Source organism: Colius striatus, chromosome 3 (genome assembly GCF_028858725.1).
Source record: "Colius striatus isolate bColStr4 chromosome 3, bColStr4.1.hap1, whole genome shotgun sequence".
Taxonomy (NCBI): Eukaryota; Metazoa; Chordata; class Aves; order Coliiformes; family Coliidae; genus Colius; species Colius striatus.
In genome coordinates this window covers 74,958,373-75,246,730 of record NC_084761.1, presented here as the reverse complement: position 1 = coordinate 75,246,730, position 288,358 = coordinate 74,958,373, and the positions used below count along the sequence as shown (strand labels likewise).

Below are 288,358 nucleotides of genomic sequence, written 5' to 3'. Positions count from 1 at the left end.
TGTTTTTCTTACTACAGAAGCTGTATTGCTAAGTATGTAACTAAAATTTTCTGTTAAATCACTTTTTATTAAAATAGTTGAATCAATAATGGCATCATTAGGAAAAAACCCATATTTCTTATAAAGGGACTACATTCCACACTATAGCTGATAAGCTGATACCACTCAGAATATCAATCTTTTTGTTTATAAGTTCTAAATAATATTGCTTTACAAAAGTAATTTGGAAGTATAATGAAAACTGCAGTTATGTTAAAAAATAATACATTTTTATGTAAGAAAAAAAAGACGAAAGGATGTATTTTCCCAAAGTCTGTTTTGCTTTCAATACTTAGAATATGCAGTAAAGGAAAAAAATAATAAAAAACTGTAGTATTGCTGGTACAAATGAAGAACAGCTTTTTTTTCTCTGTTTTTAACAAACAGATATCATTCCTGCTGGAGTATATAGTACTAAATGCAGGTATGAAAGATGGTAGCCACTGGCCATTCCTTTACTCTATTGTTAGTGTCTGCATTATGTTAATTTTAAGTTGCAATTTGTTCTCATTCAGTTTTTCTATTTAACAAGTATAACATTTTACAGGTAGTGGCTGCTGTGAAGAGCCTGATTTTTCAGTCTTATACTGACTTTTCAAACTCTGCTAGTATACATTTTTCATGCAATACCAATTTTGCAAGAAAAAAACATTGTTTCCCAAAATTGCATGCTTCTGGAAGTTGTTTTTTAATATTGAGCATTATGAGTCATTGTGGCTGTAGAAATTCCAGTAACTCAATGGAGTTATGTCAGACCTGAACTGTACCCTGTAACTTCTGACAGTACATCGTAAACTACACAAGCAAATAAACTCCCTAAACATGAAAGGAGGGGGAAAAATGCAAAATGGGTGTTAGCATCTTCTGTATTTTAAGACACTTCTCAATTGTCCAAATTAGACCCAAAGTTGTTCCACCACTCTTGCAGGACATCTGAAAATGTGTGATCTCTGGATGTATGAGACCTCCAAAGGTCAATCTGTGTCCTACTCAAGTTATATAAAGCTGAACTTGTGCATAATGAAATATGACAAAAGGGGGGGGGGGGGGGGGGTTGAGAATGGTCTAATTAAACAAAACCCACCACAACAGAATATGTTAAAATTAATCTATTTTAACATAACTCAATTAAATAAATAATAACTGCAGCTATATCAGCATTAGCTATAGGCTATGATAGTTAGATAGCCTTATATGTCCTGGAAGATCCGAGATCTATGTTTCTCATAGGAGTAATCTAGCATTGCAGCCATTGAGTTGCCCGACTAAGGAAAGTCAAAGTGACTTTACAAGATATGAAACCTCAATAGACATAAACAGATACAAATAAAATACTTTTTGCGCAGCAAAGTCAACTGTCATCTGTTAACAGTTTGACTTCTCTCTACCTGACACATAAGATTTTTCTGAGAATAACAGAGAGCAGAATTACTTCTCTGGATTCCCCATTGATTCAACACTTTCAGACCATATTTTTGAACACAGGGCAAATCTTTATACTGTGAAAGTCAACCATTATGCAAGCAGACTAGTTTATATTTTATATCCAGTGAACTGAGCTGAACAGAGTAACTCACTTCTTATCCACGTGTTCCCCATTGCTTTCTGTTGGGAAGGAACAGTGGACAGAGACTAAAAGCAACAGAACTTTTATAAGCAAACCACTGACTGAATATACTTTTTGTATGACCAGATCACATCATCTTTTTGTTCTACACTCTGAGGAGAAATTCCAGTCCCAGTACTAAGGAAAATGCCATTATAGTAATAAAGCTCAAGAACAGTAGTAAGAGACAGAGAATCTACACAGATGGCAAGACTGTTTTCAATTACATCAGCATCCACACCTCGTCTTGAGTTCACGTCAGCATAAATTCAGTGAGGATTTTGTCTCCAGATCCAACAATCTTTACACATACATATGTGCTATGACTTCAAAAATTGCTGCTATTCTTTCTACTATGGAAATCTCAAGTGTCTCAGCTACATCTTTGACATCAATACTTAACAGTCTTTCTCCACATCAAATAATGAAATTCAAGCCCAGAAGCCTTCAATAGCAATTATACCTGCAACAAAAGCATGCTTGTTCTCAAGAATATCATCATGTAACAACAAATGCAACACACACACTCCTGACTCCCCAAATATTGTCTTTGTAACTTTGACTGCTGCAATGGACTTGAGGACTGACCCTTAGAGGGCTGTTTTTTTATTAAAAGCAGTCATGTGCAACTTGGTGGTTTTAATGAGAAAGAGCACCATCCACCCTTTCCTTGTGTGAAGCAGTGAACACAACGGAGCCATGTGTTGTGGCGTTTGAAATTTGTTTCTACACAAAATAAGAATTAATTTCAGGAGTGAGGAACTACAGCAATTGTCCTGGTCCTCGGGCCATGGGAAGAGGCAGTCAGGGAGGAGGAACCTGGGCCAGGTCAGGCAGCAGGACTTGTCCTGCAGCGTGTGGGCAAGGGGAGGGAGGCAGGGAGAGGTTCGCACATTTGCCTCTGCCCTAGGCCCGGTGCAGCTCAACACTGGCTCTGCCCAAGCTCCCCCAGTGGTTTCCTCCTGTCCACATCTGTGTGCCAGACCCAGGAGCTCACCAACACCTTGCCCATCCTCTCAGCGAACAGTAAGGTCCAAATTATGCAAACGTGCAGGTTGATTCAAAGGCTGCTCACGTGCCTGAGTGGCTACAAGATGAAGGCCTACCATTCCAACATGGGGAGTTTTGGCGCAATAAAGTGTGTCTTACGTTGTACTGTGAGGCTTTCAATACCTGCAACAGCCCTTCCAGGGGACCAGTGAATTGATACTACCCACACAGCTTCCAGAACAGCACAGCAATCTTCTGCCAAAAGAAGGGGCTGAGTCACAGAATTCACAGGAGATGCTGATACTATAGTTTGAACTGATATGATTGAAATACAGTGTAAACATAGCCAGGCAAGCTTTAAATTAGCTAGCTTGGGCACTAGTTACAGCATAGCCATTGCATTCAGGCCAGCCTAACTGCTCAAGTACTTACCCAGCTCTCTGGGCATGTTTTCCAGACAGCTTCGAGGTCCATGTTGCCACAGCTGGACTGCTACCAGCTCCCCAGCTGACTAGTTTAAAACCAGCTCAGACATATGTCTGTGACTGCAGTGTAGACATACCTAAGCTTCTAAATCATTTAAACTTCTACTGTCCCAACTTCCACATTTCTAAAAACTTGGCATTACAACACTGTCCTGTACCACCACTGTATTGCTGAAAAAAAAGTTTACATTCATATATTACACAAACACCTCAAACACATACAGGCCTTACCCTGTATTTGTGAACTAAGGGAAAAGTCCACTGATCCCAGGAGCTATTTTTCCTGCATAAATACCACACACCGCCTATGTAGTACATTTTGTAACACAAAGTGACATATAAAAAATGTCAGTTTAATACCTGCATTGCCTGGGACCAGTAAATCACTCCACCTTTACTCCATAACCTCAAGTTGAATTAAGGACTGAAAAAGCAAACAAACTTCTTATTTTCTTTTTAATTGGTTTTAGGCTACAGAATATGGCTTTTACCTTCAAAAGCCATACATTTGTGTACAACTTAAATCACATCCATCACAATTGTAAATTAGTTGACTGTAGCAAGGGTTCATTTACCATGGGTGGATTTAGTCCTTTAACAGACATCAGAATAAATCATATAATTTTGTTCACATCAAAGATCCATACATTTCCTTCCACCCACTCTATGTACCATCTCCTGTCTCCTTATACCAGAAATCTGTATGTGCCAACAATCTCCCTAATACTTGGGAGTATGGATCCTCGAGGCCCTGTCACGTCAAATGCTCTATCTCATGGCAAGGGCTAATGCCACGTGCTATAAACCAAGCAATATTCTTTATTCTTCCAATACCAAAGACTTGCATACCACTTCTCTCCCTTCTGTTTTGAGAGAGAAGTCATTCAGTACATCAACATTTGAAATGCTATGGGGATGATGGGCAGAGCAGGAACAGAGGAGGTGTTGTGCTGGAAGATGTTAAGGGCTGCCATCAGATCATCCTTTTATCTAGAAACACTTCCAGACTGGTTAAAACTACTGAGTCTGCTAACCAGATGGCAAGGACTCCCTGTGTTCCCAGATTCTCCCTCCTGTTTTTTCAATTCTCATTAAAATCAACGAGATCCTGCTCCTGTCATAATTTGAACATATCTTCAAATTTATCTATAGTTAAAGAACAAACATCAAAGACAGAAAGACAACAAAATGCTGACAGGTATACAATCTCGCCTGGCACTGCAAAACCATCATTCACAATCCTCTCTCTCATTTGCCAATGTAAGTCCAAAGTGACTTCACAAGAAAACTTACATAGGATTAAGACAGGTTCACCTGAGGCCAGAACTAGCTAATAGTTGTCAGGAAAACCCAGCGACTTTACCAGGAGAAGCATGCTAGCTACTACTGAGCATTTCGGCATTTCTCACTATTCAACATCGAAACAGCTCTGCCTCTGACCAAAGGGACATTAGCTAGCTGCGTAACCTCTGCTAGTCTCCAGAATAAAAGAACTCAAAACCAGGACAGAACTACTTTATCTTGAGCATGTTCATGCAAGAAAACTACAGCAGCTCCTTTCACAGCCCTAATGAAATGGTTTGTGTCCATGTGGATGTTCTAACACAGCAATTGTTTATTTTATAGGCTTATAATTAAAAAATGACACTTTATGAGCTACACGATAGTATTTCAACAATACCTTGTTGTGACATGATATGGTATACGCACTTAGCAGGAGATACTACAATTTATTGTTATGTCATTGAGTCATACCCTTCGGGGCTTCAGACTTGTGTCTTAGTTTCCTTTTAAAAGCCTTACTGTCTAGCAAACTAAGTCAAGGGATGCATTAAAACATCCTAAAGCATAGACCAAACATGTGCCTGCACACAACATGCTTGATAACAGTTCCCCAGTCCTTTCTCTTTCCCTCTTTGTTTTGCTTTTATAACATTATTGATTGGGTTAACAATAACCCAAGAGAACAGAAATTTCAACTCAAACGAGAGCCAGGTATGTTACATTACGGTCTCATTCAGGCAGTAAAACACACAGATTGATCCTATGCCAGAGATGCTCAGCATCTACCACTGACTCGACCTATTGGATGAAGCACATAACTGGAGCCCTGCAGGGTGACCTCTCCATCCATGGGAAGCATCGCTGGCATTTCATCTGTCCATACAGTTTGTGCTGCAGGATAGGGCTCTGCCAAGCATAGCACTTCCTTCCTCCATGGCCTAATTTTTAGGTACCATACATCAGTCACGAAGGCACGATTTATTTGGCACACGGTAAGAACCATACACGTAACAGAGTGCCTTAGTGGCAGCAACCTTCCCTAAGCAATGGAGACAGGAGGCCTGTCTCAACATATATATATATATATATATATATATATATATATGTGCGTTTTTGTTTTGTTTTTAAGCGGTGCTGTGAGTGCAGTCCCTCGGTCTATCCGTGGTTACAGAGATAAGCGGCTCCCGTTTCGCAGCCGGTATGTGCAGTGCACCCCGCTGAAAACTCTGCCTCCAGCAGCAAGCGCAGCCTTGGGCCAACTCCAGCCGCCCCGCCGTGTCCCGGTGCCCCTGCGCCTCGGGGCCGAGCCGGGCTTCGGTTCAGCCACCCGCGGGTTAGGCGGCAGCCGCTCCCTCGCTGCTGCCCCTCCAGCGGCGAGAGGAACCCGGAGAAGTGGAGGGCCGGGAGACACGCGCACACCTGCCCCGGGCCGGTGCCGGCATGGGGCTGGGTTGGCAGGGCCGGCGCGGGGGAGCAGGCGCGCCCCAGGGCCGCCGGCTCCGCCGAGGTTGACCGAGCTGAGGGGAGCAGAGATGAGCTGGCAGCACTTCTCCCCGCCCATCCCCTTCTCTCCCCAGCGGGAGCGCACCCGGGCACAACTGGCTGATCGCAGCCGGGAAAAAAAACAAACCACTACCACCACCCCCCCCCCCGGCACGGGCCTCAGACAGCCAGCAATCCTGGCGGCCCGGGCGGGCCAGCGGCCAAGCCGGGGCGGAGGCGGGTCGACACCTCTGCCCCACGCCCGCCGCGCTCCGGCCACCCGCCCTCGCCCTGGCCCGCCTCGCCTCGCCCGGCAGCGGCTCGGCCCCACCACCTCCTCGGCGCGACAGGGCGCGGCGCGGGCAGCCCCGCAGCGGCAGAGCCAGGGGACCTGCCGCTCGGCTCCGCGCCGCCTGACTCCCTTTCCCAGCCCCCGCCGGCGAAGCCGGGGCTCGGCTGCAGCGCCCCAGAGCGAGCACCTCCCTTCCTGCCCCCCGGGCGCTGGGTGTTGCTGTTGTTTTGCTGCCGCCGCCGCAGGTCGGCCGGGGTGGGCGCGGAGGGAGGGAGGGAAGGAGGGACGGGGTGCGCCGCGCGGCCGGGTGCCAGGCGCACGCCTCTGCCTGACACACGGGCGGGGAGGAGGAGCTGGACGGGCAGGTTTGTCAGCGGGGCGGCGGCGGCCCCGCTCCCCTCCCTGGGCTGCTGGGGATAATTAGTATCTCTTCGAGTCTGTCTGCCCCCGGGAGGCAGGGCAGGCGGCGCGGAGTCAGTGCGTGCCCGCTGTTGTGCGCGGTGACTCGCCCCAGCCCCTCGGCGGAGCCTCCACCCCGCGGGCGGGGAACCGCCCGGCCCGCCCGGCCGCGCTCCCCGCCGTGACCCTCCCACCACCACTCACCCCGCCGGCCCGGGGAGCCTGGCAGGGCGAGCGGCGCCGGCGTCATGTGACAGCGCGGCCCGGTGCCAGGAGCCCGGGGGGAAGGCGAGCGAGCGGGAGGGCGGGAGGCAGGGCGGCGGGCGGACGGCTCCACCTCGCACACAGACCCGGAGCCACGGCGGAGGCGCCTCAGCCGCGGGGACGCGGGACACGCCGGCCTCGCGCCTCGGTGCCGCCGGAGCGCCCCCAGCCAACTCGCGCGACCTCCGGCACTGCGGGACTCGACGGAGGCCCGGCGCTTTCCGCACTGCCCGCCGATCGTAAGTGCGGGGGAGGAGGGGGGCCGGGCTGGGCTGTGCCGGGATGGAGGTGCCGGAGGAGGAAAGTTTCCAGGCGCTGCAAGCGGCGCGGAGCCCAGGGCGGCGGGACGCCGCCGGCAACCGGGGCACGGGAGCCGCAGCCGGACCAGGGGATGTCTGGGCCGGGATCTGCGTCGGGCCACAGCTGCAGGGAGAGGGGCAGCGGGACTCGTCTCGGGAGAGTCACAGCAGGGCTGCCGCGGCGCCTGTGAAACTTCCTGCGTGGACAGCGGCGGCGCGGTGGGGTGGCGGGCTCACGGCGCGGGGGGCTGCCGAAGTCCGTCGCGCTCGCCCCGGCGGGCCGCGCACCTGTGTGGCCGGCGGCGCCACTCGGAGCTGGGCCCCCTCCCCCGCGGCGCCCCCCCTCTCGCCGGCCGCGCTAGCTGGCGGGGGGACCTGGGGCCTCCCGCCCGCCTGACCCTGACGGGAGGGCCTGTGAGCCGCCCGCCCCTCAGAGTCGCCCTCCCCGCCAAGCGGGGCCGGGGCCCCCGACCTCCCGCCGGGCTGTGACAGGCTCCTCTCTGGTGAGAGGCTGAAGTGTCATCGCATTCCGCACACGGTACTGTGCTGGGCGAAACGGGTGAAAAGTGTAGCGGGTTCCCTCGTTTCTGAGGGCGGTGGGGAAAGCGCCAGGGCAGCCGCTCGCCGCTTGGCCGCGTCCCACCAGCAGCGCCAGGCTGATCGGCAGCGCCGTGTCCCCGCGTTAACCCCCGGTGAAGTGTGAGACCGGCTCTCAAAAATTCGTCCCTCATATTGTCATCTAACCATATCACCGCTTCGCCACGATGTAAGGCAAAGTTAAAACGCCTAGCACGGCACGGCAATTAAGTGTGGAGTTAGAAGTAATGATTGTAATTAGGTTCCCTTTTCTGGGCGCCGTTTGGTTGGTTGGTTTTTTTCAAAGCCGAAGTGGGAGTTCTTTGCTTTGGACCTTTGTCAGGTGAGTGGTTCGCACAGCTAGTGGAGCCCTAGAAAAGGAAGGTTCAGTCATAGTAGCCCGTGCTGGGAGATCACAGAACCTAGATGGAGATTGGCAAAAAGACCAGTTTCAGAGTATCTCAAGTGGTCATTCAATAGTTATATGAAAAAAAACCCACAAAAAAACATTAAAGGAGTTTTGTATATTCCCCTGATGATTTGGGTACTGTACCTTCACTGTCTGCCCTGTTTTATTTGCTTTCTTGCCTTTGAAAATTCAGGAAGTGTCACTATTGGTCGAGCTGACCTCTGAAAGTTTTTAGGGAAAGGCTGAATTGAGATGGCTGATAGGAGGTTTCTGAAGATTTAAACTAACATCCATAAATGTTCATTGCCTTTACTGAAAACAAAGGATTACATGGCTGCTCACTAGTAACTTTTCCATAGAATTCTTTTAAGATACACTATCTAGGTAGTCACATGAGGAGCTGCTTCTTGTGTGACAGGAATTACATCTGGATTTGATAATCTTGCCTGACCCAGAAGAGATTTATTTCAAACTGACTTTACTCTTGTATTTTTAAGAATATTTTGTCAAGTATCAAAATACAAAAAAGCTGAAGCCGACTTGAGTGGCCATTTAATTTTTTTTTTCCCGGGCAGGCAAATATTTTTCTTTTTTCCCCTGCACACCCTGTTACAACTATGTTACAGACCACAAGGGAGACTGGAGAGTAAAGGCAAGGGGGAAAAAAAAAAAAAAACCAAAAACTAAATTATCTCTTCTTTCCCTGAGAAACTGAGCAAAATTTCCTCTTAAGTAGCAGAGCTGCAAGGGAGCCCCTTAGGTACCATAAGGATTTGACTTGTGCAACACCTGTTTAGCCAAAAGCAAAAGTCTTCAGGTAAACAATGATGTAAATGTGACTGAGATTAGTCAAAAGCTCTGAGATAACAGAGGTGCGACCACCAAATTACCTACATTTCCAGATACTCAGTATGAAGAAAGTAAGGAACTGATACTACACTATAAAACCTACACCCACATGTTGCTGTGTAGATACTGTGCTAGGCAGTTGTCACCTCGTGCACGTTGTTGAACTCCAGCCATGAAGCCCCACAGCAATTTTTAGTGTTACTCTGGTACTCATCCACGTAATTTGTTGTAACACATTCTCACATTGGATAATATAGGTGTCCCACCTATGGTATAGAAATAACTGATGCAAAGTATCTAAGGGAAGACAGAGTATTTGAAACCAGGGCTTTGGAGAAAAATTGATAAAGTTAGTTTTTTGCATGACATGTAGACAAAATGTGCCTTTCCTCTGCCTCATGTTGTTAGCTTATTAAATTTCTATATTTGGGTGCTTCAGAAGTAAAAGTATCATGTCCTTGGAAAATCTAGTCCAGAGATGAAGTCTGAGCACATATGATACAAGGATGTAGAAGGCTTAGAAAAATATTTTTGGTGCAGCGAGTGATGTTGGTCCTCACCTATGGAGTAGTTGTGAAGAAAAGTGAGGCACTGTCTGGGAGCAACCCCTAGCTTTGCACATCACTCCTGCAGCAGTCTGTCTGTGAAGAAGGTGCTTTTTGTCAGGCTGGACACTGCCTGTTTGATGTCATGAAGCTGTAGCTCTGTTTAGCTATTGGCTTTCTGTAAATACAGTAATAAACCTACTGGTCCTAGGGAAGGTTCCAACTAATCGTCATGACCTGTGGTGTCTAAAAATCTCCTGCTCCCTTATGTTAAGGGAGCCTGTTTGTAAATAGGGCAGGTCCTGCATAAGGACAGTGTTTTTATTCACACCCAATGAACAAACACCTCCACCCACTGTTGTTGTTTTAAAAGACTCCAGCTGCTCATGAATATAGGGTCAGGGAGGGCCGCCTAAATGTTTCTCTGTGCTTTCTCCCCAGCGCAGCCAGCAGAGCTGTTTCCTGTTCTTTGTTTCAAGGCTGGGGTTTGCGTCACACATTCCAAGTGGCATATGTGGTGCTCTTTCCTGTTTCAGGCAGTTTTCTGGCAGATCAGTAGCCTTGTCCAGGCCCCTTGTCACTGCCCCTCAACTCCCAATCCCCACCCAATGAGTTATCATGTCTCTACACATTCAGGATTGCTTAAGATGCCTGTGTGATGTCATGATGAAGTTTCCAAGTTAACCTTTAACGCACACCCTCGACTCCAATATACTTTTAGGGGTGAACTACAGAGCTGCTCTCCCTTCACTGAAAGCTTGTACTCGAGTTTCCAGAAAGTTATGAGCCAGTTTTCTGCTCTTGCTCACTCATCAGCCAGTCTGGAATCGCCCTGTTAAAGTCATGGAGGTACACCAGTGTAAAAAGAGTGTGAGAAGAGTATCCACATCTGTAGGCTCGTACTTTTGTAAGAAGATCTTGGCTCTTGTCCTTACCCAACCACTTAATATTTTCAGATCTCCAAAGGAGTAGATACCTTCACCTTACATGAACTAGAAGATTCACTGTCTTTCCAGACGTAACACCAAAAATGAGGCAGTTCTGGCTAACTTTTCTTTGGATTACATAGATACAGCTCTCCTTCATTTTGCATTTTCAAAGGTATAAAAAGAAGTGTTTTGCCCCTGTTTTTCTATTTGTCATGTCCCTCCACCCTGTTGCAGGCAGACAGAGAAACATTGAGAGGAAATTCAGAAAGAGAACATAAATCTTTCTGTTGCTTTGGGTCTGACAGAAGAAGAGCTAAAGGACCCAAGCCAAAGCTCATTGAAATAAAGAGAAAGACTTGCAGTTAACTTCAGCTTTCAGCTTCAATTTTGAAACAGACCCTGGATGAAAATGCAGGATGGAGTGTTTAATCTTTGCTATCACTTAACAGGCCGGAATGTATATGGTTTTTGGACACCCAGATATACTTCCACCCTTTCATTTGCCTTTTTTTTTTTAAAAAAATACTCCTTTTAAAGTAATTATTTAGTTCTTGCTGTTGCTCTTTTGGCTACTAAAAGGTGTTTGTGATCCTTGCAGGTTTCTTTCAAGAAGTATCTGAAGTACATGCCTTAAACTTCCTCTTTCAGGGCTTAGTTATATATGACAAATAATTTTTACTGAATTCGGTGCACATCCTTACATCAGCTTGTTTTTTGTCTGTTTAGAAATCCAGATAACACGAAGCATTTGGCCACACAGTTTTGGTAAGTTTTTGATTGATTATTTTAATTTGTTATGTTTATTTGTTATGTTGTTTTTCTATTAACTTGAGAATGCTATGGATGTTTATCCATTAAAACCCAATAAAATGTCTTAATTCTGGCACTGTTAATTTGCACAGGATATAAACATATTTAACCACTCTTCCTATGTCAGAGAAAAGTGTTGCATTTAACTGCATTTGATATTGGAGATTGGTATTTAATACATGCAGTAGGTTTTGTGGTTCACTTTTTTTCATAGCCAGAAGTTGTACAAAATCAGGGACTGAGATTAAAATTATAATGGTTTTGTAAACCAACTTTTTAATATTAATTAACACCACTAACAGGAGGTCTTTTAGAGTTCTTTTATGCTGTCAGCATTGAAGCTTTGTGTTTTCATTCCAAGGCTAGTTGCTTCCAATCCAGAATATGAAGTTTGGCAGAGCTGGTTTTAGGAGAGATTTAACCCTTCCCTGTTAAGCATTCACTTGATGTTGAGGCTTCCTTTCAGGGTTTTGTAGCCATAGTTGAGATCTCCCAGGGGAAGGAAGTTTAACTGTAGATCAGCCAGATAGAAAGACAAAGCTCTGTCATTTTTTTAATAGTAAACTAAGTCAGAATGGAAAAAAACCCAAACATGTGGTCTGCCTATCATGCAGTCAGTGTGTGCTACCAACAAACTAACTTGATCCATGAAGGCATGACAGACTTTCCGCTTTTAAAGAGTCTAAGCTGCTTTGATCACTGTCTCATTTGTACCCACTACACTATCCAGCTTTTCTCTGTGGGATTTTTTCCCGCACTTCCATACTTAGAAGTTCATCGACATTTGTCCTATATTCAAATCCTCATTCAAATCAGTCATTTAGGCTATTATTCATAAACTTACACATACTTTCTTTAGGATTAGGAGTTTTTTTCTTCTTACTCGTACTACCAAAAATGTTTCATGTGTTCCATGAAATAGCGGAACCTTTTACATAAGAGAACAGCATTTTTCTGTCATTCTTACCTCATAATAAAAAGGCAAGATTTCTATTTTCTTCTTTTAAATTATCTTCAAAATTAACCTCTTAAGAAAAACACAACAAAAAAACAAAGTTTGGTTTGGAAGGGAAAGATTATCATACCATTCCACATACTTCACTTGTTTTCAGAAGTCTGATCTTTTATCCTTACTAGACTGTTTCTCCTTCTAAGAAGTAGCTTGAGACAGGAAACCAGACAACGGTCTGCCCTGATAAGGGAGAATACTGCCTAATGGAGGTGCCTCAAGAGTGTTTTCTCTCTCCCTTAGGTTTAGTAAATGTAGAACTGAAGGTTGAACAGGCTTTATGTGAGCTCCATTTTTTCTTGGTAGAGAAGATGTTTTCCTAATGAGCACTGCATACAAGACAGTCGTTTCCAGACATGTGGCATCAGAGAGCTTGCAACAATATTAAACTTCATGGAAATACCAATTAGTCTGCTACACAGCTGATAAATGATTATGTCAGAGCAGTTCTAGGTCAAACAAAGTGACATCAGCAAAGTTAGGATGCGCAAGTTGTGCAAAAAAACCCAAGTTTTTCAAAGCCTGCTTGCAATTCTGAAAGGAGGAAAATAAAAGATTTTCATGTCAGTAAAAAGAAGAAATAGTCTGAAATAGTAAATAACGGAATCCTATAGAAGTACTCTTCATGCCTATCAGGCAAAACTTTCAGGAGAAAATTTTTGTTCAGGTACCATTTTCTTTTTACATGATACTCTAATTTTTTTTCCACGGTTATTACTGTTCCCCAGGGGAAATTCAGTGAATAAACAAACACAGAAGGCTGCCAATCAGTGAAATGTTTTCTTGGTGTTCTGGTGCTTTGTGGTTCTTCCCCAGCTCTGTTCTTCATGGTCTGGCTGCTCCCATCCCTTCCCCCAGCACCATGTCTGGGCCTTTGCTCCTTCTGCTGCTCTTGCTTGCTTTGACTGAGTCTGACTGCTGTGCTGAGCTGGAGAGTTTCTTTGCCTGCTGCTATTTTGGGGCCCAGTGCAGTGGAGCGCTTGCTTACTTCCCATTAAAGTTAATGGAACTTTAGAATCACTTTTTTGCTGACTCGGCTCTTGATGAACAACTGGTACAGTAAGTGCAAACACATCTTGTTAATAGCCCTGGAAAATACCTTTTGCAGGGAATCTTGGTCTCAGAAACTGCTTTTTCTCTGTTGAAGTCTCCTTCAAGGTTCCACTGAAGAAGACTTCTCACCAAGGATCATAAAACCTCCCCACTCTTTGGATTTTATCAGTGGAGAATGTTTTGATATTATCACTTCTCCTTAGTATCAGGGGAAGTTTAACCCGAGGGTCACAGAGAAGTAGTAGTTTCAGAGCAACAGCCTAAGTCCCAAAGGTCTTGGACTGAAGAGCTTTGGCCACATGACTTACGTTGGCCACCAGTGTCTTTGGAGAGGGCACTCATGCAGTGCTAATTTAGCAGATACCATTACATTATTCTGTAATTATACCAACAAGAGGAATCATACCTTGAAGCTTCTAGACAAAGCCTCACTGTACCACAGGGCAGCATTCCTTGCTTCCCCCAGGCACAAAGATTGAGAAAGCAAACTCCATACATGCTTTCATGCAGGATGAAGAGAGGCAGAAAATAGTCACCACCCCTATGTCTGCAACAAGAGTCAGGTCACTTGTTGCTCTTCCAGCATTTAATGAGAGCAAAGACTTTGTGTTAAGGAGGCTTTGTAGCTGTTGGATGTGCACAGTCAAAACTGGCCCTTCACCCCACCCTTTCCTTTCATAACAGGTCTGCAGAGTTGGTGGACCTTGAAGGTAGATGTACAGAGCTGCCGGGAGTGGCTACAATGCAGTTGCTCTTTTCCAGCTGCTCTGCAGTGCAGATGTGTAGTCTGGGTGCGTTCTTAACCATTTCACTAGTGTCATCCAGGATAAATAATCTTTATAAAGTCCCTATTGCCAGAATACATGTTAACTACCTTTAAGTTTTGCTTACAGTCAGTTATGTCTGTGAAACAGAAAATCATGCCTGTCAGGAAGTTAATGTCAAGAAGTCTTGAATCCTGACAAGGCAATAAGCTCTACCCATGAGGAACCTTCCTTCTGGAATGGATACTTCACTGCATATTGGATCATAAGGGCAAAGTTTGTTTTTTTTCTGGTGTGCTGCTTTTATTCGATTTCACATAGGAAAATATTGAGGGACTTTGTCTGGACTTTACCTTGCACCTGTCCTTATTTGCATACAAAACCCAATTGCTTCATTTGTCTTTCTGAAGTACAGGGCGTGAGCAAAATCTTATCGAAAACCATGTCCTGTTTGGACAAGTTGGACTGACTTGGCAGAGATCCACAGGGTGGAGTAAATGGGAGGAGGCAAGAAAGTAAAACTGGGTGGCTTGTTAGCAGAAAAAGAGAGGGAGAGCAAAAAAAAAGAGAGGGTGGAATGTTTGCCTACCGGATTGTAGTTAATTATTTAGTTTCAGATTACATGCATTTTAAATTCTTTTAACCCACATGAAAAAACCCCTTTCATGCAAAATAGTTTATTTAATAACATGAAAGACAAAGACTCTTATTTTTTAATACAGTTAATATAGTGTTGTATCCTCACTTTTTTTGTCTAGGGCACTTCAGGAATGAGAGATGGTATTTTGATTTTCCAGAAATGAGTCGTATTTACTAAACAATTTGTGGGCTTTCAAACAAGTACATTATGAAATCAGTGTGTAAAGTAGAACCCAACTGGGTTTTTTTCCTTCCTCTGTAATAAAAACAGATAAGACTGTTTACCTTCCCTATTGCCCCCTTCTCAAATATTTAGGAGAGAGAGAGATTGGGAGTTTTTGAGTTAGTAGGCATGATTTTACAAATAGACTAGGAAAAAATACTGACTTCCTGGTAGAACTTGCCTGCTTTATTTGTGTGTGAGTCTGCGTGCACATATTTGCTTGTGAATGTGGTCCAAACAATCAATTTGGAGAGTTATTTTTAAATACAAAGAGAATTGTTTTGTGTGTTTATTTGCAGCCTTAGGAAAGTGTCCTGAGCTAAATTTTAAATGCCAGATCCAAAGCTGGTTTATAGTGACTCTATAGAGCTCTGAGTTTCCACCAAACAAGAATTTGACCCTTTGATCTGAACCAACAAGTCCAAGCATCATTTATTAATTAATCTTCCTGTCTTGAAAACTGATTTCCAATCACTATAAAATAGGGTAAAGAAACCTACTGCTGAAGAGTAACTTGCGATAAAGTGCTCTATTTGTGTACTATGATGCATCAATAAAAGTAACATTTTCCTTTGCCTTTCATAGATGACAGCATCTGAGAAAGACTGAGAATTACTTTTCACTTTTATTCATTGCAGTATACTTTCTGTTGTCTGAGTCAGTGTAATTCCTGCACAGTAATTTAGAACCCTCTCAGGAAATGCTCAGATGTGCAGTCTGACATGTGAAGTATTTACCGAGTGTCTTTCATGCACTTTCTTGGAGTAAAAGGTGAAAAGAGTAATAACTCTTAAGAAAATCCCATTTTAAAACAACAAAAATGACCAAAAAAAAGCACCTGGGAGCATGACTGCTTACTTTGAACAGACCTCTTCTCTTCTCTTCTCTTCTCTTCTCTTCTCTTCTCTTCTCTTCTCTTCTCTTCTCTTCTCTTCTCTTCTCTTCTCTTCTCTTCTCTTCTCTTCTCTTCTCTTCTCTTCTCTTCTCTTCTCTTCTCTCCTCTCCTCTCCTCTCCTCTCCTCTCCTCTCCTCTCCTCTCCTCTCCTCTCCTCTCCTCTCCTCTCCTCTGTTATCACAATTTCTAGCAAATAATGCCGTCTTACAAAACTGCTTTTAAAATAACACGTGTTGAGTTTAAACTGGAAATCACATTAAGATGTTCTAATTGTTTCCCTGTTTTTTGCAGTCTGGTTACGCTCCTATAATATATTTCCACAAGTCTTTAAACTTTATTTGTATACCTGAGTAATCAATGATAGACTTGTAAAAAAAATTTGTGCCATCTTTCCCTGGAAACTCTTAACAAATTTTTATCTATAAACACATGATAGTTAATGGCAAGCATGTTCATTAGTATTAGAACTGTTTTAATTCGAGCAGGTAGGTCTTAAAATGTTCATTTAAGTTTCTGGGAGAATTCTCAGGTCACAGCTACCATCTATTGTGAAGCCTTTAGCCTACTTCCACAGAGTGCAGTTGTCTGGATGATGCAGTCTGGCTGTATTCGGGTTTTTCCAGTGCCATCTACTGGGCAAAAGTGAATTTGTGTCATTTTTTTTCATCCTTAGACCTTAATAGCGGTCACACCACTTCCAGGCAGGGTTGTGAACTGCACAGCGTGGTCAGAACTTGCTCCTTTAACACCACTCATACAATGTCTCACCTGAAATGATTTGTAAAAAGCTTCCCAACATCTAGATGTCATTGAAAACAACTTTCCTTTGCTTCTCTTGGTTTTTACTCTGTAACCATATGTCTTTGTCCAGAAGAGACAGCCCCTCCTTTACAGTGTGTTTCCAAGTTGACCATGGCAGATGTGTAGTATGATAGTTATGACATGATTTATGCTGAATACCTTTATATTTCAAGCAGTTTGAGAGAAGCTAGAATTGGACACATGAGATTGAACACTCTGTAGAAAGAAGAACTGAAGCTGCATGGAATACAAACCCGATTTTTTTAAGTGCCTTTCTTTTGCACTGTTAGCACTTTGTTGAATTGCCAGTAAATTTGTTTCCTCTAGGAAATAACTAATGTATTGTTTATGTTAAGTTATTGCAGCATGTTTAATGTACCTCTGCAAAATTGGTCCTGGATTTTAATCTTTTTCATTGATTTCAATGTCACTGTGCATGAAAGTTTCATCTTCACTATTGTTACTCTTGGAAGAGAGGTATCCTCTCCAATATTGGTTCTCTTGTATAAACAAGATAATTCTCAAGTTCTAATGCTGATAAGAAATGCCTAGTCTCAACTGTGATATGTTTATACCCTAACAGCTAATGAAAGTGACAATTCTCTGATCTTGATATGCTGACATGCACAACAAAAAAATCAAATTAGCTTTCATTGAACTGAGTAGATGTCTCTTTGTTTCAATAGCCATTGAAAAATAATACACTTAGAATAACTGAAATATGAAATGCAGTCAAATATTTAAGAAGCTATGTTAGAGATTAATAAATGTTCACGTTAACCTGGCAAAATATTAAGTTGTCTACAGTTCAGAAAGTTGATTAGGTGATTTCCTGTGCATTTATAACACTTTGTCTTTCCCCTACAGGCCAGGACATCAAAGGCATCAGAACAGGTGAATAAAAAAGATGCTAATGTTTGACCCGGTCCCTATCAAGCAAGAAGCCATGGAGCCTGTTTCAGTAAGACTTTTAAAATATACAAGCCTTTGCTATGACTGTGTAGTTTTCCCATCCTTGGATTGATACCAAGATTTCTCTAAGCTTTGGACTAGGTGTTAAGCTATATTTTGCTCTTAGGGCAATCAAATTCACATTCTAGGGAAACTTTTTCTGTAGTTATTGAATTTACTGCCCTTAAATGACCACTTACCTCTCCTGGTGCTCCCATCCCCAGAGCAGAGGAGAAAGTACCCCTCAGCTGCTGCAGTGCAGCCATGATCTCTGTAGCTTATGTTGCTGGCACAGCTGCATTGGAGTGAAGTTGCTAGACTTCACAGTGAAGTGGCAAGAGCCTGTGTTTTTGATGTTACACCTTTGAAGTGAATGAACAGCTTCTCACTGTCCCCTTTCCTGTTTCTCTCTTGCGTTGGACAACACGTGCCTGGGACTAACTGCACTCTAAACAGCAAAAAATTAATCCTGGCAAAAAAGGCAGTGGCTTTTTGCTGGGTAAGCCGGGCGCATTTCCTTACTATGTGAACAGATGAAAATCAAGGCAGTGGAGGAGGAATGGTGGGGGGGGAAAGGGAAGAGAGAGACTTTTTCTTTTCATTTAGTTTAGGTTTTTCATCCTCTTGATGTATAGGGTCATCTCAGAGATAAGCAAGAGCAGCATGAATGCGTAGCTGGGAGGGGGACAATGGGAATTATGATGATTTAGGCTACCAGAGAAATACAGCCTTAGGAAACAGTTTCATTTATACTTTACCTATTCAACTGTAGGCTGCTGGCAAAAGGGAATGTTCAGGCTTTCTCTCTCCTTTTCAGCTTTGTGTCTCCTTTGGATGACATGAAGCAATTGTGTGGCCACAGAACGATTTGGATCCTCTGCCTCAGCTCATTGAATGGTCAGAATTGTTAACCTACCGAAAGTACCCATATTTTTTGGTCAGACTCATTCTGTACAGCTGCTCAATGCTAGAGCAAGGGGAGGAGGGAAAAGGGGAATGGGACCTCCCCTTTCAGCAGCAGCCTGCAATAAGATCAGATTAAATGTAACGTGAAACCACACTTCTAGAAGGGCTGATTGATTAAAAGGGTGCAGTCAGTGTGCACAGAGTGCATTAAACTCATGCTCTGAATGGTATCTTTCAGTGACAAGTTTGCTTCCTGTCTTATTTAAAATACAGAATAATTGTCATCATTTTAAATGCACCTGTAAGCAGTCTCATTCCTTCAGTGCTATTAACACTTTCTGAGAATGAAGTTTACTATGGTTTAAAATTACAGGTTGACTTTCATGGGGTTTACTTACTTGAGAGCAATGAGAGCAAACTTAATTGGTGTATATCATTGAGGGTGTAAGCATGCCGAATTCCAGTATTTGGGTCAAGAAAGAACTGTGGTATTGGCCAATGTCTGTCACTTCAGTCACAATTATTGCATAACCTTACTAAGATTAGTGATGATTATCTGATGATGCCCAATGATGTCCATCAACAACAGACAATGGACAACTTTACAAGGGCCAATACACAAAACAGAAAATCACTGTAGAGACACTGTGGGCTGTCTTTTGTACACACCTGCTTTCGTCTCCCAAAGAAGCTTCTGCAATGGCTTGGGATGATGTATTTAAGAAATGCAGGACCCTGCCCTAGACAGCTGTATGCTCTTGAAAGATGAACAGCAGGGTTGGTCTTTCCACAGCCTGTCTGGGAAGAGGGGTGAGCAGTCTTCCGCAGACCTGCAGATGAGGAAAGAGCTGCAATAGGAAGAACAAGGGAAGAACATTTCTGAGCAAAGTGCATTTTGAGTCTGTCGTTCCAAATGTTGCTTATTCTATATCATGTGCTCCTTGCAGATGTGTGGTACCTTCCATGCATTGGACCTGTGGAGTTATCTTGCAACTCAGTGTCATCATTCTGACTGGGAGTTAGAGACTGTTCAGAGCATTTTACCAAATCACCGTGCTTTCCTTTCCATTCTTGCTTAATGGAGGAGAAAAGAAAAGAAAAAGGCAGGAAAGGAAATTTTTTAAATGAGATTTCTCTCATGGAGATTTCTTTGATTTCCGTCAGGCTGAGGAGTGCATGTGTTTCAGCCTCTGCACAACACAGGCTGTTTAGCCCCAGCTCCTCCAGGTCCTGGCTTCCCCGGTGCTTCTTGGCCCTATGGCTTCCTTGGAGCTCTGCTGCTATGGCTCCCTGGCAGAAACTGCTCTGGGGACACCTGTAAAAGGAAGAATCGTGGTATGGACAGAACACAGAAATGATGGCAGCCACTGCGTTTGTTTTCATGACCTTTTGAGGAGGTGGAAAGAAAGAGGAACAGTTAGTGTGACGTTTTGGAGGTGGTAAGATTAGCATTCAGTTCACTGCAGGCTGTCATAACTCAGAAAACTAAAATCAGGATTTATTTGCATTTTATTTTTTTGTTCCAGTAGTACCATTAGAGGCCAAACTAAATTAAGCTCTAATTGGGAATTATTTGTTATTTGACCTGAACATACACTGTCTGTAGGCATAAAGTCTGTCTTTAAAATAATCCCATTAGGTGAGATGGGAGAAGGAAACAAATTATGGTTTTGACACCACTGTATTTCAGGGTGTGTGGCTGAAAGAGTGAGCTAAACTTCTCAGATGACTGAAGCTTGCACCTGCAGTATTTCATCACTCTGCCAACAGCTCATGCTGCTTATTGAATTGAATTATTGAACACGTTTTGTGATAGTTCTTAATGAACTAGTGACAAAGTCATCTGAGTCCTACCTACATACTTCCTGTGAGGACTTTTTAAACATTCAGACAGGCACAAGTTATCATTTAGTGAAATAAGTTGCTTTTTTATGTGTTGCCATCTTTCTTTGAGCTGAAAAATATTTTTTTCTCTGTTCTTCCATCAGTCTCAAAAATTTTTAAAGATTCTTAAAGAGCGCTGTGTGCTACATGAGGGGTTGAAGTCTTAAGTGGTGTACTAGAATACAAATTTTATGTGTTGAGAATGCTTTTTCATGTATTAGCTACTGTTTGGATTAAATCTTATCCTCTTACATGATACTCATTTGAGGTATAGTGTAAGTAGGTAAGCAGAGTCTTCACCTGTGTCTATTTCTCCAAGAGACTGTCTAAATTTTAAAGTTAAATTCACAGGGTTGTATAGTTTATAAAAGACTTGGTGAATTGCATCAAAATCTGCTCTCCTGTAAAACAAAGAACATGTTTCCCTGTGGCAGTGCAATGTAACTTAGCATGGTGATTCTCCTTTTGGATTTATTGATTTAATTGTATGAGCCACGTGGATATTACTCTAAGGTAGCAGAAGTTTCTTTATTTGATCTGTTTCTTTGTGGCTTCAGTGTTCCACGTTTCATTGTGGACAAACAGCAAGGAAAGGTAAATTAATTGCATTGTAGGGCCCAAAAAGGAAAGTGATGATACCAAGCATAAAAAAGATTGCGAAATCTTCCTTTCTGTCCCATCCCATATGCCACAAGGGATATTGTTTGCTTCCCTGGCAAAGAAAGAGAAGATAGTGATTCATATCAGCCTGATGGCAGTTGCTGTGTCCCAGGGAGCTAGAAGATGAAACTTTGCTATACTAAATGATACAGGAAGCTTAACTAGAGACAGATCAGAGTGTGATTTACTCCAAGCAAACAAAGTTTAAACCACATTTTGTTGACAGTGAAGCAAAACTGTTTTTCACCAAAACAAGTGTCTGATTGACAGCAGATATTATCCATTTCATTGTTCTAGCATCCCTCTCAATTTTTTCACCTTTTTTCTTCCAAATACAGATAATTCGTCACACTACATTTTTCTATCACAACTTTATCTGCAGTTCAGATAGAAACATAGCAATTTAAATCACAGAAGGAAAAACAGTTTAGAAAAATGATTCATCTTCCTCAAACTGCCAGAAAAAAAATAGCTGCTGTTGAATCTGTGCCAACTTAATTACAACAATGAAAACATTCTATGCAAAATAATGCAAGGTATGTGGGGTAAGATACCAAGCCCCTAAAATAATCACTTCTTAAAAACATCATTATTTTCTTAGTAATTCTTGGAAAGTATTTATTGTTTGTCTAAATAATATTTTACTCAACTTTTCTAGTTTACAGCTCTCTGCACAACATTTCAGTAGTTGGGTATTTTTTTCAACACATATGCTTGGTGTTACTTGAAGAGCTGAAGGAAGATAGCTGTCTGTACAGAAAGTCTGTGTTATACCTTGAAATTGCTACCTTCTCTGATAGACCTATTGACCAAAAAGTTTGGATTGCATAGTCTTCCTTTCTAGTATTCTTGCAACGGAATGAGTGTTTGTAGTTAGCAACTTCATGATCATCCCTGATAGTCATGCAGCACTGCAGGTGCACTAGTGTTTAGTGGTGGAACGTCTAGAGTTTGTTGAAGCTGAGTAGACTTTGTACTGTAAACCAATAACAGCAGTTTTAACAGACTTAGTTAATGTCTCCTGTGTGTATAAATCTACAGGTTTTGCATATGCCCATTAAGTTGATCAGATGTAGTAGACATTAAACAGTGTTAAATACTCAGAGATATTAAACTCTTATCAAATATTCAGTGGCCTTCATTGCTTAGCGTTCCAACAGTTCTGTCGCTTGGCTCAGCAGTGATGGCAAATCTATAGAACTTGTTTTAGCCAGCACTGCTTGGCATTTTAACATAATTCCGAGGAACCAATTGCCGGTGAAGATGAACATTTTTGTAGACTGAATTTGGAAGAGTAGTCATAAGGAGAGTAAATAAATTTTCAGAGGTTTTAATGTCATATTTGCTGTTTGAAGATTAATCACTGTTGCATGTGCTGCTTTATTTGAGTATTTTATGGAATAGATGACTCAGCTTAATTGATTTACCACAGTGCTATGAGTGCAGCAGGAAAATTTCATATTTTCTAAACTGTTTCAAACAGTAACTGAAAAGAAGAAAAATACTTTTGTGTCATTTTTTGAAAATACTTTTAGATAACACTGACATTTAAAATCAACTAACTGTGCCTCACAGGGGAGACAGAGGTGGGAAACGAGGAAGATATGTATTGGTGGAAGTTTCATCCCAAGAAAAAAGTAATGGAAATGTCATGGAAATGGTTGTATAAAAATACAGTAGTTTTATCTAGTAATCTGTTTCACTTTCTACCATTTTGAACATTTTTCAATCCTACTCATTGAAGTCTTCTTGATGCCGAAGAATTCAGGAGTTTTAAAATATTGTGAAACTGCTGAGCCTTAGTGTGAAGCTTCACTTACCTAGAATCCAAAGATAGCATTTTATTTCAAAAAAATTACAACATCTGAGAGCTAAAAATGTGTGTGGATTGCATTTTTTAATGTCTATCTGCTGTGTCAGGATATCACATCAGTTTCCATTTTAAGTTAGCTGTTAGTAAAAAGCCTCAGTTTTCAACGCTTTTAAAACACAAAATTGATCTGGACAGATGTTTAATAATACCATGCAATGATTGTTAATACTTCTTCCTTTACAAAATTATTTCCACTAGAATGTGGAGATTGTCACATAGGTCAAGATTAGCTCTGGGGTTTATAATTTTGTAATGACAACTGCTAGCTACCACCAACAGGAATACACCACGCTAAATTTGCATCCCGGTAGCAGTTTTCCAAAGTCAGCCTGGTTAGTTAAGGTGCTTCATTTCTCAAAACCAAAAGTTTAGCATTTCTGTTTTTCATTAGTTTCTCACCCATTGCTTATGCAGTTCAGCTGTGTAGTTTTTGTTGCTTGTAGGGTTCAGAGACATAATTTCTTGCTTTAGTGATGATTGTTTTCCAGTTACTTAAGCAGCTGATTGGGACCCATTACTTGAAATTCTAAGTCAAATATAAGTCTGCTGTTGCTTGACTTAATGATCCAAAGTATATAGTTACTTGCTGGGCATAGCATCGTGTATCTCCCAGGTCACTTAGGTAATGTGCAGCTTAGTGTATGAAAAGCAGTTTCTAAGGGAGAATGAGATGAATAAGCCTTGAGGATTTGTTTTCATCATCTGTTTTACATTGCTCCTGAAACAGTTAGTGAATCAGTACTTTAATAACTTCCTCTGTGCGAAATCTTAGGTTTTATTTAATTCACTTTTATTTAGAAAGTATATTAAAGTGAAACTTTTTCATTTTGCCTCAGTTTTATTAGCTGTCTGTCTTTTTCAGCGGTAATTGTGTGTGTGTTGATTTATTATCTGATTTTCTTTCTCTTTTTTTCCACTCCTTCTGACAGTCGTACCCGTCCAGTTACATGGACCAAATGAAGCCAAACAAATACAGCGTCATTTATTCGACACCAAGTATGTTGCACAATAAATTCTACTCAAACCCTGAAGGACTATCAAATGGAATCCAGATGGAGCCAGTAGACCTTACGGTGAACAAACGGAGCTCACCACCTTCAACTGGAAGTTCTCCTTCCCCCTTAAAGTTTCAGACTGTGCATAGGAGAACTTCACCTGGATTGACTCTGTCCTCACCCAGCTCACCTCTCAGTAAATTCACACCATCACCCCCAGGAGTACAGCCTATATCCATGCCAATAACCATCCCACCTGTGATGGCTGCTGCTCTTTCACGCCATGGACTGAGAAGCCCTGGAATACTCCCAGTTATACAGCCTGTTGTGGTCCAGCCGGTTCCTTTTATGTACGCTCCCCATCTTCAGCAGCCCATCATGGTGTCCACCGTTCTTGCAGATGAGATGGAAACTCCGAGTAGCATGCAAGGTTGGTTCCTTTGTGCGGTCTCATGAGGGATTTCTTAGTGCTGTCTCATCTTTGGAAAATATCTGTATATCCAGACAATTTTTTTGTTGTTTTTCACATTTCAGAAAAGGGACCATAATTCCTGTTCTTCTAAAATACACAGGCACAGGATTTACTGTGTAAATATTTTACCAGACTTACAAAGGTGGTATTCTTTTCTGATTTATACCTGCATAAAGCTGTTTATCTACTGACATTTAGATTGATGAAAGTGTTGGAATGATGAATAGAATTGGCTTGAATCATAGTTCATCAGGAGACAGGCAAAAATGAGAAGACTTTGTATTTTAGCATAAATTGTTGCAATAAATATAGAGCTGAGGGATATCTTTTGTTTTAACAGTAGATTTTCATGTGTATTTTTCATTTCCATAACTTTCCCTGGTGTTGATGTGTTGCCTTCCCTCTCCAACCCTCCCCCATACAGTGCCTGTCATTGAGTCTTTTGAGAAGCCTACACTGAAGAAAACAATCAAAGTAGAGCCAGGAAGTGAACCATCGAAGACTGACTTCTATCCTGAACAAATGTCACCTCCACTGATGACCTCATTGTCTCCCCAGCAAGTAATGCTGCAAGAGTAAGTAGCTAAACAGTAGTCCCAAGATCAGCAGGAGAATGAAAAGCAGTTCATTGTATCAGTTACCAATTTTGAGGAGTGGAAGGGAGTGTTGCTGTGCTTTAGAACATGTGATAGGATGCAGGAAAGCATCCTTCCCCTCCACAGCCACTGTGAAATGTTATTCAGCATTTTCTTTCTGTCTTCAGCAATGCCAGAGTTGATACATATTTATACACCTCAGCCACACAGACCTGCCATTTGTGTAACACATTTTTAAGGCAGTGCTAGTCCCAGTCCTACAATTAATTCAGCAGGACTCCCAGTAGGCCAGGGATACCTGTTCATGTCAAACCAACAGTAAACTGTAAAGATACTGTAAAGGCATTACATGCTGATCACTGTATTTATGTTACCTAAAGTGCTTTTCTTTTAAAAGATTCTTGTGGCTTTCTTTTCTTGGAGGAGGTCTTTGTCTTTTAAGGAATTTTGGCTACTTGGTGGAATGAACCCCCTCAGGCCTGCAAGTTCTGTATATATCCAGAGAAATTCCGTGTTTACCTGAGGCCATTGTTCTGTGGGTGGTTTTCTTGGCAGCTCCAGTAGTTCCTGAAACTCCTCCCAGCTACTTGTTTCCACCCCAGTACCAACTCATTGTGCTGGTACGACTGTTATTGGGACCACTGTGTGAACTGGATTACAGATGTAATCTGGTTTAAAACAGTCCTGTTTGCAGAAGACAGAGCAAGGGCTAGAATGAAGTGAGGGCCCACACAGAAACTTTTTAATTGGAAATACTAACAATTTCACAGGAAATACCTAAGGACCCATTTCCTGTCTTCCTAGGGAAAATTCTGTCCACTCTCCAAATCCATGGACAGGCCCAGCACTGGGCTCACCCCTCAGCAAGCAGTGCTGGGGGCTGGCATACAGGCTGCCAGCATGGCTCTGGCAGGAACTGAAGCTGGGAACTGAGCTGGGCACATAGTACTACCATTTCTGCCCTTTCCTTCTGTTCACCATTGCCTTCGGAGAGACCTCTCCTCCTAGAGTGGGGTAAAAGGGCTCTAAGCCAGACTCCAAAACCAATGTGTGAGGGGAGGTAATTCAGAAGGAGAAAGCATGGGATGGGTGGCGTTCTGCATTTCCTTCAGAAGAAGCTTGTCCCTCCTGCTCAGGGTGGTTCCCCGGGTTAGAAGGCACAAGGTGGCCCCAGGGCTAACAACATTCTACATAACCTTCTTGTGAGCACCCCTCCTCAGGTTTTCAAGTCTCTAATCAGCTTACATGCAGCTTCTGAACTGCAGGCTCTTTGTAATTAACTAGTTGCCAGCTAACTTTTATAGGCTGTATGTTGTTTATTTGAAAATAACCTTACATGGCTTATTGTAATAAACATACAATAAAATAGTAACCATCTGTGTTTACTGGGTGGTTACTTGCCTTCCATAACGAACGTGCCACACAGGGGAGTCAGATCTGTATGTGCTTGGAACTGACTTCTGCTAGGTCAAGACTATCAAATGGCTCAGTTTACTTGTGTTCTTTCTTAGGCCTCTTTAACAAGAGCAAACCAGTAAGTGTTGTTCCTGGGTGATACCACACCCTTCCTTTAGGGATGAGACTTCTGCAGACTTGTCACCGACATTAGTGATTTGCATTAATTATCTGCCAATGAGTCCAGTTTGCACAGGAAGCCCATCCTCTGAGCAAATGCCACAGAATTTGGTGTAACTTGTTGGTACAGTCCTTACAAAAACCCATTCCAATTCCAAAATAGCCCATGTTTCCAAAGCATCTCTTCTGCTTGCCCCTGCAGAGCATTATGTTTATGGAGACCCTGTCCTCACATTATCAGGGCTTAAGTTGCTTCCTCGTGGTTCTGTAGAGCTGCAGTCGTTGCTCGTTCCTAAAGCCAGTCCTCTCAAGTTCACATTCTGCTGTATCTGCCAGAAGAAGTTTGTAAATTGTAGTTTTAATGTTTTGTCATTTAAAAAATACATAGACAAATCACCCAAGTTACCAGATGAGAGACCTAGACCTTTATAACATCTCCTGTTGTCTCACAAATTCCTCAGCCTCCGTCTCTGCTCTGAGCTACAATTTTTTAAATCCTTTTGCATAGGTTCCAGCTCCCCAAAGCACACTATTCAGACACATAAGCTGCATTAAAGGGACATAAAAAACGTTCAGTCTCACTTTTAAATGTCTTATTTTCCTTTAGTGTTAGTTTTTTGCATTCACGTTATATGCATGAAGAAGAGGAGGCTGAGGGGAGACATCACCACTCTCTACAGCTACCTGACAGGATGTAGTGAGATGGGGATTGGTCTCTTCTCCCAGGGAACAAGTGACAGGACAAGAGGAAATGGCCTGATGTTGCACCAGGGAAGGTTTAGATTGGAGATTAGGAAGAACTTTTTTTCACCGAGAGGGTTGTTAAACACTGGAACGGACTGCCCAGGGAGGTGGTGGAGTCACTATCCCTGGAGATACTCTTAAAAGCTGTGTAGACGAGGTGCTGAGGGACAGGGTTTAGTGATGGGCTTGGCAGTGTGAGGTGAGCGGTTGGGCTCTGGGATCTTAAAGATGTTTTCCAACCAGAACACATCCCAGGATTCTGTGCATGTGGGATTTCCGTAGGGATTGCTGAAAGTATGTCTGATAATTGACAAAACTATACAGTTATTTCTAAAACAAAACTCGAGGTCATAATCTCTGACCAAATACAACAAGCCCCATTAAGGTTGTGTGTTCTTGTGAGTGCAAGTGTCAAAGTCTAACTCATACTGACAACATTGTGTGGTCTGTTAGTAAAGAAGGAGAAAAGGCTGTTGAAATAGTAACGTGATTCTGGAAGGTGTTCTTTAAGAGTGTCGCTTCAGTGGTTAGGCTTATGAGAATTTGTGTCTGGGTTTGTCAGAGGGAATGAAAGAATTAGGGCTGTGCTTTCATTGTTGGCATTTACTTAATATTTACCTCTTGGTTTTTGACACCGCCTTAACCATGTTTTAAAACGGCCACACCCTGTGTGATGATGGGTAACAGGCTGTACTCTTGCCAACCTGCTTTCCTCCAAAGGGAAAATGAGGCAGAGACAGATTCTCAGCACTTTTTTTTACATGCTCTTAGGTTGAAAAGCATTACAAATAGTGTACAGACATTTTTCTCTCTTTTTCCAGGTGTTACCATGTCCAGGACTAGCCTCCACATGTAGGGATTTAAACCAAATTTGCCTGCTGTCCTAAGCCAGAGCTTCTCCAGAAAGGCTGGTATGCAGCAGTTAGGACTGAGCATTGCTTTAGAGAAGCATTTCTTTGAGAGCTCGAAGCCTGAGTTTTTACATCTCTTAACATCACTGTGCGGGGTTTCCTGCCATTACAATATTTTTAGCCAGATGTAATGTGTACTAGGAGTGTACATAACTCCACAGTGACAGAAGCACCTGAGAAAAAGAGTTGGACTTCCTAATTTCAAGCTATAATGACTTAATATCAGAATTAAACTTTTTTCTCGTCGGTAATTCCCATCCTGTGTTGAACCATATGGAATATTTTATGTCTTTAGCACATGCCCTTTATTTTGCTGACAGAAGTTGGTATTTCAGTGTTTCTGAAAATTAAGGATCTTGATTTAAATAACTAGTGTTATAAGATGTAATTTAGCCAGTCAAGAAATATAAAGAAAAGGCAGGAGTCCTCGAAAGCCTGTTTGTGTCACCCGGAGGAGCTGGCTTTGCAACAAGGAATGCTGAAATAAAGTCTCAGTTAAAAGCTAAAAAAAAATAGATTTAAACTGCACAGAGATCTGCTAAAGGGCTGAAAAATGCAGCTTTGTGAGGCTGCAAGATTTATAATGCCACTTAAGTTCCTGATGCATGTTTCCTTTCCATGGAAGAAAGAACTGAGGTTGTCCCCAGTTCTACAGAAGGGCTGTTGTTCAAACCTAGACATCCACAGCCAACAGCACCTTCTAAGAAGGTCGTTGTGTTTCCACAGGTGCAAGTGTTGAGGGTTTTGTGTGTAGTTAGCACATGTCTTACCTGCGCAGTACCTGTGGGCTTCAAAAGCAAAAAAAAGGGTGATGTTTCTGAAGATGAGTGTGGAGGGAGAGCTTGAGACATCCTGTGGGTGTGGGTGTGCCTAAAGCGGGGCTCAACTCCCCTCTCAGGAACTGGCGTCAGCCTTACGGGGAGGCCGCACCCTCCTGCCAGCACCAAACAGGAAACTCTTAATTACTCTCTGCAGGAGTGGCAGGGACAACAGAGATTGAGTTCTGCTTTGAAACCCTAAAGATATTCTTTCTTTAATAATAGGGAATAGCGGTTGCCCATTACAAGCCAATTAGTTGCATTGGAAGGAAGGTGGAAGAAAAAATGCAAATGAATCCAAGAAAAGTTCACTCTGAACGCCAGAGTTCAGAAACACACATTTGACTGAAAAACAGGAATTTCAAGGGGTTTTTTCCTCTGTGGATTTAAAAAAAGCTAGGGAGGAGTAAAAATGGCTACATCGTGCCACAGGGTGAGTAAACATTTAAAAATATTACTGCTGGAAGACACCAAATCTGCTAAACCCTCTTGAATTTTTCGACGTGCACGTAATGTTGTTCTTCCTGCCAAGAGACACAGTGGTAGCGAGTAAAGGGCTCTGTCGTGAGTCATATTAGCTGAGGTTGACTGTGCTAAATTATTTTCATTCTTAACATTTCAATTTGACTTTGCAGGAATCACCCTTCAGTTATAGTTCAGCCAGGAAAGAGACCTTTACCTGTGGAGTCTCCGGACACGCAAAGAAAACGCAGAATACATCGATGTGATTATGAAGGTTGCAACAAAGTCTACACTAAAAGCTCCCACCTGAAAGCTCACAGAAGAACCCATACAGGTTTGAGCATTGCTGTGCTTTCCTTTCAGTGAGCCTGTGGCAAAACGACAGACTACACTTTTAGTTTGTGCTGGTGACCACAAGTGTAAATAGCAAAATGACAGAAATTAGGTCTGGCATTGTTCTGAATGTAATTATAGGCTGAGCAAAAGAGGATGTAGCAGGAAAAAGCCCATAATGAGAGACTGTAAGCCCAAGCAGGACCACGGTGTGTGCGCTACAGTCACTGTCTCCTTGCTCCCTTTCTGTCCAGTTGCTTACGGATTACTCATTCCGCACACCCTGTAAACACCAAATCAGTTCAAATTGCACTACTTCACCTCTTACATCACTGTGAAATTTGACTGAGACTTCCATGGGAGTAGCCCATTTGCCAAAGTCTGGACTGTGTGCCAAATACAAACACATCTGCTTCGTGTGGACAGAGTAACCACTGGTCTGGTCATGCTCTACTGAGCGACTGTTCCAGTGAACATATCCCCGTCTGTTCTCTGCAAAAGCATTCATCTTGGTGTGCTGAGTGAATGTACGTACATCTAAGGCTTCCACAAAGAGATGAGACTCTTTGAGGTAAAATGGAGCCCAGTTCATGTCTGTCTTATGTCAGCCCCTTACCTGTTGGGCAGCACAGTGCTGTTAAGGAGAAGGAGGATCGCATATTAGAGAGTAACAACAGAGAGAGATTCTAAGTTGAGCTGTTTTTGACTGTGGTGCCAGTTATCATTGCTACAGTGACTTTTAAGAGTTCACAGCAAGATTTCTGCCTGCTGTGCTGAATGGTAGCACCAGTCCTTTCCCTCAGCTCACCTAGAATATGAGGTCCTCGTTCTGAAAATACTTGAAATGTTTAAAGCTTCACACTTGGCCCTGGTGAGACAAAACAAGTGCTAATATGGTAGAGGGAAGAACAGAGAGGCAACAAAAACAAACCAGTTGTGGTGGGAAGCCATATTTTGGCCTGTTAACTGACTGCATAGTTTCTAGCATAGAATACTCTGCAGCTCAGTGCAGTTTGGGGGCTGCTTGAGTGAGCATGAAAGTATTTGCTGAAATTTGACAAGGCAAGAGGATGCATGTGTCAAACACTTGTTCTGTGTCTTAAATCTGCACTTCTTTGTTTCATTCTGCAGGTGAAAAGCCGTACAAGTGCACCTGGGAGGGCTGCACATGGAAGTTTGCTCGTTCCGATGAACTGACGCGGCATTTCCGCAAGCACACAGGGATCAAACCCTTCCAGTGCCCGGACTGCGACCGCAGCTTTTCCCGCTCGGACCACCTCGCTCTCCACAGGAAACGCCACATGCTCGTCTGATTTAGTCTGAGTGTCTCCCCTCTCTGACTCCTCCCACGCTTGTTTTTTTACACATACATTTTAATTTGGATTCAGCTGGTCTGAATCTCTGAGTTTATACCATTAAAAGCTTACATATGGTCAGTAACAGATGTTATCGAACCCTTCTATGTCCTTGCCACGGGTCAGACCTAAAGAATGTGAACACTTATTTTTTTTTCTGCTGGGGGATGCTAAGCAAACCCTTTCTGCAGACAGTATGTTTAATGTATTCCATTGTGAATAAGGGAATTTGTAAACTAACAGCTTTTGTTGGTTCTTCATATAATCAACCTAGCATATACAGATAAAGTAGTAAACGTTATCAAATATCCCAAATGCTAGTCCTTGCCAGAGACTTTTATTTATGTACCCTGCAAGGGATACAATCTCGTTTTGTGCTCAGCAATGCAACGACTGAATCCCCTCCAGCCGTGTTGATTTCTCCAGTATGGTTAGTACCACAGTTTTAGACACTCGATTTAGCAATGTCCTCTGCCCAAACAGTGAATAACACTGTAGAAATAAACCTAAGCAATATCATTACTTTACAGAAAGATGGAGTCGTAGTATCATTTACCCCAATGAAGACGAAAAATTGGCAGAAGTTGATTGGTCCACATGAAATGTTGTGCATATAAACCAATGTCACCTGTCCTCTGTGTTACATTGGAGTGTATATCCTTGGTTTTACTGCAGAGTGCCCCGGTGGATTTGTTAAATGAAGACCTTGTGTGACACTGTGTGTCTGGTTTCTGCGCAAGTGTATGGGTGGAGCACACTCGGTACTGTCCTCTGACATGGCATTAAATTATATTTGTAGAAACCTACAGCACCTCATTTCAGGGATATAGACTGTCTCTCTACAATCACTCCCCTACATTTCCTCTAAGTAATTTTGTCTCTTTGCTGTACCTCAGAAAATCCCAGTCATTACGGCCAAAACTGCTCTGAGCTCTTGTTGTGAGTGAGTGCCACCTCAGTTCAACTACAGTACTTAAAGTTACTAATCCACAATATTTTTATGAGAAGATGCCATCAAATACAAAGCCCTTCTGGTGACCACTTGAGTCCTGTATCTGTTTCGGATAAAAACATCTACCAGATTGTCCACTTGCTAACTGATTGGTGGCTCCCGTAGCCTCTCACGGGTAAGTAGATGAAGGTCCCCCACAGATGTGTCTGTTGCATTAAAACGTCTCATCAGCATGTGTGAGCTCCCGTGTCAGCAAACACAGCTCGGTAGGTAGGTAGAATAAACTGAATTCCTGCAGTTGGCCCTAGAAATGTTCCCTCCTCTGGAAGTCTGCTGAAAGGAAGGTCTGTCTACTTGTTAGCCGGCAGACATTATGGCACTACAAGGAAACGGGAAGTATTTCTATAGGCTCTCACACATCAGTGCGTTTTTCTTCTTTCCCCTGCGTAAGGTAAACACCATTCCCTGTAAACCAAACATACTGAAGTCAGATTTGTGTCTCTCTTGGAAAAAACCCACTGGAAAATGGAGGGGTGAGAGGAGGAGGAGCTTTGTAAAACTCTCCAGGAGGAGGCAGGTGGGCTGTCCATCTGCAGGTGGGTATACCTGAGCTTATGGAGTGGGCAGGCCTCTCTGCTACAGCCTGTGAGGTCCAGCAGCAAACAAGTTGTCGTACAGTTGCAAGAGTTGGAGTGCAAAGAGCGTCCCCTTGGTGATGGGAGTTTACCAGCTGCTGCTCTGCTGACATCTGTATACCTGTAGAATTAGAGAAGGATAGGATCTGTTCTTCCTGGACAAAAGTGCTCCGACAGCCATTGCTGTGAAATGGAAAGTACTGTTCCAGTTGTGTAGCAAACCTTACATGTGGAGACATAGAACCAGCAGTTTTATGTAAGGAATAGAGCCCTGAACATGTGCTTTGCAAAGGGGAGAATGGGGATTGGCAAAGCAGCACTGGAAATGCTGCTGCAAGGCTTTCGGGAGTATCCACGTGGTCTGTTCCAGCACAGTAAATCCTCAGCACTTTGCTGGGACTGAGGGTGGTGATGCCTGATCTGTCTTCTTTAAACTCATCTGCTTATCTATGGAGCTGAAAAACCTGGGGGCAGATGAATCAGTCATTTTTCAGTGTGCCAGGTTGTTACGAGCATTGAGGAACTTGCAGGGAAGGGATGGATATTGTTCTAAAACAGTGTTCTAGGGGCAAAAGGGCTGATGAGATCCTATACAAAGAAGCAGCTTAATGGCAACTGGTTCCATTTTTAGCTTAACAAATGCAAATACATAAAATTTGGGATGTTCCAGGAACATTTCTTTCAAATGCTTTCTGGTTTAAAGCTTTTACAAAAGGGGGGGGGGGGGGTGGCACATTTTGGTTTTGGATTTTTAATTAGAAAGCTACCCTAAAAGCAGAACTTCTTTGTAGTCGAGTTTGGAGAATTTAATCTATTTGCCACGTTCAATCATTAGCCTATGTATCTTTTTCCTGAAAATATTTATGCTAATGGTGGGGACAGCTACAGTTCAATAGGACTTCAGAATATCTTTATCCATATGCCTTAGGATTTAGGAAAACAGAAATTTAAATAGTAAACATAACTATTTGAGATTATTTCATGTAAGTGCCTCGCTTATAGGATTTTTCACCCATATGGTGTCTTTGTGGGATGTCAAAAAAGTCAAGCAAACATTCATCTTTCAGATGAAAAAAATACATCTTAACTGTCTCATTTTGATTTACTGTGGTTTGAGGGCTGTCTTGTAATTTTTAAATACACAAAACTAAATACTTTTTCAAGCCAGTCCTTCCATCTTTGCCCTAAAGGGAAGCCATAGATATAAAGACAGAAAACCCTAATCCTGCAGAATGTATGTATTTAAAAAACCCACCTGTTTCCCTAGCAATATTGTACTGTGCAGTGTGTAACAGCTAACACAGTTCTACTAATGCCTGTTTAAGCTATTTGATTATAGTAAATTACTAGTTTCTAAGACATTTGCAAAAGGCTAAGCAGGTATTCATGTGGGAGGGGGTTATTTAAATACATGCCGCCATTCTGCAGTGATACTCCTAATGCCACATCTTGTCCAAGTACATTGTTGTCTCTGTCAAGTTTAGCAACTGGTAGATGAAGTCAAATCCTTTCTATCAAAAAATACATATAATTTTATATAAAGAAGGCAGCACCAGTTTTCATTGTATTTTACAGATACTAGCACTTTTAAAAAATGTATTTTAAATGTTAGAGGGTCATAGTAATCTTTCTGCTTAGCATCTCTCACCTGCAAATATAGCAGGGGTGTTACTTTAATACTTGTATAAACTATGCAGAAATTTTTAAATAAAATGTAATATATTCTATAAGCTAATGAGACTGAAGGGGTGATTAAAGGTTTCTTGTGTGCGTTCTCAAACTTGCAAATATAGAGACATTTTGGTAATCTTTTCTTACTAAAGATGTGAATCTTTAATGTACTTTCACTGTTTCTACTTTGGTAGTCCAATGGGAATTCAGTAATGACATTTTGTCATGTCAAACTGTGAACATAAATTTGTACTGTACAGTCCCCATACTATATTTAGTATACAATGCCTATGTGTTGTACTTGTTAATAAAAACCCTCCAAATATTGCTTGTGGTCATGGCATCATACGCTGTACGACAAAGAGCAGTGGACAGGTCTAGAGGCCAGAAGTAGGCCCGGGCCTCGCTGCCGCCTCCTGGCAGCACACCGAGCCCCTCAGTTTTTGGGTGGCCCTCCCGCGGCACCCATCTGACACCACGTGCAGATGCCGCACAGAGGACAGAGGGCAGGAGTGAGCAGGAGCGTGGGGCATCACAAGTACTGCTGACAGGTCCTGGACTGCAGAGGAGCTGTGCCCGGCCGTGCGGTGACCAGCAAACTCACCAACACAGGGTACTCGCTTCTAATGGGGACACTGGTGGATCTGGAGCACCAAACGTGTGACTTTGCATTCTTTTATCACTCACAAGACAGGTCTCTGGGCTAGCTCCTTCAGCCACACTCTTCCCCAGACACAGATGGACAACACACCGCTGCACACGAATCCCGCTCACCTCCGGGTACAACCACAGGCTTCGCTGAGAGGATAGTGTGTGAGCTAAGAATTCATTTTATTTCTTTGCACCTTTTCAGCTGTCTCAAAAGAGTGAGCCCAGTTGAATTGAATATGCATCCCTCAACACTTTCCATTCCTGCTGAGGTAATTGCATCAGGATATTGGTCTGTTGCTGCCTGGGGGCCAGTAGATCAGCCTGGTAAGTACCTACCCTGTACTATACAGGTGTAGCAGAAATTAGGTGCAAAAAGAAACCTCTGCAACCAGCTGACAGAACGTCAGAAAATGTCTGGCTTGTACTCCTTGGCATCCTGCTTGAAAATAAGGATTGCTCACTGTAGAAATCACATGCTGGTGATTTCTAAGATTGGTTTGTTAGCAAACTAGTTGGTATCTGTGTTCCACAGCCTTCTTGGTGGGAGGGACAGATGGCGTTGAGGGACTGAGTTACAGCCACTGACCCAGCTCAGGAAAAAAGGGCTTATCTGGAGCTATCCTCTAGCCCCCACACACCTGCAAGAGGCTCCTGCACTTGCCAGGCTGAGAGGATTATGTATGTCGGTTTTACCAATAGGCAAAATGTGTTGTATGTATTCTAGCTAGCATGAGCTATCGTTTCCAGGAAGTAGTGATAATTCAATTGGCCACTGGGTGTCAACCTTAGCCTGACAAAAAGGCAAAACTTAAGCATCCGAGTATTTCAAGAAAATATTTCTTTTCTCCTAGTTAATAAATGAAGCTGTTCCCTCCATCTTACCTTCTCCCTCCGAGTTTGGTCCTGTTATGCACAGAAATCTGTTCGAGGATACTAAACTGATCTTTCTGTCTTTACTGCAACTTTAGCCATAAAATCACTTTTAACATATCCTCTGCCATTAAAACTCTGGGCTGACTGAACAGTAACAAAGTTGATACACAACGTGGCTTTCATATGTGTTTCCAGGCCTCTGGTATCCTTTTTATAAGTATGGACATTAGTATGACAGTATTTCAAGAGTACAGCTAGATACTCATGTTCTCTAAGTCTTGCAAACGTCTTCACAAAAAGCAGCTCTATGAGGACATTTGGAAAAAAAAATCTTCAGCAGCATATTGCTTCATAAAAATCAGTGAAGAAAAGCATTTGTTACATAATCCTTTATATACATTCGGAACAGAAACATGAGTTTCAGGGCACGAGAAAGTGGAAGTTCCAACAGAGAAGTCACGAGAAACACAGTCAAATGCTGACTGTAAAAAATAACAAACAAACCACCCCCTCGAAAAAATGAAATTAATCTGCTTCACCAAAGGAACTCAGAAGGGCATTTTAAGTAGCTATAGTGTATGGTACAGTATGTAAATCACTGAAATACTTGGTATGTGCATGGAAGATTTGTGAGGTAGGAAAGACAGAGTATAAAGAGGTGTTAAGGAGTTAATATTCTAAAACATGTGCATGACAAATTTAAGAAACTCTTCCTTTCACACCTACCTACAATTTCGGTTTTAGAATAGCCCTAAGAGTGAGGGGCTTTTCCACAGGCTGGGCCCTGTTCATGACCTGCCACAAGCCACCCAGCCCGCTGATGCATTACATTTACAGGCACCGGAAAGCCTCATCTGAGAAATTTTGCTTCCTCTTTTCTCATCTAGTAAACAGGACAGAATATGTTCCCATGAAAATGTTACCAATAAGTGTGAATGCTAGTCATTTCCTCAGACTACAATGCTTGGGTGGGGAAGAAGTCCTTCAGGAAGGAGGGACACAGGTTTGCTGGTAACATTCTCTGCTGTAAAGCACAGAGAAACCCTGCAGAGGTAAAAGCTTCGAAGCAACTAACCAGCTTCATGTGCGCTGGTCTCTGCGACTGAGCACTTCCTTAAGTACCCGAGAGCTGTGTAGCACACAAGCCTTAAAGACAGATGTAACTCTGGCTGTAGCTGAAGTAAAGAAGCCACTAAACCTTAGCCAGGCAACCAAAGAAGAGCAGACAGCGATGTTGTGTAGGAACTGAAGAACCTGCACTCAGAGGGTGCTGTGCAGTTGGGAAAAACCTGTTAAAAAGGAAATGTTGCCATTCCAGCAGTGCATGTAGGCTGCAGCCCCAGGCTTCACATTGTTACTGCTGTGGCAAGCACCTTGCAGCCTGCTGTAACGGCCAGGCTGGCATACGAGGGGTGGGCTTTCAGTAGCACCCCATGGTGCCCAATGGTCCTGGCCACTCTCTTGGGCTGCCATGAAACACAAGTGACTCTCAGGGTAAGTAAAACCTCCCTGACTCAAACTCTTGCAGAGCACTAAGCTCCTCTGTGCCTTTGAACTTCTCCCCTCGTCATAAATAACCTGCTTGTCAAGCATGCCACATTCACCTGCTGCCATGGAAGTACTGAGGTTTTAGCAGCCCTCTTTAAGGTACACAAAGAAAGTTCCGTCCTTGCTTTGGGAAGGAGGAGATCTCATTTATGTGTTATCACAGAAGTCATTAGCCAACTTCCTTTCACCTTAAGACTTAATAGAGATTTTTAGCCCTTCTTTCCAAAGCTCTATACTGAGAGCCAGGCACCAAGCATCCTGCTGCGATACCCAGTTTACATGAGCTGGTAGGTGGGTGCACAGTGGCGTCTCAGTACCTCCAGACACTGAGAAGTTTTCCCAAAGCTTCCCATCCACTGATTCCACCTCATGTGCCTGGCAAGTGCTCGGTCAGCCACCTCAGCAAGTGTTAGGGGTCACAGCCTCTTGGTGGCTTGTTCACCTCACGTGCCACTCATGGTCGTGATCACAGGGCTTTGCATTTCCATTAAGCCATAAGTACAATTACACAACTCCTCATCACCAGTGAAATGACACCAGGAAATCTAATAATGGAGATTTAAAAAATGAGAGGTTTATTAGATTGTCAAATAAAACCCAAGCACAGCAAATTACTGGATGTTTCCTATCAACAAATACCATTAGTTGAATTAGTTTGACTTAAGCAGAGAAGTTATTTTGCAATGAAAATGACTCTTTTTTCATCTGTATGATGGCTCCAGCACCTGCTGATTAAAAGGGCAAGGTTCCATGAAATTGAACCTTGATCTGGAAATAAAAGAGGATTCACCTCCAAACATCATGCTTTTATATTTTAGAAAATAGGAAAGACAAGCAAGTTAAAATAGCTTGGTATGATCACAGCAGAAAAAAGAAGTATGATAATAGTATAAAAATGTCATAAATTGAGACATTAAGCTATTATTTTAAGGGCAACAAATAGTGAATTCTATGAAACCATGACAGTGGGTAAACCTAGGCAAGTGAAAATGTTTAATACAGCAAAGGAAGAAGAATAATAAACAGTGATTAATGGCTCCAACTTTCAGTTCTTACCCAGGAATGCCTCTGTCTGTGATGAAGAGAAAGACTTCCAGGAAAGCAAAACAGGCTGAAGATGTAGGGATACTGTACCCTTGACAGTCAATATACCAATGTACAGGAAGGCATTTAAACAAGAGTTTTCTTTTTCTTTGTATTATTTAATTAAATCCAAGGAAGCAGGTCCCTACCACCTTAACACCAAAATATCCTTTACATTCCTGCCTTGACAGTCCTGATGACACTGAACCGACCACTATTTTTGTTACTTTCAAATACAGCTTTCAGTGGGACAAGTCCAAAATAAAGGCAACACAAGTCTGCAACAATAAGTTCAATCAATATGAAAATTTCTTTCTCCCTCCCTCTGTTGATGATGGGCAACTACAGAAGACTTCTGACTGCTTTAATGACTAGGGCAAGCAATTGCAATTTCTGAATGGATCATAATTACATTTTGCTACAAACTAGGAATGCTGAAAATATCAACAAAAATTGATAAACACAATTTAATGCAAGACAGTCAAGTCAGTTATTCATATACTGACTTATACTGCTAGTAGAAGTAACGTCACTCTGCACCTCATTTTCTTCAGAGGATGTTGGCAGGTTAATGCTAACAGCTGCCCTGAGGTTAGCCCAGAAAAGGGCACGCTTGCTCCTCTCCTTCGGCCACTCCAGGTAGGTCCGCTTTGCCATGAGAGCCTTCAGCTTGTGATACCTGGCAGGGATGAGGTACTGAGGGATCGGCTCCAGCAAGATGAGGATTAAGCTGTCGGAATTCTCGCTGAAGAGTTTGTGGTGAGCAAAGTACAGCTCATAGTGACACCACTCGCTCTGCACAAAGTTGGGAGACAGCACAAAGATCGACTTGTAGCTCTTCTCAATGCAGTCAATGATGTTCTCCACAATGCTCTTGCCAGGAATGAAGTTGCGCTCGTGCTGGCACAGTTGGACACAGCCCTCCCCCTTCTCCAGGTTCGGGATCAGCTCGTTCTTCACCCACGCCGAATCGCGCTCGCTGTAGGAGACGAAGGCGTGAAACTGCAGGACGCTCTCCCGCTCCTCGGGGCGGCTCTGCCGAGCTCTCCGCTTCGTCTGCGTCCACTGCCACGTCATCCGCGCGTACCACGGCACGTCCAGGTAGATGCACAGGAAGGCCACGGCGGCCACCAGCACCAGCGTCAGCAGCAGGGCCGTCACCAGCAAGAGCAGCGTGTTGCAAGCCAGCTCGCTCAGGTGGAAGTCCCGCAGCCGCGTCCCTCGCAGCTCCTCTGGGTACTCGCAGGTGTAGGCCGCCGGCCAGCCCCACAGCTTCCCCCCAGACTGCCTCTCCAAGCGCACGAAGGCCTGCAGCTCACAGGAGCACTTGAACGGGTTGTGCCCGCCCCGCAGCTCCCTCACCCGCGGGCAGCTCTGGAAGAAGTCGGCAGACGGGGTGAGGATCGAGTTCATCTCTACGTTCAGGAGCTCCAGGGACGGAAAGCCGCCGCACCCCGGCAGGTCGGCCAGCCTGTTCGACGCCAGGTTCAGCTCTGTCAGGGACTGCAGCTCAGCCACCGCGCTGGGGACACTCGTGAGCTGATTGTTTTGCAGGGACAGTTTCTGGATGTTGACCGGCAGGCACTCAAACACGGCATCCGTCAGCTGGTTGGAGGACAGGTCCAGCTCCCTCAGAGACTCGGCCCAGCGGCACCGCACATCAGCTCCGTCGTGACGCAGCAAGTTGCTGCTCATGTCCAGATAGCTCAGTGATTTCATATGGCTGGTCATGAAGCTTACCTTGGGAAGGCTCTCAAACTTATTCCTCTGCAAAATAAGTAATTTCAGATCTCTCAGAGTTCTGCAATTCTGGAACAATTCGTCCGTCAGGGCATTGTGAGAAAAATTTAAATACTGAAACGAGCTTGTTCTATTGGGGCAAAGCATGTGCGGCATATATGCATCATATATTGTCAAACTGGCAATATCCATCTCTGAAAACTGTCTGTATAGGATCTCCTGGTTGAAATAGTAAAGCTTATTACGAACGTGCTCTAAACTGAGCACTTTCATGGAGCCACTCGAAGAGATTAGTTTTTCCAGAGAGCTTAATACCGGTAGAAAATCATTTCTGGCCAGTTCCCCCAGTGGTCCTCGAAAAGTCAAATTTCTCACAGTCAAATTCTCCATAGGTGAATACCAAATAAGCAGGAAAATTTGCAAAATGATAGTCCATTGTAAGTCCACAGTGTCAAGCAGGAGAGCTCTTGTCCTGATTTTCTTCAGAAGCGTTAAAGAAGGAGAGGGGAAATCTTTGTAGCTCAAGGAATATCTTAAGTTAACTACTTCTAAGTTTTCTGAAGTGCACATTCCATCATACAAGAGAGAAAAACTGAAGTTTTGGTTTGCTGCAAAAACAATGTGGAGGCTCCTTGTATTCAAGTCTGTCAGACTCTGGGGCTCATACAGAGAAAAGTCCTCCAAGGTCAGGAAGACGCTGTGCAGCTGTAGATGTGTGATATACCTGAAATCTGACCTTCGTATCATGGTGGTACTTAATCCTAGGTACTCCAAATGAAACATGTAGCCAAATTCCTTACAGACAGGCACGGCAGTAAACTTATTGAAAGAAAGATCTAAATGTCTAAGATGTTCAAGAGTCTGACAGTAAATTTTCAAAATGTTGTTATGAGACAGATCCAAGTATGCTAAATCCCCATTAAAAATAAAGACAGTAAAGTCAAGCTCTGTAATTAGATTATGAGAAAGATTTAATACTTGAAGGTCAGAAAGGGGAAGAAATTCTGAGATACTAAGTCCAGAGATCTTATTATGTGATAAATCCAACACACGAGTATGGCTTGGAATATCTTGTGGAACATTAGTTAGCAAACTGCTCGTATAATTTGCAATAAATTCATTTTCCACTGTTGGCTGGATATTATTCCATAGCATGAATGTAAAGACATGAAGAGAGACATAAATATTTGTAAGGGGTCTCATCATGCTTTCCAGGCTTATCTTGCTCTTTTACAAAAACACAGAAGCATATCTTTGTTTTCTGTTCAGTGTGTCTCAGCGACGAGTCCAGCCCTATGAGAAGAAAACACGTGGAATCTGCTGAAATTGTTGAGCTGTTGAATTTGCTTTTTTATTTCTAAAATAAAATTCAAAACAAATATATGTAATTACAAAAATATTTTTGCATACTCTTGTTCTAAGTTCTTACCAGTCCTCCTCAACCCCATTCTTTCATTCCAATTGCTGATTTTCTGAGTTAAGTAGAAATCAATTCCTTTACAACAGGAGGAATACAGTCAGTGGCAGATGATCACAATCACAGAGATGTTAGGAAATACCAAATTTTTCAATGATCTTGAAAAACACAAAACCAGACATCAATGCATTTCAGAGTAAAGGAGAAGACAAACCTCCCATCTGCTCTTTCCATACAACCCAGGTCCACATGTTTGCTGACAGAACTGCAAATAGACCCTCACAGGAACCAGTGCAAAAGCAACCTCTTCACTCAGAAGATACAAAGACTTATTACTCTTCACAGCCCAAAGACCCACAACATGGCCATGCACCCCATGAGGGACAGTTGATCAGAGAAGCTGATCAGCTTTTCCCTGCTATAGCACAAAGGCATAGGGGTCCATTTTTCCAGTAAACCAAGAATCTTGAGGAGGAGTTATACTGTCTCCTAAATAATGCTAGTCTGGCCAAAAGCATACTAACAGGAAAAAAACACAGCACAACCAGACACTCCATATGAAGCAGCATTACCCAAAATCGGAAAGAAAACATTTGATAATTCCAAAGGATAAGGATTTACCAGGAAATTTCCTGCATTTTCCAAATTACCCCGCAGTTGCAACTTGGCAAAGAACCTCTCTAGAAGCAACGAGGGACAGTAAGTCTAGTTCTAAGGATCAAAACACTCAGAAAGTGAAACATTTTGTGAATATGGAAAATGGCCCAGCAGAATTAATATCTGGTTATGCCTATCAGCAGCCTACATAGACTTTGAGAGGCATCAGTGCTATCATGAAAAACCATCACCTGGGTATTACTCTCTTCTTGTCAAGCATTAAACACAACACACAGACAATGTGAAGTATGAGCAACTCATGAACTGTTCCGGGAGTAAAACATACCCAATTCTTTTTTCCTGTGATGATTTTGTCTGTAAGATACCCAAAGTTTTAAAATTCTGCCCCTATGTAATCTTTTATTAAATAAAGAACAAAAGTCTGTTCTTCAGTTCTAGGTTAATGTGTGTTAGTTCCTCATAATTCGATTCATATCAAAACACACCAAATCCAAGTCTCATACCAAGCTTAATCAAGTTTTCCTTCAATTAAGCAAAGCAAAAATATGTGTAATTAATATCACCAAAAGCAATTAAAAAAATCAGAAAAGTATAAATTTCTATCTCAACAGAATCCAGTTGAGAGGTCAGTTGAGAGAGTATCCAAACACAGAACAGAACTGAAGCTGGGGTAGTTGGTCAACGTACAGTATCATTCACAAGAAAAAAACAAGACAAGGAAATCTGACCCAGCTTCTTTTGACCCTGTTCTTTGGAGTCCAGACTGGTAAAGAACCTCTTGGATCAAATAAACTTTGATCTGGAACTACCTGGAAGCATTATCCCCTGGGCAAAAAAGGAATAAAGCAAGACACGTTCTGAAGGGAGAAAAAAGCCCAGAAAGATATTCTCTGTGTGTGCTCCATTGCCAGATGAGTTTTCATTTATTGTGCGTGCTACCCTATACAAGGCACAATCCACACTGTTTAGCACTGAAGAGTGTGACAGTCAAAGAATAAAGCAGGTATCTCTAGCAAAGCAATGTTAAGGATCAATGGTTATCCCTCCAACACTATTTTATGGTGGTATTGAATCAGAGTTGGCTGGAAATAAAAATTGCCATACCAAGCATTTTCCCCTCTTTCTTCTTTGCTGAAATTCCACATACAGATGAGCATTTTCACTGCAATTTAAAAACACAAGAATATCTTCCAACAGTGAAGAAACACCAGCACCTGAGATTTGATGGAATCCAAAACACATTTAACAAAAAGAAAAAAATGTAAGCAATGGAGAAGGTACAACCCACCTTTTGTGCAGGGAATTCATCTCCGAGCAAAGAACCAGCAAGTCTTCAGAACACTTGGTTAAAATTCTCAAAATGAAATTTCAAACATATGTCATCTTCACATGAGTCTCACATAAGATGCTAATTCCTTAATAATTACTGCCTCAGGAAGCAGGAAAAGCAGGGTTTTCTTATATAGGCTGTATAACTTTGAGAATTCATACAATTTCCTTACAATGCAAGTATTAAGAGCACAATGAAAGGAAACTTTTAACAGTCTGGACTGAAAATACATTTACTTCCGTAAAATTACATAACTGTACAGTTTAGGAGGAAATAAACCTATCTGTGGTACCGAATATTCACCAAGGCAAGATTGTTTAAACGATTCTGCATTTCCAATCTCACGTCTGCTTCTGATGGTTACGTATACGTTCTAGAAACTTGTTAACTGCATCTCCTCTTTTGCATACACAGAAAAGAGGAAGCAGAACCCTCATAGCCAACTTCTTCATATAAAAATCTCTTGCAGAGCTCTACTCCTCTGAGTTATTTTCTGCAGCAAGCAGACTTGCAATGTAGCACACTGACAGATGGCAAAAGCTTAGATCTCAAAGTTGGTAATGGGCAAACTGACACAGTTCAAAACCTAGACAGGTCAGTCATCTTTACACTAGAGATCATAGAATCATAGACTCATTTAGGTTGGAAAAGACCTTTAAGATCATCGAGTCCAACAACAGTTATCAGGGTTACTCCACATTGTAGCTCCCTTCAAAAAATTGTTAAAAATGAACTATATTCTCTGTGATATGAAAGCTGTGAAGAGCCACAGAGAACACAGTAATATGTGGCAACCTGGGGAGAAAAGAATCCAATAAAGCAGCCATTCAATTAGCATTCTGAACAAAAGCATGAGCCTAAAGAGCAAATCAACAGGGCAGAGAGTGGGTGCACTGCAAAGGCACATGCAAATAAGCCAAACCAACACCTCAATCCCATAAGCCTCCAAACTAATACAACACACTCCAGTAAGATTAATCAGCAAGGAAGAAAGAAGCAGAGATGAATAAACGAATGGATATCTATTTAAACTTGATGAATTTTAGGATTAAATTAATGAAGTGTGTAATGAAATCTTCAGGTATGAGTAAACTTGGGGGGGGGGTGCACCTGGGCCCATTTTGGACTCAGTCTAGAGCATACTCCATCCCATAAAACAGTGCCTGGAGGAGTGCTAAAGGCAAGAAGGGATTCAGCTAAAGAAGCTGAGAAGTAGGAAATTTTATCCTAGATAGCAGCACCACTTGTATTTCAAGCTTGCATTAGATTCTTTGAAACTCTTCTTTTTTGCTATTACCTTTTCAATTTTGTAAAGAGGAATTTAACCCTTTGCTTTGCTGAAAAAGTCTATTTTTCATTTTGAGACTGATCAGTAAGAATCTGAACTAAAACCGAACTGAAACCATTCTGCTTTCCCCAGTGCAGTGAATCTGAGTAATACATTACAGAAAACTCTAAGACACCTGTGACCCAAGACAAGACCAGGGATCACAAATGTTTCTGGACAAGCAGTAAGAGTCTGCTTGTCAGCTGATCCTGTCTTCAAGTTAAAACAGGAGTTCCCACTGCTGGGCATTAAGCCACAAAAATGAATAGACTGGGGCATTTGTTGACAGAATAATATTACAATCGTGCAAACCAATGGCAGCTTTATTTCCAACATAATCCATGAAGAAACTGTGCTGCATGGACAAAAACAAATACACCATTAGCTTTTATCAGAACCAGCTCCAGTGCACAGTAAAAAGCAAAAGTCTCTACACCTTTAGCGCTGGTATGATTAATTTCCTTACTACCCTTCTTTACAAGACTTTAAAATTAATTCAAACAAACAGTTAAACAAAACAGACACTCTTGAATACTTCTGTTAAATAATTAGGAACATATACAGAGTTGTTTTTACTAACCAGCTCAGCAAGGCTTTGTTTGGGGCTGGTTTCAGTTTACCAATTAAGTCATTTCGCATGATTGGCAAAAACCAAAACGCGGTGATTTCTGTTCATACATCCTGAAATATAAATACCACTAGGTATTTACAGGATGGTAAATGCCACCTCTTGCAGAGTCAGTATATGTACACTCATGTAGACACCTTCTTCCATTTCTGAAGTTTATACTGCTAATGTCTTTTTGCAGCTGATTCTATCAAAGAGCACACAGTCACAAACAGTCTTTCCTCAAGGTATATTTCACACTTCTGCCTGTATGTTGTGATTACTTACCCAGACAGGAACTGCAGCTACACTCGGCTGGGCATCAGAAGCTATTCAGGACCAGCACCATGCCCAAGTTCATACAATCACAGAATGGTAGGGTTGGAAGGGACCTTTAGAGATCATCTAGTCCAACCCCCCTGCAGAAGCAGGTTCACAAGTTGTCAAGAATCTCTCCAAGGAGCACTGCGGAAGGGAGCTTACATGTGCAAAACACCAAATCAAAACATATACAGAGCAGATGGACTCACCCTAGCACTCATGAAAAGTTAATACAATTATTAAAGGTTGCAAAGCCAGTGTTTGGTCATACTGAGGACTTTAATCTCCAACTGCAACTCTCATAATCACAACTTAACCCTCTTTGTCAAGTAGGTGAAACAAGGGCTAAATGCCACCACAAGTCAAAGTGAGCTGTGATTGTATCACATTTATCCCCAAGCCTATTTCCCTTGGGCATAAATAGACACAAGGATCAAATCTGTGGAAATCAAAGTGGCAGCACAGAGCTACCTTGAGGAATACAGAATTTCATCGATACTGCTTCCTCTTAATCAAACAGTGACTATAAATGAGCATAATAGTCACCCTCCGTAAACGTTTCTGAAGGAAAAAACAGCCAAACTGAAGCCCTGAATAAAAGCATAGGTTTCACTGAGGCTTTGAACCCTCTCCCTCAGCAAAATACCTCCCTTCTCACAGAGTCCCATTCTCTTCCCGTGAGTGCCTTTCCCTGCTCTAACCCTCTGCAATGGAACTTGAATGATGACATTCAAGTGACATCCTAAAGCTAAAGAAGATCCAAGCTCTCAGCAGGGCCACCCACATTGCGACAGGACTCCCAATCTGCAGCAGTTCAGTTTCTAATACACACTCCTTAAACACAGATAAAAGCATTTAAACTTTCACTTCATTCTGCACATTTTCTAGGTTTTTGAGGGTGTTTAACTCACGTGGTATCAGTTTTGTATGTTGACATTATTATGCATGTAAAAACAGCATTCCTGTTAGTCACTCAAATGACTAGTCAAGTCCCAGGAATCTGCTCTGATACGGTATCTGACATCAGAATACATGTACACACCTTTCCCTGATAACCAGAGTGCACTAACAGTTACAGATTTCAGTGTAGAACCAGTGGCAGACTCACATCACCAAGATGTACAGAAAAGGGTGGTTGCTTTCCAAACTATGCAGATAAAGTGGCTGATATGAGTTGTGAGATTACACGTGGCCCCACACATGGGGAAAATTTCTTCGTGGACAAAACTGGTTAATAGAAAGTGTTCAGAGTATGGCAGAGGCTAAAATAATTGTTTGAAATATTCCAATACTTATCAATTGAGAAATTGTCTCTTGTGTAATCAGAGAAACAAGACACAGCAATTCATTGCACATGTAGCTCTGTTGTCAATTATCTGACACACATCATGGGCAAAAATCTAACAGTATGTGAGGTTCTGGTTCCAAAGTACAAGTTTTAATTGCTCCCCATGTTCATTACAAGCCTTCTTTTCCAACATCATTCAGTCAAGCATTTTGGACATATATCAGAAACTTGTAATTATATCTTTTCGCTTATGACTGCATCAGCTACATTGCCAGATGTCATGTACTCCCAAAGTTCTTTCCAAAGCAGCAAGCAAACCCCTGCTAAAACCTTCCACTCCTGAAAGAAATAATTAATTTCTGGCAAAAGCTAAGTGCTCCCACCTGAGTAACAGGAAGGATTCCTGGTGCACTCTTTCACTCTGACTGTCAGAGGGTTTCTCTTTCCTCTGGCCAACAGTGGAAGACATAAGAGATCTTAAGGCTTCACACAAAGCAGGGAATGTTAGCTGTATTATAGATGTTTCAAGGGCTACTGGCCCAAAACTCTGAAGCTTTCAAAGAAAATGTTTAGGCTAGCTTCCATGTAACTATACAGCTGATCCTGGTTTTGTGAAAGGGATAGGCAAACCCAGCTAAGCTGCTTGTCTTCAGTTTTCTAAGGGTTAAATGTTACACACTGAAGGATTAGATGGAAGGGAAGGAGGAAGCACATAAAACATTTGCTTCTGCAGTCCTGAATGAAACACCTGCAATTTGGTAATAAGTGTGTTATATTAATTTTGAGGTTAAGAGGGATGAGAGCTAAAGGTGTTAAATTTGACCTTTTCCCTACAAATAATAAACATCGCTCAAGACTTCAAGAGACCTCAGGCAGAAAAAAAAAATCAAAACAAGCATCTGTTGTTAATAGTAATGGCAGACAAGAATGAGATAAAATGCAAACATCCCATACTAAATGAGGATTTAATCATAGCATCCCTTCTCTCGTCTTCCTGTTGAAACACACTCTCAAAAGGAAAACTTCCTGCTTGCTGGTCATCTAGCTCTGGTGTTCCAGATGGCAAACACCTCGTCTTGTGGGGGCAAGGAGAAAATTTGCTGTGATCATCTTTAGCAGTTGTGAATAGCTGTCATACCCCAGATATGCTTTCTTGAAGCCAAAACAGCACACATACAGGTAGAAGTGCCTGCTGTAGTGCAAATGTTGTAAATGTAGCTTGTTCTTCTGGCTCCATGATTTGAAGGTCTTACCTGCTGTCCCAAGAGGTGGCAAATTTTTTCAGCCTTTGACTGGTTACTGCCTTTCTGATCAGAACCCATAGCTGTGCTGCAAAAGATGCTGTTTTGGCTGAAAATGACAGATTCTTTTAATAATAAGCATAAAGTAAGATATATGGGTGAGAAAACAAAAAAAAACATGGAAAGCTAAAAAAAAAAAAGTATGATGTAGAAAAGTCAAGACTTTCTCAAGATAGAGCCAATGATGATGAAGGCAGTTCTGTTACTGCAGATATCCTCTCAGTTCCTTTGGTCAAGGCATCTCTCACGATTAAAATGGTATGAGGACTCTCTCAGAGGATGGGGATTAGACATCTGATTGTCAGTTCTCCACTTCTCCCTTGCAGTAGTGCTAAAATACTCAAGAGTGAAATAGCTCATCCTTCCTTTTTTACTTTTTTTAAAGAAAAAAAAACCAAAAACATTTCTTCCTCACTCAGTCCTACTTTGTGGCATGATCAATCTTTTCTACGTATGCTGAATGTTCATAGTCCTGTTTTTGGGTCCTGTCCTCTCAAGCTTCAGTGAACCTGACAAAATACTACACAGGAACCATCTGAAACTCTGGACTTCTAGACATTTTCTCAGGATGCATAATTTTCTTTCTAGCACATTGATTTTAGCAAACGAGATTCTGTCACCAAGCTGCCTAAGCTTTGTGACAAATGCAGCTCTGCGAACTCTCCAGCAGCTCAAGTGTTCTTCCACATACCAATTGCTCCAGATTTAATTCTGATGAAAAAAAATCACTACAGTACTTCAACCTGTATTTCAAAATCCACGTCCAAACTCACTTGAGATTTGCCATCTCTATATCAATCTCAAGAAACATCGAGTAAGGTGAGTTCAATTTTGCCCAGAGTTAGGAAGCAGCATAGCCAACAATGTAGAAACAAGGTTCTGTAAAAAAAATTAAAACACACTGACAACTGATGGAAATCATGAAGTATTTATTGCTTCACTGAGAAAAAAATAGAAGGAACTCCATTAGAAAGATTCCTAATCAGTTTCCCCATACCTATTTCCATCAGCCATTGGCAGGTTAATGCTAACAGCTGCCCTGAGGTTAGCCCAGAAAAGGGCACGCTTGCTCCTCTCCTTCGGCCACTCCAGGTAGGTCCGTTTTGCCATGAGAGCCTTCAGCTTGTGATACCTGGCAGGGATGAGGTACTGAGGGATCGGCTCCAGCAAGATGAGGATCAAGCTGTCGGAATTCTCGCTGAAGAGTTTGTGGTGAGCAAAGTACAGCTCATAGTGACACCACTCGCTCTGCACAAAGTTGGGAGACAGCACAAAGATCGACTTGTAGCTCTTCTCAATGCAGTCAATGATGTTCTCCACAATGCTCTTGCCAGGAATGAAGTTGCGCTCGTGCTGGCACAGTTGGACACAGCCCTCCCCCTTCTCCAGGTTCGGGATCAGCTCGTTCTTCACCCACGCCGAATCGCGCTCGCTGTAGGAGACGAAGGCGTGAAACTGCAGGACGCTCTCCCGCTCCTCGGGGCGGCTCTGCCGAGCTCTCCGCTTCGTCTGCGTCCACTGCCACGTCATCCGCGCGTACCACGGCACGTCCAGGTAGATGCACAGGAAGGCCACGGCGGCCACCAGCACCAGCGTCAGCAGCAGGGCCGTCACCAGCAAGAGCAGCGTGTTGCAAGCCAGCTCGCTCAGGTGGAAGTCCCGCAGCCGCGTCCCTCGCAGCTCCTCTGGGTACTCGCAGGTGTAGGCCGCCGGCCAGCCCCACAGCTTCCCCCCAGACTGCCTCTCCAAGCGCACGAAGGCCTGCAGCTCACAGGAGCACTTGAACGGGTTGTGCCCGCCCCGCAGCTCCCTCACCCGCGGGCAGCTCTGGAAGAAGTCGGCAGACGGGGTGAGGATCGAGTTCATCTCTACGTTCAGGAGCTCCAGGGACGGAAAGCCGCCGCACCCCGGCAGGTCGGCCAGCCTGTTCGACGCCAGGTTCAGCTCTGTCAGGGACTGCAGCTCAGCCACCGCGCTGGGGACACTCGTGAGCTGATTGTTTTGCAGGGACAGTTTCTGGATGTTGACCGGCAGGCACTCAAACACGGCATCCGTCAGCTGGTTGGAGGACAGGTCCAGCTCCCTCAGAGACTCGGCCCAGTGGCACCGCACATCAGCTCCGTCGTGACGCAGCAAGTTGCTGCTCATGTCCAGATAGCTCAGTGATTTCATATGGCTGGTCATGAAGCTTACCTTGGGAAGGCTCTCAAACTTATTCCTCTGCAAGATTAATGTCTCCAGTTGATTTAATTTGTCACATTTTTGAAAAAGAAAGTCTGTTAAATCATTCTTTAAAAAGTTTAAGTATCTAAAGGGACTGTCAGATGAAGGACACAGCATATGTATCATCTCTGAGTCAGCTATTGCCAAGGCTGCTATATTCATGTCTGCAAATATTTTGTAGAGGTCATCCTGTGAGAAGTACAGAGCTGTGATTAAAACTTTCTTCACTGTCAATGATTTCATAGAGGTTCCTGAATAGTTAAAGTCATAGCTTTTTATGTCTGCCAATTGTGTTACACTGTTAATAGTGAAGTATTCGATGGATGAGTGCCATACAGTCTGAAAAATATCAATAAGAACACTCCAGTCCACTGACACATTTGTCAGTGTCAGATTTTGTAACCTAGAGCCTTGTTTAAAATTAGATAATAAAGCCACTAATTTTTTTGCATTGTCATTGGTGATTTCTGACAATGACAGACTTTCTGTAGTGTTTTCTATCACAATCCAGTCAAAATGATCTTTGTGATGATGACTATTTGTATACAGGAGTGGCAGGCTCCTGATTTTCTTGTTAGAACCATCTTCTGGAAAATGGTTAGAAACAGACATAAAGAGTTCATTTTCCACAGACAGGCTGACATGGTTCCAAAAAGTTAATGCAAACAGACACTTGTAAAGAAAAAAGGTTCTGAGAGATTGCATATCTTCTGTCATACTGCTTTCTGGTTCCTTGGAGATGCTTGATGCTTTTCTTATCTGTCCATCTTTGTTCTAACCTGTAGCAAACCAAACAAACAAAAACCAGATATATCATCAAGTGGCTATGCAGGAGCTGTCATGTTTTTAATATATAGTGAGTCTGGTTTTTTCACAATGTGTCTGATGTTACAGTTGACTAAAATGTGCCCCACTTAACAGAATTGCTGCTGTGATTCAATGCATTATGAAAGCTTCCCGCAACTGTCTAACACACTTTGATCAGCAAGTACAATGTTTAGGTCAGTATGGTCATTGTCTCCTCAGATTCTCTCTTGAAGCATTTGAACTAGACTTAGAAACCTTTTTTAAATGGACTAGTGGCTACAAAACCTGGACGGAAACGTAGGATGCAGGTTCAAGAGAGTGCATCAAAATCTCAGTGTCTTCAGGTAGCTGAGATTGGTCATTGAGGTTTAGTTTAACTTGGGAGACAGGGGCAGGGGGTAAGATCTTATATATTTATGCTACAGCAAAGTCCACAGAAGACTTTGGTTCTTGTCTAGGCCTGAGCATCTCCCGAATTTAGACTCTGAAAAGGGGGTGTGCACATGTCTGATTTGTTAAGTGTACACAGAAGACACCAAACACACACTGAAAATATTTGCATGCTATTAAGAAAAAAGCAGTTGTAGAACCTTTTGTACACAAAATCTAGTCCTGATCTAAGGACACTGACCTCATATGTCTGTTGTGAAAGAGAGGCTGATTTAAACACAATTTAGAGAAAAAAAGTTGTTACCACTGAACATATGAAGGAAAAGATGGTTATCTGGGGAAGTGAACATGGCTTCACCAAGGGGAAATCCTGTTTGACTAACCTGATATCCTTCTCTGAGTGCATAACCGGCTGGCTAGAAGAGGGGAGAGCAGTGGATGTCATCTACCTTGACTTCAGCAAGGCTTTTGACACTGTCTCCCATAACATCCTCATCAGAAAGCTCAGGCAATGTGGCCTGGATGAGTGAACAGTGAGGTGGATTGAGAGCTGGCTGAATGACAGAGCCCAGAGGGTGGTGATCAATAGCACAGAAACAAGTTGGAGGCCTGTGGCCAGTGGAGTTCCACAGGGATCGGTTCTGGGGCCAGTCTTGTTCAACATCTTCATTAACGACCTGGATGAGGGGACAGAGGGTACCCTCAGCAAGTTGGCTGATGACACCAAACTGGGAGGACTGGTTGATTCACCATGAGGCTGTGCTGCCATTCAGCGGGATCTCAACCAGCTTGAGAGTTGGGCAGAGAGGAACCTCATGAGGTTCAACAAGGACAAGTGCAGAGTTCTGCATCTGGGAAGGAACAACCCCATGCATCAGTACAGGCTGGGGGTCAAACCGCTGGAGAGCAGCTCTGCAGAGAGAGACCTGGGAGTCCTGATTGATAATAAGCTAAATATGAGCCAGCAATATGCCCTCGTGGCCAAGAAGGCCAATGGCATCCTGGGATGCATCAAGAAGAGTGTGGCCAGCAGGTCAAGGGAGGTTCTTCTCCCCCTCTGCTCTGCCCTGGTGAGGCCTCGTCTGGAGTCCTGTGTCCAGTTCTGGGCTCTTCAGCTCAAGAGGGACAGGGAAGTGCTGAAGAGAATCCAGAGCAGGGCCATCAAGATGATCAGGGGTATGGAACATGTTTCATACAAGGAAAGGCTGCGGGAACTGGGGCTGTTTAGTCTGGAGGAGATTGAGGGGTGACCTTATTAATATTTATAAATATCTAAAAGGTGGGTGTCAGGAGGGTGGGACATCCCTTTTTTCTATGGTATATAGCAACAGGACAAGGGGTAATGGGATGAAGCTGGAACACAAAAGGTTCCACTTAAACATAAGAAAAAACTATTTCACTGTGAGGGTGACGGAGCCCTGGCACAGGCTGCCCAGAGGGGTTGTGGAGTCTCCTTCCTTGGAGGTCTTTCAGACTCGCCTGGACATGTTCCTGATCTAGGTGAACCTGCTTCTGCAGGGGGGTTGGACTAGATGATCTCTAAAGGTCCCTTCCAACCCTACCATTCTGTGATTCTATGATTCTATGAAAAACAATAACTATGGCTTTTCTTTGGTTTCCCTAATGGGGGACATTTTTCCTTTCTGAATGTAACAGTTTAGGATAGCCAGTCATCCTTTGTTTAAGTTGGATGTTGTGAATACCACCTTTTAGATACTGTCTTTCTGAAACAGAAAAGGTAAGAACGTAGCCAATATTTTTATTTGCACAAATCTTGATTTACACTTTTTTTCCAGATTTCTGAGATCTTGTTACTTTCTTGGAACATTCTTCCCCCTTTCCTCCCATTACTTTTAAATCATAGTTCTCTGAAGCTTTCCATAGTGCACTGGCTTTCAATTTTCCCTTGACATTGATGTTGTGAGTTTATATTTCTAGTGACTCTACAGTGACTTCTAGTGACTCTACAATGAGATAGTAATAGCTGTTACTTGTTGGACTAAAGCTACAGTTTCAAAGACTACATCCTCTGTACCATAAATCATTCCACAAACTTTCTTAGAATTATATTATTCAGTCTAAAACGTACATTCTCCTCGATCTAACACAGCCTGTATTATGAAACTTCAACAACACAACAAAAAAACTGTTCACTGAGTTCTTCTTTTGTAAAGAATGCATGAAACTAGGTTTGGAAATCATCTAGAAATAGTGGGTTTATATGGTAAAACTTTTCCAGTCTTTTTCCAGATTGTCATTTAAAAAAACTATAGGCAATTTTACCATCATAGCCCTCAAAAGCCACTTGGGCATGTGCAGAGAACAAACGATAATCAGCATCCTCTTCCAATTGTCTATGCAACACTACTAATGTGTATATAATCAAACAAGATATGAAGCTGCAAGAGAAATCTGAAAAAAAAACCCAACCAAACAACCCTACTTTCAAAACATTATTTCTTCTTAGGACAAAATTTCATCAATATCCAGGACTAGGTGAAAGAAGGATGTAATTCTTCTACATGTGCTGAATTTGCTTTCTCATTCCTATATCCTGGCATTCAGTCAAATTATTCATGAGTACCTTTTTCAGACTATCCTACGAAGGAGCAAAATTAACAACCGTTGTAACACATGACCCATGATTTGGGTGCTAACACTGCAAAAATTATCTTTTATAGCTATATCCCTTTTAACTCAGAAGTATCCTCGAGTCTACAAACTTGAGAAAAATATTATTACCAAGAAATAATCAGAGATCATAGCAAAAATTTTCCTGTTGTCTAAAAAGTGAGAGAAAGGAGCAAAATTGAGGGTTTAAGAGTTTCCCCAATATAAACTTGGTATAAACTTTCATACAATAAATGTAGAGAATGCGCTGAGCTATAGGAGTTCGGTATTAAGGCACGCACTTCATAAGTGATCAACATAATACAAAACTCAAATGGTTAAAATGTCTTTCGCATGGATGAAACACTTCATCAATAGATCCATTTCTGAACTGTAGAAAAACTACGTCTATTAAATATATTACCGTGAGCCCCTTAACTAGGAGTGTAGTGCCAAAAGAGACTTCTATTTAGGCAGCTTCTTGGGATACATTTACTGAACATACAGTTTTCCCCTCATTTCTCACCCATACACTTGAAAGTACATCATACACTTGCTAATAGCCCTCTATGGAGAAAACAGCTCATTTTCAAATAAGATGCAGAATATAAAACAGCTTTAGTTAACTAACATCTGCATGAAACCGATAAAATGAAGAGTTTCTCACCAGAAATCCCTGCTCTCTGAAAAAGCCGAAAACGTACTCGGGAAAAGACAAAACCAAAACTTCCTGTAACTCTATCCTACTGTGCAACAATACTTAGGAACGCCCAAATTTTTTATGTAAATGTTTGAGCCACCTACTGACAGCTGCTGAAATGGCATTTGCTATCCTCCATATGTATTTTCTATATACACCATTACTGTCGTTTCCCTGTTATTATTACTGAACTATGTATTTTCTTGCTTTGCAATAGATTAAGGGGGGGGGGGGGGGGGGGAAGAATCTTTTTAACAACTTTCTATCTTCATCAAATAAGTACTTCTTGATCAAGTTTTACACTGAAATTCAAATATCTCCCTCTCTGAACTTACTAATGATCTAGGTCTACATGCATTATTCTGAAGTCCTTATCAAGGCTGGTTTATAAAAGTACTGTTTGTCTTGTTTTAATTTCCATTTAATGGAAATTGAAAAATAATCTCTCTCCTACTCCAGCAGTGTTGTGATTGGATCAAACAGTGGACATGGCAACAGTATGTGGAGACTTTTTTTTTTTTTTTAAATTAAAACAGAGCAGCTACATCAGTACTGAATGCCCAGACGCTTGGGTTATTGTCCTGGCAAAGACATAAACTAGTCTCTCTTTACTTCTGTGTAAGGTTGGTCAGAAATTCCATCTTAGCCGAGATCTAAATACAGAACTGCCATGCTTTCTCAGTCAGCATACCGTAACACATTCATGGTTTAACATTTCAGTGATTCGGGAACCAGAGAAAATAATCTTTAAAATTTCTTTTTCACTTTAAAGCTTATTCAGTCATCATATTTCATTTCTCAGCTTCAAGTGAAAAGAAGACATCCAAAAAAACAAAGAGAAAGATAGGTCAAGTGGTAAATGACAGAATGTGGATAATTCCTATTCTCTGCTGTTATGTCAATGAGCCTTAAGGTGGTCCTCTATGATTCTTTCTCCTTTTCCGTCAATACAGACAAGAGTATTCACAGTTGGATTTCAAATGAAACCTTATAATGTTGTCACATACAAACCTCACCATTGTGTGCCCTCAGCTGGAAAGATTTTGCTATCCAGCTTTAGGATGAGATAAAATCCGAAGGTAAGATCTTGCTTCTACCAAATATTCATTCCTGTTTTGGAACAGAACAGTTACCTACTTGGATATAACCTATTTATTACTGTAACGAATACAGTACCAGACATATGTTTGTTTAACATGTAATAATTGCTGTAAATAAAAGATTCTTATTTAAGAGAGTATCTTTTTAATTAAGCAACAGTAGGAGTTGGCCACTAACACAGTCTGAGGTCTCCAATTCTGCCTACATACTATAAAGACAGATAAAACATATATTAAGCAGCAAAATAAGGATGTTATCCTCAATTGCATGGCATTAGCCCTAACATTTATCAGCTTTACCAGTGCAACCACTGAAAGGAGATCAATGTATTACTCAAATGTTACTCATACTTCTGTGTTTTGTCAAAAGTAGCAGAATGTAGTTGTTTCCTTCCATCTTTTATTTATCTATTTATTAAGGGGTGAGTATCTTTTCTGAAACCCATTAGGAAGATGATGAAACTCAGAGCAATAACAAACTTCGATGAAATATGAGATAAGTGTTCAATTTCTATTATTCATTTATTCCAAAACCTTTTGCAATATTACCATGGTGAGAAAATACAAGTGAAATAGAAAATTAGAAAATACAAATGCTAAATTCAAGACAGTAATTTAAGAACTTAAATTAATACATCCTTCTATCACGTTAAATACACTTGAAATGCTGATTTCTAGGGAAGTAATAAGTTTCTATTACAACAGTGCTTAATAATGTCTTGCAGTTTTGAAACATGCATGGCCTTATACAGAAGCTGCAAAACAGACAGTTTAAGACCCACTTTCAGTCAATATTACCATCCATCACGTGGAAAAACAATCTTCAGCTATTGTGATTCCTTCTAAGACATTGCCCTTAATCTTCCGCAAGCTCCACTGAAAAGCAGAGGGAAATCCTTAGGGACACTCTGGATTTCTTTTTCAATAAATATGTCTAAACATGAATAATGAGCCTAAAACATGCTAGAACTACCAGCATGCCCTGATACTTAAATTCTCATTGAAATGCCTTCAAAATAAACTTACTAGTGACATAATTATTTGTTCTGCTACCACCTACTTAATGGGAAGCCTTGGAGACTTTCGTCCCCTAAGCATCTAAGTCACATAGTGTGATCCATATTAGGAAGTGGGTTTCTGAGAATGGGGGCTTTGTGACCTCCTATGAAAGGTCTCAACCATTCACAACATGTATTATTTGTTTCTGGTAGCAACACTAAGTTTATTTCTTTGACTAAGGAAGAACAGTGACAGAAACGATGCTATGATGAATCATGGAACTGCCTTTTATCAAGAGTAGAAGAACACACTTCACCTTAAAATGAAGCAGCAAAAAGAGAAAAGGGTATGAAGAATTAAAACTGACAAAAAACCCACAGGTTGTTGGGCAAGAGCCTGCAATCCACTTGCTCAACCAAGTATTTCCCTCGTGGCTGCCGGCACCCAGTGCTGACAGTAACTTACTGGAGGTGAGTGTATGCAACTCCCAGCTTGTTTTAGCGGCGTTTCCTGTAAACACTGACAGAAAGACGGTGCAAATGGCATCTGAAAAGCGAAATCTCAGTTGTTTAATTCCACAACCGCACACTTCATTAGGTGGTTTGCAGCAGCTCGCCTAACTTTCTACAGAACAAAAAAAGAAGACGCCAGCTGAGTGACTAGACTGACATAACTAAAATGCCTCAGTATGATCGTTATCACACGAGCGCTGCCCAATTTTGCCCTTTTGTCGTCTGAGTGAGGAGGCGAGGGAAGCCAAGTCGTGCCCTGTCCCCCCTGCCGGGAGCGCTCCGCGTCCCACGGCCCCCGGTCACCCCGCGCCGGGGGCCCTGAGGGGCTGTAATGGCGGCCGGGGCAGCTCTCGGCTGGGGGATGCGCGCTGCCGCCCCGGCCCACAGCCTGGGGCCCGTGGACAGATAGGGAGTTAGCAACAGGCAGCCGCGTCAGAAGAACGGAGGGAGAGCGCGGTAGGACAGTCAGTCCGCCCTCCTCCTTACGATCCGTCCGGCCCGTGGCTGCCGGGCCCGCTCTGCCTCCTCCCCCCGCTGCTGCCGACGTGGCGGGGCGGGGAAGGGGAAGGAGCAGGGGGCGCGCCGGCGCGGGCACCGCCGAGTGGTAAGGAGCACAGCGATTTCTTCTTTTTCTGACGCTTTTGTAACTGGCTGCGGGCTCCTCACTGATAACGCCACCCTGCAGGGGATTTCGAAAAGAAAAAAAAAAAAGGAAGGAAGGGGGAAGCTGTGGGTTTGAAGGAGCGGCGCCCCGGCTGCTCGAGCGGCGCCCCGGCTGCTCCCGCCTCGCCCCGGCCGCGGGGGCAGGTGGCGCCGGCCCGAGGGCGCGTCCCTTCAGCGCCCCGCGCCCGCGGCGGCCCGCGGAGGGAGAAGGTGTTGCGGCCGTCAAGCAATACGGAGCGCGGTGCTGCCGGACGGAACAAGTAGCTTGATGGAGGGCAGTGGTTCAGTAGAGCACCAGACCTCTACCCTCACGGAGCCGTTGATCCGCGTCTGCGGGCACCCGTCAGCGGCTGGGCGCTGCCATCGAGGCCGGACGGAGCGGGCCTCGGCGCCTCCCTCATGAGCTGTCTATAGAAAGGAATTCCCTTCGGGCGGAGTTGTCCGAGTTGATTTCGATGAGTATAGATAGTTTCAAGGATGGCGGCTTGACTGATGTCTTAGCCCCGGGTCAGGCATCTGACACAGGTGATTTGCTTTGCTCCTGTAAGGAAGGTTTATCAGACAACTGCAGGAACCAGGGTCTGAGCGGTCCTCAGAGATGACTTGGTCCCACAGAATTTCATGAGCAGATATATGTATGATCCCTTAAACGTTACACTGCTCTTGCATATTTTCTTACCCAGATCTAATCCTCATTCAATCTGTACAGATTTCACAGGTTTGAGGAGCTTTGTTTCAGATGGTGGTATTCCAATTACACAATTTTCTTTAGGTGATGCTGCCCATCACACAGTGAGTACTGTTAACACAATGTCAACATTTACCTACGCTAAAGCATTTTATAGGATTTTGTATATTTATAATGGAAACCTGCAAATACTTGTGGCAAACACAAAGATTTTGACTTGTAAATGCATGATTTATAAAGATAACTAAGTTACGGTGTAAGCTAAAGTGATAAAAATGGTGCCAAGTGGTTGTTTGTTTCTTGTTCAATGATTTCAAATGCTATTCTTGGAATAGTTCAAAGAGTTGATCTGTCTACACTGAAGTTAGACAAATATGCTGTTAAAGCTACAGATGTCCCTGATTCTATAGACTTTAATAAAATACACTAGTTTAAACACATGCTTCTCAGGCAGATTTCTCCTAAATCCCAGTTATACTTTGCTTTTTTGCCCCTTTTATTACCTACAGTTCTTCAGTCTGTCATAGAACCTTCCCAATGGATACAAAGTGGAACAGACTGCCTAGATGGGTTGTGGAGTCTTCTCTGGAGACATTCGAAACCCACCTGGACGAGTTCTTGTGTTACCTACTCTAGGTAGTCCTGTTCTGAGAGGAGGTTTGGACTAGATGATCTTTCGAGGTACCTTACAACCCTCAAGATTCTGTGAGTGCCAGGCATACTGTTGTTGCCAGCTGGTGGTAGTAATCACTGTGCAGGCGTCCTTTTGGACTCTGCCAGTTCCACTCCTTAATCAGCTGCAGAGCTTCCTTAGTGGCCATTTCTTTCCCTTCCTGGATCCTCAGCCCGATGACTGCACAGTGGTGGGAGATACTTGGAAAGTTACATTGGAAGATAAAGAATAAATAAGAGAAAACTAGTTTGTAACTTACAAAAAAAACCACAACCAAACAAAAAAACCCCAGAAAATAACCCTGTCTCATGCAAGCTTACCTTGGCTTCAAAATCACAGAATGAGATCCTGTGAGGTGAATAGAGTATTCAGAGTATCATTGTGATACCAATGCCAGCATGATATGTGTACCACCAGGCTCCGTACTTCAGGGCCCTTACATGCAAGGGTGTGTTGTTTTCCAGCAGTAGCTTATGGTAAACGCCGCATACTTTATGGTCATTCAGATGTTTATAGAACCCAAAAGACTTGATTTATTTTCTGTATTCAGAATTTAAAATGTCGGAAGACATACATGATGGCACCTCCCCATCTGAAGAAAAACCTGAAGTGGTGGCAATGCCCAGCAGTGAGATATTGCCTCTGGAGTCAGTACCACACCATGTGGAAGCTGAGATCTTGCCTGAATCTTCACAAGATGAACATGGACCGGCCACCCAGAGTGCCAGTAATAGACAGGAAGGAAATGTATTTATTAATGAAAACCTTTTGACTGAAAAAATACCTGAAAATCTACCTTCTAATGGAGAGGCAACCGAAGACATGCCCACTGAGTGCAATGACACTGTAAACCTTGATGCAGAACCTGAATCTGATGAAACACTACATGAACAAAATAGTCCAGTGAGTAATACTTTCTTTTCCATAAAAACCGTTCCCTCTTTGCTTTAGAAGGACAAAATTTTGCACAATGTGCATACTGTTTTTCAGAAAACGGGACTATGTATAGAAAACCTGCATGGGAATAAAAAGAAGTTAAGTTGTAACCTGAAGCTTTTGGAAACTAGGAATAGTTGAATTTCTCTTTCCAATTTGATATTAATTTGATCTTTAGCGTGGTTGCAATAAAACTATGCCAGAGCCTAAATGCTACTAAGAATATGGTCCATTTTGTATAGATAGAATGCTCCTGTGATTTGTTATCTGGCTTTTTGTACAAATCTACCCCATTCAGTTCACAGAATGAACCTAGAAGAGGACAGAATTTAAGCTGCATATGCAACACTGAATCATGTACTTATTAATCTTCCAGTCATTAACTTTACAGAAACAATGTATGTTTCATGAGGCTCAGTAAAACAGCCAGCAGTTTTTTATTTTATTCTAGGTCAGTACTTTTCGATTCACAATCTACAGACCTTTGGGAGTCCCTTGAGTAATTGCAGTAAGTTGAAACTAAGAAAAGCAACACTTTTTTTTTACAGTCCATACAGCATCAAAATCCAATATATGTGATATAGCTGAAGATGTTCTCACCTCCACTGAAAAATTTTCAGGCATACACAAATTGGAAGAGGTTAAAACATGTTTTAGTCCCTTCACCAGCAATCCTCTCCATGGTGATCTGTATACTGCACAGTGCAGAGCTGTGTTGGGATGCTTCAGCGTTTGGTTTTAACCTGATTATGTAGGGATGATACCTTACTGGAGACCTTCTTGAGACAACAGTTTCTTAGTATGATTTAAATAATGGAATTCTGTTAATTGCTTAGTACTACACATTAGTGTAAAAGGTGGGCAGCACCTCCTCTGGTTGTGTTTTTATTGAACTCAGTCGTTAGAAGTTCCCTGTGTGCATCTTCAGGGTTACACTGCTGAGGAGACCTGGGTAGAGAATCCTCTGACTCTGGCTTCTGGTAGAACTCAAGAAGGAGATGTCTTCCCGCCTTTCCCTAATAGCAGCCCTAAGAAACTTGTATGGCTTTATAGGATTAGGTGCCAGAAGAAATATGAGGAATCTCTAAACATATCCCGGGAGTTTTAGGCACAGATGATCTCAGCTAAGCTTTCCATTATGTGTTCTTCTGCACAGAAACTTGAACTCAACATAATGCCCGATCTGTCATTTATTAAACGCTTGACTTTGTTGCCTGGCAGGTTCTTTGTGTCCTCCTGCCTTTGGAAAACATGAATTTTACACAGTGAAGTACTGTTTTTCTTCTTACAGGCCACAGACTCCTCATCTAAAACAAGTAGATGGGGAGCTTGGGGTACCTGGGGAAAATCTCTCCTGTCATCGGCTTCTGCCACAGTGGGTAAGCGTTCAATATTTTTAATATGTCATTAGACACATCAATGTGTGATCTTAAAGTTTTATAGTCATTTTTTGACTCTTATGCTTGGCAAGTGTGATTTTTTTTTTAATAGGAAGAAGAGCCTTTCTAAACTGTCAAAGCACATAAATATTTCTTGGAGTCAGATTATGGCCAGGTTACTAGGCCTGTTAGTGGAGTTAGTGAATTACCTCTCTGTGACTTTTTCATCGAAAGGATACATAATCTGATAAAATTCCTATCAGCCAAAGGCTTATGGCTTCTGAAGTCAAAGCACTCCAAACCAGATATGTGCATATGCATGTTTGTGCTTTATACACTGTGACTTCTATCTATACAATATGAAATCACTTCCTGTAGATCATCCCAGCTTTCACTGACACCCAGGGAAACTGTCAAGCTATCACGCCAGATTTCAAAGAGTAGAACAACATACTGAAATGTGAACCCTGTACTCTCATTCCCACTAGTACTTCAGTAGAGTATGTCCTTGTGAAGACTTGGTAAAACTTGGTCATTACACATTGAAAACTCTGAGACGAAAAGCAAAGCATGCAAATACCTAGTTACCAGTGGGAAATAATTTCTCACAAAACTGTGTACTAAGCTCTTAACTAATCAGTTCTTATAGAGGATCGACAACAGCATCAAAAGATGAACCTAGGAATTAAAATGAAAATCAATTGCTAGTCACTAAAAAGAACAGATAAAACAGAGGTGCTGGTTTTATGATCCCATGTAAGGCTAAGTAATTCTCCTTATCCTCCTCTGTTCCATGGCCAATGGAATATTGCTATCTCTTTTACAGGGAAGGAGGAAACTTCCCCCATCCTCTCTTTTTTTTTTTTTTAACACCCACACTGAAGAGTTTGCAACTACTTTTTCTTTCAGGTGATCCAACCAATTAACATACCTAGCCAAACTTAGAATGGGTTTCTAGGATGTCTTTAAATTGACATAAGTGAAGGTTGTTGCTGAAAGGAGCAGGCCTGCCTTGCCCCAGCAATGCCTTCCTTCTCTTACGCTAACAGCGGCCTGTAACACGTAGTAATGTGGGGAGATGATTTGTGGGACTGATTTTGAAAAGTATATATGCAGAACTGGATCAAATATTCAGCTGGATCAGTTTGCAGTTCCCTAATCTGGCTCACTATTTGATGGGGACAAGAGCAGCTTAACTAGCTGTGGAGCTGCATAAGCATTGTCAGTTTGCATTAAACCTTAAAGAAGTTTAACCCTTCTCTTTTAGACTTGAAGAAAGGTCCATGTGTCAAAAAGTTTTGGCCGTTTTTTCCCCAGAACTATTAGTAGATTTAATAAAGGGTACTGCTTTCACAGACTTCACAGGCCTTGCTGCTTTTTAATTCTCAGACCATTGTAACAACAGCATTCTGAAAAGAATTTGGGTTAGCGTAAATGACTGAAGAAAATGAATGTGCATAAAGGTAATTTTACTGTTGATCAGTTGGAACTGTAATGCTGATGAATTGTTCAGTTCTTTTTTTATAGTTGTTATACCAGATTCCTTGGAACAGAGCTCTTTGAGGTCATTCAGGTTCTGCCTATGAGATAGCCATATTTATATTATGTTCAGCTTTTGCAGCAAAGAGTATGCTATCAAATGCCCACTCTAATGTTCTGAGTAAGAAGATTGTTATCAAACAGTTAGTATTGTTGCAAGCTTACAGTGGCAATCTCACGAAGTCTTCTTTCACTTGGAAGTCTTGACCTTAACTGAGCAATCAGTGTCACAAAGAATATACATTTTCTGTGGGGCAGAAAGGCTACAGATATTTGCTTGCCCAGCTGACATGAGCTTGCCAGAAAATGATGAATGATGTTGGAAAAAGTGTGGGAGACGAACAAGATGATTCTATGATTCTGTCTTGTTATTGTCTAGTAAGTAAATGAGGCATACATTCTTACAGCCATGTGTTGTTTCTGTCTATAAAACCTGCTGCCAGCATTGATCTCTGTGGATTTCCATTGACTTTTCAATGGTGTAGTCTCATTTCTATATAGGTCGTTATATCTTGGCTCATATCATTAAATTAAAAATTCATGCTTAGTTGATACTGTCTTCATAACATACCATTTATACTTGTATCAGTATCGTAACTGCCTTCACAGAGTGTAAATAAGTGAACAAGTTTGTTGTCTAGGCAGCCTGAGCTGGTGAGGTGGTGTGATTTTGGTGTCTATTTTGAAGAGGCTTGTCATCACCACTATTTTTTTTTTTCTAGAATTATTATTTTTATTTATAAACGAGCACAGTTGGAACAGGTCAAGTCACCTAAAAAGAAAAGTTAAAAATCATTTCAATTCTCCATGAGAAGAGTTACACACTGAAGGCCCATCTACTATCTAGTGTCTGGCAGTGACAAAGAACAACAGGGAAAGAATGTAAAACTAAATATGTTAAGCAGCATTTCCCCTGTTTTCTCTTCCCATTTCCTGGAATCTATAACTTAGACAGACTTCCCAATCCTGGGGTCAGGGTGGGGTTGAGTTCCCATATTATTATTTAATAATTTTGGGTCTAACTTTTCACTGAACTTATTTAAAAAAATAGACTTTGACTTAAGCAGAAATCAAATGTACATTCTTCCATGTTTATTGAACCCAAGGTAACTTGGAAGGCCGTATAGATAGTCTTAGATCTATTCCAAGAAATCAATGCAGCAGGTAACAGTTTCTGTTTCTCAGATAGAGGGCTTATTTCCTAGTTTTTTGTTATGGAATTTCATGCTTGATCCTGTGAAGTATCCACTGTCATAGACAGGATGCGGGACTGCATGTACCATGTATCTGCTTCAGTATGGTAATTCCTACTGAGAGACAGTGAGAGAAGAAAAATTAAAGCTATTGGGACTTTCTACAAGCTTACTTCATGTTCTTAATTATTTATGATTCCCCTTCATATTACTCCATTTAATATCGGAGTAGTTCAACTAATGCTTCATCTCCAATTCTACATCAGAAGGTTGGTTTGCTATGATCCAGTTTATTTTATTGTTGCTTATTCTTTCAGTGTAGCAAATGTTATAAGTAAAGCTGCTTTCTTGGTTATTAGGCTTATCAACAACATGTTTAGTATGTGATTTTTTTGTTGCTCTGTTGTTATCTTTGTACAGCATAGCTGCTTGTCTGGTTAAATACAATAAATACTATTCCATATCTTTGAAAAAAAAGTGGTACTCTGTAAAAACAGCAGAAACAGTTTGAGGTGGACTGGATAACATCTCAAAGACCTAACCAAATACATTCAGCTTTTAACAAATAGTATCATAGAACAGCCCAGATTGGCGGAGACCTTGAAAGACCTAGTTCAGGCTTTTGTGGGAAAGGGCACCTTGATGAGATTATCTAGCACTTTGTCCAGTCACATCTTGAAAACCTCTGCAATAGGGACTCCACCATGTCCCTGGGGAGGTTGTTTCCAGTAAATGATTATTCTTACTGTAAAAAGAAAAAAAAATTCCTTTCTGTTTAAGACTGAGCTGAAATGGTTGTTCCAGGGATTGTGGTTTCATCATCCTTCTAACTTTCGTTTAGAGCTCCCAAACAGACGAGTGTTTTTACTGCATGGCTATTTGTTTAGCATAGCTGAATTTAGTTTCTAATAATAAGGTAGTTTCTGTATAATTTGTATCTTACCTCTCTTCAACTAACTCTGGACATATAGCCAGTGATTGTTTTGTCAATGGCTTTGTATTCTTACAGAAATATCTGTAGTCTTTCAACTGATTCTGACATTATTTGAATCAAGGTCTTCACCACGAGGCAGATGTGATACTCATCTACACAACAGAATCAGTAATGCCTTCGGATGAGTAGCAGTCACTGCCTGAACCATGTCAGACATCCAGCCTGACACTAGATGTCACACTAAGAAAGTTATTGAATCAGCCTCATTCATTAGGTGAATTTTGTTTTTAAAAGGTGCAAGAAGTTTGATTTCACTCCTTTATGGAACCACAGTGGTGTAGATCCAGTGAAGCAGTTGCTGGGATGATGTGATCTATATACACAACTTGTGCTTATTGTCAACATTTCACCCCGTTCCTTTTAAGTTGTACTTTTTTAGTAAATCAGTAGTTAAACCATTGAATCTTTAAGTAACAGTGTTGGTGTAACTCTGCTTTAACAGTGGGTTTCCATTGCAGCTAAGCCAATGTAATGGCTAGCACCCACTGAAACATGCAGTCCTGCACCTGTCTTTTCTTTGCATGTTTCCTCCTCCTCCCTGTGTCAGCATTTAATGCTCCTCTGAGTTCCTGGTGATACAATTCAGGAAGCTAAACAGACATAAGGATAAAGCTAGAGGATAGAAAAATATCTTTTCTGCCTTCTTAAGTTCCTTAAATCAATACATAGAGATGAGTGCCAGGGCAAGCTGAAGGGACAAATATGGAACATGGAAAGAATAGTTCTGGACATGTTCCTATGCAACCTGATCTAGATGAACCTGCTTCTGCAGGGGGGTTGGACTAGATGATCTCTAAATGTCCCTTCCAACCCCTACCATTCTGTGATTCTATGATTCTATGATTCTATGAATAGAACTTCCCATGTAAGTACCAAGAAGCCATTAGGTCAGTTTAGCTGTAACAGCAAACCTTCTACCTCCAGGACTTCAGTGAAGTAAAATATATTCTTAGCCTGTACTCCAAGCTTGTGACTTCCTTTTTTAAAAACAGTTTATATGCTTGAAAGCTTGCCTGTTTAGGTTTTTTTTTCCAACTGAGCTATCTGCTTCATGAAAGTTACTACCTGCTCCTACAAGCTTTGCCTTACATATGCTGTATTGTTTGTATGGATGAATTATGGCATTCATAAGGTGCTTAAGTGCTCAGCAAGCTGCATTTCCAAGCAAAGTCTGTTCTTTATCATGCTATATGCATGTGCTTCACTCCAGGTAAGTCTGTGGATTTTTATTGCCAGTGCCATTGTAAAACTAACATCGCTCAACACCTCTTACACAATAAAAGTAATAATAAGTAGAACCCAGGTATTTAATTTATGTGGCCTCTGAAATTCATAAGGCTGCTTAATGCATCTCTCTTGTGCATTGTTTGTAATTAAAATTCTGCTTTCTTGATTATTTTGTGCTTGTGTAAATTCCTCATCTAGTTCTTCACCTGGTGGAGTAGCACACATAAATATCAGCCAGCCGTAGTTTTCCCTAGTCTGCTGAAAACCTTGTCTTGTTGCTCAGTATGACAGAATGAAATGTCACTTACAATATCGCTGTGTTCATGAGCTTGGGTATTATCATGTATGGGAATGTGCAGTAATCAGCATTGCATAGCTTAAATTGTAGTCTGAGTGGAACAGAAATGCAAATGCTGCACGTAATAGCATCTGAAGTATTGAAATGATGCGAATGTCTTTTCCATTCTCTCTAGATACTATTCCCCTGTTGTGAAATTAAGAATGATATAAAAAGGCTGAGTATTATCCTTGTAATTTATGTGGTGATAAAAAGGACAGTTAATCTCTTCAGAAAACTTTTTTTTTTTCATTGCATAAATTCAGATGATTAAGGGAAAAATTATTTGGGGCCTGAAATCACATGGTGGTAACTCAGCTATTTTTTAAGTAACACTTTACAGCTGCTGTAGCAGCACACTCCTTTTTCACGGACTCGCCGAATGGTAGGAGTTGGAAGGGACCTTTAGAGATCATCTAGTCCAACAACCCTGCAGAAGCAGGTCCACCTAGGTCACACAGGAATGTGTCCGTGAAGGTTTTGAAGACCTCCAGAGAAGGAGACTCCACACCCTCTCTGGGCAACCTGTGCCAGGGCTCCACGACCCTCACAGTAAAATAGTTTTTTCTTATGTTTAAATGGAACTTTTTGTTTTCCTGCTTCTTTCCATTACCCCTTGTCCTGTCACTAGATACAAGAGAAAAAAGGGATGACCCAACCTCCTGACATCCACCATTTAGATACTTGTAAATATTAATGAGATCCCCCCTTAGTCTCCTGTTTTCTAGACTAAACAGCCCCAGTTCTTGCAGCCTTTCCATCATAAGGAAGATGCTCCAGTCCCCTGATCATCTTGGTGGCCCTGCACTGGACTGAATAATGAATGCAAGTGACAGATGGAAGAGTTGTGGACATGCTTTTGAGGATGGCAGTCACATTTGGTCCCTTTATGTCTCCGTAAAGGGCTTGTGATCTAGAAGAGGTTGAGAACCAATCATCTGTTGTAGCCTTTATGCCTGTTGATATTATTAAAACCTTTTACCAATAAGGAGATCTGAAACTAGTCTCAGTTACTAGCTTAACCAAAGTTATTACTGTTTTACAGACTGGATAGCACAGGTATTGTCAGAATCTGACCTGTGTTTTTATTTTAACAAGGAAGAGAATTTTTCTAGTCTTTAAGTGAATAAAGTGCCTCAAAGCAAGCACAATGGAGTCCCAGTTTTTACTGTTTAAAACCAAGACCATAGATGGCTCTTCCATGTATCCGTAATTATAGAGTGGAGTGATTCCTCCTCAGCCATCTTGAGATTCCTGAGTTTCTCAGTCCATGTCAGATGTTAATTTAAGGCCTCAGTGTTCATCTTTAGCTTGAAACAGATGAAGCTTCATTCATCTTACTAGGCTAAATTTTGATTGGTTGTTCATCAGAAGTACCCCCTTTGGTACAACACAGGTGAGAAAGACTGTGTGTTAGCCAGGGGCAAAATCTCTTCCTCTCTATCTGCACCACTGAAGCAGGGAGTCCAATTGCGTGGGAGTACTGGATTGAAGAAGAACAGTGATTCCACAGTTAGATTTCAGATATGCTGAACTGCCCTCCAAAGGTGTCTGTTGGCCTCTTTCAGCCCTGCAGGGAATCCAAAGCTACTAAACTGGGCAGGTGGAAGATAAGAGAGTCTAAAGTGAAGGGGGATTATCTGACTAAAGTGTTTGTGAACAGCTGTAATCTGGCCTTGGGCAGATCAGGCAAACTCAAAGGCAGGCCACATGTTTAGGTCCTGCTTGCAGGGCCTTTTCAAACAAAAATTTCCAGCTAGCAAGATGAACAACAATATTCTGCTGAAACTGCCAGCCAGCAGAAAGAAAAGAATGCTGTAGGCACAAAAAAGCAACAACTCAGGGAAAAAATAACTTTTTCTTCAAAAAGCCTGCAGCTAACAATACCCGTTGCATAGCTCTGCTGTTACAGATGAGTAAATGGAGGCATCAGAGGTGTTCCCAAGTTTATAGCATCAGCTGAGTTGCTTTACCACAACCCAGTGTAACAAAGCCAGTGCAAGTTTTATCTCTGTGTAGGCTTGTCTCCCATAACCTCTTTTATTTCTGGGCCTTTTGAAATTACAAATATTTTTTATCTCCAAGCCAGCATGTGCTTCTGACATGTTTGTGCTTTATGTGTGTATCTAACAGTTGTGGTCTCCTGATCTCATCCTTTCATTGTTGTAGTCAAACATAGATGCCACAGCTCAGTTCAGCAAGTATTTTCTTGAAAATATGACCTGAAATATTTTCTTACTGGTTCAGCACATGTAACCACAGCCCTGAAAACATTGCCTTTTTTAAAGTCTCTAAATACGAGTGCAGCAACTGTGTGCTTCCTTTTCTTGGAATTAGAAACTTGTCTGCAAAACTATGAGAACCAAAGTACAGAGTATAAAAAAATTAAGCAAGTTTAGATACCAAAAAAAACCCCAGTGAAATTATTCTGAAAATCCGTAACTTTCTCACACAGTTAATAAGAATTTTTTGCTTAATGTTCATACTTAATTTTTTGTGTAATTAGAAGACACTAATATTTTGTTAGCAAGTTAAGTCCTTAAGAAAAATTAAGTCAATAGAAGGAACAGAGTTCTTTTGCTCATTTAAAAACGTTGTGAGCAGGAGAACTAGAATGTAGACAAGGGGTAATGGGATGAAGCTGGAACAAAAAAGTTCCACTTAAACATAAGAAAAAACTATTTGACTCTGAGGATGAGGGAGCAGTGGAACAGGCTGCCCAGAGGGGTTGTGGAGTCTCCTTCCTTGGAGGTCTTCAAGACCCACCTGGATATGTTCCGACGTGACCTGATCTAGGTTGACCTTGCTTCTGCAGCGGGGTTGGACTAGATGATCTCTAAAGGTCCCTTCCAACCCCCTACCATTCTATGATTCTATGACATGAAGTATCTGTTCCATTAATAATAGTTATTTAAGGGAGTCCCAAGATTTTGTTAGGTAAGTAATTGACTCCAGAATCTATTCATGCTAATAGAACCACTTAAAATGTGCAGGAGACTAGGATTAGACAAAGCAGTACACCACTCTCCAGTGTCTGCACTGGAACTGACTGTACAGAAGGTAAGAAGTGGTGCATAACCTACATTTTGTAAGATGTGAGATAAAAGAAACAAAGGTCATACATTCTTTAGACAAGTAAAAGCATCTATGTGCCTAGTCTCTTTTTTTCAGTGCAAAACATCAGGACCCCATGCAGCTTAAGCTGTCACATAAAAAAATCACTTGTTTCTGCTCCTCTGTTTCATAGGAGACATCTGTTCTTTGCATTCACCTCCAGATACTCCAGTTTTCTTGTCTTTCAGTATTGCTGCTTCACATATGTTTTCTTGAGTCTATTTATTATTGAATTCATTGAGCACCTGATGTGCAACATGTTGTTGTTGTGAAGGCAATAATCACTCAAAGACGTAGAGGGTCTAAGTAATGCACGTGCAGAGACGTACAGGGGCAACACAGTACAACCACCAGAGTTGACTCGAAGCCACCCTTCCTTTGCTAGCTACCTCCTTATATGCTGCTTCTGCCCATGAGATCACCCAGGGCCCAATTGATTAACTTGCAGCACCTGTTTCTGAAGTAGCATGCCAGCTGCATTAACTTATCCCTACCATCTTTATTCAAGCTGGCTGGTCCAAGCTACGTCTGTGCCTACAATTCCCCCCTTTTTCTTTTTTGAACCAGCCAGCCTTTAGCAACACATTTCAGAATTAAAGGTACATGAAGAAAACATAAATATTTTTACCCATGGCCATGAGTTTACAACAAAAGGTCAATAACAGCTACATCGCTGAACAATACAATACAGAAATCCATAAAGTCAAAATAAACAATCTGATATGTGTTGGTAGGAGGGACGCACACTGGCAGGAAGGGATGAGGTCTTGGTAGCTCCACTGATATTTCTTTTTCCTGATGTAGTTCTGGACTTTTCTTCAGATCCTTTAGCATGCTGATCTGTGAGCATTATCAATAAGATGGAAGTATCTCTTCATCTGTTGGTCATCTTAAGTTCTTTAATTCTTTTATAGCTGAAGGAATTTACAGCAGCCTAAGTGGTGCCACAGTTGCGAGGGTTTACATTTTAATAGAGTGATGGATTGAGGGTGGATCACTTGGTTCTTTCCTCAAGATTGTTTTTTCCATTGGTCTTACAGTTAAGTCCTTTCTGTTGATGTGGCTTGATCCATTTTGCCGGAATCCATCGGGGACCTTGATCTGTAATGACACAAGCATAGCCTCTTCCCCACGTTAACAGATCTGCAGGTCCTTGCCACTCTCCAGTAGTGGGATTCTTATACCAAACTTTAGGTTTGTCAGTAAAATCCAAATCCCGACTCATTTGGGCAAAGTGTGTTAATGCCGGTGGTTCATTCCGGTTTGCCACAATTCTGAGATGATTCATTGTATAAAGGGCTTTCATTAGTCTGTCTTGAGGACTCACCCCCTCTTCCCCCGTTTTTTGTTTTTCTAGAAGGCCTTTTAAGGTTTGATGTGTCCGTTCAATAATGGCTTGACCGGTAGAATTTCCTGGGATACCAGTAGTATGTTTAACACCCCATAAGTTTAGAAACTTACGTGTTTTACTGGCTATGTATCCCGAGCCATTATCAGTTTTTATCTCTCTTGGAACACCAAGGACAGCAAAGCAACTCCTCCAATGTCTTATGACGTCTCGAGAACTGTCACTGGTTAAGGCTGTGGCCCAAACCATGGCTGAATAAGTATCAATAGTGACATGTATACGTTTAAATCGCCCAAAAGGAGCATAGACAGTGATATCTGATTGCCATATACCTAATGGTGCCAGACCCCTGGGATTGACTCCTACTCCTAGGCCGATCTGATTCTGGCATGCAGGGCACGTGGAAACAATACCCTGAGCGTCCGATATGGTCAAGTCAAACTGCTTCGCCAGCATTTTCGCACTTTGATGAAAAAAATCGTGCGATCTTCGGGCTTGAGAAAATTTGTCAATTATTGGCCCCGTAGGTATCAATAAAGGAGCTGCCACTATCCTGTCAACAATTTCATTGCCAACTGATAGGCCATCTTTTAAGCCCGAATGGCTTCGAATATGTCCAATATAATAAGCAGTTTGCCGTTCATTTATCTGATGCCAGAGTCTCAGAAATAAGTTATACAGATTCTGATTAGAGATTTCTTTCAACAGCGCTCTCTCTAATCGAGTGACAGCATCGACCACATAGAGGGAATCGGAGATGATGTTTAATGGGACGTCTGACCATTTCTCAAAAGTTTTAACTACAGCCATCAGTTCCAGCAGTTGAACTGAACTGCCTGGGGAGTGGACAGTTAGATTTTGCCATTTTCCATTTTCCCACCAAACCACTCCTGCTTTGGCTTGGATCTTACTGGCGTCAGTAAAAACAGTCAGGCCTTTAACGGGTACTGCTGATCTCAACGGCCGGTCTTCCATTTGAAATTTAACAGAAAACAATTTATGGGCCGGATAATGATTATTTATAGTTCCTGGATAAGACAATAAGGCCCACTGTAATTCATCAGATTGTTGCAGTGCCCAGTTCAAGAACTCATCTGTGAGAGGAACGAAAATGACGTCTGCCTCAATCCCTGCTATTTCCAGCAGACGTTTCCTGGCCTTAACTATTATTTTTGCAATTGCCTCAAGCCTCGTGGTAATTGTTTTTTGTAAATTATATGGCAAAAATATCCACTCCAAGATCCTCAATGGGTCTTTCGCTACTGAATCCCATTGCATCAAGATTGCCATTACATGCTGGTTTTGACTTATCACAGCAATGTTAATTGACAAGTCAGGATCATATCGGTGACTGTAGTTATTGACTATCTTGCTTCCTATTTTTTCTATTGCTTGGATTTGCTGCCGAGACAGTTTTCGTGCACTATCAGCCTCTACTGAGCCCTTTAACAAAGGCATTAGTGGCACAAGATCCTCATTTGTGATACCACATATGGTTCGTACCCATTGGATATCACCTATTAGCTTTTGAACGTCTGTTAAGTTAGCAATATCTGTTTTAATTGCCACCTTCTGAGGATAAATGCGCGCATCAGTGATAATATTACCTAAATATTTCCAAGAGGCGTGCATTTGTACCTTCTCTGGCGCGATCACCAACCCGGAGTTGCTTAACTGTCGGTTCACTTCTTGTAGAATGCGATGCTGGTCCAGGTCTTTTCCTGCAATCAAGATATCATCCATATAATGGTAAAATAAGACACGAGGGTATTTTTTGCGCAGAGGTGCCAGCGCCCAGGCAACATAAGTTTGACAAATAGTTGGTGAGTTCTTCATTCCCTGAGGTAAAACAGTCCATTGATATCGTTTTGCTGGCTCTTGTTTGTTAATTGATGGTACTGTAAAGGCAAACTTCTCACTGTCATCCTCATGTAAGGGAATTGTGAAAAAACAGTCCTTTAAGTCAATCACCAACAGGGGCCACTCTTTTGGAAGCATTGCAGGAGAGGGTAATCCTGGCTGTAAAGCACCCATGTCCTGCATCACTGCATTAACAGCTCTTAAATCATGTAACAGCCTCCACTTCCCTGATTTTTTAGGGATAGTAAAAATTGGTGTATTCCATGGACTGGTGGATGGTTTAATATGACCCTTCTCTAGTTGTTCATTTACTAATTCATGAATGTGGGCGAGCTTTTCTTTGCTTAGCGGCCATTGATCAATCCAAACTGGTTTATCTGTTAGCCAAGTTAACTTCAGGATTGGTCGCCCATCAATGGCCGCCATTAAAAATTTTCATTTGACAAACGAAAGCCCATTTGGCTTAAGGCGTCTCTACCCAAAAGCCAAACTGAAGTATTCATTACATAGGGCCTAATTTGCACACATCTATTCTCTTCGCCCTGTATACATACCGAAATCAGGTCTGTGCTAATTTTTGTCATCTGTATTCCTCCTACTCCAACAACAGGGGTGTCTAAATTCTCTAAAGGCCAGCTTTTTGGCCAATAGGATAATGGCACAATAGTAACATCTGCTCCCGTATCCAGTAATGTGTTGTACCCAACCATGTGTTCACCATTTGGATGTTGGAATACAACCGTCTGAGTGGGCTTTCCCTGTGAAAGCGGCACCGCCAGTCTTACCTCAGGTACTCCAGTGGATCCAAAACCACCGTCTCGACGCTTACGACTTCCTGCGAAAGGAACTTTAGCTCTGAAAGGAACTAATTGCGCTATTTTAGTTCCTTTAGGTATATGAACTGGTGGCTGCCAAACTTTAACCATTATTCCAATATTTCCTTCATAGTCTGCATCAATTACACCGGGGAGCACAAAAATACCCTGTCGAGAGGCCGATGACCGTCCTAAAAGTAAAGCACTTAATCCATAGCCAAGGGGTCCATTAACGTTAGAGGAGATAATTGTTACCTCTGTGTTGTGGATGGTTACATCTACTGCTGTTTCCACATCCACTCCTGCGCTTCCTGCAGTGGCTGATCTGAGGCCATCCAGGCAGCTCTTGGTGTTGAAGGGCGTTTTTGTGTCATCGCGCTCGCCCTTTTTGCGCTCGTCAACCCGTTTCCCTTATGCATTGTATGTCTGGCCACTCGAGAGCGGCACTCAGTGGCTCTATGGCCAAACTTGCCACATCTGTAACAATTACCATGAAATCTGCCATTGGACCCAGATGGCCTGGCGGAGCTGTTTGTCCATACCAATGGTCTGGACCGACATTGATTTTTCACGTGTCCTATTTTTCCACAGTTAAAGCACTTTGGCCTCCGATCTCCTTTGTGGGCTTGAACTAAAGGTTTCAATGCTGTTGCCATTGCCTCAGCTAAATGTGCTGACGATCCTACCCTAGAGCAGGCTTCTATCATGTCAACCAAAGTTGCTGTCCGCGGGAGAGCCTGCAGGATCTTTTTGCAGTCATGATTAGCGTTAGCAACTGCTAAGTGTAACCCTATTTCCGCCTTTACTTCAGCCGACATGTTTGGTATACGATCCAGAGCTGCTCTTAGGCGGTCTAAGAAGGTCATGAAAGGCTCATTAGGTTTTTGAATAATAGTTGTATATGAGGGAACTGGCACCCCCATATCAGGAACAATCTTAAATGCTTGACGTGCCAGTGTCTGTGTTTGCTGCAAGATAGCTTCATGCAGCCGGGCTTGTACCTGAGGATCAGCGAATGCTCCTTTACCCAGCATCATGTCTGCTGTGACGACTCGCCGCGGATCTCCCTGTTGTAAGTCCATGTTTTCCACCACCGTCAGATCAACTCTTTTTTCCCATTCAGACTCCCATAGTAATACCTGAGTGGGCTTCAGGAAAGTTTCTGCAAGCTTCCGGCAGTCAAATGGAGTCATTAACCCACTGGCGAAAATATGATCCAGTAACGTCTGAACGTATGGGTTGGACAAGCCATATTGCATTACCGCTTTCTGGCCTTCTCTTACCAATTTCCAATCTAAAGGTGCCCATTGTCGTTTTCTTTGTGCTGTTATTACTGGAAAGGCTTGCGGAATAAATTCGCCTTCGATTACCGCATCACGTATGAGGCCTCTCCATTTCTTAGCCGGATCATAGTCATCTGGACGAGGATCTCTGAGTACCTGTGGGGATGAAACTTTAATCTTTGTTTTGGTTAATTCATTAATTCGTTCCAACAGTTGATTAGCTGTTGCTTTTGGTTTTTCTATCAGTTCCTCCAGCTGGGCCAAAGTGTGTTTCATATCTTCTCCGTGTTGTATTAACTCTTCCTTTAATAATTGTCTTTGTTGATCTTCACTAGAAGTTGGGGGTGATGATGGCAGAGGAATACACTCAGGGATTGATGAGCTCAGGGGCAACGGCATATCATTTGTAAAACGTACCTTCCGTTCTCTGTTAGGTACTCCTTCAGGTATAGCAGAAGGGTGGGATGGGGCAGGATGGTGAAGGGTGGGTGGGAGGGGAGGAGAAGCAATGTGTGTATTCGGCTCCTGGAACGGTGCTCTAGGGGGTTCTGGGGGAGGTGGGCTCACATCCATGCTCTCCTCTTCCAGAGGTGGAGCCGAGGGTATTACAACATTATCCCCTCCGAAGAATCTCTGAGTATTTTCTTCTAGAGGTGGAGCCGATGGCACTATAAAGTCACCACCTCCAAAGAATCTTTTAGCATCCACTGGGAACGCAGATGGTGCAGCAGCTTCTGCTTTCATGGCAGCAGCGGCAGCACGCTCAGCTTCTAGCTGGTGTATAATGGATGATACCAATTTACACAAGCCAATAGCATTATTCAACATGTCTCCTAGCTTTTCCCAGTGTCCTTTTTCATATACTTCTTGGGGGGAAGCAAAGAGACCTACTTCCTGTCCCCATCTTACAAGCCTTAGCAAAGGCTCTCTTTCATAATTGAATCCTTTTTCCGCAAGGATATGCTGGAGGGTGTCAATAGGACTTTCCTCTTTGCTTAGCATTTTTCCCATTATATCAGTTTGCTCAGATTACTTGCCTTTTCCAGCAGGAATCCAAGTGCTTTTCTGCCGAGGGTTCTTGATCCAACCGATTCAGCGAATCACGTCGGGGTCACCAAATGTTGTTGTTGTGAAGGCAATAATCACTCAAAGACGTAGAGGGTCTAAGTAATGCACATGCAGAGACATACAGGGGCAACACAGTACAACCACCAGAGTTGACTCGAAGCCACCCTTCCTTTGCTAGCTACCTCCTTATATGCTGCTTCTGCCCATGAGATCACCCAGGGCCCAATTGATTAACTTGCAGCACCTGTTTCTGAAGTAGCATGCCAGCTGCATTAACTTATCCCTACCATCTTTATTCAAGCTGGCTGGTCCAAGCTACGTCTGTGCCTACAGCAACACATGTGGAAATCAGAGAATCATAAATCTATGCTTTCCTTCTTCCTGCTCCATTTCAAATAGTTTTACTGCATCTTTGTTTAATGAGATATTCAAAAGCATAGCTGTATGACTACACACACACTTATATGGATATGTTTATTCAGTACACCTCAGAGCAAATGATTGGCTATTTTTCTATAGCTAATATAACTCAGAAAAGATACTTTGAGCTTTTCTAATAGAAAGTGCATACAATTATGGGAAACTATGGACAACATTTAATGAGTCGTTATGCTTGAGTTTGCACCTTAAATGTCTGCTTGAGCATCTGTATTAATGCCTTTTCTGAAATCATTTATCTGTTTACAGTTCAGTTTAAGGGAACAAAGCAAAGAATGTGAAATTGTCTTTAATACTTCTCAGAAGCAGTTAGGAAGATAGTTAAAGCACTACATATTGTCCTGCTGCTAGAAGTGATCAGCTTTACGTGAGAAGCAGTAACTGTAACTATACAAGAAAGAAATCAAATGGAGGTCACTGAAGCCACTTCATTTTGTAATGGAAAGAAATACTGTTCACCAGGTTGGTTGTTTACTTATTGCATGTCAGCTGATGTGCAGGACAGTGTTTTTCAACTACAGCTGATGCAGATCGGGAAGCTACTGCCTCCTGCTGACTACCAGGGAATCCCACCCTATCTGATAGCAGGGTATTACCTGTCCGTGGGATCCGCTGCTGTGAATCAACTCTGTTTAGAAAAGCAGTAAATCAGTCTCATTCTGTTGTTCATATAAAAATACTTATAACACACATTCTTTACACTAAACTAGACCATTTGAATAGAGAGGGAGTCACCACATATGTGTCAGGTAAAGGTGATAAAATCTCTGTAGGAGATCAGCTACCACTGGAACTGTTTATACTGATAGAATAGAATAATAGAATATTTAGCATTTTGAAAAGCGAGGAAGTAAGCTTACGTGTGCCACTGAAACAAGTTTTACTTTTCACAGCCATTGTAATTTGTATTCTATTTCAGCTTTATCATTTCTAGTCAGTTAATATACTGCATATATTAGGACAAGTGAATTATTAACCTCGAAAAAGATTAAGCAATTGAGGCAAGTTTAATAGTTATTCTGGTCATCATCAATCGTGCAGTACAAGAATACTATGAATTGTTAGTAACAACTTTTCCAGTCATATACTCTAAAATACTCTTCTGCTGCAGGTCATGGGATAACAGCAGTGAAGGAAAAAGCAGGAACTACTCTGGGAATTCATAACGCAAGTTCAACATCTTCAGGAGCAGCAGAGCCTCCTCCAGCTGAAACACCAATTACACGTGAGTTCAAGTTCACTGTAATTGCACAAAACTCTTTGATGCTGCCAAATTAGTCCAATTTACAAAATTGTAATATTTTGGTCACAGAATGCAGTTTACTGTAATTTGTGACTTGTAGAGTTGAAAGTATGTTGTAGCTTTTTTTTTTTTTCTTTTATTAGAAGCAGAAGATCCTCTAGACCAAAGTTCTGATGAGAATATTCCTTCTTCCCCTTCATCTGGATCTCGTGGCATGTTGTCAGCCATCACTAATGCTGTACAGAACACAGTGAGTCATTTTAGCTTTCTGCTCTAGTGACTCTTCATCGTTTGTAGGTGCAATGTCACCGTAGGTCACATCTGTTAAGTTGTAGGTCTTTGTAAAAACAATTCTGATTTAAGTCTAGTTAGAATCTCTTCCATGGCAAAATAACTGTATCAAATTTTTAAAAGCCAAAAGTCAAACACAGCTAAGTCAGTTAGTACTTTGACACGAGTTTCAGGGAAAAATATGGTCTTCTCCAATCCTATATAGAATCTGCAAATTCTTGGGAAATATTTTTGATGGTTTGGTATCATCGTCTTAACTTTTTTACAGGAAGTCTTTCCAGAGTAAAAATGATAATATTTCTAATTTTTGAAGGCAGATAAAATAAGAAAATACTCCATTTGCTGATTTCAAGACTTTTACTAAACTCTGTATTGTTGGTTCCTGGCCTTTACCTTCACCTGTCTATCTAGTCTTTCATTTTGTGTCAGCCTTCCCAAAAGGTAGTCTTGAGTGGAGACTCAGTGAGACAAAATATCTTATCCACAGTTCTTTCCCATTACACTCTCCATGTATTTTCTCAGTGTTGCACTTCGTCCTTTTTTGTGCTTCAGCTTTTGCAAAATCTTATACCGTACTGTTTCCAAAACAATTTTTGTGTCGTCTCCTTCCACAACGTAGCTTACACACTATTACCATAGCAAATATTTAACTCTGAGCTTTTCAGTGTGGTGTTTCTCTTGAAATTGTGAGACAGTTAAAGCATCAGGTAAAAAAACATAGAAGACTAACTCCCCACTGGGCACGGTTCACAAAGTGACAGATCTTTTTGAGTGCATATCTGGTTCACTCTGAGTGCCTCATCATTCTAATATCAAATATTTTGGGAGTAGAAGAGAATCCTATAGATTATTCTTGAGACTGTTGCAACAGACTCTGCAGCTTGTGACAGCTGGACATCAGTAAGGTTGCCTGAGCATTGTATAAGCTTTGCAAAGAAGAGAAATGGGCTCTTATGCAAACATATTGCGGCTGCCATACCACAGTGATGAGTGTCACCAAACAAGAATAATGATTTAAGGCCTCAGTAAGTTTCCTGTAATGCCATTTGAGACTTTGGTAGAGTTTTCCATTAATGTATCAGTTCCATCAGCATTTGAATATTTGGCAGATGCATAATCCAGGTTGAAATGGAAATCTTCAGCCAGAGAAAATTCTTCAGTGTACATAAAAAAATGTGAGTGAGGGCTGGTGCTAATATGAATCAGAGAATCATGGAGTCCTAGAATGGTTTTGAGTTGGAAGGGACTTTAAAGGTCATCCAGTTGCAAACCTGCATGGGCAGGGACACCTTCCACTAGACCAGGGTTGCTCCAAGCCCCATACAACTTGGCCTTGAACATTTCCAGGGATGGGACAGCCACAACATCTTTGAGTGCCTCAGCACCCTCACAGTGAAAAATGTCTTACTTACATCTAAATCTAATGTTTTCCTTCTAATCTAAATCTACTCTTTCAGTTTAAAGCCATTACCCCTTGTTCTATCACTGCATGCCCTTGTGAAAAGTCCCTCTGCACCTTCCTTGTGTGAAGACAGAGAAAAAAGCTGTGTTTTGATAGAGAGTTCCAGAGTCATCACAAGTGTCCAAATTTTACAAATCAGTTAGATAAGGCAGGGTTGTCCCATTCATGATGGACTTTGGCTCCATATTATTAATATCTAAAATATGTTCCCATGGACTGGGTGCCACTTCCAATGAAATTAAAGTGGTAATATTCATAACTTTTTTTATTGGCAACATTTTCTCCAATGCGAGTCTTGTAATTAACTAGTAATGTTTGTATAGTTAATTTTTTTCTGTTGGAAAATCTATTGAGAAGAAAGTAACATAATTCTGTGGATGTATCGATCCTGTTGTTAGTTAAAGCAGAGAAGACCTAGAGACCTGAATGTTCAAAGACGGTGTGGACAAAAGCAATGCTCTTTACAGTTCACGTTAGCATGAAGTGGAAAGAAAATAACCACGTTGCATTATTTTATACAGGGGAAAAGTGTGTTATCTGGAGGCTTAGATGCTTTGGAATTTATTGGGAAGACAACCATGAATGTCCTTGCAGAAAGCGATCCTGGGTTTAAGAGAACCAAAACACTGATGGCAAGAACAGTTTCTCTCTCTCAGGTTGGATTTATTTAAATACAGCTCTGTCAATGCAATTTCAGATTCTTTTTCCAGAATTTCATAAGCCTCAGGGATAGGCTTTATTTATTGCAGTAGATACTGGCTAAGCTTATAGAAATAAATGTTATGCTTTATATTTGCTCCACTTTCTTCTTCTTCACAGAACCACAAAAGACAATGTAAAAATCATCTTTTCTGCATAATCACGTGAATAATAGCTGATGTTAATAAGATAGTATATGTGGTGGTAAATCATTACACTCTGGAGACAAATTAGTGGTGTTTTGTAACAGCTGTAGATAAATATCTTCCAGCATAAACATCACTATATTATTGTCTTTGGAAATTAATATTGGTGTACGACATATGTTTCATTAAGAATTAAAGCCGTGAGAAGGTATATCCGAATGTCTGTCTCAACTAATGGTGCCCTTACACAGTTGTGACTCTCATGTTTGAGAGTTCAGAGACATGATTAAAAACAGAAGTATAAGGGCTAGTGTCCTCCAGACACTGAGAGGAGGGAGGCTGTGGATACCAATAGATGTTGGAAAAAACCTTTCATGTTACTACATGTTTACTTCCTTGCAGAGTGGAGTAAGGTATTTTTTCTTACAAGAATATGTTTCCTGTTTTAAGCGTTTGTTGATGAAAATGTGAACAGACTGATAACAGACTTGACTCTTGTTAAGGCCCACAGGATTAAAATGAGCTTTTGAGAACACCTTCCTAAACAATATGTATGAAATAACACATAAAATCTGAGGAAGAAAAGTGACATAAATGAGTTCTCATGGGTCATGTAACACAGTGCTTCCTTTAAAACTTTGTGAGTGATCTTTTGAAGGTGGAAACTGAAAAATCTGCCATCAAAGGTATTTTGTAACAAATGAATAACTGAAGATAATATCTTGGAAGCTCTGAATGCTGGAATAGCTTTAAGTGTCAAGAGTTCACCTGTGTTCAGAGGTGTGTTTGTGACTTACGATGCAGTTCAGATGCATTTACCAGCTTCACTGTAGCAAATTCATTCAAGAGGCCATTCCTACCTGGAAACTGAAGGAAATAATAGAAGATGCTATTCTTTGCCTCTGTCAGGCTAACAGAAGGGTGTAAGAGGATCAGTGCAAAATATCCCCAAGTATATGGAGCATAGCTCTGCGCCATCTTCGATAGAAGTCGTACCTTATTAGGCCAATCCCTTTTGTCAGTCCTGCTGTCACATAAATTCTGCTAAAAATATTTTATAGGAAACATTTGTGTAGGAGCATTATCTATGCAAGTAGGTCCTGAAAATATTGTTCTTCCCATTTTGTGGTCTGTGAAATGGATTGCATGACTCTTGAAGGCTGTGTATGAAACTGTCCTTTTTGGTTTTCTTTCATTGTAATTTTGTCTGACATCACTTTTGAGAACATTAAAAAAACAAACATTATTTGTTTTTTTAAAAATAAAAGATAGTTAGCAATTACCATTGGGAAAAACCACACTTAGAGTACTACTTTAATATTTTATTAGAGGAGTTTATCAAAAACGAAGTTGGATATTTCAGCTCTGAAGGTGTGATATAGTCCCAAATTTTATTACTACTTCCTACACAAGCAGAAGCAGAAAGCAGTAAAATCTGTCATACCTACAACACTACCAATAAAACAACAGGAATGATGTATATTTTTGCAGCTGTTGCGAGAAGCCAAGGAAAAAGAGAAACAGCGGCGGGCCCAGCAAGTAACCGTTGAAAGAACAGCACACTATGGACTACTTTTTGATGAGTTCCAAGGTTTGTCTCATCTTGAAGCTCTGGAAATCCTGTCAAATGAAAGTGAAGCTCAGGTACAGTATGCAGACAGCATAAAACAAAATGGTTAGTAAAAAATGGATCTTTACATTAATTTAACTCAGCAGATGGATGCAGAATGAACAGTGAGATTTTCATCAACTTAAGAGAAAGCTGGATTGATCCTGTGGTCCAGTCCTTGTCTTCAGGAAATCAATCTCAATACATCTAAAATTTAACTCTAAGATTAACTCAAAAAACTTCTTAAGCAAAAGTTATTTTTGTTAGGACCATATATTGTGTGTGGTTTTCAGCTTGTGACAGTATGCAGATGTCTTTTCAGAATTTGCAAGAAAGTTGGAGTTTTTTTATTTTGTACCAGGCACTGTCACATTCAGGAATTCCAGACCTACTACACTCAGAGGCTAGTGAATTAAAATGAATTCCAGATTACTTACTCAGTTCTTGAACCTTCTTTATTTTGTTAGTTTTTAACTTACATAAAACTAACCCATGGTATTGTTACTCGAAGTATAAAAATGTCTCTTTGAAGAACACGTTAATATAACTAAGGCCTGTGTGATAAATCACAGAATCACAGAATGGTAGGGATTTGAAAGGATCTAGAGATCATCCAGTCCAACCCACCTGCCAAAGCAGGTCCACCTAGATCAGGTCACACAGCAGCATGTCCAGGTTGGCTTTGAAAACCTCCAGAGAAGGAGACTCCACACACTCCTTGGGCAGCCTGTGCCAGGGCTCCCTCACCCTCATAGTAAAGAAGGTTTTCCTTAAGTGGAACATTTTATGTTCCAGCTTTTGTCCATTACCCCTTGACCTGTCTCTGGACACTACAGAAAAAAAAAAAAAGAGCTGCCCCATCCCCTTGACATGCACCTTTCAAATACTTGTAAATATTAATGAAATTCCCCCCTCAGTCTCCTGCAAGCTGAACAGCCCCAGTTCAGAATAGCCTGTCATAAGGAAGATGCTCCAGTTCCCTGATCATCTTGGTGGCCCTGTGCTGGACTCTCTGCAGAAGTTCTTTGTCCCTCTTGAGCTGGGGAGTCCAGAACTGGACACAGGACTCCAGATGAGGCCTCACCAGGCCCTCACCAGAGTAGAGGGGAAGCAGAACCTCCCTTGACCTGCTGGCCACACTCTTCTTGATGCATCCCAGGATGCCATTGGCCTTCTTGGCCACAAGGGCACATTGCTGACTCATGGTTAGTTTACTGTCAACCAGGACTCCCAGGTCTCTCTCTGCAGAGCTGCTTTCCAGCAGGTCAGTCTGCACTGGTGCATGCGGTTGTTCTTCCCGAGATGCAGGACTCTGCATCTAAAATATAAATAATAATATAAAATATAAATACATTTTTTAATTTCAGCTGACAATTTATTGACTGCTAGTGGATCAGTAGACCTGAGACAGTAGATAACAGAATTTTGTAGATTCCCAGCAGTGGTATTATGTACTGAAACAGTTTTCTGAATAGATTTCTCACAATATTTTTCTTATTTTTTGTTGTTGTAATTAGCACTCCTTGCCCTCTGGGCTATCTTTAATAAAAATAACCAACTTATTTTTTTAAATGTTGTATTTGCTCTGACAAATAAAAGAAGGTTAAATTAATAACAGCCAGGTACATACTGTCCATCTTGGTTTTATTTTTTGCAGTTATGTCTAAATGAAAAATTAAAAATTCAAAACCCACATGTAAGGTTCAAGGGCCTGCTTTTGGGAAAAAACAAACAAACAAACCAGCCCACCAAACAGGAAAGAGATAGAGAAAACAACTTTAGGTTAATTGTATGTATCAACACTGTTTTTCTCCTACTGTGAAGTACCACAAGGTAAGACAGACACATGCAGGTATTTACTGTGAGGTCTCTGATGTGCTTCACATTATATCGTAGACATCTCCTTGTTCATAGGCCTACTTGCCCCAGCAGAATTAAATGCAACTATGTGACTCAACAAGTCCAATTCCCTGATAAATATTCCAATTACACACGTGCACACACACAAAAAATACAGTCTTGTAAGCTTGAGACCTGTATAGCAGCCCAAAAACCATAGGAGGAGTGCAAGAGAGACTGAAGGCATTGTTAACGTCCTTTTGCTTCTAATGGCAGGGATTTTAAAATCCCTTTAAGCTTTTCTTTTAAAAGTTTCAATTAAAAAAGGCTCTCAATTATTTCTGTGAAATGGATAATGCTATAGAGAGGGATAAGAAAGCCCTAGGTAGTCCTTTACAACCTGAGTTGGGTCTCCCAATTTCATCTTGCTTTTAGCCCTGAGCATATAAGCTGCACACATTGAGGAGTAATGGAGGAAAATAACATCTTTCACCGGTCTCTCACTGAGCCAGTCTGCATGTCTGTCAAGCAAGCTTAAAAAAAAATCCTTAAAAGAAACCTAAAAGTACATTTCTGTCTCACGGGGCGAGAAGGCGTTTCTCTTGGCTTCCATGGGCAGAGAGTGCGATCCTGGGATTAATGCCGTCTAACTGTAGTGCAAACCAACACTGATTCCAAGAATCTGTTTCCATCCCTCTTAGGTGCCACCCTCTTATTTATGCAAGGACTTGCAGATACCTGAGACATGCAAAGATCTGTCAATTCATTCTTCAGAACTAGTAGACTGTCAGTAATTTTAGTTGCAAACTGAAGTGGGGGAAACAGGCTTCTTTTTCCAGCTCTTCTGTGAGTACTCAGACCAACCATGAATTCTGCCTGTGCTCTTTTTGCTTGCTGTCGTCATCCAAGCCATCCCAAAATGCTTATTACGGTTTGCAATTAAAGCATAGATGGTATAAATCAAAACTAACATTCTTGGAGAAGGTAGAGAGCTGATGAGCTTGCAAGACTGATGTAATTTTTGTGATATTCAAGAAATTTTGTTGAGAGTTAAAAATGTGTCTACATTTGAAGGCTAGAGACGAGATATGCGACCTGATCTAGGTGACCCTGCTTCTGCAAGGGGGTTGGACTAAATGATCTCTAAAGGTCCCTTCCAACCCTACCATTCTATGATTCTGTGATTCTATTTTGTTATCAGGCTCTAAGTTAGCATTTATTAAATGCTCTGTCTTTGTTAGGAATGCTTACTACCCTTTCTTTTACAGATTCAGTCATATTTAGCAACACTTGCTGGAGAGCAGCTGGTGTCTGTGAAAAATGATTTAATTGCTATTAAAGAGATATTTCTTCCAAACGAATCAGATGAAGAAGTGGTGCAGGCACAGAAAGGTAATTAGAAATACAGAGACTTACCCATATGAATAATTGTTGCTTCTGTATTTAGTAATTAAAACAATTACAATCCAAACTATAATTTTTTAGGTCCTAATATTTTTCATATGGTAGTCACTAAAATTAATACTCAAAGTTGTGGAAGCTGATCAATGCCTAATTTTGAATTTATATGGTAATTGAAGTGTGAAGGTATAGAAAATACATCATCATACATCATTAGTGAAAGCAAAACAAAGCTGAGGGAAAATAATAACCTAGATGACTGAGGTTTTCTTACAGAATCTGTTTATGACATTGTGTCACCTGAAAGTTTTGGCCTGTTAAGCAAGGCTTTCCTGTTTACCAGCTTCATCCTCACTTTGCACGTTCCCTTGCTAGACAGGAAAAAGTGTAATAAAGAGACTGAAGCACCCTGAACTTTCTGAAGAAAAGTCACTGAAACATCACAGCAAAGGTGCTTTCTAGATGTTGCTTTGGTGGCATGTGGAGTGTGTTACAGCAGCAGGAGCCTACCATAACTGTGACACAGCACACAGTGTTGAAGAGAACAGGGCTGGCATGGCAGTCCATAGACTAGCTCACAAAACTTAAAATAAAATGGGTGGGTGCCTTGGTTAAGGGCAAACTAATGGATGTCTTAAACAGGTCAGGAATTTTGGCATTCCCAGAGCATGCCAAGAACAGAAGGATATGAAGGTAGCTTAAAGCCACCCTAGTTCATGTCTCTAGGTCTATGAGGTCCACACCAAACCTCTTCTAGCTAACTGAAACAATCTCCTTGACCTGACCGAAGGCTGGCTTGGGTCACTGAACACCATATTGCTGTGTTTCAGGAACACAGAAAGAAAAAAAGGTATATTTTCCACATTCTCCTGATCTTTTCAGGGGTACTTTGTTCATAAAACCTACATGTTGCACAGTGGTGAGGCATGATTTCTCTACCCTTCAGAAAAGTTAGGAAAACTGTGTTACCATCTACACATTCTAACTGAAAAGTCTTTTCTGCTCAAGACTGCTCTTTCTAGCAGTGCTTACTCAGGGTGCGTGATGTCTCTTAAAGGGAGCTTATTGGTTCTTCTTGGTGGTGTTCAGTGTAAAGTCACGGTATAGTGGAGTTTTGCACTGTTGTTTATTTCCTTGTTACTCTTAAAAATCCCCACATTCCTCTGTGAGGTTGTGCAAAATAGAAGTTGAGAATGTGTATTACCTGCTTAAGAGTAAGAACTTATGTGATGTCTGTTGTTCCTGTGTTTCTGTGGGAAATAGTTCCTTGCTTCAAAACTAGCCCCCAGGAAAAGCTCTGTTTCTTGCACAAAGTCCTGTTTTCTCTGGTGGTCAGAAGTTCTGTTTTTCCAGTGAAGCACAGGCGTTGGCCATACTCCTAAAAGCAGTAACTGGCTTTTTAAATAGAGTGGAAAAAAGGCAATGTGCACCTGAAAAAAAAAATACAGAGCATGTTGCAGGTTTTCCCCTGCAAAAGCAAACCAGTCAGCAGTGAAACATACTCCTCTCTGTGACAGCAGAAATAATAACCACACACACGTTCTCTCCACCTTACAGCTGAATGGGTGTTATTTAAGGCTGCAGTTCAAAATGACTCACGTACTCTAGTGCATTCAGGCTCAACGTTTATTAGTACTTGAACTACAGATGAATTCTATTTAATGACAAATTCGGTTGGATGAATTTTACTTCCACTGGAGGACACCAAAAGAATAGAAATGTTAATCACTTCTCAAAGTAGCTTTATGTTAGGGCTGAGCCTACAATTCTGTGGTCAGACTCCTAACCTGGGACACACGGCTTTTCCCTTTGTCTTTAGCCTTTTACCCATAACCCATGTCCTCGGTCATGGTGGGGCCGCACCTCAAATATTGTGTTCAGTTGTGTTCAGTTCTAGGCCCCTCACTACAAGGACTTTGAGGTGCTGGAGTGTGTCCAGAGATGGGCAACAAAGCTGGTGAAGGGTCTAGAGAACAGGTCTTATGAGGAGAGGCTGAAGGAGCTGGGGATGTTTAGCCTAGAGAAGAGAAGGCTGAGAAAAGATATAATCACTCTCTACAACTACCTGAAGGGGAGGTGGGGTTGATCTCTTCTCTCTAGTAGTGAATGAGAGGACAGGAGGAAACGGGCTTAAGTTGTGCCAGGGGAGGTGAACAGGCTGCCCAGGGAGGTGGTGGAGTCACCATCCCTGGAGATACTCAAAACATGCATAGAGGAGGTGCTGAGGTTGCTGTTTTGTTTAGTGACAGGCTTGGCAGTGTGAGGTTAGTGGTTGGACTTGATGATCTTAAAGGTCTTTTCCAGCCATAGCAATTCTGTGATTCTGTTCTATGCTTCTAAAATGGTCTGTGTTTAATGTTACCAAAAATTGTGAACATTGTCTGGCATCCAGCATAGATAGACAGTAACATTTAACAACAGGTTAAACCAATCAGGGTTAAATGCAGCTCATGTCTTGCTACAAATAAGCTTCATTATAGTTTGTGTTCTTAGCTCAAGGTAGTTAATACAGTCCTGTTAAACACATGAGTAGGTTTTACACTTATAAAATATAGTCAGCCATATGCTCTTTTACTATTATGTTTTTTATACAGAATGTCCTATTTTTACCTAAGATAGTGAATCTAGCAAGAGATAGCAAGTTATGTTAAATTCACTGGAGGAATTTTGAGTTTTAATCCTGATTGCTAAACAGTTTAGACCTACAATTAACTTACCTTCAGTAAGATTTTGGTTTGTGCTTCCTAGCTTGATAAAACTTGGGGTTTTTTCCTTGATGTATAGAATCCACCCCCCTACAAAAGACAGATTAACTAATGGTGTTTAAAAATGTTAAATCACATCTGGACAGTGTGCAGTGTTTGAAAACAAGTTATTTATCACTTACTACTGATTTGTTACCACTATATACATTCAGAAAATGCTATATACATTCAGAAGAAAAAGTACTGTCTGGGAGGAAAACCAGTACTTTGCTTTCAAGTGTTTGGAAAGTGTGGCTGTTTGTTTTATGTAAACTCTTAGGAAAGCTTTTCACCCTAGACTTTCGGGATCTCATTCAGAGATATTAGTGCTGCTTTTAGTTTCTAACTTGAACACTTTCAGTCCTACACAAAGAGAAATTACTGCAGGGATCTCTTGGGAAATGATTAGGGCTTGGCTTTATTCTTGTCAACTTTGAAACTGGAGGCATAGTTTTTTGTCTCTTTGCTAACAGTTAAGATAGGTACAAAATCAATATAAAAGGAAAGATATTTTCTGACACAAGTAGGAGAAAGCCAAATGCATACCGCTGTATCTAGGGTTTCCACTCCCTCTGATTACGCAACTCTTGTGTATTTTTCACTACAGCTTCTTTGAGTTGTTTATAAAATGAGAGAATACCTGAAAAAGTAGCTTTACCTACATTTTAAAAGCTATTAACACAAAAAAAATCATATGTGAGGTTAAGGGAGACAGACCAAAATGACTACTGAGTTGAATATGCCAGTTATCAACAATTTGGTTAATTTTTCATTGATCCAGTGAACAGCTTATCAGTTCTCAGCACGCTACAGTTTAGAAAACAATTTGGCAGTGTTTTAAGAACAGGTCAATTCAGTGTAGCCAGGAAGTGCTGTATTGCAAAACCTGAGAATCCTATTGCCAGGTGAACTCAGAATACAATCTTCTTGGCCCTGCTGTTAAGAAGAAAGCTCAGTCTCTTCATCATTACACGTGAAGACTTCTTTGTGCTAAATATCAAATTACTGTATAGCAGTAAAGATGGGCACCCTCTTTACAAGCAATGAGATGTCCTATGCTCTAGGAGAGTGTAATTAGAATGTCAGATTCCATCACCTTTACATATATACTGGAGAATAATGGCCCTCTACTTAGAAGCCCAGCATTGAAGATTCTCATAAAAAGAGAAAAACTGTCCCTACCTAATAAATTCCTAAAAAATCAGGAATGCAGCAAGACATTGCTGATGAAATGAAATTCTTTTTTGGACTAATTGGACTTTTATCAGGCTCAGTTTAGGGATTTTGACCCTTTAGTGTCATCAGGCTAAAAAAAATGGATTTTGTATATTCAACCAGGAAATGTTAAAGAAAATTCCATACACAGTCAATGCAGAGGAACAGAACCAACCAAAATAACAACTTTTAGGAACTTAGAGCATGTTAGAATATGGCAACTGAAAGTAATCAAAGCAATATATATTATAGAGATGGAGTTAAATACTAGTGATATGTATCTTTGCTCATAAATCTTGTGAAGTAAAAGTGTAGATTATTTATACTCCACAGACATTCTTCATTTAAGCAAAGCTTAGTCTTAGAAAGGAAACACACCTCTTAGCTATGATTTGCAGAGAGAGCACTAGAGAACATGATTTCCTGTATGTTTCCTCTGACACTTATTTGTATCTTGCCCTACTGCAGTTTTTACTTCTTGGTTTGAAGGACTAGTATCTCTTCTTTGGTTATTTTGTGGGTCATATTTTTTTCTAATATAACTAAAGGACCATGGAGCTGCTTCTCCTATTACGTGTTTTGGTGAAACTTGGGATTTAGCATGTGGTGGAAGGAGCAGGCAGTGTCACAGTGGCATTTTCTGGTTGTACAGGTATCACTGTTGCTTGTTCTTCTCTTTGAGCATATGCTTGGGGAAGCTATTTGGCTGTGCTTGATTGTGTAAAATATTATAGTGATAACAGTCTAACAAAAATTGTCTTGTTTTTTCTTGCAGCAGATATGGGGGAAGAGTTTGTCAGCATGCTCACTGAACTGCTGTTTGAATTGCACGTTGCTGCTACTCCTGACAAGCTTAATAAGGTTAGCACTTGTTAGCAAGCTGCCCTCTGTTTCTGGGGCAGAGACAGAGAGGGAGGGCTTTGTTCTGAAACTGACAGAGCAGTACCTAGCTCCAATCAGGGAGTTCAGAAAGGAAAGTACAAGAGGATGAGACTAACATGATGAATATAGAAAAGCTTTCATAGCAGAAGTGAGTTTAGTAAGGCAGCACAGTTGCAATGACTAGGTAGCACAATGGGCCACGTTAGAAAGCCTTGAACCAGGGATGTCTCAGCAGAACAAAGTTGATGAGCACAGCAGATTTACATACTGGGAACAAAGGGCAGATTAAGAATTATTCTTCTTGCTCATCATGTTTATTCTTCTGAGGGACTTCCCCAGAGCTTTAACTAGAAGCAAAGTCTTGGATTTGTCTCATCTAACTTCAGTCATCTAAAAGTTACATGGCTAGAAACTAGTCCCATCACATGACATTTGTGCTATCACTCATTTAAAGGTGCTTCACCTGCTACACTCTGGTGGATGTTTATTTGTCCAGCTACACAGACTGACTATGGGCAACTAGCTTAGGCTTAGGTCTTAACATTCTCTTCAGTCTCTGACTAATTTTTTAATAGCACTTTCTTATTTTTTTTACTTGGGAAAATTGTTTCTATGTAAATTCCCGTGAAAGATACCTATTAAAACTGGAATATTAGTAACTTTGGTCTTAATGCAGAAGCTTGATTTGTTTGAGCTCCTGAATGTAAAAGGAAGTAATTGAAAGTATTGTTATTTAAAGTTCAGGAACATAATTTGATATTCTCTGTTTGAACTGAATTTTGGGGTTGGATTCTTTGTTTGGCAGGCCAGGAAAAAAGCTCATGACTGGCTGGAAGAAGCCAATTTTTCCACCCCAGTAGACATGGAAGAAAAGCTAAAAGACAAACCTGGAGAACCTGGTGAAGAGAAGACTGAAAAAGAAAATAAAAATGATGGTGATAAACCAGAAGTAAATAAAAACAGAACAGTGGAGGTAAAATAGCTTTTGGAGCATAAATTCAATTAAGCAAACTGTCATACTTTACTTGATAAGATTACTTCTTTATCTTTTTGTGTTGGTTTATGTTCATTTTTTAAACTCATGGGAAGTATTAAGAGATATTAATATCTAACTATTCACTGTAGATCCAATAGGAAAATAAGTTGCAGAAGTATTTCTGCTGTTAGCTTATTCCCATGGAGGTCTTCTGCTTATTGCATTCTTTTTAATTTTTATATCTATGTTTTTGTGCGTGTGCATATGTTTACATGACATGAAGGAAGCTGAGGAATTCTCAGGTGTGATGTCCAAAGCACACTGAAAATCACATCTCAGCATTCCTTGGCTTCTCTTTCTCCTAGGGACAATACATGGAAAAAAATCTCAAACTTTCTTTGAACATCCTTAAGCAGTCGAAATTGGGAACAGACAAACCACAAATATTGTCTAGGCAACTCCCAAGTGTTCCTTCTCTTTGTGAAAGATAGCCCTCAAGACTAAAAGTGTGTGTCTGTTCAGACAACCTCCCTTGCTGATAAAGTTAGCTGTGAAGATTTTACACAGTGTTGTAGCAGTGTTTAATGTGATTGGTATCTTTGTGTAGTAAAGAAATTATCTGCTACACTTGCTTGCAAAAAAGGTGCAAAAGAGGAGACCCTTACACTGTGTGTATAACATACCTATGGGAGTGCAGATTTCCAACTGACATCTGCTTGTGAAAGCTGTAACACCACAGTGGTAGGTAGAATTTTCTATCATTGCTGATAAAAGCCCATTTTATTGGGAGTATTATCCATTTCTACCCTGGAGATTCATCTGAGGGATGACTCAGTACTTTTGGCTCCATATGAAAGTAATTATTCAAGGTTAAAGGATCTTTGTATTTGTTAGGATTGGGTTTAAAAGTGCTGTTAAAAAATACAAGAGCCTGATCTAGTTCCTATCCAAATAAATGGTAGGCTCATATTTTTAGGATGAGTCTTAAGATCTGTATTTTATAATCTGTGGATATTTCATTTTTTAATTTAAGGAAATCTACATGTTGTCCATTGAAAGTCTGGCTGAGGTAACTGCTCGTTGTATTGAACAGCTACATAAAGTAGCAGAATTAATTCTACATGGACAAGAAGTAGAAAAAACAGCTGAAGATCAAGCAAAAGTACTGACAAGGTGAGTGTTATGAACTTTAAATATGAACATTGGACATTTGCTTAAAACTGTTCAGCTTTTGTCAGTTGAAGGCACAGTAGGTTCATGGATCAACAAACAGCACTGGTTTTAGGGGTCCTGATGCTGTATTTGCTCATGTAATCAAGTTTCATAGGCTACCTGTCATTGTGTGAGATGTGGCTAATGTATGTGTGTTTACAGCACATGACCTGTTCACAGGCTGAAAGTTGTCTCTGCTCTAGCGAGTAAACATACATGCTAATTTGGGTTGCATCCCCTGTTCCCTCTGCAAAAGCTACTGTGCTAGCATATACAGAATTTGCTATTATGCAAAAAATACTGTGCTAGCATATATAGAATTTGCTTCTAGAGTGCACAGTGCAGTCCTCTTACTTGCTAATAGAGTTTCACTATCTACTGTTTATCTGCCAGAAATCAGTCTGCAGTTCTAAACAATAAGACCATGTTTGTCAGCAACGTTGTAGTGAAACACAACAAAACACATGTGAATAAAAGAAGCCAATTTAACTAATAGGACTAAAAATTCAGATCTCAAGCTCTCTGTAGTAACAGATTTTACTGATTTCAGTGTTTTTTGCTGTTAATATGTTGTAAACACTTGAGTCCTAGTTAAGTAAAGTATTTAAGCAAATGTTTATCCTTAAGAATCTTAGTAACAATAGCAAAGTCCATAGGAACAATTCAGTCTAAAACTTGAACAAGAATCTTTCAGAATTACTGCTGAAGTAATGGTGCACTGTCTTCCATGTTATTGTTCTACAATGATGCACATGTGAATGTTTAGCAAAGCAGTGAAAAATCTAGGAATAGAGCTAGATCTCCATGTTCTCTTTATTTTAACCACAAAGGGAGTTCCTCTTTTGGTACTGAGTAGATGTTTTATTGCTTAGATAGGAAACTTCTCACTGTTCTCATTAAAGTTTAATTTATTTCCAACAGTATTTTAGAAGTTGTGTTACTCCAACCATCAGAAAAACAATAGTTAAACCAGAAAGTGAGAATTAAACAAATTCAAATATTGCCCTATGAAAAAAGAGTAGCGTTTGATGCGACATGACATTGTTGCTGCTACAGTCAGCAAAGGATTTTTCAGTGGAAGAATATAAAACCCATACAATAGACAAGGTCAACCCAAGAATATTTTTTAAATTACTGAAAGCAAAATTGCCTTAGGAACACTTTTGGCTTCAGAGATGAAGTCTGTGCCTGGGACAGTCATAGAGTTTTCATCCATTGACAGAACAAGAATGTATTTTGATATTTGTCTCTCTTTTTTTTTTTCTTTTAACCAGTTTAACAACTGCCATGTGCAATGAAGTTTCATGTTTATCAAAGAAGTTTTCTGATTCTTTAACAGCAGCTGGGGTAAGATAATAGCATTTGCTGGAGCGTTTGGGCTTTTTTTTTAACATAGTTCGCTTCCTGAAACACAAATTGTCACCTGACTCTGGTGGCTTTACATGAGGTTTCGGCACAGAGGGCACATCTTCCTTTAGATCAAGATTTTTACGGCAGATTCCTTGTTTCAGAGAAAAGTTTCTTAGCCTTTCTAGTCTGCAGGGTGTCTCCTGTCTTCTAAAACATCTCTTAACCCAGGCACCATTTCCTGTTTCTCCTGATTACCACTCAGCCCTTTTCATACTGAAATGTCCTCACATCTGAAGTCCCACATTTTCCTGTACTCAGCCTATCCCTTTTGAATGCATTTGTGTAAAAGTCATTAACAGGTAACACTTGCAGTATTTTAAGACTTTTCACAAGCTGTCTTCTTAGCCTTTACTGTACCCTAAGGCCACTGTGTTTTCAAAAGGTTTAAGAGATTAGAAAGTCTGTTTGGTCATCCATCCCAAAAAAACCTACATTTTGTCTTGTATCTCATTCAGGAACCTCCATTTATCTGTGAACATGTCTAGAAATCCTACCTTTCAAGGTGTTTCAAAGGTGATTGACATCCGAGCATTCTAACAGGATCCAGAGGCAAAAATTGTGCTGTTGCTGAAATTATTCTGTAAATGTCAGAGAGAAACAAACTCTGGCTGGCTCTTCAGATTACTCTGTGGAAGTGTGAATGCACATCAAAGGAAATTTTTCCCAGTTCTCCCATGAGCTCTACCAGCACATCTCTGAAAAAAAATTTTTCAGAGTTATTTGTAGAGAACATGATCTATTGGTTTGCTTTTATTCTGAATAATTTACATGCCTTCCCATTACCCTGGGAGAAACTGCTTATTTTGCATTTTGGGAACGTATTTTAGCATATCTTTCTGTGATGCTTGTAATAAATCCATGCACAGCCATATGAAAATAAATTGCACATGAAATATTAAGCTGGCCTAGCTCAGAAAATTGGAAACTTAAACTATCATAAGCTTTGCACTAGCTTTTGTTCTTACTAACTTTGTACCCAGTTTTTAGGACCAGACTTTTTTTTGTGGACGTTTGTGTGAACACATGAGAAGCTGAGCACAAAAAACATTTACCACTGCCAAAATACTCTCTAGATGAGAGTTTTAGTAGGGCAGTCTGGTGATCTTTATGTGCTATCTCAATCCTGTAAGCTTTCTGAGGAAGATGTGGGCCTCCTGCTTAGCGTGATCAGTAGGAAAGTAGGAGCGGCTGTCACAGAGGGCTGCAGAAAATCTGTATCTTGCTGCATGTCCCTGCAAGTGGTTCAGCTTCCTCCTTAACCTGCTGACAGCACCCGGGTTCACACAAACACACTCCAGTATCCTGCAAAGAGCATTAACTCATGGGAAACTGCAGAATGGCTTAGAACAGAAAATGGTGTTTATTTCAAATATAATGGCATCCCTACAGCTGCATCTGTACAACTCAGGCATTGCTTGTAGTGCTGCCTGTGCACACAGGCTGTAATGCTGGCAGTGTCTCTGAGTGAGAGAAGTAACAGCTTTGATTGCCACGCAAGATTTCTTTCAAACTTCAACTTACTGGTTCATACAGTCAAATAGTATTTAATTGATACTGCTCCCTGTCTGTTTCAGTTTATTGACAATCAACCAAACGGTGCACTTTGTAATGGTTTCTCTAGTAACTGGCAGTAAAATTGCTCTTCTTTTCTCTATCCACCTTCCCTTTCTTCTGCCATCTTTCTCCAAACTAAAATTAAGGAGTTTCATGTTTCTTTACATTTTTAATGTGAAAGCCACAAGGTATGGTGAGTGGAAATCCTTCATTTAAATTAATTAGTATTGTGTTTCCTTTGTGCTAATAAAATCCACTGTTCAGTTCTCAGAAGGAAAGCGACTCTTGCTGGAGGGTGCTGTTGCTCAAAAAAAAACACAGTGCAAAGAACAGGGGGGAGTTAAAACCAGAACTTTTGCCATTTTAAAAAGCAGAGGAGCTCACAGATCTCAGGTTTTTAGCCTCTAATAGTGTCACTACTGGTTGCACCCATCTTTATTCCTATCTGGTGGTTGAGAAAAATGCTGCGTATGCTGAGGTCCAGCATGTACATCCACATACATCCAGTTATTGTCTAGCTCAGCGTACATCACCTGCAGTGTGGGCATCTCAGTTTCACACATTTTGCCTTCTATAGCCAAATCGGGGCCTTTCCTTTCTCCTTTCTCCTTTCTCCTTTCCCCTTTCCTTTCCTTTCCTTTCCTTTCCTTTCCTTTCCTTTCCTTTCCTTTCCTTTCCTTTCCTTTTTCTCCTTTCCTTTCTCCTTTCCTTTCTTCTTTCCTTCTAAAAACTTCATTTCCCTTCCAACCTGTATTCTTCCTTCTTGTGTCCTTGAAAGACAAGAGGTTAAAAACTGCGTGCGGGGAAGGGGGAGTGAAAAGGGCACTGACACACAATACCATCAGGTAAATCTCACTTCCCTAGCAAAGCAGGCAATTTGAAACTCTGGTACATGAAATAATGAAAAAGTAAAACCCTGGAGCCCATCTTAGTTCATTGCACTCAGTGATAGAACTACATAGGGTCTGCTGGAGTGTCTATTATGTGTAGACGGAGTTATCAGGAATACTGTGATAAACAGTCTGAATAAGATTCAGCAAGACTTTTACAGAATTTATAAGACCACTTCTCAGATGTCAGCATATTCCTGTTGAATGTGTCTCTTATCCCTGGCATTTCATTCTGTTTTGCGGTTCACAGAGCAGTATGAAGGCAGAGGTTCTTAACCCCATCGTTAACTCTGTGCTATTAGAGGTAAGCCTTCACTTTTTTCACATTAGGAAATGCTCTAGTAAAATAATTTTGAAATGAAACAGTCACATTTATGTCTAAAGAAAGAGCTACATAAAAAATAATTACAGTATCATTCTGGCTCTTCAGGGCCAGCTCACCAACTTCTCCGTTTTGTGCTTGGCCTCTCCTCCAAATACTATAGTAGTAATATTTCATTTCCTGAGGATTCTTAAGAACTGTATGACTGAAGTGAGACTGGCCAGCTCTTAAATTCTGCTGCTGTATTCATCAGAGCACAGCAGACAGTTTGCAAGGTGCTGTTTACCTCTTCTCTAATCTGTTTGCAAGTCGCCTAAGTCTGTTCTTTCTGTTCCAATACCTACTTCAAACACTGCAATGCATTTCTGATTCATAGGAAGTTTCAGGCTGCTTTTCTTCAGAATTTGAGTTGCAGGTGTGCTACAGTGCTTCCCAACCGTGGGCATTCACATTTCTAAAAGATTCACTGTCTAGGAGCAGGCCTGGTCAGCACGTAGATAGACATGTGTCAGACATCACAAAAACGTTCACAAGTGGTTTCTTGTGTTAGACAGCACCATCTCTGAGTCACTTCTGTTAGGCACCGTGAGCCGGCTTTTGTCAGAAAAGCACAGTGAGTAAAGTGTGCCTCAGTTTTACCCAGAGGAGGTCAAGAGGGAGGTAAAGTACTGGAATGTGTACTTTCTGCAGCGTGGATTCTTTTAACTCCACGTTAGATCACACCTCTCTGTTCAAACACAAACATGTAGTAGTGACTACAAAATGTCAGCTCCCTTAAAAATGAGGGCAAGATTGCTTTGCAACAAGCACTTTTGCCCTGAATTAATGATACCTTTAAGGAAAATCATGGAAAGTTGAATAGAGCTGTAGTAAAGATCACTGTATGGTTCCTTTTGTTATGGGGTGATTTTGGTGTTGCAGGTGCCATATCTTTCTGTGCTCCAGGAACTGAAAAATCTGGGAACATCCAGAATTGTGGAATATGATGCTTTGTACTTCTGAATCCCTTATTTGTATACAAATCTGCCTTAGGACAGCTTAGGTTCCCGGAGAGTTATAAGCTCCTCTGCAGTTTAGTGTTAAAAATGTTCCACCTGATCTAGATCGACCTGCATCTGCAGGGGGGTTGGATTAGATCATCTCTAAAGGCCCCTTCCAACCCCTACCATCCTGTGATTCTATGAAATTCCCAAAACAGCAATACATGTTAAAACCATTCTAATAATTCAGACTGCTAATTTCAGCAGCACCTCTTCCACCCACAGCAAATTCATAATTAGCTCTGTTGTTGGGAAGACAAGCTGGTTTATATTTAAAAAGTCAAATCTGCTTCTGAACCCTGTGGCATTTTACTCACTTCACAAGCAGAATTGTCCGAGAGTTCAAACTGAGGGGAAATCCCATTCTTGTACAGGGGCTCAGGCTGTCCCTGTTAGCTGTAAACTGCTGTAATCTATCATTTTTATTGTCTACAGATTCTAAAGTCTTACATGAGTACATATGCTGCAGATGTAACAACAACAACAAAGTGTATTTTAAAAGTACAGTGTAATTCCTGAAGTACACGCCAGCTGTACTGACAAGCCACGTTTTCTCTCCCCATTAGGGTTGCAACAGCACTACTTACATTCAGGATGCTTTCCAGCTATTGCTTCCTGTCCTGCAAATTTCACATATCCAGAGCAGTGGTTTGAAAGCCCAGGAGTGATGGTTTCCCGGCAGCTGGCGCCACGGGGCTCGGCAGAAACCACGTACCTGATGTCTGTGGCGTGTGTGCGGGGAAGGGGCTGGGCTGGGCTGGGCTGGGCTGGGCTGGGCTGGGCTGGGCTGGGCTGGGCTGGGCTGGGCTGGGCTGGGGGGCGGCCCCCCGCCTCGGAAGACACCAAACGCCGTTTTGCACATATACTATTGGACAACATTTAAAAGCTCGCTCAGAATTTTAGGCTTTAGAAGTTAGGAAAGGGAGGGACTTCTTTTCCATTAGTATATCCTTTGCAGTTATTTACACTGAAGCTTATTGATATGGGCATTGGCTTCAATACAGATTCCAAATGTTGATCTTTCAGTTGTAGGTGATGTATGTAGCAAATTAGGATGTAAAGTTTTAAAAAAACATTTCAGCCCAAATGGCCATATCTATTGTTTGCATCCTGTCAGTTAAAAATGTGTATTTCAAAACTTGGTTTCAGACTTTCATTTTAGCCAACATGAACAAGTTATTGTAGCATTGTGCCTGTTAAATATTATTTACAGCAGCAAATAATAACATCTTAATGATATGTACCTCTTTGTCTGGAAAGAATTGCCCAGTGATAGGAATTAACTTTACTAAAGGGAAATTGTGGAGGATAGGCATAAAGAATTGTGCTCAAAAGATCTTTTCTGAGCCAGTTAGAAGTACGAGGAAAGCTCTGTATTTGCTGACCCATGAGTTTATATTTCTGCTTCTTAATTCCAACAGCTGAACAACATTGCAGACCAAAGTAATCTTTTTAATATGCAAGCAATAGAAACTTTCCTTTTTGTTTGGAAATTGAAGCACTCCCAAAATAATCTCCTCCCAGATGTGTTACTGGACTAGCACCTCCGGGTTTCATTTGTGCTTTGAACATTATGGAGTTACTGATGCTGACAAGTCAGAAATACAGTTTTGAAGGCATAGAAAAGAAGTTGTGAGAGAATTGCTTTGGGTAGAGAAGGAGGTCATATTCACAATTTCTCTGAGTCAGAAGCTAGACAGAGTGTGCCTGAGCAGCAGGAATGACGTTTCATAATAACACCAGCAACAGTGATGATTTGTCCATATCCTCAGCTTAAAATCCCGAGCTGTGAACCTCAGAATTCACTTAGGCTAGTTTACCTCATGGACAGAAGAACCTTCCAATATTTTATGTAGCCTGTTCTCATGGTTTGTCATTGTTTATTATGTCTCTTTCAGCTGTTTTGTTGGGGTTTTTTTTCTTTGTGATATACTCATGAATTGTATTTAAATACTTTTCAATTGTAGTTAACATCTGCATATGTTTAATTGTAGAAACATAGTTCATATATCATAAAAATAGTGACATAGAGCATGAGGAAACACTATCCTGTTTGTTAGAAAAGAGAAGCCATGTATCTGCTTTGCACATGGTAAAATTTTTGAGTCCAAATAAGAGCGGACAGAAAGGTCTGTTTGTGTCTTACACTATCGTGGTCCCCGTTCTGCTGTCACACACATTATGACTTTTCAATCTTCTGTCATTTAGAGCTGAAATTTTCCCTGCTTCTCAAATAAGGTATATTATGGAAAACCTGTTTTTGCCACCCTGTAATTTAACAGGTTGGAGATCCCTTTCTGGGCAAATCAAAGGGGTACAGTCTTCAAATCTGCTTGCACAGAATGTAAAAAAACCTTGCAGCAACATGAACAAAAATAAGCAGGGCCCTGGGCAGCTGGAAGGGCCAAGGAGGCTTGGCATGGGCCGGTATTTGTGGTGTACTGAAGAGCTCACATTACCCCAGCACGGGGCAAGTGGGTGCTGAGAAGCGGCAGCAGCCCCAGGGAACGTATCCAAAGTGCCTCACACCCTCCACATTCCTGCCTGCCATAACTCTGGAAGCATCAGCACAAGTGCTTTACAAAACAATGTTTAGTAGATGCACACGTTTCATCTCTGGCTTCTGAACCTGGAGGGGAATAAGCAGACTCTTCTGTCCTGGTCCTGTCTGGCTGCTGGAAGAGACACACACTTGTGCTGACTAAGAGGGGTCATCTCATGTGCACACAGGAACCCAGAAGAATGACTCCGCAGTGTGGATTGCTGAGGACCATGTGCCTCCTCCGTGCACCCCATGGCGAGCAGTCCTCAGTTTTAAACATCTGGACACCAGTGAAAGCCATCAGTTGCTTGAGAAAGGCCTGTGTTTTTTAAAGCCTTTTTCTTCCCATTGTTCTCTGCTGGCAAGCAGAATGTAATACCTGGTTACAAGTTTATTTTTTAGAGACTATCAAGAAATATCTAGTGTTTTCACCTGTTGGTCATTACATCTTGGATTTACTTTTACTTCAGTTTGATCATTGTTTTTCATCAAAAAGCCTTTCTGTCCCTGTTAGAACTCTGCCTCTGTAAACATCCTGTTACTGCCAGATGACCCACAGAACATAGCAATGGCTGTTTCACATTGTTCCTATGCTGAGTTAATGTTTTCAGACATAAATGAATTTAGCTGCTTTTTCATACAGATCTTTTTTTTTCTCTCTGAAATGCAGTGCAGAATATAGAGTGTTAAACCTGTCAGAAAAATGTGTTGACTAATAGTGGTGCCTTTTAGCAGTATTAGAAGCCTCAGGGGATAATGTTTGAAATCATTGGGGGTGTTCTTAAGACAAAGATTGCTTGTCTAAGTTACTCCTTACTAGAGGTTTCACTGGCTTGCTTAAATTATGTGTGTATTGAGTAAAGTACCTTACCCTAAAGTAAAAGAAGCTGTAAAAAATAACATGGGGACTGACTTACAGTGTAGGAGGGGGAACAGGGCCAAACAGGAGCACAGGGATACTTCATCTGATCTCAGATGCAATCATCTTGTCCTAGGAAAACTGGATGTTGTGTCTTTAAATCAGTTTTAGGTAAATAATGTTTTGGCAGAAAAGTACTATGTGGATGTGGACCCAGAATATTTTGTTTACACCGGTTTTCATTTTTCCATCGGTCAAATAAATCATTTGAGATACTGAACTGAGACAGTACACTAAACATTAATGTTTTGAAGAATAACGTGGTGGGAGTATGTACTCAGTGACGTCTTTCGCTCGCCAGTTTGGGGGTTTACCTTTGGAATGATGACGTGATTTCAGAGAATCTGACAAAAACAGATGTTGCCTTAAACTTTTAAGGGCAGGTGTCCTTTCCTCACCCCCTTTTCCCAGAACCTTGCACAGTGTGCACCTTGACACTTGGCAAATTACAAGGTTTTAAGTATTTATTTAAAAACTAGGCTAGCTTGTGAAAATGACCTCTTCTCTTTAGCAGGTCTGAATGTCATGGCATTCCTTAGAGCACGCCTTCTTATGCAGGAACAGAGAAGGCAGGTTTTTGCCCTCATTAAGCTGAGAAATGTTTCAAGATGAAACTTAAAACAATGTCTGCATGCCTGCAGCCTTGCAGATGATCCCCTGTAACAGCCTTGCAGGTGATCAACTGTGACTGGCCATGGCTGCAGGGTGAGCAAGAAGTGAACTATGGGACAGGTCATTTGCCCTATTTGTATATTAAAGGTATTTGCTTTTATTGGGGCAAGCAAAACAAAGCAAGCTGTAAGTTGTTTGCTGCTTTTTAAGGTATAGTCTGTTCATGTGTAAACATCTCTTCCCCATGATTTGCTCCTGCTCCAGCATCCTTTGCTCAAGACAGCTAAACAAAAGAACTGTCTCTTCCCCTTGTTCTCATACTGCTTAGATCATCCACTGAAGCCGTTAATAATCTTCCTCTAAAATGGGCTTCAGTCCCCTGTACAGAATCAGAGTCATTACAAGTTGAAAAGCTTTTTAATGATGTTTCCAGTGTCACCCACAGGTCAGGATTCATCACAACTTTAATTTGGAGTCTGAAACGCCGCAGTATTTTGACTGACAAATACAGACCCTTTTTACCTTTTTTTCTGATTCACATACAAGCAGTCAGCCAGCTCACAGGATTATCTCTGAGCCATTCCACTTCTATTTCAAGTGACAGCCTTGTCCTTTCTGTTAGTCTCAAAAGAATGTAAAGAGTGGAAAAGGACTTTCCTGAGTTCTTTGTAAAACCATCCCAGAGCAAAGCTTAATGTGACACCATCAGCCAGTCTGACCTACTTCGAAATTCTTACAGTCTGACTGGAAAGCCCTCTGGACTTTAAACTCTTTTTTTTCTGTCTTAGCTCAACCTTTGTTGCTGAAGCTGCTTTTAGAGTGGAACCTGTACATTTTCCACTCTCTTCAGCATCCACAACATTGGTGAGGGTGTGCAGCTTTAGAATTAAAAAATTGAAGATACAACGTAAAAAAAAAATGAGCTGTATTAAAAAGATGGGAAAGGGAAGTGGTTTTCAAAGAGCAAAACTCCACTCGGGCTGTCTGGAAATAGGAACAATTTTCAAGGTTGGGTTAGGGAAAAGGCTCTCTGAAAGAATTTTTCAGCATTGTTCAGAATAAACAAGAAATGACACCTGATTAGTTCCAGCAGAACTGGAATAACGGCACTTCTGAAGAAAATGAAAATCTGCATTAACTGGAAGGAAGGAAGTGAGAGATAAGAACATCCAAAGAGGAAGAGCTGAAAGGAAAGAAGACGGCTATTTTGATCACTGTAGATCTGCAGTGCTCACCCTCCCTTTATTGCCTTCCCCCCAAAAGTCCCAGAGCATCCATTTGCTCAGAACTCCGTCTTAGGCTCTCCACTTTGATCTCCTTTTCAGAGCTTCCCCTTCCAGTCTTTTGAGAAGGTTCTCTGAGCAGAGCACAAACCATTCATTCTGCCTTTCAAATGTTTTACCCAAGGACTGAGAATATTTCGTATGCAGAGCTGCAATCACGTGCAAGGGGAGTCTGAAAAAGCTGCAGCAAGGACTAATTTGCTGCTGCTGTGACGAGGAAGGTGTGGAGACAGAACTCAGAAAAACGCCTGCTAGTTCTCTTCTGCACTGCAGGGTGGAGGCTAAAAGCCATTGGAAAAAGGTGCCAGTTCTGGAGTGGGACAGTGCCACCTCAGTGAAAGCCAGGGTGCTGGGCAGTTCAGGAAACATCTTCAGAAGCCCCTCAACCCATTTCCTAGGTGAGGAAAACTGCAGCCGTGCGCCTCCCGCCCTGCACAGCTGTCAGCAGCTCTGAAGCGCTCTCTGCCTTTCTCCATGCCTGCCCCTTCCTGCGTTCCTGTGCCCACCCCACATTCCTCTCACTTTGTGTCTCCTCCCCGATGCTGGTTTCTGAGGTTCCTCCCCCTGCCCAACACCATGTGCTGGAGAGGCTGCTCCAGGACATCCTTTCTCTCCTCACATCTTCAGTCTTGAAAAAGCCAGGGGTGAAGACAAGGGGTTAAGGGGACATGGGAGGAGAGGAACCAAGAGGATCTCAGGAGAAAAGGGGAAGAGCTTAAACCCATTGCTTTTTAGTCCCCACCTTCCTCCTCTAGTGTAGGGAGGTGAGACTACAGGTTGCCTGAGGCCCCTTTCAACATGAATTTCCTTAAGACGCTATTTTTTTTCTTACCATTCTTACCAATGTTTCCTCGTTCTCCCACCATTTCCCATAGAAATGCTCTACTCAACAGAGACAAAAAGCATATGAGTGCCTTTTGGATTTACTTGGTGGTCTTGAAAGTAACTCGGAAGATGGAACCTTCCAGAGTAGAAAAACCAAACACTTTGAGAGCTGTGGGATAACTGTAGGTAATGAAACAGTAGGTCACAATTTAGCCATCCAAGGGAAAGAGGGAAGCTGTAGGCAGCAAGAATAATAGAATCAAGTAACAGGAGAAAGGAAGTTAAATTGGGGTCACAAGGAGCAGAGCTGTCCCTGTCACCAAGATCTCTGGATTCCTGACAGGGAAGAGTGATAGATAGTGCCATCACTTGAAGCTTTTAAACACTGACTAAAATGGCATCAGTGACTGCAGACACAAGGCAGATCCGTCTCTTCACCTGTAAGTTACTGTTCTATACCAAGAATAAAAACACCCAACCAGAAGCAAATTGCAAAAGGTTTGTTTTATAGACTGTATTAAAAAATCCATTTCTGAAAAGCATAAGTTATTACCACAGATAAGCAGTAAAGCCCCAAAAGCCCCCAAATCAAGAAAGTCAGTATTTTTCCCTGGTTTTTTTAATAAGATGGTACCAAACAATAGAAACAAATGTGTCAGACTTCTCCAGCTAAATCAAACAAATTCCATATGGCCTCAAATCATTCAGAAGCTAATGCTCACAACTGTTCCTGTTAAATCTGAACTGCTTGGTGCAGTATAATGACTGGAGAGGCAATTTCAGAAAGCTTCAGGAGTATAAATGTAAGGGATGGAGGTTATGAAGTATTTACAGGACGCTAAATCGCTGCATGTCATATTTGCAATGGGCAGTTTACAATCTGTTCATCCTGATGGATTCAGCACAAGGGAGTATGAGTCACAAGCTTTGCAGTTTCTGTCTCTGTCTAGTAATTGATGGCTGAATGGTACCCACAAATAATGTGTGTGTGCCGAATCAGTTTGGGACCCTGCTCAGCCCAAATGGCTCCACGACACTCAGAGGAGCAGTAATAAATGGAAAATAAGGGAAAGTTCCAGGAGATAGTGAGTGAATACTAATAGCCTCAGATAGTACAAAAGATAGAAATGCAATTTATCAAAAAGCAGGAAAGCCATTTGGTGTCTTAATGAGTTATTAAAAAACAATAACAACAATTTTGTGGTTGGAAGCTAAATTGATATTTTTCCACATTTTTTGTCCTTATCCACCATGATGTTGCAGAATTTATGAAGATCTTCCAGGTTTACTGCAGAAATTAAAAGGTACTGCAGAATTCTCTGCTGTGATCCTTCAGCCACCTTCCTCAACAGCCAGAAATTCTACCTTTTAAGCATCTTATTCACCTAGAGAATTGCATAGGCTGGAAACTGTGCTTGTTTCGTGAAAGTAGAGGATCATTTCTATCTTTAAACAGACTTTTATAAAATAAATGTCTCTCCTGGAAAATAGGATTATTGCAAGGATCATCTCACAGTCGTATGATCAAGTCCAAGTCCTGAACGAACTGAAAACAGATGTGAAGTCTGTGCTCTCCAACTGAAGCTGTTTCTACAGCAAAATATGTTTGTCAGTCATCCATATTGTCTTAATACCAAATAGTTCTGTTGAAGGATAGAATGGAGCCTCCCGTCTAAAATGTATCGTTGGCATTCTGTTGAGAAGGCAGATAACACAGCTCCCCAAACTGGGAATGGAGATGCTTTCTTCTGTGGGATATCAGGAGTCTTCCTTCATCCAAAGGTAGTGATATTTCATACGGCAGCATCTGAAACTGAAGAAAACAGTGGCAGAAAAAAAGAGGACGTTAATTACATCTTTCCTAGTTTGTTGTAATTGTCATTCTTTTGACCCCCACAGTAATGAATTACACAGTAATGGAGGGGTTTGTGATAGCAGCCCCCGCTCCAGGATGTTTTGCAACGTGTCAGCTGCTGGGCATTTCTTCATGAACTGCTCCACCTGCAGCAGAGCAGTCAGAAGTAAATCTGGGGTATGGATGAGGCCTTCCTGCAGCTGAGCCAAAATAAGCTAGATTATCCTGATGGGAAACAATAAAAATAGACCAACCCAAGCCAGGAGCTGGACAGAAGAATTTGCAGACCTGTGCCCAGCTGTGTTCCCTGCACTGTACTCGTATGCAGTAGGACAAATTTGGAAATAACGAAGTAACAGCAGCATTTTTCACATTCCTGAGTGAAAAATTCTGCTCAGTGATCTTGAGAGGCTTGAAATTTGGATTGCAGCTCCCAGAGCAGCATGTGTTGAGGAACCTTGAAATATGAGAATGCCCAGATCGCAGTCAAGCTCATCTTAGTGTTAGGGAGCTGTACAGTACCGGGGCTGGGGGGAAGCACAGCATTTCTGAACTTCTTACTCTCACAGTGACTAAAAAAGCAAATGTAGTTTGTCACCCATTCTGGTAGTTTGTGTAGCTGCAGGCCCAGTAACAACATCTGCCTCCCTTTTCCTTTACACCGTAAGAACTGTGATAAGAAGTGTTCCTTGGCTGTGAAATCATACTGGAGGCAGCAGCTGCTGAAGTGAGGAAGAAAATGACAAGTGCAGGCAGGATGCAATGCATCAAAAATCGATCCTGGCTGATGGAACAGGGGGCTTAAGCAGCCCTCTCTGTGGCCATTAGCGTCCAGTTCTGCAAGCAAGCAGGAATGCTTCCCTTCAGAAACCTCCAAATGTCTGCTTCAGAGAGAAACACATCCTGGCAGGCATTTTATGCAGAGCCCAGTACTTGTGCCAGGTACCTTGGAATGTGCTCAGCAATCTGATCCTGTGAGCTCCTTCCTACTGAGTTTTTCATTTTAATGTAGGATTAAGACTCGAATCTGTTTTCAGGACTGTATGCAGTCATTCAATTATGTATTTGTTTTTAAACTATCCTGAAAGACATTTCCTTTCTGCTTCCATAACAATTTGAAGCTGCATGTGGGCACAGATTTTTTTTTACATAGCTATCTACAGGAATTCAGGGGAGCATAAAGCCTGAGGTCCCACAAAAATAGCCAACTGGCAAACCCACTACATCGGCACCAGTAGCAACTTCTGCCTTCATTTCTGAGCACCAAAATGATGCTTTTCAGAGAAATTGTCAAAAGGATAACTGAAAATCACACCTACTGTTCCTGACAAATACATGATTTATAAAATCAGCTTAACTGTAATCTTTCTATCCAGAGTACACTTGGTGTGTGCCTTTGCTAGAATATTTTCAACTAGGAGTGTTACTGTTTTCCCTGCATAATTCCTATCTTCTGTTGTTTGTGTGGGTGTCTTGCTTGAAGACAGACAAGAGAGGGATTCTTTTAAATATGAAAACATTTTTGTAGAGCCATGATCACATAAGGAAAAGCAGGCAAACACTATTTTTAGGTGACCTTTCTGATTGTGCTACTAAGTTCTGCAATGATGGCATTTAAAGATCTCCTCGAGAAGGCAGCAGGGGCCTGAGCCAAGGCCCAGTTAGCACCCTGGGTGGACCTCCATTGAATTTTCCTGGTGTTAGACTAGCATCTGCACAATTCAATTTCTAGATTGGTAGGGGAGGGCATCCTTCAAAAACAACAGAAGTGGCAGTACTCTGTATCTGGGTAGAAATCAGCTCCTCATACACTTGGTTAGTTACTGGTATCTTGTGCCAGCCACCCCCCCATGGGAGGTTTCTTGCCCACATGCTCTTAGATTGTTAAGAGAGGAAAGGGACCCATCAGCTTCTTTTATTTTGCAATTTCTGTGAAAGAGGTTTTTGCCTCTTTAGCTGAACACTCGCTTCCCCTGTGATCATCCCTGTCACTTACCTGTCATCTACCCTATGTTCCAGTTTTATAATCCATTTTGCCTGAAGATAAGGTTGTGCCTTAAATTCTGTACTCTCTGGGAGAGTAACTTGTCTTATCTAACTAAACAGCTGTGCTATCACTCAGAAGAAATAGTGTGTTTCATGCAGCCTTTGACATGTCCACAAGTTTTATTAGTGGGAGGCAGGACGTTAAGATCATGTCATCTTGTCCTTGGGGCATTGACTGTCAAAGAGATTGATGCAGTAAATAAAGTGTTTGGGGTCAAAGTGTTTGGGGTAATAGTGACTAGTTTGTGTGAATTCGATCTAAGAGCCCAGAGTATTACTCTGGACACTTTTTACCAAAATAACCCAAACCCCCCCCCCCCCCCCAATGATTAGCTTTAGGACACTGAGTTTTCCTTCTTTCTTTCCTCATAAAACAGCAGCATTTCATTCAGGAACTGCCAGGTTTGTATCTGTCTCTGATTTCCCCACATAAGAGAGCTCTCTTCTGTCCCATGTCATTCGCAGAGTCCGTTACCATAACACAGAATCCATTGTATTCAGAGGGTACAGTGGCGCTTCACAGAGGATGCAGAGGATGGGAGTTCTGCCGGACAGGGCTGGTGGCCACTCCTCATGTTTGCCCCGATCTCTGTGGGGCTCAGCGCACCTTCGGCCAGCGCGTCCCTCACAGCCGCTGCCCGATGCCACCCGGCCCTGCCACTGTGCACGGATGGGTGCCAGCAGAGGTGGCCTCGGGACTGCCTTGCTTAGGCCTCCAAGGACAACACTAGCCAAAACCTGCACAAAACAATGATTTCGGTGCCGACCATCAGCAAAATCATCTTGCTGAGTGCTCCAACACTTTCAGATATAGGAGTGTTTTAGTGGGCATGGTGATTTGACTCTCATTTGCCGACTTTTATTTCTTATTCCAGTTATTCTTTGCCCTCACTGTTTTAGGGAAAAGCCAGTGAATCAGGTGCAGTTAGAAATGTTAGTCCTCTGATAGTTTGACAGAATGAGTTTTTTCAAGTGAAGGGAGCTAGTAGCCTCACTTAAATTTTGTGCCATCAGTCCAGCTTCTTGTTTTTGTCTTTTCATCTGCCTCAGAAGTGAGCGTTCACTGCTGGCACTTAAAAGACAAAACAAAACAAAGCAATCCAGAAATACATCCCAGAGCATTTCAGAGCTGCTAAAACTAGGAGTTAACGCAAGTAGTGCTCATAAAGTTAAAAGTACCAGGGAATCATAGACTCATATAATCATTATAGTTGGAAAAGACCTTTACGATCATCAAGTCCAACCACTAACCTTACACTGCCAGGCCCATCACTAAAGTAAACCAAACCATATCCCTCAGCACCTCATCTGTGCACCTTTTAAGTATCTCCAGGGATGGTGACTCCACCACCTCCCTGGGCAGCCAATTCCAGTGCTTAATAACCCTCTCGGTGAAAAAGTTCTTCCTAACATCCAATCTAAACCTCCCCTGGTGCAACTTGAGCCCATTTTCTTGTGCCCTGTCATTCATTACTATAGAGATTGACCCCCACCGCACTAAAACTACCCTTCAGGTAGTTGTAGAGAGTGATCATATCACCCCTCAGCCTCCTCTTCTCTGGGCTAAATATGCCCAGCTCGCTCAGCTGCTTCTCACAAGACTTATTCTCCAGACCCTTCACCAGCTTTGTTGCCCATCTCTATATCAGTTAAAGCAAGTAGTGCTTTGTAAGTTAAACGCACTACACAGTCTGTTTTAGCTGAGGATAAACAGTCTTGTCACACAGCAAATTAGTAATGAGGTGTCATTGGCAGACACAGAAAAAGTGGGATCTCCAGAGCCTTGTCCTAGCACACTGTCCCTGAACAGCATCGTCTCCAAATGCAAATATTTGCCCTGAATAAAAAGTTCGTGATTTCTATCTAACTAAACAACAGTCTTGAAATGTACAGTAATTAATGTCCCCCTTTGACAGCACTGAGCAAATACATCTACAGCTGTCACATGGAGAGAGAGGACTGTCTTAAAGCACTTGAGAAACTTGCCTCATTTGTTTCTTCCAGGACAGTTGCTAATATGGTGGTTTAATAAAAGATGGCAGAAACAGAGGAGGATTCTTAACTTCAGCACTCAAATGTAATAATAACAGTTCCTGTGAAAATACACTGTGACACAAGTGACTCGTGCTGCAAAGATTCCCCCTTGGCAAAGGTACCAGTGCAGCAGCCGGTGCATTTTTGTGAGCTGAACTAGCTGCCAGTGTGAAGGTAACCAGGGAGCAGTAACAGAGCCCCACAGAGCAGCTCCATACCAATCCACACACAAGACAGACATAGGGGTATACATGAGCATAGGGCATCACTATATTGACAAACATATGACCAACCACACATGTGTGTGGCTCTATGTCAGTAGACTCACATTCTCTGATCAACAGGATTGTCTCAGAGACAATAAAAAGATGTTTATTTAGAAGAAACATGTCTTTTTCTGACACAAAATGAAAAATTCAGCAGAAAGCAACAATGTGTCACTGATTATTGATCTCTCTCCATCTGTTAGCAAGATAAACACTTCCCTGATGCAGCAAACAATATGGCTTGCACTTTCCCATCCAGTCCAGGTTTTTAACTTACTAAATTCCTGTGGCTAAATCTAATGTTGTTGAGCCTTCCAGCTTTCAATGTGTCAGGTTAAGGGCTGTGGCTGAGGCTGTCAGCAGGTTCTCCAACTCAGTAGCAATACTGAGGGTGACAAGAGTGATCCTTGCTTTTCCGTTCCCTTCTCTTTACAGCTGCTGTCATACCCAGCACACCTGCAGTGCAGCCTCTTTGCACAGAAACAACAGAAATGCTCTGTGCTGTGGTTAATGCTTCTTCTGAGAGCAGATTCAGATAGCTGGAAACAAGAAAAAGCCTAACTCGGGACTGTTTGCCTGCCTTCATCTTGCCTGTTTGATCAAGGGCAGGCATTGAACTGGACTGAAGCCAGATTTGAAGCAAGGAAAGGCAGGTGATAGCACAATCCCCAGTGCTGCTCTCAGGTTTCTAGCTCAGGCTACAACCTTTCCTTGTTTGAAGCTCTTCTATCAATGGTCTGCAATGCATGTGCTTTGGGGTCATGTTTTTGATCATAGAACCATAGAATGGTAGGGGTTGGAAGGGACCTTTAGACATCATCTAGTCCAGAAGCAGGGTCACCTAGATCAGGTCGCATAGGAACATGTCCAGGCGGGTTTCGAAAACCTCCAAGGAAGGAGACTCCACAACCCCTCTGGGCAGCCTGTGCCACTGCTGCCTCACCCTCACAGTGAAATAGTTTTTCTTTATCTGTCCCATCTACCTTGACTTCAGCAAGGCTTTTAACACTGTCTCCCATAACATCCTCATCAGAAAGTTCAAGCAGTGTGGCTTGGATGAGTGGATGGTGAGGTGGATATTAATGAGATCCCCTCTTATTTAGACTAAACAGCCCCAGTTCCCGCAGCCTTTCCTCATATGAAAGATGTTCCAGTCCCCTGATCATCTTGGTGGCCCTGCGATGGACTCTCTCCAGAAGTTCCCTGTCCCTCTTGAGCTGGGGAGCCCAGAACTGGACACAGGACTCCAGACGAGGTCTCATCAGGGCAGAGGAGAGGGGAGAAGAACCTCCCTCGACCTGCTGTCCACACTCTTCTTGAGGCATCCCAGGATGCCATTGGCCTTCTTGGCCATGAGGGCACATTGCTGGCTCAGGGTTAGTTTATTGTCAACCAGGACTCCCAGGTCTCTATCAGGAACCTTCTTGTCTCAACTCTTATCTCCACCCTCCCTCCTTCTTGGGAAATAAAAACCAACCAAACAAAAAATACCAGGTTTTACCAAGTTGATGTAATCTGTAACTGCCTTTGTCAGTTCTGGGAACTTAATCATTGTTTTCAGTCTCAGTACTCAGCTGTTCATGTGCAGCACTTCTACAGCAGTCAACTTCTCCCTGCTGAGCAAACTAGTCTTTGTCGGAGCATTCTAGAGACTTCATCGAGATAACCTGTGCACTCATGAGAAAGGTAGACCACAATCTCCTTCCATAGACCACAATCTCCTTCCACAGCGTAGGTAACCAAAAGGACCCCAAACTAGCAAGCTTTCCTGTAACTGCAGTGTGCTAGCCACTGAGCCACCCACAAATACAAGATGTAATGAGTTAAATCAGATCTTATCAGATGAAGAGGGAAGTGTTTCTTTCCAGGAAGTCAAGCAAAACTAAAGCAGAAAGTGCCTTTATTATTCTCACAGAGCATTTAATTTTGGTACTATATTCCTTTGAGAAATGTTATTCAAAACCTAACATCATGGAAGGCAAGAGCTAGATCCAAGTACCTGCCTCTCCAGCCACATCCTTTAGTAATAGTTCTACACCATGTCATGTAACATCCCAACGTCATGTCTCTGGTGTTAATCCCACATATCACCCCCAGCTTTGCCCTCGCTGCCAGCAGCCCCATGGGCAGGAGGGCTGCCTGGGAGCTGGGAAGCAAGCACAGCATTGGAACAAGGCATTTGGGCTTTCTCCAGAGACTTAAACTTGTCTTTTTTCAGTCACGAACCCAGAGATTAAGAAAAGGGATAATTTCATCCCCAAGTGTCCTGGATCTCACGTATTGTCTCATACAGCAACTAAAGCAAAATTGTTCTGTTGATTCTTTCTACTCTTTAATACATCACACTTTAGATAGTAAAAGGTCAATCCCAATGGTTACTGCAACCTCTAGTAACGCAAAAGTTAAATTTGCACAGGAATGGGCCATGACTTTTTTTCCTGCTTCTAAAAGATGATGTTTGGTGAATTCATAATCCTGGAAGGACCAAGCATGCTACTGATCAGCCATAATATGCTCTAAATGAAGGCACTGAATACTAGTGAGCACCCCCTTAGCAACACATCCTACTGCTGCCTCAGAAATGTCTTGGTTTCAACCCGAGAGTAAATATTCTCACAGGAATCAGCCAAGGTGGGCAGGTACATGGCAGATGGGGATATGGGAAGATACAAGTTTTCCCAAGAGACAGTTGACAGCTATCAGAAAAAGAAACTGTCTGGTACTGACATAGTTGGGAGGAGAGCCTGGAAAAGGGAAGCAGCTGCCTTTTGGAAAGGCTGACGAGGCCTCTGGGAAAGGGCTTGCTTACTCAGCAGAAGGTCCTGACATCCAGATGACAAACAGCTGAACTCATCTCTGTCATGAACCTCCCAAGTCACATTATCTTTTTCTGTCTCCTGATATCCTCATTTTGGAATATTAGTGATGACAACTTTTCATCTTTGTAAGTCCTCGTAAGATCTGTGGACAAGAATCACTTACAAAGCGGTCAGTATTTTTAGTTCCTGTGATGTGCTGTCCCGTAACCCGAAGCCAAGCAGTAATCTAACTCAATCATTAATTTGTTAGGGCAGTACCTCACCTTTTGTCAGCAATGCTGTTCAAACTTCCCTCATTAGTTCTGCTCTCAACATACAACTTCATTGTTTAACCTGTGCATGTAGCCATAACCTCGTCTACTCAATCAGTATATGAGTCTGTATTACTTATTCGAGCAGCATCTCTTCTGTTTCTATGCATTACAAGTATTGCCAGAAGAGGTAACTCCTACTGTATGTTTCTTTTCAAACTTGTTTGCTTTCATCTGGACTTCCTGAAACAATTACTGAAGTTAAAAGGCTGGAGAAAGAAGTGGGAGACTAGTTTTAGTTCCAAGCTGAAACTAACTTCTTGGTGTAACAATAAGAGAGATATCAATTTCTTTTCTTTGGGAGATTTGATCAGCAAATATGTGATTTTCTTCAGAAATCATTTGCAAATTGCTTCTTTCCTCTGTCCTTGTCAGAAACAAATGTCAGGATAATGCTGAAGTCCACGACACAATATTCAACACCAGACAAATAGTGTCAGAATTTGCACCAGACCCTTCAGGGACACAAAGGGTTTACTTTACTTTATGGATGACTCTTCATACCAGAAGCAAAATTGATTTTGTTTCCCTGCCACCTCCTCTCAGAAAACACATTTTCCAGTGTGTCATCTCATAGACTTAGAAGAAGCAGTAATTTATTTTGAGCAGCTATTGTGTATGATTAATTCCAAATATATGAAGCAAAACAGAATAATCAAAGTCGTAAGATATTTACTCACCTTCTACAGTTGCTGCACCCACATGGCAGTGTTCTTGTTCAGGAATTATAGGCAGTATCTTTATGGTCTGTGCAGTAACTGGAATCTGTTGTTTGCTGTTTTTTGCTATTGAAAGTTAAAATCATTTTAGTCCTTATTGTTAAGCAGCAAATATATGTGCAAAAAGTGCTAAACATTGAATCTGCAAGCCTGAAAAAACTTGAGAGCTCCCTGAGCATGAGGCAGATGTAAGAAGCCAATTTTCCAGTAAGATTTCAGTGCCTGGAGATGCATGACAGAAACTCCTGAAAGCACTAAACAAGTTTTGTAGTTCAGTTCCTCTCAGTACCAGTGAGACTACAGCATGCTGATCCTAAGTCTCCCTGGGAAGCACCTTGGAGGCAAGCAACTAAATTGCTCTTGGAAATGCTACCACTAGAGAAAATACAAAAAGGTGCAAATTTGGAGTCACCCCAAATACAACCCCCTACAGTTTGCCAATTAAGTGGAAATAACTGAAATTTAGAGTGTGAACTTTCTGATTCACTTTCCCATAAGGGCAGCCCAGATTGCCATGCACGAACCCGTGATGTGGCCTCTGCCTAACTCATCCTACACTTGGGGAGAGGAGCTATGGAGTGTCCTCCAGCTGCCCACAGAGTGACAACATGCACCTCAGAAGCCAGGAAAGGTATGGTGATTGGTGATACCTTTGTCATACTGGCAACAAAGCTCTTGATATGATACCTTACTGGGATACAGACAAAGGAATGCAGGCATAGCATTGTCAGGCAAACAAACAGAGCTGTTGATCCAAGGCATTTGTCAAAGAACTTCTGTGGAACACAAATAATATTTTAACTCCAGGGTCATCCTGTCCCTGCCCATCCATAACTTCTGCAAACCAACAAATGGGTTTCTGCTGGGTTCATAACAATAGAATGAGCTGTGCCACTTATATCTAGTTAAATCCCTTCTCCACTGCCTGTGTCGTTTGGGTTTCTCTCTTCACAAATGCAATCAAAAAGTACAGTTTGGATCTTGGTAATTAAAGCAACTGGATATGAAAAGCAAAATTAAAATAAAACTGAAGTAGTTTTAAAAATAGCAATGGATCTTGTTTCATCCTCAGATGAACGTGGAGAGAATGGGAATGTAGGCTGGTATTCCTGGCAGAGCCTGTGTGGGCAAAGTGGCCCCTTCTGCATCAATGCTCTATGGAAAGCATACAGGGGCTACGAAAAGCTCCCTAAAATTACCTGCATCCTATAGATTTTATCCTCTCATCTGAAAAATAATACGACTCTGAGAGGTAATAAGGCTTCACATTTTTCACTAGAAATGCTGCAGCTCAGAAATATATGCCTGTGTTAAATATTGAATCCCGTGACAAGCTTTGCTTTTCCCAGTGTTATTCATCTAAGTTGCAGAGGAAAAGACAACTATTCAGCTATGTCAGGAACTGAGGAGGGTCAGAGTTCTATAGGTGATGCTTCACTTGGCCGAGATTAAACAAATTTCTCCTTCCTTGGCTTTGCATCTCTTTGCTGCTGTAGAAGATATATCTTGCCCGTCCTCTTTGCTATAAAGAAAATATGTCAGAATAAAAGCAGTGAGCCTGAATTCACTGGGATGCCAGCCTTGACTCTACTGAGCCAGCATTTGCTTCTGTTTCCAACCTGCCAACTAACCTGAAGCTGTAGCAACATATCAGAGAGAAGGCAGAATTTCTCCTGTTTCCTCTAATCTTGTAGGAAGGGAACTATTATTTTAATAGGATAGCACAGGAAACAACATGGGAATTCAAACGACTCAGAGGAAATTTGTCTTGTTGTTTCTTCTGTGCAAATTACAACTGTCAAGCCCACTTTTATCAAATGCTATGAATGTCACAAAGTCTAAACAGTCCAGAAAACAACCGCAGACCAGAAAGCCCAAGGTTTTATTCTCTGAGTCCTGGTTGTCACCATGATCCAGCAATGTCTTTCTTTCAGGACGAGTCATAAAACTGCTGTCCGCCAGGGTTAACTTTGCATTACCATGAGCCAGGTAAGTCAGCCAAGGAATCCTGTGGCTGTATCCTAAAGTGTAATGAAACAAAGTGGGAGTCTGGGAGTCAATGGAGTATCACTGAAAAAGAGAGGAGTGTATGGTCTGAGCAGAGCAGAACAAGGCATGGTGTATGAACCCAGGCTGCCCACACTGGCTGTAGAGTAATAACATGATGACATTAACAGTGTGATTCCCCGTCAGTAAAACAGGAGCAGGCCTTTTTGCCAACTAACAAGGAATGGTGTTCTCATATCACCTAGGGATAGGAGGTCTAAATGGGAATTTATAGTGGTAGACTTCTCGTCATATAAATTCACACTTAAACGTAACCCATGTACTTATATTAATGAAAATGCCAGTGTGAAAAGACCCTGCTAGTTAGATTCAGTCTAGATATTAAACATCCTGATTTATGCAAGCTGTTCCCTCTGCAACTTCTTTCTTTTTTGTCCTTCTTTTTAATACTATAGTGTACATTTTGCACGTGCCTCCCAACAAGAAGTTCTGTGCTATGTCCCCAGGATTTTTTTTTTGGGATACAGCTATATGAGAATAGCTATACTTCATCAGTTACCAGCAATGGAAAAGATACTGAAGTGGTTTGGGGAAGGTGGGCTCAGGGAAAGGTGTAAGAGCAGGGTAAGTCCAGCTGCTTTCCCTTTCTCTGGAATGCAGGCTGATTTAAGCAGTAGGCTGTGCATGACAGTTTAGCTTTTTCTGTCTGAGTTCTTTTAAGTCACTGTGGGGAATAGTCCTTCTAATTGCTATTATTAATTTATGAAGTTGTTCTAAAACCTCTTCTGCTTCCTCTTCAGTTTGAGAAAGCTCCTTAAACAAATTCTTGCAGTAAGTGTCTCTTACGTGGGAAACTCTCTAAGATTCTCTTTCCTGAAAAAAAAGCATGGAATTGACCTTTCTTCTGTGAATTATTTTCCTTGTGCTACTACAGTCAATTCCTATTTGATAGGAAAATGCTCTTTGTTTGGAAATACAGATCAGCCACTGAATGAATACTTACTTCTTCCCCTCTCCTGTGGCTGCATTTAAGGGCACCTGTGTTTTGTCAATTCATACCATTCAAGAGACCATTTTACATAACTGCAACGGCAGGACTAGATCCAAAGTCTAGAAAGCGTGCTCTATACAGCCCACACCCTCATGCATGCTTTTTTGGCTTAGCAGCCCAGACAATGCTTACTCAACATTTATGACCACAATGCTTTAACGTTCCCTCATCCTCACTACATGTGCTTAATCCTTTCTAGTACCATGAATTTGGAAGGCTATAACATTAATCCTACCCTAGAGAACACACTATACATTTTTCCCCCTTCTCACAGACCACTGGACTTAGTGGTAATGGTTCATGGACATAAAGCCACTAAGGGTTCACAAAAACAGCACCCAAGCCGTAAATTATCTTTCTGTAGGATCAGGGTGATATTAAGACAGTAATTTCCCAAGCCTACCTAGGAAATAATTTTAATTCTCAAAGTGTCAGTTTCCTTCTTTTTATTCCCTTATCCTTTCTGAACTTGAAATAACCTTTTAGCAGTACCTACACATCCTTTCATCTATACAATATACTGCCACATCCTCCTAGATATATAGCTCTTTAGTCTCATTACGGTGTTTCCAGGCTGCTTGTCTTGTCTTCAGTGGATGTCTCAGTTTTAAACTATTTCAAGATTCCAACCTATGCACTAATGATAGTGAAAAATATTATCAAGGGCTATTGAAGCAATCATCTATAGCTGTTTATAATCCATTATCACAGTAACAAATCTTAGACTTAGCAACTGTGGAAAGAATAAACTCTTTTCATATGGTTTTGGTTTCACTTTAAATTATATTGGTATGTCAAGAAATTGACTGAATTGGCTGGAATTATGGGGTGTGAAATCAAGGAATTTCAGATTAAAATAAAACCTACTATAGTAGTTCATACAACTAAGCATCCTTCTGGGTTGAATGGATAGATTGAAGTGGGAGGCACATAGTGGTAAGAGTGACAGATCAATAGGGAATTCCTTTTCTCTTCAGTAAAATCAAATAAAACTGGATCTGAATTTCCATAAAACATGATAAAAAATGCCTTTGGATATACAATATTAAAAATGTCATTGTGAACATACTGATAAAACAGGTATGGTTATACTGAAGTTACTCAGGACAAAAGATGTCAGAAAGATGATTCCTTTCCTTCAGGACGAAAATAATGAGCTCATAAATATATCTTAGAGGCAGACAGTGCTTTTAAAGCAAGGAGCATAAATTGTCTTCGTAGGAGAGTTCAGACAGATAAGGCAGTATTCACTCTTTTCTAGGTAAAATTGAAATGCCATGAGTTACAGAGATGCACAGAGAAATTATTGAGTCTTCTTTTACTCCTACAGAACTGACATGACAAGCAGCAAAGTACTGGTTTTATAATTGTTTTTGTTTTAGAGGGAGGTTGGTTTGCCGTTCAGAGGTATTCTTCTATTCATTTATGTTAACCTTTTTAAAGATGGAGCTTGCTTCATGAGACCAGAATCCATGGAATTTATCAAAGCATATGACTCTTCGAGCAATATCAGCAACACTCAGAGCTACAGCTGCTAACTTCCCCTCACACAGAGGTTTGCTAGCAAACCATAGTTTCTTGGAGTTTAGCCATTCCATGTAATTCATATGTGCTACATATTACACTCTCAGAAGACCACATTTCTGAAACTAGAAAATTATACTTTGTGGGAGTTTCCCCCTAGAAATACCCTTAAAAGTGCCAGCAGAGCCATTCTCCGAGTCTGCTCCAGCCATCCATCCCACTATTTGGTAGCAGACTTTATCAGGAGTCACAAACACGTAGAGCATACAGACACTTGTGTACACGTCCAGGTACTCTTCATACACACAAAGCACTCAGCTACCAAACCCCAGTGTGGCACACAACATGACCAAAAGTCAAAAGGAGGTAAAAAACCCTGAAGTCATTAATGCAACATATTTTGAAGGCTGGGAGAAGCATTCCCACATGGTATATCTAACTCTTCTTACAATTTTATCATCAGAATTATTTCTTTAGGATATAGAAATGTTTCCATAAAATAAGCCAGATCAAATTGTGTAAGATCAAGTTAACTCTGAAACAAGCCCGAAGCATTCCTTGACTTTCCCATGGCTCAAGATTTGTTATGTTTTTGTTTTACTTTTGTACGACTTACCAGGAAAAGGATGAATTTTAGTAGCAGATATGGTTCTTCCTGCATGTCTGGAATGCTTTCTTCTTGGGATAGTAGCAACTGATGCTGCTACTCTGCGTTTGGAACCTGTTTGAAAGAAGATATGTTATCCTCAGCTATACAATTACATACAGCACTGATTAAATGAAAGCTGGTACACTCCTTATCCTTAAACTGTTGAATACCTTCCATGAAAGGAAAGTTTTGAAATAAGGCAATGAGGAAAACCAAGGGCCAGATGTTTTCTATTTTCCTGAATGGAAATTTCTGGAAATTGCATTTAGGTTTCCCCTTCCAAATTATTTCTCCCCTTTTCTATGCTGTGTACCTTGAACAAATTTTGAAAGGTTATCAAAAAAGTACAGGTTCCAGTACAGGTTCTGACTCATACTGCTGACAGGGGAATAGCAGGGATGAAGAGTACTGACATCCGAGGAAGCTGACAGATTCTTTTCAAGTGTGGGGTGTTCATCTTTGTGAGAACAGTCACAAAGCAAACTCTGCCACTCAGAGAGAGCAAGGTAGAGCTGGTTTGAATACCTCTGACTGTTCCTCAGCACCCAGTTTGTAAACTCCTCAGTCTCTCCATCCTTTGGCTGCACTCTCACTACTCTGCTCTTGGTGAGGTTATTGCAGGTGATTGTGTAGTTGTTACAGTTATAAGCTCTCTTCTACGATGACAGCAGTTCAGGCCTCAGCCAGCTTCTGATGACAGGCTCACTCCAATTCTATATAACAGAATTAATTTTTGTCTTTCTCTTTTGAGTGCATTAGAAAACTTCTGCTTTAAGCAATTCATTACATTAGCATTATCTAGGTCATGGGTTTTTTAATGAACACCCAGTAGAGATCTACTGCGCTGAAGCCTTAAGCGTGCACAGTAACAATGTCAAAGGAAGTTCTGGAAGTGGTTGGAAGAAACAAGTGGAAGGGAAAAAGCAAAAGAATTAATTTCTCGCTTATCTCCTTTGTAACGGAGTGGTTGTAACCTCCACCAAGTTTATTTGGATGTTTTATTTTATGCACTCATGGAAATAATGTTTCAGAGAGTCTCAGCGTCTGCCTAGCAGAATGTCTTGCAAGGTCTCAAGAGGAAATAAATAATTCTGCATTTCTTAACAGCTTTCAGTCATGCTCAGAAATTAAGTGAAAAACTACTACCTGAATTATGACTGGAAAAATTGTTAGCATCTGTTTTAGGCACCTAGTAATATTCTGCTGTGTTCTTTGAGCACCACCGAAAAAAGGGATATGTAGACTTGCAATTAAAAGTGACATCATATATACACTCATAAGGGATACAACCCTTCAAGCTGATTTTTATGTACTTGTATTTTTTTTCAGTTACATACTGATGTGGTTTATAATGTTATATATTATAAATATCATAGAGTGGTAGGGGTTGGAAGGAACCTTTAGAGATCATCTAGTCCAACCCCCCTGCAGAAGCAGGGTCACCTGGATCAGGTCACATAGGAACATGTCCAGGCGGGTCTTAAAGACCTCCAAGGAAGGAGCAGCCTGTGCCAGGGCTCCCTCACTCTCACAGTGAAATAGTTTTTTCTTATATTTAAGTGGAACTTTTTGTGTTCCAGCTTCATCCCATTACCCCTTGTCCTGTTGCTAGCTACTATAGAAAAGAGGGATGTCTCAACCTCCTGACACCCCCCCTTTAGATATTTGTAAATGTTAATAAGATCTCCCCTCAGTCTCCTCTTCTCCAGACTAAACAGCCCCAGTTCCCACAGTCTTTCCTCATGTGAAAGATGTTCCATTCCCCTGATCATCTTGGTGGCCCTGTGCTGGACTCTCTCCACAATATAGTTATTAAAACCACTATTCCTCTATTAACAGAAAATGTATCCTAGAAGCAGGTCAGTAATTAGAAGCCTCAAAAGGGCATCTTTTCTTCCCTGCTGGTGTCCATGACAATGCTGAAAAACCTGCATTTAACAGAAAACTGATGTTTAAGAATAGAGGCATTAAATCATTAACCATCACTAATAGTTCTGCACTAACATATAGGATTTACCAACTCAAAGTATAGAAAATCATACTCATTACATTTATAGGTAGTTTTCAAATTACAAATGAAAGTCCTTTAAATTAGAGCATTTAATTGCTCACTTATAAAGACCTAATTTACATTTTATGGGATTATTATACACACAAAATAGGTCTCAGAATTTGGTTCTAGTGATAAGTGAAACACCAGGTATTTTATCTAAGAAAATCTGATAGGGAGTTTCTTTAAACATTTGGGTGAGAGGCATGGATTTGCCATTTAAAGCAACTATTTTATTTATTCAATATAAGCATATGCATAAAATATTTATGTTATGCAAAAAAAATTATGTATGGGCACAGAAACATTATGTGAGGGTACTCTTCTTCCTTCTGTTCAGTTATGATTAAAGCTGGACTCCTGTGGCTCTTCGGTACAAAACTCCCTGTGGATACAGTAAGGATAATGAGAGTAATGGATATGGCTTTACATTTCTTTATTACCCCTGTGACCAAGGTCTCCATTCAGCAATTCTGGGCTACAAGGGAAATAGACATCTGCCTGGTAATAGCAACTAAATGCTAGTTGTCCAGGGGCATTCAGCCAGCTCAGGGCTGACACAGCCAGAAAGCCTCAGGAAATTGCTGTGAAAAGTATCTAAGAGCTATTATCTCTCAAAGAGGTTAAATAACACTCTTTTCACACTGATGAAAGTCAATGTGCTCCCTGTACCACCTGCTTCTTACTTGGGATGAAAAACAAGGAGCAGCGGCTGACAAGCGGTCAAGTTTCTTCAATTGTTTTTGTGCAGAGGACTTGATTGCCCAAAAGTCTCATGCTCAGGGTACTCCTATACTGATATTCTCACTTTCATGACTGTATATTGCTGGAAGAAATACTGCAAATCTGATTTCAGCCTGTATCCCAAGTGTATTGCACAGGAAGAGCCTGTCTTAGCTAGTGAAGGCATTCTGTAGAAACAATTGTTTCAGGCTCTGAACTAACAGCAAGTTCTTTCATAGCAAAGTTATAATTGCTTGGAATAGTCAATATCACTGATGCAGAAATCACAGCAGTGTTTTCTTTGCTGAAATAACAGCAAAGAAAGAAAGTGTCACCTGGGCTTCATTCAGCTTTGGGTTTAAAAAGGCACAGCTTGGTTTACCTGCATGGGATCACACCAGCACTGAGTTTAGATAACCAGTTTTTAAGACAGACAGCTGAGTAGATACCTCCTCATATCTATCCTGTAGTTTTTCTTGACCATGACCTAAGTGAATCATGTTCAGGAAGAAAAAGATATTTCAGTCATTGGTCATTGGCATTTCTACTTAAGACCTTCAACAAGGTTAAACTGTAATTGTTTTATCTACTGGAATTGGTGTGAAACCAGAAATTTGTGAGCATCACAGGTGACCAAGCATCTGTCAGACCCCTCTATTTCATTCACCATTAACAAGCCTGGATTTGCATCCACAGTTCAGAGGTGAGAGGTGATAGTATCAATCATCTGCATACTTCAGTCCTTCTGTGAGTGGTTTTTACCATATTACAATTAAAATTCTGGTATCTGAACCACATTAATAATCAACATCTTTGTTACTGTAAATCAATAACATTTTTTTATTGCACATATATTTAAATTAATGCACATTACCTTTCTGTTACTTACAGTTTTGTTCATTTTCTTGGACTATTTTGTAGATGACGATTGAAATGGTAACCACAAAAACTACTGGAATCATAGTGAGCCAAATGATCTTTGTCATGCACATTGGATCTGTCCACAAAAGTAGATGAGATAAAATGAAGCAGGAAATCACTGGTAGAGAAAAGTAGGACATTTGATCTTGGTAGATTTTTGGACCTTGCGTATCCCCACAAACAAAAATTTAAACCAAGAGAGATCATGGGTTTTTTTTTCTCAGCTTTCCTTGTTGTTTGAACTTGTTTGCCATCTAGAATTTAGCTTCATTTTCCCTTGTATCTATCTCCTCATGTCTGAAAGAGTTAAATGAAAACTTTTCCTATTTGTATAAACTCTTGCATGTAACTCAGCCAGGAAGAGAATGCTTCAAAGATCAACACTTATCTTTAAGGTACAATAAGGGTAATAGATATTTATACCCTTTTTGTTTGGATGGAGCACAGAAGGAACTGGTCTACTGTCCAACCCTAGCCTGTACTGCCATTCTCAGCCTCCTGGTACATCTTCACACATGGGAGAAGGTAAGATCCTGCATATAGACATTTCCTATAAAAAAGTGAGGAAATGTGAACAACAGGACCCCTTCCTAGTTGTTTGAGAGACCTGTCAAACTTCTTTGGCAGCTGCATGTTAACGTCAAGTAACTATTTTAAAAAATAATCATATTACTATGACTCACATAAAATCAAATTACAGACCATAGCCAAATCACTGTTTTTCTTTCCTTGACTTTGAATAGTATGATTATACTATACTATAGACCTACACCAATTTCCCTTGTGTGTCCTCTCCATCGAGAAGTCCTGAGGTAACTGCCGATAACCTCGTGTCTCTTTGAGGTAAGCACAGCACATCACTCCTGATTTAGAACTAAAAATATATTTTATGCAGTCATTTAGACCTCTTTCAAACAGAGTGCTCTCCCTCACCTTGTAGTGGCTTGTAATGACTTGTATTTCCACCTTGCTCAGTAAAAGCCCTGAGCACCTCTTTAAACTTTGTTATGAAGTAAACAGAAAAAAGATGTGTTGCTGATTTTTATTGTTAATTTGAGGTAACTGCTTCCCAGGTAAATCACCATTAAGGGTGGCTAACTCACAATTTTGACATGAGTTAGCAGGGCAAGTTATAAGATATACTCCTCTCATAGGCAGACCTACTTATTTTTAAAAACCCCTAAGCTGCCCTCCCTTCTCTAGGATTTTACTTGGACTTATTTAACATAGGCTTAGCCAACTCCAAAACACATGTTTTTTTCTCCAGCAAAAGTACAGCATAAAATGCATTTGCTATACAAAACTAAATGAATGTAATAATTCAGGAATTCCCAGGTGGCAAGTGTTGCATATAGACAAGCTGGAAGCCCTGACCGTGGTCAGGCAATCAGCCAAAAAAACTCCTGCAGCACAAAGAGAAAATTTAAAAGCTGACAGGCTGTTCTCTGGGAAAACTAAGCCTAATTCAGCTGAAGATTTCACTGTTAAGTGTACTGTAATAAGGCTCTGTAGTAGGATACTGCAGTACAACATTAGGAAAAGTCAAATCTGTCTTCTGGTTCTTCTGCCACTGCAGTGATTAGGAATTTTTAAATTTACCTCCAAAACAACAAAGTTATGCCATTATCAGGAAGAGGAGAGGGAAAAAGTAATTGCAGGTTTTGTCATACATCTATAAAAGCTGTCAGTTGCTACTAAAGACAGTCTTTCACTAAAGGATGATAAAAATTGTATTCTCTTCTTGTCAAATTCTGAAATACTTTCAAATGGTTGCTGAAAGCAGAGAACTACCTACTGGAGACTTTCTGCAAGATTGATACTGTTTCCGATTGATTTCCATTCTGGCTCTGCTTTGTAACTTACATTCTGCATAAGTCTTCAGTTGTAGTGAAATATTTATGCAGTCATTTTGGTCTTCCATCATTGCCACTAGACAGGAATGATTTAGGTATTCTTCTTCTGCATTTCTTCCTCTGATTATGGAATTGTTGATGTGGATTTCCAGCAAGTAGTGAGTATCACGCTCTGCTGCTTCTTTCTTGGAAGCCGCAGCGAAATGGAAATATTTGTAAAAATAAATAACATCTTCTGCTTTCACTTCAAGTGAGCCTTTTGCATTTGGAAATAAAAGGGAAAACAAAACTGTTATATAACGTGGGAGGCAGGGAGATGACTCCCAGAAAGCACAATAAAATGAGTTCTCCGTCTTGTTTGCAAAGCCATACAGTAGATTTTTACATTATTGACTGATGAAATGGACAAAAAGATACCCTGTAAAGTTATTCTAAACAGATCTTAAGAGTATTGATTATCTTTACAAAACATGTTTCCCCTGCAAATTATAGTCCTTTTTTTGCTTTATTACCAGCCTCAAAGCATTTATCTTTTTTTGTTGTTGTGTTGTCTGTTGTCAAAGGTAACAAACAAAAATCAGCCTATGAAAAAGAGTAAAAGCCATATGGTGATAGAGATTGGAAGTGTACATCCAGTCTATCTGCTACCAGTTGCAGAAACTTGTTTCATTTCCACACAAGCTGTGAGACTTGTACAATGTTTCTTTAACAAGAAAGAGTTGTATAACTGAGATTAGAGTTTGTCACACATTTTTTTATGGTTAGTATCCACACTTACTGAGACAGCTATTTTGTAGTGAGAAAATCAAGCAGTTGGAAAAGAGCTGTGTTTCTTTTATTCAGGACTTGTCCTGTTGTCCCTATTGCTGACGATGTTATAAAAGCAAAATTCAGAGGCATTTTCTTCCCCAAAAGATTCCAGATACTCTGTAAGTGTATATGGCACAGAAGGAATATGCTGCTGCTGCTACTTCTCTGAAAAGATGTAGATGTTCCTGAACTCTTCTCTGTATTGCTGTGCCAGTCTTTACTCAGTGTTACCTCCTATGAAACTTGCAAGGCCATTTCTGATACTACACAGTTATGGATATCATAGAATCATATGGAATCATATGGAATCATAGAATTGTTTAGACTGGAAAAGACCTTTAAGATCATCAAGTCAAGTCATTAAACTAACACTGCCACATCCACCACTAAACCACATCTACAGGTCTACATCTACAGGTCTTTTAAATATCTCCATCTACTGATTCCTTGGGCATCCTGTGCCAGTGTTTAACAAGTCTTTAGATGAAGAAGCCCTTCCTAATCTTCGATCTAAACCTCTCTTGGTGCAACTTGAGCCCATGTCCTCTTGTTCTGTTGCTTGTTAGCTGGGAAAAGAGATCAACTTCACCTCACAACAGCCTCCCTACAGGTAGCTGTGGAGAGCAATAAGGTCTCTGCTCAGACTTCTCTAGGTTTAACAGTCCCAGCTCCCTCAGATGATGTCCATCAGGCTTGTTCTGTAGACCCTTCACCAGCTTTGATGCCCATCTCTGGACAGGCTCCAGCACCTCAATGTCCTTCTTGTAGTGAGGAGCCCAGAACTGAACACAGTATTCAAGCCACAGCCTTGCCAATGCTGAGAACAGAGGGACAATCGCTTCCATGATCCTGCTGGCCACACTGTTTCTAATGCAAGCTGATATCACAGACTACAAGCACAAAAATGGTTATTTCTTGTATAGCTGCCGTCTGAATAGTTTATGAATAGTTAACATAGAATTAGTTTTCAGATACTGGCTCACAACCTTTATTCATATTACATTAGCAATCTAAATCTAGAGTTCCACAATGACATTTAAAAGCAAATTAAGCATTAAAACTGATCAGAAACTACACCACCTTGAAATTAAATATTTTAGAAAATGGAGCAAGATTAAAAGAATAAAGATGAGGATATAGGAGCATTCATAAAAGCCAGAAAGCCTAGATCAAATTTGCATCAGAATTATTCCAGTTGGCTGCTGGGTAAGGCACTCTTTTCTCACAGCACCCTCCTTCCAGACCAATACAAAGCCCCCTGAAGATAATGAGACCCTCCCATCCATGATTTTACAGAAGATCTTCAAAGAAAGGAAATCAGCATTTTGCTACTGACATGTTTCACTAACAGCCAGTCAGTGAAATGCCACTGAGGATCTGGCATAAAACCTGCATTTTCTGGCCATGTTAAGACAAGCTAAAAACTCCCATTGTTCATAGATTTGCAAAGAACATAGAGAACCAGCAGCATATTAGAATTTTAACTAGCAAATAAAACCATATTTTATGTTTTAATTAACTACTTGAAAATGAAGTATTTCTCTTCCACTGCTTACCTTTTTTAGCTACTGAACCTGATCCTTGATGATCATCATTCACATCTGTCTTGGGTCCACAGTCTGTGTGTTTATGGGACTGCTCCTCCTTCCTAGAGGACTGGCAAATACATAGAACATTTTGGAAATTGGAATGATTTACAATGGCCTTCAATAGAATAGTCTGGTTTTCCCTTTGTTGCACAGGTCTTTTGCAAGAATGGTTAAAAGTACAAAGTGGAAAAGTGGTGTTATTTGATGAACAGGTATCCGTGCATGACAAGATCACAGTGCTGACTGTAAAAAAAAAAAAAAGAATACTCTATTAGCAAGATAGTCATATAGGACACATGGACAAATACACGTGTGGAAGCATAACAGATCTTTTAACCATATTAGGATGAAACACACTTTCTTGAGGGTCATGGCAGCACACTGAATGCATCAACAAGTGAGAGAAAACAAGCATAGAGTCTTCCCACAACCTAAATGCTGACTGGATCTTATTTCTGAGTTGTGTGAAATCTCTTGTAATACTAATTTGAATTCATGGTGATATCTAGTCGAGTTCCTGTTTCAAAGCTGCTCTGATTTGATTGTACTTAAAAAGATGATGAAAGCAGTCATGTTTGGAGGGGGAGTTACAATGCACCAGTGCAATTATGTTGTAAAATAGTTATAATCAGAACACAAACTTTCTTTCCAATGACATTGAAACCACACAGTTTAAAAACACAGAAATGCTGCTGAATCCTCCAACCTTCATGTTCTCTTACAGTCAACAAACTGAATCTTAATTACAACCACTGCCTTTGGAATTCATAATATCAAATTACTGTAGCTAGAGTACTTGAATGCAGTTCTGGACAGCAGCAAAACCATAAAGAATTAATTATTAATGAGTGCTACTTCAGCTGTCTTCCACATTAAGGTAGGGTTTTATTGTGCAAATTGTGCATTTTCACTTTAGTTCACTTTCAACTATTTTTTCAATATGAAAACAAATTTAAGAATATAAAACTTGTGGGATCCCAACAGGAAATATATGTTTATGACTGCAAATAACCACTTCCTGGAGTTGATGCAACACTAACCTATAGTCCTGTAGCTGAACTTCCAAATCTGCTAGCACCCTTACACTTCTGTGAAGAGGAAGTTTTGCACCTAACTCCTATTATGAATAACTGGAGCAATATGTTCATAAACACTTCTGTATGGAGAGAAAAACGTAGCCTTCAATTGCTGCAGTGCTCAACTGCAATCTGACAGCTTCAGCAGGCCACCTGTGCTCCCATAGCACCAGGCTGACCTCAGAAACACTTCGGTGAAAGATTTCAGACAGCATACAGAAATAAAATCTCAAATCCGATGCCAAAGTCAATTATCTTAACTTTACTAACATAACACTGGGTCAGAGTTGTAAACTCTTGTAAAACATAATAAATTGAAATGTAAAATACACATCCTACACAGGTAAGAAAATAACTCATTTTAATACAAAATTTAGAGCTTGATCTTTCCCTGAGGCAAGACAAAACTTTTTCCTCAAAACACTTATGATCTAACCCACACAACCTGGAGTGCAGAGGGCTCTTTAGGTGCTGAAGGAGACATTTTGTCCAGAGCTGCTCTGTGAAGGTGAGCCAGAAGCAGAAACTGAATGCTTATTCTGCTCTCTGCATCTAGATGGGCAACAAGTCTAAAACCCCTGCTACAGCTCCCAAGGTCAACTAATGGTAATTCGTCATGCCCTTTTCACCAAGAAATCTGTTCATGGACAGGAGTCTGCTGCCTGCGCTGGGACAGTAGTCTATGTATAGCACGAAACATGCTCCAGAGCTGCCTGTGAGCCATGCTGGAGTTATGTAAAAGGCCTGTTGAAAGTGGAAAAAGTTTGAATGCTGTCCTGTTAGGAAGGGTGCTTACCATCCTCTTGGAAGATCACTACTGAGGAAGCCAAGCGAATTACAATCTAGCATCAGTAAACTGTACTTCCTTCCAACTCACTGGACTGAGGACTTTCTAGGGACACATAGATATTATTGAACACTGAAGGCTGGGCTGCTAAAAGACTAGACTTTCCCAGTGGATTACTCAGCAGAGAGAGAGTGTCCTACCCACAAGAGGCTTGCTTCTTACTGCAAGACTGGGAAGCACCCTCATAAATGTATAAACATCACTAGGAATGTCAAAAGGATTTTGTGAAATCTGAACACAGCCTAAGAGGTAAGAGGATCATTGAGATTAAACCATGCACAGTATCTCTAGGAAACTGCTTTGTATTCAAAGATTTGTAACCCATGTGCTTAATGTTAGGAAGCTCTGTGATTATGAAATGCCTTTATTAAACCTCTGTTTACAGGGTGTTTTCCCATAGAAAATCCAATTCCATTAAAACAAAACTATTAACAGGGAAGTTCTGAATTTGTAAAAAACTTGCTTTCCATTAAGAAAATCATGAATATTTCATTTTGAATTGGCTTGACTTTATTTTCATTTGATCTGCAGTATTCTGTTTTGAATCAATTCAGTATTTAATTTTTCTTTTTTTTATCACTTCTTTACAGAAGTCATAATTGTCACATAATGTTGTAGAGATACAAGGCCTACAGTACAAGCTGAGGAATACACAACTGATAAATTAAAGGAGATACACTCCACCAAGTAGCCGAACCCAGAGGACGGGATTTCAATTGAGGGACTTTGAAAGGGCAACATCCTGCTCTAAAGCAATGTAGTTTAAAAGTTCAATGGCACATAACCAAACAAGTGGGCTGCTTCACAAGTATAAAGGAAACATTGCACTTTGGGCAATGCTGAACAATGTTCTTTTGAGAAATGTTTAAAGGATTGGTTTTTCACAAACTGATTGCCCCCTATATTTCTGTTTAATGAGAAATTTCCATTTTTATTCCCACTCTGGAATTAAAATAAATGCCAGAACTTCCTCTGGGATAAGACATCCAACTTTCACCTACTATCTGTAGACTTTGCTTACCTGCCATTTCAGAGGTTTTATTAAAAACCTGAAGTATTCACAATGTTAATTTGATCTGAGAAAAGCCCGTGGAATTAGAACTCCGCCACTCATTTAGGAAGATACAGAGACTATGTTTCACATCTCAAAGACTTCCAACACCTCTGTGTTGTCCAGGCTCATGCGATAAGCAGCAATTTGAAACATCTACAGCAAACTGACCGTCATTGTGAGGCATATAAGGACAAACAAGAGTTCAGGCCAAGTCAACATGGCTTTCTGAAAAGCAAGTCCTGTTTGACCAATCTTTGTATGACATGATGACTCAATGGATGAGGGAAAGACTGTGGATGTGGTCTTCCTGGACTTTAGTAAGGTCTTTGACACATTTCACACAGCATCCTCCTGGCCGCCCATGGCTTGGACAGACCCACTCTGTGGTAGAAAACTGGCCAGAAGGCTAGGCCCAGAGATTGGCGGTGAATGGTGTTAAATCCAGTTGGTGGCTGGTCAACAGTGTTGGGGCCTGTTCTGTTAATTGTCTTTATCAATGATCTGGATGAGGGCATCAAGTGTATCCCCAGTAAGTCTGCAGACAACACCAAGCTGGGCGGATGTGTAGACCTGCTTGAGAACAGGAAGGATTTTCAGAGGGACCTGGACAAGCTTGATCAGTAGTCCAAGGTCAATTACGTGAGGTTCAACAAGGCCAAGTGCCAGGTCCTGCACCTGGGCCACAACAACCTCATGCAATGCTACAAGCTTGGGGATATGTGACTGGAAAGTTGCCCAGCAGAAAAGGACCTGGGGATGTTGGTTGGTAGCTGTGTGAATATGAGCCAGCAGTGTGCCAATATGGCCAAGAAAACCAATAGTACTCTGGCTTGTATTAGAAACAGTGTGGCCAGTAGGACTAGGGAAGTGACTGTACTCAGCACTGGTGAGGCCACACCTCAAGTACTGTGTTCAGTTCTGTGCCCCTCACTAAAAGAAGGACATTGAGGTGCTGGAGCATGTCCCGAGATGGTCAACAAAGCTGGTGAAGGGTCTGGAGAACAAGTCTGATAAGGAATATCTGAGGGAGCTGGGGATGTTTAGCCCAGAGAACAGGAGGCTGAGAGGAGATATGGTCACTCTCTACAACTACCTGAAGGGGAAGTGTTGTGAGGTGGAGGTCGATCTCTCCAGTAATAATGATAGGACACCAGGAAACGGGCTCAAGTTGTGTCAGGGACGATTTAGATTGGACATTAGGAAGAAATTTTTCACCTAAAGGGTTATTGAGCATTGGGATGGACCGCCCAGGGAGGTTGGTGGAGTCACCATCCCTGGAGACATTTGAAAGATGCATAGAGGAGGTGCTGAGGGACATGGTTTCGTGGTTTCGTTTAGTGATGGGCTTGGCAGTGATACATTAGTGGTTGGACTTGATAAAGAGCTTTTCTAACCATAATGACTCCATAATTCTATGATTCTAAATTCTGCACATTAGGTTTGCCACAAAATATTAAATAAAACCAGTTTCTGATAGAAGGTTTGCAATGAACCAGAGATCCAAATCCTTCCGAATTTTCAAAATAAATAATTCAACGTATTTCTTTCTCATGTAATTCAGACATTGTTATAAAGTCTGTAATATAGTCATAGTTTTTACAACATTCAAAATATGATGATGATTCTAATTTTCCAAATATAAATTTATGCTATATTCTGCTCATATACTTTACAATCTTATTTTAGATGCGCTGTGATAGAAATGAGAAGATAAGGGCATTACAAGTGCAGTGATAATGTTATTGCAGCTTAAAGCATCCCTAGTAAGAGCAATCTAGGGAAGTTATGGGAAAAAGCAACTACTCTTTGATGTTTGACCATAAGATCAGTGTTTTCTTCTGGTAACATATCATTGTTTATTTGCAAAGTCTGTTCTAGCAAATATTTTGATTATGTCTGCATGGAGGTAAACCATTCATTATTCCAATGCCTTAAATTAACTCATCGATTGTATGGTATTCAAAACTTATGACAGCTTACCAAGTTTGTTAATTTATAATTAATTACATGTTTATTCTTTATGGCTAATGAAAACAGAAATATAAATATAAGTAACCTCATCTGGATACATTTTGATTTTTTTTCAAGAAAATTATGCTTCACAAATAGTGAACACACATCATTTCTCAAAGGAATGCTTTTTATTATAATGTTTATCTATTCAAAAGCTTACTTGGGACCAGGTGTAGCAAAACTACTTGAACATTAATTTATTGATGGATTTTTATGAAAGTGCTGAATGCATAACTTGAACATATATTTTGCATTCATTCTAAATCTGATATTGCCCTTTAGGATCACCAAGATATATGTGGAATTTATGCTAAAAGATTTGCTTCACTCAGTTACAGTCATTCCACTCTACTTTTTGTCAGGTTATCACTGCCTACCTCTTTCACAGACAGCATCTCATACCACATAGTAATTGTACAAAGCTTTACAGGCATATAAGTATAGAAATTTTCCTTTAAAGACATGAGGACCTGCTATGAAAGAACATACATACTTTAATTGCTCTCTTCATGACAAGGATAGTAAAAAGCACAATTACATGGAAATAGTTATGAAAAAAATTTGCAGTATATGTAAATGAATTAAAGACTCCTTTCAAATTACGACATGTAATTAACTCAGTTAGAAATCTAACAAAAAAAATAATCTATACGCTTTGCAAAGTCTATATGAGTACAGCAACCTAACAATTGCTTTTAGGAAAGCACGTGCCGACATCTCAACTGCAATCAGACTAGAATCAATTAAGAATAAATAAAAAGCAAGTTTTAAAGTTCATCACTCACCTTCGTGGATTTTGAAAAATTCAGGTAAACATAAAATAAACATAGTAATTATTCCTAATAGTAACCTGAATAGTTGCGTTTTTCTCAAAAGTAAGCACATGTCACTGAAGCACTCCCATCCAGCATAGTGGTGGTAACTTCCTTCCTGGTTTAGCTTTTAACTTAGTGCAGACTTTATGCAAAATAACGTCTGTTCATTTCCTTTTTCTAATATGGCTTTTGGTTTTTATTTTTCGTTACGTTCAGTTGTAGAGAGCCAAGTTCTGTTCTTACAGTGGCACAGATGAGGATGATTGAAATGAATATGCTGAAGATAAAACTCATGTACCATGAAGAAAATTTAGAGAAAAACCATGCATAGAAAATATTGTACTCATTTGGGGTAGTTTGGGTTTAGGAACATCACCCCCTAATGGCCACTATCACGTACCTTTCAAACGGTAAATCAATCATCTTTGTGAATGAATTTTGTTCTCATCTGGCCAAGAAAATTTTAAAAAAATTACTTAGACTCTCATTATAAAACTGAGTCAGAACCACGAGTGAGATATGGAGATATTGTTTTATTTATATACATATGCATTAGAATTAGAGGGAAGAAAATTTTACGTAATACAGAACCCTTAAGACTATTAATTTGATCATTACAACCTAAAATTTCCAGTGTGCCAAATAAGTGGTGTACTAAGTACAATGAACTGAATGTGAGATGTTTGTACTGCCATTGCTGCCATATTCTTAAAAGACAACAAAAGTATTGCCAATCTGAAGAGTGTCTTCAGTGGGTATGTTACTACCTGTCACAACACAAGAAGACTAGATAGAGTCATTACTATTTGTGTACATTGTAGTTAAAAAGCTAAACTTTCCAGTTAAAAAAGTGGAGTATTTCATTCTGACAACCACTATGACGTTCCATAAGTTCTTCTTATAGATGAGACGGTAAAGAACATTTCTGAAATGTTCCAAAGTACTCTGAATAATGCATATGTAAAAATAAACAACTCGACTCAGATATAGAGTACATACCTTATGAAGGATTTAATTTATTCAGAAAGCTCTCTTCTGATGTGGCATTTTTTCAACAACCCATTAAACATTCATAGAATTGTAGAATCATTTCAGCTGGAAGAGACCTTTAAGATCCTCGGGTCCAGCCTTTGTTCCAGCCCTATCAACCATTAGACCATTTACCTAAGTGCAACATCCAACTGTCTCTTAAACACCTCCAGGGATGGTGACTCCACCACCTCCCTGGGCAGCCCATTCCAATGCCTGACAACCCTGTCAGTAAAGAAATTCCTCCTAATATCCAGCTTGAACGTCCTCTGGCACAACTTGAGGACGTTTCTTCTTGTTCAAGCAATGCTGAAATTAAAACAAGAAATGTCCAACAAACCCGAAATGCTTTTCTTGTCTAGTTATTTCAAAAGATGAATAAGCCAGGTGGAAGTAAATACAGTATTCATTCTATAGAAAGACTGTTAATGATTCTGTAGTGAATGTAAGTTTGTTAATATGATATTTTAAATGTAGCACCTTTATGCAATGAAACAAACAAACAAAAAAAACCAGCTGCTTTTTTTGACAGTATGGTACAAATGAAGTAGTAGAGTACAAAAAATCATAAATATGAATTTAAATAGTATTTCACAATTTAAGTTTGGCATCTATTAGCAAATTAGCTCCATTTGTGAGACACTGCCTTGTCCTTTAATTATCTATCTGCCATATCGGTTATTTATATTTTCCTATTTTCAAGACTGCATGGTGCTCACTCATCCTTTCTGCCCTGAAGGAATGGAGAAAATACAGGAAAAAACTAGGATGACTTTATTAAGCAATATGCTTATCCATCCCTTTCTGGTACGTACAGACTTTCATCATTATTGGTAGTGCCCAAGGTCAGAACAGAAATCGCCCTATAGGATCATGCTCAAGTTCAGCCTGATACAATAGTAGCCTGTGGAATATGCCGAGTTTCAGATTCAACAGAAAGTTTCCAGAAACTCCACAGTAAGCAGATGGGAAATATTTGTTTTAGGGCTATTGTGATGTTATGTTTTAGTTTAGTTTCTGAGTTCAAGAGGTCCATGTATGATCTATCTACATATCCCTCAGTGATATCCTAAGCTTTAAACAATATTACCCTTGGGCAGTTGTGTGTATGTGTGTGTGAATAGCTGAATCATGTGCATGGGTGTGGCTTGACTCAACAATTGACCTGAAAAACACAAGTTTTCCTTCTTGGAGACCTGCGTCCCTCCACATAGCTAATAATTTTTACATAGCTGGAAGAATTAATACCTTTGAAAAGTCTGTCCTTTGGTCAAATTTATTTAGAATTAGCTAAATAATTTCAAGTCAGACAGGATGAGAACTGGCAGACAGACGAAGCACACAGCCTTGTAGGCCATACTTCCTTCCAGAATTAGGCAAAGAAAGCACTGTATATCTCATTATTGCACTAAACTCATCCTGCCACGCCTCAGCAATGATCTCGCATGCCCTTAAATCAGTTCTATCAGTCGGAGGCACATCCGACTGTTACACAGTCCATTAATTTGGAAAATTATTCTGCCTCTGGATGGCAGAGGCCACCAGTCAGGCACTGCATAACGAGGCCAGTAAAGGCTGCAGCCATGTGCCCATTGGATGGTGAGTACAGGCTGCCTCTGCAAAGCGCCGGGGGCCTGAGAGGAGGCTGACAGTAGTGTTATGTGTCACTGCAGATTTATTTAACTTGAATGGGAGATCAGGAACCTAGGGAAACACTTAGTTGTGTGATTTGAGAAGACAGGTGAGTCAGGCGTTTTATTGGGTTAATAGAGAGAACCGCCGCAAACGGCGCCGCCGCCCGTCCCGCCGTTCCGCCCGCCCCGCCGCCAGGGGGAGCGCTGAGGGGGCGCTGGCGGCCCCGCCCCGCGCGCCACACGCTGCCTCTCCCCTTGGGCGCGCGCGAGGCGCTGGTTGGCTGGCGGCGGCGCGCGCCTCCCGCGCCGGGGCGGGGCCGGAGCCGGCGGGGTGGGGGCGCGGCGCTGGGGCCCGCCCCGCCCCTCCCCCCGCGCGCGCGGCCGGCCCTGGGGCCGGAGGCGCCCGAGCGCGCAGGGGAGGGGCCGGGAGCGGGGCCCATGGGGACCCGTTAGCGTCGGGGAGGGATCGCCCAGCGCCTGCGGCCTTCCCCGGCGGAGCGGGAGCGCTGGCTGCCGCCGGGGCGCGGTGGGCGGGGAGGGACGGGACGGGGGCGCCGGCGCCTCCCGTGAGATTTTGATTGCCCTTCCCCGCCCCTTCCCAGCCTCACCTCCCTTCCCGGACCCTCAGAGGTGAGAAGGGCGGTCGGGGCTCGGCAGCGAGAGGAGGAGGGTCAGGGGCTGCCGAGAGGGGGAGGAGAAAGCGAGGAGGAGGGGCAGGCTCCCGCCTGCCTGCCTGCCTGCCGGCTGGGAAGAGCGGCGGGCGGCCGCGACCGCCGCCCCGAGGAGCGTCCCCGCGGGGAGAGGGAGCGGCCCCGCGCTGGGGCGGGAGCCCGCGCCCCGCAGCGCTGGCAGCGCCGTCAGGCGGGCCCCGGAGCGGGGGCCCGGGGAAAGTGCCCGCGCCCAGGCGGCGGCCCGCGGCGGGACGGGGGCTGTGGGACTGAATGGGGGGCTGTGGGACTGGACGGGACACTGAGAAGCACGGAGGCGCGGGGCTGTGTCTCGCTGGGCGCAGCGTAGCCCCGCGGCAGACGCGCCGCAAAGCGTTCAGGGCGAAGAGCCGGTAAAAGTGCACTTAATACACGGGGCTTTCCGGTCTTTGCCCATTTTTTTTTCTCTCTTACCCATCACGATCATAGCGCGAAATAGTGAAAAACTAATGTTTTTTGAGACTGGTCGAACAGAATAGAGCGGCGACTGCCGAAGCGCCAAAACGGGGAGTGGTGTTATTACACGGGGAAAAAAGAAGTTTAAGCGTTGAACATCAAACAGCTGCTGTTTGTAGATATTATTGGTTCGCGGTTTTCCTTAAAGCCTTTCTTTTTTGTGGCTTTGGGCTTTGAATTCCCGCTCGTTTAGCTGTGTGAACAGTGATGTGAGCTTAGCAGCCCAGCTGAAGTCAAACTGTCTTAGCAGGGTGTAAGGATTTTTCTTATCAAAACTGTTATTTTTCTTATTATCAGAACTTTGAACTGGTGGTTCTATCAGTGTAGCTTTTGTATCTAGACAAACCTCACATATTGTGCAGATGGATCCTTTTCAAAAATGGATCACAAGATGCATTTTCATGAACGATTCATTAATTTTGCCAGAAACTCTCCAATCACATTTCATTGAAGTATTTTTGCATGAGAATATACAGAGACATACGTGGATGGGTACTTAAGAAGAAAGGCTTTGTTCTTGAACCGCATAGGTGCATTCCTGACAGAGGATGTGTTCGGAACTCATGTTTTTCCTGTTTTCCACTTGCTGAACAATGCTAAGGACCACAAAGCAGGACAGAACCAAAATAGTGATGATAATAATAACCCTAATCTGAGTTGGATAGTCTTTTCCTCTGCCATGTGTCATTGAGCTGTTCTCTCAAGTATATCCTCTGGATGGGCAAGTCCACTTCCAAAGCCAATATGTTTGCTCCATTGTAGTAGATTTTAACATATTGTGCTTCACAGACTGTAGTTAAAAAGTTAAAAAAGAATATTCATGAAAATGAAAATATCTTCAATTGAGCTGTTACAGTCAAACAATAGTTGCAACAGTCACTAACAATGACATTTCACATTAATGAATTTGTTCCAAATCTCTGGACTTCTGTATCACCAGTGCTTTAAAAAAGATTGTTCTCTGGCTATGTTGCTATCTTGTGGTTTTGTTGATGTAATTCAGGGTTTCATGATGTGGTAAAGAAGATTACCCAGCCAGAGATAAGGTGACCTAATAATGAAAGTTTCTACAGCTCTTAAGAAGTTACACTGTGGTTTTTATGTTTCCCTTACAAAACTCTTAAAATGGAAAAGTTTGCCTTCTCCTCCAGCAAATAAATTGCATTTCATTGCAGCAATCTTACCAAGCTGAAGAATGCATTACTTACAAACCTGTCTGCTTGCTTTTTTTCGAAAGAATAAAATCTTTCGTTCAAAATTGCCAACAAAGCAACTGCTGACCATAAATACATGTATTTGTTGGCTGTATGCCCTTAAAAAAATTGCAGAGGCGAGATGAGGTTACATGCTTCAGATGCAAGAATGAGGTGATAGTACTTGCAGGTAGTAAGAAAGATCAGACCACAAGAGATCAAATATTAGGTATCACATTATGCATGCAGGTGTCCTATGGAGCTGTGTTTTGTTTCATGCCTGTAAATAGGAAAGGGTTGAGAACCACTGTAACAGAAAACGTAGAGCTGCTCCGTTTACTGAAATATATTGAGTGCTGGTCCTTGCCTTTATTCGTCGATACAGTCAATGTTACTCTTTTGCAACAGTGTTCAGTTTAAATGCTTCATGTGGCAAATCAATTCTTCACTCCTCTTCCTTTAATGGAATTACATCAAAAGAAATATAGGGGTGAAAATGCATTAAGGTTATTTAAAAAAAACCAAAAAAACAGATACTGTCTTGTAACCCAGTGTTTCTTGAAAGTTTATGTATTAAAAATTCATATTATTTTTCCTTCTTTCTTTGGAGTCTTTGATGTGTATGTAACTTGAAGCTGTGGAAAGAGCCAAGGTGACTGACAGTCATGTAGTGACATACTTTTATTGCCTTCCTCTCGAAGCTTAGGAATCACAGGACAAATGGAAGGAATTTCTATCAGAATAGAGTTGGCAATCTGCTTCCAAGTTTTATTCTATTTTTTCCAATGGCTGGTTCTTATTTGTTTGCACTGTTATTTTTCTGCCTCTAGATTTTTTTTCTGCTACCTCAAACTTTTTGGACGAGGAAGACCAATGGAACTATATGATTCTTTGAACATCTAGAGATCATTCCAGTGTTACAGGTAATTACCTTATTTACTCAGTTCTAACAAAAAGTTGAATGCTATATTATGCTATAAGGAATGTGATTTTAGCCCACAAAGTTTACTGGGTCTTCCCTACATCTGAAACGTCATCTTTTTTTGTATTCTCCATCTTGTGAAGGCTTCCTTCTGGTAAGTGGATGCAATCAGGAATTCACTTTGCTTTTGTGGACTTCACATACTACTGTTTGGAATCATCAATCCTGTTCTCTAACAAAGCATGCTTTATAAAAGATTGTCAGTATTACTATAAAGTTTCATTTTAATCTTTTCAGAATACATGAGAATCCTCTAACTTTGACTTTTAGTCATCACAGGGAAAACAAGAAAATTTGATACTGAATCTGTAAGAGAAAATACTGCTTTAGAGAAATGCTTATGAATAGAGAACCGTCAACTGCACAGTCAAATCTCATTACTCAAATAACACTAACTGGCTTTCACTTTCTTTCATTTTTTTAAACAGGCAAGTAGAAAGACTGTTCCAAACTGAAGTTATTTTCAAAGGGAATAGCTTTGACGTTTACAGAAAGCAAAGGGATAAAAGAATGTTGAAAACATGAATACGTGCAAGAATCTAGCTTTACCTGAACTCTGCAAAGTAAAATAGTACTGAAAAAAATAGTAGTGAAAGCTGTCCAATTAATTTAGGAATCCTGCTTTCTTGACTTGTGATGTCTCTTGGTTTGGAACGTTGATCAAGAAATATTCATTTTGTTGTCTAGAATTTATTCATGTCAAGACATAAATACAAGAGATATGGTCTTTCTCACTATTTCTGTCATCATCTGTCATGTCACTGACAACTTACCATGCACGTAATATTTTTAACAGTAGATAGTTTAATTCATCCTGTTGTGTATTTTCTACTTCTTTGGTTCTTGATTATTTTTTTTGGCACGGTATATTGTAGTATTGATTTTATTTTGTGGGGCTATAGCTTTCCAGGAGCAAGAAGTCTAGAGGAATATTTCAGTTCTACATGCTGGAATGATAAGGAGTCCATTTCAAATAAATTCATCCTAGAGTGATAGCTAAGCACCAGGTGCAGTGTCCTTCATGTCCATCTGCTGAGACAGTCGCATCCTAGAAGTACACAACTCTTGAGACATAGTTTTCATTAATGGTGATGATAAAAGTGTTTGGGAATTCTGGGTGTAGTTATTACAAAGTCTTGCTTTTCTTTGGGCATTTTCTGTGTGTGGCCATCATACTTAGGCGTTGAGAACTATGAGTTTCGCAAGTTCAGACTCTGAGTCAATTGCTATCCTCTCATTTCTTTTTATTGCTCCTTATTAAACTATTGGAAGACATTTCAGTATTCTCTTTTATAGATATTAATTATAAATGTCTTTAATATTTCAGATGTTTACTTCTCCCCCTCACTGGTGCATCAAAAAAAAAAACTAGTGTGTTCTTAGTTAGCATAGCGACTATTTGGGCTAAATGAAATTCATTCCCATAAGCTTCCTATACTTAGAAGCATATATCAAAATAGCACTTTAATATTACTATTGCTCTGATCCCAAAGAAGAAAATGCTTGAAAGATACCTAAGGAGCTTATTCCAAGTTTACAGTTGACAAAGTAGTAATGACTTTGTCCAGTAATTGGCAGTCATACCACTGGCACTATGGTAATCATCAGTACCAACAACAGGGAAATACTTGGTGCTTTGTTAATCTTCTGTGTATTTTCCTTCAACACAGGCTTATAATACCAAAATAAAAACCCGTTTCTCACTCTGCATTGCTGTCGTCGATACCAAATTTTAGTACTGCATAGCAGAATGATGATTTTGTTACCGGATGCTGAAAATTTAGTGCCTAGATGGAATCTGAGAAGCACCTGCTTAAACTTGATGTTTTCCTCTGTTTCACTCAGGTCTCGTAAATTAAAAGCATAGGGTTATAAACAACTTGAGAGTGAAACTCTAACAAGGGTCAGTTGATAGTCTTTCAGATGCCTTGAGATTCAGCTCTCTCTACAAAGATATTGACACCATTTTATTTATCCTCTCCTGTGTCTGTTTAGAAACCTTTCCTAAACAACCTGTTAACCCAAGAAAGATAATCAGAAAATGGTTATCATTGAGACACAACTGGGGAAACCAATTCTTTTTGACTGCCATATTTTCTGGGAAATAACAGTTTATTTAATTTCTGGTCATAAAGGATTAACCTTCAGTCAGGCTTTTTATCCCTTTTCCTTTTTTTCCCCCCTCTTTTTAACTTCCTTAGTCAATCTGTATCTTTATTGGTATCTTCCACCATAGGTGACATCAACACTTCTCTTACGTTTAAAAATTATTAGAACTACAAAGGTTCCGCAGAAATGACTTGAGAGCAGACTTTTTGTATTCCTTTTTTCTGCAGTAGTTCAAAATGTGGTAGCTCCACTTAATGAAAGAGCTGACCTATTTTGTCTAGTCGTCATAAGTGTTAAAAACAATTTTACACAAAGGCCAAAATGTACCAAAGAGAAGGAATTGAAAAGAGAGATTACTGCGGGAGAAATCCTTGTTCCTGTCTTACTACAAGGTAGAATGACTAATTATCAAGCAGGGCTGCTAATTAATAATTATGTCTTATGGTCTATGCTGGCATTTTTCCAGAGGGCAAGTTTCTGTAAAGTTGAGAGAGAGATTGGTTTCAGTCTGTTCAGAGGAATATGTTGCCAATTAATTACCTCTTCTAAGTGCAACTGTTTTTAAAAACCCTGATGTCTTCAGTAACAGTAGGATATGCTTTGAAGAAGAATTTTTGATTTGTAACATGGATTCTTCCAAAGGCATCCATCAGATTGTTATAATTAATGGACAAAAGTTTATAAAATTGTACAAGATGTTTCTGTAAAACAATAAAATTTAAAGTGGAACACTGGCTTCATCTCCTTGAGAATGTGTCTGCATAGACTTGTTCCACTGCCTTAGCTGATACTTTGTGAAGATATCAATATACGTTGCATTGACTCTATTGGAAAGAATTTAACTTAATTGTAAACTTCATAAGAGTTTAACCAACTTAAATTTTGAAGTGCTTTACAATTCAAGAAATTGCCACTTAAATCAACATTCTACTTTTATTTTGTGCAAACTCCTGTAGCTTTGTATTACACATTCAGTGGTGGGAGTTGTTCTTGAAAGAGCATATCAATTGTTCTAGGCATCTTCTTAAGTATAGATTGCAAGTGCTTTCCTACTAAAGGGATAAATACCCTTTTAAGTTTGAGAAATGTCACCTCTTACAATTTCGAAAAATCACCAATGTTTTGCATAATTACAGCCTTTTAAGCCTTTGAAAAACATTTTGAAAATGTGTTTCTCAGCCTACACCTTACTGGATTTTATATGGGGGAGAGGAGGAGCAGGATGTGTCTTGCTTGAAAAGAATGAAAGTGTAAGTAACTAACAGGAGTGCTGCAGATAACTTAACCATTTCAGCACTATTCTTCTAGTCTTTCCTCAATTATTTCCTGTGGGTTGCAACGAAGACTTCATTCAGCTAAGTAGGCTTTCTCTCTCCAACAATAAAGCAATTCTCACCTTGACAAAGCATTACAAGGGTAGCATTGGAAAGGACATATTAAATTAAATATTAATTCATTTTGTGATGTGTTGAGTATTGTGAGGCCAGAACTGTGATTATTCCTTTCATCACTCTTTGTTTTGTGATTATAGTATTCAGTTGTTAGTTAGAAAGAAATCTCTCCCCTCCAATCTCAGTTTGGATTAGAATTTAGACCTATGTGAAGAGAGGCCCTGCAGGAAGCACTTTATTTAACTACTATCTGAGGTACAACTTTCTTCTGAAATGCAATTTCCAAAAAAGAAAATTTAAAAAGGCAATATTTTTAAAAGCTAAACATAAACCACAAAAAATAGTTCAGTTGTGCAGTTCTAAGTTTTCAGTTAAGTCAAATATTTCTGTTTTAAAACTATTTGGAGTGTATCTGCTTCCTACTGGTTTCTCTGAAGTACTCTCTTTTCCCCTTTTATTATCCGTTGAATTAGTAAGCAATATATTTGCTAGATGGAGTAGAATCTGTTTCCTATTCTTCCTTCTATGTTTCTCATGAAAGAGGGTGTGGTAGTGTGTTATGCTCATGGTTTTGTAACCCTTTCATGCTCAGTGTTGCTTATTGGTGGCCATACTCCCAACTATAGGAACTGTTTACAGGTAAGATGTTTTTATACTGACTTTGAATAGGACAATCTTGCAATGTGTTGACCTAGAAGCAGTTTCACTTTCTAAGCACTTTTTTTTTCTAGCAGTTTTAAATCCATTTTCTGTACTCATTGTTCATAAAGAGAAATAACAATGCAGAAAGACCAAAAAGAAAAACCTATGCTTAGGTCTTAATAACATTGTGCTCTCGAAAATTTCCTTCAAAATGTTTTACTAATCTGTTATCAATCATAGCTATTCAAAACCATAAACAGGAGTGAACTACCTGTTCATTACTACATTACCTTAAATCTCTTTTAGGTTAGTTTTAAATGATGATTTTTTTTCCTGGTGTGTCTTCCATCTCTTCTACCTCCCCTGCTTTCTCCAATATGATATGGAGCAGGAAGAGGAAATACTGATAAAACTTTGATACAAACTATATAGGCATGATGATGATGTCTGGTACAGATTTGAATTGAATTGGGTGAAAATAGTGTCTTTTATTGTGGAAAAAAAATAATCTTACACTTTAGTAGCTTTCATTGCAGAGTCACCAGAGCTTGTCAAAGTCAGGCTAAAGTATACTCACAGAACAGATGAAACATTCACAGCTCTAAGCTGCATAATATGGTACATATTTGTAGAGTACAGTAAGACAAGAATCAAGTCCAGAGATATTTACTAACTTGAACTGTAAAGAATAAAATAGTAATATTGCTGACTTAGGACTTAATTTAAATGTTTGTAAGTAGTGTGTATATGGTGAGGAGACCTAGGAGAAGCTCACAGGAAGATGAGGTTTTTGTCAGTGAGTTTGGCGATTTGATTGTTTGCAAGCAAGTTTGTTCTTGTTACCAGAGTAGACATTCTGTGCAAGTAAGCTATTAGCCTGACAATTGCCTTCAAGATAAGTAAAGCATTCTACATTGATTATTCATTATATCCATATTCATTTATCTAGTAAATAGTCTAAAATATATTCTAATATTCTAAAAAGAAGTGCTTTTGGATATTAAGTGATCACTTGGTCCTTGCCAAGAGATCTTTTACATGCAATAAGAGAAACGGTGTTTTGGATGTAAATGTAATCACAAGCTTGTGCATTCAAACTATAATTAAAGCATTAAGAAAGCAAAGCATGTAATGGTGTTACCTTAACTTGATAATGCTTGGCAAGATCATCATTTTAAATTTGGAAGGATTTTCCAAGGAAATAGAAGTAGTTAGCTAAAGTTAATCTATGAGTTTATAAGCATGTGAGCAGATCACACAATAAGTAATAGAACTTTACTCTTTTGTACCTTTTGTCACTTTGTGTTTTTTTTTTTTTAATAAATAGAAATGTAAATTGCATCTTTTGCATAAGATATTGACTGATGTTTTAACCAAAGCTCAATTGTACTAAAACAGGTTAAATGATAGTTTCAGTAAACATTCAGACATTACTGTTTGAAAACTTACAAGCTCAATGAATGAGAAATACTTCTTATAAATACTGAATGCTAAATTAGGACTTCTTAGAACTTTGAGCTAATAGGGATGGTAGATGAAGACCATTTAGATTGTAGACCATCTAAATCTGCTCAGATCCGCACACAATAATACAACACGTTAGTTTTGTATTTCTCTTAAGATCTAGCCAGAGTCAATGGGAGAGAAAGAATGAAAAAAAACACCCACTTGGTAGACAAATAATGACAGTTGTGGGCTTTGGATTTTTTTTTTTTTCCTCAGTTATGAGAGTTTAGTCATCTGGGTTTGAGAGGTTTTCTCTATTTTGAGCATGCTGCTTTGGTAGTGGACCTCATGCCCCTGGGAGTGACAATAGTTTGGATTAGTATCTTGGGTTCCTTCTGGCAGTTTATTTATATTGCTGTTGTCTGCTAGTTAGTCTCTGTGAAGAACAGAAAATGGTTTAGGATTGCTGTAAAAACAGGGGTAAGGCAGCTAAGATGGGGGTCAGTATGCCTCTTAAGATAGCTGAACAGTTAACTCTCCAAGTACTTAAATGATTTCAAGGTTTAGTAGATGGTCTAGATTTTCTACCATTGTTGCCACCTTCTCAAGGTCATTTTTGTTTTAATAGAATCATAGAATTGTTTTATGCAATTGTGGAAGTGTAGGAGCTCATCAGTCAGATGCTGTGATGATTTCTGTTCTACTTTGTTTCTGAATCTTGGCCTTAGGTGTGATGTGTAGCCACTCCAGCTAAGGCAGTTGTGCATACTCTGAAGCAAAATGATATGCAGCTGGTGAGTCTAAGTTCTCCAGACGAGTTTGCTTTATGTCTTTTAGTTTATCAGTTCCTCCCTTAATAACATTTCTGTCTATCTGCCAAATGCAGTCAAACTCTGCAGTTTTGGAAGGCCAAATAAGCAGTACTAGTTGACCTATGAGCTGATGAGCCTGTCTGCTTCTGGGTGTGACTACAACAAAGGATTTGTCTGTCCTGCTACTTAAGAAAGGTTATGTATGCATGTGGGTGAGGGAGACTGAGATGAAGTGTGGAGAAGAGCTGGAGTTACTGTTAGAAGGGCTTGTAAAAGAAATAATAGTGTATAAGAAATAATAGAATCTGAGACTTACTTATTCATGACACTGCAAAGACAGAATGGGGAACATAATAAACCAGTTTTCTGATTATACTTAGGAATACATGGTGACTTGATACATAGTTTAATCTGAGATTAATAGTATCCAAATGCAGGATTAAATTATTTTTGTTGTTGTTTTGTATCTTATATCATTTTAAACAACATTGATGCAAGGCAGAGTACTAGTTTTGTTTTAGAGTGAAGGAGATAATTAAATGTACAGTGATTTGTTCTGCATGGGGTTTTTTCCTGATGATACTTTCTCGAGCCAAATCACTGGTAAAATCAATGTAAAACTTTAATTAGCATTCATAATTTAATCATGTTGCTTATACAAATTTGTGAAGCTTATTGTGACAAGAAAAACCTATCATCAAAATACAATGCCTGTTAATAAAGCAGAGAATACAAGGCATTTCATTAACAAATATAAGTATTATCCAATTTAAATATCTCTGGGACTATGTGATTAGAAATATTGCTCTCTGGTATCGATCATTCATTTCAGTGCTTAATTTTTTATTTACGGTTACTGCTGTAAATGTCACTTGTTATGGAGAAATAAGATGAAAGGGTTAGTTTTTCTACTCTACAAAGTAATACTTTGTAGTAATGTATATCTGTCAGCTACTAGTGTCTGATTTATGAACAGAATTTTTTGTAATGATTGGTTATGATTCATCTCTTAATCCTTAATCAGAATATGAACAGTTACGTAGTCTTTTAAAAATCTTTACTATAATATATATATTTTGTAACATTTTGAGGTAATTTCTTTGTGTGGCGTTTCCTGTGTAGTCATTGTTTCATCTGTGTTCAGTGTATAGGGGGCAACCACCACCAGCAACTTGAATTGGAAAAATGCTCTTCTGTACTTCTGTATTAAAGTAAACATATGTATTTAGAGTTGCCATAGAAAATCTTAATACCATACTGGAAGGAGGAGAACATGTGCATGTACAGTATACTTTTGATAATGTTCTAACAAAATGCTTCTGAAGGCACTTATTACTTTTGTTTGCCTGTTAAAAAAATCAATAAATACTTCATTTAGCAGGGGGATGAGAATAACCTCCTATAAAGCAACATTACACTCAGTAGCATGGAACAGATGTGTTGAATTCCTCGTGTCCAGTTCTGGGCTTCCAGCTCAAGAGGGACAGAGAGCTTCTGGAGAGAGTCCAGTGCAGGGCCACCAAGATGATCAGGGGACAGGAACGTCATCCTTATGAGGAAAGGCAGCAGGAACTGGGGCTGTTTAATTTAAATAAGAGTAGACTGAGGGTGACGGAGCCCTGGCACAGGCTGCCCAGGGAAGGTGTGGATTCTCCTTCTCTGGATGTTTTCAAAACCTGCCTGGACTAGGTGGACCTGCTTTGGCAGGGGGTTTGGACTGGATGGTCTCTAAAGGTCCCTTCAAACCCCTACCATTCTGTGATCTGCTGTACATCTAGTCACATCAATTGTTTCTAAAAATGTATTAAATATGAAAAATTATTAAATATGTATTAAAATATGATATCCTCATATATTATCCCTTATAGAGCTGAAAGTCTCAGTTGGAGGATGTGGGGGATTGTTAACTGAGGCTACTAATTAAACAGAGGTCCTCATCAAGAGAGAAATAAGGAGTCTCTTGGGATGTCTTTTGTTGTTAAATCATTCCAGAGAATGTTCACTTCTCTGTCTTGAAATTCTGTTCTGTAGTAGCTGTGGCATTGCATAGCTTAACATTAAAATGCAGTGTAAACTTCTTTTGCCTGCACACTTCTATGTATTTCCCTTAGAAGCCTTTGTAGTCTGTCTTGGAGCACTATTTTGTATTACCTAATCACTTGCCAATCTGCTGTTCTTTTATTGTGTCATAATCTGGTAGTTTCCATGTGAGGCCTAATGTAGAACTGTGAGTACCTGTAATTTTTTACTAGACTAGCATGCACTCTGCTGTTGATGGTGTTGGTAGGGATGTGCTTTACCCATTTTTTCTGTGTGTTTGTAAGGAAAATGGAACGTCTCATAGTGAAATGAAGCTACTGCTGTCTTGGAAAAATGTAATAATATCTCCTTCAGTTTGCCTGTGGAGTTGCCCACAAAGGTGACCTTGGCTATGTTTGTATTATCTTGTTAAAAGGAAACTATCTCCATGTTATTTTGTTCGGATTTGCTGCAGTCCTTCAGTCTGTGGTCTATTGCCTTTTGCAGCTTTATTAGGCAATACCTTCTTAAACTGGTTTTATCTAAAGAATGGCTTTATGTACAGCAGGACTCCTTTAAATATTTGCAAAACAGTGGTTTTGTTACTATTCGTTCTTAACAGTGACATTTCAAGAGGAGATGACTTGTGCTGGACTATTACTATCTCTAGATTGATGACTTCACCTTGTTTTCGTTAGAATTGATGGTAGCAGTATTCCTGGAGTGTATGAACTGGGAACTTTTTGCATGTTTTACCTTTGTGTGACTACTTGAGACTTTTGATGTAGAAAACCATTTTTGTGATTTAGGGGTCTGACCTTTGACAACGTTGTCCATTTTGTGTTACAAACGAATTTTAACTGAAAAACCAGAGCTGATGTGATGGACTCGAAGTGCAAACTTTTTGAGGGTGAATAAGCTTCAGGGGGCTTAATGCTCAGTATTACAGTTTTACTCATAGATGATGCAGTTCTTGATAATGCTTGAGTTAATAGCTGGGTAGATGGAAATCAATATTAATGTTTAATGTTATAGAGATGTAAATGTGTCTTTGAACCGGTATGATGCTTGAACTAAAAAAATCTAGACTCTGACAGTGTAGTCTTTTACATACAGAAATCTTTCTCCTTTCCCCTCTTATCTGACTAAAATACATGTTAAACTAGACTGATGCTCTGTACAGGTCTTTTCATGCTACTATTAAGCTGAGTGCTCTAAACTCACTGTTTCTAAACATAAGGCTTGCACCTCTCAAGGGAAATGTGCAATGCAAAGTGGCAAAAAGTTCAGTGTAATGCCAGTAATTTGTCTGCACCTCATTTATGCCAGACAGAGCAACGAATGTAAGTACATACAGTCAGTAATTGTAGGGTGTTTTCCTCTCTTTCTCCCGGATGAGCTGGAAGAGACTTTTCACATAACCGTGAACTCTGGAATAAGAAGTGATTACTGTTGGATAGGATCACAGAGCATCAACATAACTATCTTCTTGAAGTCTTTGTTGAGCTATTTCTGTAATTTTGAGACTGGAACACAGAAATAGGGAAGAAAAGCGAAAGTAAACATTTAACATTTCTTTTAACATCAGCATAGTTAGAATTGCAGTTTGGGATTTGTCTGTAGCAGTTTTCTTTGAACAATAATTTTTAATGACTCAAAATAATACCTTAAAGTTTAAAAATCCTTTTTAGAAAAGTTACATTTTGAATATCTTTTATAAGTATGCATTTAATTAATGGGTGATCATCTTTCAGTCAGTGAACCTTCCTGTGCTTTAGAATACATATCTAAGTTCACTAAACATTGTCAGTAATACATTATCTTGCCTTAATGAGTCTAGTTATGTCTAGAATATCTTCTTATAGTTAATGCTTTAGTTAAGCAGTATTTTTTCAAGATAAACAACTCTTGCAGTCAAAACAAAGACTTTATCTAATTATTTTGACATTTTTATTCTTAATTGGCACTTAAAAGGATCATTTAATATCTTCTAAGGACTAGCTAAGCCTTTATGTTCCTAGATCTTCAGTTTTAAAAGGCGTAATTTAAAATCCGTTTGACAGACTAAATACCTTGAAAATATTATATCTGAGTTGCCCTGAAGTGTAGTGGTGATAGTTTTTTTGAAGCCAAAACATCGCAGTGCCACGAAAAATGTTACTATGAAAAGTGGTGTTGAGATTCAATTCTTAAAAGTGCCTCAAAAAGTATCCCGTAAATGTATTTGTTTATTAGAAAATTTAACTGACTTTGTAGTGAAAAAGGAAAAATCATGATGAATAAAAGTGCTTAGACCTAATTATTTAAATATTTTTTTCCATATTTCCCAGTGATGTACTAAAGATTTAAAGTGTATCTTCCCTCAAAGTATACAGTAGAAGAATCCTGGGAATAAAAATGTTGTCTAAATTGAATTAGTTATGCTGGATTGCAATCTTCCTTTAACACTTGTATGAATAAACATGTTTAATATCAAAGAAAGTGTAGTGAAGTGTTTGGCTAGTTAAAAAAAAAGCTGTTCTGAAGATATTGGAAAAGAGCAATTTATAAAGCTGTCATGATATACTCTTGATGTTACCTATTTGGACAATTCCAGATTTAATGTACTATATGCATTTAAATGTTTTCCTTCTGTTCACAAGACAGGATCTGGGAAACTGTCTCCTGTACTGATAGCTGCAGGAATTTATGATTTTGTGGAGCTGCTCAAATAAGAGAAGTTATGTACTTAAATGCTCCGGTGCTGCATTCGTAGGAATGTAAATCTGATCAGTCAAAACCAGAGTTTTCAAAATTGTTTTCACAGTAAGCTTACACAACCTCATTAATGTGAACTGAGTTAAGTTCCCAAAGAGGACAGTGTACTTGTATTTAAAATGTTATGAATCACCACAAAATAGGAAATGGTTATTCAGCCGCAAAAGCAACAAAGGTCAGGAAAAATGGATATAAGCACTTTTATGTTTTCATTAATTAAAAACATTTGCCTTAGTAAATTAAAAAACATATTTCAGAATCCTTTTGAAGTTTGTATACTATGTTTGACTGAGATGGTACCATTCAGTTTGCCTTTTTAGCAGGTTTCTCAGAAATGTGTTAGTGCATTAGAAATATGTATGATGGGAGGCCATAAACCAAGGGTGGACATCTGGATTTGTGAGTATCGATCACCAGATGAGATGTGAAAGATGAGGTTTGGGTCATCCTAGTATGGGGAAGTCCTAACAGTTCATCATTTGAGATCTCAAAAGTCTGTTAACTCACACAGGACCTAATAAAAGTGATCACGTTATTCATAGGAGTAAAACAGATGCCCTCAGTTACTTCCAAGTAATGTTGTCAATTTAAACTGAAGAAATAAAGTGGCATATGTCTCATCTTGTCATTTGTAATACAAACTTGTATCTAATTTATATGAAAGAGAGAAATAATTTAGATATTGATGCAGTTTGTCTTATAATTGTTATTTAGGAGACCATGTAGAGGAGTAAGAGTTTGTAAAATATAGAAAAACAAAAGAAAATAAGAAACAGTTTTGTGGTTTGGTCTCTTAAACCTTCGGGAAACTTTGTTTTGTAATCTCTGTTTGAGCTCATAGCTCCACAGCCAAAGAAAAGCAATAATTAGACTGTATTTCCCAATAAGTCATGAGAAAGTGATGAAAAAGCACTAGAATCAGCAAATCTGCCATGGTCTTAGTTGGTTTGTACTGGGACAATTTGAATTTTAAACAAGCTTATTACACAAGGAAGAGAATCCAGGTCAGTCCTTATGCATTAATGGATTTATCATACCTGCAGAAATAAAAGTATTTAAAGCCAACTTTTCATAGTTAAATGGCTAATTAAAATACTACTGCTGTGATGATCATTAAGAAATACACTAATCATTGTGTGGCTTCTCTACTCTTGGTGAACACCTGACACCAACACAACGCATAAGGAGAGGTTAAATAAAAAGATGCCATTTTGTTTTTATTTCCTAAACTGTACTGTAGTTTCATCCAACTTTGTCACACAAATGATAGTGTCTGAACACATAAAGCAGTTAAGCTTTTAAGAATTAGCTGTATGTGTACAAGATGAGCAGGGTCTGTAAGTCATATCATTTTGGTTCAACATCTGTAGAATTTTTATATTCATGTATTAAATCACTATCCACACTAAATATTTCTTCATGTGTCTGTGTTTAAATGAAATCCCCAGAAAAGGTGGTAACAACTTTGTATATTTACCTACTTAATCATGTCACCTTCCAAGTATCTTCAGCTACTTTCTGGACATGCTGCAAAGGCATTGATACATAGGTCCCGGTAGGCCAGGATGCTGGCAAGGTATGTGTTCTGAAATGCAGCATCTCTTTATAGAGAACAGCTGGAATGCTGTTTCTATAGAAATGAGCCTTGCTAGCATTTGTGAGAAGCACTTTCATAAATAACTGTGTTCTGAGCAATGATGAGTGAGCTTTTCAGGTGAAAACTAGCCCTTTCAGCACTGTGGTTCCCAAGAAAATGCTGTGATTTGCTCCTGGGGTCGAACATGAAATGGAGCATTTGTTTTTCAGGTGGTAAAATTGGACTTTTGTTTTCATATGAATGCTGCATATAACCTGTTTTAAGGAGTACTGCAGGTATCCTAAATTACAAGATCACATATTTTGTAGCTTATAGGGTTCATCTGAGAGATGGTGACTTCCACTTTTGATGAAAACTGTATGTAGTAAATAAGCACTTAGAAATTTGCTGCATATGTATCCTTGAGAGTTGATCAGACTGACTGAACTGTGAAGATTGAAAAGGTAGAACTCTATCAAAGACTGATAAAATCCAGTGCCTCTTTGTTGTTCTAAAATTGTTGCTACTGTTTGCATGTGATTGAAATGAGTCTCGGCATTTGATACATAACTAGCTCCACGTGTTTAGAGGAAACAGGCTGTTTTTCATAGGAAATGTAAATTGGTCATTGCGTAGTTTGTCCTTTTGTCTTTCTTCTCCTTACTGAAGTTAAAACTTTTGTTGGATATTCTAATACTTTGTGTAAATTACCATCTAGAGGGAAACCTGTCTCAAAAGTGTGCATCTCTTTTCACTGCTTCATCATGGTACTTCTAAACTGACTCAGAACTGCTCAGAACTGCTGATTATATACGATTAGAAAGAGGCATTTGGAGAAGTCAGCTTTTGGTGTCTGTTTTGCAGAGAATGTTTATGGTGTCTTGGTAGCTCTTCCTTGCTTTCACTTTTGGTGCTGTGCAAGTGAAGGGAAACTGGTAGCTAATCTCAGACTGAAATGTTCAGTCAAAGCACATCAAGATAAAAGGCTTTATAACATCATACTAGTCCCTTGAGCTTTACAGGCTGCTCTTGTCCTTTTTAAGTCAGTGCATGTCCTGTAATGGGAAAAAGAATTATTAACGGTTCAGCTTGTCCCCGGCACAATCAGTTGTCTTCAGATTGGTTTTAAGTCTTTTCTGTAAATTTATTCTTTAGCAGTGCAGGAGGAATTTAATTTGCTTTTTGCGTGGTTTTTTCCCCTCTGTAGTAGCAAGAGTTAACAGAATAAGAAGCAAAGAGTCTAAGATGCAGTACAGGAATTACTTCTCTGTCATTTGTGGTTTAAGAAAAGGGGGTGGTATTCAGCTCTTGAAAGGGCTTTAATGAATACTGTTTGGTGTTTTTGAAAGCTAATGGTCAGAGGAGAGCAACAGAAACAGCCTTGGAGCTTTTAGGATAAACTGATTAGCATTTTTCCTGGTTGAGGTGTTGTTTCACGTCCTCTTTTTATCTCGGGATTTTTCACCGGCTATTGCCTTTTGTTTATATTCAAATGACATGCCGTTATAAAGAAGCCTTTTTTTTTTTTTTAATGTGAATGCAGTGCTTTCTCCCCTCCTTCCGTGGAAAATCTGCTCGCCACAGACCGGCAGAGCATGTGTTTCTCTTGTCTTGGTTGGATGCACAAATCTTCTTTTATGCATGCTGCTTCTTACCCTGTTGCCTAGACGATCACTGGCTTTCACTAAGGATGTCTGGTTCTCGTAAAGAGTTTGACGTGAAGCAGATTTTAAAAATCAGATGGAGGTGGTTTGGTCATCAAGCGTCAGCCCCTAACTCTGCAATTGAAAACCACCAAGGAGAATTCTGGAGCAGAGGACAAAATGTAACAACTGGTGGCACAAAGTTTTTAGATGCAGGTAACCTACCTTTAACATCAGTTGGTTACAGAAGGTCCAGTCAACACGATTTCCAGAATTCACCTCCTTGGCCAATGGCATCCACCTCGAAAATCTCTGCATTTGAATTCTCAGCAGAAGACAGTGGAGGTGCACGTTGGCTTGACAGAAAAGAAACAGATGATAGAGCAAGCGAAGAGGAAAATGAATCGGACAGCAGTTCATGCAGGTTAATTATTACTTTCCTATTGTGAGAAATGTGTTTTCATTTCATGTTTACAGATAGCATGCATATACAGCTAGCCTCTAGATTAAAGTGCCTCAGAAATCTAGCAGCTGCTGTGCATCAGAAACACAAAATGATTTATAATCAGGGTTCTGTGTGTTACTAGGACCGTTTTGACAGGTAGCTTCAGTCAATGTGGATAAATAAAGCACCAAAGTGAATGCACTCACTTTTGTCTTAAATAGTATAGCAAGTACATGCTACTGTGACCAGGTTACTGTCTGTTTTGTGGTAATGTTACAGGATGCTTTCTAAATAGTTTTGAAGTGACACTGATTTTTAGTTATGCTGAGAATTAGTCCCATGACAATAAGGAGAAAATTCTGAAGAACTAAGCTGCTTTTTGACTCTTGCCAGACTTTTTCACATGTTTCTTTAGGTGAGGGAGCTGAAACTGTAAAATATACTTAGGCTGTAAGACAAAGGTTGTGGCATTTTTTTCTTGTGCATGCACAACTCAAAAGGGAAAAAAAAAATATCTTGAAAGCCAAGCAATTTGTGCTTTGAAGTAATTGCAGTTATCTGTACATATGTCTTTTAAACATGTGTCTGGCTTAAAAAGAAAAAATTCATTTTATTGTCTGTAAAGATGTTTTGGCGTTCTTCCCTTACATATCATTACTAAAGATGACACTGTAACATTTGTCCTTAAATGAAAGGCATTTACCAATTACTACGAATTAGCCAAGTTAATAATCTTTCTTATTAAGTATCACTTTAATTCTTTTAATTATTTTGAATGCATAAGTCATCTATTCGTCACTAAAAGTATTTTTCCTGTTTTATAGTGCATGTTGTGCATAACAGCTTACCATTTCAAGTAAATTTTATAATGTTTGCTTTCTTGCGTTTAAGATAACTTTACAATGATATGAGATTTCAGAAACTGTGACTATTTAACTGGATACATTGTTTAATAAAACCTATTAAGGACAGATCAACCTAGTTATAGCAGTTGTAGTGTTTTGCGTTCCCCAGGAGAAGTATTCATTTAGTGCAAGGGCAAACTAGTCCATACTATAAACATTAGCTGTTTGTGGTTTATATAACCTTTGAAGAGTAAAGGAAAGGAGGGAGCCTAAAAATGCTTAGGAGTCAATACACTGTGTTTGCTTTTATCACTGAATGGCAGAAGTACTAAAATTACAGGGAAGGGAAATCCTACATACTGATGCTTCATAGCAGCAGTCTTATCACGCTGCAACAACTAGATAGCTAAAAATAACATACCTCTGAGGATGTTCTATTTTAAGTGATATTCAGGTATGAATTTGTAAATAGTGGTTATCACTGATAGTGTTTTACTTTCATGCTTTAAAATAAATATTTTAGATAAATTTTGAGATCAATGTTGGTACAGTTAAATAGGTAGCTAATGTAAGAACTTGCTTTGTGTTGTTATATGTATCTCTAGTCTCATGAGGAGACTCTACTTTAATTTTTTTTCATTGATTTTGACAATGTATAAGCTCTTGGGTAGACTAAAGTCTGCCTACCACTTGGAATATTCTAATTTTAAGAACTTAATTAAATGATGTCCTTTATTAGCCTAAAATATAGCTTCCTATATATTGACATGAGAAAAAAAGCAAAACACCCTTCTCTGTGTAATGTTCAAATGGCTTTTTTCCCCTATGAAAGCCCTCATACCTCCATTAAAAACAAATTGTGTGTGTGAAAAAAATCCTAGTTTAAAACTTTTTTGGAAACTATGTTGTGACCTTACTTCTTCACTCCTCTGTAACTTATTGCCCAAGTTACAATCCCTAAAAGTGCCAGAAGCAGCTCTACTGTTTTGCGCATATCGGTTATCCTTCCTCTTTGTCATGTTTAGCACAGGTAGAAAAGCATTTAGATAGGTCAAAGCTTTAGATCGTTATGTGATTCATGTAGAGAGCTGTGGAAGAATTCGTTTGTTCTTAGTACAGAATTTCGGGGCATAAGGGATAAGCAAATTCCAAGTTTAGTACCAGGTCTTTGACAAAGACTGTGTCTGAGATGCAAATGGATCATCCGGATTCAGGGATCAGCACTACAGCACTAGCCGGCTAAAATGCTGTCTACATCGTACTCCTATGTGGTGTTTGTAACCCGCATGAATTATTGTTTACTATGCCAGTGAGGTTTGAATTATTTCACTGGTTTTCTTCTCCTAGATTTCCTCTGTTGCTGCTGGTTGTTAACTCTCCCGCATTCCTGAGGCGATGGTCATCAGTTTGGATTTATACGCTTTTTAAAATTTTCCAACAGCTGTGCAGTCTCTTGTACAGCAAATTTAAGCCTGTTAGCAATATATTTGTTTTCCTTAACTTTTGGTGGGGGCCTTAGCAACAGTCCACAGACCTTGAAGGCACATTGGATATCAAGCTAAAAAATACGTAGAGCATACCTAATATGTATTGTGTTGTATTGTGTCTGGTTCGTTTCACCCATTAAAAATTAAAATATTGGAATTACTCTAGATTAAGTATGGAAATGTATTCAAATGTAATAGAACATGCATATGTATATTTGAACATTAAATACAAGCAGTATTTCAGAATTCATCAGTTGTGTGGTAACCTTGAACAGTATAGTAAGATGTCTGTAATTCATTTCAGACAAGGTCTGAATGCAGTAGGTGGTAGCTACTCTGCAGTATTGCTATTTATGAAGTCTTGGAGTTAGCATGTTGTAACTCTCAATTTAACTCTGACCATACCCTAATGGCACCCATACCTGCCTGCATCCCCCCCACCACCATTTTCTATCTACAGAAATCTGTGATACTACTTTTCTTTCACCTCAGTCTTTACTGACTTTTGAGGCTGTACGTTCTTTAGGAGCCTCAATTGTACTATATATTTCCGTATATCTGACCTCAAAGTAATGCAAACTGTCAAATAAAGACACTTGATAGGTTCTCTAATTGTATCCTGATAGTAGTATGATGCTTGAAAGTAACTGAAAAGCTATTAAAAAGACCATTTTTTGCTAGACATAGGCATGAACTAGACAAAAATAAGAAATTTTGTTATTGGAAGACAAGTCAGTAACAAAGTTTCTTATTTTTGACTAATTCATGCCTATATCTTGCAAAAAAATGCTCTTTTCTTTACAGGGGAGACTATCTAGTCTTCTCTCTTTCTTTCTTCCATGCTATTGCTAAAATTCTTTCATTTTCCTCTGTTTTTGTTACATCTTCGCTTAGATTATGTCTATACATATTTGAAAAGTGCAGCATAATCTAGTAGTAGTATTGACTTAACGGGCTGTGTATTCAGGTCTTTGTTGGGCTACTATAGGTAACACTAGAGTCTGTGCTCCAGCTTCTTGTGTCTGCTGTTACTCATGCCAGTTAGATTAAGGTTAATACAGAATTATTTACGTTTTCTTTAACCTGTGCCTTTTGTGTGCAAGACTGTAGTTCTGGCTCTTGCTATAATTCTTTCCTCTAACAGAGTAAGTCACAAGCCTTCAAGTTCACATGCATGTATATAGGCTCACTGTGCTCTTCAGTCTCTCTAGAGTTACTTTTGTCCTCTTTATGTTGTCTTTCTTACCTTGAATTATGATAGACCATGGATTTTTAGCAGTCTTTGTTGTTACCATCTGTAACTTCTTTTTATTGATGTCCTTTCCAGCCTTTGGAAGAGTGTTCTGATTTTTACTATTACCTGTTTTTTCCAAGGATCCTTTCAGCATCTTTCTTTTCAACAACGTCCTTTATCTGCAGCTTAGGCTCTTGTCTTTCTAACTTTGAAGAAGGAAATGTTTTACTCTTTATAAAGCATAATAGAAAGTCATAGGCGATGGACTAAAAACTGGCATATTATTTTAGTAAACTGTGTCTTGATCTTTGTATGCCATAAAACGTCAATGAGCTTGAAGACAGCAGTATAAACAACCAAATTGTTGTTTATATAAGAAATAATAATAAAAATATATTTTACATTAGTTTGAAACATTGTATGTAAAATCTGCAATGCAGGAAGCCATCCTAATGCAGCAAGGAAGTTGCACAATTAAGATTTGTTTAAAAATGCAAAAGACATCTCTTAATACCTATCACAATTTCTCCAAAGGGACACATACTCTTATGTTTTGTAATTTGTATGACCTAAACAGTTGACTACTCTAACCTAAAGATTACTTGAAATTGCAATAGAACTTTTAATTAGATTACTACCAAAAAGCTACCTTGAAACCATGGGTTTGCAATATAGCAAATGCAGTGTACTGTGTCAAAGTAGACAATTAGCTCACTTTTTGGCTGCATAGGACTTTTTTTTTTCCTAAATTAGGAAGTCCAGCTACTGGAGATCTGCCTGTTCTAGTAGGAGAATAAGTGTCTTCACTGGTTTTGAACTGTAAGACATTTATAGCTTATTGATGATTAAGTGGAGTAAATTCCATATGCTTCATTTATGATTCAGAGTTTTGCTTTGATCAAACACTGGCTTTTGATTTCAGTGACATTATTCTTGGGTTTGCATTAGAAGAATGTAAACAGGAGCATGTAATTTACAGTCAGTTACGATGCATTATTTTTCTTCCTTTTATTGCCGTCTCTAAGCACAAGGCAGTTGTATCCATTTCCCTGCGCATACTGAGTAATTTTCATCACTTATCTTTAAACCTCTATTATTTTGAAGCTTTCTGAGGTCTGAATTAACCTAAACTTCTTTATTATTTTTCTTCTTCAAAGTGTTATGATACTAAATTTTAAAAATATCTGTATATGTTGAAGTGTCCATATCAGTTTGTTGATTTTTCTGATTGTTTACATGTCATATTTATAAAGGTAATATTATTTATGCATAAATTCAGATTTAAAATTTGGATGTAAGTTACTTCATTTTCTGAGAAACAAAGTGATATTCACTGGAAGTACAGTAAGGAGAAAAACATGTATTTTTTTTCCCAACTCTACAGTTTTGCCAGTGTTTACTCTGATAATGCTTTCATCTACACCCAGTTTGCATTAGAGAAACATAAACCAGAATTTAAGCCAATTCTATGCACAGATGATTATTGCTCCAGCTCCCACTTGCACCACTTTCAGTGTATCTATGAAAGCCATTTGGGTTGGTGTATAGTGTTGCCTGCAAATTTCAGTAGCATAGATGGAGCATTTGGTTGCCTAGAGGGAAGAAGTTCATGCAGTTGCGTTCTGCATCACCTCTGCCATTTCCTTGATACCTTTAAAGCCCATGGGCCATTTTCATCTTAATGCTGCATTCTCAAAGATGAATCTCACTCCTCAAAAATGGTAGATAGTTAATGGAGATAAACCCATTTTATTGCCTTCACTGGAAAAAGGCACAATTCGTCTGCTGCAAAGCATCTGTGCTGCTCAGTGTCCCAGTAGTCACATTATTTGCTGTCTCTTGCCTGGTGAGGCAATGCCTTAAGGAATTTAGAAGGGAAAAGGAGAAGAGTTGGACCTGCGGTGGTAGTTGAGTGGGAAAAGAAGACAGAGCCTAGAAATCTTTGAAAAACAGACTTTGTGGCTCTCGTAGGGCTCTTGTAAACAGCTGCACTTCAACATTTTGCTTCGATCAAAAGAAATGTGACTTTTTAATGTAAGGAAATAAGCCATTACTTGCTGCAAAAGGTCAGAAGAAACAGGATGGTTCTTTTATATGTAAGGTCAGCATCTGTACCCTTGATCTTTGCCACTCTTACCTTGAAGTAAAACTACATTTTTGCAGATTCATAGTAATTCATATTATCTTATGAAGAAGTTGACCTTTTTCAGAAATATAAATGAAATTACTGCTGAATTAGGTGAAGTGATGGTGACAATAGAACGATTTTAAATGTAAGTGAATTTACACATACTTTTCAGAGATTTTTTTTTTCAGACAGAATTTGACACAATTTTTCAGGAAAAAAAATTAAATTTATTTCAGATTTCAGATTTTGTTCCTCTGTTTCTGTTCCAAACTAAATAATTTCAAATGTGTATTTGATTTTTTTTCCTTATTCATAAGGAAGCCTTTATTGCTTTATTTTTATTTGAAAAACAAACAGGGAGACATTTAACCCAAAAGATGCCTTCCTAAAAGTAATTTAAAATGCATAAAATGCTTGAAAAAGAGTTTTGCAGCTTACTGGAATTCACAGGTTGTTTGATATGTGATGGTTATAAAAAAACCATTGTAAGTCTTCTTTTAAAATGAATCTCGGTGCTTTAAAATAATTAAAATAACAAAACCTGGTAATAAGAACAGATTTTGCTTCTCCTTCGTAAAATTTGAAAAACACAGATGCCTTTCTTTTGAGAGAGTTTAGTAAAGGAGGGTGGAAAGAAGGCTTGTATATGTTATCTTTTTATGTTGAAAACTGCTATGGCTTTGTTTAAGCAACAACAATGAAGCCTGAAACAACAGCAGAGGATAGATGTGAATTCAGCTCTGCAGTCATCATCATCATATAGGCTTTTACTTTTGAAACTTAACACCACTTTACTAGCCCAGTTAATTACTTCGTTTGCTTTGTAGTGAGCCCTTACACTGGGGACAGCTCCTTATTCTAAACATACTTCTTCAAGAAATATAATCCTTTAAAAATTAATGGCTTATACGTAGTTTTGATTTCAAAAGGCATACTCTGATATAAATTCTTTATTAGACAGAGAAGTTGAAAAAAGCTAGCATCTTTAGCATACAAATGTTTGTGACCAAGTCCTTAGAATAACTTTACAACAATTCTGAAAATGAAATATATATGATTAATATTAATAATTAATTAATAGAAATTGTTCAGTGCTAGATAGAATTTTTTTTAATAGTGAAAGGATATTGTTGAATAGAGAAACATGAAAGACCAAAAAGAGTGTGATTGAAGTTTAATACAGAAAGGAAATCCTACCGATTCGTGTTCTAAGATATTTATAATAATCTTTCCACTTAATGTGTTAAAAATACTATCTTAAATCTTAAGATTAAAGCAATATGCAGAAAGGATTCTTTGATACACATCTTGTGTGCTGACAGACTCAATCTTTAATGTATTTTTCTTAGTACTACGTGTGAGTCATGCAGAAGTAGCAATACCTCCAGCCTATGGGAGTGGAAGTTCATACCAAGATGAATTTGAGAGCCAAATCCAGAAGGAACAGAGCTGCCTTTATACTCAGAGATGCAGGACCTCATGCCAGGTGCTTGCTCTGAGCATAGGATTCACAAGTCAGCGTTAGATACTTCTCTTTAGGTGGAAGGAATATAGGCCAAGAATTTTGGAAGGCATTTCAGTATTGCTGCTGAGAGAGAGAAAATCAACTTTCCCTTCCTCTATTCTTTCTTTATATGTATTTTCTACCAAGCTGTTGTGGCTGTAGATAACTGAACTTGGACAGATTCACGAAAGAGTTAGAGGAAGGAGGGAGGTTTGAATTTTTCATAACCAATCATTGAGTAATAGATTTAAATAGCCTTTGAGGCTCTATTTTTTTCTTTTTTGCAAGCACCTTGGCTATTTAGACCGTCTCTTTCATACTCTCTCAATGGACCACTGAAGCTTAATCTATATTTCGTTTTCCTTCATTATGAGAAATGGTTTATAAGTTACTTGTTGGCCAGCACCTGTTTTTTCCACTTCTGTTTCTATTGCAGGGTTGCTGGTTTAAGAGTTGCTTTTCCTGAGTACTTCTTGCTCATTCACTGTGAGAATGCCACCAGGTTTTGATGATATAATGTTTTTTATGGTTACGTGGTCACACTTTTCACATATGTGAGTTCCTTGATTCAGTTTCCAAAACATCCATGAAGAGTGTTTGTTCCAGCTTGTCAGAGGGCCAGTGGTGGAGCAGAACAAGTGACTCTTTGCAGAAGAAGTTGACACAGCTTAGATAAATGGCTAACCACAGCTTCAGAGAGCACATATAAGATAAAGGCCTCCAAGGGAAATAGACAGGCAGGTATCTAATTTGTTATGCATGACTAGATTTAGGTTTGAATCAAGTGCCAAATTGCTTGGCCTTTTGAGCTGTCTGGGCACATGCAGGAAAACTCAAACAAACCAAAGTTTTACAGAACATTTTCTGCTGAAAATTGACACTTTGATTTTGAGGAGCTCTGTTCTGAAATGAATCCCAGGCTAAGGACTGTGCTAAGTCTCTTGGTGGATTTAGCCCTAAGTATGCTGCCTGAGTTCAAGGCATCTTTGTGAAAGCAGGGTTCTGGATGCAGACCTTATGAATCTATGTCGTTACAAATATTGTGGCAGGTCCAGAGTATTTTACAAGCTGTTTGCATTGTGGAAAACTAAGTAGTAGTCAATGAAATAACAGTGAGCAAGAAAAGATGCTTCCCAGTGTACTGATTAGAATTCATCTCCTTTATGTCCCAGCCCATGCATTTTCTGTACATTTTCTCTGTTCCCCTTTTCTCCCAAGCTGCTGTGTGTGTGGACACCAATGGTTTTTTTTTCTCCCCATCTACCTTTCTCTTTCCACTGTGTTGATTTCTGATGTGCTAGATCTCATTTTGGACACATAAGGTGTCCTACAGGAGGAGCAGTGGTACATTGATGTGTTTCTTGATTATTTTTTTCCCACTGCATGCCCTAATCTACTAGCTGCTTATATGCCGAATATTATGCTAGCCACCTTAGGCCAACTGTAAAGCAAGACTTGAACATACATGTGAAATAAGACTTTAATATATGTGGCAAGGAGAGATTAGATTCCTTGTTGCATCCTTCCATTGCTTTTTGAGTTTGCAGGGTCTTGATACACATCCATTCTTCCTTAATCATCTGATAACGCTATAGATACAATTACTGGCCTGATCTTTGTGTGTCTGGTAGTTGAAGAGTACAATGTTAAATGCTACTTTTTTCATAAGGTTATAGATTAGGTTTGGAGGAAGAGAGACAGTATGAAGAGAAATAAAATAGCAAGGAAATAATTTAAAACACATAGTGTATACAAATTTTTTAATCATACATGATTTTATTTTATCATCTGCAGATAGCATTGCTGCACCTTAATATTGTGTGAACTAAGATTTCTCTTATTGTCTTCAGCAGAACCTCCAACAGCAGTCAAACTGTATCATCTTGCCAAACTATGGAGCCCTGTGCCTCTGATGAATTTTTTCAGGCTCTCAACCACGCTGAACAAACTTTTAAAAAGATGGAGAACTATCTTAGACACAAACAGCTGTGTGATGTGGTGTTAGTTGCTGGTGATCGTAGAATTCCAGCTCACAGGTAAGTTTATTATAATTTGAAATAATTTCATATTCATTTACAAATGCACCTTCAAAGTGTATCTTGTGGTTTTGTTTTGTTTTTAAAAAAAGCTCATAAATTCCTAAACAATTTAGAATACTTAAACATAAGCATGGTTAAATGTTTATCTGGAAACGGAAAGTTAATTTCTCTCTGTTGTATGTGATATATCATCAAAATAATTGTGATGTTTTCATGTTCTTTTCTTCAAGCATATAGTAAAATATTAGCATAGCAAGATAAAAACCTCAAAGTCCCACATGGACCCTCACAGTATTCTAAGTAGTAGCATATTCTGTAGAAACCACAGAATGATATAATTTTTTATTGGATTTATTTTTTCTGTGTACTAAAAATTAAGTTGTTGAAGTCATATTTGGCAAGAAGGAGAATCTTCTATCTGAATAGAGGTTTTTTTTTTTTGCCCCCACATTAACAAGAGTCCTTTGACAGTAGATTTCTAAACACTGACAGAAGCTAAATTAGATCAAACATTTCCTTATCTGTCATCTAGGTACTTAACAGATCATATAGCATGCCACTTAAGAGCTAGAAAAATACCAAAGATAGTGAAATGACAGTATGAATAACTGAAGTATGTTACAGTATTTAATGCCCAGTATTAATAGTTCGACTAGAAACCTAGATATAATTAAGCTGTGGTTTCGTGAGATTAGATCTACAGCAGAAATCACAGCCTAAAGAATTTATTTAGAAGATTAGATTATTTAGCTTTCCCTATGGCTACGGAGTATCTTAAGATTGGTCTTTGATTTGTTCAAATCAGATGCAAAACTGAACTGTCCCTTTGAAAAAAGTGAATCAGATGAAAACCAGTAATGCTCATACCCCTAGTGGATTTGCACCTGCTGAAGTAATTTAGAAATCAAAGAGCTTTGGAGTGCTGTGAACAGGAAAAATATTGATTATAATAAGCACTCTTCCTTGTGCAGCCAAGGTAGCACCTTTGCAGTATACAGTCTGGTTTATGTAATACTTCAAAAGTGTAGAAAGGGTGTGGAAGACTGCTGTGAGTATCCTATAAGGACTGGAAGATTTATTTTTGCAATAAGATAAACAGAACAAAAAAAGTCTTTAATGTAGTTTGTACCTGTTTCTCATGTCTTTAGAGAACCAACTTTGCTACTCCAGTTTCTGCTCGTGCATCTATTTCTGTGGTGCATTAGGCATGTGCTACCACCTGTTATTTGATTTGGTTTTCTCTTCCTAAGAGGAGAAACATCTTGCTGTAGTTGATATATTGTGTATTAAATATGCTTGAAAGTTGAGGGCAAAGAAACACACCTTGTGCTTGTAGCAGGAGGTGGGAGGCTTATGGCTGTCCTTAGTTCACTTTGTAATGTTGGAGCAACTTTGAAGTAGGCTTTGCCTTTTGTGCAGTATGTTCTTTCTCTTACTGTTTTGGTTTCACAGAGAAACATAACAATAACTACAGTCCTTATCTCAGTACATCCAGAGTACCTCACTGAAAACTGAACTTCTCTATAGTGGGAAAGGTAAAGATAGAATCTTACATCTGGTTCAGGATTTTACAGAAATTCAGTTCTTACTGAAGACTGGCTCTATGGCCTTGCAGTAGCCTACCTGCATCCAAGTTCTGACTTCTGTAATGCTGACTGCAGGCTGGAGAAGTCAGCATAGTTCAGAATCCTAGTGATTATTTATCTTAAGTCTTAAGCTACAAAAGATGTATTAAATAGATAGTAGCTTAATGGCTTGGTGTTCTAAGATGTGTAAGAAAATGGAAAATTAGTTTACGCTGGACAGCTTTTTTTGTCCCTATTCTTAAGAAAGAGGATTTTTCTTAATATGTGGTACCATAGAATTGGCGGGAAAGGACATTTTTCATTAGTATTATTAAGCATGGTCATATATAGAGAGAAGTTTACAGATTTTTCTGGTTTAAACCTGATATTTTAATAGTTTCTGTATTTTTTTTTTCTTAATTTCAATTTTCTACTTTTTATGATAGTTGAATGTTGTGAGATGTATGATGTATGTTTTCAGAGAAAAGAGCAGTGAGTTTGGTGTCTGCAATAGTGGTAACAGGTAATATATTACTGTAAAATTGTGAAGGGTTTGGAAACAATTCAAATAATTCAGTCTATAAGTAATAAAAATAAGAGTATCACATGTACTCAGGATTTTTCTGCATATGACACTCTTTATCATCCTCTTCTCATTCTGTGCTGAAATTATAGCTAAGCAAGTATCTAGGAGATCAAGAAGCAAGTAGCAAGAGGATAGTTTTCCACAAGGAAAAAATGCATCGTTTTCTCACTCTCTTAGCCTGCAGTTCCATAAAGAAATGTTGCCAGATTTTTAATTCAATTTTTTCATACCAGGTGCTTTTTCAGTGTCCATTGCAATTTCAGATGTCTAAGCCATTTATTATGTTCCTGTTTACTATGTTCAGCTAGTTGTTATATCCATAATAAAAGTTTGTTTTGTAGTAATGTGCTGATCAGAACAATCACATAAGAGAGGGTGGTCTATGTAAATTCCTGGCCAGAAGGGATTTAAAGCCTGCTCTGCATCCTTCTACCAGAAATCTGAAAATCTGTGCAGAGACATTTCCTTTCTTCCTGTTGACACTGAAGATAGAAATACAAAAGACATGGGACTGAAGGAAAGGCAAATGGAAGCTTATGTACTTTAAGGACTAGGAAGTTTTTTCGGAGGAGCACCGATCCTGGTCTGTGGGATTATTTTTCTTTATCTTGAGGCTTATTTATCTTTGTTCTTCTTTTTCATACTGCTTAATAATACTTCCTTTCTTTCACAATTTGTATTGCCTTAGTTTGCAAATCCTTCACTGTGGCATCTTTCTTTTTTTTTTTTTAGCTACATATTTATAAATGTTTTGCAAAGTGTCTTTTTAGAAAGTCAAAGTATATAAAAAAGCAGTTCTGTGATAGCTTTATGTTAAAAAGGTACAATTGCTACCAACAGTGTGGTCGTTGTGAAAAAAAAAATACTAAAGAGTTTATTGTAATCATCATTTCAGTATCAAAGTACCAAATGAATTTTGAAAGGTTTGATTTCCCTGGAAGAGAGCTATAACTGAAATCATTTTAACATAAACCTGCTGCATATATTTTTAGATATTGCTTGCTTTTAAACAAATTTAATTTAAATACAGGTATATTAATAATGTGGGACAGTACCACTTCTTGTATTTTTATTACTGACATGCTTTTTTATCAAGAATAGAAACGAGCTGAAGCCACCAGTGTATGAGGTGCTTCATACTAGGACACATGAACTATTCAGTGTCACCTTATAACTTCAGTGAATGCTATTAGTGAGTTCCCTAGTATTATTTTCAGCTGTTACACAGCCACAAACAAGGAGTTGCCTAGGAAGCGTCCCTTTTATCTTTAAGATGTTAAGAAGCTTCACTTCATTCTGTCATGTGACTCAAGTTGAGAGTAAATCTGTAAATTGCCAGGTTTGACAGCTATCATCATTTTATGTAATAATTGCTTTGAAGACCTAGAAAGCTGTCTAGATGATGCAGCTTGTGGCAATTGCAAGAAGTACAATTTAATTCAGGCGTGCCACCCTGCTTACATATATTTTACTGGCTTTCAGTAGAAAACTCTTCAAAGTAAGTTAAGCAGTCATGGTGGATCTTCCTATTTTTGGATCAGTAGAAACCACAGAAATGAAAGACATTAGTAGCGTTGGAGCTTCCTGTAAGAACAGGAGACATACTCAAACACCTAGATTTTGTTAGTATTTAGCCCATGTCTGTTGAGTATTTCTCCAGAGATTAGTTGTTCGGAAATCTTATGTTCTCCCAGGTGAAGAATTCTGGTATTCATGTGTTTCTTTTTCTCTAGTTTTCCTGTGAAAAAGAGCAGCCAACCTACTGCATATAATTTAGTAGTCAAATGCTTGCCATATTATCCATGCAGAATTGAGTATTTGGCAGTAGTTAATAATTAGGTGAAAAGGAGAGTAAAGGTAAATCTTTGACATCCACAGCTGAATAATACAATGCTATCTGTATTAAGATTTTCTTCTTGATTTTTGGATGTCTTGTTCTGCTAAGAGGCCTCTGTAATGTCAACATATAGTTATTTTATAGGCATTTTAATTGGATAAAATGTGAAAGAAATGCTACTCTTTGGGGGGGGGAAAAAAGGACTTCAAACTTGGAATACAAAACACATACCTTTCTTCAGTTCCTAAATGGAGGAAAGGCAGTCTTTTGTAGCATCAGTACATCCCAGTGAACCCTTGATATGGATGAATATGTTAATTTTAATAAATAACACAGAGATTCTCTCTGTTAAATGCTAACAGAGCCATGATGATTTAAGAAGGAGATTGTGACTATAAATATAGTTTAGTTTTTATAGTCATTGCACAGATTTTCCTTTAAAAAATAATACTTGTCACTTATCTCTTGTAGGGCTTTTTTAGCAAAAAGGTCTAATATGGGTGGGGGAAGTCTTCCGTGGATTCTTCAGTGTTATGAAGGTTCACATTGTATAATCTGTATGTAGGAATGCAGTTTAATTTCAGACAATTCCAAAAAAGCTTGAAAGAAAAATCAGTGACGAGCTATGAGATTAAAAGATCAATGAACAAGTGAGTGTCAAATGGCATGAGTAAAGTAGTAATTGATTTTTATTGACTAGTGGAAAAACCATAGGACAAGAAAAGGCTAGTTGACTGAAAGTCTGCCTTTGTTTTCTTTTATGCTAGCTCAGTGTCACCTTGATGCATTGTCACTGTATGTTTTAATCTCCTTTCTTTGAAATAACTTTTCTTGTGAATTATTTGAATTAAGAAAAAAGTGTCGAGCGCTGTTCTAAGGCTTTTCATTGTGAATATGTTTCTTGGCTAAAATGAGTACAAAATTGTTATCAATATAACTTATGCTTTGGCATATTACTTGTATTAATCTACTCCTGGGCTGCACATGTGCAGTTCAGTCACTAGAGAACACTTAATGCTGTGAAGCATGTATGCCTTCTCATGAAGCTGAATACAAGTTTGCAAAACTAGTAAATAGATTGCATTTAAAATTTCTAGTAATTTCCTTTGGAGAACTTTGAGGTTGGAAACTGCGGGGAGAAATTTGCTGATATCAAACAGCTGGTAGAAGGTGTTTGTATGGAGCCTCGGGTTATTATCTGGCATTTCTTCAGCAGTTGTTGCTAAGATATGTACAGTCCAGCCATTTCCTAAATAACAGCCCAGCTAACCAAACCAGTCGCACTATTGGGGGAAGAAAACAAAAACCCCAAGCTGTGTTAAGATTAGGGTTCAGGTTATGTTTCCTGTTGCAGTGACCTTTCTTTTTCAAGCTGCCTTCTGTGTAGAAGTTCAAGTCAGTATTGCCAGAGATGCATATCTTAAGTTGTTTTCCCTTTCTTTTAAATTCTGGCTTGGACTTAGAGACATATTGGGTTATTCAAATCTGTCAACTTTCTCTTTTAGTGAGAATTCCTGGTTTTGTTCATACGAATCGCTCTACCTTGACGCTTATGTGAATATGCTCTCTAATTTCACTAAACTTGTCCACATCTCTCGTAGGCAGTATTTTCATTCAACTGCATGTGTCGTTACACCTGTGGTTAAGAAGCCTAGAAGTGAGACCTGGGCAGAATGTTCTAGTTTTTCTTAGCCAGTCAGATGCAGAATGAATCCCTCTATACTCTGAACGTAGCTCTGTTGCCTCTTCAGCTAGAAAAAAAGGATTACCCTGCTGTAGGCCTGACAAAATGGTCAATGGTCAGAAAAATCAGCAAGAAAAAATGTAGTTGACATTAATTAAAAAAATTATTATTTTGCAGTTAACTGCAAATAACTGTCTCAATAAATGACTTTGATTATATACCTGCAAATCCTCCCCATTAATACATGCTTAGACTTACTCCTAAGCACTGGTGCTCACCTTTTCACCTAACTTTACTCTGTTCTGTGGTTCCTGGCCTCTGTCATCTAGCAAACCAATATAGTGATACAGCACAGAATAAACTGACATTCCACAAAGTGTTAGATTAATTGACCGTATGCCGACGGCCTGTGCCATGTATTTACTGGAGGCTTGATTCTTGCTTTTGCTGTCTGTTATAGCTCAGTACATTTGCAAATGTATTTGTATATGAATTCTCTGTGAGCAAGGCTACAGTGAACTGCTGCAGCACAAAAATTGATCCAAACCACAAGGCTGTTCCTAGAGGTCTCTTAGGGAAGACACCAGCAGACCTCATGAATAGTTATGGTAGGTTTCATACGTCAGAACTAGGAGTTGAATATTCCTGTTCTGCATGATTTCCTTTCTATTTCATCCTAGTCCTGTGAATACATACTGAGACATAAAAATTCTTGCATATTTTGTGGAGTAGCATTGTTGTATGTACTCAATGTTTTAATCTCAGTAATCCAAAGAATTGTCTGTTGAGCACTAACATATTTACATATGCAGTATCTGAAAATACTCAGAATTGTTAACAAAAGGCTAAATACATACACACAAAAGAGATTACACCGTACCATCTTCATATTTACCATGTCTAGTTCTGTTATCAATATTAGGAAGTATATGTGTGTGTGCACGAAGAATAAAAACGTTTTAAATCACTTTGAAAAGGACTAGTGAGTCATTCTTTCACGTTTAAAAAAGTAACTGACATAATAGAAATGGAAGTCAATTAAATATTTTTTTTTTACTTTGTGTCATGTTTATTTATATTCCTTTTCCTAGTTATGTGGATTTTTTGGGTTGTTTCTGTGTTAGCTATTAAAAGTCATTGAGCTTTGAAAGGACAATTAATTTACTTCAGCAGCAAATATACATTCAGTAACATTACTTCATTATTCACAGAGCGGAACTAGAGCATGGAGCAGTTTGTCAATTTTAAAATGTTTTTCTCAGTACAGTGTTTCTTCAAAGGGCAAAATAATAAATCATAATGTAGACCTGATTTTATTTGTTAACAATTTTTTCTTCTTTTCCTTTTTGTCTCTCTTTTTCTCTTGTATGTTTTACTCAGATTGGTTCTCTCCTCTGTTTCCGACTACTTTGCAGCAATGTTCACTAATGATGTAAGGGAAGCAAGACAGGAAGAAATTAAGATGGAAGGTGTGGAGCCAAATGCATTGTGGGCTCTGGTTCAATATGCATATACAGGTAATTAGAATGAAAATGAGAATTTAATCTAATGATGTGTCCTCTTCTGAGAACTATATTCAGTTACTAAATTTCAAATGCCGTTTAGAAATTATTCTTCACATTATTTAATTCCATATAAAGAAATAAAAAGAACTCATCATTGCTGTTACTGGAGGCAACTGGGTAGGATTTAGTTTCTCTGATAAGTTAGTAACAAATTATGTGAATATTTTAAATGTCCCCTGACAGACAAAAAAAGGAATCTTATTAGGATTCCCTTTCCTACATCATTATAGGTACTGATTTTGAAAAGCTGGTTATCTGTTGCTGAGGGTGATGTTTGCTAAACCTTCTTACATTCTGTCACATAATCTGTAAATAAGTCTGTTGCCTCTTGAGCATTAGGAAAATTAATAAGAGCAAACTAATGTAATATCCTTTTTTAATGTTACTAGGTCGCCTTGAATTAAAAGAAGATAACATTGAGTGCCTGTTGTCTACAGCTTGCCTTCTTCAGCTCTCTCAAGTTGTAGAAGCATGCTGTAAGTTCCTAATGAAGCAGCTTCATCCATCTAATTGCCTTGGAATCCGATCTTTTGCTGATGCACAGGGTTGCACTGATTTGCACAAGGTGGCTCACAATTACACTATGGTATGTTATTTTGAGTATCATCTACTTTATTTAGTAAGGAAAATACAGAATGTTTTCCTGAATAGAATACTAATGTTTTTCCCCCAGAAAGACTTGATAATTTTCCAGGCAAGAATGCACATATGTTACCATGATGAGACATGACATAATAACTATAAAGCTGCAGGTTTGGAGTTGGAAGGAAATAGGCAAGTGTTAATGGTTCCCTGTAACAGTAATGGGAATGTGTGATATTTAATATAATCATTCAAAAGCTTGTTCTTATTTCTGTCAGTCAAAACTACAGACCTAACAGTAGGCAAGCTGCCATTGTCTAGTCCAAAGTAACACATTACTAAAAGAAACTGTAAAATTTTTGTTTTGTAACAAGCTGGAGTAATCATGTTGCAAGTCATACTTAGCATATGAGTGTGGGCATTAATCAATATAGATTCTGCATTATCCTTAGTTTCTTAGTAATGGGATGACAGGATGAAATCAAAAAGCTTATTAATCCTAGGCTAGGCAATATGTGAGTAAGTACAAATTTGCCAATGATATTTTCAGAGTTAACTTATAGGAAGTCTGACCTGCCAGCTTAATTAGACTTCACCTTTATAGTCATCCTTTTATTTTCATGTAAAATGTTCATCTTTTCCTTCTCACAAGCGTATTTTAGTAATGTTATCCGCAGAAGGTGGCAGGAGAATTATCTCTCAGGCAAATCAGTTCATCTGTTCTTTGCAGTTTTGTGAGGCTTTTTTCTCTCTTCTTGATGAATTTTCACTTATGTAAGCTCTTGGGACCTGAATGAGGGCATGAAGATACTGCATAAGATGCATGGGAATGAAGATAGTACTTAATTTGCTTGTGTGGTATGGCTTTGCTTTGGCATTAAGATGTTGGATTAAATCCAAGAGATGTAATTTCTGTCTTGTAATTAGTATTAGAAATCCATAGCTTTTCCTCTTGCCACCTTAGTTTTTGCTAGTTTAAAAACTTCTTTTTGAATTATATCTTCCTGGCTTACAATAACTTAGATTAGTATGTATAACAGTTTAAAATAGCTCTTTAAATTTAGTGTGATACAATATTCTTCCTCAGTGAGTATCTCTGATGTATTTAAAAAATGGACATGCTGAAAAACAGGTCAATAAATAGTGTGTAGATTTTAACTTACATGTTTCTCTTCTTGATCTTTGTTATTGCTCAGACAAAACTAAGGAGACTGCAATTAGGCAGACAGATGAAAGAGTAAAGATAAATGTGGCTTACGCCTTTTAGGAACATTAGAATTAATGTTGAGTGAGACGGTGATTTTAAAGCATGCAGAAAAAGAACCTCACTCCTCTGACCTATTTGTTCTTTTTCAGAATAAGTATATATTTTGATCTGTGCTCTTGTCATGTCCCCTATGAGTGCACTGCCAAGATCAAAACAGCAACAAATGCTGGATTACTGTGTCTGTAAAGACAAATGCTAGGCATGATAGTCGTACTTTTTGGACTGACGATTAATGATCTGTGACAGAAAGGGGCTGTGAACTTTCTAAAAGCCATTCTTTTAGCGCACCTATCTCTCATTTGTTCAGACCACAGGAAAACAGTTGTATGCCTTTTGGTCGTTGTTTACTTCAGTGGCAAAATTGTTGCTTTTAAGGCTTCAACATGGATGAAATTTAAATTAGGTGGATTTTAAAAAGCCATTTTCAAAACTAATTAGTTGTGCTAGATGGATTCTTCCCAAGGCCTCTTTTAATGTTGTTTAGTTCCAACAGAGACATTAAATTGAATTTTAGTAATAATGAGTAATAGAGAAGGAGCTTCTTTAGTTTGAAATGAGTGTTGCTATGGAAACTGCATAGAAATGTATATTCCAATTGAATCTTCAATTAAAATAAATCCCCAAGTAATTTCATTTGTTTAAAAGCCGTTTGAAAAAAAGATGATGTTCAACAGTAGTAAGTGTTAGCCACTTGATGTTCTTTCCATTAGGAAGTACTAGAGCATAGGAGTTAACTGCACTTGTAGTACCTGGAAATTCTGTTTGTTAAAACAATTAATTGTTTTTGTGTTGCAGTAGGCAACATAGAACAAAGAGGGTTTGTGCTGAATGTAGTATAGACTTCTGGCTTTTCCATGTAATTTTCATTCTTTTAAGGTATTTGAAGTTGGAGGTAATGAATGATATACTTAAATTTTATTTTATATATGGTATTTTCTGTGAGTTTTTCTTTCCTTTGACAGAAAAAAAATCAGATGGCTGTACAACTGTTCTTCTTCAATTAACTTCTCAGTTTTAAAGGTTTCTATGATACGTGCTAAAATTTGATAATCGTCTTACCTGCTTCATTAAAATCGTTCTTTATATGAAGACTGGAAATTTGGATGAAATGAGCATTTGGATAAACTGAAGAACCAATCAATGGGTTACCCTAGTAGGCCTACCTCTGTTAATAGACCCATTCTGTTTGAATAATGTTCATTAGTGTCACTGGAAAATATTAGCATGATTTTGTGGCATTACTTTAATTGCATAATAGAGTGCAATAAAAAAAAAAAAGGATTTGAATGCTCCACTTCATATTAAAGATGTAAATGTATGTCAAGCTAAAAGAACTTAAGTGATACATTATTGCTTACTATGTTGAGAGTTTAGTTTTTTTCAGAGGTGAAAAATTTTTAAGGTTATCAAAACAGGTCAAATTTTGCCATTGCAGTCTAAGGCTTGAAACATGAAATAAATCCACTACTGACCATTTCTGTTTAATGCTGGATAAAGAACAAGTCTGATTTTTTTGTATGAGGGTTTTAAAATACAGTTGACGGAATCATGTGGTGTATCTGGGTAAAAGTATCTTTTGTACAAAGGTTGACTTGTTTTGCTCTAGTTTATATATGACGTTGGGGTCATAAAATTTAGGAATTTTATTACTAGTTGGCCAGTAGTGATTCTGTTCACTTTAATTCATAAAGCCTTTTTACACAAGAAATATTCTGTGCATTTTTCTTGCCGTCTTCACAAAGTCAACAAGAATCACCCATTTTGACCCCTTAGGTTTGAAATGGTAGATGATGTCTTCAATGAAAACCAATAGCTTCTCTTTCACAAAAAAAACCCTTTCAGATGCTAGCCTTAAAGCTAGCTTTATTTCTAAGACATTAAATATTTATGGTGAGTAGCAAGGTGTTCTTAAGTAAGTGTCAGCAACTCTTCAGTAGTTGGATTTATCTTTCTTAATTACAATCAAAAAAGAAAAAGCAGACTTTCTGGATAAACATTATATGTAATAGTGCTTGAGTCAATCCCTGGGTTAGATATCTTTGTAATCTTTGCTGCTCAGCTTTCCATGCTTAAAGCTGAGTGAAAAGCCATTTTGATCAGAAGTCTTGAGAAGTACATAAGCAGTGATAATGTTACAAGATTCAGATAAAGTTAACTTTGGAGTTTTCATGGTTTGTGCACACAGCCAATGGCTGTTTAGAAGAATAAAAACTTGAGAGGATAGGGTAACAGATTGAGGCCAAGCATAGAAGCTTAAAATTTTGCTAGATGTGAGACACTTAGACTTGCTTTTTCCTATAAGGCAGCAGTTGGGTCACAAAAAATCATTGCAATATGGAGTTTATGATTTGAGAGGAGGAATCAAAGAGGTATAACTTTTCTCTTTTTTTCTTGCAACAGCAAGGACAATTTCTTTTTTTTGGTAGTGGAGGAGCACGAAAAGGGAGAAGTTTCAGTATGTTTTTGTGCATGGAGGGCCAAACATAAAGATTGTGTTAGTGCTTAAAAGAAGGACTTTATATTCTTGCACCTGAAATTGCAGTCCAAAATATGCTGCCTGGTAATGAACTGACTTGGAAAATACTCATTCATGTCTTTTCACCTGTGAAAACCCAAGATATTTCAGTCTTTCAAGTTCACTAAATTCTTCCTACCAGAATAGATCATTACTTCCTTGGCAAGGCTTAATAGTTTTCCCGTGCTGCCCAGCCTGTTTTGCAATCCAAAAAACTATACAGAGAGGAGTCAAGCTACAGTAGCTGTATACTCTAAAAAACAAACCCTGGGCACAGAGAGAGCATTAGGTTGGTTTTTATCTTAACTCAGCAGTCAAAGCTGACTAAAGATAAAGTAGCTGTTACCAGACATTTATCTCACCATTAGTAGTTTACCAGGAGGTAAGGTAGAACAGTTCCCAGTGAATTCATAGCTCTGTTGACCAGCTGACTGAAGCAGGCACAAAATTCCCTGTTGGTTCTCATTCAGATCCTGGGAGTCAAGCACCTCTTGCTTTTCAGCTGCCCAGGTTTAGATTTTAAACAGAGCACTGTGGTTAGAGCTGCCTGTTGGGCTAACATCAGATGATGTTCCATCATCTCAGCCTGAATGTGTTCAGATGCTATCTGAGGCTCCACCCCTTCTGACACAGTGTAGGAGACTAACCATCTCACTGGATCCCACTGTGAGGATTAAGTATCACTTTGAAATAAACCTCATAACATCTTATCTTTTGTGTGCTCCTAATATTTCTTTTGCTCTGTATCAAGTCCACGGCGGACCTGTGGATCAGTATTGTTCACTCTACTGTTGCTGAAGAGTGAATTTTAGGTTATGATGCGAATGAGCAATGTGTAGCATTGAACATGATTTAGCTAATGTATAAACCTCAGTTTCCAAGCTCTTCAAGGAGCTGATTTTGAGGGTGGGAAGTTTTTTTTTCACTTTCAAGACGAGAAAGCAAGGGACTGAAACTGCAGACCATTTGTTCTCTGAAATATCCTGTTCTTCCACAGAGAATTCCCATAAGAAGAAGGAAAGAAAAGGCTAATGAGGAGGTTAAGAATGCTAGGAGATACACTGGCTCCTCCTTTTTGTCTTCAGAATCTCTGTCTGTAGAGGAAGAGGAATTGTCAGATTCAGATTATAAAAAAACACAGACATAGGACAAAGAGTGGCTGTATTCCCAGTGGAATGCTTTGATACTATACTCAAAAGGAGTCTCTGCTTTAAAAATAGAATGGGAACAAGAGGAAGTTAAACTTGTTCCCATCAGAAAGCAATTGTCTGCAAGCAACAAGAAGGAAAATCAGGGTTTTTGCACACAACAGCTGTTAAAATGATGAAATCCAGTTGGAAAATAAGCTTTCCAAAGAAGATCCCTGGCTGATTTATGCAAGATCACCTTTTCATTGCCTGCAGAAACAAGGAAACTTTCCATGAAGGTGCTTTCCCCTTCTTGCTGTGATCTGGATAGAAAATACAGAAAGTTAAGGTAGTAAGTGTTGACTTCTCTTTGTCAATGCTCACTGCCTGTTTATTCAGCAAAACTAAAAGCACAGCTCCAGCTTGCAAACTCTGTAGGACAGAGAATCAACAAAAAAACCCCACCAACCAGCAATGAAAAAAATGAACTCGGTGGAAACTGAATTTCTGTGAACTGCATGTTTAAACTCTGGAAATAATTTTGATTGTTTTTCAGCTTCAATTTTATTCCAAAGCATTTGGTATTTGGTATTGTGTAGTGCTACTGTATATTGGTATAGCCCTTTCACTGTTTTTAATTCCTGTATTTGCTCATTTTCTCAACTTTCATTTTGTAATACAGAGTGTTAAATGAATTCAAGAGGAGAAGACAGTTCTATCTCCCTTCTAATCTGTTGCAGTTTTAACTTGAAAGGAGTACCTTTGTGTAGCCAACTGGATCTCTCTAGTAGGAGCTTTGCAGATATTAAATGTAAGATCTTCCTTTCCAAATTCTATCCAGGAATATACTTATGTGCACAGATAACATTTTCAGTTCTTTTCCTGATTTCAACTCGAATTAACTGTGAAGTGGAATCACTTTAATCTTTGCCCTTAGACTTCTTGTAACCATCTTACCTAGTTGTAGCTTTCATGTAAGGTGGACTGATTTACTCCTTATTAGTTTTTCCCTCTTTACTCAGCATTTTTAATTAGTTAATATTTTTTGAGTACTGAGGTATAGCTTTGAAATTATGAGACTAAGCAATAAAAAGGAAGAAGTGTGTTCGCTTTTTCACCTAGTTGTCAAACTGTACTGCATGTTTCTGCCATTTTATCTACTGTTTTCACAGTGCAGGTCCTGCTGCTTCTGACAAGTTACCCCCTGTTTTTTTTACCTAAAAATCCTATTTTTTTCCAACATGTATGTACTTCTAATCCAGAGGTATTTTCATTTGGTTGCAATTCTTTCTTTTTAAATCATTAAATAAGGTACTAAGTAAGGCTCATTTTGCCATTAAGTCCAGTTTGTGGATCTAATGCCCTTTATCCTCCAGGTGTTTTGGTGCATGTGATGACAGAGTGAAACCAGTATCTCATTGGCTAGCTATTTAGCAATCAACAGTGTGTTTACTAAATGGATTGTAATACTGTTTTATTGTCATGAAGTTACTCCCTTTGGACTATGAAGTTAACTGGGTTTTAAGCTACCAAAATATAAGAACATGATGTATTTCATAGACTGGTTTTATTTTTCTTTCTTTTGCTGCCTTGTAAAGGAGTTTGGTGAAAGAGGATAGGCATAATCTTGCCCTTTCCTGTTACTTTTAGGTTTCATACTAAGTTCATAGAAATGTAGAAACACAGTCAGCCCTACTTTTCTACTATTTCTGCCTAAATTCATGAGAATCCTTACAGAACATTCTGCAAGTCTATTTTGAAGTAAGAATTTATTGCTGGAAATGACAAGATGAAATTTGGAAAATTGAATCCTATCAAAGTAAATATTGTTAATAAACCAAGGCATGTACAATGTTGTGGATTCTTTGTATGTTTTGCTCCTCATTCAATCAGATCAGCTGTGTAAAACCTACAAAATAGTAAAATAAACTTAATGATTTAAAATAATCAATAAAAATGTTAGCATTGTTTATTTCCTTTGGAAGTCTAAAACCATAGTTTAATCTAGCAGTAATGAAAACAGTTTGATGTGCCTAGTAGTTGTGGCACGATATGCTCTTTGCTGGACAAAGCATCTTACATGTCAACATGAACAAACTGGGCCATTTCTTTTTTTGAACTATACTTCATAAAGTATTCCTTCAATTTGCAGTGCCAAGATAGTAACCCTTCACAACCCATTGCTTGTTTCTATCTGTACAGTTCTTCCTCAGCTGATTCAGCACTTCTGTCTGTGGGACTGAATGATAGAGTTGAAGAAATGGTCAGTGCCAAAATAATTCAGTATATATTTATTTTACCTTTTCTTTTTTTTTTTTTTTCCCTGCCAGGTCAATTCTTCAGTGGTATTTACTGGCACAGCTGAGAGATGGCATGAAGGGAGGGAAAAGAGGGGAGTTCCATAAAATGTCTTCAAACTATGATGTCACCTGTATTAAAAATGCTTTTCTTTTTCAGGAAAACTTCATGGAAGTAATTAGAAACCAAGAATTTCTATTATTGCCAGCCACTGAAATTGCAAAGCTTTTAGCAAGTGATGACATGAATATTCCTAATGAAGAAACTATACTGAATGCACTACTTACATGGGTTCGACACGATTTGGAACAGAGAAGGAAAGATCTCAGTAAACTCCTGGCTTACATTAGACTGCCTCTGCTTGCTCCACAAGTAAACTGTTCCATTCCTCTCTAGTTTATAACTTGGTTACAGCTGGCATAATATCTGCAGCACAGAAATATTCATAGTAACAAATCATAAAAGCTTCAGGATTCTTAATGATTTGGATTCTTAGCAGGTTGTATAGGTAGGTGTCTGTGAACTGCAGCAGATTCTGGTCCTATCTTGAGATCAGTCAGGACACAAGAAGGGGTAGAGTTGCTGGGGAAAAAATCGATTATGTTACTTGGGAAAATGCTTGTCAAGGATATGGTTGTCACTAGAAGGTGTGTCCATTTTAAAATTTCTTCTTTATGGAACTTACTCGGTTTATTTGGATCCTTGCATTTCCTTCATAGAAATTGAGCTGTTCTGGAGACTTAGAAAGTACAAGTTGAATAAATTATTTGTAGTGATTTTGGTTTGGGGTTTTGTTTTTCCCCCTATTATAATTTATAAGCCATCTTTGTGTACTTTTTGTTCTTTACAGTTCTCAGTTTGTTTAGTTAGAATTATCTCTGAAATGAAGAAAAGGATTTTTATGGAACATAAATAAGAAATAGAGTTCATTAACACAACAATCATAAAAATAAATCACATACACAATATTCTGTGTATTGCCTCTAATCTGATATCCTCTTGCTGGATAGTAAGATTCCCAAGCAAGCACTTTAGTATTAATATTTCCATACTGATTATTATATATGCAACATCAGAATTTTCTCAGTTGTGGTCCTGACTTTATAATTCACTTTCTCTGGAAACATAATGCACTGTAAGGCAGCTGACCTGGAGAAAATCATTGTTTTTGTGGAACGTGTAATTAATTGATAACTAAGTAACTACTGCTGTATTCCCTTTACTTAGTTGACTGTAATTGAAACATCTTTAGAAATTAAACTACACAATTTTTCCCAGAAGTATGTACTGAAATCCAGTTATGTCCACTCAGTGACTGATAGGAAAGAGGCAGAATGAAACACAAAAGCAATGTCCTATTTTATGTATTTTAACTTTAGTTTTTCATGTCTTCTCCAAGTAGATACTTACTTCTGTTAAAGCAGTGATTCTAACATGGCAACAATTAGTGCATTGAGTCAATTGATTTGAAGTGCCCAAAACAGTCTTAAAGTTTTCAGAATCATGTTTTGCTTCATGATCCCATGACATTAGGCAATGACAGCAAACATAACATAATAAAAAGGTTTCAAATTTTCCAGTTGAAGGATGAAAGCTATCTGAAAGAAATTAAATTAGAAAATTGAACAACTGGCTGAAATCAATAATGTTGCAAGCAGAGATGCAGAGAATATTAGATTCATACACTTAAAAAAACCAAAACAAAACCACCAAAAAACTCAGCTTTGGGAAATACCGTGAAACTTGAGCACTGGAAGCAAAAAGCCATAATGCATTGTCAGTTTTATTGGTTGTGGTTTTGTGCACCTCTTTGTAGAATTCTGTCATCTCTTGGGTTAATGCAAGCAACGTCCTAAATATTTCTAAGTCTCATTTTGCATTTACAAAGGTTAAAAATTAATATTTAGTTGCTTCTTAAGCTGTAAGATGGCAAGTATTCCATCTCTGATAAATTAATGAAGAAGATGATTAAGCAATGATTCAGAATTTCCTTCTAGACAGACATTCTTAGTACTTAAGTATCTGCACTACCTTTCTCTTCATTGGGTTTCCAATGACTAGAATTTCATGTGAACACATCATTTGCGACCTGATCTAGGTGGACCTGCTTCTGCAGGGGAGTTGGACTAGATGGTCTCTAAAGGTCCCTTCCAACCCCTACCATTCTGTGATTTTAATACAAGGAGCTATGTTAATAATACAACTTGGGAAAAGATTGCTTTCACTTAAGTAAACTCATTCCAAGTTCTTTAAGTGAAGAATATTTACAGAAAATTGTAATGCAGCAGGTTTAGTTTCAAGAGCCTGCTCTTTTTTTTAGTATCAAAACAATCCTAGTTCACATTTTGTTTCAATTGAGATGAAGTTGCTTTCAGGGATTGAAACTCTATGCCATGAGAAAGCTTCTTTATAAATTGAGGTGAGGTTGATTGAGGGAGGGTTATAAACCATGGATGTCATATTTGCCACTTTGTAGTCCTAAGGCAGCTCTCAGCCAGGAATATACACACTATATTATGCACATCTGATTAATAATGAGTCCCTTTAGTCCTCCTGATCTTACAGCAATTTTGTACCAGTTATTGGTTGGCTGTCATTATCTCAACAATGACATCTCATTCTGGTTTGCGAACTTATTTCTAATATTCACAGAGTGTTTGGATTTTCAGTTGGATTTTCAGGGTGGCAGTTCAGAGGCATTTGCCTTTTTTGCATTATTTGGACAACTGTCTGGGCCTCAGAGGGGAACGTCACTTGCTATTTTTCCTCTGTTAGTCAGGCCATGTCTTGCAGCTCAGAAAAATGCCAGTTGTGTAGACTTCTAACAATTACAGCTGGGACACTGAACCAACTGATAATATTTTTCCTGCAGTCTGACAAACATGGAGTGCAAAAGGCTCAAGAATCTTTAAATGTAACTTTTAGTAGTAGTCTTTACTTAATTGAATTTTATTAGTCAAATTAAAAAATTCAATCAAACTTAAAATGTAACACTTGTCGAACTTACTTACTTCCTTAGGTTTTTTTTTTTTTAACAAAGGCTTGTATTAATTGATATACTGGGATCTGGGTCATTGTCAGGGTGAGGAATAGAATGTCTTCTCAGCTTGTGCCTGAAGTGGCTTTTACAGGAGTAAGACTGAAGTTAAACTGACTTAGGTACCTGCAGCCTGATTCCATTTCCTTGAACGTATTTGCAGTGGCAGTGGAATAGGAGATTTTGGGTTTTTTTGGTGTATTTAATGACTTAACTTATAATAAACAAAACATTCTTATTTTAAGTTTGTTTACCCTAATCTTTTTAATATGATCATTTTGAAAAGACAGACATTTTAAATCAGGCACTGGAAGTCTTTGTTTTAAATATCTTCTTGTAATTTTGTTTTTGTTCTTCCTGTAGTTTATTGCAATACAGCTTGTTTAATATGTTGGGTTGGGGTTTTTTTTCACAGTTTCTGGCAGATATGGAAAATAATGCACTCTTTAGGGATGACATTGAATGTCAAAAACTCATTATGGAAGCAATGAAGTATCATCTGTTGCCAGAGAGACGACCTATGTTGCAAAGTCCTCGCACCAAACCTAGAAAATCTACAGTGGGCGTGTTGTTTGCAGTTGGAGGAATGGATGCAACAAAAGGTATTGGCTTATATAATGATTAGTTGACAAGTTAGTTTGGTTCTTTTAAAAATAACTGTTTGACAGATGTTTTAACAACACGTTAATTCTAAAATTCACAGATTCTGTAGTATAGAACATGTACACTGTGTATTAAGTTAAAAAGAACTATGTAGCTTTGATAATACTGTAAACATTTTGGAAGCCCGGTATTTGAAATTATCGAGGGACTATCAGGTTTCCAAGTAGCGAAAAGTTGGGTGAAAACTAATCATGATTTACTTGAGTGGGAAGTAATTTATAAATGGAAGAAAATGACAGAAAGGGCACAAAGGTGACCGACGCAGGCATTTTAAAAAAGCCCCCCAAAATATTCTGTTTGATTTGTTAAATGTTTCTGTCAGAGCTACTTGTATTTTCTTTTTTTAGATATTTCCATACTGTTTAATGGCAGTTAGAAGAAATGTGACAACTTAGAAAAGCTACGGCAGAGAAAGTGTTTTCTTTCAACTTGTGTTAAATTTAGCACTTTTAGCGCATCATGTCACATAGCTTAAGATCTTTTCCCTTACTATTATTTGTTATTACATATAATTAATAATTATCAAACATTATTACATCTATTATTAATGATTACAAAACAATTTATTTCAATATAATCACATTTCACAAGGATTTTTTTATATTTCTAACAGTTGTATTTCTAAAGGCTTGATTGTGCGAAGCAGTTAGAAATCCTGCTTTTTGACTTAACTACTGAGAAAGTCCTCCTTTATCTATAATGGTGCAGTTAATTCCTGAGGAAGTAAAGACAGACTATTTGTATCCATAGAATTAAGAGCATGCTACAGGATGTTGTACTGTCTTGTAGGGTCAACATATTATTGAAATAAAACCCATCTTAATAATTCAGATACTTTGTTTATAGAACTTGCGTATGTTGTCATTCAGGGGCTACAAGCATCGAGAAGTATGAGCTTCGCACCAACATGTGGACTCATGTTGCAAACATGAATGGACGAAGATTACAGTTTGGAGTTGCAGTCTTAGACGATAAATTGTATGTTGTTGGTGGCAGAGATGGGCTGAAAACGTTGAATACTGTGGAATGCTACAACCCTAGAACAAAAACTTGGAGTGTAATGCCACCTATGTCCACTCATCGTCATGGTCTCGGTATGCTGAGTTCTGTAAAGGTTGAATGCATAGTTCTAAAAGGTTATGCTTTTTAGAATTGGTCAAAAAACATTCAGAACCTAAGTTTGGTGGGGTGGGAACTTTGTTTTAATACTGTTTATTGAGCATCCTTTCTCCTTCAGATTCTATTCACCAAAAGGAAAGGTCTTTTTGTTAGTTTTTAAATATTTTGTGGTGCACACTGGACTGTCACTAGCAAAATGTGGTCTTTTTTTCCTAATTCAGAAGCAATTGGTTTCCATATCTGGTTTGTTTGTTTTGTTTTTTAGGAGTAGCTGTATTGGAAGGTCCCATGTATGCTGTAGGAGGACATGATGGCTGGAGCTACCTGAATACAGTAGAAAGATGGGATCCACAGGCTCGCCAGTGGAACTTTGTAGCTAGTATGTCAATTCCAAGAAGCACCGTTGGTGTAGCAATATTAAATGGAAAGTATGTGAAGGCAACTTCTGTTTTCTATGTCATTCTTTCAATGTAATTACAGGAGCATCTTAAATTACTAATAATAATTTCTCTTGATAGATACCTGTTGATAACATTAAGAACCAAGGTTCTTAATTCATAGAAAAGATACTGTATTGGGTCAAGCAAGCTTCCCCACAGCATCACAGTGTCTCTCAGAATCACTTATGAGACACCATCTCTGTGGGTCAATAAATAGTTACCATGTCCTTAATACAGAAAGGAGAAAATTGTTCTTTTTCACTGAGGCTCCAGTGATTTCCTCTTACTGTAATATTTGGAACAATCAACTTCCAAAGTTACTGTAGAGTCACAGAGGAGTACTCATGTTATATTGCTTTAACTCTGAACAGTAAGCTGTGGCAGAATTACCCTCAGTTGGAGTGGTGTCTGACATTTATACAATTGTTTTACAGTGAAAATATGCCTGATCCCTAATACAAAGCATTTGGACAACTAGGTAATTTTAAGTTGGAATCTCAAGAAATGGCAGGAAGTGACTTCAAGGAGTTCTCTAATCCATTCTGTTCCCCTAAAGATGAATTGATTATATCTAAAACACTGATTATCTTTTTCTTAACCTCCAGTTAAGATGTCTCTCATAACTTCTCCAAGAAATCTGCTCAACTATTAATACATCTGTGTAGTTCTCATGTCAAGTCTTAAATACCTTTTGCTGATGTGTATTATTATTGTTTGTACTATCCAAAGTGAACATGGAAAATGGATCTTTTTTTCCTATTTGCAACAGTCTTTACTATTAAGACTTATGTACCCTCAGTATTCTGTCATCAGGACCGAGTAACTCCAGCTCCTTCAATGTTTATTTCTAGGCTATGATTCCTAGATTCTGAGTGATTTTCATTGTTTTTCTTTGGACAAAGTGTAATTGTTCTATAGCATCTTAAAATACAAGTGGTACTTGAGCTATTACAAAAACAACGATCAGTTGGAATGACAGAATCGTAGAGTAATTTTGATTTGAAGGGACATCTGGAGTCACCTGATCCAACACCAACTTAAAGCAGGTTCAACTTTAAAGTTAGATCTAGTTTCAAAGTTAACTGAGGTAGCCCAGGTAATATCTGATTTTTTCTTTTTAATATCTCCAAGGATAGAGATTCAACAGCCACTCTGGGTAACTTGTTCCCTTGTTTGACTACCATTATACTGAACATTTTTGTTCTAATATCCAGTTGAAATTTCCCATGTTTGAACTTGTCTTTTGTTCTTCCTCCTTTCATTGCATCCACTGAGAATTATCTGTCTTCTATACTAACCTTCCAGTAGGTGGCTGAAGACAGCAGTAAGATGCCTCATTAGCTGTCTAAATTCTTAACCTGCACAGAGGCAGTTCTCTCAATCTCTCCTCATATGTCATGTGTTCTAGCTCCCTCATCTCAGTGACCATCAGCTGAACTTACAAGGTCTTTTTTGTACTGAGAGCCTGAAGCTGGACATGGTAACCAGAAGCAGTCTTATATGTACTGAATCAAGGGGATCAGCTATGGTTACTTCAAGGGCTTACTTGTCTGTCAGGACTTCCAAGTCTATTTTTGCTAAGATGCCTCCTCTCCTGTCAGCTCCCATCCTCTACTATTGCATGTGAATATGTCATCCCAAGTACAGGATTTTGCATTTGCTGTTGCCGAACTTCACGAGGCTACAGTCAGTGTATTTTTCCAGCCTGTCTAGGTCTCTCTGAATAGTTAAACCCTCCAGCATATCAGCAATTCCCCTTAATTTGATACTATCACTAAACTCACTAAGGCTGATTTCTGTTACATATTTCAGATGAAAACATAGAGCAGTATCAGCCACAGATCAGCCTGGGAGGAACACCACTAGTAACCAGCTGCCATCTTCATATTGCTGATGACAGCCCTTTGAGCCCAGTAGTCCTTCCAGTTTTCCACCGGCCTCATAGAGGGCTGTATTTTGCCAGGGTGGTTACAGGAATACCATAGTAGATGAAGCTAACTTGATTTATTAAGTAGTACTGAGGTTGCGGCAGAATATTTCCACTCTCTTGACCACAAATTTTCACTCCCCACTTATGTATTATCTAATGGTTTTTTTCAGGCTATGAAAGGATTTAACTGGTGGTATTTCAGGACTGGACTTTACTTTTGATGCATTGTTTACTTTTTAGAATGGCTTCTGAGTTCCTACCTCTCTATATAATAGTCCTGGACATTTCTGCTTCTAAGTGTAGATTGCTTATAAACTCTGTGAGCTCTTTATAAAATCTGATTGATTAGTTGTTTTAAAAAAATGATGGAATGCTCCTAAAACCAATCTTTTCCTTCTGGCCTTTCCAAAAAGTTTCAGTTCTTTGTTAATATCAAATGCTAGAAACATTTTTGTTGGAACTGAGCAACACAGGCCATCTAGTGTCAATCATCAACTAAAACCTCAGTACTCTAAAGACTTGAATGCCAAAGGGCATTCAAGGGCAGAGCAGAGCTGTTGCATGTACAGATCCACTACTGAATTTTTCCCTCTGACCCTGCTATTTGCCTTTGTCAAGTTACAGAAGTAAATTTGAAAATGTTAGCTATATGCATAGGTTGGAACATAAATTCTGTGTTATAGATACCATTTTTCTGTAAGTTATTGCTATTGTGCATTGATCATGACAATAGGAAAAGATTGGAGCAAAATCCCATCAGAGTTTTTCCATCAGAACATTCTATTGGAAGTTGAAAGTCTCCTAAACTTCTCTTTTTAACAAAGTTGAAAGTCTTTCATACATTACTGGAAACTTTTTCTTCTTCAGACAATATTTGTTTACTTTTTTTTTTTGTACTTTATAGGCTTTATGCAGTTGGTGGTCGAGATGGAAGTTCTTGTCTTAAGTCAGTAGAATGTTTTGATCCTCATACAAACAAATGGACCCTCTGCGCTCAGATGTCAAAAAGAAGAGGTGGTGTAGGTGTAACCACCTGGAATGGGTTCTTGTATGCAATAGGTGGTCACGATGCCCCAGCATCAAACTTAACATCCAGGCTGTCAGACTGTGTAGAAAGGTAATATCCTGATGAAGGTATAGCCTGTTAGTAATTCTAATAGAGCTAGTCTGCAGAGTGATTTATGGAAAGAGCTGTAAGTTAAAAAACAATAAAATAGACACGTTATTTTTAGAATGAGCAGAGGAGACATATAAAAACATACTGTGTAGTCATAATATGATTCAAAACATTGCCAAGACAGATTATGTAAAGCAAATTTTCCCTTATGCACTTCATGTAGAAACTAGTTTTTTCTAACAATCTCATTGAATGAATTCTAATCGATCACTGAGAACAACTGTGAATCGAATGCTTTTAAAAATGGAGCATACTTTTCACACAAGAAGTCTGTATCAGTTCATATTAGAACTTTTAACAGAGTTAACAGTCAGGGTTTCTGGATCCTAAAATATCCTATTCTTTCTTGTATCCTCTGGTGACACTGGGAAACTGGCATGTAATTCATTAAACCATCTACTACCGTGCTGATGCTTTTGATAATATAGAGCTATGATTAAAGAAGTGCTGTACATTGTTTTAAGAGTTTTGCATTTCCCCCAGAATTCTCAAACTGTTTTTTGAAGGATTTCTTAGAAAATGATAATCTAAATGTTGAGTAACTCTCTTCAGTACCACACTCAGCTTTCACAGGCTGTGCTTTGATACAGAGTAGTTATCACTTCGAGCAAGCACTTGCTCTACAACACCATAGCAGCAGAACTGTTTCTGGAGTTGTATATTTAGACATGAAATAAGAAATGTGGTAAGACCAATTGTATATGTGTGTGTGTTATTATGTGCGAAGCAGCACAAAATAGACACATAGGTAGTACTGACTGTGTTACCAGGTGATTAAAGAAATGTTTAGGGGGAAAAGTTAATACCCTAATCTGTTCTGCCCTAATAATACCTGTTTTCAACCACTTGAGAATGTCAGTTCCAGTACAAATTTTGGCAACAGTTTTAGAGCATAACAATATCTTTTAGGTATGATCCAAAAACAGATATGTGGACTGCTGTGGCCTCTATGAGCATTAGCAGGGATGCTGTGGGAGTATGTCTTCTTGGTGACAAGTTGTATGCTGTTGGAGGATATGATGGTCAAACTTACCTTAATACAGTGGAGTCTTATGATCCCCAGACAAATGAATGGACACAGGTATATCTTTTCATAAATAATTCATTTCTGATGTGAATGCTATATACTGTGTATGCTATTTTCAAGCTTTTCCCATTTCTCTTAACCCAGCTTAAAAAAATCCAAACCCTTACTGTCAGTTCAAAGCTTGATTATTTTTACTTAGCTCCAACAATGTGCCTGTCTGTGAGAACAGCACACACAAGGGCATCTTGGGCAGATTGTCCTTTGGTTTCTACTGCCATTTGAGATACCCTAAAGCATCTACATCCACAGAAGGCTGGCAAGATACAGCACATAATCTATGGGAGACCAAGGTCCTCCTGGAGCCCAATTGCAGGCCAGGATGAATGTCCAAGGTCATCTAGTGTAGCATGAGACATCAGTATTTAGGCAGCTGAATTCTGACCTCCTGAATGTACTATTCCATTGATAGTTCCAGATTGCTAATTCAGAAAGAGAACTGAATTGCCCTCTCTCAAACTCTTTGGACAGCTTTGTTTCCTGTGTTACATTTCCCCCCACTTCATACTGCTGCAAGATCTTAAAACCCTAGTTGTGACCTTAAGTCATCTAGGAAGCCTGTCAGAGCTTGGAGCCTTCAGTGGCTGTGCTGGTAATGATAATCCATGGCATTATTTGTCCTGCTAAAGAAAAAAAATATATATACCAGAGGAGAGAACCTGTGCATGTCCCCATTACATCTAAATTAATCTTTCATGATGTCTAGATGTTGACCATCACATATAGTGAGCATATGTACCTTTGTATCCTTAGCCTTGACCCTCTATATCTTGCTGAGTCCTGTGATTCCATTATATAGAACAGTTCTGAACCCTTCCTAAAGGGATTTGAAAGCATCTGTATACCTTCCTTCTCCCTTACTATGTCAGCAGTCTGCTACCAGTTCATCCACATACAACTCCAAAGAGGGTAGTGGAATTTTCTCAACAGAAGTTTGCCAGAGTCACAGACCCCTCATAAGTCTGTTGTTCCTTGGAACAAGTTAGAAAGGAATAGAGGAGCTGGCATGAACACTTTTTTTGTCATCAAGATAATCTCTGGAGCCCTCAGTGTGCTATTCATTTATACTCCAATACTACAAAGTTTAAAAGGGGAAGCTAGGGTGAGCGTTAGACACTAACTTCCTCTTTTCAAGTCTACCAGAATCTCAGTAGAAAAGGATCTTGCCAGAAGTAACTTTTCTTTACAAAAGAACAGAGTGGGAAATTATTCTGATTTCAAAAACTCTTAACAGGATTTTATCAAATACTTCAGTAAAAAGGAGAGGTTGCGCCTGGTACGTTTGTCATTTTCTGTTTGAGAGAAAAATGCATAATTTTGCCATCTATTACTCAGTTGTCTCTAGCTCAGGTGTCCCGTTTGTATGGTAACAAAGGATTCTTTTCCCTGTAACGCTAAATAATTGCAATTATTGGTAAGGATTGTTTCATATTCTTGGGGTTTGCTGTTGCTTTCAAAGTGACTCACTCTATGGTATATCTTCACTTTTTCTGTGGGTTTGTATTCAATTTTTGGACTAATTTGCTATTTGTTTTTAAATCACGTTAACGAAGTGTGGGTGATTGTCATTCCGCAGCTGTACCACTATCACTACAAGCATTAACTAAACACTGTCAGCTTTAAGGGAAAAAAATCCAAATCTACTTAAAGCTGACTGCATTTATCTCACAGATATATTTTTTTTTCTTACAGGTTGCACCATTGTGCTTAGGAAGAGCTGGAGCATGTGTTGTGACTGTAAAACTGTAAATTACGTTCTCTATGAAGGTGACACTCCTCTGTACTGGGGCGATTTCTTACTCTCTCAAGCAAACTACCAGTGCTCCAATAAACGCAAGGTGCAGGACATCTACCACGGCGACGTGTGTGCTCTCAAGCCAACATGTACATGTTGTTCTTATGGACCAATATTAAGCACTTTTTAAAAAATTGTCTTTGTTAACCTTATATTACAAGAATTCTATTTGTATGAAAATCAGCTGCAACCAATCAGTTGCCAGCAGAGGACTTCTGTTTAGGAAGTGCTAAGAAATGAGTAAACTCATTAGTCACTCGTTATAACAGTCAAATGTTACACATCCAGGCCCTGGATCCCCCAAACATGCAGAGGGATGATGCTATGAATGGATGTATTTCCACCAATATAATTGAGTCTATCTCTGGGTGAAACAAGCTATATGATTGGACACAGTATATTTAATTTATGTATAGCCAAACATGTTTATTATAGGCATCTGAGCTATTACAATGCAGTCTGACAAACCAATGCAAACCATTGTAAATGGCAGGCATAATGCCTGCCTTGGAAATGAAGGTGTGTATTTGGTGAATCTTTTGCACTTTTATCATCGTTCCTAGTTTAGCAAACTTTTTATTTAACCAAAGCCTTATTTTAAATATTGTCTTATTATGCTAACAGAAATCTGCTGTTTAATAGTTTCTGCCAGAGTTTCTTGACATCCAGTGTACCACTTGGATTTTCATTTTTTTATGTGAGATGCAGAACTTCATACCTTTTTCTCTACTTTGGCTCTTATTTTTTACTTTGCTATTTTCAAGGAAAAATCTATAAGCGTGAGTTATTAGAAGAATTCTAAAGTGTGATTAAAAGTTAACCAAATTAAGTTTAGTACTTGCACTTTGGATTGAAGCATTCCATTACATCTAAACTAATTACATTTTTACATGAGGCTTTGCACTAACTTGTAAAGTATAATTTTGTAAGATGAAATGAAACAATTGTTTATCTTTCCAGTAAGCTTACTTCAATATGTAAAGGGCCCGGTCCTGCAAGATGCTTAACTGCCTTGTTCAGCAGCAGGAGTGTTGTGTGCCTCACAGGATTATATCAATTACTTTATTTAAGTTAGCAATTTTTTTGGATCCTTTATGATTTGCTTTTTTTGAGCCCTTATCCTGTTACACAGGATCAATTTGAATGGTCTGAATGTTCTCAGAAAGTGTTTTTATATTTGCTTTTCTGTGCCTTGTTCCTCGTTTTCGAAACAGTCGGTCATGTGTGTTTGTAATGGAAAAGGGGACTTCATTTGACTGCTTCTCAAAAGTTTGGAGCGTCTGATACACAAACTCTTTGTACATTTGTAACTTTAATTGTATTAATGCTCTGCGTGAATTATTTATTGTTTTAAAAGAAATTACTAAGCAGTGAAACTTTGTGCTGAAACCCGCGCTGTTTGCAAGTGAATACAACTAAACGGAGTTGCGGCGTCGCTGCCTCGGCGACTTTTTTCTCTAGCCTGCAGTCCCGTCTCCGGTACCTCTATCCGCTACTTCACAGCTCTTAAGAAACGCTATCCCTACTTCTCCTCTTAGCGGAGTCCTGCGTTGAGAAAGAGTCGTTTCTCCCTCCTTCCCCCGCCCCCGGCCTCTGCGCCGTCCCCTGCGGCTCCCTCAGCGGCTGGAGCGCGCCGGCGGTGAGCGCCCGTCCCTTCCTGCGCCTTCTCCGTCGCCGGGGTGACAGCGACGCTGTGGGAGGGCGGGGCCGGGCTGGCTGAGGAGCGGGGCGGGACGGGGCGGGCGGCGCATGCGCGGCCGGCGCTGCGCAGGGAGTGGGGGGCGCGATGAAGGTGAGTCTACTCGGCTGCCGTACGCACGGACGCGGCGGAGGCGCTGCCCGCCGAGCAGCCGCGGCCCAGGGCCCCCGCCGGCCGGCATGCGGGGCAGGGGCATCCAGCGGGGCCCTCCAGGGTTGAGTGGTGCTCGTGGCCCGGGGAGGGAAGGGGCCGCAGCGGGAACCCCCTGCCCGTGCCGGCCTTCAGCCAGCAGGCAGTTGATGCCGCGGCTGGGGCTTTCTGGAGGGGTACCAGGGCCAGTCCCAGTACCCGCCGGGCCCCGGGCTCCCGGGAGTGGGCCGCGGGAGGTTCGGGCTCCGGCTGGGCTGGTTGTTACCACCACAGTTGCCGGGGCCGCCGCGGCGCCTGAAGCTGTTAGCGCCGGCCGTTTAATCTCCCGTTACCGTGCTGGCCCCAGCAGCGGAGCGGGCTGCGGGAAACTCTCTTCGGGCAACGGCTACACGACGTGGCTGAAAGTTTCATCTTCAGTCCTCTTAGGGGGTTTTAGTTGGTGCGTTACTGTACAGCTGGAGCTTGCCTGCGCTCCCAGAGTTGTTTTCTTTGTCTCTGCTTTGTTACGGATATTATTAAATTATTTCTCAAAATCAAACAATTGTCAGATGTTCTTTGTGCTTAGGGACTGTGGTGCTCATGATGTTACACTTTTTGCTAGTAAAGTGCAAATTCAGTTTGAAGAATCCCCCAATCGCCCAAAAGAAGGGATGGCACCTTTGGCAAAGACCAGACCAAGCCTGCCAGACATACGGGGACACCAGATGTTGGTGTTTATCTAATGATGGGTAAGGGAAAAAGTCATGAGAGCAAACAGCGAAACAAAATTGTGGGCTTTGTCTTACAAGTTATGGAAAAATCTGTGCAGGTAGCGTGCAAGGAAAAGGAACATGAGAGAATTTCTTAGGAATCTTTTTATGGTTGAGTAGCTTTGAGGTCTTCTTTTAAAACCCAAAAATTCAGAGGGAACAAAAAAAATATATATTTTTAAAAGTATAGATGTTGAGCTTTCTGTGGTTTACATACCAACTTTGCTTTCTGGTCCTAGACTCTTGCATGAAATTTAGAAAACTAGACATTCTAGTCTTTACGCATGAAGGGGAGAGTCTCCGTGCAGATTTTTTTATTCCAGTAATTTTGTAAGAGAAATAATGGTGATAAAGTCACAATAGTTCTCAATTGAGGCACCCAGTGCGAGAAACGTTTTCCTGCACAAACTAAAATATTTTTCTGTGTAACTTTGGTACTTTGATGTATTCAAACCACCCAGAAAGTTGTGGGTTTAGGGTGTTTTTGTCCACAGTATTCACGGTTCATAGTATGTTTGGAAGTTGTTTATTGTTATATGCTTATAATTTTAAGGTATGTAATTTCCCCCTTTTTTTTGTCTCCTAGCAAGTATTCAGTCTACTAGAAAAAGCTTGGTTGGGTTCCCCTGTGCAGTTTGCTTGGCAGAAAACTTTGGGAAATTTCCTTGCTGTAACAGGGTAAGATTACAAGTACTTATTGTATTTAGCCATAGAAGACACTGATGAAGAAAGGGAATTATTCTATACGTTAATATTTTTTAGCGGTGATCGTGCTGTGAAAATTTTTGATCGTCATGGTCAGAAGAAAAATGAAATCTGCTTACCTGGGTAAGGACTAATTATTTTCATTGTTATTTTCTTTAAAAATGCCTCTTTTCTGGTGAGGTGCTTAACACAATGTGAGAACTTTATAGGAAGTGAACATACTGGGAAAAGAAGACAAACTGATGAGCATGTATGGAACCTGAGACTGTAAAAGCTGGACTCACAGTAAGCTGTTGAGGACAGTCAAAAGAATACGTCTAACCAAAGCACTCTTAGTAAATTTAATCTACTTCATTGAATTGGTAGAAAAAGATCCATCATATTGAGAAAGGCCATAATGAGGTTGTGTACAATGTATGTGTGTCATTCTGATTGTGTCTGGCGTTATTGCCACTCTCAGATTGCTTGTAATTTATTGTCATAGCCTTACTGAGGAAAGATATCCTTTTCATAGAATCATAGAACGGTAGGGTTGGAAGGGACCTTTAGAGATCATCTAGTCCAACCCCCCTGCAGCAGCAGGGTCACCTAGATCAGGTCGCATAGGAACGTGTCCAGGCGGCTCTTGAAGACCTCCAAGGAAGGAGACTCCACAACCCCTCTGGGCAGCCTGTGCCACTGCTCCGGCACCCTCACAGTGAAATAGATTTTTCTTAAAGTGGAACTTTTTGTGTTCCAGCTTCATCCCATTACCCCTTGTCCTGTTGCTAGCTATTATAGAAAAAAAGAGATGTCCCAAATTCCTGACACCCACCTTTTAGATATTTGTAAATGTTAATAGATCTCCCTTCAGTCTCCTCTTCTCCAGACTAAATAGCTTTTGGTTTGAAAAATCCTGGTGTCAGTATTCAAGTACTAGAATATAGGTAGCAATATGTTTTATATGACCTTCCTTTCAGCCTCTCTCATTTCTATGAGATTTGTGTAAGGGTGTGGTTGCTACAGAATTACACTTTACAGATAAATCTGCAATCTGTCATGGATTTGCTTAGGATGGAAAAGAAAGGACGGGAACTTCAACTGAGTAATTCTGCCTGTTTCTGCACACTTACAAAGATGTTTTATTATTCTTAGTGAAAGTCTCCCTTTTTTTTCTTTTTTTTTTTTCTTTTTCAGTAACTGTGTGTCTATGGACTGGGACAAGGATGGAGATACCTTAGCAATAATCACAGACAAATCCAGTGCCATATTTCTGTGGGATGCACATACAAACAAAATAAGTCAAGTAGACAGTGGCATGAGGTAAACAAAAAAAATGAAGTGTGTATTTGAAGACTTGGACCACTGCAGCTTCTGGATGTGGAAGATATATTGCCAAGTTCCTATTTTATTCAAGTCCTCTTAGCACGTATACTGTTATAGTTACATAGTACAGTTTGTTGTTAAGTTCTTTTTGCTGGGTTGGAAGTATTTGTTACGGGTGGGCGTTTTGGGATTGGTAGGGGATTTGTTCCTTTTTTAATTGCCAGCAGTGTCAGAGTCCCCAGAGAGCTTCTCTTCAATGGTTCCACTTTGTGGTAGCAACAAGGATGGATGAATTTTATGTGTATTCATACTGGCTGTGCTTTCTCTAAAGTAATTCACGCAAGTAACAGGAAGCTTAAAAGTAAGGAAAGGGATTTTAGTGGTGCTAGGATTTTTTTTTTCGGTTTAGCATTTTAGTCCCCTCATAACCTATTCACAAAGCAGACTGGTATAGGATGGGAGGAGATGTCCAAGGTGATCCTACTCTAAGGTTCAAATCCCCGCCTTTCTGAATTTGGCTGCAGATTTAAAACTGCGGAAGCCTGCAGTTGGGTTAACAGATAAGCTTGGGGTAACAATTAAACTTCTAGCTTCTTTGAATCTTTTCCACTAAACTATTGCACTATTGCACATAAACATTCTCTCTGCAGGAAAGAGAGTTGAAACAGATCTGTCCTGTTTGTTAGGGCACTCACCTGAGTAGAGAAACAACGAATTTAGGATACTGCTGCCATTTTACTTACTTGAGACAAACAAACCTGGTTTAACCCTTAATTTCCAAATTTCCTTTGTGTATGTTTTTTGGAGGGGTGATGTGGTGTGCTGGTTTGATTTTTAAGTAGGCAAATTAACAGTTTCAAAACAAGCAAATGCTGCTTGTACATAGAAATGAGAAATTTAAAGTGATTACTTCTGTCTCCTATCTAATTAATTCTGTGAAGGATTATATAGGTATCTCGTTTAGGTATTTGTGGATTACTCGGTCATTTCTCAGTCATTATTTCTTAGTTGTTGCATATCAACAATATGCCTCCTCAGTGCAGATGTTACAATGATTACGTTTATAATCTTCCTTTCTGCTGAGATACATCAACTTTGGCATTAAAAGTAATTTTTTGGTGAAGTTCTCACAACTAGAAGTTTGGCTTTTTTTGATAGGTCGGTTTTAAACTATAGCTATTTATATAGTCAAAGCAATTTATTACAATGTCTGTACACTTTATATTGTGTGCAGGAATAGGCCATATTGTGCCTCTTTTTCGTGCAAATATTTTGGGGGAAGAGTAACTTGCTAGTATGCAGGCAAAAAGCAGCATAAAAGGTACTTAACAGAATGAGTGTGCAGTTGTTGCAGTTCCTTCATTCTCTTTCTCTCTAATATCTGAGGTAAATTGCTTACTGAAGGCAATTTCTCTAGAACAGTATACATCAGTTGAAGTGCCTAATCTTTCTTTTGTCACAGTGCTTAAGCAAAATAAGCACGGAGACACACAAACAGTGTAATAATCAGGCTCTTCTGGTATCCTTCTCTTTTCGAAATTAGAAAAGCACAAACAAAACTCCTCACATGCAAACCAAATATATATTGAAGGTCATTTAATGTGTCACTTGATATCTGAAATTTGTTTCAAATTGCTATGGCATGCTTACAGTAAAATTTGAAAAGATGGGAGAGGCATTGGTGGAAATAACTGCATTAATTAGAAGACTCTGATTAAATTTGTTTTGCTTAAGAGGTACTTTTTTAATAACATGATGTATAGTATTTATCTGTGTACTCTTTAATATACACCATAATAGGCCTTGCTGTGTCTGAATTATTATTTTCACCATTTCATGCACACGTAAATAATTCTGAAACTTGTAGAGAACTTTTGCTTAGTTTAAAAATGCCACTTGGTCTGTGTGATTTCATGCAAAATATTTTTGTGTGTAAGCACATTAAAGGAGTCTCTACTATACAAAATAATTTTTTTCTTATTTTAGGGATGCAATGTCTTTCTTGCTATGGTCTCGAGTTGGAACTTTACTTGCTGTTGGGACAACAAAGGGAAACTTGCTTATCTATAACCGTCAGACTTCTCGCAAGATTCCTATTCTTGGTATGCGTTGGTCTGAAACTCAACTTGTGCATGTGAAAGTGGAATTTTGCCAATATGCGTAGATTCCTTTTTAGTTCTGTATCTGAACATGCAGTAAAAAATGTGTTCATACTCAACTTGCCCATCTGTTTTGTTCTACTTTATTTTTATAGTCTAGCAAGTCACAAATACATTCACATACCTGATACTGCCTCATAGGAAACTTGTGTTACTTTTCTTGCAAAGGATTTGGGTGGCTGTTCTTGTTGCTAAGTTACCGTTTCCTATCTGCTTAGAGTACCTCTGGTCAGAAAGGTTAAGGATGTAACACAGTTTCTGGATATTTGATACAAGGAAATGTAAGAACAGGGACTATGCAAATCCCTGTAAGGTCAAAACACTTCCATCTGGGAGTAGAAGATTTTAAAAAAAACCAAGAAGACTCTTCAGCTTGTAATTGCTCTCATAAGTTTTTTCACTTTCTGACAATCTCTGTTTGAGTGTCCAAATAGAGCGTATTTCCACCCCAGATGTTTTTTGTGGTTGTGTTCATTTGTGTTGTATGTGTTTGTTTCTTTTTCAGGGAAGCACACAAAGCGCATTACTTGTGGTTGTTGGAGTACCGAAAACCTTCTGGCTCTAGGTGGAGAAGACAAAATGATTACTATAAGCAACCAGGAAGGGGATACTATAAGACAGGTAGTATCTATAATCCCTATCAGATTTTAAGGCATATGTTAATACTCAGATTACCAAGGAAGCTGGGATCTGTGGGAGCTCCTGTCTTTTCAATCCTGCTTCTTTCAAGGCTTTCAAGCCTTTGGGAAACCTCATGTAGGATGAGGTCACACCTAAAGCTCTGAGCCGCTCTGTTTTACAGCATGATTTATGATATTAGAATCTCTGCAGTTCTGCTGTGATCCTGCCTAAACGTGCTTCTTGATCCTCATCCATATTTATTACAAGAGTGGAATCGTTGGTTGACTTCCCCAGTAGCAGCACAGGATGGCTCTCACATGACTGTAAGGTCTTGAGGAAATATTTTCAGTGTTGGTTTTGCTTTAGATTCATTAAACAATGATCTTGCCTCTGATGTGCAAGGATTACTTCTAGGCTAGACCTCTGTTGCATTGTGAGAAGCAGTTTCCAATGCTTCCTCCAAGTACACTCAGATTCTCTAACCAGGACCTCAAACTGCCTGTTTACATGTATCACAGTTCTTCCAGGCAATGACAGTTGCTGCATAACGTGTAATGAATATAATTCACTTTTTTACTTCATTGAACAGTGTTTCACTTGAGATTTTCAGTCTTTCATAATTCATTTCATATGTGTTCATCTTTATGTCTGAAGACCATTGTTGGAGAAGAGTACCCCAGTACAATTTTTAGGGTATGCTTGTGCTTTAAACTGGGCAGTAGAAGCAGCGTAGCTGACACAGCAGAGACCTAAGCTAATTAGGTTTTATTAGCAGAGACATTACTTATTACGTTTTATAACCTCATATTGACTGCAAAATCAACCAAAGCAACCAAATCAGGTATGTCCATATTAAAATGCATTGTAAATGTTTAACTTGGATGGCTTATTCTTAGTCTTCATTCTTTGAATTTTCACTGGAGTGAACTCATTTGTACTGCTTCAGTTAGTGCTGTCTATGTAATGGAATCTTGCAAGTCTTCCTCACCCGAATCTTTCCTTGCTATTGGGAATTGTGTTTCTAATTGTTTCCTAGATTTTTTTTCAGTATATTCTCTGATAACATATCATTATGATCCAAACTGAGATCATGTTTTCTCCAACTTTTTTTTAGTTTTGATCCTAAATGTATTAACTCCATCCTTATAAACACTAAAATGTAGAGGATAAGAGTGACGCAATCATTGACCATCAGTATTTGCCACATTCACTGTTGATTCTCAATCTGAACTTCTTTCTTGCAGACCTCAGTGAGCTCAGATCCCAGTGATATGCAGTTCTCAGTTATGAAGACTGATGAAAGAATGTCAACCAGGGAGAGCACAGTAAGAAGTCAATACTAAATACTGCAGAAAGTGTTAATCTGATGTTTCAGGATTTCTGCTGGCAATCAGTATAAGTCAGGAAACAATTTGTTCCTCCTTGACTTAAAATTTGGTGATTTGTTTGCTTGATTTTTTCTTTTTTCAAAACTTTGAAGTAAAGCCATACTGCTTTGTTCATTAAAGATGTATTCATGAAAAGTGCAGTGGTTAGCTGTGTGACATAACACAGCAGTTTTGCAGTGGTAGTTAACATAATAGATGGAGATGTCTGCGGGGACTTAAATACATACAATGTATGTGTAGAACAATATATACAATGTGTTGGATGGAAATGGAGCAGAATTATCAAAATTGCAGAGATGCTGCCTTTCAGAGGGCAGATGTTCAGCAGTCACTTTTGGGAACAGATCACTGCTGTCCAGGTTGTGATCTTATACAAATCTCTGAATCAATGCAACTAAAAGCCCTGGTGTCAGTCTTTCTGATGTGAACATTAACCTGCTGTCTCTGCCTAAATGACTGAAGTTCCATTGTCTTTCTTGAATGAGTCACAGTCCTTAAGATGGGTCAATGTTGAAGTAGAAAAAAATGAGGTAATAGTAACTATTATCAAAGCATATTGTTTTGTTTGCTCAACAATAAAATACCAAGGCAAGACACAGAAAATGCATGGATAGAAAGGTGATACTGTGTTAGAGTCTGTCCAGGTCTATATGCTTACACAATCTAATTAAATTCACACAGTCAGGTTTAATCTATGGAGTGTGGGTGTCAAGAAAGACTTTTTTCCATGTGTTCACATTGACAAGGAACTGTGGGAGTTCTTTGCCTCTCTGCATGAAGTGAAATGTTTTCTGCTTCCTAAGGAAATTTAATTAACAGATATTTTGAAAATGCAGGAACTGAACACTTCAGCCTTGATTTCTTCTGCTGCTTCCTGAAGCAAGCATAGGCTTTGCAGGGTTTTTTTGTTATAGCTCTCAAGTTTGCTGTAAAATGTTAGGGAACATTCTGTAATTCTGTAGTTTGTGGTGTTTGTGCTTGGATGGGCTGTCAGCAGCTCTAAACCATGTAGTATTTATTGTTTAGGTATCTGCTGTTGGTGGGAAGGTTGCCTTGATAACAATCACTTTCAGACTCTTCATTACAACATAAAAAAACCCCAAACAAACAAGCCTGTAAATTGGATCAGAAAAAAATGTGCAGTGGAGTTAACATCTTGCCCTGCAATAGAAAAGAATTCCTGTCATTTCTTAAGAGTTTAAGAGATAGTATCTCTTAAATATTTCATCATTAAGCAGCAGTACAATTATAAGGAAACTGATTCAGAAGGCAGAAAACACACATTTTATATTTGGGGTAACTTCAGGAAATATAGGTCAGAATTTGATGTTGTAATTCTGGATTAATGCATTTTTAAGTCAACATATGCCTTTTTTTCCTCAGTTTGAAGATACCAGCTTTGTATTTCATTCCTGTAGCTCTGATTTTAGGAGTAAACCATTGTCTCCTTTTTAGACAAGGAGAGCTGGGACAAAGACAATGTAAAGTAAATTTGTAGATAGCCCTTCAAAGTATCTTTGTCAAAGAATAAGATGAACCAAGCTGCTTCTCCTTACTTTTTCTAAAATGAGTGTTTTACTCTTGTCTGATGACAACACACACTCTAGTAACATAAATAATCTTTAAAGACATCCATCATTCAGCCTTTCTTCCACTATAAAGTCCCACGTCTCTATGGGATTCATCAATTAAAATGCACTCACCTGGACTGATATCAAACTATAAATATTGCATGTTTAACACACACTGAGCAGGTTGTTTCTTCTGTCATTATCTGTCATTGAAATATCAGCAAGTTACTTGAGGTAGTAGTCTTGTGATAGTCTTCCCTTCCACCTCTCAGATAAAAATTCTGCGGATTGAAAACCACGTTGTAGTTCAAGTGAGAGTAGTCCAGCAGGATAACTCCATGTGAGCTGCTGCATTTTCCTTTGAGGAAATGGAGTTTACTTAATGCTTCTGTAGGGAAAAGTCTTGAATTTGAGTTACTTGTTCTCCTGCGCTTGCACTTAGATCTGTGAACCACTGGCTCACAAGACCTGTAGATTGCTGCCACTGTTGATAAAGATTCAGGGTTGATGCTAGCTCTTAAATTTGTAGTTGTTCATTTCCCATCTTCCCAATGAGACATCAACCTTAAGAGAACTACATTTTAACTCATAAGAAGAGGATTATTGAAAGTCCAAATTGTGTCTTTTAGTGAAGATGTAGAGCCTTATGTTAAAGTGTTGCTGTTCTTACCAAGTGATTTTTTCTTTCATTGGCAGGTGAGTGTGGTGGTTGGCAAGAAGACTCTCTTTCTTTTTAATTTGAATGATCCTGATAACCCAATTGATCTGAAATTTCAGCAGCCTTATGGCAGTATTGTAACCTACAGATGGTAAGCAGAATTTTCTTAATGAAGCATTCCATTCTAGTATTAACAAGCTGGATTTTCCCAGTGGTTCTGATAAGTGCTGGAAATGAAATTATCTCTTGCTTACACTGGATGTTTCTTGAATATATTGTAACCTTCTTAATAATTCTTTTCCAGGCTCAATCTGCATTTTGTAATTGTTTTACTTAACAATGCAATGCATATAAAAGCAGTATCTTCAAATATAGTCACTGTTGGTATGCTTAGCTTTAGAACATTAATACTGTTGCTGTTTTGAATATAGATGAAACTGAGGATTTTACAGGTTTTCTGTTTAAATGAGTAACTGAGGAAAGAGCTAGGGATGGAGTGGTACCCTTCAGCCGGTTTGTTGGTTAACAAAGTAGCGCAAAGTTTTTGCTGCCTTCTTGCTATGTAATCCAATTGGTAGTGTTCCTTTGAAGAAATCCCAAGCTAGAAGTTTCAACCGTGTACCTAAAAAGTACCTGTACTCTTTATGCATCTTTCAGTCATGACACTGTGTCTTTTAGTGCATCTTCAGACAACATGGAGTAGACACTTATCTGTTTACACTACAATTGTTTAAGAAAACCTGTAGATACATGTTTCTTAATTTGCGTGCACATGTATAACAAGGCATAGCTGGGGCTGTTTCCCTTGCCATGATTTTTTTTCAGCCAACCTGGGGAGCTTTTTTTTTAAATTCCTCCTTATACTCTGTAACTGTGTCTGCCTTAACCTCAATATTTCTACTTGACACCTTGAAAAGTAAACAGACTGTCTATTCATAAATACAAATAGTAGCTTTGCTACTTGCACAGTGTTTGCAGTAGTTTGCCTTAAGGGCACAGAGACTGGCATTATTATTTTTAGCATAAATTTGATGGGACTGTGTCAGCCAGAACCTTGCAATGGAAGTTTTCATCCTTTGGCATGCTTATTCCAATGAAGATACCAGAGGTCTTTCTCCTGGCATGTATACACTGACATGTATACAGCTTGCTGAAAGTAAAGTGGCATTGTAGAATGTAGAAGAGAGACTAAAGAGTGAATAAACACAAAGTAGGAGTGAACTTGGCACAAAGATGTTTTTCTCCTTTCAGAATCTTTGGCTGTTTTTCCCTAATATACTTTACACTACATTGTTCTACATTATCTATCTATAAATTCACATAATTTGATTGTTTTTCTTGTTGAAGGGGAGCAGTAAGTTACCCTAACAGTCTGAAAGAAAATGTGTTTTAGAGATTGCATAAATAGATCTATTTTAATTTTTTGTTTGTTTGTTTTGGTAACAGGTATGGTGATGGCTACATTATGATTGGTTTCTCACGAGGGTATTTTGTAGTCATTTCTACACACATCCGAGAGATAGGTCAAGAAATCTTTCAAGCTCATAATCATAAGGGTAATCTAAGCAGCATTGCTATATCACAGTCATTAAACAAAGCTGCATCATGTGGAGACAATTGGTAAGTGGTAGTTTTATACATAAAAAATGTAATTCATCTCACATAACTGTAGCTGTTGGGCATTACAGCACTGCGCTCCCTAAGGCTTCAAGGCTCCCCAAGAAGTCAGTGCGGAGAAGGTGAGAATTGTTCTGTGGAACTACTTCTCTACCTAAAGTTAGGAGAAGCTAATTTTGACCAAAATAAAAAAAACAGTTGTGAACAAAAAGAAATTAATTAAACTTTAATACAGCTTATTCCTTTTGATTCTTTTTCTACTGTTACCTGTCCAGACTTTTTTACTATGATTTATTGAACAATTCATTTAAAGCTGTACTGAGTATGCTGGTATCCTCATTTCTAGTATTTGGTCTTACCTGCAATCTAGACAAAAGTACAAACATGTAAGCAATTAAAGAAAAAAATAGTTAAAGAGAATGGAGTTGTTCCAAAATATGTTGTGCATGTGATAGAAAATCTCCTTTAGTTCCTCCCCCTTTCACTCCCTGATTCTGTGATATCAGGGATTCTGCAAAAACGTAACTGAGTGATGACAAGAGTCAGACCATTCTCTGTCCTCAGTTCTGTGCGTGACCTTAACAGGCTGCTGATTTATGACACTTGCACATCAGGAGTGGTATAATTGAGAGCAAAACATGGTGCAACTTCAAGTGTTCCAGCTATTGTACAATAAGTATTCTTTATTTACAGGATTCTTTAGCATATATTGCATTATATGGCATCATGAGTAAGCTCTCATTCTGTCTCTTTCTATGTGAAGCAGGACTGAAAGCTGTTTTTCTGCATCTGTGTTTCCAGCAGTCCATCAGGGATATGTTTTTAACCTAACCTGTATTGTAATGGGTCAAAAGCAAACAGTAATGTACATTTCTCATCCCTGACTTAATTCAAATTGGATTTGTGCCTTTTTCCTCAAATTTTAGTTCTCTGAGCATATCTGTTTGTTCAGTGACAGTGATAAACTATTTGGAGTGACAGATAGCAATGAGTGTCTGAGTTACTCTTCAGGAAACAGAAGGCATTTTGCTTTTTTACTGTTTTTTGCTCCATTAGGAGCAAAACTGGATCTCTTCCAGTTTGTTATGACTGAGATTATATTAGTGAGAATGACTGTTTATTTTTGTTTCAGCGTTAAAATCCACGATCTGTCAGACCTGAGAGAGATGTATGCCATAATCAACTTGGATGATGAAAACAAAGGTACATTAACAGTCTCCTATGAGGATAGAAATTGTTACAAAGTAAAACAATTTCTGATGGTGACTGTTTACATGAGTGAAAATACTGTTGTACTAAATATGTGTATGTACTAAATATAGAATTTATCATATATTCTTTCTTTCCCAATTTGTATTTGACAGATGACACATAGCAAAATGGGAACATATTTTATCTGTTCAAAGTACAGAGAAGTCTTGCTCTCAGAATATTTGATCAGTTAGGGTTTTGGGGTTTTGAATCTCTGATGCAGTATACTCAGATCGCTAAAATAATATATTCATTTCCGCTTCTTTCTGTGTGGTTTTGATTGAGGTTCGTTTGTGCTTTTCAGCATCTCTTCTACTGACTTGTGATGCTTAAATCTTTTCTCATCCTGATATACAGGATTTGTGCCTGGGACTTCCAGGACAAGACTGTGTTCTGGGGTAATGAGTTACCACCATTATCTTCTCTTGAAATATCTATAAACACTTCAGTTATTTTGAAGTCTTCACTCCTAGGAAAATGCTAAATTAGCATACTATTGGTTTGATTTGAGTGATTCCAGTTAATCTTGGAATTGTATTAACTGATTATTGATTTGAGTTCATGAGTACATATATTGCTAGGTATGAATTCCTACAATGTTCACATTTGAAAGCAAAATAATTGTGTCTTGGTTTCACTACTTAAAGAAAGAATTTATTCATTTTATTTTTTAAAAAATGCTTGTGAACGTTTTAGGTGTAGATCAGCTGGCTTGGACAGATGATGGACAGTTATTGGCAGTATCCACACGAAGAGGATCCCTCCATGTTTTCTTGACAAAGCTTCCAATCCTTGGAGATGCTTGCAGTACACGGATTGCATACCTCACTTCTCTTCTTGAAGTTACTGTAGCAAATCACGTGGAGAAAGTATGATAACTTTTTCCTTTTAAACTTAATTTAGATGTAAGTAAAGTATTAATAGTGAATGAAAAATGTTTGGTTTGTTTTCTTACAGGAGCTACCAGTCACAGTCTCTGTTGAAGTAGAGCCCAGTTTTGTTGCAATTGGTGTTTATCATTTGGCTGTAGGAATGAACAATCGGGCTTGGTTTTATGCACTGGGAGAGAATAGTAAGCGTAAACTTAGTTTTCTTAAAACTACTGCATCATTGTGTCTTGTTGTATGAATTCACTGTTGTGTTTAGTAGTTCTGGACATGCCACGTTTTACAATAACAACTTGAATCGCCTTATGGTTCTGTTAGGACCAGATAGTGATCTTCACAAACAAGCAGTTGCAATAGGGCATTCTAAATAATAGAAATAAAACTTTATGTTCAAGATATGGATAATGAAGTGTAGAATGGTTCTTTGTTTTTTTACAGATCGTGTTGTTAACCAATGAAGGGCTTTTAGGCTTTTGAAATGCTACTTGACTGTGTCTTTAAATACTAAGTTTGGCAAAGTAGAGACTTTATGATCAGAGGGTTTAAATTCTCAGTTTGGAAGATGTTCCTGTTGTTTGTGTAGGGTAAGGTAAAATTGGTTATGCTATGTTCCAGTTTTAGACAGTGAATTTAAAGCTTTCATGTCTCTAGGCATCACCTTTTTGACTGATAAAAAAAAAATAATGAAAAGTGTAAGAATACTAGTCGGAGTTGTGCAGGAAAAGAGTTTCTCTTGTACTTTCTCACCAGTTCTCTGACTGCTACAGAGAAAATCTGTTTACTTTTGACTTACCCTCTCTCTGCTTAGGTGTTAATTTTTCACATTTGGTTACTCAGTTGCAAATTTAGGTCATTGTAAGTGAAGACCTATACAAAATCAAACTATTTTTACCTTTTCTGTTTGAATTCTTTAGATGTAAAAAAGCTTAAAGATGTGGAGTACCTTGGGACAGTAGCAAGTATGCATCTTAATTCTGAATATGCCGCTGCTCTCTTTGAGGGTAAAGTCCAGTTGCACATGGTAAGAGCTCTGGCAATTTGGAGTGCTCAGCTAAGGGGCTGGACTAAGTGGAATTAGAGAATGTAATTTTAAAAATGGGATATTCAGTTAGTGTAAAGAAAAACAACAAATTATTTAGATTTTTTTTTTACTGGCTAATTAAAACCTGAGGCTGAGTTCCTGTAGACTTTAGAAGTACAGCCTAGTCTCGAACAGGTGAAGAAAAAGTGTTTTCTTGTGAACTATTTAACAGCTTTATTTTAGAAGTGTCTGTGGGAATGTGACAAAAGCAGATGCTGGATTTTTAAGGTTCGCACATGCAAATGTGTTGTCATCTCATTTCTTTATACTTTGATAGAGGCAAAACTATGATACCTCGTTGTTAACAGTGGAGTTTTTTCAGTTCATTCTGTTCTTTCTGTTTAGATAGAAAGCGAAGGTTTGGATGCTCAGGAAGAACGAGAAACTCGACTCTTCCCAGCAGATGATGATAAATACCGAATTTTGTGCCACGCTTTAACCAGCGACTTCCTCATATATGGTACAGATGTGAGTATTGCTTCTGGTTTTTAACATCTTTTTAGATGGAATGTATTTCTATCTGAATTACTGGGATTATTACTCATAGTTTTAGTGAAAAAAAATGGTACTTCTGAGAAATGTACAGTGGACCAATTTCTATGCAAGAATTTCATGCAAGTACAGTCAAAATGGCATCCACCTTCCTTTACTGTTGCATTTATAAGAGATGCAGGAAGGTCAAGTCTTGCTTTTACTAGTGTTTGTTGCAAAACACTGATTTTAAGTGAGAGGGATGGCAATCAAAGTATCTTCCAGATACAGGAAAAAACATAGCACTAACCTTGCACATTTGTTGACGTATGTAGTGATAGGATAGATGTAGACAAAAAGGTACTGAGATTAAAAAAGTATGATAGCATAAATGGAAGTCTTGACTTACTGTTGAAGCCTTTGCCCAAAGGGAATTTTTTGTCAGATGTTTCAACAAGGATACAAATTAGGAGGGCACTGAAGAAGCATGTAAACACGTTTGTGGATTTTTCTGGAGATTTTCCTATGCATGAGAGGTGTTTTCTTTCCTTCTAGTATTTTCTGGCACTGGGAACACAGGGCACATTGGGCACTGTAGTATTGTGCTCTTTGTGACACAGACAGGTGTATTGACCTTCCAGAGGAAGGGCAGAATCTCTGGTCTTATCACTGGTTTCATAACTTGAGTGGTTTTGCATCAGCCGAATGCTCTACTGCATTCTCAGTACCTAAACTGCTTCTAATAAATTGGAAGTGCTAAATTCTCAACTCATCAGTTTTGTATGTGCAAATTGTACAATTGACTTCAAAAGCCACCTTTTACTTTCAGTGTTTTTTGTGCAATCCTGAAGGGTAACATTAATCACAAATCAGTTTGCTTTTCTCCCTTGAGTTAGACACATCTGGTCTTAAGAATGCATGGTTCTTCCTTGGAGGCAGATTTTTTTGTGAAGGTTAATCTTCTCTCAGCAAGTAGGCAGGCATTTCCCCCATTTAGAGAGTTGCACATGTCCATACAGCTTGTCTCCACAAAGCAGAGTGAGATAGACAACAGAAAACCCAATCAAACTTTCAACTCCTTTACTCACCGCAAAAAACGCTTCAAGTTTTCCTGTCCTGTCCAAAACCAGCTGTAAAGGAAGTAGGAAGCTGAAAAAACACTTTGTGCTCAGCATTCTGAGATGGGAGAAACTACAACCAAGTCAATTATCTACTTGCCACTTAGTGCTATCCTTGTTAGTTTTTTCTGTTATTTTTCCTCAGACAGGAGTTATTCGTTATTTCTACCTTGAAGACTGGCAATATGTGAACGAGTATCGGCATCCTGTCAGCGTGAGGAAGATTTTTCCAGATCCAAATGGAACCAGATTGGCTTTCATAGATGACAAAAGTGATGGCTTTGTCTATTGTCCAGTAAGTTAGTGTGGGACACCCCTCCACTTACATTTACAAACAAGCTCTTCAACTATATGGTGTTTTTAGTAGAGTCAAAGCTTTTTTCACTCTGGCATGTGTGCTGGTAGAGGAAATTGCCAAGGAGGCTTGAAGGTAATTTCAGAGTAATGTAAGGAAATTAAAGCTGTCACAGTGGATCAATTTCATTTTACTAAATTGCTGATCAGTAATTTTCAGAAATGTGTGTGCTTGCATATTCCAATACCTGGATGAGTTCCTGTGTTACCTACTCTAGGAGGTCCTACTCTGGCAGGGGGAGTTAATCTTTTGAGGTCCCTTCCAGCCCTTGAGATTCTGTGATTTCAGCCCCTTAACAAGCACAGCTAGGTTCACTGCCCGTCCCCATATCTTATTGTTCAAGGAAAAGTAAATAGCATTCATATAATGTGCTATTTGCTCTATTTACTTCCCTTCTGAATTAAATTGTTATTCAGAGTCACTGCTTGTAAGAAAACTTTTTCCTAATACAGTTTTCTTATTTCTGCCCTTTTTTTTTAACCATAACCAATAAATATTTAACAGTTGGACTCGATCATCTTATAGGTCTTTTCTAACCTGAAGGATTTTATGGTTCTGTGATTTTGTTTGTCTTCTTAGTCACTTGGTAGTAATTCTGGTTTTGCATTATTTGTAGGTAAACGATAGATTATATGAGATTCCAAACTTCTCACCCACTATCAAAGGAATCCTGTGGGAAAACTGGCCAATGGATAAAGGTGTTTTTGTTGCTTTTGATGATGATAAAGTGTACACTTATGTTTTTCATAAGAATGCCATTCAAGGTACTGTAAATGCTTTTAAAAACTATAGCGCTCTTTTAGTATTCGTCTTAAGTATTTTCATAACTACACATAAAAATAAATAGTACTGCAGAAGTTTTGAAGTGAATAGGAAACTAATTGCTTTGTAAGTTTCTCTGTAAAGCTCCAACAATGCATTTTGGGTCTTAACTCCATAAAATTCTTGCTATTACAGTCTTTGAAATTTGTACGTTGTGCTTCAGTTTTTTCAATTGAGTCCAGCACAGGGCCACCAGGATGATCAGGGGTATGGAACATCTTTCATATGAGGAAAGGCTGTGGGAACTGGGGCTGTTTAGTCACAAGAAGAGGAGACTGAGGGATGATCTTATTAACATTTATAAATATCTTAAGGGTGGGTCTCAGGAGGTTGGGACATCCCTTTTTTCTATTGTAGCTAGCAACAGGACAAGAGGTAATGGGATGAAGCTGGAACACAAAAAGTTCCACTTAAACATAAGAAAAAACTATTTCACTGTGAGGGTGAGGGAGCCCTGGCACAGGCTGCCCAGGGAGGTTGTGGAATCTCTTTCCTTGGAGGTCTTCAAGACCCGCCTGGACATGTTCCTATGTGACCCTGCTTCTGCAGGGGGGTTGGACTAGATGATCTCTAAACGTCTCTTCCAACCCCTATGGTTCTGTTTTGACATGTCGAAACAATTTTGTTTTGACTTGCCTGTGAGAAAATCTTAGGATCAGGGTGACAAAACTTGTACTTGCTTACACCATTAACCAAAGTTGTAATCACAGCCATTTCTGTATTTATGATGGAGAAACATTAAGAGATTTACCTACAAATATTTGGAAAATGACCTTACTAATTTAGCTGTAAGTTATGTGTATTTATTGTGCTGGCAAATACGCACAGTGTGGTAGAGTCATTACCAGAGTGACTACCAGAGTCAGAGACCTTGAATTAATGCACTACAAATGTACATTATTTCAGCTGTGACTGCTTGCTACACTGTAGGAAGTTTTAAAATGATACCTTCTTTTCGTCCTGATCTTTGAATCTAGGATCAAAGATTATTCTGGCAGGTGGCACAGAAGTCCCTTTTTCCCATAAACCTTTGTTATTGTATAATGGAGAATTAACTTGTCAGACTCAGAGTGGGAAAACAAACAATTTCCATCTAAGCACTCACCGTTTCCTTGGCAATTTGAAAGACCTTGGACCTAATGAGCTGACAGAAACGCTTACTCAGACTTTAATGTTGAAAAGGTACATTTGTGTTTTAATTATACTATGTAAATTGTTTTATTCTGTACTTACAACTCAGTGCAGTATATCCTGGTGTTTTAAAAATGTCGTGCTGAATATTGATAAATTCCATTGATCCATGGGTCTGTGTAGCTTCTGTGCAGACCAAGCAAAATAAGTGACCCAGTGGTGCTCATTTGTTCTTCCACTGTCAATTAAAAGCTAAAGTAATTTTTTTTCAAGACTGATTTGTGGTGCTATGGCAGTGGCTTTACCAAAATTTGTTAAAGGTGTTGCTTGAACACTCCCCTCCCACTGTACTGAAGCAATGTAAAGTCAGTATAGAGGGAGGAATGCCAGAGTAGGGAAGCAGATGGTTTCCTGAAAGTGTGGTAGAAGCAGAAGAAATAGAACTGCAAGCCATGCATTTATGTTTCTCCTTTCTTCCTGACACATCTCTGTCTCTCTCCACAGTATTAGGAAAATAAAGTGTTGAGAGGGAATTTTAGGCACAAGTAATACTAGTTTTAAATGTGTTTTTACCTTCGATAGGTTTTCTGAAGCATGGGAGGTGTGCAAACTTCTGAATGACCAGTCTGGCTGGAATGAGTTGGCCAAAGCTTGCTTACATCATATGGAGGTGGATTTTGCAATACGTGTTTATCGGACCTGTGGCAACGCTGGGATGGTGATGTCACTAGAGAAAATAAAGGTAAAATGTGAAGCCCTCTTTATATAGGAAATACAGGGATTTAGTTCTTCTTTAAGAATTGATGAATTCTTATTTTAGTGGAGATTTTGTTTTTGTAAATAGAAGGTGAATTATTTTCAAGGGAGTTCATAGTTATAGAGGAGAAAGTGTCCAAGCCATGTAACTCCTGCTTGCTTTTTTCTTGAAGTGCTTGCAGTCTCTATGGGAATGCACAGCTTTCCTTCCTGCATTTGCTCCAGAGCAGCAGAGTATATTCATGTCTCGGGCATTTCAAGGCTCTTTTTTTCTTCATTATTTTTGAGCACGTGTGTAAAGTCACTGTCATTATTTTTAAAAAAAGACACAACAGGTTGCAATTACACATCTAAAAGTGCATCAAACAGTACCTTAAAAATAGACCTCTGCAAATTGCTGATTTTAGACAGTGATAGCTGTAGAGGCTTTGAGCTACAATAAGAAAACACACAGTGTGTTTTCTGGTTTCTAGAATCTGATACAAATGGTAATAAAATGTAAGGATATTTTGGTGTATTGTTTTTACTAGATTGTTACTTATAGCAATTTTTCTTTCTTTTGAATTGCTTTTGCACCTATTATGTCATTTTCCAGGGAATAGAAGACCACAACCTTTTAGCAGGACATCTTGCCATGTTTACTAACGATTTTAATCTGGCGCAGGATTTATATCTGGCATCCTCCTGTCCTATTGCTGCACTTGAGGTATTCATTTAAGATGTGTAATTTCTTTGTTGTTGTTTTCATCTCCACCTTAGTGTTGGGATATTTTACCTTCTGATAATTGTGCCCTTTTAATTGGGCCTTGCCATTTTGTGACCGACAGACATTCTTTTAGGGTGAATGTGTCTCCCTCAAATTGTCTGAATCTTTCTACAATACTAGCCCTATATTTATATTTAGAATAATACAAAGTTCATATTAGAAGTCCAAATCTGATGCCTGCATCAGAAAATGTTACTGTTCTTTGCTAATAGATGCGAAAAGACTTGCTACACTGGGACAGTGCACTTCAGCTGGCGAAGCGTTTGGCCCCAGACCAAATCCCTTTCATATCAAAGGAATACGCAATGCAGCTTGAGTTCACGTAAGCTCTCCTGTGAATTTGCAGTTTAAGAATGTTAAACCAATACTAGAAGAACATAGAACTGAGATATTTCTGCTGTTTGCGTTGCTGGGAGGAGATTTTGTGAGGTCTTGCAGCTATTACAAGGAATAGTTTTGTAAGGAATAGTAGATACTTTGTTGCAGGCAAGTCTTTGGAAAATAGAGAAAGTTCAATCCATTGAACGCTTCTTCTGTTGGTTGAAAGCCCTGCATTTTGCCCGTATTTCCTTAAATACCCAGTAGCCTTCATTTTCTTTCATATTTACATAGAGAACTGTCAAAATTCAAGACTTCCAGCCCCTGAAAGAGAGAAGATACTAACCATTTGCCATGATTTTAAAGTCTGTTTTATAGCTAATCCTTCCCAGAAGAAACCTGCTCTGTTTAATGTCTAAACCAAGGGGAAATCTCTTGTCTATTAATAGAGTTTTTAGACAACTCTTTTCCCCTGGCAGTGCCCCTGACACTGAGAGAGGACACTTGTTGGTCACAGAAAGGAAGGAATGGAGGCAGTTGAAGCAACACAACTGTCTGTAACTTGAGTTCTGAATGTACTTAAGGAAAAAAATGGCTGTTGTTCTTGTGTTGCAAAAGTTCTAAATAAATTTTGAGGGTCAGTTTTATGTATCTTCCAGAAGAATGTGGAAGTAGAGATGAGATTATTAAGGTGCATTGTGAAGATAAGATTCTTTGTCTGTCTTTAAAGGGAGGTTTATTTGGTACAGTAGAAATGAGAGTTAAAGTTGACTAATACGCTGATAAAGTGCCTGGGAAATGCCATGACATACTGTGTGACTGTCCATCTTTTGCATGTTTCACATGCTTGTATGGAGTCGTTGTGTCTAAAGCAAGACACATACATGTGTGGTAAGAAGGTAACCATCTTTTCCTATTAAAAATATTTTTCTGTATAACTTCTGATTTTCTTTTAGGGGTGATTATGTTAATGCTCTGGCACATTATGAGAAAGGAATCACTGGAAATAATAAGGTAATTCCTTTTTAGTAATGATAGCATTTGTACTGTCATATTGCACGTTAAGCTGTTGTTTTTCAAACTCATTTGAATGCAGATTTTTTTTTATTCAGCTCTAAATCTATATGACTGTTGCTTTTGGGGTAGTAGTCTCTGCAATTCTCTTATTTGTAATATACAGATTGATGCTCCCTCTAGGTATAAAGCAATATTGCTGTTGTATTAACACAGCATAACTAGACTTAGGGCTTTATAGTTTGAGCAGTTTCATAATAGACATGCAAATGTCAGAGAGAATATTGCTAGGATTGTATTAGGAAATAAACACAATATTCAGTAGATCCTCGTTTATTCTGGCATTATTTCCCCTAGTATTTGCAAAATGTCTATTACAAAGCAGTTTCAATTATAATAGGTGAACATATTAATGGAATCATAGAATCATAGAATCGTAGGGGTTGGAAGGGACCTTCAGAGATCATCTAGTCCAACACCCCTACAGAAGCAGGGTCACCTAGATAAGGTCACATAGGAACGTGTCCAGGTGGGTTGTGGAGTCTCCAAGGAAGGAGACTCCACAACCCCTCTGGGCAGCCTATGCCAGGGCTCCGTCACCCTCACAGTGAAATAGTTTTTTCTTATGTTTAAGTGGAACTTTTTGTGTTCCAGCTTCATCCCATTACCCCTTGTCCTGTTGCTAGCTACTATAGAAAAAAGGGATGTCCCACCCTCCTGACACCCACCCTTTAGATATTTATAAATGTTAATACAATTTCCCGTCAGCCTCCTCTTCTTGTGACTAAACAGCCCCAGTTCCCGCAGCCTTTCCGCGTATGAAAGATGTTCCAGTCCCCTGATCATCTTGGTGGCCCTGCTCTGGACACTCTCCAGCACTTCCCTGTCCCTGGAAATAGCAATGTGTTCTAAATGCAAGCCATTTGGCTTTATGAAGAAACATCAGTGTCCTTACCACCTAAAAAAAAAATAAAGGAAATATTCTGCATGTAGTTTGGTTTTTTTCTTCTGTTGATTTTGGAGGAATGAGGAGAGTAGTATTGATCGGTCTGTAAACCAAATTGTTCTCATGTATGTTTTGTCTGGACAGATCTTGTAAGTATAATATAAAAATTAAAAACAAAACTTAAGAAGAAAACTAAGCCCAGTTCCTCTAAATAAGTGACAGCTGCAGCTAGGTAAGAATTTTGGGACAGAAATTGATTTAATTGAGTCTCTGTAGGGTTTTGTTCATTTGTTTCAGTGCTTGGTTACTGTGCCTTTTGTGACCTGACATTTCTGATGTATAATGCATAGTTACTGCTTTTCATTTGATTTCCTGTACCAGGAACATGATGAAGCTTGCCTTGCTGGAGTGGCTCAAATGTCCATTCGAATGGGAGATATCCGTCGAGGGGTAAACCAGGCCATTAAACATCCCAGTAGGTTACTAAAAAGAGACTGTGGAGCTATTCTGGAGAGTATGAAGGTATTGAAATAAGTTATTAAAGAGGAATATGTGACTTCATCAAGCTATTTATTTATTTGCGGTCTTACTTTAAATATGTTAATGATTTCCAATGTTGTAGCAATTTTCAGAGGCTGCTCAGCTGTACGAAAAGGGACAATATTATGACAAGGCAGCATCAGTATACATCCGGTGTAAAAACTGGTAAGTACTGGTTTCAGGGAGCTGTTACATTTTAGAGGACTTGCTGTGGTGCTCTTTGGGAAGAAATGGTTCTCTGAATAGCATAAATGTCTCATTAGTTATATTTTATTGATTCTGTTGTTCCCCCAAGCTTAAACAAGAACCATGTTGTCTCGGAAGCTTGTGTTAAGTATAATCTTACTACAGAGAGGAAAGCGAGTCTTCTTTTGTCTTCTGTTTTTGTGGACTGTTTAAGGTTACTTGCAGGTTTGAGTCCTTTGTGTGTGTGAGTCATTGTGTAGTTACTGTTTAGTTCATTACATTTCTTCAGTTATAAAATACATGGCTGAGGCTGAATATTCAGACAGTTTAAAACAATCCTGAGTTACTTGTTCAAGTGGAGCCTGTGTCCTGAGTAGTCAAAACTGCTGGCATTATGTTCAGGTTTTTTTTTTTTAAGTTAATTTGATTACTTTCAAGTTTCCAGTTAAAAAGTACAATTTACTGAGAGATTTAAGGGCTTAATTCTTGCCTAGTTATATTTTATGCTCCTCTGATATTAAGAAGTACCTGTGTTCTTCCATATCAGTGTTCTAAAAATTAGGTTGCAATATTATGTTCATTTACAAAGTAAACATTTATTCCATCATAGAAATGTCAGTGGCACCAGAAGGGACCAGGAGCACACTTGGTTAAGGGGAGTAGCTTGTAATGATAGCCTTGATTTGCATAGTGGGAGAGAAAAGCTCTGTTTACTCTAGCAGGAGGAGGTTAAGACTGAGTGCTCTGTCTTTTAGGCAGAGGTGAGATTAAGGTCGGCTTCTCTTCAGTCTCCCATATCCTTTGTCTTGAAAGGCCTACTACTAGTTTGCTGGCTTTTCTAGAGTGTGTCCATGTGCTTGACTCCTGAAGCTAGATTTGTGGAAGAACTGATGCAACTGCTCTGCTCTTAGGGATGTTGTGGCTCACACAAACTGATTCTAATTGCCCAGATTTCTCTGTACGACCTACAGCGTTAAGCACACAGTCACCAGAGTTAAGAACCACTGCACCTGTACTCCTGGTTGTTTGTTCCCTTTTGCACATTCTTTCAGGTTACAGTTTCAATACTGTGCTTCCTCTGTAGATTAATAAGAGAATACTGGAGGTAGAACTTGTTGGTCTGGCACCTTTTATGCTCGTACATCTCAGACTTAAAAAAGAGAAGATGCTGTCCTGCTTTAAGCCTGGATACTCATGAAGCAGTCTGTAACTTCCAGTTCTTAGATCTATAAAGTGTGGCTTTGAAAATTTTTAAGTGCATTCAAAGCTTATACATTGCATTGAATTACTTCCTTTTGAGTCTCCTTTTCAGTGTTGATATAAATATTCTTCTTTTACTGGAGCAAATGTGAAACCAGATGTATTCATTAAATAACTGTTCTCTTGTCTTTCTAGGGCAAAGGTTGGTGAATTACTTCCTCATGTTTCATCTCCAAAGATTCACCTACAGTATGCAAAGGCCAAAGAAGCAGATGGCAGGTGCATTTGAATGCTTTTTTTTTTTTTTAAATAAAAAATGTTGCTATTATTGTTCTTGTTATTTTTGTAGATTACTTTTTTGTCAAGTCAGGCTTTAAATTTTCTATAAAATGCCCTTATGAAAATGGATTCTGAAATATGGAAACACTTAAGGTGTTTTGTAAAGATTTTAACCATAATTTAAGGACCTGGCACTAGTATCAAAGACGTGTTTCTAATTGTTTTCCTGTCTAAGCATTAGTATCTTTTTAACAAAGACATTAAAGGTTTTGCAGTACTGTACCAGATGCAGTAGTCCACTTAGCAGAGTATTGCAGTTCAGTTTGTTTCTAATGACTCCTTAATTTTGATTTTTAAAGGTTATTTCAAGGGGGAAAAAAAACACAAGAGAAAATTTTTCATTCTAGAAACAACATACTGTTACATCTTAATAGCTGCTGCACTTGCAAAATACTGAATAATGTGAAGTTTTTTTCTGAAATGAAAAACCAAAATGGGTTTTATTTAATCCCAGAATGTAGTTTCTACTAGTCCTTACCTGTAAGTAAATGTGCTTCAGAATAATGATACTTTAAAATATGAAACAGCACCAAAGTTAAATGTTTGCATTGATGAGTTCAGAAAATACTGTGTCAATTGCTTAGTTTGAGAATGAGAAATTTCTCATCTTGTTTACAGAACAGAAATCTCTTTTTTTTAAAGTGTACAATTAGTTATTATATATTTTTATTATTCTCTCCTAAGTGATTTCATTCAGAACTAATGGAATAGATGATGTCTACTGATGAAACAGATGAGCTGGTTTTAAGATGTAACAAAAGGGATGCTGACAAAATAGATCAAAATAGTACTGTGGTAAACATTCTTCTGTTGTTTCTGCCTTTTATTCTCCCAAGAAAAAGATTAAATAGAGACAAAAAAGCATAGTAAATGCAGAACAAGGCTATTATATGCAAACTGAAAGGAAGATGCCACAAAGTAGCCTCTCAGAAATAAAATACTGTGTGTTTCTTTCACACCATACTGTAAAGAGTTAGTCAGAAGTTAGAAAAACTGATGTGGAACCATTATTTTTCAGGTACAAGGAAGCTGTGATAGCTTATGAGCATGCAAAACAATGGGACAGTGTCATTCGACTATATTTGGATCACCTTAATAATCCTGAAAAGGCTGTTAGTATTGTGAGAGAAACCCAGTCACTCGATGGAGCAAAGATGGTGGCCAGGTAACAATCCTCTAACAGATGTTGAAAAAAGAGGGTGAAAGAGACCATACCTATTGGAAGCTGGTGAGGCTTGCTAATGTATCAGACTCTGGTTATTGGTACTTGGCCAGCGAATGTATGTTTCAGTTTATAGATCAGAGTTCTGTAAAATTTGGACAGATAAACAGGGTTTTTTCTGTTTTTTTAACTTTCTGTTTAAAATTATATCAGCCTGAAGTAACAAGTTTAGTCAATAATAAAAGTTTCCATGCTGTATTATTATACTAAATTACTTATAGTAAACTATTTTAAAAAATCTAGATCTAAAATAATTTAGAAGTGGATCGTATGTCTGTGCCACAAAACACTCTATATTTCTAAAACATGGCATTTATTCATTATGCTACTTAGTACTAAGGTATTAATCTGTTCTGATTAGATTTTTTCTGCAGCTTGGTGACTATGGTTCTGCCATCCAGTTCCTGGTCATGTCCAAGTGCAATCATGAAGCTTTCACGTTAGCTCAACAACACAACAAGATGGAGATTTATGCTGATATCATCAGTGAGTATTCCAAGTTTTCTTGCAATATGTTTTGCTGTTCTTCTAATTGGTTTAGAGCAGTTTGAAATCATATGACAAAGGGTTGTGAAGTTTTGGTTCCCAGCCTTGTCCCTTTCCAGTCAATATGGACAGATCTGGCAATCTGTCTAAATCAGGCCTACAAGCTAGGCTTTGCTTTCAGCTTAGACATCTCCCTCGCTCTTCAGTCTAGGCTGTTTTCAAATCTCACCTGTGCTAGAGCTTCTTCTGTTTTTCAAGTGAAAAGCATTTGTCTAGACTGAGTTTTTGTGTCATTTGAGGAATCCCTGTCTATGACCTTGATATATGTAATACTGCTTTTTCAAAACGGAGAATTTGACTGGTGCAGTTCTTGACTTTTGTCCCCTCATTTCCTTTTTTCATGGTTCTAGCTCTTTTCTTACATGTGTATATCACTTGTCTGTCTTTTTTTTTTTTCCTTTAAGGCCCTTTGTGGCCTCTTGACTCAGTAGAGAGAAAAAGGAGACCCTACTGAGAAGCTGACTTTTGCATCAGGCCATCAAGTCAGTCAGTGGCCAGCTTGTCAGTTTGCAATAAATTTTGTGTTTTCACCTATGTCAGGCACAATTCTATATAGAAACAGTTCCACGTATCTATCTTTCAAATTATCTCATATTTTCAATTAATCTCTTCCTTCAAAAAAATGTATTCTTGTTATGAAGGTGTTAAAAACTTGGCAACAGCTAGCTTGGTGATGCACAGTTGCAGTTGCTTGTCAGGGTAGCCACTATTGTTCTACTGTTCCTTATGCTTTCTTCCTCCTCTCCTATCCAAAATAGGATGTCTCATATTGTAATCTAAGTGAGTGGAAATAGGGTTTGAAACTTACTTTGGAGCCATGTCTGTCTTTGGTTTAGAAGTATACAGTAAAATGGAGTCCTGCTTAGAAAATGAAGTTCTATTCCCTGCTACTATGTGGTTACACTGGTCCTTATAGTCTTGGTCTGTGTGATACAGATGCTCATGTATTGTTAAACTGTGAAGATAATTTCATTCCTGAGCCTATGATCATTTGCTCTGTTTTAGTGTTGCCAAGACATAATGGAAAAATTCATTAGTGGGTCACAGTTGTACCTTTTAATTACATCTGTAAATATAACAGAAATCCAATTAGAGTTTAAAACCTGTGGAAACAATGATTTCACTGCATCATTAGCTCCTAGCATCTGTCTTTTAGTTTGATTGAATAGGAAAAAATGTCTAAGACATAACTTGAATCTAATTGGCTTTGGTGTTCTTTGCATGTCATTAGGGAAAACCAAAATGTGGGATAGGAATTTGTTCTTTTGATAGGGCCTTTGACTTGCTTAATAAGAGTCCTCTGCTGCCATTGCTGTCTGTATGTTGCAGGTTCTGAAAGTGCTACCAATGAAGATTATCAGAGCATTGCACTATATTTTGAAGGAGAAAAGAAGCATTTTCAGGCGGGAAAATTTTTCTTGCTCTGTGGTCAATATGGACGGGTCAGTAAGAATTTAAAAAGAAGGATGGTTAAATATTCATAAAAACTGTTCAAAACAGTGCTTCAGAATCAGGGAAGTTCATAGTAGGCTTCAGCTGCCCTAACTGATGACATAAGGATACTTTTCAAAGGTTTAAAAAACATAAGCAAACTATTTCTATTTACAATTATCTACAGTGTGTTCTGTGAATTACAGCCTGCCATGCACATAACTTCTTCATAGCAGAAGAGGCTCCAGGTGGATCAATGTGACACTGTTCTTGATGAACCTCTGAACATCACAAACACAGGGATATGTAGAATTTACTTACATTTTATTATCTTGACCGGTGAAGACTTGGTTGCTGACTAATTAATTCATTTAGTACAGTATCATATAATCATAGAATGGTAGGGGTTGGAAGGGACCTTTAGAGATCATCTAGTCCAGCCACCCTGCAGAAGCAGGTTCACCTAGATCAGGTCACACAGGAACACGTCCAGGCGAGTTTTTAGACCTCCAGAGAAGGTGACTCCACACCCTCCCTGGGCAGCCTGTGCCAGGGCTCCCTCACTCTCATAGTAAAATAGTTTTTCCTTATGTTTAAATGGAACTTTTTGTGTTCCAGCTTCATCCCATTACCCCTTGCCCTGTTGCTAGATACAATAGAAAAAAGTGATGCCCCAACCTCCTGACACTCACCAGTTAGATATTTGTAAATGTTATTGGGATGCCCCGCAATCTCCTCTAATCTAAACAGCCCCAGTTCCCACAGTTCCCCTGATCATCTTGGTGGCCCTGTGCTGGACTCTCTCCAGAAGGTCTCTGCCTCTCTTGAGCTGGGGAGCCCAGAACTGGGCACAGGACTTCAGATGTGGCCTCACCAGGGCAGAGTTGAGGGGGAGCAGAACCTTCATCGACCTGCTGACCATTGGCCTTCTTGGCAACAAGGGCACATTGCTGGCTCATGTTTAGTTTATTATCAACCAGGACTCCCAGGTCTCTCTCCACAGAGCTGCTCTGGACAGGTCTCTTCCAGCCAAAACTATTCAATGATTCTGCAATTCTGTGATTAAGAAATGTTTGACATTTGCACACTGAACACATACCAAAAACCGTGACTGATTTTTTGCAAATGGCAGCCATTGTAGATGACCACCCTTTCAGCTGGGACATATGGGATCCAGTGGCACATTAATCATTAATTTCTTCTCAACATATTGCTGTGAATATCTTTCATGCTTAAATGAGGATATATGCCAGAAATTGGCAAAGCCTCAACTATTATTTCTTGCAGGAGTATCTGTAAGAGCAGCTACTACGTTTGTAGTGTATGTGGTTGTTGTTACACCTGTAAAAGTACAGTCAAGCATTCAGTGTGGCACTTGTGTCACACTTGTGTCAAAATGCAGAGACAACTTGATAAAAATGAGGCAAATGATAATTTCCTGTGTCTCAGTTTTAACTTTTCTTCCATGTCATTTTAGGCATTAACACACTTCATGAAAAGTCCAAGCACAGAAGATAACTTGGCTATAGAAATGGCAATTGAAACAGTAAGCAACTTTGATAAAAGAAAAAATTTTTCATCTTTTCAAATGTACCTCAGTGTTGTGACATTTTCCTAGCATCACTGAATGTGTTTGGACAGGTAGCAAACAGAAGGGTTCTGTATTAGTAAAGGTGATATGTAAACATTAAAAAAGCAGAATAAGTTAATACTGACACCAGAGGAAAATGTATTTTCAGTCTTCAGAGGAGGGATTATGAATTCATTCAGTTTTTTGTGGCTGTGTGTCAGAGGGACCTGAGTTTGGAATTTTCTCTTTTAGCAATAGCCATATATGATTTTTCAGTTTTGCTGATTTTTCCAGTCTGCACACTGGTTAGAGAGGTCACTATGCCTCCATTGTCCCTGTCTGTCACAGCATCACAGAGTGGTTGGGATTGGAAGGAACCTCTGAAGGTGATCTGATCCAACCCCCCTGCTCCAGGACAGACACCCAGAGCCAGTTGCCCAGGACCACGCATGGATGGCTTTTGAGTATCTCCAGGGAGGGAGACTCCACAGCTTCCTGGGCAACCTATGCCAGTGTGTGGTCACACCCAGAGTGAAAAAATGTTTCCTGATGCTCAGAGGGAATCTCCTGTGTTTCAGCTGGTGCCCATTGCTTCCAGTCCTGGCACTGAGTACTGTTAAGGAGAGCCTGGTTCCCTCCTCTTTGTGCCCTCCCTTCACATATTTAAGTAATAGACAAGATTTCCCCCTGAGCACTCTCTTCTCCAGCCTTAACTCTCTCAGCCTTTCCTCACGAGAGATGCTTCATCATCTTCGTGGCTGTTTGCTGGACTCTCTCCAGTGTGTCCTTATCTCTCTTGTACTGAGAAGCCCAGAACTGGACACAGCAGAGTGCAGCCTCACGCAGAGTAGGGGAAAATGATCACCTGCCTCGACTTGCTGGCAACGCTCCTCCTGATGCAACCCAGGATACTGTTAGCCTTCTTTGTTGGAAGGTCAGATTGGTGACTAATGTTCACCTTGATGACCCCCAGGCTGTTTTCTGCAAAGCTGCTTTCCAGCTGGGTGGCCCCAGCATGTGCTGGTACATGGGGTTGTTCCTCCGCAAGTGCAGGATTTTTCACTCCCTTTATTAGAGTTCATGGGATTCCTGGCAGCCTGTTTCTCTAGCCTGTCAAGGACCCTTTGGATGGCAGCACAGTCCTCTGATGTGTCTGCCACTCCACCCTGGTTTGTGTCATTAACAAGCTTGCTAAGGGTGCACTCTGCCCCATCATCCAGATCAGACTGGATCCAGTATTGACCTACATTGCTACTTCCTGACCGTCAACTAAACTTTCTGTTATTGATCACAACCCTCTGGACCTGACCAGTCAGCCAGTTTTCAGTCCATCTCACCGTTTATGCAGCCCATATTTCTTCAGCTTCTCTATGAGGATGTTGTGGAAGACAGTGTCAAAAGCCTTTCTGAAGTCACGGTGGACAATGTCTGCTGCTCACTGCCTTCAACTTCCACTATCAGAAGATCAATTGCAGCATCAATCTTATGTAATACCTTTTGTTTTCAATCCTTATTATCTCTAAAGATCTCCTTTCCATCCCTAAAAAAAAAAAAAAAAGAAATTTGAGATGAAGCAACCTTTGCTTAGTTATTTTGCTCATGATCTCCAAAATTCTGTAGTCACATGGTCTCCAGCTCATGCTGCACCTCAGCACGTGCTCTGTTTCTTGACATTCACTTCTATGTACTGGAAACTTGCCTGAGCAGGCCTACTGCCACCTTCCATCTCAGCAGGCATTGCCACTTCCTGTCATCCAAACCATGTTCAGACTGCCTTGCTTCCCTTCAAGAAGCCACAGCTTTGAAAATCTTGTTAGGTACTACTAGAGCTTTTTCAGGCTCTTAAGCCGTAGACCTGCCTCTGCTTGGAGCTAGCACAGCCACTCTTGAGGCCTCCTGTTTCACAGAGCTGTTGGCATGGCATGTAAGATGGAAGTGTCGAATGCTTTCCTCTGGATCCAGATGTTTTAGCCCAAATGAGTAAACCAGAGGTTATGAATCAACCCAAAGACTATTGTACCATATGTATCCTTGTGGAATCTCAACACCTCAGCCATATATTTGAGACTATCTCTTCAACTGTCTGTATTCTAGTGACCGGCACTAAATACTCCTGAGACACAAATTGTGCTGGGCCGATAGACGTAGCTTTGTGACAGCAGGCTTCAGCACATGCTGCCTGGATTCAGACACCTTCCCAGTACAGAAACAGAGGAGATGTTCATGCTGGGAAAGACACGTTTGTTTATGCTCCCCTGACATAGCACATTGGAAAATAAATATGAACTACTGCATGTCAAAGCTTGATGAACCAAGTAACCATCTGGTTTGAACACACAGAGCTTAAAAAAAAATCATGTTTTAAATCTGTCTTGTTTCAGTGCTTTTATGAAAAGCCTCCTTATGAGTATTTTTCCTTTCTCTTCCATATCATAATATTTCTTCTTTCTTTAATAGGTGGGGCAGGCAAAAGATGAAGCCCTAACAAATCAGCTGATAGACTATCTTATGGGAGAGACTGATGGCATGCCCAAGGTATTGTATTTTTCTTACTGCAGCTGTTTCACATTGCTGTGCTACAAGGTCTTCTGAGCTGATTTTGTCCTAAAAGTTTTGATAGACATGGATTGTGTTTTAGTTTGGTTTTGTACCATCTTCACTCTGTTACTCTCTCAAGTAACTTCAGTTTCAGAAAGATAAGAAAGGAAGTAACTCTTAGATATAATCATCCTTCTCCAAGCTTTATCAAGTTGGACAGAGAAGATTGAAATTAACACTCATAGTGAGGGAAAGACACAAAGCTTGGCTGTCTGTTCACGTCAGTTAGCCAGCTGGCAGTTGCCTTTCCCAGATGGACAGTCAGCATGTTTGTCTCAAGACTAGCCCCAGCACCGATCTCTTCTTGCAGTGTGGGGAGTTGCAGTGGAAGAAAGTAAAGTAGTAGATAGGAGATGAAGGACAAAAAGCCCAAAGATGACCAGGCTACAGTAGTTCCTGTATTCATGTCAATATGAGACCTAAAAAGTTGTGGACAGATTTCTGAAGTGAGCAGATCCCTGTTGGTTTCTGAAGTGATAAATGACCATTTTCAAATTGTGCTTAGGCCAAAGCAACTCAAAAGCCTTGTGACTGACATCACTTGAAAGTGTAATAGCTTCATGTGGATGTCCCTGTGACAGTTAAATCCTATTTGAAAAAAAACCCTGATCTTTCTTTTGGGAATTCTTATTATGTAGTAGTATTTCAAGTTTGAATTGATTATTCAAAGTCACTTTCATCTGTGGATATAGGCTGCAGGACAGTAAAATACTGTGGCCAATGCTTTTTATGTTTTCACTCATCGTTGTCATAGAAAATCTTCTTTGGATCCCTAGAACCTTTCATTTTCTTTTTCTTTTAGACTATTTAGAAGGGTTTGTGTTTTCTGAGTTAGGAGGTGCTTTGTGCTATGAGGCTTCTTTTAATGTTGCGTGATCAATGAAAAAAATTTAGAAAGGACCATTACCCTTTCTTCCATATTTCCCGCCTCTCTGTTAAAATAACCCATGCACTGGGTGTGATAAGGCTTCTGGCAGACTCGTAGACGTCTTTCCCTCTCGTGTATATATGGATTTGGGAGTTGGGGGATACTTGCTGGCATATTTTTTCTGTTTTATTTGCCAGTGCCATAGGTTTAGTAATAAAAGAAGAGGATCATTCACAAACTAAGCAGCACTTAGATCTGTGCTAGAAATACAAGATGCTGACAGATTAAAAATGTCCACTATAAACGTGGTGTTAGACATTGGAACAGCAGCATTGGAGGTTAAGATGCCAAACAGCTATTTTGCAGAGTGACTGCCGGTGGCCTGTCTGGGCTCTCTGAGTTGGAGCTACAGAAAAACAGGCATCAAACAGTCCACTTTTAGCTTTTATGGCCATAGAGCTTACGGTATATTCAGTTATATTTGGGCTTGAGTCCATGGAACCAAGTGTCTGAGCCACTGGAAGTTTTAGTGCCTGTTCAGCAGAGCTTGAGTGGGAGCTAAGTGGTGCTGCACCCATGTTTCTCTGCTGGGAAAGCCCAGTCCTGGGCGCTGACATTACAGTCTACAGTTAACTCCCTAGTCAAGAAATTTAAGGTCACACGCAAACTCACAGTAAATACAGTGAAGTGCAAAATGATATGCATGGAACAACAAGTTTTGCCTTACTGAAGGGAGTAAGGTGTGGTAACAATGGAAGTTACATGGTCTTGATGCAGTAAGTTTATTTCACCTGTAGTATTACAGCTATGGTTTATGATTCTGTGGGGAGATTAGAAATTCTGGCTCCTTCTTTTTGTATGGTGCCTAGAGATTAAGGCATTGATAGTTTAGACTATTTAGAGACACTGGACAGATGACGGCCAAGACAACTTTGCTTTAAAACATTTTAGAAACCCAAACAAATAACCCTCTGTCTTTTTATTATTTACCTGTAATTTGAAATATGAACAATAAAATTATGAGAAGCAAAACACAGTGAAACAAACAGAGTTCAGCTGCAAGAGATGAGAATGAAGGTGTTGGAGGTGTTTGATGAAAACTGTGCAGCATCAGTGTAAGCAAAAGTCATTTCATATTTATGCTGAAAGTTGGGTGGACAAGTCTATGTTCTAAGAGCAGCAGCCCAGACATCTGGCTGGAAGAAGTGCATAGGACTGGGTAAGGGAAGTGAACTACAGCGTGATCTCTAGACTGAAGAGGTTCTAAAGGTTTTAGAAAGAAAATGTTCTAAAGAAGAGGTTCTAAAGGCTTTAGAAAACACTTAGAAATTTAGTGAATGCCGTAACTTCCATATTAAACTTTGTTTTGAACTTCAATGTGGAGCTTTCTTTCCCTTGTTTAAAAGCTCTCTCTTGTTCTTCTGAATGCCTTAATCCAATCTGCCCTAGTCTCTCTCAGTGAGTAACAAAATTTTACTTTATCAAATCATGTATATTTGTTTTAAGAATCTTACAAGCCAGTTCTTTTTCCCTCATTGTGCTATGGAGGCAGCGTTCTGGAAATGATCAAGCAAACGGGGTTGTTTTTAGAAAATAGCAGCTTTTATGTGGTGGTATTATTGTAAAGCTGGAAGTAAGAGTGAACTTCAAGTAGCCACGCAGCAGAAACTTGCTAATCCTTGCAGGCATTGATCTTCAAACCAGATCATTGCTGACAGCAGCATGATTGCTTTAAGTCTGTCACAACGTTACCTGTGATTTAAATTATCACATGTGATATTTTAATTATGTGACATTTTAATTTAGTACCATATTATAAAAATAATCAGGCTTTCCAAAATTTTGCTATACTATTATCTGACTAATAATAAATTATATCTTAAATATGTTATGATGTCAGTTATTGTATTTGTTAACTTTAACGTGTAAAGCTTCTTAATTTGTCACATGTGTACTTTTGTAACGTTTTGGGGAGCGATAACTAGCAAGCTTCTGCTGCCTTGTGTGTGCACGTCTTCCAAGTACATGTGTTTTAAAAAGCAAAACTAAATTAAAGTCATGGTTGGCTAATATTCAGACCACTTAGATTGCATTGCTCCATTTTTTCAAAGACCTTAGGAAACATGTTGTGAATTGACAGCTCCTTCCTGCGTTTCTTGCTTTTAAAATGTCTGACTTGATAAAAGCGTGGAAGCAAAACATGAGGCTGATTTTTCTGAGACACCCTCTATTTCTATATTTTTTTCCATATGGCTGCCATACAAGTCATTTAAATATATTATTTAAGTAAAGTGTAACTGGTGACATGGGAAGTACCATATAAGACCACTGGTCAGTGCTGGGACAGGATCCTTCCACTGCTGTGGTCAGAGAAACGGGAGGAGCCATCTCTGGTCAGTCAGAGGGGTCACAAGTTGGGAAGACTTACATTGTCACCTGCCATTCATCATGTTTGTCTTGCCCAACTCAGGGAACAGCAGTTTTCCTTTTTAAGGCAGTTTACAGTGAGTAAATAATATGCAGTAGTATAAGTAGTTGTGGTTATTTTATTATCTACAGAACTATTTCATTATTGTTAATGGTTCTTATGATCTGTGACTTTTGGTTATTGGTTTAAAAGTAGTTACTTTTGGTCACTTAATGCTTTTCCTTATATTGTGAGTTCAGAACAAGAACTTACTTTTCTTTTTTTCCTTTGTGTCTGCCAGACTTTCTCTCTCACTTTTATTTCTGTGGGGGATTTTTTTGTGTGTCCTGTTTTTGCCTTGCCTGTCAGACAGGGAGTCAGTTACTCTTTGCAGTCATCTTCTTTATAAAGACATGTCTTCATATCTTTCGTGTTTGTCTTCCTTTGAATTCCCTTGAGTTTCTGCATTTTTGCAACATGTTGGAGCCTTACATACAAAACCCCCACAGTAATCCAGACAATGGCATAACATAAATTAATACAATTCTTTTTAAAGACATTTTTATACCATTTTAACATAGAATATACAGTGTAAGTGTTTGGAGGTTACTAATAGTATGGCACAGTTAGTTAGCTTCATTCTGATTTGTGTATTTCAGTTGTAACCATACCATTATATACAGCATTTCAGCTCCATTTAATCTTGATTTACCAGTTTAAAGGTCCCCAGGGCTATTTTATTTTGTATTTCAACTGTATTTTTAGGAGTGTGCTCTTCTGAGGATTTCCTCAGAATCCTTGTGAAAGACCAATTCTCTATTGCTGATTCCTTTTTTTAGTGGTCTGCTAGGACAGGCAGGGTTTGCAGCACAGCTAAAGCAGGCTGATAGAAGAGCTCTTTGGGAAGCAAGCCAGGTTGTCTGCTTGCTTTGGAGAATGTGGTGGTGGGATGAGCGAGAAGAGAAAGGGAATACAGCATGGATTCCATTAGTACTAATTGCTTTTGCATTATTTAATTAAGGATGCCAAGTACCTGTTCCGCTTATACATGGCACTAAAGCAATACCGAGAAGCTGCCAGAACTGCTATAATAATTGCCAGGGAAGAGCAGCGTTCAGGTAAGCCTGTTTTCTTTGATGTGACAACATCTCTGACACCACATCCTTGCAGTACTCAGAGTGCTGCTCTTTATACAGGATAATGCTTAAAAAAACACATGGCAATGCTTTTAATTCTCTCCAAGTTTAATTTAGAACTTGAAGTAGCCTTTGTGAAAAGGTATTGACTCACACTGTGGAAAAAGAAAATTGTGAAAAACATCTGCATTCTTTATACATTCAAGTAAACACAGTGATTAATATTGCCTGCAGCTTTGCTTTTCTGTACATCACAGATCTTAGCATTGCAGTTTCTCCGTGTGCTTTCTGACTTGGATGCTGATTCTTTACTCTTTGCACATGATGTTTTTTCAGTGGGAAATGTACAGAGGAGATGATTTCTGTTGAAGGATCAGACACCTGCTTACTTAAGCCATGTTTTCACCTCTGAGAGGTAGCTGAAGTTAGAAAAAAGTAATAGGAGGAGACAGGACTAGAAGCAAAATAGCTGTTGCCTCCATTATTCTCATTCCTGTGTAGCCATGGCAGCAGCCTTACCGTAACACTGCTTGGAAAGAAAAAACATCTATAAAGGCAAAACAGCAGCCTCACGATAGCCCAGCAAATTAACATTTATGGACTGCTCCTCAGCACTGGGCTAAGAAGTGGAAAATCTCTCAAACCCTTGACAAGCACAACCTCCCTATTCACTGTAGCAGTGAATAATGCATTTGTGCTAGTGATGTAAGCAGGAAAAGCAAAGGCTCAGGGGTTGAAATATTTACTGACTTGTCTGAATCTGAAAACTCACATTGAAAATGCAGTATCCCATACTGTATTTCATGTGCTCAGGAAGTATAGATGTCTCTGCAATAGTAGATAAGCACAGTGTTTTTCTTACTATAATGACCAATCTTGCAGTAACTGTTTCCTCCGCAGTGGCACAGCTTTAGCCTGTTCCCCTCTTCCTTCACGAGACTTCAGTGAGTTTGATTCTGAAGTATAATTTATTTTTTCCCTAAATATCCATTTAACAAACAATATTTAAGTGATACTGTTGGGTGTTTTCCTTGGGGTGTGCCATTTTATGTGCAGTTTTCCTTGAAGCTGGTTTTATGTAATCATGTGATTTTAAGACTGATCATGTTACACTGAGAGTAGGTGACAAAGCAGGAAAAAGTAACACTTTTCCAGCAACGAATTTTGGAGTGATAGTTATCTGCCTCACACAAATTCCAGAGGCTGATTCAGTTGTAGTGTATAACAATTCAGTTGTAGTGTATAACAATTCAGTTGTAGTGTATTTTGCTCCATAGAGTAAAAACATTTGCCAATAGAGAAACAGAGGAAAAAAGTTGGCTGAAGTAAATGAACCTAAAATTTCCTTTAAATGCCTCCAACTGCAAAGGGTGTGACTCTAATCACAGGGAAAAAATAAAATTAAACCAACCCCAAAAAAAGCAAGAACAACCAACCAGCTAAGAGCAGACTAAGCAAACTAAACTGGTTGTTTTCAGCTATGTTGATAATTTAATGAAGTCCTGCGGTTTCTGGACAGTCCTTGATAGTAACCTGGAAGCGTATACGTATATCTATCTCTCTATAGTATAATCTAGTGAATTAACATTTCTATCTCTCTATAGTATAATCTAGTGAATTAACATTCAGATCTTTATTATTTCTCTGATGGATTTGGAGTTTGGTTGGTTGCAGGCAAATGATAAAGTTTAAGGGTGTGAAATTAACATTTAAACACTAATTTTTGAGTATCTGACATTGAAGAACAAACAGAAGTAACATCTCTAAATGCTCTAAAGATCCTTTTTCTCCTCATTATTGTGGAAGCAGTGTGTTGGATAGAGCATCTTACATTTTTAAAGTCTCATTATATGAAATTGTCATCCACTTGCAGACTTTGCTACTGTTTAGATGACTTCTGCAAGTTGGGGTTTTTTTCCTTATTTAACTCCCTGGTTGATACTGTTCAGGGTGCTGCAACAAGCAACTGCTTGTGACTTTGCAAAGAAATTGTCATGCAAAGGTTTTGCTGTGAGAATAAAGGTGTAGCAAAGAAATTGTTACAAAACATGAAGTGTGTTGTTTGTTGTTGTTTGGTTTTAAGGAAACTACCGGAATGCACATGATGTTCTTTTCAGTATGTATTCAGAGTTAAAGGCCCAGAAGATTAAAATTCCTTCTGAGATGGCTACAAACCTTATGATTCTGCACAGCTATATTTTAGTAAAGGTAAAGAACTGAGAAACTGTATTTATGCCTAAGTTGCACAATCTCTGATTTATTGAACTGTACTTGTGGATGCTCCGTATACATAAATGACATTGTCACATAGGCTGTATCACAGAACCCAAGTGCGTGGTAACAGCAAGCTTTAGGAGGACAGTCCATGCTTAGTTCTGCTTCTGATGAGCATACTGAAAAATTAAAACCCTATATATGGCTTCCTGTATTTCTTTTGCATTCATACTTAACAAATGTTGTGCTACAAGTATAGTTATTATTTGTCATTATTTATTGTTGCTATTATCTATAAGCAGATGACTGCTTTTCTGCATATGAAATTAAGCAGAGGAGCTGAAATGGTTTCTAGTAGTTAACTCATTATATTTAGCCTTACAGGCAGCGTCTGGCCTCCCTCTCTTCCAGCAGTGAGGCAAGAGCAGGCAAATAGTTGGCTGAAGGCCAGCGAGACTGTTCTGGGCAAGAGCCACTGTGAAGTCTCTGGTCCTGTCTCTAGTGCAGGATACATCCCTGCGTAGCTTTGTGAGAGCCGTGGGTTGCACCTCCCAGAAGGCTGAGCACCAAGAGCAGGCTGCAGGAATTCCCCTGGGAGGGCTGCAGTAAATCCAATCTCTGTGCTGTGTTCCAGACTCATGTGAAGCGTGGCGACCACCTGAAGGGAGCACGTATGCTCATACGTGTGGCCAACAACATCAGCAAGTTCCCCTCACGTAAGTTTGCTGCCCAGGGAGGGTGTGGAATCTCCTTCCTTGGAGGTCAAGACCTGTCTGGACACATTCCTGTGTGACCTGATCTAGGTGGACCTGCATCTGCAGGGGAATTGGACTAGACAATCTCTAAAGGTCCCTTCCCGACCCTACCATTCTGTGATTCTAAGTGCTGACAGCCCCAGGCCCATGCTCTGCTCTGCTCTGCATAAGGACAAGCAGAGCCTGAACCCCTGTGTTGTTAGTACAGACTCCTGTGGCGGCAGTCACACAGCCAGCTCTGCCACCCCTGCTGTTCAGCCTCAGGGATGGATGAGGCTTCTCTCGCCAGCAGCAGCAGCTGCCCCTCTCCTTGCCCACCCCAGCTGCGACGCTGAGCTGCCTGAGTCCCGCACAAAGCCTCGCTGTTGCAGGGAATGAGCTGATGGGCTCCATGACTTTGAAGGCACCTTTTGGGTACCTCTAGAATGTAGACTTTAAACAGCGCAGGCCAGAGTCAGCAGAAGTAGTTATAATCAAAACCTGCCTGCTGCCATGCTGAGTTTCAGAAATGCAAAGCAGTGAGAGGTGAAACCATGATTTTCTTGTATATAGTTCCAGGAATTGCACCAATTGTGCCACTGTGTACTGTGAGGGAGAGGAAACATACTGTTGTTTCTCATCAGGACCTTTTCCGCCGTGTTAGCTCAAAGGCTTTCAACGTTAATGTCAGTAAGTAAGTATTTGACATCATTGCTTCATTCTCTTACAGACATTGTGCCAATTCTGACTTCAGCTGTAATCGAGTGTCACAGAGCAGGATTGAAAGACTCAGCCTTCAGTTTTGCTGCTATGTTGATGAGACCCGAGTATCGGAATAAAATAGACCTTAAATACAAAAAGAGAATTGAAGCAATGGTCAGGTGAGTGGTGTCAATCTGTGCTTGCAGATCTGTGCAGCGCCTGTGATGTCCTTTTTGCTCATAAAGCACACAGGCTGTGTCTTGTTTTCGTGTTATTTCACTGTCTCACATTTGGAATGCCAAGAACCCTTTCCCCTCTTCTCTGGCAATGGGAGGCTCCCTTGCAAATGAAAGGTTCCTTTGGCTGTGGTAACCCTTCCGTGGGACATGCACACAGAGTGCTCCTGAGCCAGCAGCAGCAGGTTCCAGCTCTTGCACAAAGACCCAGCTGCAGCCACAGAGCTTCAGTCCGTCCCCAGTTAGGAGGGTGCCTGTCACCTGTGGCTGCCACAGCAGCAGCACTGCACTCTGCTGCTATGCAGGCTGCTGACTCAAGGGCTAAGATGGAAGGACAGATAAAATAGATGAACTCTTGCCATTTTCTTCCTCATCTGGGAGTTCTATTCTGACAGATCCTAGCCAGTGTTTTCTGTCAAAGGAGGAAGCGTGAGTGTGTGACAGCAGGGCAAGCGTATGTAAGGCTTTTCTTATTTATTCTCCCTGCCTCTAACCGTTTTGAGGCTCAGGGACTTGCTGAGCCCCTGTGGGTGTTTCAGGTATTTCTTATGTCTTTCAGTTCTCTATGAGCTGCTGCAATTTCTCTGCATGAAGCCATGTAAATTGTTAATGACGAGTGACTTCTGAGACAAGAGGTTCCGTCATGTCAGGACTGGTCCTTGGCTAATTTAATGTGATGCCTCATACTTGTCCTCTTGGGAGAGATGGAACCTTTTCTGTGTCATGATCTCACAGACTTCTAGGTTTTCTTCATTTCCCCTCCACCAGTCATGTCTTTTTAGGACGTGAAGGGTCTCAGCTTACACAGCTGTTCTTTTATGGATACTGCTCCCTACAGCCTTTTGTTGAAACTCATGGAACCTTTTTGGAGGAGGCAAGGCCAAAACCACACACTGTATTTCAGATGTGGGCAACCTATGGATTGGTGTGGGAGCAGAATTGAGTCTCTGTTCTGCCCTGCTTGATTTAAAGATGTGATATTGCTTCAAATTTGATGGAAAAGGACGTGTTTCTCTAATTGTGATGAAGCTTGAAGGAGGATTAAAAGGAAGGAGCTGGAAGAACATAGAGCAGAAGCTGGCAGCTCTGCAAAGGCCTCAAAGGCACAGCATTTGCTGAGCATCGAAGGCCTTGCACCACACCTTCGCTCAGGTTCGGGGTGCTGGAGGTGTTTGTTGATGTGTGTGTGTATCCTCCTTCCAGGCACCCGGACACGACAGAAGCAGAGGAGCCCAGCACAGCCTGTCCCTACTGTGCCTTCCTGCTGCCTGAGTGTGAGCTGCTCTGCCCCAGCTGCAAGAACACCCTCCCCTACTGCATCGCCACGGTGAGTGACAAGTGGTGTGGCTGCAGCCACCCGGCTGGCATACGCACACACACACACAGCAGCTGTGCACACATAGCTCACACACACACAGCAGCTGTGCACACATAGCTCACACAGGGCCTGTGCACACACAGACACAAGGTGCACACACCCACAGTGTCTGTGCACACACACACTTGCTTTTGAAAAGGGAGGCCCTGGGGGAGCAGACTTAAGCTACTTGGTTGTGTGCGTTGGTTTGACAGGCTTTTTCTTTCCAAGCTGTTGCCACAACAGTAAAAACCATTCTTAGCTATGATAGAGCATCCTTAGTCGCCATCTACAGATTGCAGGCACTTAAGGGTGACAGGAAAAGCAGAAAGTGGCTCTGGAAGCTTCCAGCTTGCCAAGGAGGCAGCTGGTGCAGCGGGGCGCCCCTGCACACCCGGCCCAGGCGTTGAGGATGGACAGGCAGGATTGTGCTGCTGAGGCCAGGGCCCAGCCTAGCGGTCAGCTCCTCTCAGGCTCAGAGCAGCAACAGCAGAGATGAAGTCCCACTTTCTTCCACACACAGGGGCTTGGAGGAGGGCATGGTGCTCTTCCCTTAGACGCCAGGCTGCCAAATTAAACAAAAAGAACAACAGTTTCCCCCTCCCCCCCAAAAAAACCAACCCCACACCAACAATCCCACACCACTTCAAAAATCTGTTTGGGAGATACCCAGAATGTAACAGCACTTTTAGGCACTTCCAAGGTTTAGTCAGTCATAGCTCAGCCACTGACTTAATTTCTGGGATTACTGATCCTTTCAGAAACAAAGTTCCAACATTTTTGTTTTGGGAGATGTTAGAGTGTAGTGAAAAGCTTTAGCTACGCTATCATTACACCCAAAAGTCATCAAAACCAAAATTGCTGGCTCCTATCTAACCAACCGTTCATTTTCAATAGGTTCAAGTGATTTGTCACACAACCACAGAAAAATCAAAATGCCCTTGAGCAGGAATCAAATGTGAAACATTCTTTATTAAAACTAAAGAATTAGGTCTTACAAAAAATATAGTCATAGCAACTCATTTACTCTATTGGTGTAGCAGAGTAAGATGAAGGGTGTATTTTAGAAGTATTATCTGAAGGGGAAAAAAGTTACAAGGCTTCTAAGTACAGCTTTTTGAGCCAGAACAATGTAAGTATTCGTGCATCCTCCACATCATTTATGGGTTAGAGTTCACTTCCATGACAGAGGGCTGTACCATCGCTGCCCGCTGCCCTAGGAGCCAGTTGCGGATTTTATTTATTACAGCAAAAATCTCTCAATGGAGTTCAAGGTGCTGTTGTATTTGTATAGTTTTGGAAAAGTGCATCTGAATTACTTCTGTCAAAAGCAAAGTAGTAGACCATGCCAAAGAAAAGGAAATGACTCCATTGAGAGAGGCGAGCAATGAGCAGGTCAGTGCTCAGTGCTCTGGCCGGGACCCTCTGGGGGCACGCTGTGTCTGCCACATGCAACACCAAATATCTCAGAACATTGAGATACCTCCCTGCATAGACATCTGCAGGTAACAGTCTAGAGCTGCCAAACTAAAAGAACTTTTAAAGCTGTGATTCAATACAGTCTTAGCTTTTTTAGTTCTGAGAGAGGAAGGTGAATACCAGTGAAAGCAGCACAGCTCAGGGTCAGGGGGAGCTACGTGCAGTTACAGCATGGACACAGTAAGCAAACCACAGGAACGCTGTCAGGGCTTGGGGTTTTAAACTCCTTGAGAGCTTTAGAACTTGGTTGCTGAGACTCTCCCCAGCAGCAGGGCTCAAGCCCAGTGCCTGGGTCAACACCTGCCCTGTAACTGCCTGGGGCTGTTCCTGCAGGGCCGGCACATGGTGCGGGAGGACTGGACGGCGTGTCCCCACTGCGACTTCCCTGCCCTCTACTCTGAGTTCAAGAAGTAAGTTGAGCTCTTCTTTCTCTACTGCAGGATTGCAGTGGGTGTTCATCTTTTAGCAGCAAACTGTTTCCTTTGGTACTAATGAAATGTAACAGAGGGGTGGGGTGGACAAGAAGTCTCCTGTACCTGGCTTCATCTACCATCCTCACAGCTTCCCAGGGGACCCAAAGCTGTGCTGCTGCCCTCAGGCACACCCACAGGGCTCAGGAGAGGAGAGGGAGGGGGTTTGCCCAAGAACTCCATGCCCTGTGGGGAGAGGGGACACGAGAGCAGCAGCAAACACCACTGCACAGGCAGGGCAGTGTTGGGCACAGGCTGAGGCAGCACTCAGCTCCCACCCCTCCTTGCCTTCTGGAGGAGGGGAGGGCTCTGGTCAGATACTGGCACATGGCAAGCTGCAGAAGTGTCACATTCCAACCTAGGCTCTGCTGCAGATGTTTTAATAGCCAAATTTTCTTCATGCCCCTGCAGCAGCCTTTCTGGTGCCACAGTGGTTCTCTGAGAACAAGACAGCCTTTGCTTCGCCTCAGCAGACGTGCCTGTTGCTTGGGCCTGTTCTTACAGAGCAGAACTGAGGCCTCTGCCTCAGGCCCAGCTGTTCCTTTGAAACTGTAAGAATCACCATTTGACCAGTCACCCTTCTTTTGTAACAGCATGTTACAGACAGAAAACATCTGTCCAATGTGTTCTGAAAGGATTGACATTGTTCATCTTAAGAAAATAAATGATTGCACACAGTACCTCAAACCAGAAGATGGGGAGCAGTAACCTCAGGTACGTGCTCTTGCTTTACTTACCAGGGCTAGTTCTAGAGGAGAGAGGGGAGTTTTTCCCCAGGAAGGGAAATGCAGCATTCAAGACACTAACCCACAACCTGGGTCTGTCCCATAGCTAACCCAGCCCACATGCAAACAGCAGTAGGTTTTGCTACTGCAACTAAGGTGGTTGGAGAATTGTTCCAGTTATGAGGCTTTAAAGCAACTTCCTTTGATGATCACATCTCAAACCAAAACAAGCTGCAGATGTGCTCCTGAACAGCTTCAGTAGCACAGAGAACAGGCTGGAGCTCTCAGCATCACCACATCCTTCTACAGACCTACCAACAAGTGCTTAAGTGTAAAAGAGAGAGACGTGCACAAACAAACTGGAAGGAGCAGATCCAAAATGCAGCTTGCACAATCTTGGCTTCTGTTTCCCAGAACAGGAGACAGGGCACAGGGTAAGGGCAGTGAGGTACAGGTGTGAAACAACCTACTCAAAGCTGGAGGCACTGCTGGCTCTGTGCCTCACACTGTGACTCCAGGGTGCCCTTTTCTTGTAGGAAAGGTAACTGAAAATGAGCTTACAAAATTCACTCTTACTGTTGACATTTCAAGGCCCCTTTCCCACTGCAAACACCATAGGAAAGAACACTTTGCTATGGGTCACACTAATACACAACACAGAGATTGTATAAACCACAATACCCTGAGCCCATGTTGTAGTTTGCTATCGTGGCCTGTATATCCTGCAACTTGACTGATCCCCTCTCTGTTTTCAGGACAGCATGTGTTTGTTCTCAAGCCAGCAGCACGGAAACCTCTGTCACTACCTTACACTGCTTGTGCCCGTGGGGACTTCACAACCACCACATCACTTCTGTTTTGTTATATCGAAAGCTAAATATTTACAGGCTAAATTTTGTACTTTGATTTATTATAGTAATAAAAGTGATAATTCTTCTTACCACAATTTGCATTTTATCTGCACCAAAGACAAGCCAAGGGGTGTTCTGGGTTATGTGAGCAGAACATTCCCCATGTTCTCTTTTCAACTCTGGGGCTGAACACAGGGCTGCTTTCTATTAAACATTTAAGTTTTCCTGTCTAGTTCATGATTAAAGACATGACTCCTACGAGCACAGGCTCCCTCACTGCCTTTCTGTGTCTAACAGAGCAAAAAGGAAGTTGTAGGAAAACAACATCACCACATCCTGGGTGTGAAGGGAAGCCAGCCCTTGGAAGGAAAGAGGGGACAGAACACTGTGGTTTTGCCTGGGCCAGGTTGTTTGGTAGCAGGGGTGCTACAGGAGTGGCTTCTTTAAACGAAAAGAGTTGCCAGAAGCTTTCCATGTACCTCACACGGTTAGGGCCAGTCAATTCAAAGCTGGACCCTGCACCTGACCCCGGCCTGGCCAGTTAGTGATGGAGGCAAGACCTCTGTGAAGAACATATTTGAGAAGGGGAAGTAGTTGTTGTACAGTTGCAAAACTGCAGCAGCAGCAGGGAGTGAGAACATGAAAACATCTCAACAGACACCAAGGTCAGTGGTGAAGGAGAGGGAGGAGGGTGCTTAGGCACTGAAAAGGCTCCCCTGGGATATGTGGTGAGGACCACGGTGAGGCAGCTGTGCCCCTGCAGCCCATGGAAGCCACTGGGGAGCAGAGACCCACTCACAGCCTGTGGAGGAGCCCACACTGGAGCGGGTGGATGCCTGAAGGAGGCTGTGACTCTGTAAGAAAGTTCATCCTGGAGCAAGTTCCTGGCAGGACCTGGGAGTCCAGGCGGGAGGTGCCCACACCAGAGCAGGTTTGCTGTCAGGACTTGTGACCCTGTGAGGGACTCAGGCTGGAGCAGTCTGTCCCTGAAGGACTGTTCTCCCAGTGGGTGACCCATGTTGGGGCAGGGTGAGGAGCTGCCCCCATGGGAGGCTCTATGCTGGAGCAGTGAGGAGCTGCAGCCCATGGGAAGGACTCACGCTGGAGTTCATGAGGGACTGTCTCCTGTGGGAGGGACCCCACACTGTAGCAGTGGGAAGTGCGAGGAGGCCTCCTCCTGAGAAGCAGCAGGAAAGTCCATCTGTAACAAACTGACAAGCCCCGTCCCTCATCCCCTGCACCACTGTAGGGGGGAAAGAAAGGGAGTCCTGAGAAGCAGAGGGGTGGAGGGAGGTGTTTTTAAGACAGTTTTATTTCTCATCTTCCTGTTCTTACTGTTCCTTTAATAAATCAAACCTTTTTCTCACCAAGTTGAGTCTGTTTTGCCTGTGACGCTAATTGTTGAGTGATGTCTCCATCCTTATCTCAACTCACAAGCCAGTTGTATTTCTCTCTCTCACCTGCCCAGTTTGGGAGGGGGAGTGATTTTATGACTGGGTGGACACCAGGCTAAACCACCACATTCACCAAAGCTTTAAAAGACTCCTGTGAAACGTTTTATTATCATTTTATACACCACGTTAGTTTCTACAATGTACAAATATGCAATTTAGGTTTGGGGTTTTCTGCATCACATCCTATTTACAAGAGCTCTCCACAATGTCAAGGGATTTATAAAAAACAGTGAAGTCCGGGGAAGGCTGAGTGGAAGGGGTGAATACCCAGGCAGCTCCTGCCCCTGCCTGCCACGTGGTGCACGGGGACAGTCAGAGCCTGCAATGCTGCTGCCCCTGGAGAGCAGGTACAGCCTGGCCCCCTGACCTTACCTCTGCCAGAGGAGCTGTCCCAACTCCTGCACTGCCTCTGTCCCATATTCCTGCCAGAAGGAAGATAAGCAAAGCTGCATCCGGAGCAAGACTTTATTCCACTTAATGTCTTGTCTTCTCTTTTCTTTTCCCCTCTTTTTTTGTTGTTTCTTCATTTTTCTCTCCTTTGGGTATCTTGGAAGACTTCACCTTTTTTTGCTATAAACAGAATACACAAACACTTTAAAATCCCACCACAGCCTGACAACAGCACAAGTCAAAATGCCATCAGTTTTAACAAAAAAGCCACCTCTCCTCCCTTCCCCACTCTGGGATTTGAGGTTTAAGTGGTAGAGAGAACAGACTCCACTCCTAAGGGCTGACTACAGTTCCCCAAGCTGGTGGCAAAGGGCAGTACTAGCACTGCCACCTGTGACCACAAGCCAAGGCCTGTAGCTGCTCTCACCAGTGGCAAGTCCCCCACCAACACCCAAAATGTTTGGTTCTGGAGTTGGATGCAGCATTCTCAGATGTACGGGAATGTCTCACTTCAGTCCAACATGCAAGCAGAAGCCCACACATGATGGCTTGTGCACACTGCTATGCTTACAAATCTGAAAGTTGAGAGATGATGTTTCATATCTGCTAGGAAATTGTTGGGTTTTCTTTTTGAATTCAGATGATGTTACAGGTCCCAGAAAGGTAACTAAGAAGAAACAGTTTAACAGGGTAGTTTAAACAGTGAGGAAACTAAGGCACCTTAATCATTGCATCACTTTCAACAGTATCTTGCTCATCCTCATCAGACTGGATCTCTTCCACATTCAAGTCCTCGTTGGGCTCCAAGGTCAGCACAGATCCTGACTGCCTTTTAGATGTCTTGATGGAACTGAGTGAGTAGGGAGTCAGATGTGCCTCTCTGTTATAGGCACGTGTAAAAGCTGCCTTGACCTGTTAGAGTGGAAGGAAACCCGATGAGTATCAGGTTAGGAACTGCAGACTGTCAGCTAACCAAGTCTTGGCTATAGGTCCCACATCGTCTTTCCTTTGGGAAGATGTGACCAAAGCCTTGTAGAAGACGCTGTCTCAAAAGGACATGAGGTGTCCAAGAGCTGTGTAGTGAATGCTCATTTGAAGCAAGTCCTACATAATCCTCAGAGAGAGTATGTACCTGCAGCTGCTTCTTGCTTACACCTTCAGCACAGCTGTTCTGCTGCTCCCTGCTCTGAGTTCCCGAAGCTGTGGCACCAAACACGTGCCACAGCCGAGTCGTGCCCCCGGCTCAGGCTGCACACCCAGCATGCCACAGGGGGGCTGGTGGCAGAGGACAGCTCTCTCCCCGAGTGCTCAGCCTGGCGTAGGGGATCAGATCTCACATCCACCTCGCAGTGGCTGTGACTTGAGCTTAAGCTCACCTTGTGCCAGAGTGCCCCAGCCCCTGCGGCAGGCTGACTGGGCACCAGCAGAGCACTAGAGGCCCCCAGGCTGGGCAGTTCTGTCCAGCTAGACTGTAGACAATGTCAGACAGCCTCTGGACTCAGTGGCCAAACCACAACAGATGAAGCTGCATGTCCCCACTCCTCTGCATGAAGGTGACAAGGCAGTGCTCTGTGGAGGTGTACTGCTGCCACAGAGCAGCTCGCCTTCCCTCTCCTGACACAGCCAACAGCTACAACACTCCCAAAGGAAGCACAGCCTATCTTTCAGAACATATCTCTGAGGCTTTAGTAGTGTTTGGCAGTCTATTACAGAGACTACTGTTAAATAAATCACAGTTAATAGGCAGCTGCACCAATCTGAGCCTTCCAGCATCACATCCACACCACGGCTCTTAATCTAGAGTTTCTTTTTCAAGATAAGGGAAAACAAGGAAAAAATTCACCAGTGGGTTGTACCTTGGGATCCAGCTTTGAGAAGGGACTGGGTTTGCCTCCCCACATGCTTATTTCCATGATATTTTCAATGTCTTCTTTCGTCAGGCAGTAGGAGTCCATGAAGGTTATAGCCTCTTGGACACCATCTGCTCCCAAGTCTTTCAAGGGCCGGACGAGCGCGTCCCGCAGGTAGGACAGATACTCCATATTCACTGTCCTCTTGCACATCTGGGTTCTTTGTCAAATTGAAAGCAGCTAGTAAGTGCACAATCACCACCACCCCCCAGTTCTACACACAAAAGCAACTTGCAGGTAAGGCCCTCAGCAAATGGCTAAGCAGATAACTTAAGAGCTAACTGCAGACTGTACCATGCTGTGCCTTTTGCCCCTCCTACGTTAGGGCAGGGTATTCTCAGTGAGGGGCCCATGTTTGAAACAACTTCAGAGGGGAAAAACAAAGTCACAGCACCCCTGACTACACTGCTTACAGTCTGATTGCTGTCCAGACTAAGTGCTAAAGAAGCATCACTGACAATGTAGGGACACATTCACAGAAGTTTGTGCCACACCCAGCAAGGAGTGAACAGCAGGGAGTCAGCTATGTGAGAACTAAATACAGGTATTGACAGAAAGCAGGAGAGGAACGTGGGTACTACCTGAGACTCATGTGCATCGCCAGGTCTTGAATGATGCGGTCATGTTTGCCTGTGGATGAGAACTTCCCAAGCCAGCTGGGGAAGACAGGAAACTGGGACATGGAACCTCTCATCAGCTCCCCTGGGAGAACACTTGCATAAATAGCCTGAAAAAGTAACACACATGCCAACCTCAGACCACAGCAAATTATCCCACTGACACCCTGGCACACTGTCCTACTTGTCTGTGTGAACAGGGGCAGGGAATATAGTCCCACTGTGAAAACAGCTACTTTAAAGAGAGCTCTTTCATGGTTGCTTGTTTCCATTCAACCCCTTTTAGGCTACAGCTTCGTCTCCCGTGCCACCCTATTTGTGACCATGTTCTAAAATAGCTGTGAAATTAGCTGAGTTTTTAAAAGCCATTAAAAAACAAAGGCCTGTGTTTCCAGTGTCCAGTTTCAAAGGCAGCCAGTCAGAGAGTTGACTTCACACCAACAAGTGCTGTCATCTCAAGCAGACAGACATGGGGAAGGCAACATTTCCAAAGAATGAACTCGGCTAAGTTCCCACACAACTTCTGTCTGGACCTGCACTAAGCAGGAAGGTGGACTAGATGACCTCCAGAAATCCCTTCCAACTTAATCTACAGTCACAATCCTTTAAGCACAAACCTTGTCAGTGTTTCAGTGATTGTTAAAAGAAGCAGGAGCAAAGCATCAGTCCTCTGTGCCTGGCCTAGCAAGTGGCTGGGACACAGGGCACATAAATGAAGGGGAGTAGGCTTGTGCCTGCATGTCTGCGGGGATGTCCAGGGCCAAGCTTCTCCAAGTTGCAGAAGACTCATTTCATGATACAGCATGCATTCAACAATATGAATATGGGCAAGTGCTCTGCTAAACAGCAGAACTGATTACTACATGAACTAGCCAGGTCATAGAATTGTACTCAAACAGCAATTCCAAGGGATCAATCCACACAGGACACCCACAAAGCACCTAAAATGACTGTTAAGTGCTCACCTGTGTTGGAAGAAGGTTCCAGTTTTGCTTGCTACGAATCTGTTTGTCCACTATATCACCATCACATATACTATCAGCTGCTCTACTCAAGAGCACCAAGTGCTTTTTCAGATTCCCTCTGGAAAACAAAAGAGCGGACTGTATGACAACACAGAACTACGCAGAGAGGCTTCAGTTGAGTTTTAACCCGGCACCAACGCCTGTGTCTGCTCAGGGTGCAGAGTAACTCACCCAGCAGCAGCTGGTTTCACGTGCACGTAGTTCTCTTGGACAAAGAGAGGTGCCAGGGAATAGTCATGGAAGAAGAGATCTGATTTGTCTATGAGAGACATGCGCGACGCCTCCTCCCCGCCAGCAAAAACCTTCCTCACAACATCGAAAGGGCCCTGAGCAAAGGAGATTTCAATGAGTCAGTGAGTCTCAGGCCAACACAAATAATAAGACACAGCAGAGCATCAACAAAATAACTGTACTGACAGTACCCAACTGTAGCTGCACCCATCAGTATGAGGGCAATGGTCAGTATTCCCTTTCTAGCATGTTTTACCCATTACTTTCAATATTAAAAGAATAATCTCCTGAATAGAGGACTCATGATGACAACCATGAGCTTCAGAACTGCATCTTAAAAGCACATCAAAATCCATACTCAGTTGGGATTTACCGCTCTTCCAACAATTTATGGCCAGTTTGGCAGGTCCCTGCTTCTGGGCAATCAGCTCTGAAGATGCTTACAAAGCCTAGTGGTTGCATCACAGGATGACAGCAGCAGCCACTTACCAGTTTGACATCCTTTTTGGCCCTGCTGGCATCCATTTTAGCCTCATCATAGGTCAGGGATTTATCTTTTGCACACCACATGTTGAGGTTATGTAAAACCTGAAGAACAAAGCGTAAAATTTGGTACCACTGTAATGGAAAACAGCCCCATCTCTAGAAATAAAAATCCTGCTACAGTTCAAACACTTCACTGAAGTCAGAGATGCGGCTGTGACGTGCTCTCTGAACGGTCAGTGACGTGGAACTGGCACTGACCTGTCTGATGTCCTGATTTGCTGCCAGGATTATCTCTTGCATAGCAGGTGGTGGGATTTTTAAGCCTTCCTTAAATGCAATAGACATCATGGCACCCTGTCACACACACAATGGAGGAGAAATTGTCACTAGAGAATTCCAAAGAGTTCTTTCTCTTCCCTACAGAACACGTTAACACATCTGTGAAAGAGCATTACCATATTTTTCTAGTTTTCTAAAGCATATATAATTTACATTTTGTCTCCTGAACATAAGTTGTCCTTTGCCATTTGTATAAGAGTGGTGCATGGTCATTGGAGAAAAAGAAAAGTCTTTGGATATATTTAGCATACGTTTAAAAACCTGAAAGGCTTTGAGATACTTAATTCTTTGGGAAGAAAAACCTCAGACGAGCCAAGGTGAAAAGCAAAGTTACTAATTAAGTTTTAAGTGGCGTTTCCAGTTCTAAGTTCTGCCCCATCAAGACTGAAGGCACTGATGGCAATTAAGTGCATCCCCTACAGCCACAGCCTTCTTACCTTGATCTGTTCCAGACGAGGCCTCTGAAAACGAAGATCAAAACAGTAGTGGACCAAGGAGCGGATTTTGGGATGGTTGCGGTCATTGCACATGCAGATGATGGGTATCTTTGTGTGCCTGATCAAACCAATCAGCTCCTGGGATTTAAACACATTCCAACAGTTACAGCAGGTAACTCCAAAATTAAGAGAGATTGAAATGTCATACCAAGCAGCATCAGCCTCTGCCTTAAGTCAGATCCTTGGCAGGTGTAACTCTAGAAAACTCCTACTGTCATCATGTTTCTACACCATGAAAGCCTCATCCCTCTCCTACTTTTTTGCTTGCTCTCTTATTCAGCTGTAAAATGTGCTGCCTGCCCACTTCCAGTATCCACCTCCAGCAATCACATTTGGGCCCTGCTTCATGGAGCAACAAAGATCCATAGCCCAGAGCAGAGCTGTCTATCTGCAGGACTGGATTCATTTGTCCAAAGGCCAGTTTGACCTGGCCAGTGGTCAGAGGGAGAGCACACACCTTCCCAGCTGCACCCTGCCACAAACAACGAGGAAGTAAAGACTATCAGCTCTTCCCCATCCAAAGATCTCAACCCTGAGGCTTCAGCATTGTTAGGCTTACCAGAACAAGCTTTGCCTGCTCTCATGAAGGTGAAATTCAGTTCAGTTTCATACTCCTGCAATGTAAATGCAAGTGTCTGCATCCGAGCTAAAAATCTGTGTGTCCTTTATAGTCCAAGTACTGCATGTGACCATAGGACATCTTCAGAAGCTAAAACTGGAGCTGCCATGAAGAACAAAGGATAATGCCACCTATGCCACATTAACCTCCCACTGCAGTTAGACGTCAGGATGAATTTACATCTACAGTGCAAACACCCAAGTTCATCACTCCAGCTTCCTTCTACAGAAGTATCCTTTTTTCCCCCCTCTACCAAAGGAGAGCTGTTCTTACACAGAGACAGACTTCTCAAATGGGTCAGAGAAACTGTACTCTACAGAGCCTTTCCATGGACCATGCGTTGGGGACAGCAGACTGGCTGGAAGTGTTTTGTGCTGTATGTGGTATGCACTCTTAGCAATGGTTTTAGCTATTAACTATAGCAGCTTCACCTGAATCCCTCCTCTGTCTTCATTGCCTGCCATACCATCCACTTCATCCATGAGCAATACATGTTTCCCGCTAACTGATGAGGATGTGCCTGAAAATGAATATGGACAAGAAAATGAGATGGGAATAAAATAGGATCTTGCTCAGAGTTTTATCCAATGCTTTATAGGTTAGGTAACCCCATCCTAGACAGAAGTGACAATGAACCTCTTGCTCTGCCACTTCATCACATGAATCTATGTTCACAGAACAGAACCAGCTGTAATCTCCTGTCATCTTCCAAAGAAGTTCCTTCCATGCACCAGAAATCACAGAGCTCTTGAGATTAACGAGCAATTCCGCTGATGGCAGGATTTAATTCTACAATTGAAGGTGAAATAAAACAGCTTACTAAATGAAGTAATCTCTGTTAGGGCCAGATCCCTCCACGTGATGAGCAAGTTACATTCCTAACGCTGTGTGTAATAAGGAAGCTGTAAGCAGACCCTGGACATACCAGAGCAGAAGTCCTTGATGCTGGTGTTGTTCAGCGACTCTGCAACTACTTCCTTCAGACTGTTCTTACTGCGAGTGTCGCTGGCGTTCAGCTCCACGTAGCTGTACCCCAGTTCCTGGTGCAAACACAGAAACCACACAAAACAATGAGAGCACAGAGCAGTGAAGGAGCAGACATGCTCAGAACTGGAAACATTATTTCAGTGTTCCAGAAGAGAGCTCTTACAACACCGTTTTCACATATAATTTGTAGCTTTGATTCTTTTCTTCCTTTATATTCCTTTTCTCTTGGACTCCAAAAAACATTTATAACCACACATGGAACAGATATGCTCAGAAGAGAACTTTTGTGTGGGGGTGGGAAGTCAGTGGCACAGATTTAGTTCTGAAGGATTAACAGAACTACCACCAGGGACAGAAACACAGCTATGAGCCAAGGCTGGCAAAGCTCCACGGTATTTCCAGCTGAGTATCAAAATCTTATGCAGAAAAAAAACCCCCATGCTACATCCCTCTGAAAACTGAGGGGAAAAGAAGCTTTTAACTATTTAACAGCTAGGACTCTCACAGCAGTCTTAACACTTCAGAGTGGGGCTGGGCCACATATCAGGCTCCTGCATCAGCAAGCTCCCCCGCCCCAGGCATGCCACGGCACAGCATGGCTGCAAACAGCCTTGTGGTTTTGCTGTTCCTGTGGAGCACACAGAGAAATGCTTTGCATGGAGCTGAAGCAGCTGTGAGCAAGCCAGGCTGGAAACCAGAAGCAGGAGAGACCCCACAAGTGAGCACATCCCACTTTACTGTGGGTAGAGCTCTGGGTGAAGCATCAGTTGGTTGTCACACAGCTCTGAGGCTGGAGGGAGCTACTCTACACAACCCAGATACTGAAGGAAGTAACCGCTCCTTCCCAGCACAAAGGCCAGATCAGCTGACAATCATTCTGAAGCCTTCCAAGCTGCTAGTAGCACATTCTGAGAAAGTTATTGTAAGTCAAAGAACAAAAATAGCCTGTCTTTTTTTACACTCCCTCTGTCAATAAGCTAGCTTTAATGCTGTCTCTACAGTATGGAGTTCTCAGCTGGTTCTCATGACACAGTGAGGAAAAAACAACTTCTTAATTCAGGTTTAGAAATGTGCACATAGCCTCCTCTCAACTTCTCTCATCTTAAAGTAGCATTTGAATTTAGAATGAGTCTGGGAAAGGTATCTTTGTTAGATACCTAAAAGCAACATCCAAGCCTTTCAAAAAGTTTGCCAGAATTTGGTTCCCACTAAATTTTGTGCAAATATTCTGACTTGTACACTTAGTGCTGAACACTCAGTTTCTGAAAAGCAATTGTTCAACAGCACTGTGATATGCTTCCTCTCTATATAACAAACAGACACTCACTGCTGCATTCTCACTCCAGGCCTGATAGAGGTACTTAAACATCCACAGATTTCCACCTGCAGTCCTGTTCCAAGCAGGTAGAACCAAGCAGGGCTGGGAGCAGGCCCTAGCCATTTAGGGGATACCCATCTGCACACTCAATCTGTATCCAGATATAGGATCAATATGTAATACGAAGTGCTGGGAACAACTCTTGGTATCAACTCACCTTACAAACCAAAGAAGCTGTGGTAGTTTTCCCAACTCCAGGTGGACCAGAAAGTAATGCTGCTTTAAAGCCACTACCGTCATCTTTGCCTCCCGTTTTATTGGTCTTTGCTGTAAAAAATCCAAGACATCAACATTCCAGGCTTCCCTTTGGTACATTACAACTGCAGACTTTGGAAGATATCAGGCACCCTCACTTAAGGCCCAATACAACTACCAAAAACTGCATACACATCTGCATCCTAACCATTTGGTGAAAAGCAGCTTAAACCATCCAAGTTTAAGACATGCAGTGGTTCTAAACTGAAAAATATATTGTATGAATAGCACTTTTGATAACTGTTACAGCCACTTCCTCACAACCATAAAAACAAACCAAAGACACCCCAAGAGCTAAACTGAACCTGAAACACAGAGCACAGAAATCCCACTACCCACTGTGGTTGAAAGGAAACTTAAGTGTTACTTTAAACACAGAAAAAATTGTCTCTATGATGGCACACTACACATGGCATGGAGTGCTGCCAGGCAGAACCAGGACCTCAACAACTCATCTCTTCCCCATCCATGCCTGACAGCAGCCCATTAGCTGTATTAAATACGCTCTATTTTACACCTGTGTACAGCAAAGTTGGCATTTCTCTTGGTGAGAAAGACTTCCAAAAGCTGAATGTGAGGCTGTTTTTACATACACTACTGCTAGGTTATTGTGGTTGCTTTTGGAAAAAAGTCACATTAAAGAGAGTGCCACAAGACTTCAAGAAATATTTTCAGTTACAGTTTTCTGTATTTTTAGGGAGGAGAAGGCAGCAAGTGAACAACTGATCCAACAAAAAACCTCCACTGCTGCAAAACTGCATCTGCCTGAAGCCTCAATCTCGATTTCTGGAGTTGCTCTGCTATCTGGACCTGATGATCTTAAAGGCCTCTTCCAGCTGAAAGGATTCAATGATTCTAATCTCAAAGGCCTTTATAAGCCCAGAGAACCCAGCAGTGTGACTGGCATGGAAGGACAGAGAGAAGCTAACCGCGCTGGTCACCTTGTCCATCGTCCGAGGTGTTCCTGTGCCAGTTTCTGAGCCATCGGAGCAATTTATTGGCACAGCTTTGCTCACCCTGCTGTCCAATTACTGCCTTCAGAGATGCAGGCTTGTATTTGTCTACCCAAAGCAGTTTCTCTGCTCCACTTTCATTGAGCTCAGAAACCAAGCTCCCCTTGGGCTTTGGGCCTTCGTTCTCTTCTGCAGTCTGCCGCTTGAAGTCCATAAGCTTCCGGACAGCGGTGCTTTCCTTCTTGGTAAATATGACAGTATCTCCTTTTTCAGGAGTAGACTTAATTTTTTTGTTGTCAGATTCTTTTTTGAAGGGGCTAGAATTCTTTTTTCCATGCTCAGCTTTCTGTGGTGTCCTTTTAGGTCTTGGCTCTGCTTTCTTTGCCTTAGGAAAATACAGGTAGGAAAATTACAGGGAAACTTCAGACCAACCCAGTAAATAACTATGCTGCTCTGAGTATGTGCACAGAGTGCTTCAGAAAGTAACAAAGCCTATGCAGTCATTAAAAAACTTCAAGAGCAGATAAAGAAATATTCCTCTCTGAGAAGTAAACTACTGCTAAGCACAATGCAACTCGGTTCTGTGGCACAAGCCACAACAGAGAGGCAGGAAATGTTCTGGCCGTTCCCAGAGCCGTCCCCTGGGTCACAACACCTGATGCTTCGTTATAAAAAAAAGGAAAACTGATGAATGTCAGGTTGGAACAAATGTGGCAGACACCCAGAGAGCTCATGTAAAACAATGCTTCCAGGAAGCCTTCAACTCAAAATGAGTCAGAGGGAGGGAAATTCATCAGCTAGTCAGCTGAGAGATGTTTTTTCTTTGGATACTGATGGTATCTTTACACACAACACATCGTGTCCAGCCATACAAGAAGTGCCAAAGCAACAGCTACACTGAGTGCAAACCACACCAGAGTTAGGGGGGATCTTAAGTAACTTAATGTTAATCAGCCACTACAGACTAAGCTTCCTTGTTACTTTTTTTTTTTCACAGTGTTCTCTGACAAGAAAACTAATAATATTAAAGGTAATTTTTAAGTCCCACAAAGACAAAATCTGTTACATATACACATGGTTAACATACATGTCACATGTTTACTGTGTGATGTTACATTAGGCCTGTCTGGGTACCAGTATCAGTCACAACCACTTATCTCAAAGAATAAACAAGTGCTCAAAGTTTAAAACAGAAATCATCTAAGGAAATACAAGTACTTCCTCAGTCAGACACCTAAACGACACCACAATGTCAGAGCATAAAAATGAAAAGTGGGGAAAATCCTTCTAAGTTCCAGGTAGAAGCCTGAAACACAAATACAACATTCACTTTAAAGATATTGAACCTAGAAGTCCACCTGACAACTGTAGCATTGCAGTTGCTGGAAAGAAAGATCAAAACTCCTTTCCCAAAAAAATCAAACCAATGCAAAAAACAAAGCCCCCTCCCCAAAGTTAATCATAAACAAACCTCTGTTTCAGCTGCCAGTTCATATTTGGACTTCTTGCCTGGCATAGATCGAATAAGATCAAACAGGCCATCCTCATCAATAACTTTGGTCCCTAAAGCTGATGCCTGCAGCAAAAGAAAGAATTAGGTCAAGTAAAGTTGGGAGTTACATAATTCACTTCAAAGTGCTTTCCAGTAAACACTATGTTTAGGAACAGATAAAAAAGCTTTTTTTTTAAAAATACATATGTGTGAGTGTGTGTGTAAATAAAATCAAAACAAAAGCCCTAAAACATCAGGCAACTTTTCCTTTGAAACATACACTTCCCTGGTAGTGCTGCCTCCTTTTGGCAGAAATGCTAAAAAAAAATATCAATGGTTAGATAGGAATAATCCAGGCTCATCTCAGTTTCTCTCTGGTACAGGCACACTCACCTTTTCACACTTGGACTGGCCACAGTCTCTCCCCATAACCAGATAGTTTGTCTTCTTGCTGACGTTGCCAGTCACCTTCCCTCCATAACGTTCGATCAGAGACTTGGCCTCATCTCTCTCAATACACTCCAGCACGCCTGTGATCACAAATGTCAGGCCTTCCAAGCAGTTTTCAGCTCCCTGAGAAACAGAACAGCGTAGAAAATGCCATTACCTGATGCAATTCTACCAAATACCTCTTCATTGTAAGCTTTTAACACCCTTCTATGTCAAGTACTCTATGAAACTTTAAAAATAGGCCTGTGGTAGCTGGCTAGGTAACTGTTCTAGAAGTTCAAAAGCCACTAAAAGGAATAGCCAAAGAAAAACTTCATGGGATTTACCTGACTGACTGTATTCATAACAGACTGTGCTTCAAGCACAGCATATCAGTCAAATGAGCAACAGCAGTCTTCAACTTTAAGTAACTATTTCTCATCATTTTTTGATCATCATTTCATAAAGCAAGTACTGAATATCTTAGCAAACTTCCTTATATTTAGTCACTGCTTTGCATTACAAATTGGCTTTTTCCAACACGTACTTCCTACTTAAACAAAAAACAAATCCATTTTTAAACAGTTTAATTGATACCTATTAAATCACTTCCAACATTAAGTCTGACACATCCCACTTCTATAGTTAGAACAAGCTCACCTGAGGTATCTCTTTGGAACCCAGAGCTTTTGGACCTTCCCGATTAAGGAAGCTTCGGTAGGCTTGATAATTGTTTCGCTTCTTTTCAGAGTCCTCAGGACTTACAGACTAAGGAAGGGAAAAAAAAAAATACACACATATTATTGCTATATAAAACCCACAAAAACAAAAGCACCACAGTTCCAGAAATTTGTATGCACTAAAGGAAAAGCAAGTTCCAACACTTGTTTTTAATCCATTAACATGTGACACCAAAGCTTTGGTGGTTGTCTTTTGAGGGATTTTTTTGTTGTTCTTTTAAAAAAAGTCTTTAAAAACTCACCTGGGAGTTTAAAAAAAATACATACACACTGTTTATGGTCAAATTGATATATATTCACCTGTATCCCACATGTACACGCTCACTTGATTCATTAATTGTTGCTTTAAATTCACATCCCATTTCATTTCAGAATTATGATCAGGTATGGACAAGATCTGCACTACCTAAAGTGGACTTTGCAGTATTTTCTACTTTTAAGAGACTTTTGAATCAGTGGAAAGTTATTTAAAACTCATCTCCAAAAAAGCTGCAGGCTCTCCCTCCCAACTAAGTGTCAAAACTGGATATTTTGTACCTCATTATGCCAGTAACTGACAGTGTGTTCACTGACTACAGTTAGTGAATCGGTTAAAACTAAATTATATTCCTAGATAATGTATAATTCATACTAAATATGCTTCAGAAATAAGAGACTAGAGAGGGAGGGCAAAAGAGCAACCCAAACAATGTTGCTTTTCATTCCAAGGATGGTGTAGGCCTGCAAGGTCACCATGCTCACAGAAACAGTGAGCTTCCACTCGCTAGCTAACTGCCACAGCTCCCACATGCTGCATTTGTTTTTTTTGGAGGAAAGTTAAACAGTTTTAAAGGCACTGAACTGATCTTGCAGCATACATACATTCCTTAATAAGCATTAAAGAACTCTCAGTTCCTTCATGCCTTGAATTTACACTTTTCCAGCGTTTTTCCCTACATTTTTACAATTGCCAGGAACCGAAAGCCTTACCACAATTCAAGCTCTCAAAAACTGCCCAGAAGATTCAAAGTACCAAATTACAACAGCAACACAGAAACACTACTGAACAAAAACTATTTTCCTTCAAACTCCACCAAGACAACTAAACTCATTTTGATAGCTCCTACCTCAGCCTTCTTGGGAGAAATTTTCTCCTTCTTTGGCGTTATCTTCTCTTCTTTCCCCACAGCAGATTTTCCTTTGCATACTGCACTTTGAGCACCTCTTTCTTTTTCGGCAAGCTCTTCTTTTTGTTTCAGAGACACGAGCTTAGAGCTGGGTTTCAAAGATAAGCTCTTATCTGTTGACTCTCTTGCTGTTTTGCTATCAGATGCTTGTGGGGATACCCGAGAGCTTTTTGAATATTCAGATTTCGTTTGCTGCTTTGCAGAGCGATTCTTTGCTTCAGCTGTCGAGTTTGTTGCTTTCACTTGAAAAGGAGGCAGAGGAAGGAGAGCACAAATATAAGAACGTATGTCACTAATACTGTAAATTGGTGAAATGTTTTCTATATTCCATCCATGCCCTACCTCTTTCCGACTGCTTTTGTGTCTCTGTTGCATTAGGACTGCTCTTGATGCTCAATACAGCTTGTTCTCCTCCTGAATCTCTCCGAGCCTAAATAAGCACACAATGCCTGAGTCAGAAGTGCCTGTCCCAAACTGCCATCCAGTCCAGATCCCCAAGCTTCCTAGTCCAGACCCCCAAGCCTCCCTACCATGCAGCACAACAGACTGAAAGGCATCTAACAAAGCTGATCCCTACCACAAGTCTGAGCACAATCTCTGTCAAAGGCAGGTGGATGAGCAAGTTCCACACTCAGCCACACACATCAATTCCTTAAGCCAAATGACAGACAAACTTCCAGCTTGCACTAAGTTTAAATACTAACTGGCTTCCTGGTTAGCCTAGAAGTACTAATAATTGCTTCACTCAATTTAACAATCCTAAATTCTAAGAGCCTTTGACATACAACCCAGCAAATATTTAACTGTGCCTTGCACCCTAAACTATGAGAACTGGGAATATTCCTGCTATAGGGATTAGTCTCAAAACTCTCAAGACCCCTGCTTGTCTCCTATCTTGAAGCAAGGAGAGTCTAGTCTCCTCCTCCTTTCTTTTGCTCCCATCACTGTTGACCAACTCATGCCAGTGACCCATTTTACTTAATTTGGTGGTCCCGAGCCAGTGGAGCTACGGCTGGTCCAATGCATGGAAGTCTCAAAACAGAGGTTAGGTGTCTAACAAGAATGCTCTCAGCAATGCAATTTCTAAAATCTGAAGTTAAAAATAATTCAACCTTTTTCTTCTGTGGTGTTTCATCCAACATGGCCAATGTTTTAGCAAATTCTTCATCTTCATGTAGCTGTCTCTCCAGCTGAAAGGAAAAAAAAAGAAAAATAGAATGAAAAACCTATTTTCAGGCTCCTGTCTGGCAAGTTTTAATTATACCATTGTTTAAAACAAAAAGTTTATCTAAAACCAACAAAAGGTTTATCTAAAATAACACAACACACAGTGTTAGGTATAAACACATAGTGTTTGCCTGGACATGTTCCTATGCAACCTGATCTAGGTGAACCTGCTTCTGCAGGGGGGTTGGACTAGATGATGTCTAAAGGTCCCTTCCAACCCCTACCATTCTGTGACTCACAGGCAGGAAAAGTGCATCCTACCAGAGGCAAAGAAATTTCTGGAAGTGACAATGAAGTACCACTGTTTCCCCCCAAAAGTGAGACTGAAGTCTATTGAGAAAAGTAGAGTTTGGGTCTGTTGCACTAGCAACATTAATTAGCCTCTGTAATCTGTTTTTAAAGAGGTTTCCTGTTCTTTTGTCGGTTTTATTGCTGTGAATCCTTTTCATTTATTAAGCAATCAAAACTTGAAGGCAGGACCTCACCACAGCCAGTTGGTGCTGAGATGCAATCTGTTGGCTTTAGAAAATTTTCAAAAGCCATTCCAAAAGAAAAGTCGGAACAATGCCTGTTAAAGTGTTACAATGTCTCAATAATCAATGCTTTATTTTGTTTATTGCTAACAACATATGATATGACATAAAATCCTGTCAGTTTTGGAGAATTCAGCTACTGCCCTCAGCCCAGCCCTTGTTGTCAGTTGTGTTTACTTTACTAAAACAAGTATACTTTAATATTTCTACTTAGACAACTGGTTTTCTTTGACAGAAGAGTCAGTAGGAACAAATACTCTACATGGAATTGGAGAAAGTTATTAATTGTAAAAAGCCAAAGCCAGGTGGGTTTCATTCTACTTCACCTAACAATTAACATGACACCTACTGTGAAAACTGCTCCTTGAGTTACTTTTCTTCATGGCCCCTGGGGGAAAACTTGTTCTATTCTCAAATAGTGAATATTGTTGCCAATAAATATTAAGTATTGTTTTAACCAAACAACAACAAAAATACCTTTGTAACTGTCCTGAAATCCAACATACCACATACATTATCCATGCTATAAGGTGTCTTTATAAAACCAAAATGCCACAGGCATTATTTTTATGTGCTCATAACTAAGAAATGCAGCAATTTTCCCTGTGTACAGGGAGAAAGGGGAAGGAGGGGCAATGACTAATGAACACAAACCAGAGTGAAGCAGAGCTACAGGTGAAACAAAGTACATTCCTTTGATGACACAGATAGACAGTGAGAGTGTTATAGATAAGATCAGTTCAAATGAAAGATAACATCTTGTTTTTCCTAACAGGTTGTTTAACTTTCTAATAGATTAAAACTAGATTAATCACACCTCTGGGAAGGTCAAAGATGAGACCAAGTTTTGCATCTATTTATTTCAAGTGATACTCAATATTACCATGGTATGGGAAATTTGATATTCCCAAAAGTGATAATGTATGTACAAGTGTGCCTTTCCCTCCTGTTACCACCAATTCAAACAGGAAAGTTGAAGGCACATACGTAAGGGTTGTATTTTCCCCCCCACTATAAGAGAAGGCAGATGACAAAAGAAACAAGTCATAGATGGCAATAGCTTTTGATTTCTTTGCTCCAGGAAACGAAAAAAAACCTACCCTCAAACAACCACATAAAGCCAAAAGTCCCATCCCCAAAAACAAAGAATCAAAAACTGAATATTGTTTGAAAAGCAAGATTATTATAGACACATCAACTGTACATGTAAAATCTGGAGAGATTCAGATGTTCTAGTTGTGCAACTGAAATAATGCCCATAAAAGTAACTGTATGACTATGTTTGCACATACAGGCAAGAGTTAAGTATACAAATTAATTTTATTACACTTATAAAATTTATAGCATGCATGCAAAGTTCATCTTAATTTAAGGAAAAACAATTTTAAGTTAAACAAACTGTTGTTGGCATAGAGCAGCAAATTTACAGAGCATTTACCTCAGAATCTTCTTCAAGCTGCAGTTGCCTAGCAATGGCCTCATCATCCTGTGTGCTGTCTCTGCTTTGTGAAGGCTGTATTTAAGAACAAAAAGACCAAGAGTTCAGTTTCTCCAGTACTGTGTAAATGATAATACTACAATCTGTATTGATGCATTTTGCATACTTCTAGAAAAGGATCAGGAATAAGACAGGCAGAATCTTATTCCTAGCTCTCTAACCTAAACTCTATTAAACAAGACTGTTTTCAACAGATTTAACTATTCAAAACAAAACCATGTTATAGTATAAATATCTCTTTTCTTAACAAAGTGCTGAACACCTCTGAAGCCATCACAGTTGACCCACTTGAAAGAGAAATCAGTAACTACACTGTTAATGTTTCATTTCCTCCATGCTTGATTTGGTTTCTTGTTACTCCATGAACAGACATGTCAAAGTCTGGGAAATCGACCTCCTTCCCCTCCCTTCCCAACTATAAGATATCCCATCCACTCATCTCAGAAAACTACTTAAGTCACTTGAGAAGAAGCAACAGAAGAAATACTACTTCCAACTCTGTGCTAGCTTCTTAAACATGGAAATGCTACTCTAAGCTTGCATTTGATATGGGCAGACATATCAAGTCCCCATCAGAAGTGAGCTTATACTCAGTAGTCAATAAAAAGGAGCAATCAGTAAGATTAGCAGTTAAGAACCTCCTTGTAGTCATTAAACTGGCCATTTTGAGTGACATATGAGCAGCCTAAAGGATCATCATCAGTACTCACTTCTTTCCTTTTACTTGCTACCAGCTTTTTCTCTGATCGTTGGATGCTACTTGTCCCAAAGTACTCAAGTGCTGAGGTGGGAGTTTGTTTCACTGGAGATAATGGTTTGATTTTAGCTTGGGATTTTACATTTTCCTTTTTCCCTGTTGTTCCTGGGCAACCAATTGCTGATGTCCCATTCTCCTTTGGCTTCAGGGAAACTCTTTTATTGACAAAGTCATCTTCATCTTCCTCATCTAAATACAAAGAGTACTCTTATTTCTGGTACAAGGAAATCAGGTTCTTACAATGGAACTGTCAAGAGAACTATTTTGGCAGATTACAGCAACTCGGATCTTAAGAAAACACTACAGGTGTTTAAAAGTTCTTTGACAAAACAACACATAATATTTAGCATCTTTAATAGCCTTGCTCAACTCTGAATAGATTAAGTAGACATCAAAGTTGTTACTTACATTCACACATTACATCTCATTTAGAGAGGTTCACAATAACCTCCCTTCTTACACAGGGATGACAATGAACAGGAAATCTAGGTCACTGAAGTTTGAATGCTCTCCTTAACCAATGCAGCATCAAATTGAATGGCACAATTCTTCCTTCACATAAATATACAACGCTACATTTATTTTATGACTTTACAGTATTGATTAAACAGAGTAGTTTATATAGGCCTTCTAGACTTGCATGTTCTTAAGAATCTCTCAGTGTTATATTCTAAAGCAAAGCAAAATATTAGATCACTGTATTTACAAAAAGCTTTTTCAATAAGATTACTAGTTATTTTTAAAGTACTGTTCATAGCTTATGTTAATTGATACACTAACACCATTTTTCACTTTTTCCCTGTTAGTCAGAGATTCTATGACCTTCCCTACATTTCTGCCCTTAAACACTCTCTCCCCTGCCAGTACGGTCAAAATCATCTCAAAGAAATGCAGTCACTTCACAGAGGACAAATCAGGTAAGAGCTCAGCATACAAAACAGATTTTTTTTTTCAACTTAAAGGGAGGAAGAAAAGTGGCATACACAGTCTCATTAAGAATTAGCCCATAGACCACTGAACAGAAACTCTCTTTCCTTTTAGAACTCTATTCTCTTTTTTTCCCAGCAATGAAAAAGAGGGTTTGACAGCTATTTATTCATTCGGGATCCAAACTCTTCATCCAGTCAATCAGCAAAGAAGACTACTGGGCACTTCAAAGAGTTTCTGTGTCATGCTGTGAAGTCTTACTGACAGTTATACAAATTAAAGTATTCCTGAAGCATACAAAAATCTACAGGTATCGTTGCCAAATGATGAGACTAATAGAAAAGCACAGAAGACAAACAACACTGGACAAAATTCTTGATTGGTGATAAAAATGCTCTCTTTGTAAACTCTTCTAAAAACTCGATGTCCAAAGACTAAGAAGCAAACTGCGAGAAAGTCTCCAAAATGAACATCAGACACACAAAGATTAAGTACAAAAACTTAAGAGGAACACAAACAGAAACCATCTCATTTGCATGCCTCTAACTGAAGTCTGGTTTTATTTTTCTCAAAATAGAGACATTTCAACCACTCCTCAGCAGATCACAAAGACTGCTCTAAACACCTGGTTTATAATTGAACTGAAATTGACGTACTATTACAAAAATGTGTTCATTTTCCACTCATCTCTCATTTAAGCCCACATGGTTTTCATTCAAAAATTTGTTTTCTTAATCATTTCACCAAGTTTAGATGATGTCATGGGTCTGTCGTCTGTAACTTCCATTATGGACTAGACAGAGATGGAGAAAAGCAATTTCAGCTTTTCTTAATAGAAAGTAGTAAAAAGAGACATTAGCTGAAACCTTCTGCTACTAAGCACTTACTAAGCAGAACATATCAAGTACAAAGGAGAATCCTGACAACTCCTGGGAGATAAAGTTCAGACAAAATAAAAACAAAACAAAGATATACCTGTAAGGTAGGAAACTGGTTCAGCAGTTAAGAATGCATAAAGATAAAAATTTAGCTATGAGAAAGTGTCATTTTGTCAAGTCAACTCACAGAGCAATGTATAGAAGAAAACTCAAGCCCAGGCCTTCATTGAAAGCAGTGAGTTTTATCAGAAAGCTAAGAGCTTTACTACTCTCAACACGACTTACTTTCCCCAGGCAGCAGTAAGTCTACGACTGACGTTTCACTCATTTTAACAAACTATTACCTACCTGAGAGTTTGGATACTAGAAGTTTTAGGCTTCTAATTTACAAGTTTGAGGTCTGAATAGGAAACTGCTTATCTCAAACTTCAGATTTTTTTTTCAGAAGTATTTTTGCTTCTTTTAAATTATTCAGTTTAACAAGAAAATGCATTTGCAGGAGTAGAGGTACCCATTACTGGAAATTAACAGCGTAGATGTAGTTCCATTTATTTGTCTCAGGAAGAAGACATAAATCCTATTCTGCCGCCCTGCTCCCGCAGTTAAGGGCTGCTCCATGCTAACATGGAATCTTTACTCATGACTATTGTTATCAGCAGAACTGCACATAGAATTGATTTTTTCATTATTCACTCATAACCATTAAAATAACTACAAAACCCAGCCAGACATTGCTTTCACTCAAGGAGAAAAACCAGAGTAAATATAATTAAATTCACATTAAAAAGCGTGTGGATTTGAGTCATTTACAATGCCAGTACTAAGTACTACCAATAATTAGAGCTTTGCTTTTAATTATGTCCTTCCTAGAAACCACAGAATTAGAAGCTTTTATTGATTGCAAGTGGTGACTGAAGAAGGGTAAGAGCGTCAAAGCACCTAGAGTCATCTACAAATCTAAATAAAGAACATGCAGAATGAGAACATGAAGAGTGGTCATTAGGAAACAAAACCACCATGATCTTATCAAGTGGGTTTCAAAATATGCCTTAGGGTGCAGATACCGTGGATGCAGTTTCACCCCAGGGTCAGGAAATTCATAAGCACATCTCCAGGCTTTTCTCTTTATCAACTACTTAGAAACATCTTTTTTTTTCAGTAAAAACCTTAATGCTTCTTCCTTGAAGCAAACTGCTCATGCATGCCTACTGCCACCAAGGTGAACAGCAAAGTTCAACAGTTGCATGCTTTCAGTTTCCTTATAAGAATGAAAGTGACTTCATTTGCAAGAGTCCTAGTACTGCTGCTGGACCAGTCAGGTCAACGTTTCTCAACATATAGGCTGTAAAAGGAGAGAGGCATTCTTGTTCATAAAAGACAGACAGGGATTTGTGAAAAAACAGAAGTGAAAACTGATATTGTAGGTTAAATGCTGCAGATTAATTGCATTCTCATACCAGTTGTTAGGTGAAAAAGCCTCACATGGGGACAAGGACTTCATAAAGAAGCAGGAACTTTATCATCAACTAGATTATTTTCACACCACAAAATCTTTGTACAGTGGAACAAGACTGCTCTGAGAACAGTATTTCCCCATTCCCATTGACACTTTCAAAAAAGTGTGTGATAAACCATGAAAAAAGTATCCCAAGCCTACATATCTGGGTTTTTTTCAGGATTAACTCCGAATTACAAACCTAAGTCAAGATCATGTATTCTAGTCTAGTTTTCTGAAAATTAAGTAGATGTGACAAAGATAATCATGTGATTAATGCAACAGACAGGTATGACAACCAGGAGATTGCTTTTAATTATTTTGGATGAAAACACTACACAAGCCAGAGACCTATTATGCCAGTTGATGCTCAAGGCCAAACTTTCCTAGCAACAAGCAATGACTATTAAATCCTGGCAGTTTTAAGAACCATTTCATGGCATTAAAGCACACCTGGCTTTCATTTCATATATTGTTCTAGCAGTAGCACAATTAGGTTAATAAACTTAACACCTGCGACTGTTCATTACTCCTCTATCCTCACCCTTTCTCAATAGGCTTTTACCTGCTGATTACAGAGCACCATGTGCAGTTGTTTCCTAACCAAGCTCTCATTATCAGAGTTATCTAGGCTGCATTAAATATTTGTTTAAATTGAGATCATTTTAAGAGGCTTGGGTTCAGAAACCACCTCAGCCAATTCAAAAAGGGAGCAATCTATTTTAGGAAGAGACAATGGCAACAAGCAGCACAGGACTAATACCCAGGTGGCCTTCAGAACAACATCTTTTATTCATCTTCATTTATTATTTCTGTACTGTTGAGTGCCTCATCAGTATAGAGTATAATCCTCTGGTTCCTGTTCTCTTGAAAATGCAAAATACTTGAGACACAGAGAATCTTGTACACTATGAGGGTATAAAGCCAACTCAAAATATAGGCAGGTTACAAAGAACTTGTACTTATGATAAATGTATGTTAAATTGTGTTTTTTTACAGAATGCTACATAGGGATTTCTATATGGAGCTAAAGGACTACATTGCATCCAAAAGTCATTAAACTTACCTTATTTGTATAAAGTTACAATATTCTGAATATTCTTCGGTTTCAATGGCACTATATCTGTACAATTACTTAAAACAGTTCCTGTCCTAAAGAATTTGCAGTCTAGAACCATCCAAGCTCAGGTTGAGGGTGAAGTGCATGTATAAAAAAAAAAATTAGTCACTGTATTGGGGTTTGATTTTTTAAATACACATTGGTCAGTCCTCACCAGTCCCAAGACTTTGAAGGGCTGAGTTCTGTATTCACCTTTTGCCTAAAAAAGGCAATCTTCTAAAAGACTTCCTAAAATAGCCATCACTTCTCAAAAGAGACTGCAAGTCAATCCACACTCAACCCCTGTAACTCTTTCCAAAATAAACAGATGCTGTATGTGACTAGCAAAGAGATTTTTCTTTTTCTACCTTCCTTCACATTTAACAACATGGTACTTGCAACCTACATTTCGAAAGCTGCTCTGTACAGTCATTTAGATTCATGATGCCATTTTCTCAACAAGCTAATTGATTTTAGATGTACCACAAGCATGCACTTTAAGCCACAGTTGTTAGTACTTCACTTATACTGACACATCAAGGTTCCATGCTGTTACAGAAACATAAAAGCTTATCACAACCATTCCAGCTTTACTCCCCTCAAATCAAATTTCTATCTGGATTTTCCAGTTATCCAAGATAACTTCAAGAAGTTGGGTCCATCTTTTCTTTTTTCCACTTTAAGGGGAAAAAGATTTTGGGGCCGAAGAGTGCCACGCAATAACTGCCATGTCTAATTGTAATTACACACCTTGGGCCCCAACTACGTATCTTTTTATATCCTTTTCTCCAATACATTACAAATAAAATTCTTAGTCAAATATGTATACTGATGTTTTTAAAATATCTTTATTAAAAAAGCCTTAGGAGCATTAAAATGTATGAGAAGACTGAATATATTTGAAGAAAATCTTCATCTGCAAAACCATTAATGACAGCAACTCCTTCCAAATTAAGTATTCCCACTTGCCATAGAAACCACAGCGTGTATTACCTTGGCATGCAATTAGAAGTCATCAGTCCATTAACACTTTCCAGTTTATTCTAGTGAGTTTATTGACTTGAGGTGGTTACTTTTACTATAATAGCAGCTTTATTTCACAAATCTGAATCCTGACCATGAAATGAAACGCCATGCTCTGGTTTAGTTGCCTGAAGTTTACTGCATGATAGGACTATTCAGTAATACCAGATGAATAATTGGGAAAGAGGGGAAAAAAAAAACCCCAAAACAGGCAAGTATAAGCACATTCTTCTTTTTTTCTCCAGCTGCAACCTGGCTGACTGAGCCCCTCAGGACACAGGGTGCTGCTTCAGACAAAATGAACTAGTCTAGCAAAATAAAATAAATCTATATTTACATTTATATGCAATTCAGCAGAGTCATTTATAAAATAAATAAACACAGATTAAATAGTACAGTCACAGAAAGTTCATACAGGAAAGTGGGAACTAGTGTACTTCACTTCCTGAATTCCACCATTCCAATGCAATATAGTGAATGGTTGAAATAATGTTATGGTATTTCTAAGCAAAGGTCATTTGTGCAAGTATTGACAAAACAAAAAATGGAGTAGCTCTGCAGCAAACAACAGGAACTGCAAGAACTCCTGATAGTCTGTTTCTCATCTTCTGAAAACATTGTATTTACTTAGATGCAAAAACTTGGCATTCATTTTCCCATGTTGCATTACAATAACTTAAAACATACAAGAAACTTGTACAAAAAAAAGTCTCCTACATCTTAAAAATTTAACTATTGAAAAATTACAAAGCACATTATAATATGTACCACATAGTACCTGTGCTATTTTAAAAATCAATTAATATGAACTGTGAACTCTAACTAGCATAAAGAAGCCCCAAAGCTACTTGCAAATAAGTCACTTGTATCCACACCACTTCAATGCCTACAATAACAGTATATGAATTACTGATGTAATAAAGAACAATGTGCTGCTGTTTTTTTTCCCTGGTGGCACAGCAACTTTGTAAACAGAAATAATCCACACAAGTCTATTTTTTATAAAGCTCTGCTCTAAACATTACTAAGTACTACCTCTGCATTATGATCTTAGGCCCCATCTTGAAATCCACGCTGTCCTATGTAAAACACAAAGCACAGAAGACTCATTTGCACTTATATCACCAAAACCAATACATCTGGCTAAGTATTAAAAAATTAGCCTACTTAATCTTCAACTGAGTTCATTAGTCACGCTAGAGATGGAAAGGAAAATAGATGCCAATTAATTGACAAGAAAAAGGCTGTTCCCTACACTACAATATCCATGGCACTATTCTCAATGCTCACCTTTGGAGATCTCAGTTCCTACTTCCCTGTACTACCCACAGGGTCATGATCACTGATGTCACCTTGCCCTGATGGCCACATAAATACCCAACAAAACATACCTCTTCTGCTTCAGCACACTGGTGACAGAAGGAGCCAAACAATCAGCGTGAGAAAAATGAAGTCAGGGCTCAGTTGGAAAATAACATAGACACACAACATCAAAGATGACTCACACAACACAAGTTCCAAGAAATGGAAAATGTAAACACTCAAGGTACTCAACACATTGACAATGTGTGCACATTTCTCTGTTTCTGTAATAGAATGCAGCCTGTGTATGTGCAATCCACTGCTAGTTCACAGTATGACAGACATTCAGTTTTTCCACTGCACAGTTAGAAGTGTGTAAAAGTTCAAAAGCTACAGGAAAGGCAAACCCAGTAGAAGTGCTTGTTGCAGTCATGACAGAACACAATGCTTACAAGAAAGGGTATCTCCACAGAACCATCAGGCAATCAGATTAACATTAGATTAAGGCTACCATCTCAGTTCCTTAATTTAAATCAGATTTAATAGATTTATCCAAGGTAACTTCTACAATCAGAACTCATTTCATCCTGTTTTCCAGGGGAAAGAGGGATTTTAAAGAATATTTACTCTGGCATCTAAATTAAGCAGCAAAATTATTCATTTCATCTTAAATTACAGAGTAATTGCACATGGAGCTGCCAACACCTCAAGGCTCACACATCCAGTTTGCTATGTGCCTGAAGATTTTCTTATAGAAAGTGGAATTTTATGTCATTTTATTTCCCATTAAAATCAATCAGCATTAACAATCCAAACACTGACAACTACTAAAAAAAAGAGAACACAAAAAAACCACAAGCCACAAAAGCATCTACATTCAAAAAGAAACCCATGGCCTTTCCTAAACAGATCAAAAAATAGTTTGGGCTTTAAAATACTGAAAGCAGACTACAGAATCAATAGCTTTCGCACAGAAGCCATTTTTTAAAGAAGGAACAAGTAGACACAAAGTATTTTTCCAGAAAGTTTCCTCAAAGTAAACTGGCAATTAGAACAATTATTTTGCAATCCAAGCATATGAACAGCACAACACTATAGTTAGCCAACTGCTTGAACAGAACACCTTTTAACCCACTTCGGAAAAGTAGTAAAAGATGACCATGTACTTGTAAAAAGTGCAATGTGCCCATTACTAAAAACTTAACCTAACAGCAATTGTTACAGAGATTACACTTTAACCATTTATTTCATGTCGTGCCATGTTTGAAATACAGGTTGACTAAATTCTGAAGTAATTGCTCTGTCTTCTGATAAATTAATCTTATTCATTTGTATTCAAAGTTACTGCATTTATTTCTCAATATTGCTGCTATACTAGACTTGGCAGAGAATGGAAAATCACCTCCCACACCTCTAGCTTCCACTTGCTCCCCTGCTCAGGGTGACAACTCCAGATCAAAGAAGCTAGATACTGTCATACGTTTACTGTATTTATACAACACTTAGAAAGTTTGAGTACAACTGTACATTTACCATTACAGGACCCTTATATTGCACTGTTGGCATTCCCCAACTCAGCCAAATTAATTTCAATGCAGCTCACTCAAACACTTTTTACATTGTCCTCTGCAAAAGTAGTCCCTGCTGCTTCGTAGGACTTCTGCCAGAACCTACACCCTTAGTCCTCAAGTGCATCCCTTAAGGTTCAACTACACAGTCTCAACTGACCTTTCCTAAAACCCTTCAGAGGAAAGTCAGTACATGAGGCACTATGTATCAGCTTCTCCCATTTTCATAAGCACAGCAATTTCTGTAAGTATATAAAATGTTACTATTGCACAGAAAGTAAGAGATAGCTTTTTATTCCCCAATTAAAAGTTTCAGTATAAGACATGCTTATTCCCTGTCTGTTGCTCATCTGAACCAGTGGTTGATTGTGGGGACTTTCTTTTTGACCACCAATGTTAGCACTTCATTTTTTTTTTCCTGGGAGTTTTTTGTTTGTTTCCTTACTCTCCAATATTCTCTGTATGAAGAGAGTCTATATTCAGCAAACACATTCACAAGATACTCTCTTGTCCTCCTTCTAAGCCAGTATCCTAAGCCTCCTTCTAAGAACAGTATTCTAAAAACCCGTGGACACCAAGTAGGATTGCAGGTTACATTTACAAAAACTACAAAAACCATTCATCCTACCACTTGAGTAAGGCTCGGATTGGATTTTTTTAAGTTATGTTTTGCAATGTTCAAGCGATCGAGGCTATTGCTACACATGCATAAATATCAACACGTGATGTACTGAAAGACTAAGTATTCACCGAAAGGGAAGTCACAAGTCACAGAATCACAGACCCTTTAAGGGTTGGAAGGGACCTCAAAAGATCAACTAGTCCAACCTCCCTGCCAGAGCAGGACCTCCTAGAGGAGGTCACACAGGAACTCGTCCAGATAACCACCTGTGATGAAACCAGATGAGGTTCAACATATCATAATAACAGGTCATCTTCTATAAACCAAGTGCAATGTTCCACGTTTTCATTAAACAGTTTTATTTTAACAAGTAAAAAACATTTGGACTTTTTTCAAATCCACTAAGAGTGTTCTATCAACAGCAAAAAAGGTCTTTTTCTTCCTTGTTACCTGCTGGAATAACTTCATTTTGTCCACCAGTAAACTCCTTATTTTGATTAAATTGGTTTCAATAATAACTCAGTACTTCTTACAGAATTACGAAGAGAAATTGCTCTTGATTTTTTTACCCCTTTAAAAAAATTGCACAAGCTAATAAGAAACAAAGCAACACAATAACCTCATCAATCCACAAACCAAACGTTAATTCTCCCAACATTTTTCAAGAAAGCTGTATCCCACATTTGTTATTTAGAAGAGTTAAAAAGAAGTTTGAAAAATAACAGGAACAAAGCTTCAAACGAAACTAAAAGTAGGCTGAGGCAAGTAACCACCAAGCTTTTACTGACTACTTAATGCCAAAAGGCTCTTCCAAACACTTTACCACAAACAGAGCCCCTGAGATTGAGGATTCTGACTTTCAAAACAACTCCAACAAGCATATTTTGATTTAAGTTTTCAACTGCATAAAATCAAAACAAGCGCCTATAATTTCATTAGGATCTTTTCTGTGTACCCTTTCTATATTTCTATTTTTGTAAAACATGTTTATCTCAAGCCCACAGCTGTACCAATACCATTAAAATACAATCATCTTGACAGCTCCATTAAGATGAAGAAACAATTTCTACAGATTAAATTTCAAAATAGTTCAAGCATTAACTCTCAAGGTTATAAAGGTATTGTTTTAGTCATAGTCTATTTAAGTCCACTTTGTGTTTACTTAAGAGTCTTTTTAGATAAGAGTAACCTTGAGCCATGATTTTCAGGCATTTCACCAACAACCTTGACCTGTGTTCCTATGGTATCCCTATGCAGAAAAACGGGATTACATCATGTTAAATTGCAAAATAACCCAGATTGTACTGTTTATTCCCCAAGAATCTGATCATTCTAAGATCAATTCTGTTAAAGATTTTTCTCATCCAGAAAAAGATTGCTGGCAAAACTGTTGAAGGAAGCAAAGTTTTCAGTAAAGGGACAAACTAGACAAAGCGTTCAGGATACTTTGGAAAATTGAGCTCATTTGGTTCTGTGACACAGTAGAATTAAACGCCAGGTCAAATATCTAGGACAAGTAAAATTAGCACAATCCATCTTAAGAGTGATCCTGAAATAAACCTAAGGAAGAAGGTATAGGAAAGAGACAGATGAGACAGACACACTTCCAATGAGATAGTAAAGCAAACAATCTATTTTTGTTCTAAAATACATGGTATGATTAAAAAGAAGAAATGTTTATGTTCACCATTGACCTTACAAAAAAAATACTATACCCAGGGACTGCATCCTCTTTTCCAAATATGCATTCTAGAAACTGAACATCATAGAAGAACTACTGGAATTCTAACACATGCTTCATCAAAACAGATTTGGATTCAAGTCTGTTAATTTCCTCACCATTGCTAAGAATCCCTACAGGGAAGTCCTATGACTCCTAAAGAACTCATTACGCTACAGAAAATAAACACAGAAGATCTGGGAGTTACAGCCTCATCTGAGCACAGAATGGATGCAATAAGTACATCTAACCACAGCAGCAACTGACAAAAAGCATAAGACTCATCACTTCAAGCCTACGTTATAATAAGCAGGTTTTTTTGTTTGGAGCTGGGACGAAACACATTTAATGATAATTCTGCAGGTTGAAACTTCCAAGCAGTAGATGAACACCCACCCTGTAAATTTATAGTCAAACTCCTCTTATCAAATGTCAAAACTCACACAAAAAGGGATGCTAAAAGCAGCAGTAATGCACAGTAGCCATAAAGACAAGGAAAACAAATTAACATATAAGACTTCAAACTGACAGAATTTGTCCTTGTCTATTCAGTTGAATTGCACTTATAGCTTGAGTTAACGTTAGGCTCTTAGTTTAACTACAAAGCTTTTAAAGAGACTACAACTAAACAAAACTCTGCTGAGAACTTAGCAGTTCTGTCACAGTTTTTTGAAAGGCTACACGAGACCTGAAAGTGATTAAGAATCGTTAGTTACAATCACTTCTTTCCCCAAGAGCAAAAATAGCTCCAGAATTCAGAAAGCTGAAAGTCAAGATGGAGAAAAATGGCAAGGTTTTGTTACTGTTGCTGTTTTCCAATTTCACTTCTTCCTAAAAGTGTAATAGACATTGATAAGGAGGCAAAACACAAAACCCAAGAACTTTGTGGTCATCAATATATTAGGCAGAGATAGACACACAGATGTCATACACTAAGTAAAACAAAAATCCAAGTTTTCAAACCTATTTCTGGTGACCAACAGTCATTTCACAAAGTGTGCTAGTGAGCAGTTTTCCTATACTAAAAATACTCCCTTTACTTAACTCCTTCCCCTAAATTTATGGACTACTCTTAAGTAGGGAAGTGTTAACTCATCAAATTATGCCTATTCAAATAATCCTAAGCCATGACCTAATATCACCTCAGCTTTACTCTTGTCCTGACTTTACAATACTTGAGGCTAAACTTCTGAAGTGCTCAGAGTTAGCTTAAAACAAACATAATTTGTCTGCCTCAGAATTACGTTTTAAGGTCATATACAGGAGTTTCAGTCAAATAATCCATCCCGTTTGTAACATAACCCACCCCATTATAGCTGAACATACAATGATACATCTCTTCCATTACCTGTCTCTGAAATGTAGACAACAGGATCCCGCTTTAGAACTCTACCAGGTTTTGAAGTAGCTGCGTTTTTCTCAGATGGCTTCTTGGATTTTTTCACTGACTGCACCTCCTCTTCTGAATCTGTATTTTGATCACAACATAAGTGTAGATTTCCTCCACATGCATACAGATTTGAAGTAATAGATCAAGTAACGTCAGTTAATGTGCATTCACATATATTCAACTGAGTGACAAAAAGATTTCTTATGGAAGGTCAGAGGACAGCTTTGGTTTTCTCCATCAGCTAACAGCATAGACATAATTTGTTCCAACACATAACTGATTTGTAAATGAGTATTTGGTCAGAAAGTCTAGACAGTGGTTTTTGTTTACATAACAGGACATTTTTTGTTACTTATTCCAAAAATTGCTATGCCCACACAAAAACCTTTCCAAAAAGGGATATCACTGTCAAAGTACCACATCAAATTACTAAAAAACACCCACCAAACCAACCAATCCACCCACCAAAAACACCTCCACAAAACACCACAACAAATTTTTAACACTGATTCATTAAATTTTTATAGTATTACATTATGCTGCTATATTCCACAACACTTGTTTCAAAAGCTAAGAGGCTGAGATTACTGAGGTTGTACTCTGATTTTTCAGAACACTGGAAGACTAGTTCAGAACACTCACTTAACCAACCACTCTCCCTATCCATAAAGCTATCAAGATGCCAGACTTGCATCACTTGTACCCTCACATCCAAATGAGTAAGCAGGACAAACTGAAGATGTCATGGCAACTAGCAAGTCTAATGGGAGACTACCCTTCACATCCTACCTTTTTCCATGATAAAAAATTAATATAGATTATTTTTAAAACAGGATAAAATGAAACACATACACACTTTTCCATCTTCAAGAACTTAGAATATCATTTAGCTTTTGCTCTCCTACTATTAATGGGCCAGAATTTGAAAAGCTTCCAGACACAACCAGCATTTTACAGGTAGTAGAGTTACATGTCACTTCTGTATTCCACATTTTAATGCAGAAATGTTTCTACTGCTTTTCCTCACTGCTGAGCAGAAACTGTTTATAAAACGGTTGATCTGAACACTTGAACAATTTTTTTCTATATATGATAGCATTATTCCAACAGATGCTTGTGTGGTCATTTTTCTTCTACAGAAGACTTCTAAAAATGTAATCTGAACTTTTCAGTAGGAGTCAAAAATTGCAGAAATCTTTTCTACAGTTTCACAACAAATATTCAAGATTCATAATCTGATCAAAGAGGGATTAAATGGTGTAACAGCTCAGAAGACAAAAGCAGTAATTCCAAGATTTTAAATTAAAATAACTTCACTTGACAGGCAATGGTTTGCAGTTTTTATTGGGGGGTTTGCTTTTTGTGGTTCGGAGTGGTTGGGGTTTTTAAGTGCTATCAAAGTGGTTTTCCTTATTATAATATTCCAACAACTAATTTTAGAATGCAATAGCAGATTTCAAATTATATTCTACATGTTCCATACTGTAAATTTAAAACTATAGGATGAAGATTTACTAGATTTTTTTAATTTATGCAGGTATACATGAAAACACAAGTTAGCCTGTTAAAACAATCTTCTATATTATGTTCATGCAAAGTACAGAAGTGTGAAATTGATAGTATATGTTCAGCCTCCTGTACTCAGCAGAGGATTTTATCACTAACAGAAGAGAAAACCTAAAACTCCCCACCATTTATATACATCTTCATAACAAAATAAAAGTTTCAGGATGTTTGATAGAATTTAACAACTGAACTTTTTTTTGGGTTGGGTTTTTTGTGGGTTTGATTCGGGGCGGTTTTTTGTTATTGTTTTCTGAATAGAAGTTTTTTTAAAAGTTACTTTGCACTGTATATTACATACATGGCACACATTGCATTCCTCTTGTTATCAATCACAAACAGCTGCTAACACTACCTGAATCGTAGATTATTCTTTTTTTCTTGCTTGGCCTCCTTGGCTTGATATCATCTTCACTGGGTGAATTATTCACCTAAGAATAACAGTCAGTTAGTTCAAACAGTAAACAGGTCCTTCAAACTTCTACTCAGTTACACATTCAAATGTATCAGTTTCCGATAAATTCTATCAGAAATTACTTATTTCCCAATACTACATTTACAAACAGCCTTTGTGCTAATTCTTGAGTAGGAAGGAAAATGGTGCAGAGGAAATAAGGAAGAAACTGCAGCAGTAAAGCCAGACATGCTCCAAGGAAACCATGATTTTGTTGAGAATAAATATTCACATTTAATGCAAAATAAAGTAAAACCGAGTTTCCAGCACTTCTGACTTTTAATTCAAAAAAGAAACGGCTTGATCTCATCAGAAATAGAAGCGGTACAAGCTTCTGTTGGCAGAATTCAGCTTTCACTTTTGGTTCCATCTGGGACATGGTTTTGCTGTAACCACCAGAATGTAACACAGCTTCAGGGTAAAACAATCAACTGAAGAAGGACTTAGTGATCTGGTTACTTACAGCTTCTGCTCTCACCGTAAGAGATTGCACCAATGGTCACAGTCAATAGTTTTGGGGTTTTTTTTTTAAGACACTGACAAGTTTCAGATAGGAAGGAAAAAAATTATCACAAGCTGCAGAGTTAGGAAGTTTCCTGGGTCTACCAGGCTACCAACTATGCTTGTTTTGTTGTCATGCACAGCTGCAAATGCTTCTCAAAGTGTAATTCTGTATAAAGATAACTACTCTTTTGTAATCAACATTTAATTCTGATCTGAAATCCATTAAATCCTTGATACAGGTGGAGAACTGTAAAGCAGAAATAATGGCTCACACGAGATTGCTATGTCTTTCAGTTCCACCGAAAAGTTGTTTATTTTCACAATGAAATTATACAGCCAAAGTATTTTTTAAGTAACATCTTACTTCTGGATTATGATACTTCACATAAACATTTCATCCTATTAGAAGACCTTCCATTCTCCAAGGGATTTTAAAGATCTCTTTAGTCACTCCTTTTTTATACAGCTCAGATGATTAACGTGTAAAGTACTCCAAAACTCCAACCCAAGCTAATTTTAACCTGTGGGGTTTTTTTAAAGAATTTGGTCTTTGCAGCAGGTTTACATAAGTGATCCCCTTCAACAAAAGCACAGTTAATGTTTGTCCTACAGGTGTTAAAAAAAATGGTCAGAAGGCATCTACACCAGACTTTTACCTCCCTTGAAAGCATGACATCTTTAGCATATGCCTGCATCTACTGTGCATAGGACTCAATATTATTTAACATAAAAATTAAATGGCAGAGATACTTAGAAAACCGTGGACTACAGCTAGAATAACTTCAAATGCATCAGGTTGTTTCTACATTAGCACTTAACCATTACAACTTTCACCTACCACTCCTTTGCCCTACAACCTAAATGTTTTTTAAGTTGGCAATTTTCCTCACCACCTACAAAGCTTTGTTGCTCAAAGTTAATATTGGCAGTTTCCTCCCATGCCTATACAAGCAACCAGCATATAGGCTAGTTTTTGGAGGATACAAGAACTGCAACTTTAAAAAAAATGTTAGCTACACAAACAATGCTATGTGAGAGAAGCCAAGCACTTCACACAAAAGCAAAACCAACCTTAGTCTCCTTTTCCCTTTTCTTTCCACTTGATGGCCCTTCACCATTTTTAATTTTTTCAGTCTTTTTCCCAGCCTCACATTCCTGTCGCTTTCCAGGAGGTACAACGCCAAAGAATCTCCGGATATCCTGTTAAAAAGGGAAAACAGATTTGTAAGTCTTGTAAGATTTGTAAGTCTTTGAAGCTTCACACTACAAAAAACTAATTGAAGTGCATTGCTTTCTCAGTTGCTCCACTGTAATATTTGCCGATCGTGAGGCATTTACTATGAAGAAAACAAATCCCAGTTAAATACAGCCACCCTCTGCTCTGCCCTGGTGAGGCCTCATCTGGAGTCCTGTGTCCAGTTCTGGGCTCCTCAGCTCAAAAGAGACAGGAAACTTTTGGAGAGAGTCCAGCACAGGGCCACCAAGATGATCAGGGGACTGGAACATCTTCCTTATGAGGAAAGGCTGCAGGAACTGGGGCTGTTTAGTCATAGAAGAGACTGTGGGGAAAACTCATTAGTATTTACAAATATCTAAATGGTGGGTGTAGGAGGTTTGAGCATCCCTTTTTTCTGCTGTATCTAGTGACAGGACAAGGGGTAATGGGAAGAAGCTGGAACACAAAAAGTTCAATTTAAACATAAGGAAAAACTATTTAGTGTGAGGGTGAGGGAGCCTTGGCACAGGCTGCCCAGGGAGGGTGTGGAATCTCTTCTGGGGGTTTTCAAAACCCACTTGGACATGTTCCTGTATAACCTGATCTAAGTGGACCTGTTTTTAGCAGGGGGGTTGGACTAGATGATCTCTAAAGGTCCCTTCCAACCCTACTATTCTGTGACTCTGCTCAGATACCCCATCACCTTTCACTTGTCTTGGAATCATGAAATAAAGTTTAGCTGGAGAGAGACTTTTTACAAGTGCGAGTAGTAACAGGACAAAGGGTAATGGCTTTAAACTGAAAGAGGGTAGATTTGGATTAGATGCAAGGAAGAAGTCCTTCACTGTGAGGGTGCTGTTGGAATGCACAGAGAGTCTGTGGATGCTCCATCTCTGAAATCATTCAGGGCCAGGTTGGATGGGGCTTGGAGGAACCTGATCTAATGAAAGATATCCTTGCCCATAGCATGGGACTTGGATCTAGATGATCTTTAACGCCTTTTCCAAATCAAACTATTCTGGGATTCTGTGACTAGCTGGACATCTTCATTGATACATCCTTCAAAATAACCTTCCACTAGCAATAAAATGCAGTGATTTGAGACAGGTGTATCATTACAATTCTTTTTTTCCCCACTAATTATCACAAACGTAGCCCAAGGCATTACTACAGTTAAAGCAATCAACTCAGCTATGAAGTTGTGTCCAATGTAGGAAGACAGAAAAGCACCAAGAACTAGAAGGCAGTCAGGTAGTGCAACATACTGCACCCTCCATCTTCTTGTTAAGTAATATATCACTGGAAAAATCAGACAGCAAAAACTGGGATTAAAATTTCAACAAAGAGAAAGAACTTCATACAAGGAGCTCCAAAAGATCTATCTTGTAACTTTATTTTCTGACCCTGGTACAGCTATAAAAAGCTCTCTAAATGCAGAAAATTAGCAGCTGATGCTTCAATTTAAAAAAAAAGAAAAAAAACCACCACTATTGTTCACACAAAACCAAACCTGACTTCTGATGAAACAACTAATATGTCAGATTTATTAAAAAGAAATTGAGAAAATGCATACCTGCTTGGTGTCACTCCCTCCAGGAACAGCAGCCATTTCAGAGCAAGAAAGCACCTCCTATGGCCTACATATATATTAGGTAACAGGTGTGACTCAGGACTAACCTCTAGCCAGCTGATAGCTATTCCCCATCACAGAGTTGATCTGGGTGGTTTTTTATTATTATAAGGAATTACAAGTAAAGTGGTAAATTCTTAAGAAGTCTCCATGAAGGTCTGATTGACAAGAATCAAGTCTCAGGGTCCTTTTCTCTTATCAACTGATTCCCTGACAATTCAGATTTGGATTACTGTAGCCTACATCAACGGAATATGTAATTTATATATATATATATATTTGAAGGAATGTATATATTTATATTATATACTTAGCTTAAAAAATTTTTCCAGAATCAGAAATGTGTCCTTTAAAAACTTCAGGCTCCTTGTGTTTCGCCTGCATGTAATAACATGGATTTGGCAAACAGACAGGGGGAGACTGGGAAGCTGTCCTCAATGAGGCCTCACATGCTTATATATATGGAATTTATGCCTTGAGGCATACATTTTTAACACTGCTATTTTTCTTGTAGTCCTACCATATAAATGCAGTGCTGTATAAGCTTTGAAATGTTGAGCATCAAAATCTATAGCTCATAGATTTGAAGAAAGCATGTATTTAAAAAATCTTGAAGTAGCTTTGTGGACTCATTATTTTTAGGCTAGGGTGATATAGACAATAGAAAAAATGATTACAAGACTCATTAGATCTTTTAAGTAGGAAAACAACTGCCAAATAAAGTGACCTTAAAGTTTTGGGTTCATTTTTTATAGTTGTTACTTTTAGGCTTAAAACATTTGGAGAATAATTAATTTTAGATCAATAGTAATATTGTATTCATTCTAGTATTTTAACTAAAACCTGTTAACTAGCGAGCTGCTCTGCAAACAGCAAATGCAATAATACTACATTTTTTCTTCCAGACTTATCCAAGGAAATAGCATCATAGCCTGGTTTATGAAATATAGACTTAATATACGAAATTGACCTGTCTGCCTCAGCTTCTTCCACTACATTAATATCACAGTTGCTGAACTGCTAAGGCCCAAATTATAACACATGAATTATTATTTTCTGCCTCATCAATTCATGAGACTTTGTTAGCTCTTCATAAATACCTTTATTTCACAAAATGAATGCCATAGCTCTATGTCCTGCTGTATTTAACGTGCTATAAAAAGGACCCAAACTGCCAGTTCAAACTTCTGAAAATGAGCATATATTTGAGGCCCAACTTTACAAGCTGTTTTCCCCCAAATGGCTTCATAAACACCTAAAATAAATGAGTGAAAGTCAACTGCTACTATCTTTTATAATGCAGGTAGTACTTCATTAGATTTAATAGGTCAAATGAGAATACACTTTTTGTTTGTTTGTTTTTATTCAAAGGAGCGTCTTCTATTCATTTGTTAAGAAAGCATCAAGCATATAAGTACTGGTTTTTCTTTCAAAATGCTGTGGTGATACAGCAGCTACATATTCCAAATTTGCCTCCCTGCCTTGACACAGCTTGTTCTATTCTCTTGACGCAAACTGCACTTCAGTCCTCAAGAAACAAGTTTTTTCCTCTTTTTGTGTTAAGGAGTTATTCAGAACATACTGTGAATATTAAAGCACACAAGCCACCTAGAGGTTTCTGAATATAAGTTTGGTTTAGGGTAGTAAATTTTAATTTCCCATAGTTAACATCTGCTTCTGTGATTAAACTCCATGGCTCTAAGCTACAACAGAAAATTGAGAGCTATGTACAATCTTCTTCTGTCTTCAGAAGTGTGAATCCTCCAGTCTTTTTCAGCTAACCTGTTCTTCAGAAGGAAAGTTAATCTTATTAGCCACTGATGAGCCATCATGATGGTGAATTAAGAACTGGTTGGGAGAAAAGTATGCCACATTGCAACAATAAAGTTATCTTTCAGTGAAGCTTTTATCCAGGAATCGTTAAGACAGATTTTTGGTGCCATTTATTAAGAGATGCCAAGATAAGTCCTTAATTTATTGCTTAACTAACTGCAGATATGAAACAATATAAGTACCTATCAGACTGATTCCCGTCCAATAACTTTGAAGGCTATTTATAAAGTATTATAGAAGCTTAGATCCCAGACAGAGGAGACTGAGGGGAGATCTTATTAACATTTATAAATATCTAAAGGGTGGGTGTCAGGAGGTTTTTTCTATAGTAGCTAGCAACAGGAAAAGGGGCAATGGGATGAAGCTGGAACACAAAAAGTTCCACTTAAACATAAGGAAAAACTATTTCACTGTGAGGGTGAAGTGGCACAGGCTGCCCAGAGGGGTTGTGGAGTCTCCTTCCTTGGAGGTCTTCAAGACCCACCTGGACATGTTCCTATGCGACCTGATCTAGGTGAACCTGCTTCTGCAGGGGGGTTGGACTGGATGATATCTAAAGGTCCCTTCTAACCCCTACCATTCTATGATTCTGTGATAGCATCACTTGCCGCCATTCTGGGTTTATCTGTGAACATACTCTGACTGTCCATCTTATTGGTGTATAATACAGATGAGTTCCCCAGGTGGAGAAAACCTCATGTTTAGCTTTAACGTATGCTCATTCAAATTAGGACATATGTCTACCAATGTAACTGACATGCTTCCATCCTGGACATTCTCCCAAAAACCAGGAGTCATCAGCCTTGTACATCCTGGAGATAAACCCACCGGCATGGCCATCCTAAGCAGACCCTTGCCACAAAGGCTCAAATCAAAGAGCTGTATAAGGGTGGCTCCTCATGGGTGTTTCAGCAGCAACAGAACACATATAACTGAACAGTTCCACTCAAGTAAAAGGTGGAACTAAGTAAGAATGTCTGATCTCTCTCACTAAATTAGAAGGTAATTGATGCATAGCATCTGAACAACCTAAAAATCTGTGTACAGGTGCACCAGTTCCTCCTGAGCTATCTCAACAACTGTGTGACCTCAGTAATGGCTACGCCACCTAGCTCTTGCCAGTCTTGTCTACTGTTTCAAATCCTCCATCTTATGCAATAATAGCAGACCATAGCAATGAACCATACCAGGCTGTAAGTTTTCTCCTGAAAGACTTGTGTCTGTCTGTTTTACCATGGAGAATACTACGAACAGAAACGGAAACATATTTGTGAGGTAGTCCAAAGACTGGTTACTCAAAGTGTTTGTGAGGGTGACTTTTAAGACGTTAGTGAATACCCACTCAGCAAGTCCGTTATAGAAGTTATAAACACTCCCTACTGGTTTTTTTTTTTCCTGCATTTCAAAAGCATCATAGAGTCATAGAAAGGTAGGGGTTGGAAGGGACTTTCAGAGATTATCATCCCCAGCCCCAATCCTAACCTGAGGATCAACTACTCCAACACCTGGACAACAGAACCAGCTCAAACTCGGTATTTTTAGAATAGTGTCCAGAGAGGCAGAACATTTTCAAAAATAGCATCATATCATTCAGTTTGCACCTTGGAACATGAGACAGAAAACTGAATTTCAGCAACCTGGGTCAATGACTGCAACAGAAAGCAATGCACCTTATTCCAGGTATTCTGAAGCGTGTGACTTTGCATCCAAAAAAATCATATTTATTTATGCTCTGCCTATTTCCTTGCAAGTTTTGTGCAAACATCAGCTCTGACATCTGGTGTGTCCTGAAAAATTGCACTATCTGAAATCAAATTTATGGTGCAACTCCAGTGACACCAGTAACACTTGCTTGCACAGCTACACTTAATTAAAAACGGTGCCAATTGCAGCACAGGTATTTTTTGAGCAGTAACACAGTTCTCAAACAGCTGATCCTACAGCTCTGGCCATATGAATGTCTCTCTCAGATAGAGGGAAGTCAAATAGGCCCTACTCCCAGTCATTCATTCCCTCAGTTGTATACCAGTATAGCTTTCGGCTTGGGAACTGGGTCAGGCCACTAATCTGCATGAAAAAGTAAATCCTGTCTTAGACAAATCGGTACACTGTGTAACTCTACAGACATTTGTTCGGCAGAGCTGAAAAGATGTTACAGAACCAACCCGACAGAGGGTTGGTTCTCCAAACTTATGTTTGGAGCTACATTAAAAAAAGGTGCGTTTGCAAGGGTATGATATTAAATTCCAGTAAACTTGTGCTGTCGTGGCACACAAAACAGGCTACAGCCTTACTAACATCACTATACACTTGCCTCTGTCTCCACAGCCGTGGCAGTAATGGTTGTATATCCTCCTCAGCACTGAAAAGAGAATGGGCTTGAGGCAACTGATCCAGCAAAATGATGGTTGTCTTCCTCCCTTCTAGGAAAGTGCTAGACATTGGAAGATGTGTGACATTCAGAAGACTACATAAACAGAAGCAGCCTTCATGCCAGGAAGGTTGGAAAGGAGGAAGCAACTCTTCCAGTAAGATAATTTTTCTAAAGAGGTGACGGCAATGGAACAGAAGAGGCAGACTTGTCTTCATACGTAAATTTAAAGGCATCAGCTGCTCATAAAATAGCTGAGTTTATCAGGTTCAGGATTCTTAGTGTTGACAGACCTGCATCAATATTGTGAAACACTGAGATTGTGTCACTCATCATTGTTGAGCATTGGGTGTAAGATACAAAGCAGGTAAAACTCTATGGACAGTCAGTCCAAAACCAAAGTGGAACCTAATTGTCTTTGAACAGCATTTGTAGTTAAGCCAGTAACAAAGACTCCATCTATGTAAAAGCAAATTTATCTGATCCAGAGATGAAGAGATCATCTTAAAATGGATGCATAAGTGAGCAGCAATTTGGAAAGCACAAACACATCTATATTTACAAACTCTTCACATCCTACTGAGGGTTATATCCTTCATTACCTCCATTTAGCCTTCCAGCAGCTAAAGGGGGCCTAGAAGAAAGCCAGGAGGGACTTTTTACAAGGGCAAGTAGTAACAGGACAAGGGGTATTGGCTTTAAACTGAAAGAGGATAGACTTAGATTAGATATTAGGAAGTTCTTCACCTGTGAGGGTGCTTGGGCACTGGAACAGGTTGCCCAGAGAGGCTGTGGCTGCCCCATCCCTGGAAGTGTTCAGGCCAGATTGGATGGGGCCTGGAACAACCTGGTCTAATGAAAGATTTCCCTGCTCGTGGCAGGGCGGCTGGAATTAGATTAGCTTTAAGGTGCCTTCCAATCCAAACCATTCTGTGGTTTTAAAAAAAGTGTCTACTTATAGACTTTTAAGTCCTTTTTTCAACCACTTCAACTGTGTTTCCGCAAAGATTGACTCCAATTCGGTGGCACAAGAGCCCTCGTGGATGCTCTCACTGAAATTAAAGGAACACCCAAAACTTCGCCAGAGCGCGTTCAGAGAGAGGCCAGCTCCTCCGCGCTGAAGCCCACAGCCCGCGCCTAGTTCACCAACTGGTTTCGCGGGGCGCGGGAGGGAGGCAGCAGGAGCGGCTCAGACATTGCCAGCCGGGGCAAGGGCACCACGGCGGGTACAGGCTCGGCCGGAGGCGACGCGGGCAGGCGGCCGCAGCCCCTCAGCGCGGGCGCGGCGGGAAGCGCGCGCAGCCCCGCGGCGCGGCGGGAAGCGAGCGCGCGGCCCCCGCGCCGCGGCCTCGGGAGCGCTGCGGCTCTCCGCGCGGGCCTCTGCCGCTGCGCCTCAGCGCCGGGACCGGGGCTGCCCTCAGGCCACTCGGCGCGGTCCGCGCCGCGCTTCAGCGGCCCCGGGAACGCGGTTTGGCGCCGGGAGAAGACGCCCATCCGGCCCCGCCACCGGCAGGTCGCTGCGCAACGCTCCCTTCCCTCCCTCTCCCGGGGAACGAAACGCGGAGGGCGGCTGTCCCGCGGCCCCGCCGGTGCGGTGCCGTGCTATGCGGCGCGCTCACCATGCTGCCGGCGGCTGTTTATCTCGCTAGCGGGACGCCTGCGACTCCATGCCTCCCGCCCCCCGCCTTCGCGCCAACTCCCGCGGCCCGGCGCTCAGCGCTGCCGTCACAGCTGCGACGGGCGGGACGGCGACGCAGGGCCCCGCGGTGGCTTGGCGCTCCTGCGCCGGGCTCCACCTCACTCCTGGCCCCTGCCCGCCTTCTCTCTTCAAGGCGCCTGATCGGCGTGCAGGCGTCAACGGCTGGTCCCCTGGCAGCGGGCGTTTAACCGGTCTGCGGGCCCCCATGCGCTCCCCCGAGCCTCAGCGGGAAGCCCGTGCAGCGTCTGGGCCGAGGTCTGACGGTCTGCTCCGTTTTACAAAGTGAACAGTGCCAGGCCTGCGTGAGATATATTGTTTTTTAACGCTAACGAAGCATCCTTAATATGCTAATTGATCGTGTCTGAATGACTGCAGCACAAAAATCCTTTCCCTATAATAAACATGTGTTGGTCGCTTCCCTTGGTTGCTGTCTGTGCGGGAAGTGTCGGGCGTTGATTCCTCTGGCAGCTCCTGCCATCCATTAAGTTTTAGGTGAGCCCAGAGTCTGTGTGTGAGGAGTCAGTGACAAACTGGAAGGTTACGCTGTCTGCACCCACCGGCTCTTAAATTGTTAATAAATTTCTAATGAAACCTTTAGTTTTCTTCCTTTTTTTTCCCATTTTTTTCTCTCCATATACTTGCTGAACACTGTGAGAATAAACTTGGGCAAAGCAAAACAGTTCCTGTCTCAGAGATGACTTGTCTGATGTTTAAATTCTGCCAGCTTGCTTGAATCACCAATTACTGCTACTCTCGCAGAAGGATGAGGAGGTCAAACAGAATCCATGACATTAAAAAACATTGCCAATAATTTAGAAAGCCATCATAGAAGAAAGCAAAGACTCAAAAGCTCAATTTGTACTTGTCTCAATGTGCAATTTCCATCTCTATCATGCGTATACCTTTGGTATTCACTTAAATTTCCTTTTTTTCAAGTACAAGAGATTGTCTACTTAGTGGCATGGTCAAACTCCAGCAAAGATAGTTTTGTAGAGATAAAACTAAGATCTTTTTGTCTGGTCTGAGCAAACATGAGTGCTCATTCCCGTTTGATATTTTAAACTGAACTTTAAGTAACTCTAAACCAGTGTTTGGACACAAATTGCTACTATTCTTTTAAAAGCACACGTGGTCAGGTGGACTGTTACATTTTCAGCATTACCGTAGATTGCAAGTTTGGATTTCTGCATAAGAACCAGAGCCAGCAAATAAATGCAGACCCACAGCACAGACTGTGCTTTTCAGCCTGTTTTGAAAGTTCTCTTATATGCACTTAACTATAATGGCTGTGCAAACAACAACTGGTATCACTTCAGAAAAACGTCTCTAGCCATGTGTTTGTATTTACGTATTTCATTCTCATTATGTAATTTGTAAAGCTGTGTGTATTCCTGATACCAGAACTAAAGAGTAGTTAAAATGGCTGACACATGTAAGAGCCAGACAAACTGTTCAAATAATGCTAAAAGAATAATTGCAGGTAGTTATCTCTATTTGTATTTGATAAAGCTACCTGGAATAACATCCAGCAGAGCAGTATCTGCTTGTGGGCTTGTGACAGGTTCATGTTTCTTGGAAGGCAAGAGTTTAACCCTTTATGAGGAGGTCAGACTGAATACACGGAATGACTATCATTCACTCCTGGGTAGTGTGGGGAGATAGAGGATGCCTCTGTTTCTACGTGCGTGGCTTTGAAACCACTGGAAGAGGGAAAAACCTTGCTCTGTCGTTGTATTATGATGGGCTTTGCAAGATAAAATGAAGGCAGTATCGCTTTTGAGTCTCTAATTGGTCATGGCTCATGTTTTAAAGGCATATAACCCAAGTGAAAGTACAGCTTTTTAAAAAGCAGCCAAAGTACACCTAGAGTCATCACTCTTTTTACAGCTAAGACAAATAGTTAAAAGATTTAGATTTGTTTCATACCTTTCTGAAAATCATAGACTATTTTTTATGTTGCATTTTTCCCAAACTTTATTCCATGAGAAAAAGTGAGATATTAATTCTTGAGCTTGAAGGTTTTTTCCCCAAACCAGTCCTACTGTTATTATTAGTGAAGGCTTTGTATTGCTTATTGAGAGAGCAGGTTGTTTATAATAAAAATATATTTTGTGACATTGAGAAACAAAAAACAGTCTGGAGGATTTCTGTTAATATTGTTTCTTTTCTTTTTTGCTTTGTATTGATAGCTTCATAGCTATCAATTTCAATTTTGGAATTGAAATCCACTTTTGTTGCAGCTTTTGGAGGGATGTTTTATTTACTGCTGTACAAAATTTGGAATTGTTTGACAATTAATTGAAGTATAAGGCAGACACTTGTAACTTAACACTGAGATACTTTCCAAGTCCATAGAGCAGTGCTTCTCACATGTTTCGTGGGACAATACACTTTGATAATTTAAGAAATCTTTCTAATGGAACAGAGATGTTCTGAGCTTCATATTTGCCCAAAGGACCTCCGAGGTTAGGAATTATCCAAAAGAAATACAGTATGGTAATGCCGACGTGATTAGGAAAACACAACAAAAATGTGTTTCCTGAAATTGAAATTTCAAATGAAATGTTGTAGTTTTTCATAGCAATAACAGACATTAAAGTTCTCATTTACTGGATAGTAAGCTGTATTTCGGGGGTATCTTGTGGGGAATATTTTGCTTACTAGAGTGTCTAGTAAAGAAAATCCAATTTCTGTCACATTGTGGAAATGGAAATTACCATTTTGTTGCAAACCAAAAATTCCAAAAATTCTTTGTAAATCTGTGGTCTAGTTTCTATTTACATTCGGCTTTCTGTAGTATCCATCACAATTATGTGTCTTCAGAAAAGACCTGATCCCACCTCAAACAGATTTTGCCATGTAAGGTAAAGGTATAAAGTAAAGTGTTTGGTTTGCATTACACTGTTGAGGGCAATTACATAAGCTGTGCTTTTTTGAGTACTAGTAGTTCTGAGCAGCTGATGTTAATGCAAATATTATGCTTTTTCTAAGTGAACTTTGTCTTCAGGTCTTTTCTCTCTCTTCATTTGCATATCTAGGCAGAATGAACATATCTTAACTTGGGTACTCAGCCTAACACTGCATACTTTCAAACCTCTGCTCCTTTTGACTAATCTGTTTGGTATTTCTGCAGATCAAACCCCAGGTTTTCAAGCCAAGGCTCTCAGCCAAGGAGAATACATGCTCAATGGTCATGTGAAAAGTTGGTTTCATAATTTGGAATGCTTGCCTTGGCAGAAGCAAAGATAGAAAAGGAAATTTGATAACTAAGAATTGAACTGAATATTCATTAGGCTTTCCAGCTACTACAACAGTAATGGCAGGTCCTCTGGAGCCCTTGATGTCTCCCAGACTTGATTCATTCTAAAATCAGAGTCATTCAATGCACGGTCAGAGGCGGGAAATCCCACTGTGCATTATCGTATTGATGCCCACCTACACATCAGAGTTGGAGCCTGTATTGACTCTGCCACTTAGAATCATAGAACCATTGAATGGTTGGAAGGGACGTTTAGAGATCATCTAGTCTAACCCCCCCTGCAGAAGCAGGGTCACCTAGATCAGGTTGCATAGGAACGTGTCCAGGCGGGTCCTGAAGACCTCAGAGGAAGGACACTCCACACCCTCCCTGGGCAGCTTGTGCCAGGGCTCCCTCACTCTCACAGTAAAATAGTTTTTCCTGATGTTTAAATGGAAATTTTTATGTTGCAGCTCCATCCCATTACCCCTTTTCCTGTTGCTAGTTACAATAGAAAAAAGGGATGCTCCAACTTGAGCTAGTGGAATGATGAATTCCTTCCTCTTCCCTTCCCTTAGCACCTTCACTTCTCAACAGACCCTGATCACATCTCACTCTTCTGTGCCAATTGTTTTCCAAATCAAGTTACACTGTTTCCTTCCCCCAGCTCTTTGCTTAGCTAATCAAAACCTCCTTCCAAATTCAAGTCACTATATGACTCTCATCAGTTCAATTGCTTCCTCCGTATCAAGTAACATATAGCCCAAAGAGTTAAATATGACAAAGCAGTAATAATCTCAATTCAAGAGGCTTGAAACATTGACAAATTTTCAAACCTCAGTTATAGCATGCTCCCAGCCATATCAATAATAAGGAAAGAAGTACAGTTGTAGTGGGTTTGTGAGCAGGTTTTGATAGTGGGAGAGCTACAGAAGTGGCTTCTTTAAAAGAAAAGAGTTGCTAGAAGCTTCTCCTGTATCTGACAGGGCCAGTGCCAGTCAGCTCTAAGACAAACCTGCTTCTGGCCAAGGCTGAGCCAATTAGTGATGGAGGTAATGCCTCTGTGATTAACATATTTTTGAAGGGGAAGAAGTTGCTGTGCAACAGCAGCAGCAGCATCAGAAGAAGGGAGTGAGATTGTAAGAATAAAATCTCTGCAGACACCAAAGTCAGTGGAGAAGGAGCAGAAGGAGGTGCTCAGGCACTGAAAGAGAAATTTCCCTGTGACGAGGACCATGGTGAGGCAGGCCCTGCCTCTACAGTCCATGGAGGACTAGGGGAGCAGAGATCCACTTGCAGTCCATGGAGGACCCCACACCAGAGCGGGTGGATGCCCAAGGGAGTCTGTGACTCTGTGGGAAGCCCACCCTGGAGCAAGTTCCTGGCAGGACCTGGGAACCCATGGAGAGAGGAACCCACACCAGACCAGGTTTGCTGGCAGGACTTGTTACTCCATGGTGGGGGACCTACGCTGGAGCAATTTGTTCCTGAAGGACTGTTCTCCCCATGGATGAGACTCATGTTGGGGCAGTGTGTGAAGTACTGCACTCTGTGGGAAGGACCCACGCTGGAGAAATTCATAGAGGACTGTCTCCCGTGAGAGGGAACCCACACTGTAGCAGTGGCAAGTGTGAGGAGTCCTTCTCCTGAAAGGAAACAGTAGCAAAGTCCACCTGTAATGAATTGACCATAGCCCCCAGTTCCCCCTCCCCCTGCGCTGCTGTGGGGGGAGGAAGTAGAAACTTGGGAAGAAGGAAGGGATGGGGAGAGGTGTTTTAAGACTTTGTTTTTATTTCTCATTTCACTACTCTGTTTTGACTGTTAATAAATCAGACCAGTTCTCTCCAAATTGAGCCTTTTATTCACATGAAGGCGATGGCTGAGTGATCTCCCGGTCCGTATCTTGACACATGAACCTTTTGTTGTATTTCTCTCTCCCCCCATCTAGTTGAGGAGGGCGAATGATAGAACTACTTGGTAGGCACGTGGCACCCAGCCAGGGCTAAACCATCAAAACAGTTCATAACTTTGCCTAGATCAAGCATCTGGAAGCGTGACTGTCTCTCTGTCACACCTTTCTTGTCTCTTGCAGATGCAACACGTCTGCAATATGATGCCAGTGGTACTAACTCCAATGTAGTTAGTGGGGAGAAGCCCCTTGTCTTTACCTTGCCCATACATTGCCATGGTATTACAGAGCTGTCGTGAGTGTTTTGAATTCAAGCATCTGGTAAGCATGGCAACAGCATTAGGAGTATAGTGGCATCTGCAACAATTTGTATTTGGGGTATATTTCATAAAGTAGGATATATATAATCAAAGCTTTTAAATCTTAAAATAAAAGGATTATGTTCCTGCAATAACTACCCAAGTTAGTCTTATTAAATGGTATTCCATAACATAAAAAATGGACATGTCAGTATATACTATAGACCAACTTGATACAGTATCTACCTACTTCTCTCTTTCCCAAGCTGCCTTTGGTAGGATCTTGGCTGAGGATTGTGGATCAGTTACATCAGGTAGTTGAGGGAGTGTGTGGGAGGGAGTCATTCTAGATGCATGGCTACCCCACCAGCAGAGATCTGCAGTGCAAAAGCTGTCAGTGGGAGTTTTCTTCTTGATCATTGGTGAATCTCTTTCTTGTGAAAGTTCTGCAGGGAACTGCTTAAAAACATGCATTGAGGTTTTGTTGTTTTTCGTAAAACCAAATAAATGTCTTCCATCTTCTATTGATAGATCTGCTTTATTGTTAAACTAAAGGTGTGTCTCGATAGTGTTACGCAATGCTGCAGGCATGCTCTCATGGGTAGCAGGAGCAGTAAAGCCCAGCAGTCCATCTGGCCTTTCATATCCTACGTGCCAGCAATGCTAATTTATGCAAGCAGAGTGCTGTACTGAGGCAATCAGTTGTTCCCACTTTCACGTTTCAGTGCATATCTTTCTTGGATGTAAAGTTACTTCACACTGCTACCTTGTTCCGCAACTCCCTTCAGCATCTGTCTACATGTGGATGCATTTTATATTACTGTTCCTCAAGAAACGCAGAAATGGCAGGCACTAGTCGTACTGTTTTGAGTGAGTTGACTATATCTCAATACTTGTAGTTTTGCTGTAATTTGAAATATGTTACAAGATGAAATTATGTCGCCCAACTGCTCCGTAACATATTCGCTGTACTGATGTCCCAGCTGTGTGTACCAAGATTGTCAATTTCATCAATACTGAAATATCATCTCTTGGAGCTAATTATCATTGAGAGTTGTGTTTCTTTGAGAAATCTGGGGAAATTTCTTAAGGACTCAAACAAACCCCTATTAATTTTGTACTGCTGTTGTAGAGCTGAACAGTAAACATACATAGGATAGAAAAAACAGTTGCATGTGGCTGAAAGAGATACTGACTTGCTTTGCATTTTTATGTAGTTAATGGGATGTGCATCTATCTCTTGTCCACAATAAAATCTCCTGTGAGTCTAGGGAGAATTTTTCAGCAGGAGTAAGATGTTTGAGCAGGGCAGGACGAAGGAATGACACACTGCCCTTCTAGCCATCCAATTAGATGGGATAAATCACCTTTTAATTGCAAACTATGTAGTCTGAATTATATTTTGGCCACATTTCCTCAAAATACAGCTGCACGAGAGATAAAGGGCGTGATAGCTTCTTAGCACCCTCTGTCACCTATATTCTACCACCTGACTGAGCTTTAAATAATGACAAATTAGTTATTAACATTTGTATTGCTCAGGCCACCTCTTTTCCTGCAGTAAGAAGCAAGCTAGATGTCTCAGTGGTCATACAGAGGCCACCTCCCTAAAAATTACGCTGTTCTCTGACCCGTTCTAGGTCTCACAGTTCAGGCTAATCATTGACAGGGCTTTTACAACCGCAAGCTTTTAGTGAAGCTTCGATAAGACGCTCCAGCAGTTTGTGGCAAATGAAGACAGTCTGCACGGAGGGGACTCCAGCGAATGAATGGATTTTTTTCAGTGTCGGCAAGAAACCTGACTGCTAACATCATCGCTATAAACTGTCACAATGTGTGGCCGACGACTGGGGAGATTTGTTGCTTTTTGGACATTATTTTCGATAAGGGTAGTTACTGGGCGTGCTGGAGAGGGAAGATCTGTGTGGAAAAAGGATCCCCACTTCAGCCCTGTGAGTGAAACACAGATGTTTTTATATGACACTTTCCCCAGAGAGTTTCTCTGGGGTGTAGGGATGGGGGCTTTCCACATGGAAGGCAGCTGGAGGAAGGACAGGAAAGGCTCCTCTATCTGGGATCGCTTCATCCACCTTGAGTTTGGGGATGCTGACAGCACAGACACCTCCAGTGACAGTTACACCTTGTTGGACAAAGATTTATCTGCTCTGGATTTTTTGGGAGTTAGTTTTTACCAGTTTTCCATTTCATGGTCAAGGCTTTTTCCCACTGGAGTGGTAGCAGCTCCCAGTGAAGAAGGACTCCAGTATTACAACACCCTTATTGACTCCCTGCTCTACAGAAATATTGACCCCATGGTTACCCTGTACCACTGGGACCTGCCCTTGATGCTGCAAGAAAAATATGGGGGATGGAAAAACGAATCGCTAATTGATATCTTCAATGACTATGCCACCTTTTGCTTCCAGACCTTTGGGAATCGTGTTAAATATTGGATTACAATCCACAATCCGTATTTAGTAGCTTGGCATGGGTATGGCACGGGTATTCATGCTCCTGGAGAGAGAGGGAACATAACAACCGTCTACTCTGTAGGACACAATCTGATCAAGGTACAATATAGTAAGATTTTACAAACTAATCTTGTGTCGCCATTGGAAATGATGGGAGGAATCAATCATGTAATCATTCCTTTAAAAAAAGATACATCAGGGAATGTGAAAACTGCAAGAAATAACCCTTGGCTAAGGCAGTCTCTTTTTAAATGCTCACGTTGATTTTATTGTTGTTGTCACAACCGCCGACTCAGTAATTACTTGTTTAAAAGTGCTTGTTTAGTATTTTATTTAAATGAGGTTTTGCCTACAAAACCTGGCTATTAAAGAGCACGATTTTCCTTCTTTATTCTTTCCACTTAGATAAACACACTGTCATGACCAGTCATTCAGCTACACTGAAATGACTATCCTATTAGTTTAAAATGAAATGTATTTGCATTTGCATATTGGATCAATTCTGCTAGCCAAAGAGTATGTATAAATATTACTAGTTCCAGCTCAGAAAGATCATATTGCAAAATGTTTATTGCTAAGCTAGCAAGGTTAGCATTTATTGGGTTTGAAACAAAACAAATGTCCTCTTCAGTATTTGAGAGTTTCAAAATTACATTATTTCAATGATGTTTTCAGCATTTTAATTTTTATGTCAGTCTTATTTATCAGTTGTCTTCTGCATAATTACACATACAAAAGTCTTGATCCTATGATCAATACCTTCAATAGCTGCAGTATGGGGTACTAAGTTCAAGGTATTCTTTCTTTGCAAAGGACAAAAAGGGAAATCTGAAATGAGTCAGTTTTTAAGCTAAAAGTGCAGACATTGTTCATGATATTCTCAACAGCATGACAGAGTTTACAGCATCCCCTCTGAATAACTTCGTTCTTCAGAGTAGCTAACTCCTATGCACAGGAGCTAATGTTCTTATTTTCTCTTGCTATAATTTGAAACAATTTGCAATAACGGCAATTTAAGATAAGAATTAACAGTATCAATATGACATATTTTTCATCTGTAGTGCTCAAAGTACTTTACAGGGCGGATCACTGTCCTGTCTCTGTCTCATAGAGCAGCTAGTATAATTCCTCCTGCTTAAACTCGCTGTCACAAAGATATTTTTTCTACCATCTCCTGTACATTATAAATAAACAAATACAACTGAATATATTTGTCAGAAAGAAGTGCACATGTAGGAACAAAATGATTGCCGTAGCTGACCATTTGTATTTCTTGTATTTCCTTCTGAGCTTGAACCTGCAGAATGCATCACTCCCCCCCCCCCCCTTTTTTTTCCCAGAAAATTCACACTGCAGTCAACAGAATTCTTACATGTAGGAAAGTCATTGAGTGTTCTGAGTCATTGATTTCAGACTCAGCACAAGAATAGTTTTAGATGTTTGTGAAGTGTCTGGAGAGAACTGATGGTTAAACATTCTTTTTGTTTTCAAGCACTAGATAAAAATGTATTTGATACACGTAAAAGGTACAAGGTAAGTTTGCAGCATTGCTTGCCTGCACTTCTGAGTGGCACAATCAAAAGTAGAATGCCAAAGAGGCAGTCTCTGAATTTTCCCACTGAATAAAATCTGTGTAAGCCGCATACAATAAGCAGGAAGCGATACCTCTGCTGAAGAGTTCCAGGAAGCCAAGCACAGCTGAGTAGGGTATACAAATTAACATCCTAAGTTCTTTGGTTGATATTATGTAAATTTCAGACTTGGTCTAATAGTTCACTTCAGCTTTAAAGTCTGTGAATCTGAATATAAAATCAATCACTTACGTGAAAAAATGGAGATTTTCAGCAATACACAATCCATCAGCTAGTTTTTATTCTTTTAGT

At 39.9% G+C, this 288,358-nt stretch overlaps 9 protein-coding genes across 25 annotated transcripts in view; 5 read left to right on the top strand and 4 right to left on the bottom strand.

The window, feature by feature from the left end:
- The first annotated feature begins 6,530 nt into the window (after positions 1-6,530).
- KLF3 (KLF transcription factor 3) lies at positions 6,531-34,762 on the top strand. 4 transcript variants are annotated; one of them, XM_061992033.1, is made up of 7 exons: positions 6,531-7,080; positions 11,175-11,213; positions 17,510-17,536; positions 23,846-24,341; positions 24,808-24,958; positions 29,663-29,823; positions 30,954-34,762. In XM_061992033.1, exons 4-7 carry the CDS (start codon positions 23,864-23,866, stop codon positions 31,133-31,135), a joined length of 972 nt encoding a protein of 323 aa, XP_061848017.1. In that variant the 5' UTR covers positions 6,531-7,080; positions 11,175-11,213; positions 17,510-17,536; positions 23,846-23,863; the 3' UTR covers positions 31,136-34,762. The 4 variants fall into 4 exon arrangements, with proteins under 4 accessions (XP_061848017.1, XP_061848014.1, XP_061848015.1 ...); XM_061992030.1 differs by having other exon boundaries at positions 6,532-7,080; positions 17,510-17,603; XM_061992031.1 differs by lacking the exon at positions 6,531-7,080 and adding an exon at positions 10,381-10,620 and having other exon boundaries at positions 17,510-17,603.
- A 3,356-nt stretch (positions 34,763-38,118) lies between these two features.
- On the bottom strand, positions 38,119-44,686 carry LOC104549523 (toll-like receptor 1). Of its 3 annotated transcripts, XM_061993831.1 has the most exons (3): positions 43,470-43,563; positions 41,760-41,905; positions 38,119-41,623 (listed from the first exon to the last, which is right to left on the bottom strand). In XM_061993831.1, the coding sequence occupies exon 3, from the start codon at positions 41,534-41,536 to the stop codon at positions 39,077-39,079; it is 2,460 nt and encodes an 819-aa protein (XP_061849815.1). In that variant the 5' UTR covers positions 41,537-41,623; positions 41,760-41,905; positions 43,470-43,563; the 3' UTR covers positions 38,119-39,076. The 3 variants fall into 3 exon arrangements, with proteins under 3 accessions (XP_061849815.1, XP_061849816.1, XP_061849817.1); XM_061993832.1 differs by lacking the exons at positions 41,760-41,905; positions 43,470-43,563 and adding an exon at positions 43,654-44,686; XM_061993833.1 differs by lacking the exon at positions 43,470-43,563 and having other exon boundaries at positions 41,760-41,946.
- Positions 44,687-49,451: 4,765 nt separating this feature from the next.
- Positions 49,452-55,306, bottom strand: LOC104562774 (toll-like receptor 6). 2 transcript variants are annotated; one of them, XM_061993907.1, is made up of 2 exons: positions 55,237-55,306; positions 49,452-51,541 (listed from the first exon to the last, which is right to left on the bottom strand). In XM_061993907.1, the coding sequence occupies exon 2, from the start codon at positions 51,477-51,479 to the stop codon at positions 49,518-49,520; it is 1,962 nt and encodes a 653-aa protein (XP_061849891.1). In that variant the 5' UTR covers positions 51,480-51,541; positions 55,237-55,306; the 3' UTR covers positions 49,452-49,517. The 2 variants fall into 2 exon arrangements, with proteins under 2 accessions (XP_061849891.1, XP_061849893.1); XM_061993909.1 differs by lacking the exon at positions 55,237-55,306 and adding an exon at positions 52,343-52,389.
- A 3,118-nt stretch (positions 55,307-58,424) lies between these two features.
- Positions 58,425-99,116, top strand: FAM114A1 (family with sequence similarity 114 member A1). Of its 5 annotated transcripts, none has more exons than XM_061992874.1 (14): positions 58,425-58,484; positions 60,455-60,807; positions 62,132-62,219; positions 78,547-78,660; positions 78,822-78,928; positions 80,953-81,087; positions 82,768-82,920; positions 85,993-86,116; positions 90,860-90,945; positions 91,772-91,939; positions 92,976-93,115; positions 94,429-94,501; positions 97,259-97,312; positions 98,937-99,116. In XM_061992874.1, exons 2-14 carry the CDS (start codon positions 60,463-60,465, stop codon positions 99,036-99,038), a joined length of 1,689 nt encoding a protein of 562 aa, XP_061848858.1. In that variant the 5' UTR covers positions 58,425-58,484; positions 60,455-60,462; the 3' UTR covers positions 99,039-99,116. The 5 variants fall into 5 exon arrangements, with proteins under 5 accessions (XP_061848858.1, XP_061848860.1, XP_061848857.1 ...); XM_061992873.1 differs by lacking the exon at positions 58,425-58,484 and adding an exon at positions 58,826-59,068 and having other exon boundaries at positions 90,863-90,945; XM_061992872.1 differs by lacking the exon at positions 58,425-58,484 and adding an exon at positions 58,826-59,068.
- Positions 99,117-105,794: 6,678 nt separating this feature from the next.
- Positions 105,795-133,658, bottom strand: TMEM156 (transmembrane protein 156). 2 transcript variants are annotated; one of them, XM_061993624.1, is made up of 7 exons: positions 133,554-133,658; positions 127,746-128,021; positions 125,390-125,635; positions 123,495-123,602; positions 119,800-119,904; positions 114,563-114,667; positions 105,795-106,364 (listed from the first exon to the last, which is right to left on the bottom strand). In XM_061993624.1, the coding sequence occupies exons 1-7, from the start codon at positions 133,651-133,653 to the stop codon at positions 106,345-106,347; spliced, it is 960 nt and encodes a 319-aa protein (XP_061849608.1). In that variant the 5' UTR covers positions 133,654-133,658; the 3' UTR covers positions 105,795-106,344. The 2 variants fall into 2 exon arrangements, with proteins under 2 accessions (XP_061849608.1, XP_061849609.1); XM_061993625.1 differs by lacking the exon at positions 114,563-114,667.
- A 2,975-nt stretch (positions 133,659-136,633) lies between these two features.
- KLHL5 (kelch like family member 5) lies at positions 136,634-191,356 on the top strand. 3 transcript variants are annotated; one of them, XM_061993498.1, is made up of 12 exons: positions 136,634-136,876; positions 139,433-139,525; positions 163,476-163,658; positions 170,714-170,850; positions 171,288-171,484; positions 178,847-179,059; positions 182,140-182,326; positions 183,257-183,481; positions 183,772-183,934; positions 186,781-186,993; positions 187,963-188,134; positions 189,830-191,356. In XM_061993498.1, the coding sequence occupies exons 3-12, from the start codon at positions 163,516-163,518 to the stop codon at positions 189,884-189,886; spliced, it is 1,707 nt and encodes a 568-aa protein (XP_061849482.1). In that variant the 5' UTR covers positions 136,634-136,876; positions 139,433-139,525; positions 163,476-163,515; the 3' UTR covers positions 189,887-191,356. The 3 variants fall into 3 exon arrangements, with proteins under 3 accessions (XP_061849482.1, XP_061849481.1, XP_061849483.1); XM_061993497.1 differs by having other exon boundaries at positions 163,473-163,658; XM_061993499.1 differs by lacking the exons at positions 136,634-136,876; positions 139,433-139,525 and having other exon boundaries at positions 163,587-163,658; positions 170,749-170,850.
- Positions 191,357-191,708: 352 nt separating this feature from the next.
- Positions 191,709-236,313, top strand: WDR19 (WD repeat domain 19). Of its 2 annotated transcripts, XM_061992345.1 has the most exons (37): positions 191,709-191,724; positions 193,117-193,208; positions 193,293-193,358; positions 194,412-194,537; positions 196,527-196,642; positions 197,205-197,320; positions 198,565-198,645; positions 200,976-201,088; positions 202,384-202,557; positions 203,687-203,757; positions 204,502-204,674; positions 204,763-204,877; positions 205,607-205,713; positions 206,119-206,241; positions 207,508-207,657; positions 208,334-208,481; positions 209,517-209,721; positions 210,253-210,412; positions 211,022-211,132; positions 211,405-211,514; positions 212,467-212,524; positions 213,852-213,992; positions 214,093-214,175; positions 215,592-215,675; positions 216,754-216,900; positions 217,319-217,443; positions 218,833-218,945; positions 220,412-220,480; positions 222,962-223,039; positions 227,399-227,495; positions 229,597-229,721; positions 230,362-230,443; positions 231,192-231,342; positions 232,603-232,726; positions 234,569-234,645; positions 235,299-235,419; positions 236,186-236,313. In XM_061992345.1, the coding sequence occupies exons 1-36, from the start codon at positions 191,719-191,721 to the stop codon at positions 235,411-235,413; spliced, it is 4,032 nt and encodes a 1,343-aa protein (XP_061848329.1). In that variant the 5' UTR covers positions 191,709-191,718; the 3' UTR covers positions 235,414-235,419; positions 236,186-236,313. The 2 variants fall into 2 exon arrangements, with proteins under 2 accessions (XP_061848329.1, XP_061848330.1); XM_061992346.1 differs by lacking the exons at positions 229,597-229,721; positions 234,569-234,645; positions 235,299-235,419; positions 236,186-236,313 and having other exon boundaries at positions 232,603-232,688.
- Positions 236,314-237,814: 1,501 nt separating this feature from the next.
- On the bottom strand, positions 237,815-278,569 carry RFC1 (replication factor C subunit 1). Of its 3 annotated transcripts, none has more exons than XM_061992349.1 (25): positions 278,479-278,569; positions 270,881-271,009; positions 269,207-269,282; positions 267,247-267,366; positions 255,218-255,453; positions 254,448-254,522; positions 252,362-252,439; positions 251,592-251,679; positions 251,190-251,491; positions 250,004-250,111; positions 249,308-249,487; positions 248,894-248,998; positions 247,399-247,807; positions 246,372-246,481; positions 244,775-244,889; positions 244,281-244,369; positions 243,171-243,308; positions 242,653-242,748; positions 242,398-242,496; positions 241,849-242,003; positions 241,618-241,735; positions 240,617-240,762; positions 239,982-240,195; positions 238,846-239,037; positions 237,815-238,305 (listed from the first exon to the last, which is right to left on the bottom strand). In XM_061992349.1, exons 1-25 carry the CDS (start codon positions 278,479-278,481, stop codon positions 238,210-238,212), a joined length of 3,477 nt encoding a protein of 1,158 aa, XP_061848333.1. In that variant the 5' UTR covers positions 278,482-278,569; the 3' UTR covers positions 237,815-238,209. The 3 variants fall into 3 exon arrangements, with proteins under 3 accessions (XP_061848333.1, XP_061848331.1, XP_061848332.1); XM_061992347.1 differs by lacking the exon at positions 278,479-278,569 and adding an exon at positions 272,599-272,649; XM_061992348.1 differs by lacking the exon at positions 278,479-278,569 and adding an exon at positions 272,599-272,649 and having other exon boundaries at positions 247,411-247,807.
- A 7,166-nt stretch (positions 278,570-285,735) lies between these two features.
- KLB (klotho beta) overlaps positions 285,736-288,358 on the top strand; it is a 15,421-nt gene continuing 12,798 nt past the window's right edge. Inside the window, 2 exon segments of the mRNA XM_061993740.1 lie at positions 285,736-285,828; positions 285,831-286,574. Coding sequence (XP_061849724.1) covers positions 285,736-285,828; positions 285,831-286,574 — 837 coding nt within the window.

Excerpts from the sequence above, each read along its gene's own strand:
- LOC104549523 (XM_061993832.1), bottom strand. The coding sequence starts at position 41,536 with ATGATGAGACCCCTTACAAATATTTATGTCTCTCTTCATGTCTTTACA.
- KLHL5 (XM_061993498.1), top strand. The coding sequence starts at position 163,516 with ATGGAGCCCTGTGCCTCTGATGAATTTTTTCAGGCTCTCAACCACGCT. Across the intron at positions 183,482-183,771 it reads CACTCATCGTCATGGTCTCG|GAGTAGCTGTATTGGAAGGT; the intron begins GTATGCTGAGTT and ends TTTGTTTTTTAG. Across the intron at positions 183,935-186,780 it reads GTAGCAATATTAAATGGAAA|GCTTTATGCAGTTGGTGGTC; the intron begins GTATGTGAAGGC and ends TGTACTTTATAG.
- FAM114A1 (XM_061992872.1), top strand. The coding sequence starts at position 58,999 with ATGAGTATAGATAGTTTCAAGGATGGCGGCTTGACTGATGTCTTAGCC. Across the intron at positions 62,220-78,546 it reads ATCGGCTTCTGCCACAGTGG|GTCATGGGATAACAGCAGTG; the intron begins GTAAGCGTTCAA and ends CTTCTGCTGCAG. Across the intron at positions 81,088-82,767 it reads GAACAGTTTCTCTCTCTCAG|CTGTTGCGAGAAGCCAAGGA; the intron begins GTTGGATTTATT and ends ATATTTTTGCAG.
- RFC1 (XM_061992347.1), bottom strand. The coding sequence starts at position 272,634 with ATGGCTGCTGTTCCTGGAGGGAGTGACACCAAGCAG. Across the intron at positions 247,808-248,893 it reads AACTGGCAGCTGAAACAGAG|GCAAAGAAAGCAGAGCCAAG; the intron begins GTTTGTTTATGA and ends TATTTTCCTAAG. Across the intron at positions 240,763-241,617 it reads GGAACCTTCTTCCAACACAG|GCTATTTATGCAAGTGTTCT; the intron begins GTGAGCACTTAA and ends TTACTTTTTCAG.
- TMEM156 (XM_061993624.1), bottom strand. The coding sequence starts at position 133,653 with ATGTGCTTACTTTTGAGAAAAACGCAACTATTCAGGTTACTATTAGGA. Across the intron at positions 114,668-119,799 it reads TAAAATTCATCCTTTTCCTG|CAAAAAACAGCAAACAACAG; the intron begins GTAAGTCGTACA and ends AACTTTCAATAG. Across the intron at positions 106,365-114,562 it reads GGGTGCAGCAACTGTAGAAG|TTTCAGATGCTGCCGTATGA; the intron begins GTGAGTAAATAT and ends TGTTTTCTTCAG.
- WDR19 (XM_061992345.1), top strand. Across the intron at positions 206,242-207,507 it reads TCCTCATATATGGTACAGAT|ACAGGAGTTATTCGTTATTT; the intron begins GTGAGTATTGCT and ends ATTTTTCCTCAG. Across the intron at positions 207,658-208,333 it reads ATGGCTTTGTCTATTGTCCA|GTAAACGATAGATTATATGA; the intron begins GTAAGTTAGTGT and ends CATTATTTGTAG.
- KLF3 (XM_061992030.1), top strand. The coding sequence starts at position 17,550 with ATGCTAATGTTTGACCCGGTCCCTATCAAGCAAGAAGCCATGGAGCCT. Across the intron at positions 17,604-23,845 it reads AAGCCATGGAGCCTGTTTCA|TCGTACCCGTCCAGTTACAT; the intron begins GTAAGACTTTTA and ends TCCTTCTGACAG. Across the intron at positions 24,342-24,807 it reads AACTCCGAGTAGCATGCAAG|TGCCTGTCATTGAGTCTTTT; the intron begins GTTGGTTCCTTT and ends TCCCCCATACAG.
- LOC104562774 (XM_061993907.1), bottom strand. The coding sequence starts at position 51,479 with ATGACAGAAGATATGCAATCTCTCAGAACCTTTTTTCTTTACAAGTGT.